At 42.8% G+C, this 249852-nt stretch overlaps 10 protein-coding genes across 13 annotated transcripts; 2 read left to right on the top strand and 8 right to left on the bottom strand.

Annotated features, from left to right (window-relative positions):
• Positions 1 to 6500: 6500 nt before the first annotated feature.
• Positions 6501 to 83393, bottom strand: LOC139286668 (neural-cadherin-like). The gene is made up of 33 exons (XM_070907556.1): positions 82394 to 83393; positions 60297 to 60494; positions 55999 to 56224; positions 54927 to 55131; positions 53654 to 53765; positions 50592 to 50841; positions 47731 to 47873; positions 46047 to 46219; positions 44253 to 44421; positions 43460 to 43630; positions 42968 to 43140; positions 40330 to 40497; positions 38963 to 39212; positions 38296 to 38423; positions 37743 to 37929; positions 35554 to 35697; positions 33806 to 34089; positions 31693 to 33301; positions 30845 to 30938; positions 29840 to 30024; positions 28653 to 28882; positions 27880 to 28157; positions 25675 to 25889; positions 23905 to 24032; positions 23620 to 23747; positions 20846 to 20969; positions 19263 to 19446; positions 18884 to 19050; positions 16234 to 16498; positions 15388 to 15571; positions 13919 to 14169; positions 7698 to 7852; positions 6501 to 7067 (listed from the first exon to the last, which is right to left on the bottom strand). Exons 1-33 carry the CDS (start codon positions 83391 to 83393, stop codon positions 6501 to 6503), a joined length of 8745 nt encoding a protein of 2914 aa, XP_070763657.1.
• A 5115-nt stretch (positions 83394 to 88508) lies between these two features.
• mtss1la (MTSS I-BAR domain containing 2a) lies at positions 88509 to 113046 on the bottom strand. The gene is made up of 15 exons (XM_070906906.1): positions 112978 to 113046; positions 109937 to 109998; positions 109761 to 109834; positions 98155 to 98239; positions 97867 to 97958; positions 97691 to 97765; positions 97198 to 97206; positions 95424 to 95581; positions 95200 to 95307; positions 94314 to 94411; positions 92055 to 92187; positions 91345 to 91419; positions 90412 to 90588; positions 90122 to 90287; positions 88509 to 89954 (listed from the first exon to the last, which is right to left on the bottom strand). The coding sequence occupies exons 1-15, from the start codon at positions 113044 to 113046 to the stop codon at positions 89146 to 89148; spliced, it is 2190 nt and encodes a 729-aa protein (XP_070763007.1). The 3' UTR covers positions 88509 to 89145.
• A 7928-nt stretch (positions 113047 to 120974) lies between these two features.
• Positions 120975 to 126871, bottom strand: mapk12a (mitogen-activated protein kinase 12a). The gene is made up of 13 exons (XM_070908038.1): positions 126779 to 126871; positions 126358 to 126673; positions 125420 to 125549; positions 124639 to 124697; positions 124419 to 124530; positions 124285 to 124314; positions 123985 to 124032; positions 123641 to 123755; positions 122934 to 123005; positions 122703 to 122782; positions 122506 to 122584; positions 122243 to 122416; positions 120975 to 122105 (listed from the first exon to the last, which is right to left on the bottom strand). Exons 2-13 carry the CDS (start codon positions 126474 to 126476, stop codon positions 122038 to 122040), a joined length of 1086 nt encoding a protein of 361 aa, XP_070764139.1. The 5' UTR covers positions 126477 to 126673; positions 126779 to 126871; the 3' UTR covers positions 120975 to 122037.
• A 323-nt stretch (positions 126872 to 127194) lies between these two features.
• selenoo1 (selenoprotein O1) lies at positions 127195 to 133669 on the bottom strand. The gene is made up of 9 exons (XM_070907852.1): positions 133067 to 133669; positions 132596 to 132799; positions 132313 to 132490; positions 131733 to 131863; positions 131229 to 131506; positions 130945 to 131113; positions 129253 to 129438; positions 128829 to 128985; positions 127195 to 128598 (listed from the first exon to the last, which is right to left on the bottom strand). Exons 1-9 carry the CDS (start codon positions 133618 to 133620, stop codon positions 128374 to 128376), a joined length of 2082 nt encoding a protein of 693 aa, XP_070763953.1. The 5' UTR covers positions 133621 to 133669; the 3' UTR covers positions 127195 to 128373.
• Positions 133670 to 134392: 723 nt separating this feature from the next.
• trabd (TraB domain containing) lies at positions 134393 to 142006 on the bottom strand. The gene is made up of 10 exons (XM_070907541.1): positions 141953 to 142006; positions 141323 to 141363; positions 140923 to 140989; positions 140034 to 140200; positions 139536 to 139676; positions 138928 to 139038; positions 138699 to 138838; positions 137753 to 137925; positions 136914 to 137010; positions 134393 to 136805 (listed from the first exon to the last, which is right to left on the bottom strand). Exons 2-10 carry the CDS (start codon positions 141344 to 141346, stop codon positions 136634 to 136636), a joined length of 1092 nt encoding a protein of 363 aa, XP_070763642.1. The 5' UTR covers positions 141347 to 141363; positions 141953 to 142006; the 3' UTR covers positions 134393 to 136633.
• Positions 142007 to 144012: 2006 nt separating this feature from the next.
• On the bottom strand, positions 144013 to 149088 carry panx2 (pannexin 2). The gene is made up of 5 exons (XM_070908041.1): positions 148860 to 149088; positions 146140 to 147245; positions 145675 to 145810; positions 144840 to 145025; positions 144013 to 144332 (listed from the first exon to the last, which is right to left on the bottom strand). Exons 1-5 carry the CDS (start codon positions 149086 to 149088, stop codon positions 144013 to 144015), a joined length of 1977 nt encoding a protein of 658 aa, XP_070764142.1.
• Positions 149089 to 154495: 5407 nt separating this feature from the next.
• On the bottom strand, positions 154496 to 158500 carry mlc1 (modulator of VRAC current 1). Its single transcript, XM_070907851.1, has 11 exons — positions 158243 to 158500; positions 157670 to 157759; positions 157465 to 157518; positions 157235 to 157336; positions 156974 to 157075; positions 156756 to 156827; positions 156559 to 156675; positions 156389 to 156445; positions 155312 to 155434; positions 154904 to 155065; positions 154496 to 154573 (listed from the first exon to the last, which is right to left on the bottom strand). The coding sequence occupies exons 1-11, from the start codon at positions 158498 to 158500 to the stop codon at positions 154496 to 154498; spliced, it is 1215 nt and encodes a 404-aa protein (XP_070763952.1).
• A 4923-nt stretch (positions 158501 to 163423) lies between these two features.
• Positions 163424 to 225691, bottom strand: btbd11b (BTB (POZ) domain containing 11b). Of its 4 annotated transcripts, XM_070906831.1 has the most exons (20): positions 224839 to 225691; positions 217834 to 217848; positions 210748 to 210779; positions 192328 to 192346; positions 185472 to 185639; positions 177991 to 178195; positions 173671 to 173823; positions 173254 to 173419; positions 172480 to 172569; positions 170075 to 170176; positions 168693 to 168786; positions 168318 to 168453; positions 167644 to 167864; positions 167342 to 167520; positions 165349 to 165454; positions 164957 to 165059; positions 164321 to 164402; positions 164139 to 164207; positions 163857 to 163970; positions 163424 to 163633 (listed from the first exon to the last, which is right to left on the bottom strand). In XM_070906831.1, the coding sequence occupies exons 1-20, from the start codon at positions 225689 to 225691 to the stop codon at positions 163424 to 163426; spliced, it is 3117 nt and encodes a 1038-aa protein (XP_070762932.1). The 4 variants fall into 4 exon arrangements, with proteins under 4 accessions (XP_070762932.1, XP_070762931.1, XP_070762933.1 ...); XM_070906830.1 differs by lacking the exons at positions 192328 to 192346; positions 210748 to 210779; positions 217834 to 217848 and adding exons at positions 204250 to 204308; positions 206547 to 206562; XM_070906832.1 differs by lacking the exons at positions 192328 to 192346; positions 210748 to 210779; positions 217834 to 217848.
• A 5869-nt stretch (positions 225692 to 231560) lies between these two features.
• On the top strand, positions 231561 to 240839 carry cry1b (cryptochrome circadian regulator 1b). Its single transcript, XM_070907470.1, has 11 exons — positions 231561 to 231872; positions 234982 to 235090; positions 235483 to 235625; positions 235744 to 235928; positions 236077 to 236165; positions 237035 to 237175; positions 237427 to 237738; positions 237901 to 238052; positions 238569 to 238771; positions 239770 to 239895; positions 240335 to 240839. The coding sequence occupies exons 1-11, from the start codon at positions 231715 to 231717 to the stop codon at positions 240415 to 240417; spliced, it is 1701 nt and encodes a 566-aa protein (XP_070763571.1). The 5' UTR covers positions 231561 to 231714; the 3' UTR covers positions 240418 to 240839.
• A 2093-nt stretch (positions 240840 to 242932) lies between these two features.
• Positions 242933 to 246263, top strand: LOC139287109 (dihydrofolate reductase). Its single transcript, XM_070908095.1, has 6 exons — positions 242933 to 243039; positions 243670 to 243719; positions 244086 to 244191; positions 244339 to 244465; positions 244605 to 244720; positions 246048 to 246263. Exons 1-6 carry the CDS (start codon positions 242933 to 242935, stop codon positions 246136 to 246138), a joined length of 597 nt encoding a protein of 198 aa, XP_070764196.1. The 3' UTR covers positions 246139 to 246263.
• The last annotated feature ends 3589 nt before the right edge of the window (positions 246264 to 249852 follow it).

Below are 249852 nucleotides of genomic sequence, written 5' to 3'. Positions count from 1 at the left end.
AGGTTCAGTTGTTGTTATGTAATCCCCCACAAATTTTCAATCAATTATTGTCCCAAAGTCACCTGTGGCGCAGACCGAAAACCATTTACAACTTTGGAAAAGAAAGGCTGTGTGGGAAGGTGATTTCTGGAAGTGATTGGTAACTATTTGAGTATTCACAGCTTAGCTGAGGACAGTGATCGATAAATCAACAGCTCAAATAATCCATCACGATTGTGCCATTAATGCTCCCAATATAGTCAATGATAAACTGCGACCAGCGCATTCCTGGGAGGTGGCGTGGTGCATCCTTGCAGAGCGGAGTGAACCACACAGGGAGGGTATGAAGTATCTAACTGTCAGAGTTTGAAAAGAAACCTGAGGATCTTGATGTGAGCACAGATCAGTGGTGTGAGTCAAAGCTCAGGTGTGGCAAAGAGTGCCATCTGTAGGCAGAGGACAAGAACTGCAGGATGTGATGGTGTGGAACAAATTAAGACTCCTGATAGTTTGTACATCCAAAAAGTACATCTATCACTGAGGATCAAACTTAATTCAGAAGTTGAGAGGTCCATTCAGTAGCTTTTCTGGAGCTGTCCATCATATCACATGATATTTGTCAGTAAATGGAGTTTGCCCAGTTGGAGCACTTTTTAGGATTTTTTTTTTCCCAGCTGAGGTTCAAATTCCATTCTTGACCTTAGAAACTGCAGTTGAGAAAAAATCTTACCACACGGTCCATTAAGTAGCTGATTTAGGGGACTGTACAAAAAGTACTGGCATGGGGAGGGTGGGTTAACTCTTATATTTCTAGCATTATTAAGATTTATTTGGACCCCACCTTTGGCATTGATGCAACTCATTCCACCAAAAATAACTAAAAAAGCGAAAATGTAAAGATTTTAAGAAGGTGTCATGTGATTTAATGTATCATAATAATAACTCACAATAGGCAGCAATGCTGAAGATAGAAGTGAGATTTTCTAGTTTTAGCAAGCATAACAAAAGGCTGAACTTGAATTATAATATAGGTCAACTTTAGATGACACATTTAACTTTTTCAGCTTTTTGTTATGATGCAGAAGGATGAAGGAGGAAAAAGAAGAAATAACATTTGGTGCGATGGGGAAAATCCTGAAACAGGATTGTTGCATATGACGGCATCTTTATGACCCACTGTACACACTTGAACAATCATTTGCTACTATTTGATTACATTTTTTAGCAAGGGGATGCTAAAATATCATTCTGGGGTAAACATAAGAGCCATAGACTAACCTTCTCTCAGCAAAAAGAAAAAACACCCTCCCACTTTTGTAACCTCCCCTCCCTCCGAATAATTTGTGGACAGTCCCTTAGTAGTGTAGTTACTAAGTAGTTATTTATGACCTCACAATTATCCAAAGTGAGGGGGACATTTTTGCAGGAAACTTTTTGATATATGTGATTTCAGTCAGTTTTACCTCTCTTATTGTGTCATTTGTGCAGTTTTTACAGTTCAAGAGGGTCATTTCTATCTATAACCTGTTAGTTTATCCAAATATGTCTGCTTTCTGTGGCAAAGATGACGTCCTGAGGAGAGCAAACATATTTGAATTGATTTTTTATTTGCCATTTTCCCTCCATCTGCCATCTGCCCATGTGAGACTCTCTGAGTTTGAATTCCCATTGCACGTAAGATTTGTGGTTTACCACAGTAAAGAGGAAGAGGGTCCTCTCTTCCTCTTTTGTGCGGTAAACCACAAATTCTTGTACTATAAAGCAATCCGGAAGATTCAGCTCAATGTAAAATTAATAATACTTACATTTTCATAAACTCAAACCCCATTTTTGATACCATGTATGGTCGGTAGTTTTTTCAGCAATACCCATTTCTCTCTCTCATTTGTAGTGGCGGAGTCCGCCATTTCAAATTACCTACCTTCGCACGAGGGATTCAGGGTAACAATGCAGCACGTAATCCAGCGTTACTGTTTGTTATTTACTGTCCCACTGCTGTATCAGAGCTGTATAAAGCCACTGCTAATGCTGACCAACCATTTCCTACTGTTCAGATTAGAAGTGTTCAACTGGCGAGATACAGGGTTGCTTTTATTGTGGAAAAAGTCACAGGAACTGCATTGCATTTGTCACAGAGGTTCGCTGATAACAATTACTCAAAAATGCATCTATAAAACAAGATAACAGTCATTTACAGCATTTTTTTTTTACCACATTTGCTGTCACCACCAGTCACCAAATCGACCAGGACTGAAATGTTAAAGATTATATCTTTAAATGCAGTATGGAGGCAGGTACAGGCTGCCAATCTTCTCAGTGATTGTCTTGTTTGTTAACAATGTCCCAATGTTAACATGCCACACGTGACACATTTAAGAACCAATGTCAGCCCATCTCTGACAAAAACAGGTTTCTCTTACAGCCATTTAGAAACAAAAGAAGTGTAAGTGAGGTGTAGCATAGTCGTTGCGTCTCCAGCTGTGCAGAGATCACTGCAGCTTTCACTCACCCTCTGAGAGCTCGGGCCCTCAGCGGTGACCCCCTCACATCAAACTTGACTGCTCGTGTCCTGTCTGCACGCCGAGTTGTCGTGTAGGCTGTGTCGCTCTGTCACAAGACATGTCCCACATTTGCAGCCTCCATCGTTGGCCAGCAGGATGAGAGCGTCTGTCAGGAGAGCTGACACGCATGCCACTTTACTGGGCGACTGACAGAGGGCCGCGCCACACTGTCACTTCTCCCAGATCTATTGCCTGAGGATAAACATGAACAAACACACACACACACACACAAACACACACAAATACAGACACTCACGTGCGTTAATAACACAAGAGTAAACAGAGCTAGAATCTCGGAGAGCGACTGACTGACAGCCTGACTGGATGGCCGGCCGGGGCTGAGGATGCTGGAGCTCTGTGTCACCCCTCATTCTTACAATCTCCAGCTGTCACATCAAACACTCTGCTCCTGTGTTGCTCCGCCTCCAGACTCAGCTCCACCACCACCACCCCCCACCCCTGCCTTCTGTACTGAGATCTCATCAGAAATGTATCCTGTAGCGCAAGAGGACACACACACACACAGTGTATCATCCACCCTGATAGTCCCTGAGTAAATAATGCGTCATGCTGTTGTCATTCTTCTGAATCTGTTTGGTTTTAAAATTATTATCTAACGATCACAGACATGATGTCAAGACTCTGCTCGTTTCAGGTTTGTGGGAACAGCAGTAACGCTATAAAATCTGATGTACATGGTCAGTGACAAAAACCAACATAGTGTCTTGGAAAGGTGTTGGGTCACCATGAGCCTCCACAACAGCTTCAATGCTGAGAATGAACAACATTTGTGTTCAGCAGTGGTGTCAAGTATATTTACTGAAGTACTGTTTTTGAGTACAATTTACTATTTCTGGTTTATGTTCATTTATACTTCTCCTCCATTACACTGCAAAGGGAAAATGCATTTTACTGCACTACATTTATCTGAAAGCTATAGTAACTAGTTCATTTTACTAGTTAATGCAGAAAAAAACGCACATGTGCATATAGAGCAGCACGCATTGTTATGTATTAAACCTTTACAAACAACTCGTTTTGGGGGCCCTTGCCGTGTTTCGGATCCAAACCAATTTATTTATAAAGCACATTTAAAAACAAACAACAGTTGGCCAAAGTGGTGTTCAATCAAAGAAAACAACACAATAAAAACACAAAGACCAGGTTAAAAGACAGTACACAGACAGTAACATAGAAAAAGAAAGGCAACCTGCTGTTTATGCGTTGTTAGCATTTCCACCACATTTCCCCTCTAAACTTCTCAGATGGTTTCATTTAAATAACAGTTTGAGACCCAAAGAGGTAAAATGATCCAATATTTCACAACAAAAGCAAAGATTCAAGAAAAGTCCAAAAATGAATACAATTTTGTGTGGCAGAGCTTATTTATTCATTATTTCCTCTCCCATCAATCACCTCATGACCCCTCAGGTTTATCTCGTGACCCTTTGAAGGGGCCCGACCCTTAGGTCGGGAACCACTGAACTAACCCGACCGAATTGTATATAAAGTAGTTAAGACTATACAACAGTAAAATGTAACTTATGCATCAAGCATCAGTGTTAACAGTCTAATGTTATATATAATAATGTCAGCCACAGGGACTATTTTTCTGCATTGAGTACTTCAATCTTTTATACTTCTAAGTACATTTTGCTCATCACACTTCTGTACTTCTACTGGTGTTGTATGCAACACTTTATGTTTACATTGAGATACTGGTACTTTTACTTCAGTAAAGGATCTAAAGAGTTGTTCCACCACTGGTGTTTTGATGGTGGTGTGGTAGAGAGTGCTGTCTAACGTGTTGGTCCAAACTCTCACGTCGGTGTTCACTTGGGTCGAGATCTGGCGACTGTGAAAGCTATGCCATGTGATTCACATCCATTTTTTGTACCAATCAAACCATTCAGTGATATTTCTGCACTCATCTATTTGGGTTTTGCCTTTGTAATTACCCTTCAGGTGCTGTAGCAGTCTGCTCCTGTCCACCATGCTGCTGCTGCTGCTGCTGCTTCTGGACATACAGTGTCCTCTAATGGCTGAAAGGTAAATTACATCTATTTAAATAAATAAATGATGGCAGGATGTTTCTCATCTTATCCTTTATTTATTCAGGGTACTTCTGCTGAGAGCAATGCTCTACTTTTTAAGAACAACCTGCTCACAGTCACACCTGGAGGCTGCCCAGTACAGTCTGATATATTGTCTACTGAGCAGCTCCACTGAAGGTGCTTGCCTAGGGTCTTCTGTCCTGGAAACATATTCATGCAGCACTGGAGCCCCATTTATGATTTCATTTTTGTTTTTAATTCAAATTGAGATCTATTATGTAACTATTCACACTGTAAATAGGTAGAAAATACTGCAGGAAATGACATTTGCATTTTAAATTTACACTCATCAAGCATACAGTACTTGGGAAACTTTAAATAAATGTAATAATGTTAGAGCTTAATTGTAATTCATGATGCCAGAAACAACCATGAACTCGTTCAAGGATCCTTAGATCCCACTGTGGGCAATCCCACTTGTGTTTACTGCAGAGAAAAACTGTAAATCTCAAGTAATGAGCTGCGGTTTGTATCAAATGTGATGCCAGTAGCTCGTCAGTAGGTGGCAGTGTGCATTCATGCAACACGTTTACCTCAGAGCTTATGATTGAACAAGCCTGAATCGAACATAGATAATTCAGTAATAACATTAATAACCATATAGAGAAGCAGATGTACTGTAGCATGAATGTAGTGATGATCTTTGAGCTCCCACAGAGAGAGATATCTGATATTTCATGTCTGTGATACAAGACTCATGAATATAAAATGGCTAAATGTGAAGCTCCTTAAAAACCCACAGGGAGTTGAAACCATCCTCTTTGCCTCTCATATGTCCTAGTCTGATGCATTATGTAGGTGTGGATGGACCCGATACAGGCATCAAGACCATCAGCTGCATGCAAGCAGTTCTGTGTGCGTCACCCCAGCGGCTCGCTCCAGTGTCACAGCTGTTTAACTCCAGTAATGCCGCCTAATTAAGTATGGTGTAGGGCGACCTGCTGGGACCCCCACGCTTTTGAGTTCATGCTGGAGACTCTGAGAAGCTCGGGTCAAAGGGATGCAGGCTCTGGATGCAAATTTTACATCCTGAAAATTGCTCTTCTCACCAGAGGCTCTTGTTGTTGGTAACGGTTAGCAGAGTAAGACAAGACCAGCTGTTTCAGTGTGTTTCTTGAATGTTGTCCTAATCAGCAGGACTAAAGGAAGACAGAAAACTGGAAAATACACAGGATTATTATTCATGTGTGAGTGATAAGACATCTTGCTTCACTTTGTGTCTTCTGAGCCCCCCCCCCCCAAAAAAAAAAAAACAGCCTGACCAACATTTGATGATGAAAGAATGAAAGATGGCTTGAACTTCAAAAACGAGATTTGACGATCACTGCTGTGAACTGGCGTTTTTAACAAGATCAAGCTCGAAATATTATCAAAGATAATCATTTATTTAAAAGGAAATAGATAATACAAATGAAACAAAATCATTTTGTCACATAAACGATTTCATGAGTCATTAACAGCAAAAAGGGATCCAGCTCTCTCACAGGAAACTCATTTGTCGTCTCACTTGCAGACGTTACTCGTATGAGTTTTATGACATGAATAGTTTTGACACAGGGCGCTTCCGAAAAGTGCTTTCTGTGGAGTAAATACTGTACAGTGCAATGCCAAGTAAACAATACATCACATCTGATCATTCATTGGTAAACATCTTTTATATCAAAGAACTTAAATGTTCAAAGTTTCATCAATACAGTACATTTATAGCAGACTTCACATAGACCCTGGGCAACCTCCCAGTCTCAGAGTATTTCACATTTAATTATCTCCCTTTGGAATTCCACCAACACCCTCTGATTAGTGTTGCTTTTCTGCAACCTTCAGTTCTGTTTCTCCGAGTGCAGCCTCACCCGCTCTTCTCACAGTTCAGCTGCCCCCTGCTCTCCTTCAGTTTGTCTCTCTGGCCCTCCGGAGTCTTGGAGTCTCCTCTCAAATCACTAACCACGGCTCGGAGGGTTTTGAACCTGTCCAGCCGGGTGCTCTGGGCTGTCTGGAGCCTGACCTCTGAACCCTGAGATGCACTGAGGGAGCTGAGGGAGCGCACCGCCGCCAGGCCGCGCTCCTTTCCGGAGGGACGCCGCGGTGTGGTCATGGTGCCGAGCTCCCCCGGGTGCTCCATGTCCCTGATGACCTCACACAGGTAGCGGGCCAAGTCCTGGCTGGAGAAGGAGAGGGTTTTCTGGGAGCGGCGGAAGGTCAGAGGGGACGGTAGGGTCTCTGTCTCTGAGGGGGGGATGGCCAGACGCAGGGCTATAGCTGCGCTGCCATTCCCATTAGACATCCCCTTCTTGTTGTTGTCCTGGGGAAGCTTAGTCTGGGGGTAGGAGATGATGCTCTGTGGATAGCTGTACCGGAGAGACTGTGCCGGGCTGGGCTGGAGGGAGCGCTGCAGCTCCACCATGTTAAAGGCATTCTGGGGGACCAACAGAGAGGAAAGAAGGAAGGATAGAAGAGAAGAGAAGAGTCGTTTTCCCCCCTGTGTAATCTTTTTGGGAGTTTAAGCGATAATGAAAAAACAACATTGCCACATGACACCAATCTGTGCTCAGAGCAGTGTAGCTCAGCTAATGCCTCTGCTATGAAGCTACTCCTCAGACTAAGACGAAGATCCACCATGTAGGAAGAGATGTTGGCAACAACAGTGCCATTGATTAGCCAAGTAATTAATTATCTGATTGCAGAAGGGGGGGGGGGGGGGGGGGGGGGGGGCTGTTATTACCAGCACTATTAGAACTGAGGCTATTGGTGTCTACTTGCTTAATTTCAGCTAATTGACTCACATTCCTCGATCTCCAGGGAACTGATATTTGTTGTTTTTTTTCAAGCCACCAACAAACACAGCTCTCTATCAAATGCTGCTGTTTGCTCGTTTAGCTTCTGTCCTATCTTATTTTTTTTATCCTTTTAAAAAGTCCTGAAATATAGTATGATGGCATTTAAAATACATAAAAAAAAACGGAAATGAGAACTTCACAAAGTGCACTAGCCGTGTTTAGTGCTCTACTTCCTTCCTGTCTAAATACCAGCATGTGCATATGTTTACCTGGTCCTGCTCCCCTCCACCTTCCTCGTCGTAGTTGAGCACATTTTCTCGGATGTCCTCCCACTCGCCGTGGTGCGCAGACACGTGGTACACGCCCTCCTTCAGGCCCTTGTGTCTCCTCCAGCAGGAGTAGAGAAACAGGCCCAGCATCAACACTGAGGGGTGCCAGAGTGCAGGTTAACACGGCGGGAGCCCTCTCACATAATTAAAATGAGATTCTGAGCAGAGAAACATATCTTTGGGTGTAAATGAAATTGACAACGTGAGCGGAAAGTGATGATGTAAACACTGAAATACGAGTAAACACGACACCGGCTGCACTATGTGAATGTATGTATTTCTCACCAAATGTAAAACGACACCCAATGTCCTTCTAAATAAATAGGTAATTGCAGACTAATAACATTTAGCTGTAAATGGATTTTCCATCACATTGATTCGTCCTGTAAGAACTATTAGTTGCACTGTCTGCACAGTTAAGACATACTAATGGAACATGAATGGAAACAGAGGCTCCACCTTTTCACCTTTTCCGGTTGATGCTGCCTCTCTGTTCCTGTCTTATCAAAGGCCGCAGTTCCTTAGAAACCTATTAACTGAATGTGTACTCCTCCCAGCTTAAACTCAAAGCCTCAGCGGCGGAGAGGACTGCTGCAGGAGGCGAGCAGGAAAGGTCCTAAAGCATGCACATCAATCACAGCTATTGTGTGCTGAATTATACAACATGCTGGACTGACCTTTAAAGTCCATTAATCTCAACCAATATTTTTCTCCAATCTGCCATCCCTCTCTCTCTTTTTTCCTTTCTCACTATCTTTTTTTTTCTCCACTGGTTCACTCTCTTTCTTCTTCATCTCTCTAATTCTTCTTTTTTGCTTCTCTGTACTGGAACGTCCCCCTGTCTTTCCTCATCTCCTCCTCACTCATTAAGTCTCTCACTGTTGCTATTTTTCAGTCTCTCTCTGGCCTCTGTCTGGCCCCGGCTTTTATCTCTCACACTAGATGGGATCCATTTCAACGAGAATAGTTTATATTGCTCGTGCTAAGTATCAGTTTAATTGGAAATCTTCTGAGAAATACAAGGTAATCACATTAGTCTGGATTCTTAAAGTAATTGCTTCGAAAGAGAATAACGCAACGACGGCTCTTTGGGGTCACACTAACAGGCAGGTAATCATAAACAAAGACAGAAAAACAACTCCCCTAGTGCTAATCTCTCTCTAAAAAAAGCGAAATGTTATCTCAATTAAAAATCATCATCTCTATTCATTCTGGAACATCTTTAAAACCTCAGCTCCTACACTTTTCTATTTCTATACTGCTCTCATCTTAGATAGAAAAAGAGAGAGTGTAAGCTTCCCTCCCCTCGCCCCTCGGCCGGCCCATGTAGCGCGGTATTGATCAGCTGACCCGGCTCCTCCACAGCTGCGCCGGAGCGCCCTCGCAGAAAACACCAGAATCTCGATGAGGCCCAGCCAGACGCCGGCCCTCCTTCTCACCTCCAGAATGACCTGCTCCGAGGTGCTGCCTGCAGGCCTGCGCTCACCCCAGCCCTCAGCATCACCTGAGCTTATATTCCGCACGTCTCTGTAGGTGAGGAGTTCGATACGCAGCGCAAACCCTCCACCACACACACACACACACACACACAATTAGGCACAGGCAAACACACACTCGCGCACACACACACTTGTTGCCTATTGAAAAACCTCGCAGCCAGTGTGTGTGTGTGTGTGTGTGTATGATGCATGCAGCTACAGTCCAGTGAGATCAATATCACTCAGGCTGGAGAACAAACATCGCAGTCACTCTTCAATCCATAATGCTGCTGCCCCTCTGCCCTCCAACCGTTACTATGAACAGGGTATTATGATGTTAGCCTGGACCGGACTGTGCATTATGAATGAGTGCGGAGTAAACAACCGCAGCACAGCCTGATCAAAACACTTAACCCTTTCACCGTGGCTTCAGTCTGACGATAATGAGGGAAACATGAGCTGAAACATCAGCGGAGGGTTAGGGGAAGAGAAAACTGAGGAATGAGCAGAGGGAAATGAGACAGGTGAGAGATGGGGAAGAGTTGGAAAAAAAAAAAACATCATTTATTTATAAATCTTTCAGGGAATGAAAAGAACAGGCACTTTACATGATCGCGTGGCACCCAGAGCCCATATGGGGAGCTAATTTCTCCCATTCTTCAAAAAAAAAAAAAAGTGTCAGATTTGATGCCAGACTAATGAGGCTTGGTCAGACATCAGCTCATCTGGCTCTGTCAATAGCACACGCTCAACTCACATTCTGGTCGGTCTGTAATGGCCTATGTAAAACTTAATAATGGATGATCATTTTAACTTTTAATGCACGTTGAGGCAGACTGGGAGTCCCCCTTTAATTTAGCACCCAGCCAGCAGTCTCGCTTAGTGCAGCGAGTGTGAGTGTGAGTGTGTATTTATGGCGGTGGTTCCTGTGGTGATGAGGGTCATCATTAAACAACTACGTACTGTACAACCAGCTGTTCATTAAAACCCCGACCACTGGATTCATTTTACCTCCACGTGCAGGACTGTTGATCATGAGGTAAACGCGGGTTTCTTCTCTTTGCTCGAGAGAAAGAATGGTTTAGCTTATTTTATTCCCTTTTTTTTCCGAGGTGTGAAAATGTAATAACAGTCACCAAAGACAGCTCTCTCCAATCTGAATGATATTGACGAATAGTCTGTGGTTCTTGTTGAGGGGAAAGTTGGAGCCTTGAATATAAATATCTCATCAGCGACAGCGGGCAGGCTACTTCAAATGGGCCGCACCTCCTTTTAGTTAGCAGGCAAGCAACACATGCATTTTCATGAATGATGCCAAGGCCGCACTTTATCATCTTTGAATTCATTATCAAATATTGAAGACCGCTTTATACGTTTCACTCTCAAGTGTCAGAATAACTGATGTCCCAATACTAGCCACATGCCCTGGAGGGAGTGTTGAGTCAGTTATAGAGGCAGGGACAGTGTATTGAATTGCCCAAGCGTTTTATAAGCCTGTCTCTGACAGAAAGACTCATAAACAGCGATGTGGCCCTACAGAGGATAGTGAGTGCAACATGCGAGCCACTCACAAACATACACACGCGTCCTTCTGTCATTGTGGGGACCAGAAAAAATCACATTTCCTCAGCTGCAATGACTAAAACTAACACAATTGACTCATCCCTTTCCTCAGGCTTAACAATGAATTAAAGGGATAGTTCATTTTTGACACAAGAGTGGTGTTTTGTGTAGAGATATCAATGCATACACATTTAAAAAGGCCCTGCTGGCAGCAGATGTGGGTGGATATTGAATCTTGATCCTATTAGATTTGAACACAGTTTATGACACTATCAACCATGCAATTATATTAGACTGTTTACACAAGTGGGCCGGTGTCATCTGCAATTCGCAGGCATGAGTCTAGAGCTGAAACATTAGCCGATTCATCGATTAGTCTGTCAACAGAAAATCAACAATTTTGACAACCGATAAAGCATTTCAGTAATTTTTCGAGCAAAATGTCAAAGGTTTTCTTTTAAACATTGTAAATTGAACATCTTTAGGTTTTGGACAGTTCATCTGAAAAAACAAACACTTGTTGAAGATGTCATCTAAGCCTTGGGATCATTTTGATGGGCATTTTTCACTATTTCACATTTCAAAGACTAAATTATTAATTGATTGAGAAAATAAATTGATCAATTATGAGAAATTGTAGTTAGTCATATCCCTATTCAGGTCTTTCCCTTTAAACAGACTTTTTTCTCAGATAAAAACTGACAATTATATTTCTTTATATGAAAACTTCTGGTGTTCCTCAGGGATCAATTTTAGGCTCTCTATTTTGCAGTTTGTATGTGCTTCCACTTGGTCACATAATGCACAAATATAACAACACACAGTTGTACCTGCCTATGAGGCCAAATGGCCCAGCTGGCCTTACTTCTTTGAACCTCTGTCTCCCTGACTTTAAATACCGAATGTCATAAAACCTTTTGCAAATAAAACAAAACCAAGGCAGATATTTTGAATAAAATTTTGACACAGAGAAAAATAATGTGGTTTAAACATGCTTTCTTCAACTAAGAAATATATCCCAATATATCCTTTTTTCAAGTACTAAATACCTGGAAAAGGTCATCCATGTAATCATACCTTCTCCCTTAAAAATACTATGTACTCAAAACTCAAAACATCAAAATTCAGCAGCTCATGTCTCAACAGGCACTACAAAGAGACCACATAACCCTCATCTTATACCTGATTTTAAGATTCTACTCCTCCACCCACAAAGCAGTCAATGGTTGGGCTCTGGTATACATTTCTGAACTTGTGACCCCTTATATGTCAGAGTGCAGCCTTAGATCATCCAGTAAGTCTTCAAAGGGAGACTTTTTCAGTGAAGGCCCTCAAACTCTCACACCCAAGTCTAGCCAGTTCAGCTTCTACTTACTTATATTTTATAAAAACTTCCTTTTTATGCTCTCACTTGATTCTTTTCTGCATCATATAATTTACCAAACTGAACTTTACCTTAATCTGATGTTTTGGTTGTTGTCTTATTTATCACAGTTTGAACTGTTTAATGCTAGCCCCCCCGACAACACAATACATAAATGTGCTGTAAGACTGTGGTTACTTTAATGTTTTGTCACAAGATATGTCATAAATTATAACTTTTTTAACTTTTCAAATAACTGAAAAAACATTAAACATCTGTTGAACTCCTGACCAGAGCTCAAAACCACAGGCTCACACAAATGTAATGCCCCGATGTAATGTAAATGGTCAATTACAATATTATTATTATCTCAAAACTGCTTTGTTACCAAGCTTAAAACAAGGCTTTTTACTCTTGACAGTTGACATTTTGGACATACAGGATATGTGAATGGATGGTAATTTAAACGTAACAATCTAACCATTTAACATCAACGGAATCTTCTACGCATGGGGCGAGGGCTTTTATTTTGAAGACACAGTCCTCTGTGTAGTAGAAGGTATTCTTTTTCACCATAGCAAGTTGGTACATTATTCTCCAGCATGCTTTCACATTTTAAAATAGACAATGAACAAAACAGTTTCTCCAAATTGGAGGAGGAGACACAAAGCCGCTGTTTGCTGTTGTGATTGAATAAAATGTGGTTGCATTTTGCACTTTGGCACAAAAAGTTTTTGTAGATTAATCTGTTTGCTACTGTTCTTTTTTAAATTGCACGCCGCTCGCTGCCAGATCTCTGACCACAGGAATCTTGCCCCATGTATATCCATGTAATACCACTATGAGAGAGTAACTCACAACACTTGTGTCAAATCCAAACTATCCCTTTAACCTACAACCTCTTGATTAAAGTTCAGTTTAACCCCCTAACCTTAAGAATAAGAGTGATTCTGATAAATAAACTTTATGACAGACCTTAACCTAAATCTAACCCTTAACCTAGAAGGAACTTTGCTAGAGACAATAAAAAACTTTTTTCTAGATGTAAGTGATCCCTGATTACAGCTCAGGAACAGTGTACATAGCACTAAAGTGCACAATATGGACACATTTATGGTGACTTGGAAAAACAGAAACGTACACAGAAATGCGGAAGGAAAGGCAAAAGAAAAGGACACCAAGGGAGTAAAATGAGTGGATGGTGGGATATAAAATAAGTTGGACAGATAAAAAGTAAGGCTGAGAGTGAAATTGACTTCTGAAGTCAGAGCGTAACATTGGAAGAGACAGGGGACACGGAAGTGATGAGAAATATAGAAAAACACATAAAGAAACTCCTCGATTCCCCAGGGACTTTAACAGCTTCCCCGTGAATCACAAATTAAAATATACAATGTTCCCCTCCCTGCTTCTCTGGCAGTGCAAATATTTGTTTCATGTTTCTGTCAACCTCCCATGGAGAAATCACATTCTGGTGCAACTCAAGAGATCAATACGGCTACAAGATGTGTATGTAGAACCAAACGGGTGGAAAACAAATAAAACAGTGAATGTTACAGATGAAACCAAACATAAACAACCATGAAGATGAAAACAAACAAAAATAAGAATACATAAAGATGAAAATCAATGTATTACAGATGAAAAAGAGAGAGAGTGGCAGACAAAAACATATAAAACAGATTTAAAAACATGAGAAGAGATGACGACAGTGTTGGGTTACCACAGGTAGAAGAGGACATAGTCGACATAGCTACCTAGAAAGGCCATGACACAGATGCTGATGGCGAACATGGAGCTAAGGCTGAGGCTGTTGCCGTCCTCGTTGTGGAACATGGCGAGCGTCACCTCGCAGTGGCGCCCCCGGTAGCCCTTGCTGCAGTGGCAGGAGTAGCGGGACGGAGAGTGAGCCACACAGGTGCCGTGGCGGCACGGCCGGCTGGCGCACAGTGTGTAGACACACACTTTGCCCAAGGAGCTCTCTTTGGTCATGTGGCCGGGAGGGCACCTGTGCAGAGAAGAGACAGTAGTGAAGAGAAAAGACAAGAGACACTTGGGAGGCTGTCAGATAAAAGGAGCACTGAATTTTACAGAGCTATGAAACCTAAGCTGACAGTGTAAAAATAAATCCCTCAGGAGTTGCACCTCTTATATCAGATTCAAAGATATGCTCTTTGAAGTTTACAGTGTCGACTATACTCTCACTGAAAAAATGAGAGAAAAAGAAACCGAGAAGCTAAGCTCGGCTTTGCAGCAGTAGTCCCTCAGTATATTTGTACAAAATATCCCCTGAATATCAGTCACCCCTGCCCCCTGCTTCTCTCAATGCTTTGTATCCTGAGGCTGTGCTGCAATCACGGAATATGGATATCTAACCGCAGTGAAAAGCCCCACACTGGTTCAGAGTCTTGAAATCACAGCCAGGACACTTAGTGGTCCTGCAGAGTTTAAAGGGGCAGCCGAGACTCTGACAGTCCCTGCTGTTATACACTATTCTCTCAGGTTGACACACTATTAGACACACAGTGAAACATGGCTGAACTCAGCCTAGCTGCCATCTGGTGGACACTTTGAATTCAAATGTGTTGCAAGAAACTAAACTAAACTACTTAGATGCACTATCTGTATTTGCTGTTCAGGTAATATATCATCAGTATTGATTACTGTATATTTGATTTTCTTCTTCACCATATGTGTGCATGTAGATTTATGATTTATTATATATTATAATAGGATATTTTGATTTAGATATATATTACTTAATGTAAAGTACCTTTCATTATTATTCTTATACCTTATATCTTATACATGTAATATCATGATTTTCAAGACTGTCCCTCTTGACATATAGTATTTTTGGATCAATGATTTGTCTGCTTTTTTGTCATATGTTGCTTTGAAAATTCGAACATATAAATGCTGATAGCCAGACCTTGTTTATAGCTGACAAATGATAATAACCTCTTCAACCTCTGTAGCAGTTTTAAAGTTCCTTTCCAAACAGTTATATTATTATATCTACCTGCTGTAGGAAAGTGTGTGAGTCTTGATATCATTTCTTAATTTTTACAATTTGGGAGTTGAGTGCTGGCGTTACTAATTTCATTATAAGCAAGGTTGTGGTATACAGTCCTCGTCTCTGGATGTATGTGTACAAATATGTACAGAACGTGCCTGCCTACTGTATTTACCATGCTGGGTAATTTATTCTGTATATTTACAGCACCTGCACTCATGGTGTCTCCAGAGGTCCACGCAGACCAAGGGAGGGGAGCAGTGATGCTTCCTGCAGGCTTCTGAAGAGCAGCCGACAGAGACGCCCTGCGAAGTGACCAACTGAAGCTCTTCTGAAGGCTGCTCCCGATTCAGAGGGATGGGGCGGCCGTTAAACCTCACATCTCGCAAACAGCCTGGTGGAGAGAGAAAAAAAAGAGGAAGAGGAAAAAAACTTTTACAATGCAGAAAGACACCCCAAGACACCACTCCTCAGGCAAAATCTTTTATGGACACACATTTACACCATTGCAGGGGTGTAAACTCAAATACACACACACATGTAAACAGACTCGCTGACGCACCTGCCGACCAACGCACACACATGCTCTCATGCATGCAAACACCCAAACAGCCTGAGGCTAAGCTGTCAGCATGGACTTCTTTTTTTTTTTTTGTAGGATATTTTCTCTGCTGGTTAGTTTGCTCACTCTGTGGGAAGCATGAGGTTTAACACATAATTGAAATACAGATCAGTCCCACTGACTCACTTTCTCTCATCTGCTGAGGGATCCAAACACCTTTGAGCCAGGTCGTGAAATGCAGAAAAGACCAGTAAGTGGTAAAGATGAGCACTGAATCATTTACATGTCCGTTAATTTCAACAAGTACACATTAACTGTGAAGTCTGCTCCTTTGAGTGCACATTTGCCAATTAATCTATTTACAAATTGACCTGCTAATTCTTTCCCCTCATCTATTGATTTTTCCAATCAACAATTATTCATCCATTCACTCATTTATCTTAATATCCGCTCATTCAGTCTCATTCTACCAAATCATGTGAGCAGCCACCTACCGAGGAAGCTCCGGTTGTGTCCTGAGGGAAAAGAGTTTCCAAGCATCACCACGGAGGGGTCAACAATGATCTCCTGACTCTGCCCAGGCGAGGCCGTAACCTCTCGTCGCCCACCACCTCCGTCCAGGCGCAGGGTGAACTCTCTGCCATACCGATCCAGCTCCACCTCATGCCAGTCTCCGTCGTCGAGGCGATGGTGGGGCAGTGTCAGGTTGTAGTCTCCATCTCCAAGGTTGTATAAAACAGCCAGCAGACCCTGAATAACCTGTGATACACAGTAGAAAGTCAGGCAGTCAAACAGACAAGAGAACCTGAGAAGCAAGAAATAATAAAGATGTTTTAATATTTTGAAAAGGCTGGAGATTTGATGGAGTCGAACGTCAAATACTAGACCGCAAATGGAAGAATCAAAACAAGATGGCCTGTCTTCTGCAGCAGTGTGGATTTCAAGGCTTGGATGGTTGTGAATAAAACTGTAAAACGGGGTGACACAAATTCTACACTGACGGACCTGGACTCCTGCCATATTTTGCTGTGTTGATGGGCAAAAACAGATCTTCAGCATAACAACATTGTAGGAAGTAGGCCAGCTCCCGTGGTGAAGAAAAGGCAGCAAAGGTTGGGCCAAGAAAGAATTGTGATATTTAACTACCCAGAAAAGACTCTCTGTGGTGAACCTGCCAGAAAAAATGGCATGAAAATTTCAGTGGTAAAAATTAATTCAGCAATTTTGCAGCCATGATGCTTTGCAGAGCTGCCGTACACATCAGTGCATGGCAGAAGCTGGAGTCATCCCGAAGGGAAGGTATACAAGAAACAACAATTATCTTCAGCAGTTAAGGATGAGCGCACACAATGGACTCAACCAATGAGGGCCTCCCATAACTGCAGCTTGTACATGTCCAAAGCTTAATTGGAAACAGTGGGGCAAGATAATTCACATTCAGCCCAGCCTGCATTAACTATTGCTCCCTCAGCATGGGCATCTCAAATGCGACTCCCCCACTGGACACACACATACAGCAAAAGCTGACTCTGCTCTCCCCACTGCCTCATCCTGCCCTCAAGTCCACAACAAAAATGAGCAAAGGACAAAGGACTCAATCAATACTCAGGAAAAAATCTGATTATATAAACTTTCTGCAGCGCCCCCAGAGATCTACGCAATCACCATTAAAGCACAAAATGTTCAAGAGAATTTCTGTCTGAATTTCTATAGAACTTTTCAAACTCAAATCACATTGAATACAAAAGAATAAAAATGAAAAGCTATGATTTTTACTGTTCTTAAGGGTCACTGGTCTTTGACAAAGTAGTGAATGTCAGTCGTTCCCAAAAAACTCCTCCGCAGACTGCATTAGATAAATGTTTTCTTTACAGAGACACCATACTCCTCGGAGAGCTGCATGCTGTTTATACCCAGCTAGCCCCTGGTAACCTTTGTGTGAAAGTGTGGTTATTTATTCAGTGTGCACTCTATCCCATATCTACCCTTAAGGAAAAAAAAAGGGGAGAGAGACAGCCCTTTAAATTAGGGCTTGTTGTTGGCAAACACACCAGGCTTGTGCTCAAGTGTTTCTAAGAGCTTTGAGACAACCAGGCTGAAAATGCTTCAGCGTGCTGCCGCAGACAGACATCAGATGTTTTATACAGCTCACCAATTCAGCTCCAGAGAAGCTTTCACAGAGAGGCTTCACAGAAAGGCTTCACAGCCCACATACAGTAAAGGCTACAGCCTTTTCCTTTTCCTGTCACTGTGGGACTGCAACAAGGGAAGACGACAACATTGTTTTTCCTCATGTAGTGTAAAGTTCCAAAGAACAAGAGACGATGCTTTAAACAGCGCTGTCTAACAAATAACGAGCACAAGCACAAAGACAAGATGTTTTCAAAGACAGACCAGTGGTGTGGAGTTTACCATGAGGGAGGCAGGTTCACTGCAAACAGCTGACCTGTGAGTTAGCCAAAAGTGACAGACCTAACAGCGCCATTTACTTCCAGGTGCAGTTCACAGTCAGCCTGTCAGTCAATGAGGCAAAAGGCTTTGACAAGAAACACTGGCTTCATATCCACTCAGGAAAGTGTCAGGCAGGAGAAGCATGCTATTATTGGAGCTTTAGCCTAAATGAAGTAGACTTGTCTCCTGAAGAAACGCTGTGTGTGAGCACCACTCCACCCCCAGTTGAGGCAAAGCTAGCAGCATGCAAGCAGAATTGACTTTGAGCTCACCACTTGAAGCAAGCTGTGTCAAAACACCTAAAGTACAGAGCAGGGGATCTGACCTTCACTTAAGCACATTCTGCCCTTGAGTTACAGTGCCCACAATCACTTACTTGCCGCACAGATTTGTGTTTGAAACATTAACCAGAGACAGAAATAACCTTAAATAAAGGAGGCCTCATTTTTTAAATAGCAGCCTCTCAATAGCAGCATTTTGCAGACTTATTGAAAGGCCTCGTCGAGAACATACATATGCCAATCACCAGCCCACTCAGCATCCACCCATATGTCTCCAACCCTGGTATTATTCCCTCTCAGCCTGACAAGCATTTGCAACAATCATAGTCCGGGCCCAAATTATCATTTTAAGGCCCACAAACAAGACAATCAGAGCTGTCAAGGTGGAGGGGAGGGACCGGCCGTGACTCACCTCTAAACGTAGGTATTCATTCTGCTCCTGAGAAAGCAGGCTGAGGATAACACCGGCGGTGGCACGTGTCCGAACCCCAGCGCGGACCCTCGTCTGACGCGCAGGCAACGACCACAAGAGCTGGAACTGAATGTGGCTCCGGCCGTCAAAGGAGAACTCTGGAGCCACTTGTCAATCAAAAACACAGAAGGCTTGTTCAATTAATTCAGCTGTCATATGGGAAATACACGAGGATATCACAGCGAATGCGTGCTGTTCTGCAGAAGCCCTTCATGTAAGACGAGGTTATCTTCCTACAGCAGAATGAACTCCGTGGATATCTCACTGTACTTTCCCTGAAAACCTCATGGTCAATTAAAAAGCAGTTTGTTATGCTCACCTTGATCACACTGAGGCCCTGTAAATCCCGGGTCACACAGGCAGCTGAAGGAGCCCCACTCGCCGTGACAGCTACCCCTCTTGCCACAGGAGGGAATTTGCTCCATGTTGGCGCAGTGGTCATCAATAACGGAGCAGCCTGGCACAGTGTTGGAGGATTCAGCCGGGGAACCGAGATCATATAGCTGAATGGAGGAAGAAGAACAGGAGGAAAATATGAAGAGGAGCAAAACTCAGTGAAGGGAAAATGAAAGGGTGGATGTCTTTGGCCTTGCAAAGGAAATGTGATTGAAGATTGAGAAAGAAAATTGTATCATTAAATGAAAGATGCTATAAATTAAAATCTGATTGCTGGTTGTTGAATGATATAGTGCATCATTTTTATTGATCACGTGTAGGGAAATCGAAGTGTCACAGCAGCAGAATAAGCTCAAAATAAGACACGTAGACCCTAGAAAAAATAGAATACTACACACATTATTAACAATTATATACATAACCATGAAAAATAAAAACAGAAGTACTGTACACAAATAATGTCACAAGATAATTCATTTGTAAGTTTGTTTAGTCCACTACATATATTAACAGCTATAGTTACGACTTACTTTCTTAAGATTTTACATACAAAAATATAATCAGTTTATATAAATAAATTGTATATTTTTTATTTTATATTTCTTATTTTTATATTTTGTACATACCTTTAGTTCTAAATTATGCTATTTTTCTACTCTGGAATGGGAGCACCGGTACTGTACAATTTCCCCCCGGGGATCAATAAAGTATTTCTGATTCTGATTCTGATAATATGATGTGTTGTTATAAATTACATTTACCTACATTTTGTGCCACCTAAAACAACTACAGTCCAATATTACAGTTCTGTTTATACATTCATGCATCAGTTATAACAATTCAATATAATTATATTCTGCCACTTAATGAGACTCAAGTATAGTTTGGTGATATTGCGTCTGTATTTTTACTTAAAGGTACCCTGTGAATTTTCTGACCACTAGTAGCTCTATGGAGCAGTGTTTTTACAATTTTACAACTGATTCAGGTGGCAGTAATGCACCAAGAAATAAAGCAATGGGCCCACAAAATGCAGAATACTGCTAGCAAGTAAATGTGGACATAAACAATGCAGGTTTCAAAATGTTCGAAAAATTGGCTTTGTAAATATTTTATGAGGAGGGAGAAGCCCTCAACTTGTTTTTGTGTGACCCCATGAAAACAAACACTGCGTTTGGTGAGAATCACTGAATGTAAACAGAAACGATGTTTATAGGAAAACACCACAAGGCACCTTTAAGTACAATTCTGGATAGAGGACTATCACTTGTAATTAAGTATTTTTATGCTTTTACTTAAGTAAATAATGTAAATGCTTCTTTAGCTACGTTGTCCTTTAACGTACAATTGCGCTGAAGTATATACTGTACATCTGCTATAAAAGATAAAAGAAACAACATGGATCTTCATCATCCAAACTAGTGAAGAATAAAGGATTACTATATAGCAACAGGCTTCTGACACAGGCCTCATGGACATGTGTATTGAGTAAACTCTGCTTGTTACCTTGCTGTCCACGAGCAAGTTCCTTATACATCCAGTGTAGTGTTTGTGCTGCAGCTGTGGGTATTCATAGGATATGTTCTCATTGACGCCTCCAAGCTGCAATACATGACTTCCATTCAGATACCTGGGAAACCAGAACAACTCTCAATGACATAGTAAACAGAGAAGAAGAACGTGAGGAGGAGAAGAACAGGAAACATGCACCATGTAAGTTCTCAAATTTACAATTCAAAACACAAGTCTCTATATAAAGAAATACAGAATGGAAGCAGAGGAATAGGAACATACAGCATACAAGCTGTCAAGGTTAAATTCATGGTTTCATTCTGTTCCTGCTGCGGCTGTCATCACTTTTACTGTTTTCTAACAAATAAAATATGACATCTTATTCTTGTGCTTTCTTCCCCTTCACTTATGTTTCACAATCTACATTTTGTCATCATGATTGTATATACTATGATTTTCTGTTGTGAATCTATTCTGTGCACACAACATCAATTGCATGTCTGTCCGTCCTGGGAGAGGGATGCCTCCTCTGTTGCTCTTCCTGAGCTTTCTTCCATTTTTTCCCTGTTAAAAGGGTTTTTTGGGGGTAGTTTTTCCTCATTCGAATCGAGGGTCTCAGGGCAGAGGGGTTTTATGCTGTACAGATTGTAAAGCCCCTTGAGAAAAATTGAAAATTGATATTGGGCTATGTAAATATAATGTAATTGACTTCTTACTGAGCCCCCCAGGGTCAGCTAAGAGAGAAAAAAGCCATGTGTAAATCTGTACTCTTGGTTTACAAATCCACGCCAACGCATCTGGAAACCGTGCGTACGGAGGTCCCCAGTTCTTTTTGCGAAGCGACAGGAAGTTTGTCAGGAAGAAACTACAGAAATATTAAGAGGATGGTGGACTGAAATAAAAAAACAGATGCATTATAATGTTAATTAGCCCAGCTCTAACTAAAAATGAAAACTAAAATCTCGGTAAAAGCATTTTACTGGCACAAAAATATGTTTCCACCCAGTTGTGCATGGTTATGAGAGTACGGATTTACACATGGCTCTTCTTTTTCCCTTACTGTGAAAATAAATGCCTGACAGGTAAATCATTTTTGCATGAAACGATCAAAACACAAACTGATTCAGCACAGCAACTCTTTGGTATTCAAAACTGGCTGCAATGTTTTTCAGTGCTAAATGCAGCTTGTTAACTAGCACATTCCCTGGACATTTGGACTATTTGTATTACCTAATAAGTCCAAACTCAAATACAGTGATTAAATTAATGGTACTTAAAGGTTCTTACATTTTAGAAGTTATTAAAATTAATAGCAGTGCTGAAGCTCTTATGTACATTGTTAAATTTAAAAAACTCATAGCTTAAAGACACAACAAAACAATGAGCACAGTGGCAGGCCAAGCTCACGATGGAGGAAAACAAACTCAGCTGTGACAAAGCAAAGAGATTAGTTGGCATTTTAAGGATCATATCTGAGGATGTCCTCAATAGTTTCTTCCCTCCAGACAGGGAAATTGAAAAATGTAACCTAAAACAGAGTCACTATCTGATTTGATTACAATAAATGATTCCATGCAACTTGTACATAACACCATTTTCAATACAATTTATTGAACATGAACTATAAGAATGCATTTTTGTAGAATAAACCAGAGGTAGGGACATTACTCTGTTTTATGATCAGGGAACATAAGCTGTTTTCAGTTGGTAAAATACTACTTTGTCCTTTGGACACTGAGGACGCGCCAACTAGGTTTTGCTAATTGCTAATAACTTTGGAGCAATTATGAAGTAATTGAATAGTCTATCAACAGAAAATTAATCAGAAACACTTTTGATAATCAATTAATAATATAATTCATTTATCAAGCAAAAATGCCAAATATTCTTGGGTTCCAGCTCCTTATATTTGACGCTTTGCTGCTTTCTCTGTTTCATATCATATCAAACTGGATATCTTTGGACAGCCAAAACAAGTAATTTTAAAACACCACTTTAGGCTCTTGGAACACATTTCATGAACCAAACTATTAATCAGTTAATCTAAAAACCAATCGATGATGAAAATAAGCATTAATTGCTGGCCTAACTAACTTTTAAAAAGACTTCATTTAAATGTTATTTTTTAATTTTATAGTCCCACCTCAGGCTTCATCTAATCTTTCAGGACCAAATCCCAAATAATTAATACTCGGCTGCGACTGTGTGGGTGATGTTACGCACATTTTGTGTTGCAGCACCAGCATTACAAATGCACTGTACATGCCAGAATATCCTTTACATACAGTATATGCAGTACACCTCGTAACCACATCTATATGTAAATATTGACTTCATTTTTCACTTTTACCACCTTGCTAACTGCTGCTTCTGTAACTGCTAATGCTGCACTCTATACAGGATTGTTTACCCCCGTGGGAACATGGGGCATTTAGACACTGTCCCTATGGGCCATGCATCCTTTTAGATTTAAAAACAGCGAAGAGAACAAAACCCTCAGTAGATTAGTAGTTTACAACCAAATGAAAAAAACCCAGAAGGATCTCTGGAGAATTTCTAAACCCTAATTGTTGGCTACTTCAACCATAAATGCAGAGGTTCTTCAAAACAAACATGTATTTATCATAAAATAGAATAAATACAATGTATTATTTATGTCATGATTTAGTACTGGAGGCCCAAGGTGCTCATTGTAGGATCATGTACCAGCTTGGTTTATATATTGTACAGTGTTGGCCTGACTTGTTTCATTTAATTATTGATCTTACTTGTCCCTGTTGGGTGTGACCCCTCGAATTTCACAGGATGAGCGGTCCTCTGTCATTGCCCATGAGTCCACACCTTCTGTCTCCATGATAATCGCACTGGAACATCGATCCAGAGTGAAGCGCACTTCCTTTAAATTGGGGGAGAGTGGAGAAAGGTCATCGCTGCTGCATATGTGGATGTGTGAGTCTACAGTAGCAAGGCACTCTCTACAAATTACAGCATATATTTTAATCTGACGGCTTTATACACAGGAAGAAAGAAAGAACTGAATGCACTTCTCTTACTTTACTGTTGCTCCTCACATCAAGGCGATGCCAGCGTCTGTCAGCCACCCCAACATTATTTGTTAACTGGAGGACCAAGGTCCCAGAACCATGGTTAACTTTCAGACTGGGTGTCCCACCAATCAGCTCTGAGGAGAAAGAGAGTTCATGATTAACACTAGCTACTCTAAAGTAAAGCAATGAATTATTATTATACCTGAATGAAAAGGTTTCAACCCAAAAAAGGCAACTCTTACAGATTTGTAGTATAGAAAAAAACAGCTAAACTTGCTTGCACAGACAAAATGTATGGGCAAGGTCAAGAAGAAAACTGTGAGGAAACGCATTGCAAAAAACAGACAAGATGCAAATTACTTGTTCGTACGGGAACGGAACACAAAAAACCCAAGGGACATAAGAAAGTATCTCACCTCAAAACAATAACCTAAAGAAGAGAATGACAATACCATATGACATAGCTGGATTATAGCAGGGAATCTGAATGGCACCAGAAACAAGGTGATGGAAAATAGTTGTGAAATAGGAAATGAAAATCAATTAAAGGGTCGGTTCACCCAAATTACTGTTCACCGCGAGCTTTGAGTTATCCAGTCATGATGACAGTTTTTCTGGAATGAGATGTTGCTGCAGATTGTTTTTTTTTTTCAAATCTCATTTTTAAATGATGTGAGCCCCACAAATTAAATTGAATTCACCTTTATTATATTGGGGTGGAGGCAGACATCTGAGAGACAGATGTCTCAAAACCTGAGCAAGGAAACTAAACTTTTTGCATGGCTAAATACCACAAATGGTAAATGAGAAAATGTGTTTTTGTGCAATTGCAAACCAACCCTTTAAATTAGCCCCAGTGTTAAAATGAAATCATGGAGATAGAAAATGGTAATTGGAGACTGTACTGTATGTATGTATGTAAAAGTGTGTTTTTGTGTGTGTGCAAGAGAGACTGAGCAAGTCGAGATCTCATGAGTATTTACCCGTTGACAGCTACGGTGCAGCTCAAAATGCATGATTTTGACGGGTTGCTATCACATTTCATAAATAATCATTTAGAATCTCCCCGTCAACATCTTCATTATTATTATTACCCTGTGCCAGTAATTTCAAAAATAAGCAGCAGTGTTACAGCACCATGCACAATGTATTAATCTACCCATTCAAGCAAAGAATAAATGTTTATTTAGACATCACGACCCATACTGTCAATAACTAACATGAATCATGACAGTAATGAGGCTCTGTTTGCTTTTGGTCTTGCTGCAATTGCGGTTGCATGGAAGTATTAGTCTTATGCATCTGAACTATTCACAATCACCTATTCACTGTGAAAACATTTTTCTTAGTGCCCTTGATTTGGAGGATTCAGGTTTGAGCCTTTGTATCAGTAAGGATAAACCCTGCGGACAGATCCTTGAGCGAGACACTGAATGTCTGCCAGCCAGAGAGTCGGTCCAGAAGCTGAACCACTGCTCTGACGCTGAAGCAAGGGGGTAAACAAAAACACAATTCATTATGGCACACGACAAAGTATTACATACACAACAGTTAAACTGGGTCGCCTGTGTAGCACCACATTAAGTACTTACTGTACAACTCGGTAGAGTGAGCGCTTATATCCCTCAGCAGTACACTAACGAACACATTTTGCCTCATATATCTGATTAGCTTCCACGCAGTAATTAAACACACAAAATTAAGTTCCAAGTTTTAGTGCAGTAACGGCCCGCGGGGCCCTTGGCACTCATCTAATTATCCAGACTCATTCTTTACCTATGGCCATGTAGTCCTCGGCATCCCCAGGCAGCAGAGTGGCCAACGGGCCGGCATACAGTAGCAATCCGTCGTCTTCCTCTGTCATAAACTCCAGTGAAAGATGGCTATCAAAGCATGGCCTTATGGGGGGAAACCAGGCATAGCCGTTGCCAAGGAAACTAAGTCTCGTCTGCTGACAGTCTGGCCCCTCAAGCTGCGGGGGGCAGTGGCACCTGTAGCACCGAGAAGAAGAAGAAAAAAGAATCAAGGCAAAACACGGGGAAAGAAACAATCAGTGTCTTTCATGTTTTGTGCTCTGCGAAATCTTCACACTGTCCAATCTCTGGATCTGTGCGTGGTGACTTTTCTCTGACGGACGTGACAGTCTTGTTGATTCACACAGGCAGAGGGCTTTGACTTTGCTCCAACACGCCGACGGTCCACAGACAGCTAAGAAAGCGCTTTTATCAATCAATTGTTTGCATTAGCTACAAAGCCCTGAATATTCAATTCTACATTAAATCAATTAGCTGTGAACGCAATATTACTCCGGTCTATTCTTTATCTATCACAGCTGCCCGAGCTAGACCCTCTGGAGACTGTTCCTGCTCGGCACATCACATCTCCTTTGTTAGGAGATAATTAATTCTATTTCTCTCACTTTTCTATGTGCCGCACCAGCACTGGTTCTCTGGACGTTTTCTCACTTATCCCCACCCACCTCCTTCTCATTCTCAAGGTATTACACACTTTGGTTGATATCAACGCGATTGGCTCTTCTTGCACTTATCTGCTTTGATTAGAGCTTGAGTGTTCGGGATCACTGCACTTGCAGAAACTGGATGTGAAACGTTTTCTGCACCTCTTCTTCTTGTGTATGAGACCGTAATGCTAAATATCAATAATCATACAAAAACACCACAAAAGAAGAGATACATGCAGTGATGAAAAACAGCCCATTCAATCATAGCGATGGCGAGCATGGAAGGGACCAGTTGATCTCATCCTGTCCCCTCCACTGCAGGCATGTGAGACAAGCTGGCTTTGCTGATAATGTCAAAGCCATCTATTTTCATGCAGTGTCTGAGGAAGGCTGTGTGTACCGAGGCTGTTAGGGGCTGTTTCTCCCCATTGCTGTTTATTCTGCAGAGGGGCAACACATGTCAGGAATACTGATCCAAACGCAAAAGGGACGGCTTAGGCAGAGTGTAGCCTTATGCATACATATGCACACACACACACGCAGCACAGCACCTCACTCTTTCACCGCTCTTTCATGTGACTCATGAGAGCAATGCCAATCCAAACCAAGAAGTGCAGGGCATGTTTTTCCTCTCTTCTGACTGACAATATCTGATCAGCTGCTGACTGAGGTTGCCAGTTAAGCTCCTTCGACAGAGGATAGAACCAAAAATTGGATTTTTTTATGGTTGTACAGCATTCATATGAGAGCACATATAGCACATATGGGGAGATAGTCTTCTCACAGAACAGAGGCTTCTTTCAGCAGCGTGCAGATCAACTACATCAGAGACAATTTATAGGATAAAAACACCCTCTCTTTGAAGCCTTTGACAAACTTGCATGTACATGTAAATGTTGATGTTGAGGAGTTGTGAGCATAGAGGGGGGGCAGAGTTGTACTAATCCCCTTGCCCTATATTTATTTAATCTGGGCATTAGTGTGTGCATGAAATAAAATGTGTGCTTCCTCTGCAATAGACTCCCACAGAGACCTATATACTACAGATATTTATCAATATCTAGGGTTAATATTAAAAGCACTAGCTAATGACCTTGATACAAAGGCTATGTTCATTATTTACTATTAAGTTCTGCAAAACACAGTGCACCAGAACTTCAAAAAATCAATATCAGGCTATAAATATAGAGACCTAATTTAATAGTCTTGGTAAGATACACTCAGATATACACATACATTCATGTACATGGCAAACAGACTAAAACCTGCTACTCTATATTCAGCTGACAACACAGCAGAGCAGCTCAAGTAAGTTGGGTCAAGTTGCAGGTGAAGGAGATTCTTCTCACGAGGGGCGCTATTAGTCATTCTGGGCTCATTTTTCCAAGATGTCACTCTTATAGTAAGTCTAACAGGACTGGAGAGAAGACTGCAGCACACCAGGAAACTCATATTTCCTATCTTTTAAGAGCTTCTTCCGACTCCAAATCCTCCTGAACAACTGCAGACATGCTTCTCACCTGTATCCATTCTGGGTGTCGACGCAGGTTCCCCCATTAAAGCAGGGGTTACTGGGGTAGGACGAGCAGGGTTGGTGGGTCATTTCCCTGGCAGCGCAGCCACACATAGCCGAGGACGCCAATGTCACAGAGACCAGGGATAAAGCACCTGAGTCTACCAGGGTGGGCGAGTCACTGATGCTTAATTGCGTGGAGCAGCCGCCGGATGTCTTGCAGTCTGTGCGCACACACTCGTCTACCTGCACCTGACTCACATTCACACGCAGCAGTGACTGCAGCTGCGGAGAGTCAGAAAAGGGAAGAAGGGGGAGATGAGGGAGACAAATACGGGAATTACAATAATTGCCAGTGAAGATACAAGGATTTGTATCTCCAATGTTGGTGGTGAGGGGTACACAATGATTTCCATTTGGAAGGGATAAAAGGCCAGCAATGCAAAAGAGGAAGGCAATCTACATAAATGCTTTTAATATTCTATAACTGGTTGTTTTTAAAGGAGCAAGACATATAGTTAGGGATGACAGAGGAATCAAAATGATGCACAATCAAAACATGGAAGAAAGACAGTGATTGAAATAAAAGAAAGGAGACACAGAAGAAATGAATGGGAGAGACAAAGAGACATGACAGGGGCAGGCAGTAAACAGACAGAAAGTTGGTGTGAAAATAAAAGGGCAGATAAAAAGCTGTTATCTCTTCCCCTCAAGCTCCCAAGTGTATCACTTGATATATGAGCATTGATCTCTATCTATCAGACACGATGGTATATATACCTTCTTTTTATGTGCGGTGAGGACAGCATGCAGTTTCTCTGGGCGAAGGTAGCCATTATCGGTTAGCACATAGAAATGGATGTCCACTGTTTTCTCCTCTCTGTCTGCGATGCTGAAAATGTTGATACTCCCCGGTCTGACGGACAGGGTTTCAGACAGGAAGTCCCAGAACGTCTCCAGCCGACTCTTCCCCTCGACGTGAGAGTCGATAAAATCTCTCGCTGTAATGCCTTCGGGAGACAAAGAGAGTGGGGGCTGATGCAATAAGAACTACTGACTCGTCAATGACAACTACAGAGTTGATCAAAGTCTACTGAGTTCCAGATTCCATTAGCACAAGAGGTAGCCTAACATCTCCCTCTATTGATCCTTTTCCTCACTGAATCATTCATAAGGTGAATGACTCGCGATGTAGTCAAGTAAAAATCGTTTATTTCTTCACTGAAAGGGTCTTGAAGAACTGCCTTGTCTAAAACATTTTAATGACCGGGAAATCCATCACATTTGTGGTGCCACCTTCCAATAATATCTGGAGAATGAATCTCCAAAAATGATAATGACTCGCAGTCAGAGACATACATTAAAGCCTTCAAACTCTGTTCGCCAAATGGCTTTTTAAATGTCAAGGACTTTACCTGACACTTCCAAATTGACCTTTATAACTCCGATTTGCTCTGAGAGACTGACAGAAAAATGAACGCTCTAACATAAACTTCAGAGGGTTAAAGAATAAGATGAAGAAGGAAACTATTACCAACAAGCACTGTGAATGGTTGCTTTACAATGCTTAGAAATGTTAAAGAATGCAAGTATAAAAATTTCTGCCGACAGCTTATTATTTCAGCGTTAACTGGATTGACAACATGATAATCATTCAACGAAAAGTACCAATTTATTCATGCCTGTGGCAGATGCTGTCTCTCTCAACATCATCTTCAAATTTAACAACAACAGCGGCAACAAAGAGCAAGCGTTCTATTTTGTGGAGGATGACTGAGAGAGAGAATCCAATTGAAAAACTATTATACTCAATATTGGTTTAAGGGGTCATGTAGAGACATAACAGATGAACTCAAGGGTTGAATCACAGCAACACCCATCCACCTGCAGAGCTGCAGGCACCCAACGATTCAAAATTAACACAGTGTTCATGCCATCAGGTGAGTCAGTGTTTCTGCTAGCGTTACCGGTCAGACGCAGCGAGGCAGACGACAGGATGGCCTTTTCCTCCAGCTCCCTGACATGAACTCTGACCCCTGAGATCACGTCAGGCCACACCCCATCAGACACCCCGACCCTCAACCAGTAGCTGCCCGCTGGGGTGTTCTGTCGCATGGTGAGCACGCCTGAGCTCTGGTTCAGACTGAAGTACCTGAGAAAAGCAGTGGAGCTGTTAAGTAGGAGAGGACGGCTTCAGCGGAAGATGAGAGAGGAGAAAGAAAAGAAGAAAGACAATTGGCTTCTTTTGTTTCTGAGCTCTTGTTCAGAGGAAAAATACCTGACAGATGGCAAACAGACAAGTAGAGAATTGGTCAGTGGTACCTGGGTTCACTCCAGCAGGATGTGAATGCAAATTCATTTTGAAAAAGAAAAGAAAAAGAACAAAAACGCCAAGAAGAAGAAGAAGACAAAAATGTCTAATTCTTTGGCTCCAAAAGAGCTTGATAGTTGTCATGGTAACTGTCAGAATTTGTTATATGAATAAAACAAATATGCAATTGGTATTTCTAATCTGATCTTGAGGGTGTGAATGCTGAATAACTGTACAAGGTCCCTGATGGAGTCAGACTGCTCGTACGTGTCTGTTTCATCTTGGGAACATCATACAGGTGGACCGGGATTTCTTAGTTTGTTTGAATCTGATTGCATTTTCCAGAGTGGCAATCACTGTTGACGGCTATGATTAAAGTCCTTTGGAAAGTGTATCTTATATTAGAAGCCAGGGAATTGGATCTAGGATTAGGAGAAGTACCTGTTAGGCATGTTTCAGGCTGAGTGATATCATTGAAACAGGCCTTGTTAGAGAAATACGGTATCAACGCTGAGTCCACATCCTCTTTATTTTTACATTCCTACACTGTTGGCAGTTCTTCTGGTACATTATTGCTTTAGCAGTTGTACTTGTGCTGCACATTTGGAGATCAGCATGTTTTTCAGAAAAAAATTATATGCATTTAACAGAGAGCTCTTACTTGGCTGCGCTTGTCTCCAGAGTGTAGGTCTTGTTGTCCCAGTCATCAGGATCTGGGGCATACACCTTCCCCAGTGCCGCATTTGCCATCCTTCCTGTTATAGGTAAACACACACACACACACACACACACAGACACACACACACACACACACACACACACACACATTGATTCCGTCTGGACAGAATCTGCTGATGCCAACACTTATCTTTTCGTCCCTCTCTTCTCCTTATCTTGCATTCTTGTGTTCTGTTCTACTTATTATGCTCATAACTGTGGAGCCCCACTGCTGGAATGAATAGGCGCTCAGTGCTCCACTTCAGAGAGCGTGGAGCTTAAGGAAGCCGGCTATCTCAGTATGGATTATGTTATTATCGACCTGCAGTGCCAGAGTACTGCAGCTGGGTAAACCATGGCAGAACTGGATGAGTCACGGCATTCCTGTTCTCCACAATTAGCAATACTGCCTTGAGTGTGTGATCAAAACACTAACAAGCCAACATACCTAACTAACTTACCTGTAGGGTAATACAAAAAGAAGAATCATGATTCTTATCATAATGTGATGTTCAGATGAGCTTTAGGCATAGGGTTGGCAAGGGAAAAATGTGCTGAGGGCTTGAGAAAGGATTTGACAACGGTATTACCATAACAAAACACTGTTAGAATGTAAAAGGAAGAGTGCAATTATGAATTCCAGACTACACCGAGCAGGTATGGGAGTGAAAAGTTTTCCCTTCAGCTGTAGCCTTAGTTTCCCCTCTTCACTCAAGCTCTGCCTGCAGTAAAACGCTCTGTAGCGAAAGCAAGGGGCAAAGAGAATGAAATGAGGGGAAGCGAGCGACTCACCCTTGCGGCTATGCACATAGACATCTTTCTCTCCTGCTTGATGGGCGTTATCATTCTGGTCGCCAATGGTGATGGTGAGCGTGCTTGTGGCTGTCATTGGTGGATCGCCGCTGTCAATCATAATCACCGGCAAGCGGAACTCGCTCTGCCTTTCCCTGTTGAATCGCCGCAGGGCCGTGAGCGTTGCAGAGCCGTTCCCGTGGTCCTGTAGGTGGAAGTCGATAGAGTAAAGTGAAGGCAGGGAGAGGAAGAAAGGGGGTCCGTGCTCTGGGGAGTCTCGGTCCACAACATGAAGCAGAGTTGAGCTCCTGTTGAGCCAAACCACTTGAGGTGCTGGACCGTTCTCCCACAGGACAGGAGTGTAGGCTGTCTCCAGCTCCGGCCCGTTGTCATTCATGTCCAGCAGCAGCAAGTGGACCGTGGCACTGCCAGTCAGTGCTGGCGTACCCCGGTCTGTCGCTATGACAACCAGTTCATAACCTGCCACTGTCTCCCTATCCAGCGGCTTGGCAACTGTGACCACACCAGCTCGGCTGACAGTAAAATGTCCATATGGGTCAGACTGAGGGAGAATGCTGTACCAAATGTCCCCATTCAGGCCTGAGTCAGAGTCAGAGGCCGTGACCTGAATTATGCTGGTTCCCACGGTTACGTCTTCAGGCAAAGGGGAGAGCAGGTGGGAATTCGGGGCAAACACGGGGGCATTGTCATTCTCATCCTCCAATAGAACCAGACAGTGGATGAGGCTGGAGAAGTCAGAGTCCTCCACCTTGACTGTAAGGTTAAACCGCTGCTCCCCTGGCTTCTCAAAGTCCAGCTTCTTCTTCAGTCTCAGAGTGCCCGTCTGCCCCAGTCTGTGGCTGACCATGTAGAATCGTTGCTCCGGGTCTCCTGCCACCACACTGAAGGCCAGCTGTCCATACGTGCCAGCGTCAGGGTCCACAGCGCTCAACTCCAGAATAGGAGCATCTTCATTAGCGCTCTCGGGCACACGAGCACCACACCAGTCCTCTCTAAACTTTGGCACATGGTCGTTGATGTCTGCTACCACTATAGCGGCGGTAGCTGTACCAATCATGCCCCCGCCGTCCCGGGCCTCTACGACCAGCCGGTGGCTGTCAGCAAACTCCCTGTCCAGACCCTCTGCTGCCACAGATATGGTGCCGGTGCTGGAATCAATAGTGAAAAGGTCTTCATTGTTTGCGTTGTGCACATTCTCAGTAATCCGGTAGGTGAGGATTGCGTTCTGACCCACGGCTGCATCATCAAGGTCTACCGCTGTCATTTCCACAACAAATGTTCCAGGAGGTGAGTTCTCTGCCACGCTACTGTGGCAATTATCAGGTGCGCACGAGAAGGTGGGGGCGTTGTCATTGATGTCCCACACGTTGATAATAACATCCGTAAAGCCAGTAAGTCCCTCGCCCTCTTCGTCCGTTGCCATGACAACAAAGCGCCAGACGGCACGCTCCTCTCGGTCCACGGTGCGCTGGGCATACATCTCCCCTGTGATGTCATTGATCATGAAGTGTGACTCTGCCCCTTGGCCATGAATGGAGTACCGTATGGCGCCCTGGTCAGCATCTTTGTCTGGGTCAGTAGCTGTCACCTGCAGAGATAAATACTAATCCAGTCAAACCCAAATTACTACTCTCTCTTATCTCTTTTCAGCCGTCACCCAGGTCTTCTTTGCTTTTGGATTTTTTCGACAGCCCATTTAAGTGTTTGCACTTTTTCCTGACCACCTAAATTAAAGCAATGAGCTCTGATCAGGCATGTTTCTTGTATCTGGCCTCAGAGTGGATCTGACAGCCTTACTGCTAAATTTCCCCACTCAAGATAAATCACTGCTGTCTCTCTAACTTAGTGGAATGATAATTCCATAATTTTTCAAACTACGGTAGTATATGAAGAATAAAAGACAGTAGATACATGAAATAACATGTTACATTAAGAAATTGTAAGCAACACCATCACATACAGCTACTCTGTACTGAAGCTGTTGATTTAAAAAAAGAGCGCTCTGAAGATAATTACAGGCCTATGGTTTAAGGTAATTACTGACAAAACTGCAGTGTAAAACCTCTGAGAAGTAATCATCTCAGCCTCTCACCTGGAGCACAAACACAGGTGACCCATCAAGCTCCTCTGTGACAGATCCATAGTACTCATTCATGGAGAACACGGGTGCCTCGTCGTTCTTATTAACCACAGTAACCACCAAAGCCGCGTAGTCTTCCCACTTCCCGTCGGAGGCGAGGACAAGTAGTTTGTATCTCTTCTGCTGCTCATAGTCCAGCGGCTGTGCAATAAAGATTGTCCCCACCTCTGGCTCGATGTCAAAAACACCACCTTTGTTGCCAGATGTAATCTGGTAGCGCAGCTTGGCATTGGCTCCTGTGGCAGTAATTACAAAACGCATGATTGGAAATGTGAAATCGCTGTCCTGATTCTGCAAATAAACAGTTTTATAATAAGGTCACTGAAATCTAAAGGTAAAACTTAATTGCAGCAACATTTTAAGAGGGTAGTAGACTTTACAGCAGGTTGCTGCTAGCGTCATTATTCCTTAAATCTCTGCATGCTGAATATTTCAGTATTGTCCTTTCTGTTTAAGCAGAAGCACTATAACTCTAGCAATAGAATTGCGTAACCACAAGGGTATTACACCTCATTTCCTCCGAAACCTGAGCATTAGTAGGTTTTCATGTATCCCTTTCTTGTTTTGATTGCTTAATTAAATGGAAACGTTGTACCTCGTCTCCTCGGCTTTAATCAGATACTAATTAAAAAAGACTGCAGAAAAAAGTAAAAGGGAGCATGAGAGTAAAAAGCAGCATACAGTAATGTACTCTGATAGTGCCCTCTAGGGAATGATTTTGAGGCCTGAGAGAGGGTGGGGGGAAGTAGTTTTGTAAAGAGGAAGTCAATATCTGAACTTATCTACTGTGTCTCCATGGAGACCATCCAGACTAACGGTTTAACATTGGAATAGATAAAATAATCTCCTGGAATGAACAGTCTTCGCTTTCAATCATCCTGTTGGGTTAAAGTAGCTACAATCCCATGTAAATACACTAATCTGTAACTATTAACACAAACCTAGCTGACAAAGTGCTCCGTGCCTCCCACAGGGCTCTGGCAGGCTTACAGCAGCCAAGCCCAGGGTGGAGTTTTTAAACAAGACAGATTGAGCGTAGCCTCTCAGACACAAGTGCAACAGTATTGCAACTTTAATGTTGGGGGTTGGTGTTATTCCACAGCTATTCATCATTAGTGCTGCAGCCTGGCCTAAGCTGCACCCCCGCTCACCATAAATACTTGATTAACGGACCTAAACATGCCTGATAAAGGGATCTTAGGCTACTGCTGTACGGAGGATGAGCAACTGCTTTATTGGTTAAATCCCGCCCACCTACTGTGTGGGAGCGTGTCACTCTTTTTGGAACATATGTGCTACAGTGCATTACCCAGCACTCAAATGACTACTGCTAAATCTAGCACACTGCATGATTTCAGCAGCATGATTTGCGCAGAGCTCAGGCCAGATTGGGAAAGACTGCCCACGGGATCACTTAATGCATACTGCTACAAATGCAGGCCATCTTGCAAAAAGGTGCCTACTTGGCACACAACTCACTGCTGGAAAACTGACTGATAGAGTGCCAAAATATTTCAGTTATTTCAAGAAAGCGAAGTCTGGGGAAACATAACGGAAGCAATCTAGAAAGTTTCAAAGTGTCTAACAAAAAACTTCTATATTGGTTCTGGTTGGCTAACTTCTTTAACCTTTATTTCTGGGAAGTGGCATCAGTAAAATCTCCCTGGGACCTCCTCAGTCTGCTGCCTCATCAAGCATACCTTCATCCCCGTCATTAGCACTAACAGTGACAACAGCCAGGCCCACATCTGCATTCTCGTCGACACCGACTTCATACAGTCGCTGAGCAAAGACTGGTTTGTTGTCGTTGACGTCGCTGATGAAAACCCTCACATACGCTGTGTCTGCAAGAATGACAGAATGGCAGAAGATTAAGCGACACAGCGCACAGACACACACACACACACACTTCGCTAAACACTGTACGTGTGTCTTCTCCCTCCATCTGTTTATTGATTCTACAATTCATTGTCACTGTTTAGTGGGGAAGAGGCACTTAACCCGACGTAATGTGCCTCATTGACATGGAAATCAGAAAAAACATTATTCACAAAGATGTGCTATAAATTACATGAATTATTCATTTTGTCAAGAGTTTATTGTTTAAACAGGGTTAACTGTTTTCAACAGAAAGAATAACAGTAATGGGGCTAAACCTCCTCAACAAGCTGCTTTTTTGCAGAGAGTAGATAAAGAACCTCTCTGCTGGGAAGGTTAAATATTTATAAGATGACAAGTGTTTGTGTCTTATCTGTGCCCTCCTCATTACACTGTTTATTTCTTTAGTTAGAAAGAGTAAATTATCTGCTCACAGAACACACGGGTGACATGTTAATTTGGAGCTGCTGCAGTAAGAGATGATGGTGGTGAAAGGTGGCTCTATTTTCTAGGCTTGTTTTTTACATTTCCCTCCTCCCCTTGGTGTATCCCAGTGTTGACGCAGTGAGACAGGTAATGTTTGCAGAGGAGATGAGCCCTTCAGGATGTGGGAGATTTGTAGCGCAAGACACAGCTAAGGCTCATTGCAAATGCTAAGCAGCCCTGGCAACTCTAGAGAGAAGGCTTTGCTGCTCCAAAACATCACCCTTTACCCCTAATACCTCCTTCACAAACATTTGCAAAAGACCCACTTCTGAATACAAACGTCGTACTACGTCACTCTAGATACAGGCTGAGGTTTTATGACTGCCAGAATGTCACAAAGGGAACATGGTAAACAAACGCAGTCCGCACTGGTTAAATATTGAACAGCCAAAATTAAAGAGAAGAGAAATAAAAAGGGTTTGTAACAAAAAAGACAGTGCCAAGAAATCTCTGAGCTATTTTCACATGGAAGAGAGTGAGGCTGTCTGGTCATGGCAGTGGAATAAATCAAATTCAGATTCATTTTTCAAAGTCAATCCCAGGGTGTAAATGAATGTATTGTCATGCCAATGCAGTCTGTTTAAAACACAGTACACAGAGGAAGAACTCCTCATAGATGAGTTTTCAGTTTTGCCCTGTGGGCTTACAGGGAAAGAAAAATGCTGCTTTTTATGAATGGGAGATTGCACCGGGCCAGAGGTCACTTCAAAGTTAACTCTGCTAACTCAAATACTTATAGTCTTTTTGAATGTAACAACCATGAAAAACATCAACTAAAAACGATAAAGATACACTATTACGAATGAATTAACTGTCACTAACTTATTACTTGCATAATAATGACCCTAGCGTCATGGGAAGTATGCTTGTTCACTTTTTTTGTTAGATGAGAAAGTTGATACTACTCTCATGTCTGTGAGGTAAATACGAAACTACTACGTTAGCTTAGTTTAGCATTCGCATAGCTAAAGCTCGCAAACTTTCAGAGAGACTGAAAATAGGGGAAACAGCTGGCCTGGCTCCTCTGTCCAAAGGTAACAAAATCTGCCTACCAGCACCTCTAAAGCTCATTAATTAACACATATTATATCTTCTTTGTCTAAAAGACAAGTTGTGGTTTTAAAGGTGGGGGGGGGGGGGTTATGTGCTGGATTATTTTTTGGCCGGTAACAGGTTTTTGTACGGATGGAACAAACAAAATATGACGTGTTCATTTGTGAGCTTTGGAGGAGATGCCTCTCTTTGTTACCTTTGAACAGAACCAGGCTTAGCTGTTTCCCCATGTTTCCTGTCTTTGTGCTAAGCTAAGCTAACTGGCTGCTGGTGGTAGCTTCATATTTACCATACAAATATGAGAGTGTTGTCAATCACCTCCTCTAACTCTTTTGAATGAAAACGAATGATTTATTTCCTAAAAAGTCTAACTATTCCTTTAAAGACATGAAGCAAAATGAGAAAATTTGAGGAGTTTTATAGTGGATGAAAAAAGTCCGATGTCAATATTAAAATCCTCATAATTCCTAACCTGAGTTGGGCTGCTTGTTCTTGCCAGGTCGCGCTGACTCCTGGCCATCTTCTGACTGAACTTCCAGCAAATAGGAGCTGCGGGCCTCACGATCAAACACCGCTTCTGTGTAGATGATCCCAAGTTTCGGGTCTACGCGGAACAGATGGTGGTCGCCACTGCTGTCACTCAGCAGAGAGTAAGTGATCTGTGGAGCACAGAGAACTTGAAAATTACGTTCCAGTATTCTTTCAAGCAATAAACCTGCAGAAATAGCAGAAAGTAGAGGCTTTGTAGCTGAAAATGTCAGGAAGTCTCTATCATACTTCTCATTACTTGCAAAACCAGATCGATACTCTATCCCACTGATATTGTCACCGTCAGTCACACAGTGGCGATGGCACAGTTCCCAACATCACCTCGACAACACTTGTACAAAAGCTTCCTCACTAGAGGGATTGTGGTGTGATGTTACAGAATGTTCCTTTGAGTGTTACATGGATGGTTTAGCAAGGGAAAAAGTCTGGAAAGGTTTGTAGTTATGCAACATGAACACAAATAGATAACCACAAACCTCTCCATTAAGACCCAGGTCCTTGTCATGGGCAGACACTTGGAGAACCAAAGTCCCTATCTGGGCCCCTTCTGTTACTGAGGCCTCATAGATGGAAGAAGTGAAGAACGGCACGTTGTCATTGACATCTGAGGAGAGAAGAGAGATTTAATTTAGTTAATTTTACAATGTGTTAATTTCCAGATAGTAATTAGGTAATAAATTCTCCAGCATCTAAAGCTGTAACCTGTGCAACACTATTTACTGTAGCTGCTGACTTGAACATTGTGGATGCTGGATTTCTCCTCCTGCACATGAACTCAACATGATACTTAATGGCTAAAAGATAATCAAATGACCAACTGATCCTTTGGCCAAGGGCAATATGTTTGTAAAACCACAGATAAATAGTTTTGAGTCTGACATATATTATATACAGTAAATTATTTATATGTATTTTTTTTGTTGGCATCTTGCAAGTTATTAAATCTTTTATTATCTTTTCAACCCACACATTTTGACAGCTAATTTCATTACCCAGCAGTTAATTATCACGCACTACATGTATTTGCTATATGTAAATATCATAAAACTGAAAATTGTAAAAGACACAATTACCATCTGAACATGCAGTCGAAGAATATTTATAAAATGTAGAAATTGAAAGTGAGAAAAGTACAAATCACACCTGTAATATTAACATAAACTGTAGTGAAAGCTGCGAGAGGCACAGCGGCCACGTTCTGCGCTCGAACCCGGAGAGAGAAAAACGGTGTGGTCTCGTAGTCCAGCGGCTCGGACACCAGAATGGATGCAGAGCCATCTTCGCGGTTGGGGGAGAGGTAGAAACGAACTGGCATGTTGGTTTCGGGGACCATCCCATCCTCCAAGTTATAGGTCACCCTTGGGTCACCCAGCTGAGAGGTCGCCTTGATTGTCTGAATAGGATGAGAAGTTAGATCATGATTTTGATTGGCTGAAAGCCTGGATCTCAGGCTATGTTAAAGTTAGGGAAGACTGATGCAAAAAAAGCAGAAATCTGCTCTCCAGTTTTAAGCTCATGTGGCTGACTGACTCAATCTGTATGAAGTCATAGATGTACAGTCACATCCCAGTCAACTCTCTTGCTTTAAAGGATCAGTTCAACATTTTGGAAACTTATGTGCTTTCTTGCAGAGAGTGAGATGAGAAGATTGATACCTCTCCACGAGATGCCAGATGATGGTTAGCTTAGCTTAGCATAAAGACTCAGCAGGGCTAGCTAGCTCCGAATGTAACAAAACAAATCGGTCCACCATAGACAGCAACATGCTAATTAGTACACTTTAGAGGTGCTAGTAGTGCACATGTTTTTAATTTTGGACAGGCAAGCTGTTTACGCCTGCTTCCAGCCTTTAAGCTAGGTATGCTAATCATCTCTTGGCTCTAGCTTCATGCTTAATACTCAACTGCTCTGAGCTGCTAACTCACTAAAAAGAAGGTTATTATTCTGGGCTTAAAGGAAGTCTGAAAGAAGCACAGGTTATGTCAAATTTTGGTTACAATCATTGTGATGATTGATTATCGGAGTAAGAAACAGAGTTGGAGGAGAGTCAAACCTGTTGTCTGAGTCCTGAAATAACTTCTTATCTCAAAGTGAATCCCCTTGTGAAGACCTTGATAAAAAAAAAGATTGTGTGCTATCCATATTGACAGCTATATATTTTTCACATCAAAGGAGACATTTTGAATGGATTTAATTAGCCTGGAGTGATGAAACTTGCTTAGCACATGCAATCCCATGTCAGCTTTCTCCTACAGCATCAAACTAAAACACGTATACACATTTTCCAGCGCACTGACAAGCTTTCAAAGGTGTATTTTGAGCACAAAGAGAACACATTGTGTGAATAACGTTCAGACTGTCCACTAATCCATTGGAGAAAGCAAACAAACACTCAGCTGATTCAATCACAGCAAAGACACCCAAAACGGCAAGATATAGAGAAACCAGCTTAACAACATGTGTCCTAATATAGACAGTGTACCTGCAATCAAAGTTACATGCGCACGTACCACTATGGGCGTGTCTCTGGCTGTGTTTTCAGGGATGACGACACTGTAGCTCTCCTTCTCCCACTGCGGAGGCTGGTTCTTCACGTTGGTGATGGTGACCGCCAGCTCCACAGAAGTGCTTTGGTTTCCCCCGTCAGTCGCTATGATGTCCCGAGTGATGTAGGTTCTCTGTGGTCAACAGTAACAGTTCAGTCACTAAAATCACCATGGCCTTTAGAGCTGAAACAATTAGTTGATTACATAGCATATTGACATCACAAATAGTCTATTGACAGGAAATTAATGAGCATCTCATACTAATGTATTGAAGTGTGGTATGGGTGTCAAATAATTTCAAATGATACCCAGCCCAACCCAGTTCCTGCCTGAGCCTAGGCTTGTTGTATGAACTCCATTGAGGAAATCATTTAATTAGGCTAAGAACAACAGAGGCAGCAGTGTGAGCCTTACAAAAATTTATTGAGCTATAATTCAGGTTGCAAAAAATGCTCCTCTTCTTTTGTTATTGTGCTATAATTGAACCACTAGGAAATAAGGGGGTAAACTTGATCAAGGAACTGTATTTCATCAATGTGGACACTGCAGGGGAAGCTGAAAATTGGTCATTAGAGTATCTGATTCTGTTTATCTAAATTAGACAATGTGTAACATTGCAACATTACGCTCACAGTGAAGTGAGGAAGAGTGAAGAAAAACCCCTCCAAAGGGCCTCTTTTTGCCCACACAAGGCACTTTTATTTTATTCTAACCTCTCACAGCAAGAAATAATGCAAGTCACAGTTAAACCACTTTGTTAATGAAAAACGGCTCAAATAAGAATTCAATTGTTAAGATGTAAAGTTTCCACCATCAGCTGCATTATTCTATCAATGCAAATTGTGGCCTGGCGACTCTATTATTGTGCTGCAGTAGCCAGATAAAAAGAAATCTCACTTAACTTCAGAATTACATTTTCTATTTCGGGGACAATCCAATTAGTATTTGTGAACAAGTACAACTCTCTTCCAAAGCTTGACACCAGAGAACAAAGATTGTAATCTGCAATGTCCAATGTGGACCCAGCAGCTGCTGCTTTTACAATAAATGAATGACTGACTGCCTTTGTGGTAACATCCAACCAAGGTTTAAAATGAAATTTTCAGTAATAGTGTGAGATCTGAACCAGAAAATATTCATAAAATATTCCCGATACGGTCACAGCAACCTTTCCCATCTACTCCACTTATTTTTCTGTGGAGTAAAGCATGTTGACACTGCATGAGGCTCTGGCTGGACTGTCTTAGGACATAAGAATAATGGCTGTTATTCAATAGCCTATCTCCACTGAAAGGTTGCAAGTCAATTAGGACTGAACACCTATTCAGTGTAGTCCGAAACTGTGATGAGAAAATCAAAATGGACCAATATCTACGAACAGAGACATTCAACATTTAATGAAGTGCTTTTATAATCGTAGTTACAGCACATAGATGGCGGGATGATTCAAATAGCCTCTGAAACCACTCTGAAATATGCAACAGCTTTGTTCAGCGAGGTTTTGGGCTTAACACATTAAATTTTGCATGAAGTCAGTGGCAAAATTGCCAGAGACTTCTAACACCAGTGTGCTAAAAAGTATGCTAAATAATGAACGGCTCTATAGTGCTATAGCAAGTTTCTAGCCAAAGAACAACTCTTTCTTTTCAATAAGTGAAAGAGGAAAACAGGAAGAAGAGCGCTGATAGGCAACGGAAAACATGAAGACCTACAACACCTCTATCAAAAATGTAAAAAAAACTGTTACATCATTGACACTCTGACACAGTAAATCACTTAAAGTACATCACTTAGTTTTAGTTCAATCTTTATGTCAAACACCAGCATTTATTTAACTAAAATAATTCACCTTTTAAAGAGAGAACAGTTCAATCTATTTTAAAGGAAATTATCTTTGTAGCAATTTCCCCAAGCATATGGCGAAGCGTTTTAGTTTTTCAGAAGTTGTTAACATCGGGGTAACCTGTGCTTTGTTAAGTTAAATCACATGAATAATCTTCCAGCCTCTAAATTGTTTCAGTTAATAGCCTCAAAATACACGACTCGTCTAAAGCTGCTGCGGTCTCTTTATCAAAGTCTCAGATGATGAATCAAAACAAGAAAGCCTTGAATCCATTATACCAAAGCCAGAGTATTTAAGACGGACTTTGTGTCTTTGTAATAATTAAAACCTGTGCCATTCATTTGCAGATAGTCTGTCTTTTTTTGACAGCTAACTGCGAGTTAGCAGGTTTTAATGCATATTTAAAGGGTAGTCTTTAGTAACAGTGCAATAAACCAAACTGCAGTTATCAAATATAACCACAGGAATCCCAAGCTGTTAAATCTATTTTCAATCATTTGTTTAGCCTGAATTAGTCTTCTTTCTCTGTGGTCTTTCCACATGCAGCACCTCTGGGAGTACACATACCCCAGATTGGGAGTAGCAGACAGAAGCACTTTGAGGTGGCTTATTCATTAAGTTTGTTGACACAGACCCACAGGCCGCCATGTGATCCAGACTGTGTGTGTGTGTGTGTGTGTGTGTGTGTGTGTGTGTGTGTGTGTGTGTGTGTGTGTGTGTGCTGGCTGACAGGAAGGCTGCTAATAACTGCTGACTGACCTGTGATATGGGCTGGTTAACGTAGACCCATCCAGTGACAAGGTTGACCCGCAGGTACTCAGGCTGCTCCAGGGACATGGAGTAAGTGATAGCCGCATTAGTGCCAAAGTCGTCATCGTGAGCCGCCACGCGAAGGAAACTGGTACCGACCAAAGTGTCTTCTCTCAGAAAGTCTACAGAGGGTAGAAATGATGCGTGTGCATCAAAGAGTACAAATTTATTGAGGCTGAGAGCAAAGCATGGTAAAGGTCAAGCATGAGGGATGTTAGGGACATTGGTTATTAAGCAAAAATGGATCAGGTTTAGGTCGTTTTTACGTGTATTTCCAATGTTCACACAGATGTGCAATTCATCAAGCAGGGGAATGAATAAATGCATTTATTTATTTATGAATAATACAATAAAACCCAATCTAGATGCATATTTACTGCATTCACGCTCATATTTGTATTACACTTGTACCAGCATGTATAATTTGTATCCAACACTTACACTCATAGCGCAAATTCTCAAACTTGGGGCTATTATCATTCTGGTCCAGTATTTGGACGGTGAGTTGACAGATGCCGATGAGCGGCTCCTCTGCCCAATCGGTGGCCGTTACTGTAATTGAATACTCTCTCTGCCGCTCCCTGTCGAACCGCCTGGCTGTCACAATCACTCCTGTAAACACAGAACAAAACAACCGACCCCCGCCAAACATGCACACATGAATACATATATAATCATCCATCCATTCAGCAATTCTCCAATTCACCCAGCTAGGCACGCATTCATCCATCCATCAATCCATCTAAGCATCCATCCGTCTATCTATCCATCTAAATCATCCACCCAATCAAAAAAGCAAGTAAACAATTACACTTTTTTTTTTTCCGCAGCAAGTCGAGCATTCCTTTCAAGTGCAGTGACTTTCTTATTAAATCTTGAGATGAAGTAAATAAGACAGAAGCCTTAAAGAAAATGACGCGTTGACTCCACGTGTTAGGACTTCAGAACAGCTTCTCAGTTTGTCTTTCCCTTCATTACGTAGAATCTTTTTCATTCAGTCACACCGAGCCAGACCTGATTAAATGAAATCATGATTGACAGGTATTGGCATTTGACTTATCTACTTGAGAGCAGCAATGTGAATTATGTGAATGTTTCCTCTCCTCTCAGATCACAGTTGAACTTGAATGACCGGTAAAGATGTCAAAATGCAGCACTGTCTATCTACAGTAAACTCTGTGCTCTGTGTCTAATTGAGACTTATTCTAGCGCAGACAATCCGTGACCGCTCTACCTGTGTCTGGATGAATTCTGAAGGCAGGCATGGCGCTGTCTCTGTGCATTAAGCCATATTTGACTTTTCCATTTGCTCCCTCATCTGCATCCACAGCATGCACTTGCAACACAAAAGTCCCCGTTGGCTGGTTCTCCAGCACTGAAGCCTGCTCACGATATTGCTGGCACTGAGATAGAGAGAGGGAAGAGAGAGGGGGACAGAAGGAGAGACACACAAAAACAAGAAACAATTCTCATGTATGAGACTGTATTGTCAGAACATGTTACATTAATGCGAATACAGGGATCAAAGAAAATAAAGCAATTAAGTAGAAGGTTGCTGCGCACACACAGGGAGGTACTGTGCTTGAAACACAATATAGAAGTTATAGATGCAGTAGCCCATGTCTATGGAAATGAAAACACTTGATTTCTTTTGAAGAGCCAGCAGTGCTTTGTCTTTGCCAGGATTTCAATCCATTTCCCCCAATGAACATATGCCCCAGATAAAGAGCTGCTCTCTGGAGTCTTTCTCTTTTGTAATCAGATATAAATGCTAGCTACTCTTTCAACAGAATGACCATGAAACAAGAAAAACAATAGGCAAAGAGTAGCGAGAGCGAGACAAACGGAGGAAGATGGATCAAAGGAGGTGAGCGAGCGATTGACGGAAGAATGATGCAAGGGTTCATGGGACGCGATGGCACAGGCAGTATGGCCTGTAGGTAGCTGTTCCTAAAAATCACATAATATCAAACATAAGGTCATGCTAGCCCAGATGGTTCTGAGGTGGAACTTGATATTTAAACACATCAAGTTGCCAAGACTTTCAGCCCACCCGAGAGGAGTATGTCTTCTGCCGAAGTTCAAGTCATTCCTAATTGGGGGGGAAGTTAATTAAACAGGTATAGTATATTGTGATGATATTGCAGTTTTTTTCATAAATTAATTGAAATCCCAATGGAGCGCCTAAAGATAGAGTGGGTGTGCAGGCTAATCAGAACTCTTGGGAAAACAGAGCGGAGAGAGACGGAGGCCAGGGAATGAATGCCAGGGCAAGAAATAAGAGCTGGAGAGTGGGATGAGGAGAGGGAGGAAGGAGTGATAGACAGAGGAATAAGTGAAGTGCACTGAGAGGATGAGACAGACAGACAGATGAGAGAAAAATCTAACAATATCGTATAAGCACATTCTTAGATTTGAGGCAAAACAAGTGAATGTCAGGTTGGCAGAGATAACAACAAACAAAACAATAGCCTACTTTAAAGGAATAGTTAGACACGATTATTTGCTTTCATGCTGAGAGTTAGATGAGAAGATTGATACCGCTCTCATGTTTGCACAGTAAATATGTAAAAAAAAAGAAAATGCATAAAGACTGAAAACAGGGGGAAACAGCAAGCCTGGCTCTCCCCAAAGGTAACAAAATCCGGCTGTCACTTCCTGGAGGCGCTGATGGTTGCCTGGCAACTGGTCCCGGCCAAGAAATAGTACGGCACATAACGCTTACACTTTGGTTTGGTAATTGGTGAGTTCTAGAGGTGCTGGTAAGCGTTACCTTTTGACAGAGTCAGGCCAGCTGTTTCCTTCGGTTTCCAATCTTTATGCTAAGCTAAGCTAACCAGCTGCTGACAGTAGTTTCATATGTACCATACAGACATGAGAGTGGTGTCAATCTTCTCATCTAACTTAAGAAACATAATTCCAAAAAGTTGCACTATTCCCTTACAACCAACTGAAATTACAACCTGTCTTCTCATAATTTTGGCCATTCTGACTAAACCTGAATTATGAATGAGAAAAACATCCTCACCTCCTCAAACACAGGTTTGTTGTTGTTCACATCATCAACTCCTACGATGACACGTGCGGTGGAGGAGAGAGGGTGTGGCCCGCCTGACGCATTGTCATCTGTGGCCGTTACATTCAGGACATACTCCAGGCCTTGAAGCTTGGGCAGGGGAGTGGAGCGGAGACGGATCAACCCTACAAAGACCACAGACCCATTCAATTACACATCATAAAACGCGGCCCCTCCGAACACAGTAAGTACAAGCATTCCATAAGTCATTAAGCAGGATGTTATTGTCACTGTGGCCTTGCATGGTGAGGGACGTGCTATCAATAAAAAACACAGCAAAAAATGCTTACTGCGTGTTGTTGTTCTAGAAATCGTGAGCGAGATAGTGAATAGTAGAAATTCACCTCAGAAATGTAAAAAATCTGATATGCAGACTAAATCCAAAACCAATTTCACAGTGGTGATTTTGTCGCATTTCTAATCTAATAATTGTGTGCTCTCCTCTAAAGATGCCCATCCAGCTCAAGCACTGCAAAAACATAAAGTAGTAAGTGACTCGGGTTAGAAGTTAACCATGCTCAGCAGATGCCTATTAGCTGTTCCTCTCTCCCCCTTTGTCTGTTTTCATGTAACAGTCAAGATAAAAGGTGGGATAAAAGGATGCAGCATCTGAGTCAACATCTTTCTCGTCAACAGTAACGCAAAAACATCAGAGGTTGCAGGACGAACAAGCAGCCTGTGATGTGGGGGAAACTCATTGAAGTGAGAGCATCGGGAGGCTTTTTATTCTCTTGTTGTGTTCCTATTCATCTCTTTCAATGCTCTTGATTAAAGACAACACAGCATGCTGATACACACAGATGCGAGTGCCCGACTTTCCTCTCTTCCAAATTACTTGGGATCCTGGCTGCCCACAGAGCAGAGAAGCGTCCTCGCTTCTAATGACAATGCGTGACGTTGACAGCACTGCACCACTACATTAAAATAAGTGAACTGTGGGATGTACACGGTAATTCTCCCGGCTTAAATGTCAACCTTGTTTACAAATGCGACCTGAGCTCCAGCAGCTATTCAATGAGCCAGCACTCTTCGTACACATACAGTAAGTGGGAAGCTGTATAGTGGTTTTCCTGCACCCAAAGGATATCAGCCTTAGCATTTTTTTGCATTTTTTTTTACGCAGAAAGGGTGGGAAGGAATATAAAAAGATGACACAAAAGGAAGAGGAGCTGGCAGAGCGCAGCCTGGAGATTGTGAGCTTTGATAGAGCAGTTGTTGTGAAATTGAATTGAAAGGGTTGGGTGACAAATGTCACAGCGATTGCCACTGGTTTCGGATCAAAGGGTAAATAAAAAAGATAAACTGTACAGGCACCAATGCTAGAAAGCTCAGAAACATGGGGTACAATCCTCTCTGTACCTGCAAAAAGAAAGACCAAGTGTGGAAATTTCCCAAATAATGTCATCGTTTATATTTATGACCCCAATAATAGAAAGAGCGGCACTCGTATTGAAATTACAGCTTTTAATATCAACTTTCAATATCGCTCCGCATTGACTTTGAAAGTAGAGGGCGTTCATTGCACACCACTGCAGCAGGAACGTATTAGAGAAAATGGAATGTGTGATTTGACGGAAAGCCTGTCAATTAAAGCGAGGGCTGCAAATGTGAGGCCGGATAAATTAAGAAGTATCACCTTTCTGGCTGTCAATGACAAAGTTTCCTTCCTCGTTGCCTGCTGTTATGGAGTAGATTATACCATCACCATCTGGGTCTTTGGCCAGTACTGTGGCGACAAGGGTGTTGGGGCCCGCGTCCTCGGAAACAAACGTTCGATATCTGCAAAGAGGAACTCAAGTTTAACAAGTGCAGGAATACAAACGCGGAAGTCGATGATAGAAACGCACACAGGCAGGAGACACAAATCATTTACAGTCCGAGGCATCAGCAGGCTGATTTGACTTATGGTTGTGGCTTTTGCTTGTCACTATGATTTAACCTATCCTCTTAGCCGGCCAGACCAGAGACAAATGATAATGTCTACTGGGATGTTGAAGTCATTGAACAAATGGTGCTTGCACATACCCAGCCCACTGTGGGCCATTTGATCCAATGCCTTTTAAAATGTCAACAGTGATTTGCTTGCTCTGTGGTGCTGGGCAGCGAGATGCCCAGCGAGACACCGGAGACTGATATACCACTGTGGTACAAAGCACGATGGGGTGGAGATGAACTGCGTGACTTGGAGGACGTGCCACGGTGATGAAGAGAAATGGTAAACAGTGCAAGGAAGGCAAGAGAGGAGCAGGTGACAAAAAAAAGAAGGCTGCCACTGAAATGACAGGTAAATGATATGTGGGAGTGAGAGAGAGGAAGGCTGATAGACAGAGAGGAGCAGGATATAAGAGGGGGCGGCGTTCTCACGGAGTTTGAGTTGATTCGTCAGCAGAAGTCATCCCCTGTGAGACTTTGTGCTGTATCCTCTTCTCATATGTGTGTGTGTGTGTGTGTGTGTGTGTGTGTGCGTGTTGGGGGGGGGGGGGTGTCTGTAGTGAGAAGTCAGAGGTGATTGATGGTTTACAGAAGAACGCTGATGGGTGATTCATCTCCGCCAGCCGCGGTAGTCTCCGTGGCAACATGAGTGACCTGTAATCTGTCACCCGGCTCAGAGGCCACCTCTCCGCAGCTCTGGCGAGATGAGACACATACACTCCCTCGGCTTTTCTTCCTGAACCATCTCCCTATATCTCACTGAGCTGTGAAGTTGTACTCAAACAGAGTTAAGTCTGCCCGCCCGCCTGCTGGCCAGCTCGCCTGGCTATTTGCATTTTTTGTAGGCTCTCTGCCTGTCCCGTCCCTCACCTCAGCCACTTTTAGCCTCTCTACAACTCATTCAGCTGAGAGGACACGCCAGGAAACATTAGCCTGTCCACTCACATGTCTGATTCGAAGATTAATTTCATCATAAACATCATAGCATCCATCAGTCTACCTCTACATGCCTGTCTTTGTGCTCTTCCCAGCCACTCTGTCCTCTTCTGCCCTCACAGCACTTATCAACATCTCAGTAAGCCACAGCATGATGAAGCACCCAACACACCCTACCTGGCAAAATGCCTGCATTTCCAACTATCTGTCTGCTGGTCTGGCAAGAGTATCTGTCTGACTGCCGACAGGCTTCTCTGTTTATCTGCATATCTGACTGGCTGTCTCCTGTCTGCTCACCGTGTATGTTTTGGTATTCTCTTCTTGCTTGCCCTGCAACCATGTTTCAGTGTGTTTTTCTCCTCAGTTTTATGTTTGTCTGCCTACATCTCCACCTCTCTGCCCGCCTGTTTGTTTGGCTCTGTGTCTAGCCACCCACCGAGACTGACACCTGACAACACAACAAGAGCGAGAGAACAGAGGTCTGCAACAGTCTTCTGTGAAGGTCATTGAAACATGACTGACAGGACAAGCGGCTTACTCGTTTGGGGGAATAAATGCAGCGGAGCCACAGTGACAGTTGCTGCCCACCCACTCACACAGCTTTGCCAAAAAGGCGGTTGAGGACACACTGGATTGCATCCGAATGTCAGTTTACTGCATACCTTTGGAGAAAACCTAAAATAAACCCCAGTGAAAGCCAAGTTAATGCTCGATTTTACTAGAATATTAAATAAGAGAAATTTTTAGCAAACCTCAAGAACACGCTGCGAAAGTAACAATGTCAGACTGTGTTTGTGGTTAATGTGTGAGAAGTGAGTAACAGATTGCTTTGATGCCAGATGGCTGTGATTAACACACCAAATAAAATATATTGAGTTTGTCTTACCGGTCGTGGTTTTACTACAGCACTGTTGACACAAGTTGGCCGCTATTCATGGCAGGACTCCCAGCATCAAATATTATTGCGACGAATAGCCTGAAGGAAGGCAGGTCTGTGATGTGTAATGTGACGACCCACATATCTGTGATGCAACTACCTTGTGTTGCTCAAAGAGCTAAGCTTCGACATAATGAAATGTGATCAGCTTGTGGATCAGAGCCAGGAGTCAGGACATTATTTAAACTTGTTCATCTTGGTGACAAACTTTGATCTTTGTGGCTAAGCTCTGGCCATGATTAAGACTCAAATTTTTGCTTTTATGATTTGGGCTACAGTAACAATCTTATATAGCATAACAAGTGTACTTTGAGCATGGTGAAAAGTGCCTTGCAAATAAACGTGTTATTGTTTTATCTGAAGCAACACTTGCATACACAAGGACACACTCTTTGTAATAGCTTATTGATCTACTCATAGCACTTGTGTGCCTTGCACTTCTTCATTCCAATATATAGTCCTCGAGATGCTACATTCTGAGTCCTCAATAAGTATATATATCAGTTTCCTCTTAAAGTTCACATCTTGGTCATGATTTTATTGTTGTTTGGTGTGAGGCAAAAGGCAGAAAGACAGAATAAATGGCGTATGACTATGGCCAAATTTAACAGGAAAAATGATGAAGGAAATGGTGGTTTATGGAAGGAAAGGACAGGTATTTTGTAGATGTATGCAAGTATAAAGCTGCTCACACAGGCTGGGAGAATTCAGGAGCCTCGTCGTTGATGTTTGCCATCCTCACACGGACAGTGGCAGTGCCAGAGTGAGGCTCGTCCCCACTGTCCATCGCCATCACCACAAATTCGTACAGATGGTTAGGCCTCTCATAGTCCAGCCGGTCAGCGGGGAAAACGGTCCCATGGGGTGAGATGCTGAAGTCTGGGCTCAGGGTGTAATAGGTGAGCTCGGCGTTTAACCCCGAGTCACAGTCCGTGGCCAACACTGGCGGGAGGGAAGACATCGCACAAGGACCATCAATTTACAATTAATCAAAATGAGCTGATGAGATGGCATCAGCTGATGAATATGTTGACATCTGTGTAGATCATTATCTCTTTATGGCCTTGCTAAACATGTAATAGATCATAAGCTCTGACAGCTACAATTACCAGCACACAAAGTGCACTGTGCCCCTCCAGAATTACAACCATCATTTGCAAAAGTGAGCTTGAAGACAGCAAAAAGAACCCAATGAAATGAACTATTTGCATTTTCTGCTGCAGAGAGCGTTTGGAAATGATTTAATTCTGAGGTAATTACATAGAAAAACTATAGATTTGTTTCTAATGTGATTATATTTTTTTCCCCAAATATTGACATCCTCGGTTGCAAAGCTAATTTAAGTCTAAGTTTGTTGTTTGGTGAATTTCACTTAAACTCACTGTTTCATACACAGCCCCTCTAGCTCATAAAACTTGCATACTGCACACTCTTTTGATGTGTTTATTTCTTCTGTGTCAAGCATCAACACTAGCAGTCTGTGCATCTCAGTGCTTCATTCTCCTTCCATCTCTATGTCTTGTGATATAGTGGCAAGACAGGCAATTTACTATACATTCTTTGTATACTCTGAATAATGTGACTAATTCATTAAATGTCAAAAAATTGAAGTAGTCAATTTCCCTAAACCTCACTACCACTAGTGCTTCACAGCTTTAACCAAAGATTATTTATATCATCTATAACATCAACCTCAGTTGAAGTGATAGCGTCATTGTAAAGTATTAGTTTGTGTCTTTTCCCAGTAGAATGCAAGCTGACGGGAGTAATGTAATAAAGTAATGGGGATTTCACTTCCTTGTTGCCTCTAAATGTCAACATTTCATAAGTTAGCTGTGCAGTCCACCAGATTAAGAAATGAACAAATTGTCTCTCTTTTTTCAGATTTTCATTTCCCTTGATCTGAATTGTTGGGGCATTCTGGGATTCTGTCAGGGGCAGTTTTAGTGAACTATAAAGTCATACATTTTCATGGTGTATCGGCTGCAGTCTATTAATAGCATATCGATCTAACTTTCTCATTGGCAGCTCTGTCAGAAAACTCCTCGTCTTCACTGTCTCTACCTTTGATGCCTCCACTGCTGAGTTCTTCCTACCATACTGGTTGTTTTATTTTTTGTTGACGCATTGGTTTGTATTGGGTGCCATTTTCTCCTACTGCTGGCTCTGCAGTGCCAACAATTTCTACCGCTCCAGGCTGTGTATTTGAATGTTTTCAGATTAAATTTGTTCCATTTTTCTCACCCAGAATCCACTAGAAACAATCACAGAGCCAGTGATTCCCACGAGTCACCTATGGTAGCCCACGGGGGACAGAGATCCCACAGGCGCAAAAACATTTGACAAGAAAAAGATGAAATTTAAAGAGAATACTCCTTAATAATGGGGCATTTCTTGTATTTAATGTGCTTTTTCTGAACTTAAGCTATTTTTGCCTTGAGCCCCTTAAGTATGACGCCGGGGTCACACAGCCTACCTGAGCAGCGCATGTGTTGCTTTTCATTTCGGCTCCCATGTTAAAGGTCCCATATTGTAGAAAGTAGATTTCCATGTCTTGTTTGATTATACAGCAGGTCTAGGTGCTGTATAAAAAACTGTGAAAGTATCAAAACGCTCAGTCCACAGAGAAATGCACACAGCCCGTATTCGGAAACTGTGCCTTTAAACAAGCCGTCGGGACTTCTGTACGGTTGTGATGTCACAACTATTCAGTCAACGCACTCAGCCACGCCCCCAGCAGGTCATCTGATCCAGGCACAGCACGCCAACCAAGTACAGGGACGCTCATCTACCCGCTCAGTCTGTATAAGTTATTCGACCACTCTGCACAGGATGACTCTTCAAGTTTTTGGAGGTTGTTAAGTTTGTCTAAAACGGCTTGTTTCAGACAGACGGTGAAATGAGGGGCTGCATAAAGGACCAGTATAAGATAAATAAGGACTTTTTTGAACTGTGAATCATGCAAAGCTACTCTAGTGGAATCCCAGAATAAAAATAGAGAGCTGAAATGAGCAAAATATGGAACCTTTAACAGGTTGGAGCAGCCACACTGCCGACCTCCACCTGAGCCACGCTGATAATACACAAACGCATATTCAAGGCTGTACCTAAATTGATCTCAAAGGTACAGTATCTTAAAACACCTAAATCTCGTGAGTGCAATCAGAAGTGTAATTCTTTCAAGCAGCAAACAACAAAAAGTGCCAGTGACGGTGGTTTTTAGGATCAAAGGTGATCACACATTATGAAACAACTAAATCCAATTAAAAGATAAAGTACAGTACATTTCTGCCCTTCCCTCAGCACAGTATGTTTCTTCATTGGTGTGTATTTTTACAAACATTTCCACTCAAGTTAAGCAGTGGGGATGGCAATACATACGCCTTCTGCCTCATAATTGATAATTATAAGGTAGACTCATGCAGTAACAGATAAATTGACATGCCATTATTCATACAGTACATAATAAATCAAAACAAATGTATGGCGTCTTTGTAGCAGCAAGTTTAGTTAAGTATAATTGAGATTATGATCACAGATCTGAAAGATCTATTAGTTTCTGTCAGTATGCAAAAACAGAAGCATTACGGGTCTAGAAGCCGAAACAATGACTCGAGGTCTGAATTACAGCTTTGGGTTCCTCCCAAAATACATCTGTTGTTTTCCTGTAGAAAAAGTGACTTTTAGAATAGTTTCTCTCTCCACTTCAAAAAGAAACAGATGGATGTGAAATATGGGGTCAGAGGAGTCTCACCCTGCAGCAGGGATGTTGCCGTGGTTACAGTCTCGGGGACTCCATCCACACTGTAGATGGATTGGAGGAACTCTGGGACACAATCATTCTCATCCGTTATCAACACCTGAACCTGATTAGTGCCAGTGTGACGGGATAAGAAGAGAGGAAAGGAGAAGAGAGGAGAGGGGAGGAGAGGAGAGACAACAGACAAAATCAGAGTAGAAGAATACAAAATTAGCCTCTCTTTTAATAACCCTCAAATCCAGGAGACAACCATAAGAAATTCTCTGTACAGGAAGCCTGACCCCAAAACTTAATCTAAATTGCATTTTATAGTTTCTCAAGTTGCCAGTTGAACGCATCCTTTATCTTCCACTTCATGATTTTCCTGAGTCGAAAATAGAAATGTTCTGAGCATGTGTGTGTTTTCGACAAAGGCCCTCAGCCGCCCTCCGCCCTACAAGCTCCCTGTCACCACTGTGTGTAAAGTGTGAAGTGACAGCTGAGTAATAGTCCTGAAATAGCTGGGATAGGTTTTCCCAGTCTCCATCTCCTACTCCACAACATGCAGCTGAGCAGAAAGAGATTTTGCCTGCTAAATCTGTGGTACGAAGTGAGTGCCTGACATGATAATTGGGTAACAAAATCTTTGAATTAATAATTTAAATGATACTGAATTCATGAATAGTTTATCTAGAAATATTCGTTTGTGGATGAAGTTTGGGGAAATTTGAGTTCTCATGCCAAGTGCCTCAGAGTGTGTTCTATATTTCACACTGTTCACCTCCGGATCACACTCTCAACAGAAAGCACTTACTGAGACACAAAAACAAAAGGGTGAAACAAACCGCAGAAAGAAAAAAAAATCCCCGGTTGGCCCCCGGTCCACTTGTTAACATTTCAGAACCATTCAGCCATGCCATTCCTGTAGACAGCCACAAACTCTGCTGCTTCTCCTCTGTGGTTATCGCCAAGTAGTGTTGATGTCAATAGGTCAGCGCTGAGATCAGATCACTACCATTAATGCAGCTTTGTCAGCTGATACGAGCCACAAAACATTTAGGTGAAAACTGGTCTGTCTGAGAGCTTTGTCCAGTGGGACGGCACGAAATGTCAGCGACAAAGCAGATCTTTTATTTCAGTTTAATTCAGCAGTGAGAGTATATATTGCGTGACAGATGCAACAGTAAAACATCACAGTGGGCCTCAGCTTTGGGCTTAGTTGACCTGAGTGTGTAAACTCTTATGTGACTCATGTTTGCTGCCTTTATCACTCTCTTATTAAACTAACCTCTGTGGCGGTGCTGAGGCTGCCGGGCTCCTCGCTGGCTCGCACCATCAGCAGGTAGCGTCGCTGGTCACTCTCATAATCCAGTGTCCTGGTCAGACTGATCTCCCCCGTTTCCTGCCGCATGCTGAAAAGGCTACTGGGATTGATCAGCAGGCTGTAGCTGATTGGCTGCTTTTGGAAGGAAATGGCAAACACCACCAGGAAGCTGCCGGACAAAGAGAAAGTGATTCAAAGAAAAGGAGAAGCAGTCTGTATGATTCGATTTCAGTTGCACACATGTTGAATTAAAATCGAAAATCCTCTTTTCCTACATCAGCACTGCGCTGCACTGAAATCAATTACTGTATGGCCCATTGACTATGTGCGATAAACAGTCAATCAGTACTTGTCAGTCCTGTGTAATAATGTGATACTATTATGCAGATATCAGAGTTTGCGTTCCCCTAATGGTGTGGGATGATGATATGTTAATTCATGGTTGAGTGCGCTGGTGTGACCAAATTAATATTCATCAACGTAGGTCTTAACAGGTAGCGTTTGGAAATCGACACCAGAGACGCGTGTCTTAATGCATGTCTGCATTAGTTATTGTAGGACTTGACATATGCATGCATTTCAGTTTGAATTGTTAGAAATGAAGCTTATCATGAAGTGATGTACATGTAAAACTGTCCTTGTGTAAGTGAATCTGTGAATCAGTACGCTTTCATGCATGAAATCATCCTAGTATTTGGCTATTTACGGATATGAGGTAACCTGACGATACAAGTTTTAATATTGTTCTTCTCCATATTGTATTCTTCAGGATCAGGCAATTACACCTATTGAGGCAACAAAAGAAAAAAATCTGACAGAAGAGTGTTATGTGATAACCACATGGGAATAGACCACATCTGAATAATAACTGCTTAACGACAAGAAAAGACTTCAAAAAGATATTACATTACTGTCATTTGTACAGAAAAGGCCAAATACTGTCACAAAAGAAAAAATACATATCATGATGTTTTGCCTGTATCACATAGCCCTGATTCCCTGTTTATGTATGTGTGAGTGAGTGTTAAATACTCACGGCTGTCCTTCAGGCGTATTCTCTGGTATGGAAATGGCGTAGCTAGCATTGGTGAACTGCGGCGCTCTAGCTCCTGCCACCACAGAGAGCATGGCAGGGGCACTGCGGCTGCCCAGGCCATCAAGAGCCACCACGCTTAACAAGTACTCTCTGTCCCGATGAAGCACCAGCCCTGTGGTCACCACCTGGCCTGTCTTCTTGTCCACTGCAAAGCAGCCGTCACCGCCTACAGGGAAATACAATGACTTTTTCTTTTCTCGCTCTGGATCCAAACCAATACAATACTGCTGGCTTGAATACTAACTCAGAAATGTTAATCAAATAGCGGTTTGAAATAGGTGATTCTATCTTGCTGGGTTTGCTCAGTTAAGGCCCACAAGACACACAATTTACTTTCTTAAAATGTGAATTTATGTTCAAATTACCATTTAAATTCATTCTGTGCGATTCATTTATTTATCAAAACATCTTAATAGTATAAACATATAAATAAACCATCAAACTCACAAACAAATAAAATGTTCTGTTTGGAACCACAAAGCCACATTTCTTGCTTTGATACTTAGATCAATGTTTACCATGATCTTATCACTCCAACATGGGCTGTACTTTGACATAACACCCAATGGATTAAGATATTTAAAGAGAATAAGTGCCTCAGCACAACACAGTGCCATGCTCCACCTGACACAAGTGATGGTAGGACTAGTCGTCGTTCATTTACAGATCGTAGTGAATGAGAACCTGAATGAGGGAGTTCAGGTAGGTGGGTGATGCATTAGTGGCCACTCTATAGGCGAGCATTAGTGACCTGAAGTTAATGCGAGCAGCAACTGGGAGCTGGAGGAGAGTAATAAAAAAGGGAGTGACATATTCTGATAATAAACTGATACATTTTAAGGTCATACTTTTACAGAAAGCACTCTTTGATGAAATTTACTTTTTTTGCACGAACGACCACATTGGTACTTTCTTACATATGTACTGGGAATGTCCTGATGTTGCAGGGTTTTGGACACAAGGATCTTCCACTCATTTACTTTACATAGAAATATCTTGTTGCCCCAAATTATTACCATTGAATGATGATTCTTCCTGGTCATTATCAACCAAACAATTTGCTGGTTTGACTGCAATAAAAATGTTAGCTGTGCGATGGAAACCGCCACATTCTCTTCACCATATATATATATATATATATATATCACCAATGGCTATATTTTTTTCATTATATACTTCAAATGAAAATATCAATAAGAAGAATGCATGGGACAAAGCAATATACTGTCAATGAATAAAAATAGGGGGCACACTGTATATAAGTATGTTCACATCAATCACAACGCCTTGATTTCCTGCAGACTTTGTTGGAGAGAGTGAGGTGGAGTTGATCTGGATACTAATGTGCTAAATCGAAGGAATGGCTGGGATCATCAGGAGTTCAGTCGTAGAGAGACTGAGTTGAAGGTGACGTTCCGAGGACAAGATATCATTGAGGCATGCTGAGGGAAGGAAGGACGGATAGAGCTCAGTATCATCAGTACAGCAATGGGAAGAAAAACCATGTGAGCGGATAATTGGACCAAGGGAGGTGGTGAAGGGAAGGGGACCAAGCACCAATCCTTGTGGTACCCCAGTAGACAGGAAGTGATGTCTGGAGTCTTTTCCTTGCCATGACACTTTGAACAATCACCCTGTGAGGTAGGACTCAAACCAGAGTAGCACTGTACCCGAGATACCTGGTTTGGATAGGGTGGGCAGGAAGGATGGGCAGGACGAAGGCTTTAAGATCAAAAAGGTCAAAGGTCGCAGACAGTTACTATCACTGACAGCAGTGGAGTTTCAATGGGAATTTCAGCCTTGCTGCTCAGTAGCTTGTTCCAAAACTTTGAAAACCAATTACACCGCTGCTGATGTTTTGTGATTGTAGATCTGTAATAAAAAAGCTCTTGAGTACAAAAAACATGCTCCTCTTGTACTTGAGGCAATGTACTGTACCTGAAGGTACTCTGTGGAGTTTTTGTGCATACAATCTAACTAAACACAGACGCGTAATATCCATGTTTTATGCAGATGACATCCTGCCATCCATTAACATAATGCTACTAAAATTTCAGTTGTTCAGTCTTATAACTATCTGGGAATTTGGTTAGATTGCAGTCTTACTTTTACAAAAAACATCATGTGGAGCAACTGGCACAGAATCTGAAGATACAGACAAACACAGGCTTCTTATATCAAAAAGCAGGTTTTTCTCTTGACAACATTGTGCAAACTACCATCATGTCTGTGTTTGTCTATGGAGGCATGCTGTACTCTCATGCTGCCTATTCCACCTTAAAACAACTTGATGAGGTTTACCACTGTGCCCCACGTTTCATTCACTCATTTCACAGGAGACAAATATTGCACTCATCAGTGTGCACTATATTAAAAAGTAGGGTGGTCCTCGCTAGCAACAGGAAAAGAACTACACACTATTATTCTTTTAATAAATGTCTCATACTGTGTCTCCTATCACACCTATTCTCAAATTTAAAACTACAGTTGAGAGTATGTGCTTGTGCATGACTGGCTGTGTTTTGTTGTGTGTCTTATCTCTGTTCTACTTGTGCTGTACTCTGTAGGTCTCTCTTGCAAAAGAGATCTTGATCTCAATGACCAAGATTGAGACTACCTGATTGAATAAAGGTTAGATAAATATTTTGGAACCTACATTGTTTACATTCATGTTTGGTAGCTAGCAGACTTCTATTCACGGTTACTTCTTCTTTTTCTTTTCTTCACCATCAACTGTCAGTGGAATAGCCTGAAACTATCATCAGGAATGTGTGTTACATCCGTTGCATGCTTGTCCACGGCCATGAGGTTGCACACACACACGCGCATGCACATAGAAATATTGCTCAATAGCACAACTAGTGGTTAAAACCCCACAGGGAACCTCTAAAGGACAGCGATATACTATATTTTTCTTATTTCTAACAAATCCCATGAAAAGACCTACAGTAACAATGTGTTAGTTCATCTCTCAATACTTTCTGACTTTCCCTGCCTGTCTGTCGCTATCTGTGGATACACAGACAATACTTGTTAGTAGTCAGGATCAATTCTTTGTTGTTTTGGAGTCTTTTCACAGGATTAGTTGGTAATATGAAAAGCAATTATTCTGCGTAGTGAATAGTGTGTACTACACTATTTCGCAGACTGACAGTTGGTGGCAGTAAGGCACTAACACATATAACGATGTGCCAAACGCAGTGAGGAAGACGACTGCTAGCAAGCAAACATGGATGTTAACAATGTATTTAAATATTAAATACTTAAGGATATGTGTATCCTCATGGATACACACAGTGCGTTTCTGAATGTAAACATAACTTTTGTTTGTTTACAAGAAAACTCCACAGGGCACCTTTAAATAAAAGATCTACTTTTTCCACTACTGTTCATTATGAAAAAATGGGGTCAGACAGACTGACCACACTCATCGAAAGGCCAGCCACTCTCATCCTCTTGAGGTCTTAAAAGTTAAGCACAGGATAAGAGGGTCAAATAAATACATGTGACTTTTTGAAATTGGGTCTAGATTAGTTTGAAGGTTAACACACAAGCACAAGCACCTCACTGCTTTCAAGAGTTCTTAGCTTGGTCAGACCATGGTTACCTTGTGGTAATTGTGGTTTCACATCAGATAGCAGTGCAATGGACTAATGTGAGTCAGAGGGAAGTCAGTCGTGTTTTGTAAAGCCCCACTGGCAAGATTAACACATCCCCCCCATCTCTGACATGCCAACAAACCTCTATCCCCAAACCCACCAGGGGGTCTACTACTCTGGCAGACTTCCAACAGCTCCCTGTGTGCGCTTGTGTGCGTGAGTGCATGCTTGTGTGATTCTGTGTGTGTATGAAACAGAGAGAAGCAGACAGATACACAAGAGTGCATGATAAGTGCATAAACAAATGTGTGAAGGCCTCTGGCTGTGTGTGTGATTATGTGTGTGTGTGTGTGGGGGGGGGGTTTAGAGAGGAGGGAAGAGATACAAAGGCAGAGAGAGACAGGGTGACAGAGAGACAGAGAAACTAATGGACACCTAAAGAGTGTATGAGTGCATGAATGAATGTGTGAACGCCTGTGGCTGTCTGTCTGAGCGACTGTGCTGGTGCCTGACTAGTTGTATTTATTTCCAAGGCTTTATGGCCTGTCAACCTATTTTAACAACAATACAGCCTATTCTAATACCACTTTCGTCCTATACATCTTGTGTGTGTGTGTGGGTGTGTGAAAAGCAACTTACCATCCGACAAAAAGTATTCCACCTCTCCGCTTTTGCCCTCATCCCCATCATGAGCCTGGAGCTGGTAGACAAACGTTCCCGCAGGGGCCTCGGGGGACACTACAGCCAGGTAAGGGTACGGCTTCATATTCCACTCAGGGACGTTGTCATTGACATCGGTGATCTTCAGCTTCACCTTGTTCAGGTACCAGTCTGGGCCTGGGGGATAGTGCAGAGATAGTGACGGAGCTGTGGTTACTGAAAGTGACAGCTGTCATGTAACTGTGTATGTGGAGGGGAGACAAGCAGCCAAGGGAATCCAAAGCACCGACATGCAGCGAGTCAACTGAGGGTACAGGCATGTGAGATATAAATCCTCTCTAGTAGATGGCAAAACATAATGCTGCAGGATTAGAATTCATCTCAGTGATTCTTGTATCTGCAATGTGGAACTGATCCCAATACAGTCTCGATTCAGCTCAGAGTTTTGGTCAAAGTCAATTACTACACTATCTTTACCATGGCAATTTACCCACTATCTTTCCACTTCCTTTTGCTTGGCCATAGCTGCTGGGTTTGGGTGATTGTTGTAAGTGGATGTCAGGAGGGCTGTTTGGGCCCATGGTGGAGGTTGGTGGATGTGACGTCATCCATCCATTCTCCATCAGAGCTCCCATCCAGGCATCCAGACACAGGTTCCCATGGGAGAGAGACTCAGCCACAGTCCCATCTACCAAGTCTGTGTAAAGCTACCTTGATCTTCCCACAGGGGCCTAGGGATGATGCCTCATGGCTGCAGGCATTTTGTCGCCTGCACACTGCCTCACTAGAGTGAATAAGAAGATTCCAGGAATCCAATTACCAACTCGCTCACCCTGAGACGGGGCAGACAGCAAGAGTGCACGGCAGCGCCTAAGGAGAAGCGGTGTACAACTGCGTTGCAGTCTCTCTGACAGAAGCGTAGCGTGCTTTTCGCTGGAACTGATAGTAGGTCGTTATCCACATTAAATACAATGACACAATCTGGAAACAATATGCACAAAAAACTCCTGACACTGTCACAGGCCCGATCTAGGGCACTTTTTGTGTAGAATCTATTCCTGCAAAGTGGAGCAAGCCACAGAATTGTGAGCTAAGACGCTATTTCCACAAATATTGGCTGTGATCTTGTGTCAACGTGGCATGAAGGAATGTCAGAAGAGCTGCCAACCAGTTCAGTAGGCTGCGATCCACAGAGGCCATCTGCCTCACCCTAGAGAAGAACCCCCTGCCAGGACAAACACACGCACACAAACACAGATATGACCACAATCACACAGATTTGACATACAGGCAAGTCGACCCGTCACATCCAGACACATGCTTGCACACTTGACGTAGCTGACACCAGCATGTCTCTTTCTGTCTTCCAGTCTCTCTCTCTCTCTCTCTCTCTCTCTCTCTCTCACAAACACACACCAGTGCACGCTTGCAAACAGAGGTGAGTTACCTCAGGGCTAAAAGTAACTATGGATTTCAAATCCCATTACGTAAAAGCTCTCCTGTGTGGGACCACAGGCTATATATGTACTTTTTAATCCAAGACAAAAGCAGCGGGGCTGACTCAACAGATGTGTTGTCGCTGTACAAAACAGTTCTACTTTGTTGGTTTCCCTAACATTCTGCAACATAATGTCTCTCCAAAGTCGATTATAGCCGATAATAGAAATCCTGTACATTGGTAATGAGCGGTACACGCATACAACAAATGGTATAAAGTCTTCAAACTGTATGAATTGCTATAATAAATCTTTTACAGCACCTAGTGTTCGCTCAAATGAGTTGGAAAGCAGAAAACAGATGCTGAGATCACAATTCCTATTTCTTTTAACTGGCTTACAGTTCAGATGCATTTTGATGGAAAATAGAATGTGTTGCACTCCAGACTAGCTCTGGAGTGTTCACAACTGAAACACAATAGCTATAAAGTGTGTGACAGCTCCTAAAAGGATTGTTAGAGGGATAATAACAGAGGGAGGAAGAAGCTAGAGGAGAGAATTAATCTAGCTTTCTGCTCAGGCTTTAAAGTTGCTCTGCGGAGAGAAAAGTTCTGTCTCGGATCTGACGATAGTTCGTTTTGGATAAATAGCCACTGTATCATGGGGGCAGAGAAACTAATCAATGTTCAGATGCTATCTCTTAAAATGTCGACGGCGGCAGTTTATGCAGTTTAAGCCAGATCATCCTGCCCTGTAAGACGGAACAATCCTTTCGTGATGAATAATGAGAAAGGATAAAGATTCTTTTGCAATGTAGAGGGGTTTAAAAGGCACTTAATCAAAAAGAAATCAGAGCTCCAGCACTTAACATTTAGTTGACTATCAAATCTTTGCGGGGAGCAGAGCAAGACACGTTCCTTGCCTCTTGCTTGTTGGTGTCTTTCCCAACCATGTCTCTGTGGTAATGGTGGTGATGATTTTACAAGGCTCCATCTAATTAGCTTGTTACAGAGAGACTAATCAGAGCCAAGGCAGATAATTAGAGCCTATCAGCTCCGGAATGATAATGAAGAATGTACTAGTGTGTGAGAGAGTGTGTGTGTGTGTGTGTGTGTGTGTGTGTGTGTTTGTGAGGTGAGAAACGGTTTATGTGCACGGCCAAAAGCAAGAGTGCACGCTGCATGTTCTGAGGCTACAAACGTGTGCGATTTCTCTCTGATCCGGTGAGTTAAGTACAGAGCTGGCCGTGAGCGATGCCCCATGAGCACCGAACCGACACAACCTGCCTCACCTGACCGAGACAAAAGATGCGATCAAATAACCCGGGCAAGGCAGAGGCTCACAGGCTCCACTGGATTTTTCAAAGTCAAATATGCTTTTCTGCTCGCTCAGTGTGATGAAAAGCTGGTCTATACTGTGCACTACAATCCCATAAGGATAAGAGCATCTGCTGGATGACTAACATAATAATGTATCGTAAACAGGTGGATGACAGGGGTGCAGTGTGTGGTTGGCCAAGGCTCAGTGAGGACAATGAGTGTGGTGTGTTTGCATGTGTGTGTGTGTGCGAGTGAGTTGTGAGTTCTATATAACTGCAAGCCGGTCTGTTGATGTTTCCTGCTGTTAATCCTCTCCTTGGGTAGTTGCTATATAAAGCTGCTAAGTGGCTTGCCCGTATGAAAAAAAAAAAAAAAGTTGTCTCTAGTGCTTCTGTGCACATGTACACTGCCCACAGTACAAGGACACTGAGTGTGTGTGGGAAGGGGATGAGAGGAAATGGAGTGAAGAAGTGAGGCACAGATACAGAAACACAAATATCTACAGAGGGAGAGAAAGAGACAGGAGAGGAGGAAGAGGCAGGCAGCGTGGAGGAAGGAGTATTGTGTGATGCTTAGCAGAGAATGTAAAATAACATTATAGAGACAAGAGCACAAGGGAAGCGCAACAAACAGCGTAGCACAACAATAGATGCTGGGAGCATCCATGTTTGGAAATAAAACATACAGTAGCAGAGCACAGACCACAAGAGGAGCAAATTAGGAGAGAACATACAGTGTAATTAATATCAGAGGGTCTTCTTATGGATCCCTTGTTCCTCCTACGTCCAGTGAGGGAGGAAATTAAGATACAAATATTTCTGTGTGGAATTAAATAAATTGCGTCTGCAAGCATAAATATCAATGGCCCGTGCGAGACATAGAATTTCAGGGGTGCTTTCTTAGCAGCGAGTGAATGGAAAGTGAAAATCAGCTCAATGGGGGAGTAATAAGGTACATTAACCAAATGTTTGCAGTGTTAAGGAGGCTCTATTCTAAGCCGCCACCTCCCCCCCATGTCTGTGCTCAAAGCAGAGTGTGAAGCCGTCAGCAGGAGATCAACACGCTAAAAGCACTGGGGACAGAAATCTATTAACTCAGGGATCCAAGCACCACACACCTCCGAGTCGGAGGCTCAGAATGGCTGACACACTAACCATGTGAACACACATGCAGGCATTTTCAGCCCAGAACAATTGCAAATGGTAGGTGTCTTGCACTTTTTTTCCCTCCAAATCTGCATCTCTGCAGAAAATGTGTGTCTTTTAGCAGCTACATCTGCAAACAATTTGCAACAACGTAGACAGGATTGTGGCACAGCTTACCTTTGCAGGTAATGGAAATAAAAACAAGTCACATGCAACATGACATGTACAAAAATATGGACATAGCATCTGTGGCATCAGCTTACTGAGGTTATATTTAGAGTTTTATCTTGGGTGGCCCCCAAACATACCGTGTTTTAAAGCGTCATATCTTTAAAAGGAACAATCATTGTGGAATTTGTGGAAGCAAAAAGTCTGACTTTGTGTGTTTGCGAGAGAATTTCCCATTCACTTCAACCCAATTGGAGCCAACAGCAAGTGGCCTTATCAATTAAATGAACGCATCACAATAAACAATACTGTTGTGTCGTTTTGTCATTTGCAGCACTATTCTATACAGGTCTGACTCCACAAGGGGGCTTGTGGAGGTTTCCTCAATTTGAATCCAGCTCTTCTCCACAAAAAGCATTTTTGTGTATGTAAATATTCTCTGTGTAATCGGGGATTAAGACTGGTGGAGTCCCATGACAACTTCTATGTAACCTGGTAGCACATCTATGCCCTAAACTCTATTATTTACTTGAAATATTAATACGTTTAATGGTTCTTTCACTGAAGATGTTCAGTGTCACTGATGTATGCTGGGGTCGCCTCAAACCCTGCATGACCCTGAACAGGATAAGTGATTTAGAAAATGGATGGATGGATGGATGGTTCTCTCCCATCAGACGCAGCCAGCTACAGTCTCTTTTCTGGTGGGCTCATTTTTTCTTGTAGTTCAGCCAAAAGAATTACAAAACTCATTCAATCCCTTTTGTTCTATTGCTTTGAGCAGAGAAAGATGTGCCCTATTCACTTCTATTCGCTCGCATAAAAGAGGAGGATTTAAAAAGGAGCAAGTGTTGAATGGAGATATAGTAGTACTGAATAGCCTTCAGGGAAAGGAAATGTAACTAAAATATTGTAAAGTCCATTTAAAACAGTTAAGGCCTCTGATTGTTTCTGGCTTCGCATGTTAAAATAACTTTACAATATTTACTAAGCTGAAATGTTCAAAATTACATTAAAATATTTTCACTTCTGCAACCCATTTTTCATATCTTTACGCCCAGTAAAACGCATTAAATAATTAATGCACTGACTTTGCTCTGTGAATCGTGAGCCTGAACCTCCGCAATAAATTAGTGAAAACAGCTGTAGTCTTTAAAACAAAAAAACAAACTAGTTATTTGCTGAAAAAGAAAAAAACTCATTAATTTACCACCGATCACATTCCCACTGCACAGGAGAGACAGATATAGTGCCACATTACCCCCACCTCCAACCACATTTCCTCAGAGTCACTTAAGAGTCATGTGTGCTGCTCTCAGGAGTCATAGACGAGGCTAGATAAGAAGCCGCACATTCTCAACAAATGGCCCACATGCATCATACTCTTCTCTCTTTGGGATCCTTCATCCCAGGCTTGGACCCCAGTAAGGCTGTAGGCACTGCCCACACACACACACACACACACACAGTCCCCTTATACATGCAAGAACTGCAAAAGCAGTTAGTGTTAAGGAGAAAACTCGGACGCCTCCGTGATGTAAGGCCATCACTGCAATAGCGACGTGCCCAGTTCCATTCTGACTTTACTGCATGTCATCCCTCTCCCTGTCTTCCCAATGTTTCATGTCTCTAGTGTTTGACTCAATGTAAAATGAGACTCTGTGCAGACTTAAGAGGTGACTTTGTATCATGCAGCTGTGGACCATAAAGGGGTCTAAAGATGGATAACGCATCTCCACTTCCTCCCACTGTACAAAAATTAAGCCAAAATATCCCTGATATGGCCGGTGCCATCTTGCACTGGTGATGTCATTTGGAGCCAGAGTCTGCGCAGTTGAGATCAGGGTGTGGAGCTGTGAGATTGAGGTCCCGCCGGCCCCAATCGCAAGAAACTATCTTTGGGGAAAATGTATTTGACGTATACTTAGATTTTTCAGTTTGTTTGTCCTATCTGTCCTATCTTAAAGTTGAGCAAAATCAAAATGTTTAGCCATGAAGCATATTTTGGAGAAAACATGATTTTGAGACTGCAATGTATTTTACTTTGTATTTCTGTTGATGAATATGAAGATAAACGTGCCCTCTCAATAACTTGTGATGCCCTCTAGGTGTATTTTTTCTGAAACTGACCCTGGGTCACCGGCTTGGAGCACCGTCCTATATCTCTGAGTAGGGCTACTCAGTTAGTAGACCCTTGACAAGTCAGACATTTGGATATTAAAGTGGATTTGGATATATAAGTGGCCCCAGTAAGCCCTGTCAGCGAGTGAGCATGCACAATACCAGAGCCCTGTCTGTTGTGAAAAGGGCCTATTGTGTGTAAGTTGTGATTCTTGTCTGAAAGAGATTGAATAACAGATTTGCATTTGAAAACACACACATGCATGATGACAAGCGTCGTTCTATTTTTTATTGTGCCTTGCAAAGCTTGTGTAAGTTGTACCGTGGTGAAGCAACATGCTGACCGGACATCATTTGAACATGAACGGACAGAAGAGAGGAGAAGCTCGAATACATCCATGACAGGAACGTTAGTCACTTTCAAAATGACTCATCAAACCCCTCCTAGCCATAAAGATGAGGATCCAACTTTGCCAGGCTGAGGTAATCAAACTGTCATGTCTGTACTGGAAAACAGGCCTTCCTCCTTCCATTATGTGGAAACTTTTCAGGTTTTAGTCCAGTAACCTCAGTCAAATGATTACACTATGCAAACAGGGATTTATGGTGGTAGGTCAAAGATACTGTATGATGTCTAAAAAAACCTCAAACCTCCTGACACTAGAGGTGTAAACAAATAAAGAAGCATCATTTTTTGCCTGCAATCTCTCTGGTCAGCCTGTGTGTCTTGTCATTTTTAAAATGCATCCTTGGTGTATAAAGTTTATATGAATTTACTTACTCCAGAGGGGAAATTTTACTTTTGCAAATACTGTATTTTTTTAGTGGTGTCAGTGTAGAAGTCCTCCTTAATCCAGAATCATGGAGCCCTGCAGTATGTCTGATCAGTTATCAGGTTGGGTTGATGAAGAGTGCAGGTTGAAAGTGAGTTTTGACAGCCGGAAATTTCTGGAAGTAATAATAGTCCTCGTGATTGATCAGGAACCCTATCAACAACCTTCAGATGGTTTAGGGGTGTTTTATGCTGTGAGGCAGGAGAAATCTTATATTTTGCACCTTTGAGATAAAAAATTTCATACCATCTCCTCAAAATCTGTTTAGGTTTCTGATGCACAATCTTCACATGCTTCATTTAAACACAAGTAAGGGGGAGATTATTTTCAAGTCAATAGCTGTCAATGGAGCCAGTTCCAATTTCCATCCCACCAAAATGTTTGGCTTGCTCTTAAAGGGAATGTGAGTCACGTTGTCGTGGGTCTTTTTAGTCATGTTGTTATATTTGTCATGTGGCAAAGTCCAACACACAAAGAAGTCAGTGCTGTGAGAGGATCCACGGTTACGTTTGTTGTTACGGTTGCTTATTTGATAGTGTTCTTGGTGACAAAATGTTGGGAAAGGTTTCCAGCCTGATGTTTTACAGCGTGACCTGAGACACATACTGTATTACTACTCTGTCGTAGATGAAATTATTTCTCATGTCCTTCATAGACAAAGGACACTTTATGGACTCAACATGACGCTGACAAAAAAAAAGCCTTATTGTGTTTGAAAGCCCACAATGAGAACAGCGTTTCTTTCACAAACGCTTGTGCATTGAACCACCTCTGTGAAAAACACACGTCAAACCTTCACATTAGCTACCAAACAAAGGTCTGTTGATCAAATCCACATTTTAAGCATAGGTTTGCTTTGCTTTTACAGTCCTCACAGTTACTGTGAAACAAAGACCTCAAGGTGCAAACACTAAGCTTAATTTATGCTTGGTCACTTAAGTCTCTTGACAGTTGTCTTTTGACAAAAGCTTCTTTGTTGGACCTCATCCCACATTTACCTTGGCCACATTGTGTTGCAAAAAAGAGAAAAGATTAATCACACAGTTAACAGCCTCTTCCATACCGCATTTTTTACTTACAGCTGAGCAAAGAAATTGGCTGAAATTAAATATTTAAAATCAAATCAAATTCTTTACTTGACTGTTGAGACTCCACTCAAGCAAGGCTGCGGGCCCTGATAGTGTCAGCCCCAGGGTGTTTAAAGCCTGTGCCCCCCAGCTATGTGGAGTACTTCACCATGTCTTCAACATGAGCCTGAGTCTTCAGAGGGTCCCCGTGCTGTGGAAGACGTCCTGCCTCGTTCCTGTGCCAAAGACGCCGCGTCCCAGTGGCTCCAAGGACTACAGACCCGTGGCTCTGACCTCCCACATCATGAAGACCCTGGAGAGACTCGTCCTGGAGCAGCTCCGGCCCTTGGTCAAGCCACACTTGGACCCCCTTCAGTTCGCCTATCAGCCCCAACTTGGAGTTGAGGATGCCATCATCTACCTGCTCAACTGCGTCTACTCCCACCTGGATAAGCTGGCGAGCACTGTGAGAGTCATGTTTTTTGACTTCTCCAGTGCATTCAACACCACCCGTCCGGCTCTTCTGGGTGAGGAGCTGACGGAGATGCAGGTGAATGCCCCCCTCGTGTCCTGGATTGTCAACTACCTGACTGGCAGACCACAGTATGTGCGCTTACAACACTGTGTGTCAGACAGAGTGGTCAGCAACACCGGGGCCCCGCAGGGGACTGTCCTCTCTCCCTTCCTCTTCACCATCTACACCATGGACTTCAGCTACTGCACAGAGACCTGCCATCTTCAGACGTTTCTGATGACTCTGCAATAGTTGATGTATCAGTAAGGGTGATGAGGAGGAGTACATGGCTGCTGTGGACAACTTTGTCACATGGTGAGAGCAGAACCACCTGCAGCTCAACGTGACAAAGACAAAGGAACTGACTGTTGATCTGAGGAGGACCAAGGCGCCGATGACCCCTGTCTCCATCCAGGGGGTCAGTGTGGACATTGAGTATTACAAGTACCTGGGAGTCCACATTGACAATAAACTGGACTGGGCGAAGAACACTAATGCCCTCTACAAGAAGGGCCAGAGCCGTCCCTATTTTCTGAGGCGGCTGAGGTCCTTCAACATCTGCCGGACTATGCTGATGATTCTGTGGTGGCCAGTGCTATCCTCTATGCTGTTGCATGCTGGGGCAGCAGGCTGAGGGTGGTGGACTCCAACAGACTCAATAACCTGATCCGCAAGGCCAGTGATGTTGTTGGGGTGGCGCTGGACTCTCTGACGGTGGTGTCAGAGAGGAGGATGCTGTCCAAGCTGCGGGTCATCAGTAAAAGAACTCCTAACTAGAGGAATGGCCCCTGTCATACAGCGTTATGGGATTATGGTTACTGATGCATGTGTGAACAGCATTTAATGATGTAGCTGGTCGAAGCTGATATTAAAGGCCCCTGCACAAACAAACAGGTCTAGGCTTTTCGGCTAATTCGTTATGCAGCCATTTTGGCTTTTATTAAATGTGGCACGTTGCATTGTGGGATGTCACAGTGTCAAAAGCAGGCAAACTAAAAACCACGGTGACTTGTTTTTGATTTCTATAACTGTTAAATAAGCAAGGTACCGCTTTTCAGTTTTTGAAAAATGAATTACTTGACTCTTGACAGAGCTAGACTAGCTGTTTTTTATAGGTAATCTAGGCTAGGTAGACTAATGTCTTCCACAGCCTTTGCACTAAGTTTATGTTGTGCTAAACACATCCCTGACCTTCAGCATACCTACACTAGAAGCACAGATTATATTGATGTCGCAGTTCTAATCTGCCTCTGCCTCAATGCATACTAATTTGTGTTGCAGTATTTATTTAATTGTAATCAAGTTGGACAATACAACTGTTGGCAAACCATCAGCAACACAGACAGTAAAGCCTACACTTTCCCACCAAGATCCACAAAGCAGAGGAGTACCACCAACACACATAAAAACAGGCTTAATAGTCCACTCATCATTTCAGAAAATGCTAAATACACCATCAAAGCCAACGAGACCCAGTGCTCCATACAAATCAATATTAGTCCTACAGCATAATGTAGATTGGGAGTTAAACGCTTCCTAACAGAGGCTGTAGACAGCCAATTTGTTGTGTAGGAATAAGATCTTAAGGCTACAAATTGATTGGAAGGCAACATAAGAAGATAAAATGGGCACTTGGCTACATGAGCTCTATTCTCAGCTCTATAAAAGCCATTCAGCTCTGTGTTCTCTGAGCTTTTGATGGGCAGGTGAAGACAAATAAACAAATGGAGCTTTCTGGTGGATATTTTTAAATGTAATTAAACTTAGAACACGTGATTGACAGTGCGTGGGATTCCTTGCTTCTTCTCAAATGAAACTGGGGAGAAATGACTGTACAGACAGGTATTAGGTTACATTTACATAAGCACTTACATTAGTAGTCAAGTATTGTATCTTCACAACTATCTGTGATATCAGACATAATTAAATCTGGCTGTGAAGTATGCTTTCTATTCTCACATTTGTGATGGAACAATGCCGCTGCTATCCAAACAGACACTTGGTAATAATATGCACTCAAGCACACGTACAGTGCAGTGCATGGTACACTCACCCACCCTTCCACCCACCAATCCACTACACAACATGGATGTGCACATGCAAGCCCCGTCGCAGTTCACAGCAGAGAGCAGTCGTTTTGAATGGTGGCCAGGAGAGTTCATCCAAATGACACTGCAAGATGGAATATCCCAGTTGCAATCTCTCGGTAAGAGGACCTAAGGTATACAGATGTAAATTGTTGTTTAGCCTCTGCCTGACCTGCTTTGCACCTCGTTCTGGGCTTTCATCTTGGAAACATGTATGTTTTTCCAACTTGTATATAGCGTGTGTGTGTGCACTTGGGTGTTTGTGTTGCCATGTCAGAGCATTGAAGTTTTATTGAATTGCGTCTGGTTTGTGCATTCATGTGTGTTTGTGGGCTTCCATGTGTGTGAAGCTGTACGTGCATATATGGATGTGATGTCGTTGTGGTGTACTTTTGTGTGTGTTGTTTGTGTACTGACGTGTAACATCAGCAGTGTACATGTGTGCTTGTGTTTGTTTCCAGTAGAAGGCAGAGATGCTCCTATGCACCCCTCAGCTCACACTTGCCTGGGGTTAAGTGGAAAGTGCCAGGAGTTCCAAGAAATCCAATGCAGCTCCAGAAAAACTAAGCTCCTCAAGCAACGGTGAGCAGGGTCGGGTTTGATGTTCATGAAGGTCGAGAAGAGGAGAGAAGAGAAGAGGAGAGGAAATAGCGATTGATACCATGTTGCTCTCTTCCATTCCAGCCAGAAAGGTGCACTGTTCATACCAGAGGCTTTCATTTAGTCATTAGTCTCTATCAGCACCCGTCTGTTAGTGTTACTGTGAGTCAGAGAGCTATTTTTCTCTCTCTCACTGTTTTGATGATGGAGAGGTAATTTCAGCTTTATGACGGTGTGACTCTAATGATGAAGATGGGAGAGCTGAGAGCCTGTGAGGGCGGGAAACGGCGCATTTCTGAGCGCATACATACAAAAGCACACATCTGTGCCTTTTCTCAGTGTGAATGAGCGTGCTAGTGTGTGTGGACGTGAGCGGGATAGGGTCCAACTCCTACCGTTGTCCCCATCACTGAATGGGCTGTTAATGGAGAGTAATGAGGGAGTACTTTCATGGCAGATGTGCCCTCTCTGCAACTCTGTTTTACCTCCAGACTGTAAAACTGACCCGAGCGAGACATCAGCAGGCAGGCCGCAGCTCCCGCTCTGACTAAGTAAGCTCTGCATGTGTTGCGGGAGTTTGAATGGTTTGTTCGTTAAGTTTGCCTCACGCTGCTGTACCCCAGGAAGTAAGAGTAAGTATCATTTCGACATAGCACCTAGAGTCACATTAAATGACAAAAGCCCTGGCAGTGTCAGCCAGGCCCAAAATCTGTTAGAGGGCCATCTTCTTCACTGGAGTGTGAAATTATTTTAGCTCTCTGCTCATTATAGGATTTTAAAATGCATTATAGTTAGAGCTTTTATGGTGTGCCGCGGCATTAATTCAATTTGCCCCATTCACACTTTCTTATTATCACGCTCAGTTCAAGCTACAGGGGGAGGAAGCTGCTGAGCAGTGCTCCCCGGCCTTATCTCTAAAGGATATATACTACACTACCCAGCTCAATCAGAGCCAGCCCGGACTGCTCCATCCATTCATCCACTTTTCCTCTGTCTCCCCCTCTCCTTTTCTCCAAATGCTGCTTCCTGTGGCGACCTCCATCTCTCTTTCCATCCTCCATCCCTCTCTCCGTTTCCTTCTGAGTTGGTGATTGATGGGGGCTGTCCTCAGAGGCCTTTCGATATCTTTCCATAGAAACACGTATATGGGAAAACCAGCACAAACGCACACAGCCCATGCACGGTCAGGAGATGCCAACACACACACCAACGCATACCCACAGCAGGACCAGGGCCAGGCAGAAGCAACAGAGGGAGCCGCACAGGTTTAATGGGAAAACAAGCCACAGTGTGAGGGTGAGACAGCATTAATCTATCACTGAAACCAGAACCTGGGCCCGTGTTTGTTTAGCACACCAGAGAGGGCGGCATTCTGGGAACATCCTATCACTGTCTGCTATTGTGCAAAGGTCCAATAATGTGTTGAACATTGCAAATGTGTTCCTGTGGAAGTACAGCAGATTAGTATGGAGCAGCAGTGTGAGCGTGGAGCTGTGACAGTGTTCCTCCAATGTAAAAGCTGCACGCTTGCATGAACGCACACTGACAAAACAACACAGACGTGGTTTGTCCATTGTCTGCATTGCGCATACACACACACGTGCACAAAACATACCACACACTACACTAGTCGCATGCCTGTGTAGTGTAACTCAGCATGTGACTGTGGACTGGCTTATTGGTAATGGGGGAAGAGGAAGAGAGGATGAGGATAAAGTCCTCATTTAGATATCTAATCCAGTGAGCAGTCTGTCCTGTGTGGACCATCATCTCCTGTCATTAACAGCAGGCCAGCAAGATTAAACAAGATCAATGTTTATCACCCACAGTGTGCGAGAGAAACCAAGTGTTAAACTCCCCCACCTCATCAGGATTTATCACAATATCTGCTATCAGAGCTACGTGAACAACGGAAATCTATGATTATATCTAACATACGCGGTAAAGAGCGACGTTAATCAACTTTAATGCTCCAAATCTGTGATAATGTTCACACATTCACATTGGATGAACATGATCTCATATTAATATTTTTAAAAAGTAATGCTCCATCAGTAGGATTTACTGTAAATATATGGTGATGTCGTGCTCAATCCAAATATTAAGACAAGCAGAGTGACTCGTGTAACGCTGAGCACATGATTATTAATGGGGCTAGCCGAACATTTAGGGACAGATCCTCAATATAGTGTTTGACAGACACCACCATTTCTCAGTCAGAGATATCCATTATAGCCAAGTTAATGTACATTCAGACAATTAATTATTGAAATTACTCAATTAAATAGCAGCTGCGGTGTCGGGGCACAAAGGGCAGCAGTAATTATGAGTCGATAACTTGTGAAAAACAACATGCAAAACTGTGTCTAAACATATGCACTTCACGTCATATAGGATACGCCAAGAAAAACTTTCCACGGCCTATTTTTTTATATTTTGCTTGGTTTCATGAGTAAAAGGGGCTACAAAGGCTGCTGCAAACTCTGTACACTCTGTTCAGGGTCTTGATCCTTAAATGTGTGGCAGTGGCGCGTGTCTATGTGTTTCCACGGCAAGGCTGGCACTGTTAATGACACAGCAGCATCCCTATCCCGTCCTTCTCAGCACATCATAAGACTGTAGAGACCATATGGTATGATTAGTCCACAGAATTAAGCCCTACACTGTCGAGGCAGAGAAAATGATAGAAAGAAAGCCATGCACATTCGCTGGATCCACTGAGAACAGACACAAATTGGTAGCTGGATCACAGAGAAAAAAAAAACCTCACACGCTCCACACGCGCACACAGGCACATGAGCCAAGTGTGAAGCAGACATAACAGAAAAGTCCACATACAGATGGGAAGAACATAATAAAAGCACACAATAGACAGTCCAAGCCAGATCACAAAACAAGCAGGAACAATAGTGGTCTTTTGTAAGTCTTCCTTTGTGGTCTTTGGTTTGCATATCTCTCTATTTATCTGCCACTCTCACATTTTGAAAATATCCATATAACAGCCCATGATCTCTCCTGGACGCCCATCAGCCCTGAGTGCAACTACATTTTCTATGCATCAAAGACACCTGCTACTGTAATCAGTGGTCTTCTGGCTGTGATGGAGTTGCAGACTGTCTCCCTGTTTCCTGGTTCTTGATTTACTAACGGAAGCATGAGATGTACATCATCTTCAAACACATTTTTTCTAATCTGAGCCGCAATTTCCATGCCTTCTACGCAGTCTTTTCTGATCGCCAGTCAGACAAAAATTTTGAAAGTCTTTTTCTTCACTCCACCATCTCTTTTTGCGCGGCAGTCATTTTCATCTTTTCAACAAAAGCCACGCTCACACTGTGCAAATTGGTGTTGCACAATTACTGCAATTTCTGCAATTTGGGCGCTTTACTCCCAAGCAAAGTTCATGGTATGTCAAAACATCTCACTAGGCAACTTGGCCAGCCATGTGATCTTTTTTTTTTTCTGCATTAAAAATCTCCTTGTTCACAGTTCATCCAGCAAAGCTTTCAAAGTTGTCCGCGTCCTGTGTGTTTATGCAGTGCCTCCTTGGGCCACCGAGAGCGGAGCTGCAACCATTGTTATGCTCAGTTAATTGGACCTTTGGGTACAAAAGGTTGAGAAATTCAAGACCAAATAGATAAATAAGCACAAGCATTGAATTCCCACGACATATCCCAGCGCCAGCTCCAATTCTCCATTGCTCATTCTAGCCTATAGGCGGGCTTGTCTGAAAAGCTGATTCATTAGAGTGCTTCAGGACAGTTCTATCAGCCCTTTGGACTCAATCACACACTTACCTCTCCACAAGTTTGTAAACTATCAGCAACAGTCTGTCACAGCCTATTCTGTGACATATAAATTGTTGTTTAAAGTGATGTTTTGTGACTGGGAGCAAAACAGCTCCTGGTTAATCAATAGCACAAAATCAATTCAGCTCTCTGGGGAAACGCCACACACGGGCTATCCAGCATGCAAAGGTGGAGCCAAAACAAACGTTTTGAATGGGCGGGCGAAATGGCAGGTGTGGTGGGGACATTCAGCCAGTGAAATAAACTGTTACTGTGTTTCATCACAAATCGTTACAAATTCAGGCAATCACAGCCAACACAATAGCAGTAAATTCAATCCCATCAACAAAACCCTCAAACTCAAACCTTTGTCTCCTACAGCGCTGGTGTAAGCGCATCATGGATTAGATTAAATAAAACAAAACTTTCTCAGTTGGCGATAAGCTCCTCGTACAATGTGCAAGTCAGGCTCATTTATCACACAGGTAGACACCAGGTTGCACGGAGGTGTTCTGGGAATCTGTGCCGTTGGAGGTCAGCAAGACATTTACCTGACAGCGCCTGCCTCCGTGCAATGTCTGGAGTTGACAATGTCTGTGGTAATGGGCATCAATAATGCAGACCCTTGGCCAGATAAAAACTCCCTGTCACCATGACTGTCTTCACAGCGTTGTGCAGCACTCAACATCTCCCACTAAACCTCACACAACAAACTTGCGTAATTTATGTGGTCGAGTGTCGAGGTTTCTGCTGTAATGAGACACATAGTTCATGTAAACAGAATGACAGACATATACATATACTTGCTAGTTCCACGCTCTATAATTACGTGTTTTGGCAACTTATCCGGCTCTGACACCTGCATACACATGCAAATATCTTCTCTTCCTCCCTCTTCTAGTTGTTGTGGTAGTAGGGATCCATCGATTGGATCTGGTATCAGGGTCGATACTGACCTTATTAAGCAGATGAGACGTGACCGATTCACATTAAATGCAGTTTCTCTAGTTCTCATTATAATGACATGATGAAATTTGGTGTTTCTGCTATCCGTTATGTTCAATAACTCCTGGCAGGCCACCGACTACGTTTTATAGGGCCACAGCAATCCCTGCAAAGAGTCATACAACAAAGAAAGAGGACAGCATCAGTCGTTTCAGCAAATGCCGAGTAACGACATGTGTTTACGTTCAAATGACAGAGACCTTTAGCTGCCGTTGGAACTATGACTCTCGTCAATCAGAAAGTGTGACGTTGTTATTGAGCCACAAAGTCTGCAAAGGAAGGAGGTTGGGGTGGTCATCAAAATGTCGGACTTTGACATTTGACATGCTGTTAGCTTCCCCTTACCTTAAAAAAGTAACATTTTTTAACCCAAGCCGTTTTTGTGCCTAAACCTAACCAGGCGTCAGTGGGTTTTGGAAGAAACAGACAAATGATGAGTCAGATCAGAAAACGCCTTCTATCCGTGGTTCTGAAGGGACAACAATGTTTTGTTATTTAATTTGGAGGACTTCCCTTCCCTCCCCTCCCTGGCCTCGTGTTACCTTACATAAAAATGATCCCTGTGAGTTCCAAGTTTAAATTTGGATCATTCCTCCATGATCCATCGGCGGATACCCTGAAAAAAAAAGTATCCTTTTGGGAGAGAAAACAAAATATTTTGTCTTTCTATCTCTCTATCTTTTGCTTCCTCTCTTCATGCCATTCCAAAGGGCAGGTCATACTTTTCTTCTCATCTTCCCTCCATTTGCCCCACAACAATCTTCAGACAAATATGAACACACATTGCCCTTTCCGCAGCTGTACAGTGCTATATTTTTTCCTGCCCCCCTGTGCCCTGTAGCCATCCACTCTGCACTACAGGCTAGAGTACATGCACACCTCATTCCCCTCCTGCCACCCCAATAGTTTCTCACTTCTGCCCTCTAACCATCTGACAATTATGTTTCACCAAGCTGACCTCTCGTCAGCAGTATACAACTCCCTGCCTCTGATCTGGCTGCCCTTTACTTATCTTCAGTAAAGCTTATAAGCACACAGGAAAAAACAATCTCACACAGGCATGCATTTACACACCCCTTCCATCCTTCCCTATCCTTCTCAATCCTCCTCAGGTTTCTCACCTTTGCCTCACTTCACCCTCTTGTTCTTAAAGCCACGCTCTGTGACCATGCCCCGAGCATTACAGCTCGTCCTGACCTTTCTGTGCCCCTGATAGTAGTGTCCCGTATCCCCTTCAAATATCTCTTCTACATGTTCAGGAGAGCTACTTTCCTCCCCCTCCCTGCTCTTATTCTCTCTGCTTAATCCCATCTCTAAAAAACTGTGGAAAACACACTCCCCTTCCCTCCTACATGGCATCAGATACATGCTAGGACTGTAGAGAAGAGAGGACTGCAGGGATGTTGCTGAGACGCATCCATTTGATATCTGAGAGGCCACAGAGCAGAAATCAAATGCTGCAGGCATGTTGCAGCTTCTCAGCACGCTGTCAGAAACAACAAATCTGAGAATCTCAGCTGTGGGGAATCTGGATACTGAAAGGACAATCATAGCATTTAACACATGCACAGACTGATACACAACACGCATTTACACAATTAGACATGTGCATGAAAAAAAGAAAAGGCTTGTGTACATGCACATGCAACCACACACATGCTGACAATCAGACACAAAATGAAGCATAATCACCACGGGCATTTTTTTTTTTACTAAATTGAATAAATGCAGACAGCTTTTTGTGAAATTGTTTTCTACTTAAACAAACAGCCCCACAGTCACAAATTACAAACAAAAATGAGATCGGGTCTCTTCTCAATTCATTTCACATCACAAGGGGAATATGCAAATATAGCAGGGGGGGGGGCGAGTATGAAAGGGGAAATTGGATTAAAGACAGCATGAGGCGAGATGCTGACTATGAGACAGAGGCAGGGAGAGGAGAGGAGGACGGAGAGAGAGAGAGAACAGTGGAAGGTTCCCTGACAAAACAGGCTGAGAAGAGGTGATTACCACAAGCTGAATGCCACCCTGCCCACAGATACCTAACAGAGAGAGAGAGGGAGAGAGAAACCACTCCAATATCCCCTACTCCAACTCACAAAGGACTGCACCACTTGCTCAATACTCCTCCTAACCCGTCAAATACCATTAACAGATTCCTACTCAGGTGCAAAGAAAAGGATTCTTCTGGTGGGACAACCAAAAGCAAAATACCCCACCAATGCAAATCTAAACTGACGTCCTCTGTGCCAGCAAAAACAATCCTTTACATGAAGAGCTGTAGAGGTCCCTCACTCCCTCTCCCCAAAACAACACCACATAACCAGTTTCTGTGAGTCATGAGTCATGGCCTACTTCCATTGCTTTTACCTTTTTTCCCCCCCTTATACTGCTGGTTTGATACACAGAGGCTATGACAGAAAAAAAATATCACTTCATTGTTTTCTCTGGGGATTTTTGGTGTACTGAATATAGTTAAGAAGGTAAATATTTCTCCAACATTAGCAGGGGATCTAGTCAAGGAGAAAGGAGGAATCCTTTCATGGGGCCCCGAAGAGGAGCAGACTCCTTAGGCAAATACGCGATGCTACCGTAAACTAAATCTGATGCATCAGAGTGGGAGAAACAGGGTCAAAGCTTGTCAGGGGGTCCTGAGGTAGAAAGCAAGTAAGTAGAAAGCAAAGTCCTAATTAGATCCCAACCCCCACAAATGTCTTATTAGATTGATATGATGATATGAATTAGGACAGCTATCTAAAAACAATGCACCATACATGTGCTCCGATGGAGCGTTACACAACCTAATGTTCTTATTACGTTAAAGAAAGTTTTGAGGAGAGTATAATTAAAAGAAAAGAAATTAAGTGAAAATGTTTGTTTTGTTTTGGAAAAAGGGAAAGTAATTCCTAACTTTGGGGGAGTAATTAAAAAGTAAGTGGTGTAATGAATCACAGCGCCGTGATGGTAATATGTAATAGAAGAATATTACTTCAGAAATGAGCAAGAGTAAAGAATAATCCCAAACCAGTTTACCAGCGTCATTGTTCACACTGAGAAGTCATATGTGACAATATGTTGCACGATTACAGCAAAAACGATCAATTTCCACAGAAAAAGCCAATCACGACGATGACTAATCCTATCAGATCTGGATAACAGCAGCATCAGATATGAGAGTTATGGTAAGTTATTTTAATTATATTCATGACTATGAGAAGCAGACACATTTTTGTGTATGTAGGCCTTGATACCTTTTTAAAAATGGATGACAAAATGTGCATTTCCTGGGTAAAATGTGTGTAGACTACACTCTGCACTGTGGCACTGCACTCTCAGTCCTGATAATAAAATATTTTGATGGCACACTTAGCACATTATATTATTCAACAGTTATTCAAATAAAAACCTTTTAACACGTTTTTTGATTAACGCAACAGAATACAAAGGTGGCTCAGTGTGCAAACATGTCACGTCTTAGAGCGATGGGGGGAGCGGAGCAGAGGAGGAGTTTTTGGGGGAGCATTTTCTTTCAGGTAAGTATGTCAATGAGGATGGACCCCATACTGAGAGTAATCCAGTGCTGCTGTTCCATCTCCTCCTTATCTGCAGCGTGCCAGAATAATTTATCTGAGATATCTAAGTGTCAAACTAGACTTTTTAATCTCCATTTGAACAGCACAAATAACAGCTCTTCTGATGGCTCTAATCATAACGTTGTACCCACAGCAAACTTATTAACATAAGAAAGCCTCGCACCAGTGCAATTAGCATTTCATGCCCAAATTAACCAGTTAATGAACCCATTCACTACACAATTAGTAAATCTACAGTCACCAGTTCATAACCACATGTACTCACACAGACTGTAAACATGCACACTTGTATTCTTGGATTATCCAGGAGAGCCAACAATGAGCAGTGACGCCTGTTAGCAGAGGATCAATCACTAAGATGCACATTTACATATGGGCTGGAAGAGTTGGCTTTATGGTAATAGTGCTAGTTGTAATAAAAGTATGGAAAGCCGCAATATTAGTAGAAGAAGAGGATCAGAAGTGAGACTTTTCATCAGTGTTAGAATGAAAGCTCTGTGTGCACATGGTGTGGACCAAATGAAAGAAAGACTGAAAAGAATTGCGGCAATGATGCTGCAATGAAAACTAGCTGTACTATTACAAAGGAACAGGTAGTACTGTACCTTTTGTAACAGTCTCTGAGAAGCAGCATTTCAACTCTGGTGTTTGAGGCCATGGTTTGTCATGCTGTGGCATTGGATTGTGTGAGAGCGTATATACTAATTTATCCACCCCTTGTATGTGAATAATGTACTAAATATGTTTATGCTGACTTTCTTTGAACTGCTGGTAGACTGCTGCCTGACAGTGCTGTCTGCTTGACATTCAGCAGGTGACTGTCAGCAGCTCAACAGCTCTGTGCTACAGAGAGTTCACGGTGGTAAAGTAAGTTGAGACGCTGCAACACATGGGGCCTTATTAAAACTGTTGTTATTGTACCTGGGGTCACTTTTGGTATGACCATGAAGTCTCACGCCTGCATACCGAGTCGCCTACAAAGACAAGTGCACACATACAAAGCATCTCACTCATTCTTTCCTCTCTCTATAAAGTGTCTATGAGCTCGCTCCCTTACCTATGAGACACACCACGAATTTATTGCAACACCCAAGCAAACCCACATGCAACGGTAGAAAGCAAATTCGCGTGGGAGATTAGGTTAAATCTCTAAAAATAAAAAATAAAACAGCTAAAACGGACTTAGAGAGACGTGTATGCAAGGATTGGGAAGGAGACAAGCAGAAGAAAGGCCTGTCCTCCCAGACTCCCGTCAGGATTCTGTCTGGGAAGCTGTAGTCACAGGATAAAGGACATGCCATGCCTTTGATCAGGAGAGGAGAGTTTCGCAGGTGAGAGAGGTAAAATGGAGGAAGGTATCTGAATATCTGTCAGGCTAGAGCAGCTTATTTCTGTTACGCATCTGTGAAAAAGAAAAAAAAGAAAAAATAACCCGCTAGAATTCTGACTATTTTTGCTCTCTCTGAAAAACCTCCAGACACCCCTTTGCAGGAACGTGTCCCAATCAGACATGCAATTACACTCTAGAACATGCTGTGCAATGTAACAGCAGCAGGCAATTCAAATGAAAACAGCACGCACTGTTTCCTGCACACTGTGTAGCTCAATTACAAAGCAAATCATTTTGATTCCTTGTTTTTGTTTTCTTGTTTTTAACCTTACCCTAGTCGAACTTTTTGGAGGAACACAACAAAACTTAAACAACTGATACGCACTGAGTTACATCTTTCCTCCAAGAATTTGAGAGGTTGACTGACTGTGGCGGTGCTACTTCAAATCCCCGGGACTAGAGAGTGAATGAGAGGAGGATTAGAGGGGTAATGCCAGTAGATGAGACAGAGAGAGGGTCGAAGTGGTTTGCCACTCTGCAAGGATTAGCTCTGAAAACAACTTCACAGTCTCAAACTATGTCAATCAAGGACATAATTCAACCAGTTCACAAAGACCCTTAAACATAAACTGAAAAACTCATCTTCTCCGTGCTGCAAATAAGCCTGTAATGCTCATTCATAATTGAAATATGTCATGCATATCATAATAAATTGGACAAATATTGAAAGACATTAAAAAAATATTCCCTCCACTGAAAGTTGCCGTGTTTGAGCTGATATTTCAGGTATGTGGACGGATGGATGATAATGAGGCACACTTGTGGAACGATGCTGCAGCTACACTGACAGACCTGTATGGATGTGATGGATATGTCAGGGCGGTTGAGGGGGTCCACTGATGAAGGGCGAGGTGTCCAGATGGCAGCACTGTATTACCATGTGCAGCAATCCATTAAAATAGGACATCATCACCACAATGCACATAATTCCCTTGGAAAGGGGGTGTGGGGGTGGGGGGCACATGGCCTAACTTAAGTACGGATTTATAGAGGAATATTCTACACACCTCGTTTATCCTGTATCTTAACAGTGAGCTCCACCAAAGGTTCTGCCTCCCTATCCAGCCTCCTGGTTATCGTGATATCTCCACTGTCGCGCCCCACGGTGACCGGGGGGGTCTCTGACTCCGAGTAAATCAGCTCGTAGGCGGCTGACTGAAACCTGGTGGGACTCAGGCTCGTTATGACCGAGCCGATACTGGCGTCTTCAGACACGTTGAGGGAAACCACAGTGCCGGGGTCAAGTAACGCCCTCGGCGACCGTCCTGCCCGTCCTGACCCCGCTAAATCAGCAGGACGCGTCCCCCACCGCTGTGGAGCGATAGTAACCGCTACACCTGTACTGGTCAGCGGCGGCCACCCGTGGTCTCTGGCAAAAACATAGAATGTGACTTTAGAGGGGAGACCCAGGATAGAGTCAACCAGCAAAACTTCGCCCGTTTTCGGGACGACATAGAAACTGCCATTTTTAGGGATGGAAACGTATGTCAACTCTGCGTTGTTGCCGCTGTCTGCGTCGACAGCCTCCAGCCTGTAGACCACACTACGGAGAGCCGTGGTGTCATCTAAAGTTATGTGCACGGCGTCTGCACTGCGAAAAGTCGGCTCGTGGTCGTTGGTGTCCAAAACGTCCACTTTTACCGACGCAACCGCGAAGACGACAGACTCCGACAGGCAGGTCCGGCAACACAGACCTACGCTCAGCAGGTATTCTGAGCGAGCCTCTCTGTCTAAAACGCTGGAAGTTTTTAGCAATATATTCCCCCGCTTGTGGTGGGCGAAGGCGCGGAAATCTTCGCTGCCGTTCCCGTACAGTTTGAAGTGCATACCGGAGACTGGGCACCATTTTTGCGCGTTGATGCGCCTCACCGGGATGCTCAGTCCGTTTACTTTAGAAGCCGTCGGGGAGTTCTCAAAAACATGTCCGTGAAAGAAAGGCAGTCGCTCCTGCGTTTGATATCCAGCAGCCGGCGTCAGAAGGCAGAATAACAAAACACCCCAAATCATGTTGGTGGCAAGTTATGTACCTCCAAGCGACTCAGGGGGGCTGGTAGAAAAGCATTAAAAAAGAAGAGAGAAACACTTGAGAAACATTTCCTTCATAGTTATCCACGATATGATCCTTCCAGGAGACCCCTGTGAACTTAAAGCTGTTTCATCCTGGGGGATGCGTCTCTTGGCTCCATGCAGCACGGCGCTGCAGGCAGTTGGCTGTATTCGCACCCAGCGTTCAGCACCACACAACCGGACAGCGCCAAGCGCGGGGGCGTGGCGGCGCACGGGGACGGAGCTCCTCGGTGAACCCCACCCTGTGTGATGGTCAGGAGGGTCCCTCTCAAACCTCTCCACGCCGAATGAGCCTGTGCACGCGCAGCAAAAGCCTCCCCAGCCGTGTGACACCGTCTGCCACAGATCGTAAAGAAGTGTGGATGGAGAAAGATTCACTCACCCCTCCTGTCCAGAGAAAGTCGAGTGAACACATACGCTCCTTCTCCCATCGACGCTCTGTCTGGACCAACCAACACTGGCTCCAGTGAAGCAGACAGGGCTGCCTTGCTCAAGAACACTTCTTTGTTGTTGTCGTTGTTGTTGTTGTTGTTGTTGTTGAGCATGCAATCACGTGTCCATGTCCGTTTCATTTATAGCTTTAAGAAACTAAAACTGGAAAAGGCATCAATATAAATGCAAATGCTGGGATCTGGGCTGTTAAACTGTGTACACATGATGATTTAGGACAGCCCACACTGCGTATAGCTATGTCTTTGCAGCCAGTGTTATATGCACACCAGAGTTCAAATTGACATTGTCGCCCTGATTGCTCTTCCTTTCCCTTCCCAATCTGCTAGAGCGCCAAGCACCCAGAGCACTCTAAACCTAATCTGTAGGAGGCTACTACTAATTCCCACAGACTGCACACTTCCAATTCCGCTCACCTCTCTGTACGTGACAAGTCAGGAGACTAAATATTACATGGACTGGAGGGCTCCGAATTGTCAAAAAGATAAGTAAGTAATGGGCTAGAGAGCACTGCTGTACACTCTGTTGAGTTAGTCTCCCATGTCATGTCAACCTTTTCTCTAGACGTGCATGGATCCAAATGCATATGCATTGGGGGTGTGGTATTATGCTGGACATGTAATTCAATGCCACACAATGTTCCTCTGCTCACACATAGGCTACATCTGTATTCAGTTTGGAAATTCATCAAAGCTCCCGCTGAAAGATCCTTATCAATATGAAACCACAATCCATCACTACAATTTTAGCCGAATCCACTCTCTGCAGTAAACTGTTCTTTTCAGGCAATAACTCTGGTAACTGGCAGTGAGCCCCCAGACAATTTTGAATCGTAGCCTGCAGCTGGAGCACAAAGCTCATATTGGTTGATCGCTGTATTTCTTACGTGGCACAAGCTGTGGGCTGTGTCACCAGGACACATGAGCCATCCCACACTCACTGGTGTTTTTACAATCCCTGACCCGAGGAGGGAAAAGGTATTTCAAAATACGAGCACCAAAATAACCTCAAACCAAAATATGACAGGGAGCTTATTGATGGGAAAATGACCTCATGCAACATCACTGTTGTTGCCATTTGAGGTGAAATTGTCTCATCTAAAATAGACGCTGTCTGAGAGGGCCCTGTGTTCTCTATTCTGCTCTGTAACTTCTCTTTGAACTTCCTAAGTGCTTCATGAATGCAAATCAAATCCTGTCTTTTATCATGTTGTCTCACATGGTGAAATTCACCGTGACAGCCAGCATGGGAGATAGCTGTAGCAAAAGGCTAATTCAATCAATTGGCCAGGCCAGAGTGTGAGGGGTAGTTTACTTGAGGGTTGCAGCAGTTATCCACTGAGATGAAACGCCAACATACACCACATAAAAACAACAACGCTGTAATGAATAAAAAAAAAAAAAAGAAAATCATGAAACGGTCTCATCATCCGTCTTCTCCAACAGATAACTGAGAGCTGCAGGGCATTAAAGAGAAAAAAAATCCCACTGAAGTAAGCAGCAGACAAACATTAGAAAGCTTCATGCTTACTTAATGAATAATTGACTGAATCTATTCCCTTCACTCAAACAGAGGCAGACGTTGCTTCTGAAGTCAAAGGTTGTAGCCTTGTAGCATTTAAAACATTCTACCTCTGCGTCTGTGCTCCTCGGAGACAAGGGGTGATGGGATTGAGGGGAAGGTGGAGGTTGCATAATGTAACTTGTATGTCCTGTAAATGGCAGGTTGTCAATTATTCATCCTGGAAAAAGTGGGTAAAAAAAAAAACACAAACAGGAAATGATGGAAGCTAGTGTTAAGAGGACTTGGCACTAACATCAGTTAAAAGGCGGTTTATGCCACAGAGTAAGTAGAGTGTTAAAAATGTCATAAAAATAGACTGTTCAGCAGAAGTCAATGAAATAATTGGCTGAAACAGGCAGGTTTATTAAAGACTGACGGGACAATTAAAATGGATGACTAAGCATCCAGCACTCTGGTTGCTATTCATCTGCAAACATTTATGGAAACCTTACGCCACATGTTAACCTGGAAGAGCAGCAAAGAGCCATTTCTGGAAGCGCCATGACACCTGACAGGAGCAGCAGCTCTGTAGTAGCACTGCTCATCGTAGCGTTCCTGTGTTATATGGGCCCCTCAGGACATTTTCCCTCATCACAACCTGCAGGCAAAAAGCTGTTAGAGGAACTGGATAAATATAAAGACATTTCCCTCATGTATTTGGTACGGCTAATTAGATTTGATCTGTGATCCCCGTAAGGCTCCTACCACCTACTGTAGTATTTAAGCTGTGCTGTAGAAACCATAGGCCTAGCTGTTTATTAATAGAGATATTAATTATGAAGCAACCTGTGCAACCAGGTTCAGAATTTACCTTCACCAATAATAACGGAGTGGAGGTGTCATCAGGCTTTGAAAATGTCAGTTGAGCAAAAAAAACAACAAAACTCAACCATCTCATTACAGAGGATCTCTATAGCCTTTTTCCTTGGAATGCCACATCTTGTAAAAGTTGACGTTTGTTCAATGAAAGACACAGCAAGTATAATAAAATGAGAGCAACAGCAGCCACTTTGAAGGGGAAAAAAGGCAAAAATAATTCAATGATTAATGCATGGCCTATTGTTTTGATAGAAATGAAACCCAGCGACTTCAGGGCCACATCTTGTCTGAGGAGCGCTTTTATTATATCTACATTGTGATTAGCTGAGCCTGGGGTTGCCTGAGTGATTAGCGCACTACGAAATTATCATTGATTTGAACAGTATCTCGTTGTAGCCCCGAACAATCACGACTATCTATTAGCACATTAGAAGATTCCTCACATCATCAAAAGACACAGGAGACCGTCATTGAAAAATAAAAGAAAATGAAAATTAGCAGAGCTCAGCGTCCCCCTCGCTCTGCCTAACTAAGAGGTGAGGTTTTTGAAAGAGGCAGTGATGATGATCTCTCTGAAACACAGTTTAGAAAGTGAGAACATTACCTCAGATGCACAACGAAACTCAACCGTCTATTCCTTTCTCAGTTAATTATCCCAGCAAGCCCCAGCCATTAGGCAGATTCCCAATACTGGACCAGTTCAAGGCTATGAACTAGAGTAAATTCAATAATGTGCTATTTATGAGGCTGAGAGGATTATGAGGGACCCACTTGGGGAGAATATGAAATATACTGAAGGCTTACCTGAGCCGAGCAGACTACTGTATGATTTACACATGGGGCCAAAACAAAAGACACCTGCACCCTCATTAGCCATGGTTAGACCATTGGATCCAACTGTCTGATCTTCGTTATCTGGTCCTATTGAGACCCTCAGAGCTTCCATTTTTCTGGCTCGCTGTCAGGTAGATTAAAATAGATCAGTTATATTCCTCTCAGTCTCAAAAACACCCTCAGCCCTGCCTCATTCTTCCACTTTGACTAAGTCTTTGGACTCTGTTGTTCATTTTTTCCAGGGCACACTGTTAAAAGGGCTCTTAATAAGAATGGCTTTATGCTCATGTATCATTCAGTAGTATCCTCCAATAGAGGTCCCTTATCCAGGCACAGGGCCCTATGGTTCATCATCACTATTGTCTGGGGGGGGGGGGGGCTTTATACAGTCAGTTTGTTTTCCAGAAGGACCAATCATTTAAAGAATAATGGGGGGGATTTTAACCAGCTCCCAGGAACATAAATTTCACATAGCCTGCTTCTGAATATGTCCAGAGAGTTTGCTTTACAAAATAAAGGCTACTAAATAGCACATGGCCTAAATACTTTACACTTCGAGCAAATTCCACTTATATGGTCATTTTGTTGGAAATAAAATCTCTCAGCAGCTTATGTGAGCTATATTTGGTCATTTGACGTCATTGAAGTGAACAAATACAGTTTGGGCCATTTCTTTGTAAACATGAGCATGCTAACAGCATATGTTGGCTATTTTTCACTGTTGTGTAAAGCGGATGTTGTTCGTCCTGGCTGTGAAACGCCCTTACCTGCCGTCTTCCCTTCTTCTTAGGTATCATACATCTATCCAGCCGGACAAATATCTTTACTGAAGCAGCATGTCGATGAATGTCCTCCATTACTGCTGCTTTTGGTGCCACAGTGAAGGCTCTCTGGCACCCTCACCTGTCTCCTTAAAGGACTGCTGTGTTTAAGTAGTATAACTGAGGGCAAAGTTAAAGTGGACTTACCATAAAATTACCATGGAAAACTAGGCACACAGTTAAAACTTTGAAATTGGGTTTCAGATAAAATTACAGCACACAGACTGCTGGAAAATTAAGATGACTGTAGTGGACAAATCATAAAATACTGATAGTTTAACTGCAGTATAAAAAGTAGAGACAGCTCCTGAGGAAATACAATTCTAATGAAATGACAGTTAAAAAAAATCTTAAGTGGAGAAAGTAATAAAGAAATAAAATTTCTTTAGGCTGGGGAAAATAGCTGAAGCCCATTTTTAGGTGTTGTAAATATACTGGTCAATTAATAAATGAATAAAATGGATTATTTGCATTCCTCACAACACAGATGTGTAATTTTCTATTCATTAATAAATGCATCACATTTTCTGACAAAGACAATCAAACCATTCAACAGTAAAAAGCCTGTTTAATTGCAGGATATATTGACAGCACAGTACAGCAATAAAAACACTGCCATATTGCTCCTATTTTACATGACTTACACAGCTGCTGCTCAGCTTATGAAACAAAAACGGTAATACAGTACGTGTACAGTAATGATGAGAAACACAACATAGACAGGCTCACAGAGCACTTCGCCCATCACGTCCCACTGACAGGTGGCTGTGTTAAGAAATGCACAATATCATAATAATCAATAAGAGCAAGAACAAAGACACGGAGCATTCGATCCCTAGGAGTAGTGACGTCTTCATCACTGGGTCTAAAAGGGACAAACTGGGCTGAAACAACTGGTCACACAGGGAGCAGAGATGCACGGCCACGAAGCCCACAGACGAAAAACAAAACAAAAGTGAAGAATAAAAACCAAAAAAATATGGATTACTTTGTACGTACGCAATACATACATGACATGAAATGACTTGACACTGTCCATGGTCATTCATTACTCTGTGAAATGGCCTTCCTTCACCACATGTTACATCCTCTATTACTTGTACCTCAGTTCATGTATCACGAGTGCTGTTGCATTTCACTACGAAGCTTAAGTTTGTAAATTAAGGGCACCACAGCTGCTTCTTCACGACCCTCTTCTCCCTCAGCTACCGCAGAATCCTGGGACCTGACCTGTCGTCAGTCACTGTCTTGCGGAGCTTCACCCCCCGGCGTATAGACACCAGCATATCCATGTCCTCCTGGGTCGTAGAGGACAGCTCCTGGGGCGCACACTGAGTCGGATCCCCTGGCAGTGAGCTGCGGAAGGGGAACTGACCCTCACCGAGGGCGTGGGCGCTGGCTGCCAGCTCCCCTATCTTCTCCACCAGGCTGTGGCGGTTGGCAGCGAGTAGAGGGTCCTCCTCAGCGCTGTGGGCGGCCATGCCGGGGGCCTGCTGGGCATAAACAGTCCTGTCCGCCCCTCCTCCCCCACAGCCCCATGCTGTGTCGGGGAGGCTCATCCGCTTTGGAGAAGCCCTCATGAAGTCACTAGCAGATGGGTCATCACCGTACAGAAACTCCTCGCTGCCAGCACGATGCTGGGGGGACGGACTGGCATACCCCGGAGAATCTGGCACTGTGGGGGTCTTAACTGGCACGATGGGGGGCCGGATGGGAATGGGGCCAGATGTGGACGGCGTGCGTCTCACTCCAGTTTTGGAGGATGGCGTCCGGCGAATGGTGGCCGTCCCCGAGGTTATAGCTCCAGGGCTGCTTCCCCCTGCACCGTTTGGAGTTCCCTGCAGGGCCTTACCTGCAGGCAGACCTGCCGTGCTGGCCGGCCTCTTGGTTTGGATCATGCGGCGGTAGCTCTGAGCAATGTTACTGTGCCGTGGGATGGTGGAGGACTTGTCAAAGTCTGCCTGCCCTTCACTGTCAGCATCCCCATTGAGAGAGTAGCACTCATAGTCAGAACCTAGAAGCGACAGTGAGTCATGAGTATCTGCTTTTCCACTGAATAATAAAGAATGCTGAAAACAACAATGTTTTAAGGAGTTATTTTGCAGCTGTTGACCTTAATTACATAATAAATTACAGTAATATATCCTGAAGGACTGTGTGGATGTTACGGGTGAGTGTTACCTTGTGAGGGTATGGTGTCCTCAGAGCAGGAGGGGGTGTTGGTCTGGGTGCTGTAGCCGCTGGAGTACTGCAGAGAGTCCCTGCTGCTCTTCTGCTGCTCCATACTCAAGCCTCTAGTCAGAACCATGGCTAGAGTACTGGCTGCTGGAGAGAGTGGCTCGCCATGCTGAAGCACACACACAGATACAGTCAGGTAGGAAATACATAAAGATTAGCAAGCATGTACACATGCAACTCACCACACTACAGTCCTCCAATTTATATACTGACATTTACATTCTTACTCTTACCTTGGCTGCAATGGTTCCCGGGCCAATTCTCGCTCTGTGTGGATCATCTGGTTGTATCCCAGAATACCCCAGTGGACTGGGCGGAGCTTCCAGGTCTCTCATCTTATCCATAGACTCCCTCCTACGATGCAGAGTGCTGGCCAATGATGGCTCACAGGAACTCGCTTTGGCCCAATCCTGCAGCAGCAGACGGAAACAATGAGACCGTCTCCCAACTGTGCATCTCCAGTGCTCGCCATCCAACAGTCGTGCAGTCAGTTAAACATGGAAGCTGCTGATTTGGCTCATGAACTGGTTAGATGCCGATGTAGATGTGGGTAGGCTACATTAGGCTATGCAAGTGTTGTTAAATGATAGAGCAATCTCAGTTTGGCACATCTTTTATGAGGAAAGATTGGAAAACTGAGCTTGAAAGCCAAAATGGTGACTGTGAGGTTAATCTTTATGTCCGTTAATGTGCATGGAGGCCGTAAAACACAAGAAGCAAAGAAGCAACAAAGTTTTAAAAGAGAAAACCCAAAAGTAAAAATTGCAAATGAAAACAAACCTTCCAGCTAGGAACCTTTGATGTGGGTGAGGGGGTGTTGGATCCAGGGGAGTGGTTAAATGTGGGGGACGCAGGAAGTATGACAGAGAGAGGCCTGATGGTGCCAGTGTGAGAGAAAGCAGGGCGAAAGGTACCGAAGGATGAGCATGAGCCAAACTGCGGAACGGACAGACAAGTCTGAGTCAGAGTGCTCAACATCCATGAATAGTCCACGTCAAACCGTACTGGGGCTGTCAAGAAGAGCCCACAGGCCTCTTTAAACTACAGATAACAATGGTGAAATGCACAGCACAGAGTGTGTGTGTGTGTGTGTGTGTGTGTGTGTGTATGTCCGTGTCCAATAAAGCAAGTAGATAGTAGATTGGTGAGATGCATACAGTACTAACCGCTGTAGGAGAGTTGCACGCGCTGACAGACTGGCAGGTTTCTGAAGCCTCAGAGGAGGCTGAGCTTGTTGATTTCTGGGAAGGGGAAGATGGAGTAACAAACAGCGGAGGGGAAGAGGACACGGAGAGAGAGGAAGGTGTGAGAGATGCATAGGAAGTGGGTGAGGGTTGGAGAAGAGTGTTGATGAGCTTTAGGAGGAGGTATTTTTCGACTCTGAGGGGATCTATATACCATAGCCTAGATCGAAAATAAAGTAGCCTGTAAGATCATTTATTCAGAAAAGAACATTGCATCAGTTGGTGCGCTGGTGTGCTGCCGAGTGTGTTCTGTGCACTGCAATCTGTTCAGACCGTGAGAGTCTGAATAACTTTATCAGTCCAGAGGGATGAAAATTCAACATTCGCAACTGAGAAAGCTCTATTGCAGCAAAAATGAAGAGCTCTGTCTGAGCTGGTTATCGTGCCCCTATTGAGGCTACGGATTTATGTCTGAAATGCAAACATGAAAAGACTGGAGGTGTTAGATGGAAAAGGATTGTTGTTCAAAAGAGAGAATTATTACAGACCTACGGAGACAAGAAAGAGGTGCTGTTTCTGTGTCCTCCTGCCCTTGAGGACAAGTCTGCTTTGTTCCTGGTTTTGCTGCGATAAAATCCCTTACATCCTCCTGATCAAAGACTTAACTTTAGTATTATGGCTGAGACTGCTACCTGGCTGGTGATGTCAGAGGGCATGGGTGACGGAGGTTTAGAGTGGGTGTTGGCGTCCTGGGACACGAAGCCTGAGTCGTGGGAGGAGACGCTGCTGAGTCGATGGGCTCCTGCAGAGGGCATCTGGAGGAGACTGTTGACAGGATATCACGTCAGTATGTAACTCAATATATGGAAGATTTACAATGAAAACAAATCAAACAACGAAAACACTCGAAATACAATACACATTATTACCTTTTTATGTATGCATTTACTGTGTCATATTTTAACATCGACAATTATCTAGCAGTGTTTGTTTTTTTAAATCATCCTGATATGACTTTTCAATGCCACATTAAAATCAAATCACAACAGACAACAAAGTGAGGAGGTATATTGCGTTCCCGCGTCGTCCAGCAGAGGGCAGCACAGAACTGCCAATACTAAATGCAAAGCACTGTGGTTAATTTTCATGAAGAGGTGCAGGGGAGATTTTTCTTTTTAGAAAAGGAGATGCATCACCCATGCCTAAATATAATACAATCAATTGGCCAATCACAGCTTGGAGATACGACCATGGGTGGACCTTATCACTGCTGACACAAACTGGTGGCAGCCATGACAGACAGCCTTTATGAATATGAATATGTTATATTTGTGATTCACTGTCAGATTTTTATTTCACTTTCTCCCCTTGTTTGATTCATTTTAGGCATTGTAAATCTTCCATACAAACATACAGTATTCATGTAAAACAGGATTGCGATCAAGATTCTACCATTATTTCCCCTTTATTTAGTTCTGAAACTTTGGAAGGATTTATGTGCAGGCCACGGCCGAATGAAAAATTGATCACAAAAGCTGAGAACATGAAGGCAGTGTTGTGTGAAAACTCTAAATCATGCCATTCTTCTAATTTTGCTGCATCAAAGAGCATTAAAAAGTTAGACCTTCTTTGATTTTCCTTTCCCTCTGAACATCAACAGCTGTCTTCGCGCTTCTTGTCTCCTGTCATTCTCACTCAGCGTCGCTTCTCCTTGTCACCCACACATTTCAAAATGAGCAACTTGGGCTTCTCACCTTCCCTCTGTACTGCTCCTCACCCACACCTCCTCCTCCTCCTCCTCCTCCTCCTCCTCCTCCTCTCCCTCCGGAGTATATCTGAAGTTATCATTTCCCCTTAATCTTCGTCCTCTAGGATGAGGCTTAAGGAGGAATGCCAAACGGAATATGACAAATTAAATAATCTTAAATGATTCATAACTAGAAACTTCTCTCTCTTTTTAAGAAGTATTCAGTAAGCTTGTTTTTCTTCTGTCCTTCTGCCAAGATCATTGTCTCTTTACCATCATTTTGCACTGTCGTAATGTGAAAATCCTGTAACACCAATCTTTTCATTGTGTAGACGCAACTGAATCATGCCATGCTTCTCTACAAGCAGAGAGAAGTCTATGACCTTCAGCTTATCAAAAAGCTTTTACAGATTCCGTGAATAAACTGAAAAATGTACTGCTGAAACCCAAGTTGACATTTAGGAGATCCTGGGTTTTCATGGACTAGTCTTATTTCACCCTAAAAACATCACACGAACTGTGATTTACAACCATTTACAACCAAGCATTAAATATTCAGTCACACATAGAGTCAGTGTCTGCTTTGTTAATACATATACTAAAAATAGGCTGCTGTGTTAATTGGTACAACTATCAGGGAACTGTAAAACTAGAGCAAGGTGATGACTTGTGATAAGGGTTTATGTTCCTTTAACTTTACATTACAACGGTTTATTTGTAAGGAATAGCTCGTTTCTTGACCTACAATGCACCTTTGACCCACATTTATAAATATATCATTGAACTATCACCAATAGACTTACTAATATGTGCATTTTGGTTCTTTTGTAGGCTCATGGCTGTCAGGCTGCGATGTTTCACAGCTTTGGACCTAATCTGGTTGTAAGAGGCTTGAGAACTGCAAATCTGCCAGGAGCAAGAGCTGAGAAACTGGCAAGATATGCCATGTACTGCAGGTTGACTGTCTCTGCTAGTCTGGCTGTGTGGTGAAGGGGGGCGGGGGGGGCTCTCGTGCTAGAGTATGACCTTTAATAGTTCATTCCTCTGTTGTTGTGTGAATAAGTGGGTTGAAATCAAGAATATGCATGGATGTTTGCTCAAAACAGCTCAGATCCACCATGAACACACACATGTACGATCAACACATTGCACAACATCGCCCAGAACTGAACAAAGAGCAGCAAGGTGTGTGTATAGGATATACCTGCACATGCTGCTCTTCCTGGAGCCGGTGCTGCTGGGGGAAGAGGGAGGGGTCTGGTAGGACCAGCTATAGTCGGAGCCTTTCAGGTCCCGGATCACCTGCAGCAACAATAGACAAAAGCAACATCGCTTTTACATGAGATAGGGAGAAAAACAAACACGTAATGGTTTGGGATAGATTAGTTAGTTTAGAGTGAGAAGTAATAGCAAAAAAAAATTTGCACACACAGCCCCAGCCTAGCCCTTTAAAAACTGGTCACTCATATGTGGTTTCATTTTCAGAAAAGGCCATTTAATGTCCTCAAACAATCTTAAGCAAATGCTACTCAAACAGGAGTAAATAGTGCATATGTTGGGGACTATTTTCACTAGCGGACTGATATCCACATGAGTATTTAGGGCAGACGGACTGGGGTATGTGGTACCAACTCAAAATAAACTATAACCCACTTTTTTAACTATTTTGGGGGAGCAGTGGAGGTCAGTGACATAGAAAATATATTATATCAGTTATATCAGGCTGTGGATACACAGAACATACCTGTTCATTATTGGCTTCTTTTTTTTTTTTTACATTACATTGATTTAGCTTTTATCCAAAACGACTAACAATAAGAGTTTTCAATGATGTGGATACAACCCAAGAATTGCAAGAATCATGTATCAAGTACATCCGAAAGTATGCTGAACTGCTTCAAGTTCTACATTCAGAAACATTAAGAGATAGAGAAAGAATAAGACAAATAAAGAATATCACCAGACTTATCACTTAACAGCCCTGGACTGCAACTACACAAGATAGATTTGATTGTGATCCAAATAACCTGACCATCTCTGGGGATGTCAGACGATGATGAGCAGAATTAATAGTATTACACTTCTGTTACCTGCTCGCTGGCAGGTGGCAGCTTGTGTGGATCTTCAGTCAGCACAGTGAGGTCATCAACAATGGCCTGTAAATGTGTTATCTCTCCCAGCATGGCAATCTCTACATTCTGGAGGGAAAAACAGAATGGATCAAATTAAACAGCTACCACATCAAGCAAAGTAGAACATCTTTTGACATCGGGGCTATTTACACTTATTTTCTACAACGCTAAATGTCCCTCACCACCACAGGTTGCAGCAGGTTAATAAATGAACAGTAACGCCCTCTCTCCTCCAGCAGGGCTCTGCGCACTGCCTGCTTCTCCGTCTCCTCCATCAGCAGGTACAAGTCGCTGACATCCTGCATGGCACTGTCCAGCTGGGGGCGCAGGTTACCCCGGCCTGTGCAAGGCAAAGCAGATAGGGGGCAGAGAAATAAAGAAGAGGGGAGGGAGGATGGAGAGAAGGAGGACAGATGTGGGGTGGGAGGAAGAGGAGGAATGAAAAGTGATGAGGGGAGGGTGGTAATTATGGAAGTGACATGAAGGAAGAAAAGTGTAGATAGTGCAGGGAGGAGGGAAAGAGTAAAAAATGAGAGATGATTAGAACAAATAATGACAAACTGCTTGTGTGCTAGAGGTCAACGTACTGACAGACATTAAACTCAAATGGGTCATGTACATGGGAATGAGAGGACACTGAAACATGTCAGCAAACATGAGTTGATGCAAAGCAACTGGTGGTGACTTGTAGGTCCTGAAATGGATGTGATTAGACACATGAAAGTACAGAAATGTCTAAGAGTCATTCAAGACGACATACCACAATGACACCAGATGACAGATAAAAGGAAGGCAAAAGGATGACAGAAGCGATGCGATGAAGATGACCACGGAGACGCCAAATTCTCTGTTACTCTCGCATGATTCATAAAGACATACACTGCCAGTTTCAAGTTTTTAAAAACACCCTGCAGAATATCTTAGCATTTTTGGTTCAATCACAAACATCTGTAACCACGTAAGGAATATAGTTTTGGATTCAGATTTGTGCTATGCTGTTAGCACTCTAGTTGTCTATTTGTCTTACCGCTGTCTATATGTTGAACACATATCAGCTTAATTGGCTAATCCTTCAGCGCACCTGCATTTAATAAGACACTGATTAAATGTCCCACAAGGATCTGACAGCTTGCCAACTAATAGGTCCTTAAAAACTGAACAAAGAAGCTATTACTACTCAGAGGGACAAAAGATTGTCTGACAGATAAGCTGCCAAAAAAATTGGCAGTTTTACTCTATTAAAAAGGCATTTAGAAAATGGCAGGGCTACATTTGAAACAGGCCTGGCAAACTTATCTGTATGCAAAAGACATACAGAAATGTAAGATAAATATGTGCTACTTCTCAATGAGCATTTTGACATGTCACAGTAGGGAAAGCACAAGTGTAAATAATAACAATCAATGACAGCTGCATTTAGAATTTAGCCGCTTCAGTGTGCTGGTGTTGTGCAGGCCGGCTCACTGTCACACCGTCATGGCTTTTGCTGAGACACTTGAATAGAACAGAGCCATCATTAATCTTATTAGTGACACCAGTTAGCTTAGCTTAGCATTAAGAGTGGAAACTAGCGAGCTAGCTAGCTAATCCGTAGCTGAGCAAGGTGTTGTTTTTGGTGTGGATTATACAAACGAGATCCATCGTGTTAACTTAATTAGTGAACTTTAGAGAGGGTGGTAAGCAGATTGTCACCTTTACATGGAGCTAGGCTAGCTGTTTCCCCTGGTTTCCAGCATTTGTGCTAAGCTAAGCTAGCTGGTGGCAGCTTAATATCTAGCGAAATGAGAGTGGTATTAATCTTCTCATGCAAGAAAGCGAATAAGCATATTTCCCAAAATTATATTCCATCCTTAAACCAAAAATGCTAAAACAGCACAGGGCTTTCTTTGACTGGCAGTTTGTTCTAAGATGATAACGATGCCTTTTGAAAACTATCTCATGAAGTTGCAGACATACCTAGAAGCTCTACAGCCAGGGGAAATAGCCAGAAAGAAATAGAGGAGGGGTTGGAGGACCAGGCAGGGGGAGGGGAGACAGAAGAACAGGCAGTGTTAGCTGTAAATCAGGGCACATTGCATGTTTATGAGTAGCCTGTACCACCGGTGTACAGTAAGTCCGGTATGAAGATAGGAGTTTAATTACAACCAGTAGTAGGGGCTAATGCAAGCACAGCCAGGAAAGAAGATCATTTCTTTGATTTATAAAGGCAGAAGCAGATAAATCATCCAAAGCTGGAAAGGAGCCTCTGAAATTGTGCCAGGCCTTTTGATTTGATTGAGTTGTCATTTCTGTTTCTGCACTGAAGATGGCGCCAGTTCAATGTGAACCACTGCTAGAGAGCAGGGGCCAGCAGCCAAGTAGACTTCATTAATGTCGGCCTTAAAATCTCAATACAGTTGTGCGAGGTGTTTTATCACAGGTTTTATTCGTCAACAGGTTCTTTTCTCACCTTTTCTTGCTTTTTTCTGGAGTTTTATGGTATCTAGCGACTTCCTTTTGATTTCCTGACGAGACCGCTTGTATTCTGTGGAGAGCAAAGTCAAAACCAAAGACATCAATCAATTTCTGTCCAATGTACAGTGCTCACAAACGAGTATTCGTAGTTTGTGTTTCCTGGTTGTTCACCTTTGGCATGGTCTTTGTCCAGCTGATTAGCCGTCTTCTTCCATTCCTCTATCCTGTCCTGGAGTGGCGTAACCAGGCCTTCCATAAGAACACTACAGCAACGAGGAGACACAACACGAGAAGAGTGAGCGAGAGAATGAGCGGCATAACAAAAAAAAAAAAACACTCAGTGAAGAGTGGCAGAATGAGAGGAAGGTCAACAGAGATGGGATGGGACCTGGGAACACAATAATCCCTTCAAGGACAGAGAAGAGAGAAAACTGCAGTGGAGAGGGGGGTGACACTTACTTGGTGAAGTGGCGTAATTTTGTCTCAATGCTGCGGTGTCGCATGCACATCCTTGTCAGAGCTGAGCCGACGTCCCTTGTGGCACCTTGGATAAGACAATACCAAAAACAAACAAATTGTCACCTACGGTACAAGAGGTTGGCATTACAGATGTGCCTCTTGGCCTAGAAAAATGGCTTTCTATGGGGAGACATAACACATCAGAAGCGCATTTTGAAAGGTCTTATTCTCTCCTGTCAGATTGGATTTATCAGGGTGTTTTTGTTTCCCTGCTGAAGACGCGTTTCCAGCTGCAGCCACTTGGTGACAAGTGCTGATTTGAAAAAGCAGAGCCTATAAATGTCACATTTGTTTGGGGACAGCAAACTTGACAAAAACATGCATTTTTTCTCCCTTCGACACTTGAAGATTGCGTGCACGATTCTCACCACAGTGTAAATAAACAGCTTGTGTGACTAGGTTACTGTACTTTTCCTCTCTGCTGAAGTGTAATTAAAATGTTTTCAGCCCTTAAGCCCAGGATGGCCCACTGTCTCACTGATGCTTCACAGGCCGCTGTAATATGTGGCAGCACTGATCCTGTTGTAATCTGGGCCACACAGGGCTAATCTGAGGGTCTGTCGCCACACACACACACACACACACACACACACACAGGGAAAGGACAAGGAGAGGACAGGATTGTTTTTGTGTTCATGAATGATTTTTGGAGTGCATGTGCACAGGTTCGTGTGCGTGCGTGGACAGGTGGTGTGATTTACAAACCCCCCACCCTTTCCGAAGTTCTCACCCCCTCTATCCTGGAGGAAAAAGGAGGGAACCCTGTAAGGGGATATCCCTCTATTCTTCCCTGCCTGCTCTGCCTTTCCTGTTCACTCTGTTTCCTAAACACCATTCATGCAGGGTGGACAGAGAGCGAGAGAGAGAAACTGGCTCTAACCTGCACTGCAAAAAACAAGCAGAAAGAAAGAGTGATACACAGAATGAAACAAAAAGAAACGCATGACTAATATAGCTGGCCTGAAATCAGACACTAAGGGATGCTCCAGATGCCTGTCCGGTGAGAGCTGTGCTCTTTTCCAGGTATCTCAAAAAGAAAACTAGGTTACTGGCTCCAGTCGTAATCACGTCACACAAGTGAGTTCAAACACCATTTCCACTCCACCACTTGGCTGTCAACTCCCGTGATGGTTGCACCAGTTCAAAAGACGCTGAGCAACAGACCTGGACTCTGTCTCACAGAGACATTTTCGTCTGGCAGATGGAGAATAACTTGAGTGTGTTTGTGTGTTGGGGAGAGGAAGAGAGGGTTGTTCTGGGTCTGCATTGCTTTTCTAGGTGACTGACAAAGAGGGGGGGTTAGAGGTGAAAGGTCATCCAGCTGTATCACACACACAGGCGTTAAACACCAGCAGGAAGTGATCGAGCGAACATGTGGAACCTATACGCTGAGCTCTTGATAGAAATAGCCAAAGGAGGTATCTTCAAAAGGACTGGTGTTGAGTATCTGTCATGTACCGGCCTCTACTCACTCTGGCTCAGTGCTTCATAAAGCCAAGTGTAAAGGCACATTAGAAACTCAGGCGTGTGCACAGGTTATGCATCTCTCTCTTAAAAGCATTACGGGAGGCGTCCACAGCTGCAAATCAGCTCTCTTGCAGGATGGAGGGAGATTGAAGGAGAGACGGAGGGAGAGAGGGGGGGGAGTAATGTGGGCTTTTATCTGTATAACAGACCTTCCCAATGTCACTGTCGGCCAGCGATAGCCGCCCCCCCCCCCCCCCCCAACCCCAACCCCCACTCTCCTGTCCCATCCACACCTGCCAATTTCACTTCCTCTCCCCTCCCGTCACCTCCTCTCCTCCTTCTCCTCCCAGGAGCGGGGGGGGGGGAGGGGGGGGGATCAGCTGACAGCTACATCCTGGGGAGGTACAGAGGCTTCCTGCCCATGTCCAAGAGCTCTGCTGGCCTCTGGCCTCGACCGGATGGACAGGGACAGAGTGATTCACTCCCACAGCACCCTGCATGGACACAGGCATGTGACAAACATATACAAGCTGGGTGTTTCTGCAAAATGTTGTAGATTTCAAACTGAAAAAAGAAAAAAATATTTATCTATCCATCCATCCCTCCTCTGTTCTCTTCCTGAGGGGGGGGTTGTATATCTGAGCCCTTTGAGGCAATTTTGTGATTTTGGGCATTATAAATAAAACGTACTTGATTATCTCTCTATCTAGATCTATCGATACTTGAGATTGAGACTTTGCAGCAACTTGAAACCTGGCTACAAGTACGTAGGAGCTGGGAAAGTGATTATATAGCAGACCTGGACCCCTGGGGCTTTAGGGGGAGCAGGGCCGACCTCATAGCAGACACCCACACATGCATGAATGAAGCAAAACACAGACCAGGATGGAAGAGGGCTATTTTGCAACCCAACCATATATTAAGACATGGAGCAAACAACTGAGACTGAACAGCGCAGAAATGTGCGGTTCATTATAACAGCACTGTCGCTGAGGCTGATGGCGCCTGGGTCAATATATATATATATGCCGAACATAAATATAGATGGCCACCAGATCTGCTGTGCTTGTGTTGAGGAGTTCGTGGGATTGTTGGTGGGAAGGTCAAGCCCCCAGTGTTGGGTTTTGGTGGGAACCTTAAGCTCCAGTATCCAGGACCAGCGCAGTGTGGTCTAAGCGTTTAGTGAGTGGTTCCATCCAGAGCTCTGGTTCTGATTAACTACCCCGATTCTGCGGGGAAGGAGGAGTGTTTTAATAGGCCTGCTTTATAGGGGGCTCCCCTGCCAGGAGCCGGGAGCCAGGAGCTAAACTGCCACGGGCCTCGCTCCCTGATGTCTTCAACATGGGAGCTTACCTTAACTATGTCTCTCCTTCAGCATCTAAACCCGGCTGCCCAGCTCAGGTTTCATTTGCACTCGGGACTACCGGGCCAGAGTGAGAGTCTGTTGTAGTTAGAATCACGCAGTGCAACCGGTTTTCAAGCTGAATCTAGTTATCCCGAGTCGAGGGGTGCCCCGTCTCTCCCTGCATCCTGTGTCAATAAGGCATGTTTATGTGGGCTGTAGAGCGAAAAGGTACAGAACATCCACACGGTTACACTTCCAGGAATATAAAGTCCCCCCTTTTTTATTTTGCTAAGCTCTCACAGCCGCCGCTTAGCTAAGGAAATGCCATCATCCGTGAGACAACAGTTATTCCTCACCTTGATACCTTGGCCGTGGAGCTGGCTGCGGCTGGCATAGACAGCTAAGCCTCCTGCCTTTACCCTGCCTCACCCCTTTTAAGTGCTACAGAATGTGAACTGGCAGGGACACAGCGGAGGCCACTGATGGATGAAAAGGGCTGTGGGATGAGAAGGGAGGAGAGGGGAGGAGAGGGGAGGATGAAAGAGGGTACACACTGCCGAGGTGCCGGCTGGGTTCGGCCAGTCAGAGGGCAGAGGAAGTGTTAGCTGGCCGCTGCAGGTGCAACAGGCCCTGCCAGGATAAAATCTCCCACGTTAGGAGTAGGAAGGAATTGGAAGAATTGGTTCATGTAATGTTTTCCAATACCATCCAAAACATCATGTAGTTTGTGTGTTTTTCTTTTCCAAGGAAGCAAAAACGTCATGCAAACTTTTTTTTCCCCAGCAATCAAAAGAAACAAAAAAGGGAAACTGCTTTGATTTTTGTCAGCTTCACTAGTCTCGTTTAGTTACCAGTTGAGCAAATACACAGCCGAGATTTCTGAATTCAAAAAACCTGACAAAATCATCATCTAACATTCGCATCAAAGCACAGCTGGAGTTCTGGTGGTGTGTCTCAGCAGGAGCAGTCAGCATTAAAAAATAAAAGCAGCAACCCTTGCGTCTGCTGGTTAGGGAGCAACATCTTCAGATGGAGGGAAGAGGGCGGATAAAACGGCCTTGTGCAGACATTGATTGTGGAACGAGAGTACAGTGCTATACGCCTGCATCAAGTGACTTATAGAGGATGACAGACACCAACTGCGTGTGAGTATTTCAAGAAACTCTCTAATCTAAAATGTGGGTATATTCACATTCATAAGAGCCAGACTTTAAAAAGTAAGCATTTCATAAGACTCTTTGTTCATGACTGTAAAAGAAAGTTTCAGCCTATAAATGTTTTATCAGCCAAAAAGTGTATTTTACTTGTAAACAAAGCCCGACGTGGCGTGAGGGAGGGGTTTCATACTGAAATGAATTTCTTAAAAAAAAAATAGCTCATTGTTTGTATTCCTCGTCTTCCATGAGACTTAAAATCAGGACACCTCTTGTGTTTATGTTGAATATATTTAGCACTGGAAATGGCATTTGTTTTTATTAAGTTGCATACTGTACACAGCCCCCATAACCAAAATGTACTTTAACCCTTGTGCCCTATTGATACTGGCTTTAAACTTGTGGATTGGGGTCCCACAGATCCCACTGATGTATGTGTAAAAATAAAAATTACAAAATTACCCATAGTTATATGATATCTTTCAAAACCAAATATGTAGAAAATATTGAAGAGTAACCCACGTTTACTGAAGTAATGGGCCATTTTCTGAAACATGGCATCAGTTAAAAATCAGGTTTATAAGCAACTCTTAAATTTAGAAAAAGTCATGATCTATCAAGGTGATAAAACAAGTAAGTAAGTATGTTTTCTTAACTGTTTAAGAGGGCACAAGGTATCCAGGACCCAAAACTGAACGTTAGGGTTCTGTGATTTCATTAGATCCAACACTAAAACACTAGAACAAAGACAATGACAAAGGTTTGTGCAGGTTAAGGGGACTATTCTGTAAATATGCATGTATGTACAGCTGAAACAAATTAAGATCATGTCGATTTAAATTAAATTAAATTAAATTAAATTCCCAATGTAATAAAACAGAGAAAAGTGTCAAATCCTCACAGTTGAGAAGCTGGAAATGACCCTAAATGAATGTGAGTATGTTTATGAGTGAACCTATGCGCTATCTGTGCTGTGTGTCTGCAGTAGAAATCAAAACAGCATTCAAAACCTTTGTGTCACTTCCTTAAATGTGGAATGTCTCTTCTTACCAGCAACAATACTAATGGAAGGCGGAGGAAACGGCCTCAAGATCAATTGTTTTTAGTCTCACACACACACACACACACACGCACGCGCACACGCACACACTCATCCCATTGTTGTCTGGCCAGTACGCACAGCAAGTTTCACCTCACAACCAGAAACACCCACAGACACAGACAGACCTCAGTGTGTCCTGATGTGGTGTAAACATGCTCTGGAGTGCATTAGGACAGGACTCAGGGAGGAGGAAGAGAACAAGGAGGAAGCGAGTGAGGAGTTTCCTGTTCAGGAACATGACCGCTGCTAAAAATAAACGCTGCCCCTTGTCCAGATGTGCTTTTCATTGGAGTTGAAAAAGGGAGACAGAGAGAGAAAACGAGAAAATGGACAGCAAGGGAAGGAGATAAGTCATGTACTGGAAAGAACAGAAAATCCACAGGGGACTGTCTTTGCCTCACCTCGACAGGAGGACACTGGAGGATCCTATATGCAATACAAAGGACCCAAACTCTGAATGCAAACAGGCAGAGACATCAGAATCAGAAATACTTCATTGATCCCCAGGGGGAAATTACACAAGGCAGCAGTCTGCGAATGACTCAGTATTTGATGGAGCAAAGCCTGCAAGTCAGTTCTATCAGATGACTCAAGCCGTACTGCTTTGCTATAAGGTTGTCTTCATCTCAGCCGACAAACTGCTCTGTGCCACTGCTCATTTGCAAACAATCCTCCAAACTATGCTGACACCACCACTGGTGCTGCTGCTGCGCATATAGCATTTCATAAGCTCCACCTCCCACCTGTAGCCCCCGAGGGTCAAGTTACCCTGAGGGGAAGTTTATTAACATCGCTCCCCATTCTCCTCTGGGCTGAGCTTGGTGTATGCTTGCGGGCAGAGACCAGTCGGAGCCTAGACGTCAAATAAACTCTGTACATACTTTATATTACATAATAAGCACAAATGCTCTTCTCTGCTACAAAACAATTACATTACTCTAGAACCTTATACCTATAAAGCCTTCATACGTGAGTGCCAATCTGCCGCTAGTCCTTAAACCATAAGTCCATCCATTTTCAAACTATATCTGTGTCCAAAGTAGACAAGTCTTCAGGCATGTCTAACATGCTGATATTTAGCCCATATAAGGTTCACATTTAGGTCATTCGTTTTGCAGGTATGATATTTTGATCTGATGGAGCCACTAGATGAAAAGTCAACAACATTACTAAAATTCATCTTGAGGGGCACATGAATACCAAATTTCATGGCAATCCATCCAATTGTTGTTGAGTTATTTCACTAATGACCAAGAATCTCAACCTCATGGTGGCGCTAGAGGAAAAGTCAAGAAATCTCCAAAGTTCGTAGGATTCATTCACTGGACCAAAGGGGCAGACTGACTGACCAACAGACAGACAGCCAGACTGCCACTGCCAGAATGGCTAAAAGACAAGATTTTAGTCACAGTGTACTGGCAAAATGGCAGATGGTAAAAAAAAACACATTAAGAACAGTGAATTTGTGCTGAAAATAATCCAGTTTAATCATGTTATCTGACCAGTGATCCTCCATTTTCAGCTAATTCCTCCAACTGTTTTCAATTGGCCACCTCAGTCGATTAAAACTATGCATGTATCCCTTTCATTCCCTCTTTTAATGTCCTCCCTTACATTCCTCTATCAGGCTCTCTCTCGTGTGTGTGCTTTCCCTCCCCTCTCCAGCTCCCTTCCACGCCGAGTTCGTGTTCAGGATATAGCTGAACACAGTGTTCCTCCTCAAGTCTCATGTTTGTCTTCTTAGTTTGGTTTTCCGCCTCAGAATGAAAGTTATGCAGAGCCGAAAGATTTGTTTTCTCTCCCATTATTATTCCTCAGTCTGCTCCTCACGTCATTGTTCCAGCCACTTCACCCTTAGTCTTTGCATGTAGTCATTATAATAGCTGGAAAACATTCATTTGCCGGGCGACCACATTGGAGTTTTGAGGTTGAAGCCCATAAACTCAAGAGAGAGACATGTAGAGCTGTGTTGGAAAAAGTTCTGACAGACAAGGTAGACGGCTGAAGGAGAAATAGGAGGCCCTTGTCGATGACTTTATGGCTGAGGGGGTCATGAAATACCTGAAGAGCACAGTATGCAATCAGCAGAATGGCATAGCAGACCATAATGCATCTGCCAGCGCATTCATTAAGGAGACTGCATGTGCATGTATTGCCCAATCTAAAATAACACTAAGAATCCATAAACTCATTTTATGAAGGTAAACCCACATCGAGGACGCAGACCCAACCTCTCTGTCCGTGTACACTAAGTACAATACAGGCTCATATCAGGCTTGAACATGAAATGTCAGGCTTGATGGATGTCCGCGCTGGTCACATGGGCGCACTCACTCATTATTTGACATGTCCGTAAAAATAGCTGCGCTGCCGGGATAGCGCGGAGGACAGTAATCCCCTGATCTCGCCTTGCAATAGGCCATGGACGCATCTCGTCCACGCCAGGCTGTCCAGATGGCGGGTAGGGATATCCGTCCCATCTGCCAAGCCAGAGAAGGCACAGGGGCCAAGCAGATTACTGCTTCGCTGAGACACTGATCTACTAGCATACCTCCATTCCTCCACTGAGCATGGACAGTATGAGTAAAAGACCCAGAGAGAGCTATGCCCACTGGAACATTATGGTCTGTGTGTGTGTGTGATGGCGTGTGCACACTGCAGGCTCTGGCACGCAGATGTAAAGAGAGAAACACAAATTTCGCAGTGCATCGCAGTCTGGTCGGTGATCCCAGAGTGTGAATTTTAAAAGCTGGGGGTGGCTGATCAGGAAGGGAAGAGAAGGCAGTCTGTGTCTGTGTGTTACAGAGTGGGGCTAAGAGGATTAGCTAAACGCCTCTGCCTAGCCTGGATACCCAGAGCTGTGGAAATCCCACTGCCACCACAACCCCCACCCTGGCCAACCCACCCCCCACTAGTCTCACCTCACTCTCTGAAAAAATATGGAGTCTGCATCACATACCCTGATGGACCATTAGCCCTGGACTACCGGCTCTTTGACCTCCATCTAATTCAACCATGTCCAAAAATGGAAAAAATCAGTCAACCTTCCACTAAAAAGCACGTCATCCAGCCTAGCAACAACAAAACAGCAAACACAGGCCACCATTCTCCAGATAAGTCCACTTCTCTTAAATACATCACACAACAATTTAATTGTGGAATGAATGACAAAAATGGCGTAGACAACACACCAAAAAGGCTATTAGGCTGACCAATCTAACAATAAAAAAACACCCCAGAGAGCTGCAGGGCCTCAGCCTAAGGCTCAGGAAAGATGGGTGTTGAAACATGAAACATTTGTCTTTAAAAAGGCTAAAATTCTCCAAATACATCCATCCAATGTAGACTTTGCGGTTGGTGGACCTTTATTGAACCCAGATGCGGGCTGCCAGTTCAACGAGACAGACGTGCCTTTAGACATAGATCCATCAACACAGCTTAGAGAAACAGCGCTGCCAGACACAGCGCCAAAACGCCTGGCAGCCGACTCCTCCAGCTGCTTCATAAAACACAGACGCTGACGCCATGACGGCCATCATAAACTCTAAAAAAAGGGACAACACAGGCAAGGGGAAGCCTGAACATGAACGCAGGCTGAGGGAGGTTAGCTTTATATATAAAGCTGGGAGTAAAAAGACAACAAAAAGAGTCAGGACAGGAAATCATAAAATCCTCTTTCATTCACCGTCCTCTCTCCCTGGATCAATCAAGAAGCACTGAATAAGGGGAAATGTCGCTTTCCTTGGCAGGGAAACGTGTACAGTCTGGGGAGTGTGTGTGTGTGTGTGTGTGTGTGTGTGTGTGAGAGAGAGAGAGAGAGAGAGTTAAAGGGGTGACGGGGTGAGTGTGTTAAAGGTAGATTAAAGGAAGCAGAAGAGGAACGCGATGAAACCTCCAGCTGTGCCAGCAGCTGCAGCTCGTCCCCCCAACATGGGAGGGGAATCGGGGTGACAGCGATGACGGCCAACAGTTCATAGCCCTGGGCCTGCCTCCTGTGGTGCAATCAGCCCTATATGGTGGTGCAGACGCTGAGACAAACATGATCGCTGCAGGCAGACAGACAGACCCACACACACTCACGGAGGGAGGGAGGGGGAGAGAGAGAGAGAGAGAGAGAGAGAGAGAGAGAGAGAGAGAGAGAGAGAGAGAGAGAGAGAGAGAGAGCAACAGAGACAGAAATAGAGACTTTGGAAATGGTGAACAAGTAATCTCCGAATTCTATTCATCTACCACTGTTTCCTGAACAGTCTTGTAAAAGCAAGTGGAAACAGTGGAACATCTGGATGCCAATATATTTTAGGATAATTACTTTTACCATTGCGGCTGCCAGAAGGGCAAATTTGCCTAACTATGTCCACGGAGACTGAAGCCTGAGGTTCAAAGGTTATCCCAGTCCTGCTACGAGCCAGCTCCAGTAAATATCGACATTCCTCCGGCCAAATTAATTGCCGGGGTGAGGAGCACGCAAAGACCAACACAGCTCCCACAGGAGAGGTGGGATTGAAGTGGTGCGCTGATTGCGAGTGCATAAAAACTGCACACTCTCTTTAAGGTCCCATTAAATAATCATTGGAATTCAAAAAGCAAAAGCAACTACGAGCAAAGATGTTTCACTTATACCGATCGATTCGACTTGTGTCCTATTAATATGGGCTGAAACACTGAAAACATCTCATTATGTTCTACTACACAAAAACGCACTGTACACTCAGCACAAATGCTTTCACAATGCTGATAGAAAATAATGCTCAGTTAGCAGTTTACGATCATATAACCTATTGTTATTTCCTTAAGAATTAAGCATAGCAAGCTGGTGCAAATCACATTCGTACAATCCTTAGAGCCACGCCACAGCATGTCTAAAAAACAGGCCATTTCTGATTTACAATCAAACAGAAAAAAGCAGAAACATTTCACATTTGAAATTTAGAAGCCATCAAATGTTTGTCTTAATTTTCTGTCCACCAATTCATCAGCACTAGTCTAAGGCCACGTTTCATTAGTCTCCCGTCACATAATGCTGCATGCCTCATACAGTCTGTTCATACAGCCTATGGCCTGAGAAGGATGACATTAATCCTAAAGTTAATGTCCCTGGGAGAAGAGCAGAAGAGTGAGTGGGCGTATGAGTGACACACTTACAGGGATTTCATGCATCTAGAGCTGTAAAACTCAATACTTCTCTCTCATCTCTCTCTGGTCCATCTATCACTCTGCCGTTTTCCCTTCTTTTACTGTAGACATACTTTTCCTTTGAAGCGCCGCCCTGCTCTATACCTCTGCTTTATTGAAGCAGGCTGCCGGCTGCTAGCAGCTAGCAGGATGACCCTATTCTACCTCGCTTCATCTCGCAGAACTCGTGCACTCACATCAGGAAATCATTTAAGGTAACCTGATGTATCGCCACGGCAATAAACTCTACTGTTACCGGACAGGCTGTGGGAGTAAAACGGGTGAGAATGTGTGAACGCTGTTGAAGAAATGCCTCTTTAGTCATTCTCTCCAGCAGTTAAGTGGTCAGTAAGGGGCTGCACTAGTACAAACTGTTTAAAAGCATGTTGGCATGTGACCTGCAAGGTCAGGTGGCTGGCTACCAGCTGTCACTCTTTGAATATATGTGTGTGTGTGTGGGTGTACATGCCTCTATGCTTGTGTGATTGTGTTTGTGAGTGTGTCAGGAGCCTTTGCACGCTCGTCCGGGGGATTTTTTGACCTACATACTGCTCTCGACGATCAACTCCAAAGAAATCTCTGTTAATCAGCTGCCTCTCTGGCCAGCCTGTCTGCTGCCACTAGCAGGGTGACAAAGCAGATCAGCAGACCTCATTAAGACCGGAGAAACAATAAGCTCAGATTTTCACTTCTCTGAGCCGCCTCCCACCCCAGAGCTACCCCTACTTTGGACATCTTAGTGTAGCAGAACTGTGAGTTGGGGGGCCACACCGTCTGTCCACTGCTAGTTTTCTTAGATTATATTTAGCAGCAAATTAATTTCTAAAAAGTTAAAAAATAAAAGCTTAATCCATTCATGCTATTTTCTCTATGGGGTGAAATTTGCTAGAGGTCTTAAAAAGGTGCGTGACGTGCACGATCACATGCTGTAGAAAAATGTGTGTAGTTGGAAGAACAATTACTTGTCTTTCAATGGATGCCGCAAGCCCTTTGCTCCACACAAACTGCAAGTGCAGACAATACTGTACTCCTAGGTTCCTAGGTTTTTCCACTGCACAACACAAAACTTCAACCAGAACGCAGAGTTACACTAGCCTCACTTCTAAGTAAGTGAACGTTTTCAGCAAGACTCAAATAATCAGTGCGCAACACTCCATGACGACAACAAATCGATTTGTTCAAACAAAAAAAAAAAGGTGAATGTTATTTTCTGTGTAATATCACCAGTTCTTTCAGAGTGTGAACTCCACAGTGTGAGAGCTTGAATTCATTGAAGAAAAAAAAAAAAAAACAACCTCCGCCTTACCTCTCGAGTTGGTAGCCATGTCCGCCACCTTCTGAAAGGCATCTAAAAAGGCCACGGCTGCCAGAATGGTGGTCCTGCAAATACATTGGCACATGTTCACTGTACCGTGACTGCAGAAAAAAAAACAGTATTTGTTTTTACGTCAAGGTTTAATGTTCACTGGAGCTGCTTCTCACCTGAGTTGAGAGTGCAGTTTTGTGGCCTTGGCACTGAAGTCTTCCCACACAGGGTAAGAGCTCTGATAAGACAGAAGGGAGAAAAAAAATGAGTCAAACTAATGTCTCGCCAAGGACATTTAAGTGCACAGGCATGCTTTCTCAGACACACACACACACACACACAGTTTGCATACATATTTGAGAGCACATAATGTTCTCTACAACAGCTTAATGAAATGTCAATGTCAGCTTTATTCGCAGTAATATTTAGGATATTTTCTCATTACTGAGTTGAAATCCAAATAGGTTTGCAATAACTCAAAGAGAGCTTGGCTTTCTCTCCCCCAGGGTTAGAAACAGGTTGGTGTGTGAGCTCCGTGCTCTGACTTGTCTTCAAAAAAGGTCAGCGTGATTTCTCACAGCACACTTACGTTATTATTGTCCTCGATCACCCTAAGCGCCCTCTTCTCTCGTTCCTTACTGTGAGCTGGTATGTGTGTTCACATGTTCATATGTTTGTTGTGCACGCACGATCTGCATAAGCTCTCATATCATGAGGGTTTATGTGCACGGGGCAGGTAGTATGGCCAGTCTTGGCAAAAATCTGGATTAGATTTACCCCAGGATCATCACACGCCGCCTTGAGCTACGAGAGCAGAAGCCAAACATAAAACACATTCAAGGCTAGATCCTATTAGAGCAAGAGCTTGAGCTCTGGAGAAAGGAGAGGAAGGGCATAACCCGTGTGCCTCTTTGAAGGAGAGGAGCCAGAAGAGGCCACACATCCTGACTATATATAGTCAGTTCTTGCTCTTCGTCGTTTTTTGGTGTAGCCTGGCAATGACAGCGTTTAACTCCCGGGCCTCTCTCACATAAAGCCTCTGCCTTAGAGAGTGAGTTAGGAGCCATCATCATCCCTAACAAAAATATTTGCCATGAGCCTCCCAGCCTCGCTGTCTGCACTTGACTCCAACAGGTGTCTAATTAGCTTGTGTGGCCTGTGACTCCCAGGGGCAGGAGGGATGCGCTGCCAAGACAGCTGGGGGAGGAGGGTGAAGAAGAGGGCTACATGCAGAGCAGCAGGGGAGTTGGGGGGGGGGCACATTTCTCTCTTCATCCACACCCTGCCGCTCCCAGGGAGGTGAGGGGAGACAAATAGAGGAGGGGTGAAGGGAAGAAAGGAGAGAAAGGCTCTTCCTCCCACGCCTTGTCATTCACTGGAGGCCGAGGTAAAAACTATCATCCTTGGAGATGGTGTGCAGTGTTGCTCCAGGACATTTTTAGAAGGTGGTCGCTTTCCCACACACACACACACACACACACACAGGAATCACATCCATTGCTGACCTCATTTCTCTGTTGACTGCTGATCTAATCCAGCTGAATCATTTTATTTCCTTTCACCCACCTACCTCCTCTTCTACCACCTCCTACTCTTTTCCTGCAGCTTCATCATCAGACAGTTATATAACCAAGAGGTGCCGCTTGTATCAACACATTTCGTCTGTGTGCAGCCCATAAAGAGGCTTTTTTAAAGCTCTCCAAGTGCACTGTACGGGTATCATGTAGGTAATTGCGCACTATACTGTAACATTGTTCACAATCAGCGAGATCAGCACAGGAAGGCCGTGTTGCTGCGTTGCTCCCGGGGGGTAAAGCTGGTCTGACAGGCTTGCGTGGCCCAGCCAGGCGGCAGGAATGAGGTCAGATGTCTGTCTCAGACAGTGGACATCAGCGCTGTGCTGACTAAGGGCTTCAGTCTCATTCATCTGCACTGCTTATCAATACACAGACTGCCTCTTTCTAAGAGCCCCCGTCTCTCTCTCTCTCTCTCTGGCCCGGGCATGAGCACGACACAAAAGGGAAATATATGAAACCAAACCGGCACTGCCAATAGCTGAGAGCTGATTTCATTGGAGCCTGACAAACTAGGGCCCATAAATAGTCTGTCCGAAGGCAGCGAGCCAGTGATCAATAAGAAATCTGTTAGGTGGAAAGTGCCTTCTGATGCTCGATTTATTCACTGTGATTAACACTTTGTAGCATGAGCGTCCTCCACAATGAGAAGACTGGGAGCTGCCACCAGGCCCGATGAATACATTCACACTTTCCATCTGTTGTCGTGAACAACAACAGACCACCCTGGTTCAACTTCCTTGACTTGACCCCTCCCCCAACACACACAAACACTTGCATGTGTGTTAATGAGAGACATCTAGTTCCTGCTTAAGAAATCATTTTAAACAACGTTGAGAGGTGGAGAACTCATCTTTTATACAAATGAGATGCAACGTGAGTCAATTCAATTACCAAAGTAAGGCCTGGATCAAATGTGGATTGAACTACATATTGGTAAAGTAGAGATTTCCTGCCACAAGGCCAAACATCAGGAAGCGCAATCAATAACCTTTCATGCCTGTTTTTGTCCAGGAGGTTGAGGCGATGGAGCCGGTTATTTTCTTTCAGAGCATCCCTCTGCCTCTGACATTTAATCTAGGAAAGCTCGGAGGCTGGGGTGAAGGAGGAACAGTTGTTTGGGGTCAAATAGCACCGCAGAGCATTTGCACTGTGATAACTGCACAAAATTAAAATCATCTTCCAGTTTTGGCAGCTCTTCTCCATTCTTTTGAGTGGCTTGAAATGAAATGATTACTTGATTTAACTATTTGATCTAATGATGATGATGATGATGAGGTTAGGCTTTGACCCCTGAACCAAACACAGGAAGCCACCACCAAGTAGTTTTTTTTAACAAAATACAACAAAACATTATTCTCTGCTAATACTCCCATACCAGCAGGTACTGAAAGGGACACAGTCTGGCACACTGGCTGAAGTATTGTTAAATGTAACCCGCGGCTGACAGACCTGCTGCACATTATGCAAATAACACAAAGGGAAACATGTTTCATCTCTCAGTTTGTCCTGCAGCGGTGTTTCCAGTGGGGGAGGACCCGGTGAAAGAGACAAAGGCAGTAAAAATATGCGTCTGATCAGCCACTGTGCAACCACAGAGGTCAGATCAAATCCTTTTCTACTTTAATTTACATGTGCGTTACCTTCATGTCGTTCACGATGGCCTGGAATAATCCACCCAGCGCTCCGCACTCCTTCTCCACAGACTCCATGGTGTCAAAAACTAACAACAACAACAAAAAGCTCGCAGGGGGACAAAAAAAAAAAATCAGATGAAATATCCGATTGCTGAAGCGCTTTCAAACATCAGACATGGAGATCTTCTGTTCTGTTCATCCGCCCTGCTGCCTCGTCCTCTCCCGCAACAACGCAGCCAGCAGCGGAGAGGATGCGAAGCCGCGAAGCCGCGAAGCCCACAGCCAGCAGCCTGCAGCCTGCGGAGGAGCGCACAGACAAAAAGAAATGTGCTGCTCGACGGCACCGGGGGCTGCTGCTCGCTCCGCCGCCGCCACTCGCTGCCTCACTCTCGGGCGCACGGGAGGGGATGGAGCAGGGACGCGCTTTGGCTGGGTGAACTACAGGAGGGCACATGCACTGTGGCTCCTCATGATCACCGCGTTAGCACAAATAACGGAGAGATCACAATTCTGGGGAAGAGGGCAGGAGGAGGAGGAGGAGGAGGAGGGCGAGGAGGAGGGGGCACCACGGGAGCCCGGGATCGGTCGCAGGTCTGGGACGCGGGGACGCGCTCCGTTGTTAGTAGCGGAGCAGATGTCTCGGGGCTTGAGTCTCCAGTAATACGATCCATGGGAATGGAAAGGGGGCTGGTCAAGTTTTTTTTTTCTTCTTCTTCTTCTTCACAACGAGTGGGTGAGGAGGAGGGGTCAAGGAGGAACACCCCCCCCTCCTCTCCTCCCCTCCTTCCTCCCCCATGCAAACAAAAGTGCAGCCTGTCCTCCCATTGAACAACTGACTGAGATGAAAAGGAGGATTTCCTTGGTTTCTTATGTGTATTCCCACACGCGTCTGTTATTGATCATTTGCAGCACTCAGGGTGGGTCTTAGTTGTTTCAGGAAACAGTAGCATGCGGGCCGTCATCACCTCACTTTGCATCAGTTAATCTCTTGAATCAACATGACAAAAGGCAAAGAATGGGAACTCAATTCAAAATGATTTCCTGCGACTTGAATAGTTAAACATTTTTGGAAATATGCTTATTAGCTCTCTTGCCCAGAGTTAGACAAGATACCACTCTCATGTTTGTATGTTCACGTTAATTATGAAGCTATGGATAGCTTAGCTTAGCTTAGTTTAGCTTAGCACACGACCGGAAACAGCTAGCCTGGCTCTGTCAGAATGTAAGAAAATCCACGTACCAGTGCCTCTAAAGCTCACAAATCAAAATCTCCTCTGCTTAATTCATGACATAAAAAACGTGTAAAAAAGACAAAATGTTGTAGATTTAATTGGGGGGGGGGGGGGGGTTACTGGGGGTGCCAAACTATTTCTTGTTGTTCTATGTTATTTCTGTTGGGTTACCATAATATAATGTTTTAATTAGTGAGCCTTAGACAGCAGAGTGAGGCTAGCTGTTTCCAGTGTCTGTGCTAAGACAAGTTAAGCTAAGCTAAGCTAACCAGCTGCTAGCTTCACATTTACCACATAGACTTGAGAGTATCAATCTTCTTATCTAATTCTCAGCAAGAGAGCAAATAAGCACATTTCCCAAAATGTCGAACTGTTCCGTTAAAGTTCAGATGATGAAAGATTTGAAATAATTAAATCATCCAAGCCAATTTAATTTGTTACTATAGAATAATGAGGCAGTAGATTAATATTAGGTTTATTAGAGGTTTAGCAGTCTACCATAAGCCATCACATTCAGCCTGACAGGGAGCGTTAGAGTCCACCAGAGTGTACGTATTTAACCACATCATCACTGGTCGTGTTATGGAGTAGCTACGGGGGATTGGGGTCACCCCGCAGCATTCCTGATAAACATCCTGTCAGTTTATAACCCTGCACATCTGCCACACACACCTTCCTCTCTCATCTGTTTTCCACGAGAGAGAATCCACTCCACCAGGCAGACCTCCTTGTGAAACATGGCTCAGTCCAGCCAAAAACTGCAGCTCGCGTCAGCAGACAGACGGACCAACCTTGGAGAGATTATTTTTTATCAATCATGCCTCTCTTTTACCATCTCATTTCCTCCGCTTTCACCCCCTCTTGGTCATGTCAGAGAAGTTTACTTACAAAGCAATTACATGATCAGTGTTGTACCGTGTAATAATACCTTTTAGACACGACTTCTACTGTGGGTATTTATAGAGCAACCAGATACCAGCATCCTGTCACGAGAGCAGGATTTATAAACAGGAGCAGAGTCATAAACGTGAGTACTGTAGGAGCAAAAAGAAACCGAGAACAACACAAAAAAAACAAAATCATATCGTCTTTTTTATTAAGTTGCGGTGACTAGATCAGGAACTATGTCTGGTTTGGTATCTCCTGCCCACGTGGACAGACATGAGGTAGAGAGGCTGGGACTGGAGCCCAGTCTCTCACCACAGCACTCACTGGCATCTCTGAGAAAACAGCCATAAAACAGAAAATATCCCCAACACAGATGCTGACATTCCTCACCACCACCATCAACCCCCCCCCCCAGAAAAGCTAGTCTATTCTGTTCTCTGCCATACCACTGATGCATGTGCGTCTGCAAGAGTTCCCTTAATTCAGCAAGGATGGGTTTTAGTGAGGAAAAAATGCGACGGTTTCTGTTTCGCCTTGCTCTCCCAGTAAAGCTGCGCAACTGAAAGCAATCATCAGCCCTAAACACATCAAGCTGGGGAGACTCAGAAGATTCTGAAGGTTTATATAACCGACTTAAAGGGCTTTGACTTCTGGGTACATTTTCATTCAGCATTGTGCGATAATGCCTGTTTGTTTTTCGGCATTCACCAAGGCTGTGTGTTTCACCTCATTCATATGAGAGAGGCCCGCAGGAAAACAATTTATCATTTCATTAGCAGGGGAAACGCAGTAGCAATCTGGCATTTACTCAGCGTGCAGATAAGTAATTGAAATCTGGATAACGTTAGGTGTTATGTTGTAGTACTCAGTTATATAAGGTTATGAGGTGGGAACTTTAAAGCAAAACGCCTGTTTGTTTTTCTAATCTTGCCTTATTCCCTGCCTCTGCTCACTTCCTGCTCGCTGTGGATGGCATTTGCAGGTTCCCTCTAACCTTTACCCGGCCACAGAAGTAGCTCTCCTCGACACACAAAGATGGAAACACTGGCTTTGTGATATACTGTGACCTCTCACCTCAGAGCCAGGTCCTACCCATGATTCAGCCGGAGCCCTTGTCTTGCCTGGTTTATCGCCCCTTGTGAAAGATAACATTCGGGAAGCCCCCCCCCCATCCACCATGATGTCACTGCTGAGGTCACCACTGAGGTCTTGTGCCCACTTGACCATAAAATCTATCAGGATTTATCATATGAGGATGAGTCTGGTCAGACTGTTATGTAAGTTATATTTTGTAATGCTTTAAACCTTATGGTGAGCTCACCTGCAGGACACATATATTAACGCAGGCTTCTGGTTCTTATGATAAGATAAGGTCAATTTCATTGATCCCACGCAGGGAAAAGGAAGCTGATTGTAGTGAGCATACAGACGGCCTGCAGAGAAGAGGATTATACAACATGTTAGAGAGATTCCTGTGGGTGGTTTGAAATGTTTTTTTTCTCCACCATGAAAGCTTGTCACCATTGGAATCCATTTTAACAGAATGAGTTCAAGCTGCTGTTCTCTGACAGAGAGGAAAACATTTAACAGCCACCTTTGAAACCCACAGGGGGTGAGGGTTTGATACTCAGTTCGAGCATCACGTTTAGAGCATTCACAGCCTTATATAGTGTGCTTCTGGCGTCATGTTTACTCTCTTGTCAGTGCTTTCTTTAGGGCAAATATCCAGACTGCTGAGGTCAAGAGTTGACCCAGAGGGCAAAAATCTTTAGGAGTACAGGACAGTGCTCTTTGTAGTAACATTACATTTCATATCCAATATTTGGGAAACTAAATGTGATTTATGTACTGTTCTTTAGGGCATTAACAATATATTGATTTACATAATTTTTATGTTATGCTACCTTCATTATTGAAAGCACAATAAACAATTTCATTATAATTTTTCATTTGGTAGATTAATATGCACTAAATTAAAAATAATGCCATTCTCTTGCTCTCTCTTTCTTATGATTGAAGACCCTCTGACTTCATTCTGCCCCTCCCTCCAGGAAGACATTTTGTTTCAGTACTTGCTCACTGAAAATAAACTTAAATAGATGTAGGAAACCTGCTTACAATAGATAATCAGCTTATCTTATCTTATCATATTTTGTCATCATTATATATTTGGCAGAGTTGTTATTGTGTGGCAATACAGTTCAGTGTATTGACTGTTTTGATAAGGTGTGGTGCTCATTTGTGTTTTAAAGGCTGCTCGACAGGGATTTATTCACAAGAAATGTAGAGAGAAAATCAAATCCAGCAGACAAACAATAAGCAATTATGGATGAGCTGAAACGATCACGTAAACGTAGCAGTTCCTTGCATAATAAAAGGTTACAGTAGAGCAGCAAAAGTCTTGAGACGTAGGAGCTTCCCAGTGATGCGTGAACGCAGCAAAACAGAAAACACTGGAAAACGGTTTATTATTCTTTAATCACAAGATGATCATTTTGACACGATAATTCATAATGTGCTGGTTAGATGTACTGGAACTCTTGAGAAGTGAGCTGTATTTGACCCCTCGTAGTCTTCAACTTATAAACAAGTCATTCGTCTTGGCTCTGCAGCTGGCTCCCATCGCTCCTTTGGGTCAGAGGGGTTTGAGTGCTCTTCAACACTGTAGTGCCTCTCTGAACGAGACACACCACCACCCCGTACATCAACACACCACAGATGGACAGAAAGTTGTCCTGGGATCACGATCTGCGGCATGCACTCTTTGCATTGCATATTCCACACAAGTCTTCAAACAGGGGGTTGGATGGCTAATGAATGAGCTAATGTAAACTAAGCTGCCCCTTCTGGCTGAGAGATAGGCTCTCCCCTGGGCCCTCTGCATCTCTTTCTGTCTCTCTCTTCATCTGCCCTTCCTTTCCTTTTATCCACCCGTCTTTTCTTGCCTGTCCTCCTTCTAATCTCCATGCTTTTCCCTTTGTACCCTCTGTATTATTATTACTTCCTAAACCTCCCAATTCACTTCCTTTTCTCACCCACCCAAGTTCTGGTGCCCCCTCAGAGCTCAGAGAGTTGGAGCGTTCCCCCACCAGCTCCATGTGAGCCTGTGGAATTTCCTCCATAGTCTCCCCATCAGGTCCCGCTCTCCTCCTAAAGGATCCCACAGACACGTGTGCTTCTGTATACGTCTCCCAAAGATCAGGGCAGAGATAGCTGCTCAGGCACGTGTAAAGACAGAGAAAAGGCTTTGAGGGGAGAAGGGTGAGCGAGTTAGACAGAAATGAAGACAGAAGAACCCTCAGCTACGGTATGCTGGGCCATGTGACTCACTTTATTGGGACTGCTTGACCTCCACACACATGCATGCACCCACCCGCCGAGCCGTGCATGAACACAAACAAACACCAGGCCAGATACACAAACGAAATAATACCGAAGCTGGAAAGCTATAAACACAAGCATTAATTTGTTATAAAGCAAACAAATAGAAAATATTTAAACATGCCAAGCTTGGGAAATGATTATGCAGCATTTCCTCTCTTTTAAATGTGGAAAATGTTCTTTGAACTGGACTTGTTAAACAGCTGTGAGAGTGTGTGTGCAAACTCAAAAATGTGACTAAATCCATATTTGGTGCACAATTACACAGCTCTCGCTTGTGCTAAAAATGTTCCTGCTCTCACCCAGAGTATCTGTCTTTTTAACAACGTCCATGACACATGTAGCAATGTATGAGGAAACGCAGACCTCTGTAAACTTGCCACAGAGCAGCAGCAGCAACAACACCGATGCAAACTGACATCTGGAACCAAGCAAAGAGTCACACGGTGACATCACGTACATAAATACCCTGCTAGGTAAAAATATAAATCTGTGTAAAGCCTGCAAACAGATACAGACAAGGACGCTCAGCGAGTTGACAGATTTTCACTTGGCCTCCTGGTGAAACTCCAATCAATTTATCTCCGCTGAGCCCTTGAATCTGTTTATTTGATCTCCAGCAAGGACATGACAGCCCAGATTATTTGGAGAATAAACACTCACTGATGATGTCCCATGGTTGCGATTCATTTCAATTAAAGCTGTTGAGCTGACTTTGCTTTTACAGTGGCAGTGTTGGCTCTGATTTATCGAATCATTAGCTATCAGAGTTCCCACTGTGAGACAAATGAGACAAACTGAAAAGTTTCCGAGCTCGTCACTGTTAAAAAGTTCAATCTTTCACACACAGGACACCAAAATGAACTCAGAGGACTGTGCAGGATGAAGAATCTCGGTAAAGACAATGTTGATCCTCTCACCATGGTGAGATTCACAGTGATGTGCCTCCCCCAGGCGCATAAAATAAACACAGTTACAACTGACATTCCACTTCTAAGAAAGAAGAGTGACCCCGGTCAGATCAGTGTTTGGGCATCGCTGCCATTCCACGCGTACTCCCTCCTGAGTCTGTGTCAGTCCAAAGTGTATGAATGTGTGTGTGTGTGTGTGTGTCCAACTGTGCATGCCAGGAGTATCTGTGTATACGGGTGCACGCATGTGAAGTAGCATGTGTGTGTCTTAGAAAATATGCTGCTTGAATCCAACACGCTCTGAAAATAAACCGAAGGGTCAACAAACAAGACAGAGAGAGGGAGTCCGTCCATGTGTTGCTGTGAGTTGGAGAGGAGGGGTTGTGGGGTAAAAAAGTGGTTTCCCCTCTGTTTTTCCTGTCTGCTGCGGGAACAGAACTCTCTGACTCTTCAGTGAACTATCCACGGAGTGTATCACGAGGAGGACACAACATGCACCCAGGGTTTCGGTTTGGAGGAGCTCAGGCCCAGGAAGGAAGCTTGTCCTCGGGGGAGTTGCCCTCGGGAGTCAAGGATCTGGAGGTCACTCAAGACAAGCTTGTTAAATTCAACACCCACCAACGGAGAGTGCATGCGAAGGAATGAGCAAAATCTAAAAGCAAATAGGCGTCCTGCAAGAATGTTTAAACATTTGTTGCTTGAAGTCATCAATCATATTAAACACAAAAATAAGGTTGTCACTGTTAACGGCAATACAATAAATCACTGCAACGACTGCTACAGCTCGTCTCTGACAGGTTTAATCTTCCAAAAGAGAATAACAAGGCTGGGCCCGAGGGACTGGGGTTCTTTGAGCTAAGTATTAACCTTCTAAGTGTAGCATGTTAGCATGCTAAGATTTGCTAATTAGAACTAAACATGTATTATGTCGGTGCTACAGGAAATGTCTGGGGGTCACAGGTTGGGGCACATTGTAGAACAACCATGAATATCTGCACCAAATGCCATGCCAATCCAAGCAATTAGATTTTGAAATACTTCAGTGGATAATAAAACCTTTATCTGCTAGATGGAAAGTCAAGGGCTCACCAAAATCATTTGGATTCATCCTATGGGGTCTCTGAATATTTGTAGCAAATTTCATGGAAATCCATCCAATATTTGTCAAGATGTTTCTGTCTAGACCAAAGTGGTGGACCAAACCACAGTACTTTCTGAAGAGCTGCAAATGCAGCCTGCTCTTGGCTTGTTTACATGCTGCCATCTAGTGTTGGTTTACATGAGCAACACAAAAATGAAATGCCCCCTTCTGCTTTAATGGTGGACAGCAATTTAACAGGGAACTCTGATAATTTTATACATTTAGGTCACTTTATAAGTGATGGCATGATTTATCACGGTTTGGGCTCAGAAACTACAAGTTTTAACAGAAATCCTGTGTGTTTCAAACTGGTGCCATTTACCAGACGTCCTCTGCTGCATCTCTTATAAATCTCCCAACTTCTTGAAAAACACTACGATTTTGTAAAATCCCTAGTTTAACACTAAACAGGTATGGTTGGGAGGAAAATTTAAAAAAACAACATACGCATAATTTTCAAAGAGAATCTTTAATAATAAAAATGCATGAGTGGTGTTTGAAACATTCATTCACAAATCAACATTGACAATGGGTTTTGTGCTACTTTCTGATTAAAAAAACAACATAATCTGATGTAACTAACGTCTGTGTTTGGAATAGAAATGTGAGTGTTTTGTGCACAAACTGCTATGGCATGGATTTCACATGATAGGCAGCTGAGCAGTATTTTTGTTTTGTCGTTATCTTAAGGCCACTGGGAGGAATTACGAGGTCAGAGACATGTAGACTACACACACACACACACACACACACACACACACACACACACACACACACACACACACACACACACACACACACACTTACGCACACTTATGTGCAAGGACATCCCAATAATTCCAATCAAATGTCTTTTCAGGACATGTAGTCACTGAAGGGGAAGCTACTTCACAAAACAATATATTATAAACAACATGTATTGCATCATGCTGTTTGTTTTATTTGCAGCATGATGCATTGTCCTGGATCTATGATGCTTATACCACTGATTGACTTAAACGAAGCATCCTTATTAAATGAAATGTATTTCAACAGGACCCCTCAAGAATGTCAGTATTAGTTTGACTACAATATTTGTGTTTTCTCTAAAGTAAAACGTGTCTTCTGTCATTTCTTGATTTGCACTTTATACCAACTGGTAGGTACTGATAGTGTGGTAAAAAAAAAAAAACTCAGATAAGTAGCTCAAGTAATACAACCCATAATTCCTTGATAGTTTACTGTAGTTACTTATCAAAGAATATTATCAGCAGACTTACAGCAACTGAGCTGAAAAGGTCTGATGCTAGAGTCAGGAAGCAAGCTATCGGACCAACATGATGTTGAAAGACAAAGACAAACCCACAACTGGAAGGTCCACAACACAGCAGCTTGCACTTGAAAGACATTTTGTGAACTGGATCCGCAGGCATTCATTAAGCCTTGTGATCAAAGAGTTTTCTCACTTGAGATCAAGATAAAAACACGAGTTAGTTTGTTCTGGTCCCACGCTGCACAGCTGACTCTTTGTGGCTCACAGCGAGGTCTCCTTGGATTCTGGCACGACTGGTTTGAAGGACAAGATCTCTGTGAAGGTGTGACCTAAAGACAGAAGACACAGCAGGACACTGATCAATAAAATGTGACAGCTCATATTGTCTTCCTCCTTTCCCCTTCGCCCTCCATCCTTCTGACATTACATCTTCCTTGCACCATAATCTAGTCTAACAGATCCTCACGTTTCCACTGGTCCAGGGTCAGGTCTGTGTTGTCGAGCGAGTGGTCGTACGGCTGTGCTTCCGTCTCCTCCCCCGGCTCTCTAAACTCAGCGAAGTAAGGCAGCGTGAGAGCCTCGGCGGCGGTTACCCTGCTCTCTGGATCCAGCAGTAACATGCGCTCCAGCACAGACACGGCTGAGGAAAGGGTGGAAATAGGAAATCAAATCACACTTTGACTGTCAAACTGAAACAAGATCAAATTTAAAAGGCTGAACACTTCCTACCTTGTGGATTAGTTGTGGAAAACACCTTCTGAAGGTCTTTCTTTTCTACTTTTGGAAGACTTTTGATGTAGCTTTTGGCCTAAAAAGAGACAAATACATTTAATGTGACACAAATCCTTATAACTCCTAAAATTCGGAGGACATGACTGGGTGATACAACAAAATCAGGTTGCATGTGTTGCATGTTCTGAACTCACGTCCTCAGACTCTAGTTTTGATATAAAGTCCTGAGTTGGTGTTCCTGTGACCTTCATGATCTCAGTCAGCTGATCTAGGTCTGAGGAACAGGGGGTCAAGGGTCAAACATGATAAGTTACATACACAGATATGAAAATAATTTAAGACATTACATGGTGCCAAAAAAGCTCTATTCCTCCGTCTGTTAGATCTATGCATGTCTGTAAGATGTCGGTGAGGTGAAAGGATACGGTCGCTGCCTTTAAAAAGAGGTTTTTCTTGCAGCATCTCTGCCATGATGCAGCCCACAGACCAAATGTCCACTGAGGAAGAAGCAGAAAACAAAACAGTTCACACTTCCTCTTACCATTGTACAGAATTTACAATTTACAGCACATTGTAGGCCGGTGATCAGCAGCAAAACATGCATGCACTCCGTAACAAAGCACCTGCAATATAAGGTAAGGTGTTAAGAGATCCCCACCTAGTGGACAACAGTTATTATTACCATCTGACTAAACGGAACAAAGACGATTTTAACACCACATCCTACCATTTATACACAAAACCCTGCTTGTTTTATTTATACACATTTTACTTCTGGGCTCATTTTATAGTTATAATATGTATTTTTCCACTGTATTCACAATGAAGCTACAGTGCAGTTTTTAGCTGCTTTCTAGACTCATCGTTCACAGTCATAAAGAGAAATCTGTCACAGAAGAGGAATAAATACTAATGTGTCTAAGACATGTGCAAGAAGTCTTTGAAGCAACAAAACTCTGCCTGTTCACTGGAGGTTGTAAAGGTCTCTCTGGGAAATGTAATAAATCACTAGCTGAAGCAGAATTCATGCTACATCATAAAATAACAAGAGGCTTCAGTGCAAATGGGGAGCACTGAACATGACACGCAGATGAAAGATGACATTGCCCCCCTTTAATTAGCTTGTCATTACCAGTCTGAGTGTAGTGCATCCAGCTCAGGATGACCTCAGGGGCTCTGTACCAGCGAGTCACCACATACCCCGTCATCTCACTGTCTGCCTGCCGCGCCAAACCAAAGTCCAGGATCTGACGGAACATGAAGTGAAACACAGCAAAATGTGCATCTTACTCATACCGGGGTAACAGGTCTGGTAATGAGACACTAGGGTCTGAGCAATTCTGGGCAATGCATTGATGATTTTATAGTTATAGATTATCCATTTTAAATTGCAACTCCATGAATTTAATATATATATAAATATCTTGAAATGGAGGCACATGGTGGGCTGTGTCTGTTTGGGTTGTACATCTGTACCTTGAGCTCACAGTCTTGGTTGATGGCGAGATTTCCTGGTTTGAGGTCCTGCAAAACGTGACATGCAAAGAGCAACTATGATTGCGAGTCTGTAGCAAACAAGGAAGAGACAAACTAAAATCCAGTCCTAACAGTGAAATAAACTAGGGGAGGGTATAAGCCTGAACAGGAAAAACCAACTCCCTTTACAATTAGATAACAATGTGTGAACACAATCTTTATCTAACACATGCATGGTGGAAAAACACACACACACACACACACACACACACACACACACACACATATATGACAACTTACCCTGTGAATTATACCAGCAGAATGAATATACTGTAATAAAAGAATACAACAGGGATTTAATCAGCAGAACAAGTCAACTCAAGTAATAAAGTAATAAAGTGTCCACAATGTATGATCACAGCAGAGTTCTCCACCTTAAGCCCTTTGAGCATCTGATAAACCAAATACTGAATTTTTTCTTGGGACAGCTTCTGCAGCTTCATCAGCTTCCCCAGGTCTGTCCCCATGAACGGCATCACCAGATAACTTGAGGAAGAAGGACACGCTATGAGTTGATCGACGTGACTTTTGCAGAAAGCTGTGCACAGGTCAACACTGCCCTGCGGCAGTGGCAGAAGCATGAAGTGCGCTTACAAGTCATGGAATCTGTCCACATAGAGGTCAGCAGTGAACACATCTAACAGGCCGATCACCTGCAGACAGAAATATACAAGTTATTACAGGTGGAGATAATCTGTTGTGCTTTAGTTCACTTTTAACAAAGAAATGCTGCACACTTAAAGACTATTTAGTTGTCAAAGCTCCATCTAGTCAGTACTGTAATATTCAGTAGTGGAAAGTTATTATGTAAATTTATTCAAGTACTGTGCTTAAGTACAATTTTGAGGTACTAGTACTTTACTTGAGTATTTCCATTGTCTGATACTTTATACTTCTACTCCACTACTTTTTACAGGGAAATATTGTACTTTTTATTCCACTACAATTATTCGACAATTTTAGTTACTAGTTACTTTCCAGATTAAGATTAATACTACAAAATATAATCAATAATAAATTATAATAAGACTTTCTTGATCCCCAGGAGTATATAAAGTATATATACTAATAAATCAAAATTAGCCACACATTTACCAGCTATAATATTAAAGTGATGAATGAATCATCAATAATTAGAATGCAATAATATAAAGTTAGTACACAGGTTAGTACTTTTACTTTTGGTACTTTAAGTATAATTTTATGCTAATACTTTTGTACCTTTACTGAGGTAACATTTTAAATACAACACTTTTACTTGTACAAAGTAGTTCTACTCTGTGGTGCTGCCACTTTTACTTAAATCAAATATATTCTTCCACCGCTGGTACAATTGCACTGATGTAATATGCTGGTGTTATATTCTGGGTCTCACATTTTCATGTTTCATGTGTTTGAGAAGCCTCAGCTCCCTGTAGGCCCTCTTGGCAAAGAGCTCCGACTGGAAAGGTCTGTACAGCTTCTTGATGGCCACTTTGGTTCCTGTTCTGGAGTCCCCCGCTGAGCTGAGGGCAAGATGTGACAGGATTGTGTGAGACATTATATATATATATATATACATATATAGCATACATATATATTAGCCTATATCTTCCAAAGAACATCAGATGATCTGTAACAGAACCAGTATGAAGAAATCTAATCCAGGAACTTTCCTGGGATCAGGGCGAGGGAAGAAATCTGATCTGAGTATGTAACTGAAGATTTATGTTTCTTATTTTCTGATCACAAATGTTCAGCCTAAACCTGTGCTCTCTCACTCTCTCTCTCTCTCTCTCTCTCTCTCTCTCTCACACACACACACACACACACACCTCGCCTATCCCCTTCCCATATACTTCCAGCAGTGACCTGGCTGTAGCAGGCGGCTCCATCTCCAGCTTGTATCTGACCACAATTTGTCAGAGTCGTCCATGTGTTATTAAGCTGGCCTGAGAGCAGTTCAGTAGCCGCCCACGGAGTCAATCATTAATAACAAAGGGGCCGCATGCGGCGAGGCGCACAAAGGTGATTGAAAAGCTGCTTTTAATTGTCGTTGTGTGTCAGTAAATTGGCATCCGTTTCACCCCCTTCATAAATCCCTGATCTTAGAGATGACTAAAGGTGACAGGATGATCGCGGTGGAGCGAAGGTCTCCATCATATAAGGAAGTGAAGCAGCGTGTGTTCAGCGCAGCGCAGATACTTTTTCTTTTGTTTGGCTGTGGCACAGTGCGGCTGCCTGCATGGCACCATCTGTTCCGAGCCTTTCTTTGTTACCGTGCTCCACACTAACCAGCAGAGCTACTTCCAGTTTTTGGCAGAATTCACTTACCATACCGTCCCGTACGCCCCTGTCCCCACCTGCTTCAGATCCCGGTACCGCTCCGGTACTTCCCAGGAGGTTTTGTTGACTTCTTGGCGGTAATAGCCGGGTCTGACTCGCTTAGACATCCTATTTACCTAAAATACAAACAAGAAGTCTAGGAGACGCTCTTCTTTGGTTGTTTTGTCTCTTCCGTCGCTACACACCCATTGCGATCCAGATCCCACCTATGCGCTCGCCCGCGATCGTTGCGCAGCTCTGCGTGTCAGCCGCTCAGGGCGCACCCTGAGGTCACCAAAAGCCACTCCCGAGTCCTGCTGGAGGCCTACAATTAAAGGTGAAAAGGAGGCTGGAATGTGAGTAACACGAGACAGGGCTGACAACATGACTGTGAAATGCGTTGGTAGGTGCGCACTATTTGGATAGCAACCTGGAAGTCGGCAATATGCTCTGGCCTGGTGAGATGGCAGCACTGTGGGCTATATGTTCCTCAGTGCGGTGCCCATATGCGCTCCGCAGCTGCAGTAAGCAAATGTTTGAGACTTGCTGGGACATGAACATTACTGACGCCCAAGGGTGCACACACACTGCTACGTGGTTAGAGAAATACTCAAGAAACAGAACAAGGAAACCAACTGGAAAGAACAGGTTGCGTCAGCTCGGTCTATAAGACATTTAGATAAAAATGTTCAAAGATTTGCCTGCATCAGTGTGCAGCAATCTAATGGCAACATCAATTAAAAGGTTATGCAGAACACAGAAATGTGAAGACGGAGTTCAGCTCTTACAATGAAAAGACAGCTATGGTCTGTATGCATCTGGCACAAAAATAAAAATGACACAGTGTCTATTGATTGCTCAGTTTATTAGGATATATTAAGGCTATAACTGAAGGAGAGCTCAACCATATATCTCATATTCATGACGGAAAAATAAAAGTCAGAAACATAATCTCACTTCATGTCCATTTCTACCCTTTTCTTTATGTGGAAGCTCAGCTTTAGTGGGTTCATTTTGACAACAAATCTGATTTAATTTGCCAAACCAACAGATTGATCCTGGTTCAAAAGTTACAATCAATTCAAACAAATTCACGAATGGCAGTGAATGTGTTTTCCCTTTCTCCAAAATCACGCTCGATAGCATCACATTTGTGGCACAATCTGCAATAAAGTTTCCATTTTTCCTTTGCTCAACTCTATATCCATTGGAGTTTCATTTGGATGCTTTCTGAACATATTAACAAAAAAATGGTGAGTTATGTTTGTGGCTCTGTGCCTATAAAGTGGTGCTATGACAGTGACAAAAGGCAATGTTCTCTATCATAGGAGAATATATTGTGCGTGTTTATCTGCTGCGGCTTATTGAATTAAGCGCAATCACTCTCTTTCACCCAAAAACATCGTTATCATCTCTCTCACTCTCTCACACACTCGCACATCATATTATTTGGTATATGTTGAGGTTGACACCCCACAGTTTGTCAGAGTCAGATAGGTCACTGTAGGACTTGTTGTCTGAGTCGTCATTAACATCTGGCTGAACACCGAGCAGACAGGGAACAAGATTTTTCGGCCATCTTTTGGTGTTGGCCAAATATCTTTCATAAACTAAATTTTTTCCACAAAAATTCCACCTTAAATGTTACCATCAAGTCCCTTCTGATGTTAAAGCACACTGTAACATCCTGTGTGAAAAAGCAGAAATGTCAAGCCATGGAAGAAAATAATGACTTCAAAGCCATTTCCTGTCACATTTCATTTTTGTAAAAAGCTGGGGTCATATTTGTAATTCTGTGTATTTGTACCACCGAACTCAACTCCTTCCGTCTGTCTGCTGTGTGTTAGCTAGGTAGGCTGTGGGGTGCTGTGTCTCATGCTAACTTCCCTGACGCTGCCTGCCAAAGTGATAGAGAGTTGTGCTGGATAAGAGGGGAGAGACATAAAAGCTAGAAAAAACATGAACTAAAAGATCAATAAACTCTCTTATCATTCTAGGCAAGAAAGCTATTACTCAGGGAAGTTATTATGAAGATCATGTGACACAGATTTCATGGGCCCAAGCTGGGGGCTTGCTGTCGTAAGGAACAGGATTTCTGGCGGTCGATGAAGATGCCGCCTCTTGCTGTTCTTCCTCTCCCTCGTCCCTCTCTCCCTGTTCGGCGGCCTCGCCTCTGCCCACCCATGCAGGAAGCTCCAGACCTGGCTGTGAAGAGAAAGGCTTCTGCAGGACCTTGAGGACCCGCTGGACCTGCAGCGCAGAGGGGAAGTGAGAGGAGGTAAACACCCTGAAAGTGAAACACTGAACACTGAAAAGAGCAAAAGGGAATTGACTGCAACTTAAATGCATTATTTCTCTAATTCAAACAGTCTAAACTAAAACAAGGGTATTGTAAATTGACATTCAATTGAATGAAAGTATGAGGTGCGCAAGGTTTTCGAACAAAATGACAAGGTCATCACATTGGACCCAGGCCTGACCTCGGAGAAGTCTCCATTCTCGGCCGCCTCAATTGCATTCTGGGCAATGTAGTTCCTGAGTATCACACGGGGGTTGGTGCTGTCCATCACCCTCACCCTCTCCTCCTGCTCGGCCTGCACATCACTCTGGCCTTCCAGCTCCAGAGCCAGACGCTTCCTGCAGCAGTGATAACACAACACACTCAGTCAGAGAGTTACAGTAATGGAGCAACGGCAGACTCATTTCCTGCTCTTTCTCTCTGTCCGCCCCCCTTTATCAGTCACACTTCCACCCATCACCAGCCACCCAAAAAAAATCTCTCATCCGGTCCACCCTCTACTCTTGTTTTACATGCCAACTGCGTTTCTTTCTCATTATTTCCTTCCTTTATCTCGTCTTCTTCCCTCTATCTGCCTATTTATATTCCCCCACCCCAAGTCTCACCTATAGCGTGTGATCCAGCGGGTCCACTCCTCAGCCTGTTTGGTTTTCAGCTCTTCCTGGCTCATCTCCATCAGGTCTTTCAGTTTGCTGAGTCTGTCCAACTGCCTTGAAATTGTCATCCTGTCTGAGATCATCTGGAACAGCGCTGGGTTGCTCTGAGCCATAGAGAGAAGCATCGCCAGCTCGCTGTCAACAGCAGGCAGAAAACACAGCAGTTCTAATCTTTATTGTAATGTTGGAGAAAGCAGAGGAGCAGTGCTGCCAGCGCAGGCAATCCAGGTTTTAACTCTTGTTAGGTACTTTATGGGGAATATGAGCTAACGAGATGAACAAAACAAAGACATGATTGTCTTTACGCCGCGTTCTGTTCCACTGACTACGTTTACAATCAAATAACATGTTGAAATGCAATTATTCTAAATGTGATGTTTACGTCTGGTTTGGTAAGTGATCACATTCCACACAGTATTGTACGCAACAGATAATGAGATGTATTTTCTCTAGCATCGTTTCAGTTGTAAAATCATGACCGTGGCACTTTCTTTGACATTACAAATGACTGATGAAGATACACGATGACATAAGCCACTCCTTCTACAATTTTACTTTCCATTTGGGGCAGTCAGGTTAGAGGTAGTTGTTCCCAAAAAGTAAAACAGCTCTAGTAGGGTTGAGGATCAATAGCATTTAAGACCTTAAAAGCTCTGCTATATAATATTTACAACCAAACTCTGCAGTTCCCCTCAGCTCTACAGAGCTTTTTAGCGTCAACAAATTGTGTTGATTTTACAACCCGCAACTTTACTGTTTTGGTTCACTGCTCTCTCCAACGGCATTTCCTCTTTTCAGTAGCATCGGCAGCTGTTTTCAGCAAAAGACCCTCAGGTATACCCACTGTATGCTGGCTGCCACTGTTAGCCACTCGCTGGTGAACAGAGCGGAGCATTTGGCAGCTAAAGAGCCAGACATTTCCCTCAGGAGTTGGTGGAAACAAAAAAAAGAGCTAAAAAGGAGAGTGAATATTGCCTCACAATCACCAAGTGGCCAGGAACACAACTCCATACAAATGCTTATTGTGCTCTGCACCAGCTGAATGTGTAATTAGGTAAACTGTTTGCTAACACGTTCTCCACAATTTTAGCTCCACTAGTGGCACCCAGAGGCTGAAATGTGCATCACATCAAACAAAACAAGTTGTGGACAGTCTGAACATAATACTGAACATAATACTATTAATGCTATAATTTTGTCCAAAGGGTGGTGCTAAAAGACAGGACATCAGTGTGCTTAATTCTATCATGAAATCTTACCATACTTCTTTTGTTCATCACATGGAGATTTTGACTAAAAGGTCCAGGGTGTCATGGACCAAACACAATGTGGGTCAGAGAGAAATTTCGATCTGACAATGGCACTGGACAGGGGAGGGGTCACTCCATTCTAAATGTCATAGCAATCTGGCCTGTAGCTGTTGCTCAGGACTTGAGCAGTTGATGGACAGAGTACATTATCACGTAGCGTCTCTAGCAGGGCAGATTTAAGAAACTTGGCTATGGTAATACATGTCCACGTAATTAGGTTTCTGTAGCTGCATTTACCATTTTATCACTGATTCCTCACACTGAAGAACTAAACTGAGTTTCATTTACATGTCATTTCTGTAAAAAAAACATATATGCTTGGTTAGCTCACCGTGGATCCATAGTGGGTTTGTTGGCAGCCTTCAGCTCCTCTAAGGAGGCACACTGCTCCAGCAGGAGGTCCGCGGCTTTCTTGACGAGGTCCTCTTCTCCCTCACTTTGTCCCTCAGTGGGACAGGAAATCTGACTCAAGCTGCGGAAGGTGTTGGTGAAATCAGCACCTGCAGGGAGGTGGACAGAAAAGGTTACAATCATCAGCGATTGTTTAAATATGCAGCACTGTATGTATAAATTGTATTCTCAAACTCAAACACTCTCATCAGACTCCCATCCCACCTGTGTTGTGCATGGTCTGCAGCAGCTCGGTGATCAGGATCTCGTCCTCAGGCTCGTCCTTCTTCAATAAGCCCAGCTTCTTCCTCATGTTCTCTAGATAGAAGCCGTTATACAGATCCAGGTACTCGTCCATGACGGCCTCGGCCCGGTCCGGTGGCAGCTCTGGGGCAAGAGCCTCTGCTAGCTTCACCAGGTTCCACCTGCAGATAGCTGGCTGGGCCTGGTAGGAGTATCGGCCGGAGTTGTCGGAGGCATTGCAAATGAAATCTGGATCAAACCTGAGAGGGATAAGGAAAGTTGTTTTCTATAAGCTGATGAGTGATGGAGACTTCATACCCACAACATGCGTATTATGATTACTGTTTCACTGTCATTTCCTGTATGATGATGATGATGATGAAGTTGCTGCAGCAAAATAAGAAGGCTCTTTTGACTTAAATATTAAATACCCATACAGGGCCAAGAGAATGACTCTTGGTCATAAACACTCTGCAAACGACTGACCTGTCCATGAATCCATATGGACCATAGTCCAACGTGAGTCCCAGGATGCTCATGTTGTCTGTGTTCAGGACCCCATGGCAGAAACCGACACACTGCCACTGAGCCACGAGTCGGGCCGTACGGCGCATCACCTACAGACAGGGAGAAGAGAAGACAGTAATATAATATTAGAAAATAACATTAGAGTGTTTCCAAAAATATCTAACACAGAGCAGACAGGGAACATATTCATCTGAAAACAACTCCTGGGGAGTACGGGTGATGCGATTCCTTACTAATTAGATGGTGAAAATGTCAAAAGTCTCCATCCAGAGTTTAATGCCTTGTTAATATCTCAATCTCATGTTGAGCAGAGGGCACAGTGACTCAGCACAATGAGCCACTGCACCATCTACAGCAGCTTAACAGGATAAGAGGATCCAAATGTTCTTGGCTGCGTCAGGCCGCGTATCAGCTACTTGCTGATTTGAGTAAACCTTGAAAAAATGTATTAATCTTATAGTCATCGCTTGAGTGCCATTTCACTGGCTGAGATTTGTGTATTGACGGGTGGGAGCGAGTGTCACTCATGTGCTCTGACCTCTCTGAAGAAAGCCACGTTCCTATCCACCTTATCTTGGTAACTCTGCTGGATCTCAGGGTAAAACATCTCGATGACATAATCCATCATCTGACCTCGGATCTCGTCACGTCCATAGCTGGGACCCTGGCGGCCTGTGTACTCGTCGGCCTGCTTGAAGATCTCAAAGGATCCAAACCTGCTCAGAGAGTGCACAACTAAGACGAATGACTCTTGTGCGTACATCTTGAGAGGCTCAGACATCCATGACAAATGAAAAGGGGGCGACTGCGTGTGCGCTCACCTGAGGAAGGTTGGAGCAATACGGAGGACCACAGAGCATCTCTCATGGCGAGGGTTCCCGCTGTAGTACACGTCTCGTACGACCCTGCTGTCAGAGGTCACTACGGAGCCTGCTCTGGTGGTGGGAACACCCAGGAAGAACATCACCTCGCTGCACAGGAACTCTCTTATACTGGAGCGCAGGACCTTACGGCCATCAGCTTGTCTATGGAGGACAGGATAGATCATACAAAGAGATTTTCCTGATTGTCCAATTGGAGTTATGTTGGACATCCCACATCTCAACTGTGACAAAGCTTAACAATCCCTTCAACACTCATCTGCCTCTCTCCAACTTTTAAATGATCTTTAAAATAAGGGATAAGTCTTTTCCCCCAGATCTTTGACATCGAGTACAAACTGGTGAGTCCCTTCTAACCCCAATAATCTTACTAATACTGTACAAACTGACACAAACAACTACCCCATGTACCTGGAATAAGGAGTCAGTCCAGCTCCTTTCACCTGAATCTCCCACCGGCCGCTCGGGTTTTGCAGCAGCAGTTCGGGATCTTGGCCAGGAGGCACCTTCACCTCCCCAAGGTAGCAGGCCGCCCCGTCGCCCAGCTGCCCGGCGAACTGGCCGAACTGGTGGCCGCAGTAGCAGTGAGCAGCGGGCTCGGACCCAGGCATGACTTTAGATCCGCTGAGATACTCCGGCCCGAGCGGATCGTCCATGACCTCCTCCCCGCTGAGCCCCAGCAGCGCCAGGGCTTCGTGTGACACAGCCACGAACCGAGGCTTGGTCAGCGGCTGCGGCTTCACCCGAGAGAAGCACGCTCCTTTCACCTGCCGCACCCCCGGCTCCTCGGACGGGTCCAGGGGAAGTCTCTTGAGGGCGACGTTGTCGAAGTCGAGCCGCTCCAGCGGGGAACGACTCATCGCCAGACCCATAACGTCCATCCCGACAGTACCGAGGAGTCTGAACACGGACACACCGGGGACAGAGATGCGTGACGGTCCAAGCCGAGCTCCTAAGTAAGCCATCCAAACAAGGCCATCTGTCCGCTTGTCGTCGGTGGCGCAGTTAAAATGTGGTCACTAATCATGCTTTCATAATCCTGCAAGTTACAGCGGATGTTTCCGAGACAGACGGTGTTATATTATTATTTGTCCGACCAGAAACAAGCAGTTAAGACGGAACTACAGTACTTAGGACGGAACAAAAATAAATGTCAACTAACTAATATAATACGGAGCCCTCCAAGGGTAACTGCGATATTTTTTTGAGGAATACTTTTGCGTTCCCCCGAAATATGTTTTGCACTCCCTCGCATAATGAGCAATAAATGCAGAATGTAAAGTGTTACATCATCTCTGCTTTCTGTAGTATCTGCAGTGTTTCCCTAAACTGGCAGCGTGTTACAGCTGGACTGGACCAACACACTAGCTGTTCCTAAACTTAATGTGAGGGAAGGCAAAATATTGCGAGGTCTACTCCATAATACATAATACTATATCATAATACAGCTTAGCCTTTCTCTATGGATCAGAAGGAAAGCGAAACGGTAAAGGAAAATATTACGAAGGAACGCAAGAGAACTTCCCATAAATCCCAGCATGGCCTTCCGGGGGCTCCGTAGGTTTAGATCATGTTGTCCTCATTATTTGTTTAAATCACCTTAAATTTACAGCTCCATACATCCTTTTAATAAAATAAAATGACTGAAAATGAAACTTGAGTGTATATTAAAAACTTTGCTGCTAATATAATGCAACGCGGTTAGAAAAAAGGCAACATCTTTGAGGCAAATATAGTTTATCTTTACTTAAAATGTTTTAATGATTCATTACAGAAGTTAGGATTTAATGTTTGGATTGTTAACAATGACAGTACCACACAGGGGTGTGGGGAAACAAATCTTACAACAAATACAGGCATTCATTCAGTTTTCTCTTGGCAATTCTCAAGCATACAGTAGATTACACCTTTGGAAATGATGTGGGAGAGACAAACACACACACACACATAATGTTTACATTTTTACTGCTGAGGGGCTGAGAGGCATGACTACATCTGTGCTCCACTTTCTCAATATCCTTATCTCTTACTTAAGCAATGTGTGCATCAACTGGAAGACACGTTATCTGAGTTAGTTTAATGTGTGGTTGCATGTGGTTTAATTATGTTTGGAAGATGCTTATTTACTCAAGTCCCATATTAGTCCTTTGGACCATTTCACAAATTAATGACAGTAAATTAACTCCTTTCATCTATCTTATAAATACATCTAAATATTGTGAGTACTGCACATAAAATCACTTGTAATTAAAATTGGGAATATCTGGAAATTGATGTTGATTTATAGCCTTGCAATCATGTAAATATTTTGTTCGGAGATCTCCCACATAACAAAGTTCCAGAGATGTCATCTAGCCAATTTTTACATATGCAATAAGAAGCTCTGTACTATGGACACAGGTCAATGTTGGTAATAATGAGCCTCAGCAGAGGAGGCAATGTGAGGGTCAAAGGCAGCAGTGAAAGCAGTGTTAAGGCTTTACCTCCCAACACTGACTGATCTAAACTGTCAGTTTCCTTCAAAGTAGTCAGAACAAGTCCATAGCAAATTCCCCTTGGTGGGAATTCCTCTGAGAAATCACTACGGTCAAGTTCAAACCTTAATTTGACAAACCTATTTCACGTTTATCACCTCAATCCCCATTCCCATTTTACAATCAGACTGGCAAGTGATGATGCATATATCATAAAAGTACAAACAGCTGGTGCGCTGAATGACAGATGTTCTCATGTGAAGGTTTTTAGAGATGGCTTTCTGTACAAGATGCATATTATTGTGTCAAGTATGAACCCTTACTCAGAGATGGAGCCAGTTCAAGCGCCTCATAGCAGAGGTCCAATCAAATATACAAATTGCAAGTGTATTGCATTGCTCATCCTGCGTCAGGTCTGTTAAATGTATGAGTGACCACAAAATGAAGGGGCTATGGTACCGTTTCAACAAAGACTACGTAGTCTATATTTAGGGCATCAGTACTTATAAAATAGGCCTATCATATAATTACATAAAGACAGAATATTAGAAACTTGCATTGACCATTTGCTTGTAGTATGTGAAAGATGCATATAACACACATTTTTGCCATTCTGTTTAGTTCCCCATTAGCCCTTACTGCTGCAATATGAGGCACTTGTCAGTTGATGTGGGCAGGGCCATGCACATAGGAAATAAGTAAATTTATCTTATGCTATGCTAATCCTGTATGTGAGGTTTGAATAATATGCATTTCAAATACTTTTTTTCAAGAATCAAGAAAATGACGGTCAGCCTTGCAATTCAGGCATTTTTTGACATTTAACTTTAACACCATGAAGGTCACTCTATGCACCAACTATAAAAACCAAAGGTTTTCCTGGATTATATTTCTGTAATTTGTTTATTATAGTTATGACTGACTTGATATTTTACCTTCTTTTCCCTTCCATAGGCTGCATGTACAGTACAAGACTCTACCAGTCTCTTATAAAGTGCTGGAATTGAAAGGGGCCAGTTACCAAAAATGCTGGTTGGCACCAGAAAGGAGGAAGGAATAAGGAGACAGCATTAGAAAAGTGTGCCTCTTGGAAAATGGCTCAGTCATATCAGGGCAGGTGACTGAAGATGATTCCGATGATACTCGTCAAATAGAAGCTCTGTCTGTAAGTCATTTAAAGGAATGGTGTGGGAAATGTAAATCTATTCAAAAATAATTATTGGCATTTGTAAACCTTACAAAATGCAGGATTTGCACAAAATATGAAAGAAAACGAAGAGTACTGTCATGGTTTCTTTGGCAGTACGGCCCTGCAGTGTCTACAGGGACATCAATACGAGGTGGGAGGCTCTGAACCCCCTGAGGTCCTTGTTAGTTCATAGTGCGGGCTGGTGAAACCTTTCCTCCAGCCTCACCTCCTGTTTTTAAGGCCATTGGTGATGGATGCATTGTTTCAATAGATCAAAAAGGTTGTGTCACACTGGCTTAGAGAAGACCAGTGGGTTCAAGCAGGGGGTGGCCGCAGAGTCTCCAGTAAAGATTGGACTGCAGGTAAAGACAGCAGGGCTCTACCTAAACTCCCTCCAGCACGGTAGCAGGCGTATCCCAGCATTCCCATCATGACACCCTTTATGACCGTGTGCAACACCCAACCGAAACGTGAGGGGGGTGCAACGCTGAGGAAGAGACAGACAGACACACTGAGCGGCTGTGGAACTGAAAAAAGACATAGTGACAGTGTATATCTATTACTGATGTATAGTGTCAAAAGAAGACAAACATACCTCATAATTTCATTAATGTTGAGCTGCTGCTCCCAGTTTCTTTCTATGCCAGGGACATGACCCATCCCTACAACTCCCACCACCACAGCAGGCACTTCTGCAAAAGAGTAGAAAAGGTTCTGTTACATAAACAATCTACAACCAGATATTCTTTGTATTTCTATCACTACGTATGAAACCACAGGTTATCTCTCCGTTGGGTAAGTCACCAATTCAAAAACAGGTCAAAAAAAAAATCATCCAATACTCAAGGGGTAGATTTAAGTATAAATAATAGACAAACAAGCCCCCAATGTCTGGATAATAACATGTTATTATTACATAAATTATCCAGAATAACTGCACTGCTGAAAAAGTACAATATGATTCACAGAGCATGAATTCTTGTGGTCTCACCATGAATGTAAAATTTGTTTTTAAGGCACAGTAAAACAGTGAAAAAACCTCCCCTCTGTTTCAGTGAAATATACTTATACTTATAATAATATATACAATATGACTAAGCATATCCACTAACAGTCCCTGTCGCATTCAAACCACATTGTCGTTACTGGTTGGTTAATTACGGAAGAATTTAACAAATGTAATAATAGATATACACAGTAGACAGCAGACATGTCTTGTTTTGAAAAAACTATATCAAGTATGCAATTCTGATGATAAATTAAAGTAAACAATAATAAAATTCAAACTATTTTAATGTTCAATTCTAATGAGCACTGTATATGTAAAATAACAACATTAATAGACGAGTCAGTATATTATGATATGTATGTGGAAAGAATGGATGAGGGGATTAACGATGTGATTACTAACTTATTGAACAGTGTAATACGCACTCTGGGCATCAGGGGGGGACTCCACACAGCGTGTAGCCTGGCGGAGCGTGTGTGTGAGGTAGATGTCTCTTTCAGCCACGATGGTCTGATGGAGAGCAGGAAACTCGCCGATCATCTCCGACATGGTCTGCTCCAGCAGGTCCTTCTGTTTGCACTTCTCCACGTCCTCTTTGCTAAAACATGACACACAGTCCAACACAGTCGCTGGTGGTCACGCAGGAAGGAGAATCTTTTTTTTGTTTTCTGTTCCCCACAGTATTTCGGCTACAACGGGTATACAGAAAAGGAACGAGGTACAAACAGTAAAAATGCGTAGGGCCGAATACAGTCTGCTTGATTCTACAACTCAATCTGAGAGATGTCGGACGATGGACACACAATCACTTCATGCAGAAGGCTTCCAGTCAGATCTCACAGACGCCGGCAGTTAAAAACATTGGCACAGTTGCATGTACTCTGGAAAATATGTGTGGGCGCACATGATGCTCACACATATATTGTAGCTGCATTTTTCTCCAGGCAAAAAAATGCCTGGAGCAAAATGTTTGCTGCTGAAACCACAATTTCCCCCAAATTTCACAATTCTTCAATGTCTAGCATTTACATTTAAACTGCCCTTTAATACCTTTGCTTTTCTCCACCATTTCCACAAAATGGAAACCTCTGAAGTGAGACCATGAAACAGCATGGTGGGCACAGTAACACTTCCCCCTGAATGAGGTTCTTTGAACAGCCTCCCGATTTACAAACAGTTTCCCCCAAAAGTTTGCAATATCCACATTTCTGGGTAGATCGAGTAGGGATGTACAGTATCAGTATCAGGGCATGCCGAACATGTCGATCACCCCGGGACATCTAAATTTCAGAAACAGCTTTCTTGTAAACTATACAAAATTGTGAATCTCTCTTAAGCGTCCGATAATAGATAGAAAAGGTGAACTTATACCTGATTGGGTCTGAGAGAAAGCAAAGACCCCATGCTAGGCGGGCTTTCTGCCACAGACTGAGAGCAGCAATGGCCCTCTTGAACGTCACAGGGATCGGCCTGTCCCCAAGGTGAAATTTACAGAATGGCACCCGTCCAGCCTGCGTGAAAAGACAAACTTCAAGATAAAAATATACACAAAAAATTAAACTATAGTCCACCTTTTTAACTTCTTTTGTGTATGTTTTACCTCTTTGAAGGCCTCCCTAAACTCTCCTCCAGGAGCCATGCCCAGTTGCTCTGTGATGTGAGCTGAAACTTTGAGCAGGAGAATCTGCATCAGGCCAGACATCAGCCCATTCTGACAAACACAGAGGGCAGAAATAAGCATTCACAAAAACACACATATGCCTTTAGTGGTCATTCTTTAAATCTGAGTGTTTACATATACTGACAGTAGTACACATTCTTTAGTTTGATGCACTTACAACAACACAGTTTTGGAAAACCAAGAAGACAAAACACACGAGCAGAGCAGACAAAAAGCTCTTTACTGCCACTTAATCCTGCTTGTGCATCATACGTCAGAGATACTTATTTCTCCATTAACAATAAGTGCATGCTGCAATCCCCTTCACTGTTTCTCCCCATCATAGGATAAGAGCTGTTTCAAATTCCAAAACACCATTACTGCTTTATTCAGAATACACCGTACTCTCACTGTCTTTGTTTCACCGTTACCCTTTCTACCTCCCTCCACTCTTCCCTTACTCTTTCCTTTGCCTCCTTTCTCCATTTTATCTGCTCATGCTGTTTTTCACACCACTACCGTTGTTAATTCCCATCATTCTGCCGGACCTGTTTGATGGCCTGCTGAACCTTATCCAGGTTGATGTCTTTGGCTTCCCTCAGCAGTGTATTCTCGTCCATCTTCAACATAGACACCCTGTACTGGCACAGTTCCACCACCACCACGTCCGGCTGCACAGCGCGGATGGTCTGTGTGAGGGAGAGACAGAGCAGTGGGCAGAGAGACAGAGACAGAGAGCGAATAAGAGAGCATAAGAGGGGACAAGAGAGACAAAGGGCAAATGAGCAGTGAGGGGGGAAGTAAACACAAAAAATAATCAATGTGGGGGAAAAAAGAAGACACGATTATGCTTGGCAAAAGATGCCAACCCAATTACAGTATATACTGGCGGGCCAACCAATCATCACTTCAAGGTGCTATTCTACAGCACTTCTCCACATTCATAAAATGACTCCATTATTTCACTGAATTCACAGCCTATCACATTTTAAAAGGGTGTAAGAGGCATAGTGTGCAGATCCTGTTGTAAATTCTCACTGGCTCACCGTGGCCACATCCTTTTTGCTGCTGTCACTGAAGTGGGCCGTGCCCACCAGGTAAAGGAGGCTGCCATCAGGGGCAGTGAGACGGGTCACTGTCTCTGGCAGCTCCGGTGACGACTGGCGGCGCTGAGCTCGCAACTGCCAAAGCAGCTCCATTGCTTCACCATCCGCTACACAGGAACAACAGAGACAGTTATTAAAGGGACAGAAAAATCCAAGGGGGAAACTACTTATACGACATATAAAAGGAAGGATATATTTTCATTTTCAAGCAATTTTGTATAGTTTTATATTTTTCTTAAACGTATTAGCTATACGTACAGCAATTTATGTTGCAGTACATTTCACGCCGATATAAGCAACTTCACACTAGCAGCATCTCACTAACTTAAGTTAAGGCTGCTTAGTAACTACAGACAAGTCTAGGGACTACATGCACACTAAGTCCAAGTATACAAGAGATTCTTTCACAGTCTGTGGATCTGGAAAATTGCAAAAGAGTCTGTGTGGTGTTTCTTATGGACGGCAACAAAATGATTAGCACATGCATTTGCATCAGGAAAAACTGCATTCTTAGCATATGATGCATGATTATGTGAGGGTAGTCTACCATTGCTCCAGGCAGTAGCACTACATGATGAATCCCTTTCATATACAGATCATAGAATTTGTAAGACTTTCATTAATTCAATAATTAGAAATGACATTGAAAAGGCTGCTGTAATGAGGTCAGCTTGATAAACTATCCAGTCTCAGACAAAATTATAAAAATATTGACATAAAATAGTGCGCAATATAGACAATAACATGGCAAACGGTCAAGAGATATCACACAATCTGTGTGATGAAATACAGCATGTACACTGTATTTAGAAAAAAAAACTCAGCTTACAAAGCCCCGGAGGTAGACAAGGCAGTTCCTCTTCTGAAGGATCCTCTGATGGGCCGACTGACTCATCCTGTCAGACATTAAAACAGCAAACAATATCTTAGACAGAAGGCGTATTTACATCATTATTCCTACCAAAGTTTATCCAACTTAAGAAAGACAGGCTGATTTCACATAATTACCGTCACTGTCTGGGCAAATCAAAATTGCAATGGTTGAAAAACAATTAGTTTCTAGTTAGGTTAGCAACAGAATAACACGTGTGTTTACACAGACTACATAATTCTAAAACACTCAAGCTGCCCAGTGTGTCCGCTTGCCCCAGTGTGAGAGGGACATCTGGCAAAACATCAGTGAAAACAATCTCCTCTAACACAAGCATGTGTATGTAACTGTTACAGACCTCTGAATTGTTGTCTTGGTCCATGTCTGAAGCACTGAAAGCTGCGTGTGACAGAGAGCAGGATGAAGACATTCGTTAACTACCACTGAACAGTGAGACGTTCACTGACAGCTAGCGACAGTACAGCGTCACTGACTGCTGACGTTGCTCTAAGTGTAACGCCAACGGTCGCTGACTTGTCTAAACGCAGCTAACGCAGTAACGTTAGTGGGAAAAGTGGTGACTATAACTGATATACGAATATAAATCAAAGACGTAACGTCATCTCCGACGAGGCTGTCATTACGACTAAATGTTAGCTACATCCAAGGCTTGCACAGCAAAAGAAGAAGTGACTTGCAGGGGGCAGGTTTATAAACTAGCTAACGTTAACGTTACTTCCAGGTGCGGGACTGCTAGCTTAACACTGAGCATTTACTGAGGGCTCATCGGGGACTCATCGGGTTGGCTAGCTACCGGATGATGATAGCGGCTAACTCAAGCTAATGTAGGCTAGCAAGTCGGGTAAGAATTTCGTCAAATCACACACGTTGAAACGGAACAATTTCACAACAAACGCTGCCACTATCAAGTACAAGATGTTTGTTAATATACAAGCTGGCTGTCTAAAAACAAATATTAACAACTTACTGAGCAAGCCTGCCCGTATGTCAGTGTGCTCTTCGCCAGTACAGCGGTACTGTGCTCGGCTGAAACTGACAGCCGCAGTGCATTCTGGTGCTTGTAGTCAATGAATGTAGGGACGGGTATTATTTTTATAATGAAAATGTTTTTAATTTGTCGTCATTATAACATCTCACACAGTACAGTCAAAGTCTGGACTCTTTTCTCCACGTTTCCACTAGCATTAAGACTGTCAGAGACTGTCTAGATGTGAAAATCTACACAGAAAATCAGTTCTAAGCAGAGCTGTGCTACAACATATAACATGCTCTCACACGCACTCGTGCTACAAGTCTTAAAATGCTTTTGGATGCATTTAGTGTGCTTGAGTAGTCTAACATGGGAACTTTGAACGAACCTGTGTCATGACAATGAGATGGATCGTTTGTTATTTCCACCAAAAGATCACTGGAAGCTGAAGTGGGACAATTATTGTCTCCCATCACAAGTCTTGAAGTGTGTTTACTGAATGCCCCAGAAGAAAAGATGAGTATAGTATGCATAGGTCTACCTATACTGTAGGTAGGCCACTGACAACAGCACTAATGTCTCCTACAGTAGATGTCATATTGGTGTGTACGCCAGTGCAGACAATTCCTTTATTGAAGTTCCTGTAATCATGTATGCAGCTGCAGGAAAGGTGTATTGAGGTTGTGGTAGGCACCCCTCCCCTTTACGTCCACTCACTCATTCAATGTGAAAAGTGCTAACATACCTTATACGCTTGTTTTTTACTACAAATAACAGACCAACTATTCTAACTATTCATTTCTTTGTAGCGGGTGTTAGCACAATGTGAGACAGGGCAGAACTACTGAAAGAAATTTAGATTGTGTCAGAGACAGCGGATGACAATCAAAGGCTTAGTCATCATGGAACAAACCTTCCAGTGAGGAACGCTTCAGCATCTACTCACCACTTCATTCACTTCACATCACAGCACTCCCACAAGAAGCCAGCAGAACACAAAGGTCACATATTTTTCCCAATGAGTCCAGCTCCATTCATCGTACTGGAGCTGCTACTAAAGTCTTCAAGAAGAAAACACCCCCTTCACTGCCCCCTTGCCTCTTGTCATAGGTCTGGTACTTATTAGACAAATCTGACAGTTTCTCTGAGCAATATTGTAGTTACACGTCACCTCATAATGTCATTGTAGAGTCTGTTCTTTTGCTGTTCCTTTATGTAATGTGCCAATTTACCGAATATCAATGACGTGCAAATATAATCGAGTCAAGATCTGACACACATTCCTAATCAATGGTGAAATGGCAATGATAAAGCCATGAAACGTGTGTTATATTTTAAAACACCCCACAAACACTGAGTCATATACAGTGTCAATACATGTATAGCATTCTGTGAAATATGGTGCTGTAAGCGCATACATTATTGCCACAAATATATTGTGATCTTTTGCATATTAATTGTGCAGATCTCAACAACTGTATTGCGTGAGCTACCTTTCTACTTGGCTATTGGGATAAAGGGACTAAGCGTTTATATATGTGTTTAAAATACATTTTGTTTGAAGCCATAATGCAGTCCTCTTTGCAGATATGCATCTCTAAGGTGTGTGTCCTTTTTTTTTTAGAAAGCTCACTCATCTCTCATCTTTTCATTAGGCCTTTTCAGTATAGCTGTTTGACCTTGCACTGTAGCACCCTGTTGAATTATATCACTGCTGGTTTCATTGGAGGGTGTTCAGCTGTGCACAGTCATCCTGAGACATGAATGTGACATCAATTCCTACAGTAATACTCTGGTCAACATTATCACATACACAAAGGTTTGTCTTATCCTCTCTGAATCATTTTCCCGTCTAAAAGTTGATTCATATAGCTTTTATGACTGCACTGTCAAACTTCTGCTCATCAGTCAGCCCAGTCCACCCATCACAGAAGTGTGTGAGAGTTCATTTAAAGAATAGAGGTGGCTGTTGATAGGAGGTGATTGACATGGTGGTCATGTGCGCAGAGTGTAGTGTGGAAAGGAATCTCACTCGGCATTCCTCTTCCTCTCCTTCCTCAACATTCCCCAGCGGCGATGAGCTCCCCAGGTCTCTCTGCCAGTCTGTCCCTGCGGTTTTCTTCATCCTCTTCCTCCTCGAAGAGAGTGTGATGTATACTCAGCAGCTGGTGTGTAGGGGCTATGGTTAGGGGTGGTGGCTGAGACTCTGGGTTTTCTGTCTGGGTCAGAGGCTCTGTTGGAGGAGGAGAAGACTTGGGACTGAGGGGGTCCTCACTGGAAGGAGGGTTCGGGCTCACGCCATTTACGTAAGTGGTGGTGGGCAGGGTCACCGTAGAAAAGGCAGTGTTGGTCGATTCTGGAGAGTGAACCTTAGTTTCTGAAGAGACAAGAAGGGAATACCGGAGAGGGTAGAGGAAGAGAGGAGAAAGTCAAAGTCTCAAATGGAAACAGTACAGGCAGTGGTGTCCCCTTTTAAAGAAACATACCCTTTCAAAGGTCAGCAATAATTGCACAGGGAGACTCTGAGGATGTCATGGTGTAGCCTAACAAGCTGGAGCTCACATTCAGCTGTAACTGAAAGCTAACGCTGTGTTTCATTTCCAAAACAGAGCGTCAATATTCGCTTCAGTTGGAATGTGCTCACCTTTTGCATGCTAAGACTGACTGGCCACCATGGAATTTACCAGACATAACATGTCATAAATAATCATACTCACTGTTTGGATCAAACTGTGGTTGCAGGAATAAAGGTACAGCTATGTGAGATGAGGTGCTGCATTTGTCTGTTAGCTAATACTGGTAAATATTCCATGAATATTATGAATTCAAGTGAAATGTTCTGCCCTGAACCAGGAAGCAAGAGTGACGGAGAGATCAGGCTTACCTGTGATTGCACCAGACACATGAACAATAGTGTGTGTGCCTTCAAGGTACACTGTATCCATGTTGTGCTGTGAGGGTAGAGGTTCCGTGGTAGCAGCCTCCACCTTGGGCTTGCGAATGGTCAGCATGTATGGGTGGACGTCCAGAGAGAAGTTGCGAGCGTGCTTTTTCTCCATCCCACCTAGATCTACGATTGGAAATGAAAAGTCAAAGTATGCTTAAACCTGCCTGATGGCCTGGCCTCTTGAAACAAGCTGTAAACACAGCATTTATATATTATCACAATATAAAGTTGATGTGGCAAACATGTTAGCAACCAGTTGTGTATTTACACATCCAGCAGATACACAGCAACATTAGCATTCATCTGGAGTCATGTTTCTGCCCACGTGGCGAATGCAAGTCACACAGCCACTCTTGTTTTGTCTCCACAAACTCCTGAGAAACAGATCCAACTCTTTAGCAGCTAAATGCTCCACTATGTTCACTAGCTGGTCGCTAACTTTGCCTGTTTGCTGTTTTGTACTTGTCAGGTAGTGTTTAATGGGTTTATGAGAGCGTTTTTCCTGAAAACAGCTGCGTCTGGAAACAACACTGATGAAAGCTGTGAGAGTGAACCAAAAGAGTAAATTGTGAGCTGTAAAACCAAAACAATTAGTTGAAAGATGCCTAAAAGTTCCATAAAACTGAGGGGAACTGCAGAGTCTGGTCTGTTATCTGATTATCTGTGGTCCAACACATACAAGTCATTTGATCCATTGTTAATATGAGAATATTAATTAGCACAGCTTTAAATTAAAATCTTACTGTTACGTACTGTTCATAGTACTGCATACCTTTTGTTGCAGGATATTGTGTGCTCTTGCTATCCAGAAGTGGTGCAATGAAGTTGTCTGCCACTGTCTTTCGTCTGACTGGTTTGGGTTTTTCAGGCTTGGTGTTATTTTCCAGGCGTGTCAGGGTAAGGGGTTCCTTTACAAAGGATAGAGAACACAAAAACAGGTAATTAAAATCATAAAGCTTAAACTACAGTTACGGTAGCCAAAGGCAACAATTGCATTGAAGTGTTCTACATATTTTAAATCACTTCCTGTGCCTCTTCAGAGAAGGAGGCTCTTATCAAGAGCTGATGTGGCTCAGTTGGAAGCACCTTGAACTAACATAAAGTCCATGTTGACATGAGCTGCTGTGCTCTAGTGAACAAGTTCTTGCAGAAAGTATAATTCTGTTTCTAGAGGACAGGTGGTGAATGGATGCTGACGCGTTATTACTGGAGACATGGAAAGTGTTCTCAGCCTTACCTTGAATGACTGAGGAAGAGGATTTGAACTCGGGATCCATTTAATCTTCTTGCGGGGCCGTTTGATGACCAGCGGCTCCCCACCCATCTCTCCCACTCCAAGATCCATATTGGGATCAAGCGTTTGTATCCCAGAGTCCCTCACAGTGGGCGTAGCATCATGGTTGGACTGGGCAAGTGCTGCCAACAGCTGCCTGACCACATTATCATACATGAGGTCGCTCTCATTGGTGATGAAGTCCAGCCGGTTGAGCGACTTGATGTGGTCCCTGTTCTCGTTGCAGAACATGGCCAGGATGTTGATATCACAGAACTGAGACTTCTGCCAGCGTCGCCGTGTTTTAATACCAACTTTATGCAGTTTGTCAAATACAAAGTTGGACTTGCGCACCACAAACAAGTGCAGCAAATTAAGCAGGATGATGAGGTTCATGGTGCAGAGCAGAGCGATATCCACTGCTGCCATGATGCGCTGCAGCTGCACAGCCGGCAGCTTACAGTTGACCCTGAGCTTCAGCTCCGAATAGCTGCTAATGTCTGGGGGCTCACCCAGCGCACAGGTGAACTCATTCTGCCTTTGGCGGGCATAGTAGGCGCTCAGGTAGGAAATGGGGATGGAACTGAGGCAGATAATAGCCAGGTGGCGTGCCAGGTAAAGCTTTGCCAGAAAGTTACTTTGGCCTCGTCTCTCCAAGTATTTCTCAAACAGGTTCTGTTCGGGGCTTTTCTCCTTCTCTGCGTTCTCTATGATCTCCCTCCTCTCCCGCTCAGTTATGCCAGGTCCTTTGGATTGGATCTGCTTCTCGATCTTTGGGGCTCGGCCCTCTGCGGCTCGATGATAGCAGTTATCAATCTCTTGAAGCAGGAAATTGAGCTCTGAAGTGAGCCGCGTCGAGGCGAGGAACTCCCAGCCCAAAGCAGGAATGTACATGATCCCAGCAAAGGCCAGCAGGGCATAGGGCAGGAACTTGTGCTCGAATAGTGAAGGCCAAAGGTGAGACTCCACGCCAGGTAGAGCGTCCCGCAGCTCTGTCCAGCAGTAGCCTCTTGCATACAGTGCCTGGTCTCTGGTGAAGTTGTGTGGTGTGTAACAGTATATGGACTCCTCTGAGGACAGTACAGACAGAAAGAATCAGCCCAAACATTGCTGTAACAAGTTGGATGATTAGATCTCATAATATAAATTAAGTATATTAGTTGACAGAAGAATGCCACAGCTACATCCTGGGTCTTATTGTCATAATTTCGAGATCTGACAATGTGAAAAGTCTGTAAGACACCATTTAACAACATGTGAGGGGTTAGACAAACAGATAGGCTTATAAAAAAGCTTTAACATTTTTTTCTAAGCCACTTATTTGAAATGAAAAAGGTAAACATGCCTGAAATATCTGTTATAATAATCCTTTGTCCTGTAAAACTGCATGTGCACACAACTACTCGAGTCCTGTGAGTCAAATGTTAACCATTCAACAGCTCTGCATAGTGCAACAGATGTTTCAAACAGACAGTCTAGGTTATAAGTTTAATTCTCACCCTCCTTTCACTTCCAAATAGTGCTTATGATAACATGGTTAAACTGGGGATTTGGTGTTCCCTCATATTCATTGCAATAAATGCAACTTGCAATGATAAATTCACTATTTTTTGGGATATATCTTGCATCTATCTAACCTCTGTTTCATTTTTATTATCTGAGGATCTTTTAGAATCATTCATCGGTACAGCACAAAGCGCTGTGTGTCTCTGACAATGCTCACACGGCTTTTTGAAATGATAGAAGTGTCTGCCTGGCTCAGACAGAGGCAGTGAGAAGTTGTTCTCTATCAGTCGTGTGTCCATTAAGTACAAAGAGGTTCAGGGATGCAGCAGGCCCGCTTTTAACCTTTGGAACTAAGAGCAGTGACGTCTGACATTATGAATGGTTGCTTTCTAAATAAACTTTATAATTTTTAATAAAAAACTATGACAAGAAGTCAGCATATCTTCTTTTATATTACTGGTAATGAGGTCAGTATGTGCAGTGACGTTACCTTCTTACAGTCACAGAGGGCAGGATGCTGTCCTTGTGCTGAGTCATCTAAAACTCGTTTGGCAACGCCCCAAATATCATTGTAAAACACCCCAGTGAGGGAATACTGGAGAACTTGTCTAAACGCCCACGTCTTTCTGCCGCTAAAGTTAAACGCTCAGTCCCAGATGGTTAATGCTGCTATGCAGAGAGTCTGACTCAGCAATGAACGAACATCTCTCCTATCCATCGCTTCCACTCTGACTTCTAACCAAACACCCTCCTCCTCCCTATAATCCATCCCCTCCGATTTCCAGAATCTCTCTAGCCCTCTCTAGCTCTTTCTTGCTCTCCCTGTCTGCTCCCTTTAATGCACTTGTCAATGTGTCTTTCTCTGCCATTGCCTAATCTCCTACTTACACTTCTTCTTATCACTGTCTGTCACAGAGGACACAAAAGCACTGCATGGCCAACTCAAAATGTCAACTTCCTTCCCCTTTGTCACATTCTTGTGGTGAGGTTTGGGTGTATCTGTGAGTATTTGCTGCTTTAAAAGAAAGTGTACTTTATGTGTACACTCTGGACCCTTTACAGCTAGATTCTGTCACAAACTGTACCTGGTCAAACGTGATATGAGGCGTAACAGCTGCTGTCGTAACTTAGACATCCTAGCTTGGGCAATGAACCCCCCCTAGTGGCAGAAGTCTCACCTGCAAAGTTCCTTGTGAAGACGAGGGTGACCAGCAGGATGGGGATGATGACCGTCCCTATAGTAACAACACGATCAAAAGGCAACTCCAGTTTGAGCTGCACCATGAGGCTAGCCAGCGCCCCGCCCTTCTCATCCTGAGAGGAGCCCGGCAGGATCAGCTCCTTCAGCTTCTCGCCGGCGAGTAGAGCTGTGGCCATGTCTAAGTTCTGATCGAGGATGTTCTGCATCCGGAACACAAAGGGACCCACACCACAACTCCCCACCAGACACTTCCTGCTGTAGTTAAATACTCCTCAACACAGTGTGATACACTCACACTCAGAAATGTGCGGCCAACTTCAGCCCCTGTCAAAGAAGGGGGTCATACTGTGTGGTCTTCAGAGCTTTGAGTTTTCTACAGTTTCCCACAGCTCCTCTCTTTCAGAGGGACAGACATAACGTTCAGAAGCACACTCCACTCTCTGTCTCCTCTGTGTGCCTCCCTGTGTTTAGCCCCATCTCTACGCTGCCTGGCCTCAGTCCACACACTCTGCGTGGCAGGTTGAGGAATGAGCTGAGTTTAGGAGGCGCCCTTGCGATCCCCAGGGAGGGTGATTGCTGGCTGAAGAGCTGTTACGTGAGCTTCGGTCATGAGAAGCTCCGACTGATCCTTTCCTGAAAGACAGACAACCAGTTAGGAGTGGCGCAGTATGTGCATTTTTATAAAAGCACAGTGAGGTACAAGATGCCATTTCTGGGAGCATGTAGATAATTAGAGCAACCATCTTTCAAACCCCGCCGTAGTGTGAATTTGTATTGTCTCACACCTTCCTCCGGGAAAGCTCTCTGTTCCCGTCCATCGTCCTCTATAATGCAGTCATGTGGCTGAGGGCGACTAATCCTCACTCTGTGACCAGTGGAGTGTGTAACTGTGGTTCCATCTGAGGGGGGTATTTGCCTTTGATCGAGCAAGGACACTGAAAGGGCAAAGTTATACTCTGGGGAGCATGCTAAGCTGAAATTGGTTAAAAACTGATTTTATTCAGTGATTTTGTCTTGAGAAATGAACAACCCTGTCCTTCTGGACATGGGCTCTGCGCCCCCTGCCCTTCTCTCTGGACTCCTGGTGGGTCATTATCTGTGTGGAACAGCATGTTCACCCTGGGATGTCAGGTGCACCCAGACACTTACCAGTGGGATGTCTTGTCACGCCTGTCTGAGTGTGTGTGTGTGTGTGTGTGTGTGTGAGTGTTTGAGTGAGTGAGTGTGCGCATATGCATTCATACATGAGCATGCATATGCTTGTATACAGTAAATGTGCAGGGTGAATTTGGCCACTGCTGCACGCTCATTTCTCTTGAAGGTTATGTGAATGTCCTTCGGGAGGGGAGTGAATACATCAACCCTTCCCATCAACAATCCTCACCCTTTCACTCTCCTTCTTTTTTTTTTCTTTCTCTCTCTCCATTCCTCCCGCTGCCCTCCTCTCATGAAATCCTTAAAAGTCGAGTCCTCTTGTCCGGTCCTGGAAAGTATACTTAACATCTCGGGGAGTGGAACCTTGAGACTGCGGTTTCACGAGTACAGCGGACAATTAACGTACTCTCATCAGCTTTATAGCACTCTCACCCGCATGGAGAGAAAGATCATAAGGAGAGGATTTCTTTGAAATATTATCAGAGAACATTATTTAAGGCTGCATATGTTAATGCTGACATCACGCAGTAATCGGTGTTATACCTGAGAAAAAGAACACGGTGTCCCTTATGGGATAACATAACAGACAGTACAGATTTGACACTGCTCTGTCCACATACAGCCTGGTGACGGTCAGGGTAACTTTATCCATATCCTCAAACACTGTCTCAAGGAAGAGGGGAAATAAAACTTTGCATCATTTATATTTAAAGGGGCAGCATCACAATTTAGGGCGCTCAGTCAGAGGCTGCACTGCTGTCTGTGAGCCCTTGGCACTGCTCCAGTCCGACAGATAATGCCCTTCAGTTGGGCGATGCTACCAGTGTTTAGAGAGGGAATCCCACATTCTTTGGCTACTACAGCATCCCGCTTGGCTGTGATCAGTGCAGCCGGCTGCAAAGAGATGGAGCTAAGCTCGAGGATAACAGCTGAAGGAGAGGAGCCCCCTTCATTCATTATGAATTAGATGATGGCTGAAAAGGGGATAACTTTCAGGGCACATCTGACACTTCAGAAAACAAATCTGAGCAGATTACTACAGCAGACCAATGACACATTTTAGACAGATGTACAGTTTTACACTAATAGTGAGATAGAAAAACGCCACAAAGTATCTTCACTGCTTTCCCACTTTTGACTGTCAGTTAGCCCCTATAGGAACACTGCAGGAGCATTTCATCAGGGTGAGAAGATCATTATGTCCTATTTAGCTCGTGTTGAGCTACGACGCCTCCCACTGCTGTCTCCTGACGGGTCTGTGAGTCCAGGACACCGGGAGGATCGCAACCAGCAGGACCGCACTTCCACCAGAGACATTGCGTTGCAGTGGATTGCAGCTGCCTGCAGACGACGAGCCGTTTCAGCACCTGAGCAGCGGATAGCTCCCGGATAGCCAGCCGGAGACGAGCCGCTGCTGAACATCCAGTGTAGCGATTGAGTGTGCGAGTGTGTGTCAGTGTGTGTCTCTCTGTGTGTATGAGAGAAGAGGAGATCCTACTGTCGGAGCCTCTTAAGATGCTCAATACCTGCATCAGCTGTCTACCTGTCCACACCGGAGAGAGCGGCACCGGAAAAGCCACCCTCCCGGGCCATGTGCATGCAGCGGGAAAATAACAAAAAGCCACTCACCATGTCTCGCTGCATCCTCGGCGCGGCAAGAGTTAATCTGCAGTGCGGGCGAGCAGCTACAGCATGTATCCGAGCACACCGGTTTGTTCCGCCTTCCACCCCCCCCCCCACCCCAGCTCCTCTCCCCTCCCTGCCCTGCCTCTTCCTCAGAAACAAGGGATGAGATAACACATTAAGACTCCCCAGTTCATCACATCACCGCGCGTTCATCCCCGCGGTTAACCGACTTAACTGCGGCCGTGATTCACACAAGGACAGGTGGTCTGCGTGTGCCAGTAGAGATGCTGAAATAAATAAATGCAGGCATGTTGCAGAAATCGACATCATAATAATTCTGTAATCCCTCTCAGAGGTTTACAATTGAAACATTACATATCTGGACTCCTGTGTGAGCGTTAGTTGGATGTTACAGTGATGCCATCGACGATAAAACACCATAAACAGTCTTTGGATATTAAAGTCACGTCTGAGAGCACTGATGGATTGTCTATTTAGGACTAAGCCTTGGCTACATAGTCTAGTCAAAGAACTACACACCGGCTACCACTATTCAAATGCCCTGTTCGTTCAGTCTACAGCCTAACCAGAAGGCAGAGGCAGGCTTTTTACTTTCCTGTTGATAGGTTTATCCCACCTGCCCGTCATTCAAATGCACTGGGTGTGGCGAGGACCTTCTCTTTTTTTAACCCCACTCAACTCAAGTTTGACATAAAGTAGATCCTTCTGCAACTGATCATTTAATCTAATTGTATGGGTTACTTGTAGAGACACAGGCCTTTTAATTCACCACCACATCACTGCTGAACAGGGAGCTTGGTGAGTTTGTTTGCAGCATCCCATGTCTCTCTCTCTCGCTCTCTCTCTCTCTCTCTCTCTCTCTGTTGGGATTCTTGTGGCGATGTGAGCGCGCGCTCCCGATGTTCGTCAGCTGGACCGAGCCACAAGTCAGTGTTCCTCAAGCCGGTTTCCGCCGGTTAGGGAAGCCGCACCTCTCTACGTCTGCTTCCAAATATAGTCTCTCTCTCTCTCTCTCTCTCTCTCTCTCTCGGAGATGTTCATGTTCGAGGATGTGACACATTCTTGCGAAAGACAAAAAAAACCCAAAACAGCATGTACTTTCATTATTGGCCTAAACGTGTTCAGAAATACACAAGGTGGCCACTTACAGCTGTACAATCTGTTACATTGCAATACAGCAGATCTGCCATAAATTCTAACTTTACAAAGTTTATAATGTTTTCGTTGACATTGTCAGAAATGTGTAAATGCATTTATATGTATATATTATTGAGGTCATGGTTTAGGTCAGCATTATATTTATTTATTTACATAATCAACACAAAAACATAATTGAATCAACACCTCTATCACAGTGTCTGAACTGAACAGTGCAGGCATCATAAAAGTAAACTTTATAGCCGAACAGAACTGGATAAAACTGTGTTTGTGCAAGCATTGAAGTCTTGGCCTGTATAGTATTTCCATGTTTGTTCCTTTTGCCTTTTAATCTTATATGTAAGGGAGGGAAATGACTCCATGTTGATAAGAATATATCATGTGCAGCGTCCAACACAGAATGGAGCGGAGGGATAGGATTAATTTAACAGAGGAAGGAAATTAAGTAAATTAGCATAGTAGCAAATAAATTAGAGTGCAATAATGAGGAGAACACCATTCTCATTTCCAATCATGAAAGTAGGGTGTGTAGTTGTGTGTTGTTGTTTTTTCAGGAAACATGCACCCAAATATAAATCACCTATAGTCTAAACATCACAGAAATCTAAAAATAAGATAATAACCAGAAAATGTTTCCTGGAATGTTATTTTAGGATGCAGATAATTAGCGTCATGTCATGTATTTGTTGCCTGGTTTGCTGTCATCTTGCCATTTATACAATATCTGCAGGTTGATTCAGTGAGCAACATTAAACAACAAGAAGAGCAACCTTAAAGCATTATACACACATGTTTACTTCATGCCAAACATTTTATTTTTCTAAAGACACAATTTCAGTTAAAACTCTTTACATCAGTTAATAGCTGCAATATCCATCTCTTGTAATAAAGTCTTGCAACCACTACCACACCACTGTACACAAGAAGACATAAAGAGGCTGGCTACTGAACAAAATAAGATAAGTCAATGTTCACTATTTGGAAAGAAAGTCAGCAGAGAATAAAGTCTGCCACTGATTTAAACATGTTTCATTTGCTTCTGTGGAAAACTCTCCTATAAATGTAGCTGAATGAGACATTGAGCCAGTGCCAGGTGATAGATAAGCCACCACATTACATGAATGTATTTTCACACATACTGACGTCCTTTTCATCCTACAGTACAACCGTGACAATGATGCAGACAAAACTGCACCATCCATTAAATCCATCATTTATTCAGTTGTTTGTTGTTTATCACATGATTGTTCATTGAGTGGTTCGGTTCCCAGGTCAAACAATGCCACTCCTCACTACATTAAGCAGGCAACAGTTACAAAAACCCAGAAAACAGACATCAAAGCAAAGTGCTCAAAGCATTATCTATGCAAATATCTTCATCAAAAACAAATAAAAGAAACATATTCTCTGCCTTGTATTCATTTTTCTCGCTCTGATTTCCTTCTCTATCTTTCAGTCTTTATTTCCTTCTCCCTGTTCATCTACGTCTCTCTCACTCACGTCTCTCAATCTCTTAATACGTCTTTACTGCTTTTCCTTTCTTCCAGTGTCTTCTGTCTCAGGATTGTACTCTTGTGCTCACAGCTTACAGAGTCTCTTTTATTCCTCCTTTTCCCACTTCTCATTGAACTTCTCCGTGCACCGTTGGACTGTTCATTGGGCCATTTGGACCACAACTGCCTTCCAGGTCCTGTCTTTGTCGAAGTCCTGCAGCGTTCCATTGGACGCTTGCTGCAGAGGAGGGCGAAACAGGAAGCGGGAGAAGGAGAGAGATGAAATGTGGAAGATAAATGATGTATGAAGGATGAGCAGCACAGTGTGTTTTTATGTTTTTGTAATTGCATGACTAGTTCACTGATGTTTATGTCATCAATGCCATTTACATGAGCTGTCGCTGGTGAGTCCAACACCTGGAACAGAATTAAACGTATAATTTTACACATTCTCAAATGTCTCTTGCTGGAAATGGAGACACAGACAAGGAGAGAAAAAGACAGACAGACAGACAGACAGACAGATGTGTCCATTTGTGTCCACGACTCCTGCTTTTACCAGCCTTACCTCACAGTATTGGGTCGGGGTGTGCATGTTGTCCTCACACTCTGGAGCCCCCATGCGGAGCTGGCTCTTGTAGGAGGCACAGTGCACCACAGTGGCTGAAGTTAGAATTGCCTGCACCAGCAGAAGCACCATCAGAATCAGTAGCAGGATGTCGTAGGATTGCTGGACCACACACACACACACACACACACACACACAGAGAGAGAGAGAGAGAGAGAGAGACAGAGAGAGAGAGAGATGAAATTAGATGATTCTGAATGAGATTTCTTAATGAGTCAATTTCACAGTTTCTCAAAAATCTGTTCATGTATTTCTCATGCAAAACGATTTGAAGGCTGGAGAGGTAATGCTCACTAGAGAACCTGCGCACTGCATACTACTCGGAAATGCTCGCTTCATTAGACTCACCTTGGCTGTAGGCACATCATGCAGGAAGATTTCAATAAAGCTGATCACGCTGCAAGAGAGGAAGCCGGAGGCTGAAAAGAGCAGGGGAGACGTGACGCTGCTGATTGCGATCAGCACCTCCACCTGAGAGACACCAGGAAGAGAGAAAGCAGAGGAACTGAGAAAAAAGGTTTGTAGGCCCAGAAGACATAGGAAATACACCCAGTTTGTGTGACTGAAAAATGTAGTTATGAATAATAACGACTATCCTTCCTCAGCAGAAACCCATCCTAATTAACTTCCATAAGATACAGTAAGTAACTTTATTGATATAGAACCTTTCAAGAGCACAACGTCACAAAGTGTTTCACGATAAAAAGATAAGGCAACAGACATTAACTTAAGAAACATAAAAAACACCATATGCCACAAAGGCAAATCAGGTGAGTCTTGAGATGCTTTTTAAAAGTGTCCACAGATCTTAAGTCCAAAGCAGAGAGTTCCAAAGTTTAAGAGCCTCAACCTCAAAAGCACAGTCCCCTTTAGTTTTGAGCCTGGAGCGAACAAACCCGATCAGAGGACCATGGAGACCTGCTGGTATTATAGGGTTACAGTGGATCTCTAATGTAGGCAGTCGTATGACCATGCAAAGCTCTACAAGTGATCACAACAACCTTGAATTGAATTCTGCATATGCAAGGCAAACAGAATAGGACCCAGGGCCGAACACACCATAAAATAGAGTTTCATGTAAAGACGCATATTTACTAACAACAACTAAGAAACTCCTATCAGAGAGGTAGGAGGAGAACCACTCCGGGGCTGCCCCAGAGATACCCACCCACTGCTGAAGTCTGTCGATTAGGATGCTGTGGTCTGCAGTGTCAAACGCTACACTGAGATCCAACAGTACCAAAACAGAGCTTTCTCCGTCATCACCATGCATCAAGATATCATTACAATGGATCAGCATTTGAAGTCAAACAAAGACTGACAGCTCCAAATATGTTACTTTAATTGATCACATCCACCTTTCTACCCGTAGCAAACATTTGCAAGACTGAGGCTCTAACAGCTAGAGTATTGTCTTGTACTCACCAGACATTTGTTGGGGTATTCTGACACAACATGGCTGGCAATAGCACTAGGAAAACACTGTAAAGGATTAAAGATCAGACACAAAGTTAAGATGGACGGCATCTTAGTTTTCATTCTGAGCTGCAATTTCTGTAATAATGAAAAGTACATTTTAGTAAGAAAGAACTTACAGCCACGAGAATCCAGAAAAATGTGACAGACAGGTAGGGGCCAGGAAGCAAAGCATCCATGTTGAGTGCAATAATTCCTCCAAATACAGCAGAAATGCCCACGATGACTTCGATCACCTATTAGAGACTTTCTTCAGTGATTGATAAGCACTGACCAAACAGACGCATCATATGCAACAAAACTGGAAACCACTCACAGAATATGCTTTAAGGAGCCGAGTGGGGAACACTGCAGGCGTCATGACCACAGGTCTGTCATGTGTCACCGGCTAAAAGATGGACGGAAAGACTGAGAGGGGTTAGGATGGAAGAGTGAAAGCTATAGGGTAAGTGGGGGGGAGGGGGGGCATCAGTTGGGGGAAGCAAAGCAATCAATAATTTATATGCACACACACACACATACACACACACACACCTTTCTGTGGCAGCAGCAGTCTTCTGCAGACCGGGCTGACAGGATGACAGTACTGGCCATCAACACCTCCAGCAAAAGCATCAGGATGAGGTTAAAGTTGATCTGAACAGACAGAGTGGGAGGGAGAGCAGAGACACAGCAGCAGAAGGAAGATTAAAGAAGGGAAATAGAGAAGAAATTCTCTATTTGAAGAATAATCTCATGTGCTTATGTGCAACCAAAGGATTGGTAGTTTTCAGTTTATTAATATGATGGATTTACGTTGACAGCAGAAGGGTTCAGGACCAGTTTACAACCAAACCAAACCAGGCAGGTGGTCGTCACAGCAAATGTTGACACGTAGACCACCTGGAAATCTGACACCTTGGAAAAAAAACAAAAACAAGAAAACACTAGACCTTCATCAGTATCAAGCCTCAATTGTCTCAATTAAAAATCCATTAAAACATAATTATCTTTTTTGGCCCTTGGTGTGTTCATTGTTTACTCACTGCAACATGTCTGTTCTTGGCAATCGCAAAACTGGCTATCGCTGCAGGGAGGCCCTGCGAGGAAGAAAAGCAACAAACGAGCTGCCGTCTGAAAATGATGTGTTACTGGCATTTTTATCTAAACAATGTGTATAAACTAATTATGGCAGAGCTGTATGTGTTAATGTGATGTTACTGCGATTACACTTGCATGATGGTCACTTACAGAGCCTGCAGCACAGCGTAGGTAGTCCATGGCAACAGGAAACACATTTCCCAGGTACAGAGAGAAACCAGATGTGATGAGCAGACTGCCCTGAGGACACACACACACAGGCATGCATGCAAATGCCAATACAGACACTCAGAAATGCGCTCAACAGGTAAGACTGCACGAGAATACTAACATTCTCACGCACGTAAACACATATTTAACAATTCATGAACCTGAAGTGCCCAGTTAATCAGATATAATACAAACTGCTGACGTGAAGCAACCCCTAAAGTTTGTGATTTATTTGTCTGTTTCCTCATACACTTCTATAAAAACCCTTTTAATATTATAGCACTTGGATTATTTAGTCTGGAGGCCTGCTGTTGTATATTTCTGCTCACCCAAATGTGGAAGCACAAAACAAGATTCCTTGTCGCCATCCCACTCAAAATTTCTAGATTGGGATATTCTCTCATTAGGAAAAAAAGATCACCCCAACCTTTAAAATTTGCGTGTTATGAACTAAATAGATGCACCTTGTGATGTGCCTCCTTTCTACCTCTCCCTGACCGTCTTTCCTCTCACCCCTATGAGGACACTGTAGAGCCAGGCCCTGTAGCTGAAGCAGGGGTGCTTTAGGGGCTCCTGCTGGTCCAGCTGCAGGTCACTGGCCCTCACGTCCACTGTGTAGCTGTCCCGCTCGGGCCTGTACCGCTCCCCCCTGTCCGGCCTTCTCTCCGCTCCCCTGTCGCCCCGTCGTCCCAGCGTCCCACCACCCCTCTCCAGGGTGGGCATGTGGCTGTAGGTGAACTCCTCTCTGGCTGAGAGCTCGTCGCACTGCATCACTGATGGATGGGAAACACAGAGTGAGGATTACAGCCTCTGGGAAAGGGAGGGGGGGGGGGAGACCCAATTGTGAAAGCTACATGAGTTCAGGACCTTTGCCTTTTAACGTGTTTCTTCACAGTAGTTCTCATCAACAGGAGGCAGTAAGTTTACTTTCAAAATGAAGATTGAAATCTGAGTACTCCAACATGGGAATCCAGGAAATAAATCCATGAAAAGTGCATTAAACTGAAAGACAAACATGCAAAAACAAACCCCCTCCTTTTTGACTGCCTGAGCCAAGACGACGCCACTTATTCCATCTTCCTCTTTTTCACTGCTTCTTTTTCACACATTGCTCCCGCCACACTCACCTGTTGTTAAGTCTCTTGCAGAATCTCCCCAGATAGTCCAAGAAAGGTATCCTTCAACAACTGAGATCAAATCACTACATGGAGGACAGCTTGTTGTTGTCTGCAGCTCCTTTTGCTCCCCATCTCTCACTCACACTCTCTTTCACCCCCCACTCTCCTCCTCTTTTTTGTCTCTCTCTCTCTCTCTCCCTTTACACGACGTTTCTCAGAAACAGTTCTGAAAAGTTCTTTTTTTGAGCCCCCTCAAAGCGTGGAGCTAAAACACATGGCTCTTGTGCTGCCAGCCTACTTTGTGCCAAAGGGAGAGCGCCTGTGCATGACAACAAGGGGAGGATGAAGGGGCTCGCGCTGGGGGCAGAGTTAGTAGGGCAAACACCCTTTTCACACTCCCATTTGCTCATGCACACACACACACACACACACACAGGCACACACACACACGCACATCAACCCACTCACAAACCAGAACAATAGACACTCAGAAATGAGCGCAAGGCAACACACAAAGTTATGTGTTCAGAAATTCCTCTTCACAGCAAGAAAAATGAAGCAGCCTCAATCACACAAACCTCATCATGTACAGTGTCAAACAGTTGGTTTCTGCCTAAATAGTTGAATGTGTCCCCCATTGGAGTTCCCTTCAACACTGCCCTTGGTGTTACTTAGCGCTCCACTTGCATTTCACAGCCCAGTAAATTAAGATGCCCAGCAGGGCTTTAGAAAAGAGGCAACAGAGACATTTCCCTCGGCTTAATCACATGGTCTCTTGTCTGCCACAGCTAATCTGATGATGGATAATTTCTGCTTTAATTTAGGTTCTCCTAACTACTCATTCAGGAGTAAATCCCACGGGACGACGCCATCCTGTGAGTGTGTGTGTTCATTGTGTCCGTGTATGAGCATGTACATGTATGTGCACCTCAGGATTCCATTCAGTCTTTAACAGAGTGGAGCATTCTCGGCTCAGCACTGTTCCCGGGCCGCGGTAACCATGGTGACTCCTTAACAACTGCTGTCACCCCGTCCTTTGCCATTCGAATGTCTCCGCCCAACACACAACAACGACACACTTACACAGTTCAAATACCATACACTCTCAAAGAGAAGAGAGAGAGAGGTATATTGCAACAGTTCTCTGGAGACATTGAAGGGGGAGGAACACTGATTAGATGAGACACAATTCAATAAATGGGAATGTGGAAAAGAAATTACAAATAGCCTGTGTGGCCGGGATTGTTTACTCCCAGTAATGTGATTGCGGGGGTTTACTATTTCATAAACATCTAATACATCATGGAGCCAGACAAACCCTGAGTGTCCAGCTGCCCCTGACATTTCTGTCACATAAAGAAAAATGAATGTCAGTATCAGGTTTCCCTGCAGCAGGATGGCACAAAGCCTAGTGCATTTCACTTTTTTGAAAACTCTTCACACAGTCAACACAACAGAAGTCAACGTGGACTAAACTGTGGATGACTTTTCACTGCTTTGGCACAAAATGTGTTCAATGACCACATCATTCAAAAAATATTCAACAATTCATATATTGTTTTCTCATTCAAACTCAACCACCACCAAAACTCTCTGCATTTACTCTCCATTTTGCACACGTTTACATACTCTTTAAAAACTGTTAAATTAGCATGACACAAAATTCCTGTAAACTAGCCTGCAGTTTGCTACATTCTGCTACATCTACATCTAAAAAGAAAAAGAAACAGAAAAATGCATGAACTCCTAATTGCGACAAACAACACTGAGCTCCTATGTTCATTCCTTGATGACTTCTATGAAAGACTATGCCGGGTGAGGAAAGGGGGCAAGTGAGGCAGAATCCAGAACATTTTGTAATTGTATGGGACGTAGTGTCGCGTTTCCCTCCACCTTATTCTCACTTCCTCAACCTCACAGAGGTATTCTTCTCCTCATGGAGGTGGAAAGTTTATGACCACCAGCCACATGATCAGACGTCCCTCTTGGACATAGTGAATGCTTGATGTCTGGACGCATCTGCAGAAGATAGCCAGAGAGGGATCAGGCATGCACAAAGATTATTTCATTTGGAGGCAAATACTGTCAGTGTTCTGGAGTTGACCCTGAGACGTGTATGAAGCATTGTAGTTGAATTACTGCACTTTAAATGTTAGATTAACTGTTGTGCTGAGCTGCATGTCGGCAAAGACGATTCATGTCTGTTATTCTAAATCAAGACACACATGCATGTGTGCAGAAGAAGAAAGTGGGAGAGAAATTCTCCTCAGCAGCATCTCTTTGAAAACAGCAGTACAGAGTGGCCACACACAGGGTTTACACTGCTTTGCTTTTACCCTCATTTGTAAGAGAGTGGAGCAGTGGAGAACAAGGCCAGGTCTGTTCTCTGTGCACCGCTTTGAGTCTGTCTTTCTACTTCTCTTTATACAGTAGGTGTATACTTTCTGTCTGAGGGGCTTCACATCTGTCTGTCTGTCTGTCTCCCTGGAGGTAGATGGAGTGTGAAAAGAAATATAAAGCATTACACCTTTAATTTCACACTAATCAGTTGACCTTATATTTATCTGTCACTAACTCCTTCATTTCCCTTTTTAAATGTTTTTGGTCTCTGCAGCCATTTAATCATTTATCTATTTTCCTGACACTTACCCACATTTCCAATTATCCTTATGCATATACAATGAGATGTCCATGGCATGTCCTGAGCACAGTGATTGTGCGTGTGTGTGTGTGTGTGTGTGTGTGTGTGTGTGTGTGTGTGTGTGTGTGTGTGTGTGTGTGTGTGTGTGTGTGTAACGTCAGTGAAACAATCAAGGGAACTGTAAGTAAGTTTACCTGAAAACACTGGTGCAGTAGTTAAACACTGAGCACCAGCCTTTTCAGTTAATAAGCTACCTACCTAAAACTACACCAGCCAGTACACGTAATGTTAATCATCCATAATACTGTACTGCATATGCTACCGCTCTAACATCACTGTATAAACTCTTGTAACAGCAGCTAAAGCATTTCAATCGTCCGCCATTTCTATTTTTATAATGTCACAGCAATATACAGTACAGCATATGGATGATTAACATTACCTGGCTGATGTAACGTTAGTTCAGAACAGGGTTACAGTTAGTTTTATTACGCTTTGGGCTCCATTCAAGGGACTTGTTCAAGTGTTTTTCTTATCTTGTCTTTTTCTTTGTCATTGATTTCAGGCTATTTATCCAAGACTGAATTGGCTTGCTGCAGCAGGGTGCCAAATTAAACCACCTCCCAGCTGAGATCTAACCTTTTAGCTGTGGAGAACAAAGTAACTAACCTTAACCCTTTCAAAATGTTACATCACACAGAATAATGGATGCCCCCTTGCGGGTGTTTTTGAGCCAGCGACTGCACAGAGGAATCTAAGAGCAGATTCACAGTATTCTTTATATTAATCTTTATGGAGGAAAGATATATCAAGTCACACATATACAAGTCATGTGGTTTCACAATCCCTGGAAAAACAGCTGACAGCATAATGTTCCTAGTTCAGCACTAAACAGGCCTGGAGAGCCTCTCACACACGACATGGCGACACCATTTGACTGTTACACATTTAGTGACCCATGCTGATGACAAAAATATTAAAGACTTCCAGTCTTATAAGTGTGAAAGCAGCTCCTCAGCGTAATCTTCCGACAGTTCAAACAGAAAAACCAGAACACAGTCATCCCTCTGACATGCAACATTTAAACACAGATATTTAAAAGATGAGCTTTTCGTTTTTACAGCGATATCCAACAGTAAGACACATGAGAAAACATCAGTGGATATATACATTAACTTACATTATCAATAGCTCTGTTTTTTTTATGAACAATATTTACATAGTAGTGGAGGAAGCAAAAGTCCTCTTTCCCACCCGGTTGCCCAAAGTCACACGATGAACGTCCCTCTTTTGCATCAGTCACATTACAGGTTGTCTTGTTTGGCTTTAAGAAGTAATCAGCACAGATAATGCTAAGTGACTGACAAATATACAAATTAATTACTCTGTACAGGTCCACATGTTAAAGCAATTAATCACAGCATGAGGCAGCGGTTCTTCCTCACAGCCACATTGCGCTGTTTATCGTCTCGACACATTGAGCCTTGTATTCAGATGCTCTGACTGTTGCAGTTGGCTGCAGCTCTTCCTCTGAGTTTCCGCAGTTCCACCTGATCCAGTTATTTCCACGTGTAACACACAGAGTGTGCGTTAGCAGAGAAATTCTTGCTGAATGTTGTTGCAGTCATGTATGCTATTGGCAAATTGTGGCATAATACAGCTATCTTATGACAGTCATTGTGTGTTACTGTAATTCATAGTTGACAGATATCAACGAGGCAGACAGACAGACCATCCGTGCTAAGATAACAAGAAGCATATTAGCATCTGATGAGCTTCACGGAGACAAAGAACGTTAACTGGACAGTCCACAAGTCTTATTTTTCTCTCTCACTTGAAATGATCTGTCACTCAGATACATCTCAATACAGTGCCACATCTCTGATACCTCTCTGATAAATATTCTCTGTTCCTGTGTTCAGAGAGGTCAGGAGATCAGACGATGGATCCCTTGGAGGAGGACAGGTGGATGGACTGGATGCGGATGGCCAGGGTTTTCTCCAGAGCCTGCAGGATGTCACAGCCGGGGCTATCTGGAGGCGCGTCATACAGCAGCTGTTTGAATGGCTCCAGCTCGATCAGCATTACCATGTTCTTGAGGAAGTAGCCTTCTATGTAGGACGCCAAGTCTGGAGCATCAAGAAACTGTGAAAACAGGGGGAAAAAGATGGTTGATTATTACTGAAAACTGTGAATTTTGCACACATTTTCAAGAAATTACAGATCAAATTTCTGGCTTAAACTTTAATGTGCAACAATAGTTCTATGTAGTGGACACTTTTATCCAAAACACCTTATATTGCTTTGTAGCACAGCTTTGTACTGTCCAGGAGTATTAGTGTGGGTGTATGTTATTCTATTTTGGCACCTTGGTGTGGTTGTAGATCTCCACACACGTTTCAGTGTTGATGTTCTTGGAGCAGATAATCTCACAGTGCCGCTGCAGCGCCTCCAGCTGGAAGAACTTGGCTGCAGACAGAAGCTGGAAAGAAACCCAATCAATTCAAATTAAAGTTTGGAATTTGTTTTGTATTGGAACATTTGAACAGTGCTATATTCATAGGCGAGGAACTGGGGTAGGTTTATTTTCAGTGTAAGCTTAATAGCACATAATATAGCTGGCAGGTTATAATGGCAATAAAGACCTAACCTCCATAATATCAGTGTTCCTGATGTGCAGAGCTTCTGTCCCTCCACAGTAGAGATACTGCATCACCAGCTGAACAGAAGAAACACATATTGCACGGCTCCCATACAAGGACAAATACATTATGGATTTATGAAGGAAGGAGTATGAATGTGCAGTTCAAATGTAATTCAAAAGTGTCTCACCTGAAAAATGTGATATTTGACATTGCTGATTTCGATACACGTGTTTTCTCCGCAAGGTCTGTTTGCTAGAAGAGTTTTAAACCTTAAGAGAAACAAAAAGAGGCAGAGAGAGCGAAAGAGCAAAGATCAGCCTGACTGTAATCCAGTATTTTGACATTTTATTCATGTTTTTAACACTCTGTGAATGTAAATACATCTTAATAAACAGCAGCTTATAGCAGTGATGGAGAGCACAACACACCTTGAATCACTGTACAGAAATTTGTTAGTTTTCAAATGAGTTTAATGAGTTATTCTATGTTTTCTCTGAAGACTTATTCTATAACACATTTATGTGTGTGTCATTTCTCTTCAGTCACTTTATGACTGGATTGATAAGTTATCATCAAAGCCACATGACATGGGAGTGAAATGGATGTCCTGTCAAGATCCCGGGGGGTGAGAAAAAATGACTTCATGGATCAGGAGGAAGAAATGTACAGTACTGACGTCACATCTTGACAGCACATCAACATAGCACGTTAAGTGTTTGCTTTTCACATTAAAATGTACACAGTCACACAATTCAGAGCCTTCATGGAGTCGACATATACAACAGAATCCTATGCCACAAAAATGATGTTTAAGTAAGTGTACCTGGTGGAAGCTGTGAAGAGCAGGACTTTGTGAGCATAAAAAGGCTTCCCCTCTACCAAAAAGGTCACATCTGACATCTCTTTGTTGTTCAGAAAGTGAGGATCTGAAAGACACATTTAAAATAACAAAAAAAAAACAAAATGAGGTGGACAACTTAGCTTTACTGGCTATACTAGACACATTTAAGGCCCTTTATTACTTTTTTTAATTACTTTTTACACATTTCTATTCTAGTCTCTGAACACTAGATGGCGTCATGTGCATTTCCCATTTTCCGACATTATGCATTTACTAGTAACCCCCCCCCCCCACATCAAAGCAGTGCTTTTTAATGCTGTATTTTTGCACTGTTAAACAGTATAGAGTATAACAGCACAAAGACAGGCCCTCACCCAGGCGTGATGACTGCTTCCTCTTGATCTCCGTCAGCTTGGGGATTGGGTAAGGGCCATAACACTGGGTGAAGATTGCAGACAGCTGCTGGCTGATCACCTCATTCTGACAAAACACAGACAAGAGTAACAAAACATCAGAGGGTGAGGAAAGCTGCTCGGGTGGGCAGTGTTCAGCCAACATCCAGGAGCCTGTGTTACGCAAGAACACAAGCACTTACTGTAATGCTCCTCTCCTACACAAACATCCCCAACACAATAATCAGCACAGTGAGAGAGGTTCAACTTCTGCAGCCTTCTATTACGCTCAGCATTCACTTTATTTAAGCAATTGTTCCAATAAGCCACATATTCTTGGCTATCTCACACTTTTGAAAGGGGATCAGATGAATATCAGGCTTATTTCTCAGTTCCTCAGAGATTACTGTGATGGGGAACATCACGACAGGCAGAGCTACTTTAGGAGTGTGAGAAAGAGAGTGAGATCTTCTCACCCTTACATCTAGCTTTCCACGTGTGTGTGTGTGTGTGTGTGTGTGTGTGTGTGTGTGTGTGTGTGTGTGTGTGTGTGTAGTGCTAAAACTGAGGGAGAAGGAGGGGCAGTGCCATTCAGCTGCAGCAGCGGTACGCAACACTACAAGCCCCTTGTGTGCATTCAGGCTGCTGGCTCTTACTGAAGCATGACGCCAACAAACAGCGATTAACAGCCACCTACTCCACCAGGAACAAATATGCATTTCTGCAATTTCCCCCACATTCAGCAGCCAGACACAATGTGTGAGATGGAACTGAAATGCTGAATGAAGGTTTCAGTGGGCCGAGGCAGCAGACTATCTGGCAGAGGACAGATGAGCGGTCCCTACCTTAATGTCCCTGGGGGAGCAAACAGAGCCAAGGGTCTCTCATGGTCTCTCATATGTGTTTTTATCCACTGCATGTGTGTTTTTATTTGTGTGTGTGTATGTGTCCGTGTGTGTGCACACTGCAGTGTTTTTTCTCATATCAGCAATGAAAGCAAAACTCATCACGCCGGCATGGCAGCACTAAGCCAAGAATAAAACAAGCAGAGGTGCCAGACAGGACAATGATGCGCTGTTTTAAATCTAATATGGCCTACCAAGAGGATCATGAGCTTAAATAATGAGACAGGGTCTTGATCTAATGAGCAGCAACAGAGAGAAACGGGGGGCATGTCATAAATCATTATCATTTTAGGTAATGGATATTGAGTAGGCCTCTGGGGCTCTGTCAGTCTCTGTGAAGCTGATGACCTGACTACCTAATGATAGTCATCAAACTATCCGGAACCCTGTGGTTGTATGCCTCCAACCAGCCAGGTTGCAATTTATATCCATGTGTGTCCAGACTCATATAATATATCTAGTGGTTATGGGATATTTGGAGGGAATTGAATAAAAGGTATAAAGTGTATTTTTTGGCTAAATGGATCGATGCTTGTAGGTAAAGAATATCATAACTTCATTGTTGTATCCCATTAAACCTCTGTGGGAAATGTCATAATTACGGCATCAATTATGGCCAAAAACGTGATCACAGTCATTTTGAGGTCATGGTCACCTTTGACCTTTGAGTCACCAATTCATTGTCCGACCAACTATGAAATCTGGTTATCAATTCTTGAGTTATGGCCAAAAACGTGTTTTGTGAGGTCATAGTGACCTTGACCTTTGACCTTTGAACACCAAATTCTAATCAGTTCATCCTAGTGTCCAAGTGGACGTTTGTGCCAAATTTGAAGAAATTCTTTCCAGGTGCTTCTGAGATATCGCATTCACAAGAACGGGACGGACGCCGGCGCAGAGGCATAAACAAGAGAGGGACTCAGTAAACAGAGCAGATTTAGTGTATTTGAAAGTACAGAAGAAGAAGAAGAATGAAGATGCAGACATTTTAATGGTAGAGATCAAAATATAGCTTTGAAATCCAACTGAAATCCAAAGTGATGTCACAGGTGACACAGGCAGTGCAGTACCTTGCTGGCTCTGAGGATCTGGAACATGAGAGGCAGGCCATGCGTGATGAGCTCCTCAGTGTACTCCTCTTCCTCGATGCAGCTGAACTCTTTCAGGAGACCCTGGATCAGAGGTCGGCGGTGCTGATGGAAACAGGTGCGGAGAGACTCTAGCCAAGTGTGCAAAGTCCACGGGACCCCTGGGAAATAGTTACAGAGGTAAACACACATAAAACATATCAAAAGAAGGTATAAAGGTTGCACACAGAATGTGAGGCTGTAGAAAGTGCATGCACATGTTTTAGAGTGTTTCCGAAACTAACCGAGGCTCCGTATATCTATGGTGATGTCTACATGCCCGTGTTCTGCACTGTGGTACATGGCTTCTTTCAGGGCTTTAAGTTTGGCCTTCCCAGTTCGGATCAGATCAATTTGAGACTGACTTCTACCCTCCAGCTCCGAACCCTCTGCCAGAATCTCTTCCAGGGACAAGACGTCCCCTTTCCCTTTCTCCGTGTGGGACAGCAGTTTACGAAACACATTTCTAGAGCAACAGCACAAAAACAAAACAGACATTTCACTTGATTGGTCTGAATGAAGGCTGAGGAAGTTCATGAATTTGAGGTAAATGGTGAAATGTAGTTTTAGCGCTGTATTGTGGCACATTGAGACCACACTACATCGACTGAAGTCTTTATTATTCATACATTTCAGATGGTTGTGCTGTTTTTCGTCTCTACATTGTACCATCTCAAGCAAAACTAAAAACAACAGCAAAAACACAAGAAAGCAACAGGAGTTTGGTCATACAGTATTAAACTTCTAATGACACAAACCAATTCCACAGACAGAGGTGTCAGCTCCATGGACATGCTCTGTTGGGTCTGTGTTTGTGCATAAACAAGATTACATGCTGAATACACAGCACAAACAGAGTGTGCTTGTGTATCGGGAGTGTGTATTCATGATTGAACATGAATGTGTGTGTGTTACCTACCTGTGTCCGTGAGCTGCTGCCAGGCTGTAGGAGTTCATGTCTCCCTGCGGCGCGGTGGAGATGCCATTACGGTACATGGTTCCCACCATGGGGTCCGCCCCCCGCTCCAGCAGCAAACACACTAACTCAAAGTTACCTGTGCATGAAAAATGATTGGCAGAGCTTATATATATATATATATACACACACACACACACACACAAATACATAAGATTAAACCAGAAGAATGACAGTGAGGCACACATTTGATGGTCATTCTGCTTGCATGCCTCTATTTGCCTTCATTTTTCCAGCCCGCAGGATAAATATGCCTCTGAAGTCATGACTATAAGCACACAGAGGAGGCAGAGGATGGAAGTCACGCTGTCTCTGTACCTGCAGCAGCAGCCAGCTGCAGCGGGGTCTCTGTGTAGTTCTCCATCCCGTCCTGCAGGGACCCCTCCACGTTGGCTTTGGCATCCAGCAGCAGCTGCAGAGGTCGGGTGGCGACACGGAGGGGCGTGATGGGAGAGAGAGAGAGGTGGACAGAGAGAGAGGAGGGCGAGGACAAGAGGAAGAGTCAGTTGGCTGATGAGAATGATTTGAAGTCAGCTTCTCTCATCTGGTGACTGGTTCACATGCATGACAAAACTGTATAGGGAATAGTAGATATTTAACTTTTACACTGCTAGCTTACAACACAAATCCCTCAAACTGTTGTTCTTCAAATAGCAGTGTTTCCACTATTTAAAGGAGTAGTTCAACATTTTGAGAAATACACTTATTTGCTTTCTTGCTGATTGTTAGATGGGATGATTCGTACCACTCTCACATCTGCCCGTTAAATATGAAGCACAGCTAGCAGCCAGTTAGCTTAGCAAGGAATGGTCAAATCCCTGTAAAACCTACATTTGTCCTGATTAAACAGCTGTTAATTAGTGAGCTTTAGAGGTGCCGGTAGGCCTTCAGTCTCTCCCTGTTTCCAGTCTTTATGCTGCATGTAAGCTAAGCTAAGCATCTCTTGGCTCCAGCTTTATATTCACAGACATGAGAGTGGTATCAATCTTTTCGGTTTTATTGTTTTGTTATTATTATTTTAACTGTAATTTGTTGTTGTCGTCCTTTTTTACACCGCTCATACACTGGCTGTTAAGTTCCTGAATATCAAAGCTTTATGTCATCTAATGAGATGAAAAATTACTTGCATTTCAAATGAATATCTTGGAAGATTGAGTGTGAAATGATTATTCATTTAATGACAAAACACTTTTACTCTGAATTTAATCTTTTTAACTTCAGTCTTTCTTTTATCGGATGTCCTCAGAGATCAAATTGTGGTGTCACATGGCTTAAATTTAATGATTCAAAACCCAATGGAAAGATCATTTAGAGGACAAACTGAATTAGTTTAATTAGTTCGATAACAATTAGGCTGCTGTGTTTCCACTTTCCACTCGCTAAATGCAGACTGACCTGTTTGCTCAAAAATACAAATTGACAGGAGGTCACAGTCATTCAGACCTAAAGATTGACCGGGTAAATGCCCTCTTTAGAGACACAAAGTTCAAATTATGCATCACACAAACAGCACCTCAGTAATATTGAAAAATGAAAATAATAAAAAGAGAGAGACAGGAGAAAACTCGTAGTGTAGAACCATTATCATCATCACCACCAAGAAGCTTTGATGACAAAAATGACAATGATGACCAACCATGAGCTGAAGCACAACGAGAGGTCATGATGAGAGAGTCACAGGTGAGAAAGGACGTCACTACCTGCACCACAGGCACATGTCCGTGCAACACAGCGAAAGTGAGGGGCGTCGCCTGCCTCGTTTCGGGAAAGACTGAGGGGTGCTTGTGCACTGAGTTTGGCACCTGGGGAAGGGACACAGGTAAATGGGTTTGGGGGTAGGTAGGAGGGAGAAAGGTGAGGGAGAGAGATACGAAGCCATTAAAACTACTACATGGCCTATGGAGCATAAGACAAGCAGCCGCAGGGGGGACAGGGGGTACGGGGGGGACAGGAAACTCTACAGGACAAACTAGAGTAATTAGCTAGGAACCCTGGGGCGGCAGAGGACATCCTGTCACCATGTTGTTCGCCTCCTAATGAACACGGTGGATTGATCTGTCTAGTTAGGCCTTGTCCTAATGGTTTCACTCTGATTCACTGTGAATTTCTCTGACAGGGCTCCGACCCGACCTCTCTCAAGGCTCGTCTCTCTGGTCAGGTTGCAATGAATAACTATGAGCCAAATGAAAGCGTCACACACATGAGACACAGTCACATGAACAAAGCACAAAGGCACATATTTTCCTCATCCTGGTTTGGGAACAAGGGGGAATAAATGTTTGGGAAAAGTCAAATTACTTAAGCCTTTTATAAGAACTGTGTCTCTATCCAGATAATAGATAATAATTGCCATGAGCAAAGAGCAAAACTATTTGCTTTTATTGTGCTTCATCCATTACTATCAGGAACAGCACCCACACTAGTCCAGTGGTTCCCAAACTTTTTCTTCAGGGACCCCTATTTTCCCATTGTATATTCACCGACAACCCTCACAGCCCCCACCCACATAAAAAGGGGAAAAAGTAGCCTACTTCTTTTGAAATATCTTTATGTTTATTTATTTATATTCATTGCATAAAAAACAATGACACCACAGAAGAATTAGCTGTACAATTAGCCTAAATAGTGAATGTAATACCTGCAGAAAGTTTGTGTACAACTTGCAATTTGTATTGTAATGTATCGGACGATTATTCCTTATATTTTTATGAACACAATATTGAACACAGTATTATGATTTTCTTTTAATTTCACTGTCATACATATGTTTTAATAGTCCAATCAGCCTGGCTTTATAATAAATAGATAATAAAGATACAAATTTCTGTTGTCTTCTTCCCAGAAATTAATTAAATGCGTGTACATTATACTTTATATGTATAAATTCTTACACCCTTAAAGTAAAGAGGGCTTCATGACCGCCAGTGGAGCTTTGGCGACCACTGATGGGGGACGGGACCCCGAGGTTGGGAACCACTACTATAGTCAATTCAAAGAATACAAGCTGGTATTGGCTTTGCAGTGGGCGAACCTGTTTAACCTGTTAAATCCCCAATAAGACCGTTGGTGTGCTTCCTCCACTGAACCTACATTTAAGTACCAGTTGGAACCGGTAAGTACTTCATTGGTATGTGATTCATACAACAAAATTACACTGTAAATGTCGGGCTGTGTTATCAATGGTTCTTCAACTTTGAGAGAATTTATGGAACATAAATCATTTTGAGGCTGCCCAGCTGGTGAAAGAGGCAAACTACATTTGTCTTTAACTGATCAAATGTTAACCAGGTTGAAAACCAGATGCATAAAAATGCTTTTTTATATAGATTTTAGGCAACTGTGCTTTGTGCTTTGGCCAGGGGTCACGAATGCAGTGGACTGCAAATCAACTCTGACACAACGGCTGATGGGACATGTTGTTGCCGAGGTGACTAACGAAGACCAAGATCATGAGGCCTTAACTGAACCACCTCTCTGAAGTCTGCCATCTCCGATCTCTCCAGAATCTGCGAGGAGTTCAGTTTGCTTTAAGTCAGCCGATCTTTATCACTTTTTTCCCACTGACAGAGAAAAAAAATGACTCAGCAACAGAGCTCTGCGTCACGTTTTTACACTCTAAATACTCAAATGCAAGTGGGTTTCATTGCACATACAGTTTCAATCTGTTTGTACGCTGCTACATATCCTCTAAACGTGGCAGGGCAGTCAGTGCCTTATGATCTTCAGCTCTTGTGCATTTAGCACCATGACACATGAGAGAGAACACAGAAGGGGAGATGAGGGACAACATGTTTGGTTTTCTCCAATTCAACACCACACACATAGTTTTCAGTACCTAATAACATTGTTGAATCACTTTAAGAATACATATCACTGTAAATACTGAAGAATACAAAAGTTGGAAGGTCCTGTCAACACCTCTCACCTCTCATAAAAAAAAAAACACTTTTCAGATTTCAAAAAGTTGAAGATATTCCTATTTATCTGATAAGGGACTCCATTCTGCTCTGTGTGATTTTACGCAACAATAATCCTTCCTTCGTTTGACTTTGATCTGCCCAATGTTGAAACCAGAATAGCAGCAAAAAACTTCATCAGCACTGACCTCGCTGTTAATGTCCGCTCCCGCATCCAGCAGCATCTGCACCATGGCCTCGTCTCCACGGACACAAGCGTACATCAGCGGGGTCATCCCCTACAACAAGCACAGGTACAGACACAACATCTCTAAATCTTGAGTTTTTTATTTTGTCGTGCCATGTCATACTGTGCCACTCAGTTATCTGAACAAACGTTTAACTTCACAATTAAGTAGCACAAAGCGAGGCTGAACTTTTGCTCTGCTCTAAACTTGTATCCTTGACAGCTCCACTCCTGGCACCTTGAGTCTGATGAGAGTAATATTCTGCTATTGATTGTTTTAAAGCATACCACATGAGTCAATATCACCTCTGGGCCATCAGGGACGTCAGCAGAGCTTGTCTGGCAGAAACACTGAGTGCTAGACTCTGTACTTGAAAGTTTCTGCTTAGATCAGCCCCAAACTAAATGTTGATTTTCTTCCCATGGAAAATCACGCGTTACACCTGCAGTATTCCCCTGACGGTTTACTGTACAGGGGGTGGTAGTCGTGATATAATGCAGAGCACCTTGGCAGGAAAGCTGCAGGTAAAAAATATATGTCAGAATAAGCTTTCATATTCATGACTGCCTCTCTGCTCACATGTCTGCACGGTGCTCAAAGGTGGAGGAGCCACAGTTTACTAAGCAAACAAGATTTTCTGTTCCACAGGCTGTGTATGTGTGTGTGTATATGTGTGTGTCTCAGTGTAAATGTGTCTGCACATGCATTATTTAATGGGTTGACTGTGTCTCTAACCTGCTCACTCATGCTGTTGATACCATCGGGCCCCAGCAGGTTGACAGCCTGCTTCACCAGGTCGGTGCGACCGCAGCTGAGCATACGGAAGCCCAGATCCTGCAGGAACTTTGCTTCAGTAGAGGCAGCATCCAGTTTCCTCGAGGCACAGAAGCAGTCATCCGTTCTGAAGGGCAGAGCACACAAAGTGATTCACAGGGCAGGCTGACTGTTTTGACTCTTTGCAATGCACCATATTTTCCCCCGAACACCGAGCTTTACTTTTCTTAACACTACAGGGAGGATGAGTGCATGGGAAATACGCATATCTGGTGTTTTCTATGTGCAAACGAAGAGGGGCACACACACACACACACACACACACACACACACACACACACTTATACAGGAGAGTACAATGACTGCTCATAGCCTTACCGGAGCTGACGGGGCTCACAGTCCACTCCGGGCAGCAGCAGCCTGGCAGCCTGCCGGACATCATCGCTGTCCACGGAGAAGCTGCGCCTGTGTTCGGTGTGAACCACAGACACGCGCACCCACTCCATCAGAGGTGGCAGCACCATGAACGGCCTGTAGGGGGAGATAGAGACACATGTTCTGGCCACCAGAGACTCGCACTGAACTAATTCTCAGACGTACTTCAGTGTGCCCTGGCACTTGCAAAGAAAATCCACCTAATACAGAATTTGCATACGTTGCTTTGGAGATCTTGCCCGGTATAGCGGATGTTTGAGAACAGGATGAACTCCGTTTGGAAGATGAAATCAAAGACCCCAAAACTGGCATGTCACAGAGAACTCTGAGACACTTTGATGTGAGAAAGTCTGAACTGAGCAAGATCATAGCATAGATTATAGACGTAGATCACAGCAATAAAATAAATGCAAATTCTGTTTTATACAGTCAACCATGAAGATTTGTATCCACTACGTCTTGAAACTCATAAAGCTTGACAGAGTGATGTTATGATACTGCTACACTGAAGAAGCCCATAGCTATAATGTCCTATAAAAACACACATAATGCAACATATGCATAATGCATTATAAAAATTCATAGTCATAAGGCCTGTCCTGCAGTTGCTCTGCTTCTAATCTATTTTTCACAACATTATAAGGTCTTATGAACACCATGGTGCTCTCTGTAAACATAAAGGACGAAGAGTGCGGTTATTGCATGCCATCATACAGTATTTATGACATCTCACTATCTGCTTACATGAAGCTAAGTGTTGATTGGTATTTTGCAAACCTGTGCTGTAGAGCTTAGACAGAGGCAGGAAATGACCATCCCACGGTTGATCCTGACACCAGAGCTCTCACAGTGAACAGCTTGAGAGAGCAGAGAGGAAATGTGGCGGCATGCAGAGAAAACAGAGCCACAGTCTCATTGAGAGAGAATCTCTGAGTGAGAGCTCTGCAGGAACCCACAGATGTAAATATGCAAAAGCTCCACGAGTATGAATGTATTAAGTGACTTCCTCTCCACTCATCCTGCGTCAGTGTTTACAGCAGCCACATGGAATCCATATGCATGATGTCACATTTTGACCTTCGTTACTGTACTGACGGCATGTCATGGATATAAATACACACTTTCTTCACTTAAGCAAAAGAATGAGCTGTCATAGATACAGTGAGCAAAACATAACCACGCTCTCCATACTTTGTGGCTATAGAAAGCACTGTGTTATTCATAAGACTTTGTTAAGTATTATGATCAGACAAGTTATGACTGCTAGTATAACTCACCATGAAGGCTGATAGCGACTACTGTAATGCATTACACATAAAAAAGTTTTACAACCTTGTTATTCACTTTCAAACAAACTGATTTAAATAGCGTGTGTCAAATCTGACAGTACCTAGATCATAGCATTAACAATCAGTTTGATTTCATAAGAAAAACCTTTTTGATACAGTTTCTTTGAATGCTAGAAGAAATAAGTCATGTGTTTTGTATGAGCCGTCACATATCTATGCTTTGTGTACTTGATGAAACTTGGTCTAGTCCTCCTGGATTTACTGTTCAATACATCACTTTACAAAAGACGTCTCGATGCCTGGACTGTCCTTGACACATGCTTGGCTCACGTCTGCTCACTCATTATTAAGGAGTCGCTCATCGATGCTACTCTGAGCTGATGCAAGGATCTTTAAATAATAGTTTGATCTGCTAACAAATGCAAACCCTTTTGTTTCACTCACTTCAAAGGAGCCTGACCTACGGCCACGTGACGTTATTGGTTGTGCTGACTTCATTAAAGCGGCACATAACACCTAATCAAGAGGCAAGGAACGTATGATGGCAATATGTTCCCAACGGAAACACTAGTTCACAAGAAGTTCAAGGTCTTGCTGTTTCCATGCAAACCTCTTTCAAGAATTTCAATAAAGCTGAGATATTCCTGAGGAAGTCGTTGCAGTCTCAGGGATTTCCCTAATTGCGGCTCTGGCAATGAGCTTAAATATGTCTGAGGCAAACACACATAAATGTAATTTTCGCTACAAATGGCGATTAGAGCTAAAGCAGACGTGAGCTGGGACACCTGGGACACACATTAGCTGATAACTTGCTCCGCTGCAGGCGATAAAGTCTGGAGCCCCAGAGGAGGACTGCTCAGGCTCAACTGTCAGCACTGTTTCCCACCTCTGCCGCAGGCTGACAGGGGTTTCCACCAAACTGTAGGAAATACTGAACAGATCGAGGTACAAATGCTACAGTGGAATACTATGAGTAGAAAAAAGGAATAACTCATAAAACCAGCAGAAAAAGCGTTTCACAAGTAGAAACTGCAAAGATTTCGAGGACTGTTCTGAGCTTTCCTGACTTGTGGGAAAAGTGTGAAGTGTCCAAAAACTACAGGATGAAGGATCAAGGGAATTAACACGACGGAAACATTGCCTAATCCTTATGTCATTCTCGCATAAGTCGCCAGCGCAGTCCTACGACTGCCGGCTGATAATGTCCCACTATGTCAGTGGCGTAATTATAAATACTGACTGAGCACACACTAGCTTCGACAGCCCCTTCCTGCCGCTGCTCAGGTCACCCAGAGGGCTCACTCAAGTAGCCAATAAGTTGACAGTTCACTTATATAAAACTGTACTTTTCTTCCAGAGGAAAACATCTGGTGTGCCATTTCAGGGGTGAGCACAGAGAGCCAGAAATACAATAAAAGTCTGCTGAGGTGTACAGTTACAGCAGGAGGGACATTACCAGTGGATAGTGTCTGTAAAGTTATGCGCTGAGGTTAAAAGGAGGACAGATGCACGAGTGTAAATTGTGGATAACTAAAGGGAGTTTCCATTTTTTCTCACTGTGGTTTCATGGTGTTCTTGTTATTATCGTCCCAGTGAACATTAAAGGTGCAATATTTTTACTGTCCCACAGCACAAAATGAGGTGAAGGGGTCTGATGGATTAATCAATACCAGATGATTACTTTGCCTTGTTCTGGTTTTAAAAAAACCTCACTGTATAAAATCACAAAATATTTTTTTTTTTTGACAACTTACTCTCTCTACCAAATACAACAAATAAAATAGTTTCTACTACTGTACTGTGCATTGTGCTATATTACCTCTTTATTAGATGCTCCTGTTACATCTCTTCTCCAGCTCGCTTGCTTCTTGTTCTATTGTGAGTTTATTATGTGAGTTTTATATTTCTGTCAATTACAGGCTGTTAGCTTAGCCACAAACTTTCTGATCTTCTTAGTGCCCGATGGAGATGGCACCAGTTTAATAAAGTTTGTCACAGTCCACAAAGATCTTCAAAAGAAATTGAATGTTAACAATAACTCATTTATTTTAACCCCTTCGAGCCAGAGGAAAATAATCCCAAGTGGTTAAGCTGTAAACACAACATATTTATCACCTTTTGAGTTGATTAGGCAAACTTGTCAGAAAACAGGTTTTCTTTTTGTTGAAAACAGCTGCCTGCTGAGAGCGCAGAGAGTGAACCAACACAGTAAAGTGGTAATCCGACATAACAATGAGCGGAAAGATGCTAAAACGCTCCGTAGAGCTGAGGGGAACTCCACATTCAGGTGTGGGTTCATCATTATAAACGACCCTTTTCGCATAGAAGTAATCATGTGATCCATTGTTACTGTGTCTGAAGGGTCAAACTCAAGGCTGTTAAAGCTGCTGTTATTCTATATTTTTCTTTTTGCGAACAAGAAATGACCAAAACCAACATTGTATGAGACTCTCAACACATTTCCACTTCCTTATCTCAGCAACTAACTCATCTGTTCCTACTTAAGAACTAAATATTTCAAAATCTAATTTCACTTAAAAAAAAAAAAAGGCTCAGTGTAATTCCCCAAAACAGCTGGGCACTGCAGGTTTTAGAAAACTACATTTATACATTTGTTGGGGACTATTTTCAGCTGTGGATGGATACACATTTGGTGCACTAGTAAGCAGACATACAGGGTGCATGTGGGATCGACTCAAAATAATACAGTGCCCAGGTTTATCGTGATGAAGGAACGTGTCACCCAGTGCAACGGTGTGGCTCATTGATGTGTTTTAAATAGTTTTTGGACAACAATGGAGCCCTGGTTTGGTTGTGGTCCTTTCATGGGATTGGTTGACAATCAGAAGACATAAGATTTTTGGATAACTTCTGTCAATCTGTAGTTTGTCTTTCTCTGCTCTGTGTTGTTTAGGTTTAGTGTTGAGGAATTTGAAGCTCCTCTTTGTATTTTGTCCATGTGTTTGCTTCTCACCTCTCTGTTTGTAAGGTAACCTTGGAGGGCTCTACATTGGGGTTCTCCCACTCCATCTGAGGGCAGTGCATGAAGTAACACAGCGTGTAGATCGCTTCGGGCGCCCAGTGAATCACATTGCTCTTCTGGTGGATCGGTGTCCCATTGTTGTGGTTCTTCATATACAGCGGCTGCAGGTGGTGCATGGCTCGGGACACCAGGTCACCTACACACACACACACACACACACACACACACACACACACACAGATCATACCGGGAAACACAGAAGGAACATGAGTAGTGAGAAAGGACTTCATGTGCAGGCACGAGGCTGAAAAGACATTTTGAGCACATGGCCTTTAAAAAGACGCCGGGGATTCATCCTCATTCCTTCAAGCTCCCTTAGAGCTCACTCTGTCAGGGGAAATCGAGAGTTTCCATGCACCACAGTCAGGAAAAAGACATGGTTTCATCCCAGTACTCTCTGTGCAGCTCGCAGGGGGAGAGCAGGAGAATAAGCATGCTCAGGACTGCACTGTGTGGAGAATGAATATTTATGGATAAACATTAGCTACTCCAAGCTATTTCCTCTGCATAATTTGTCAGTACTTTAAGGTCATCCAGTTGGGCTTGAAAAATCAAAGCTTGAGAGGACTCTGCTAATAAAAATTTGAATATTCTCTAGGCGGGTTTAAAAGAAAGTAAACAGTTCTTGGAAAAGCATGTTCAGCCCCCTTTTTTTATACTTAAGGGACAAGACAGATCGCCTTTTAGTGCTGCAAATTCAGTTCATCAAAATACAAGAGATGAATTGGAAGTTTCTTTCACAGCCGGCCAGATAGTCAAAACCACCATCCACATTATGACTGTGGTACCTTCGTTATTGAGTGGCAGAGTGTGCTTGCTTGAAAAACAACCCTGTATTATTACAGCACGGGCTCAAATCCCATTTCACTGAATGCTGTCAGGTTTCTGTCGCTTCTCCTTCCTGTGCAGACCCACTGCACTATGAGAAAATGTAATGAAACTCTGAAGCGGGGTCAATCGGAAAAAAAACCCACTGCCGTTCCCATGGACAAAAGGGTTATTTGCTATTCGCTATTTGGAGGCAAATTTGAAAGGGACGCAAGGTGGAAGGAAGAGCATTCATGCAATAAAACAGTCATCTCTCAACTGTAGGGCCGTGTGCTGGACAACATCTACTGATGCAATGAGCAGGAAATACTATGACAGGAATGACCACCTCTTGTGCAAACTTTTAGTGAAGGCCCTGCAGTTTCTCTCTGTCGCTATCTGTTACTCCCCCTGCGTCTTTCTCTTAATTGTACCAACAGGAATACAGATAAAGCTTGTAACAGTGCCCTCTTAAAGCTCGGTAAGGGGAGCTGAGGTGGTCAGCGACAGCCAGTTCTCATGTCTAATTTATGCTGGCCTGTGACATTTCCCTTGCTAGCAGAGGAGGCTGGCAGGGCTGACAAGGAAGATTATTTCCGACACCAAAAGAGTGCAACAGTAGTGAGGTAGCAGCGCCTTAACCCAATAAAGTGACATTACTGCAGGTGTACGCAGATATAACCGCTTAAAAAGGATTAACTCGTTGTTTTCAGCGACCATATATCTGGATTCTTTGTTTTGGGCCAAAGAAAAGAGGACGGACGGAAGGATGTACAGCAGTTTAATAAGCTAAAACGTCAATAGCCCTTTCATTATAAGATCAATCAATACCTCATCCTGGGTAATTAATTCTTTATGCTAACAAGAGGAGGAGAGGTGGAGGACACTCACACAGCAGACCTGCTCCTCAGGTATCTTAGTGATTATCTTTTAGCAGTGGGGCGATGCTCTCTTTCTTTTCAAAGCTTCGAAATCCCCTTAGAAAAGCAAAATCACACAAATATGCCAGTTTCAAGAGTATAATGGCGCTGCTTTGATTTAAGAGGGATTTTATGAGAGTTGGCACCTTTAAGGTCAGTAACCGGCAATGCAGCTCCGACATAACAACCAAACTGATCTTTACTTCAGAGAGTGTGATGGCTGTTTAATGTTTAATGGTGAGAGAGAGAAAGCATGCTCTTTGGAAATAGAGAAATTAACTCATATTTCTGATGGAGCAATTATATTGAAGAGTTTATAGGTAAATAAATGCATAGTAACCAGCTTTCCGTTGGGAACTGATGAATGGTTCCTCGCTGCTGTCATCATCACAGTTTCTGATTTTCAATTATTTGCGGCTATGCAGCTGTGATTACATTTAATGGTTGCCTGTGGCCATCCTGACTCAACAAGATGCTAAGCTATTCTTCCTGCAATTAGTTTTGTCAATTTGAAAACAGCCAGAGATTTTAGCCACCAACCACCATGCATATCCGATAGCACGGAGGGCACACAAACACTATCTTCATGGAGCGCTTCCATCTAAATCTAGTGCATTTAATGTGAGAGGACTCACTGACAAAGACAGAAAAATAAAAAAGGAAGGAGAAAGGCAACAGCTTAACAAAAACTACTGACCTCGTGCTCTCTTTGAATATGACACATGGCTGATTATTCCTTTTTAATGTCAGTGGAAACATCACTAGGGAGGCCTTTCTTCATCACATCTCTTCTTTAACTTTCAGATGACTTCATTAGGACAGAGGAGTCATACATCATAATCTGTGATAGGCACAAGCACACAGCGTCCCTGCAGTAACCTGTCTGAGCTCCCGCTCAAGAATCAGGACAAGTTTGTTTGCTCACAAAGTAACATCACATGACGACTCTCTTGCTGTCAGAGGTCTCTGGAGTCTTTATTAGAGGAGGAAGTATGTACATAGAGGAGTGAGGGTGGGAGATGTGATGTACATCGTTATTATGTGAATTCCACGTGGGTATACTGCACTCAGTGTTGAATCAAAGCAAAATAATCAAATGGACAAAGAATTGTGCTCATTTATTCAATGTGTTGCCCCTCACTGAATGCACATTGCTTTTGAATATCAGGTTTAATGACATGATCCCACCTTTGAGCCTGTCAATCAAAATAACCATCAACACTGAGATGGCATTTCAGCATGAAGCACTAAAATCATTAAATTGGTCCATTTCCTATAAGATTCTGCTACTTTCATCTGACACATGGCCCATCTGTGGTATTAAAAGCTAGCACTATCTTCAGTGCAGATATAAATAAAAAACCATCTCACTGCTGCCACAACAAAAGGATCTTTGAAAGATATTACTAGGAGTACTGACGGCCATTAGCAGCATCTTAGTTCCATTAGTTCTCAGCTGAAACATTTACAGGAAAACAGTCCTGATCCATCACACTGGACCCGAGAATAAAGCAAAAGATGAAAAGCATCAGGTGAGACAAAAAGAGACAGGAAGATCACGATTTCTGGACCAAAAGCCATTTCCCTGCTGTGGTAAAATGCGTTTTGAGCTCCACATCCAATAATAATGAATGACGATGTTCAAGAGTGTTTTTTAATCAGCATTAATAACTAATATTGTATGACAAAGTACCCATCGGGAAATGTAAGGCTAAACATGAATTATTAATACCGGCATTATTATTTTAGTGCTAAATATAGTTGCAGGTAATAAAATTTGTGAACAAGTTAAAAGGCCACAAAGAAGTCAAGTCTGAAGGAAAGAAGGTAAGTGTCCATTACTGGAGTTAAAGCTGTGAGATATGAAACACAATTTGAAAAGTATCACAGAGTAAAACCAGAACTGATTTCATTTTTGCTCCTCGTGGTCTTGCATGGATCAGTAGGTATCTGCCTGGTCGAAGGATGAATCATTGGAAAAACACAATAGACTGTTTTTGTTTTCCATGCAGGGCGATATTTGTTGGCATCATCTAAACAACTCCCACAGTTTGCGGGTTGTTTCAGGCTGCCATGCTCAGTAGATCTACAGTGGATGATCTCCACATTGCAAAACGTGAAAATCGAAATTAAGAGTTTTAGGCCGGCCTCTGAGGGGGCTATGGATCTACAAATCTTGGGGGACTTGAGATTTGACAACCTCGAAACATTTAGGATTTACTAGATCTGACCTCCTTGGTGTTTTATGGACAAAAAGAAGTGTAATGCTTCGTATGGTAAAATATAAAACACTAATATATCTAACAGATTAAAGGAGCAGTTTGACATTTTGGAAAATACACTTATTCCCTTTCTTGCCAAGACTTAGATGAGAAGACTGATTCCACTCTCATGTCTGTATGATAAATGTGAGGCAACACATTTGACCCTGGCTAGCAGTTTTATGCTACGCTCAGCTAACCATCTCCAGGCTGTAGCTTCATGTTACAGACATGAGACTGAGACCAATATTCTCATCAAACTCTCTGCAAGAAAGATAATAAGCATATTTCCCAAAATGTCCAACTGTTCCTTTAAAGTAAGAGAAGGCGGTTCAGTGCATGATGCTGCTGGTGGTTGTGTGGACGTACCAACCAGCACAGAGAGGTCGCTGCCATTTGACCTTGTATCACTTTGTGGTGGTGATATTTTTCCAGCCGTATAGATTTACATATATATGGAGAGAGCCTACATGTATTTTGTGTCGGCGCCTCTAAGAATAGATTCAGTAACATACAGAGTTACACAAACAACGCCGTGCGGAACATATTTGATGCAGGTTTTTGTCCGGCGTGACTGAGTGATGATGACACACCAACAGTCCTAATAACTGCAGCATTTACGGCACTGTCATTTCAAATATGCTAATTTGGCATTTTGGCGGAAGAGAAAATGAGAAAATACAAAGAGGTAAATGTGGCAAACCTCTAAAATTGAGTCTAAATGCCAGCGCAAAAAAAAACAAAAAAAACTGTCCCTGCATCGGATGCAAATTTTTACAGCAGTGGAGCAGCCAATGTTGTTTTATTCTATGAAATGTATTTAAAAAAATCAAACTCTCATCTGTCTTTCTCTCTAACCTTCCCATCTTTTATTCTTTTTCTGTCTCCCATCTCGCGCTCCTCCAAATACACAATGTGACAGCCTGATAGTGCAATCATTGCTGGCTATTCTGCTTTTCTCAATTATTCATTTTTTTCTGTGTGTCTGTTTGCAAATCCTATAGTTATTTACAGAATTCCTCTCCAGAGCTGATAACATTACCACTGGACTAAGCTCTGCTATTATCCATCGGCCGCTCTGTTGTCTCAGAGTGTGTTTGCAGTGTCAACATGACAGAATGAGTCCTTGCTTGACCTCATCAATACAACATGGGCAGAGGACTGGCGTTTGCAACCCTCCCACCTCAGCCCTGAGAAAACATACAGTGAGGAGAATTGGCTCGCTGTTTATTCTGAAGATAAATGTTTACACTAGATATACAGAAAATATTTTTACAGCCTTGTCTTGACATGCCGATGCCATGACTACAGAAACAGACCCTACGGCCCTTTCCCCATTATTTAGCTTGAGGATTTTTTTCTTTTAATATTGTCATGCACATTAGGAGATAATCTGTGCTTATGCGACTGAATTTGTTATTCTTTCTGTCAGAGGACAATGCAGCACTCAGATGTGTTTTCTGGAATGAGCTGCAGAGTTGCACACTACCAAAAAACAAAACTATTCATCACTTCCAATGAGCATCTTGATTCTGTGATTAGATCTGATTATATCAAATGGGGAACATGAAGCTGTGTCCTCGTGGTTTGCAACGCAGCTTGCCAGAGCAGATTTATTCAGGCCTTTTGAAAGTTTGTTAGAAAGTTTCCCCCAAAACAGAAAACAGTGGAAACTTTAATGAAGGCCTCGCGCTGAACTTTGCTTTGTCCTCGGTTTTTGTGAGTGAGGACAAGAGGGTAAAACATAATCAGTATGTCTTTTCTCAAATGATGCAGAAAACCTATTATTATTATTATTATATAGAACCGACTCCTAAAGCCTATGTAAATGACTTCGTACTGTATAAATGTATTCAGAAAGCATTCACGTGCCAATTGTTCTTTGAATAATGAGTACATTGTGAGTGGACAGACATTCAATTAACTTTTGGAGTGCTTGTCAAACTTATAAGCTAAAATCATTTCTTAGTGAATGGCTGCAGTTCATTAGAACTGCTCTCTTTGACATTTTAACTCCCACTGATTCACATTCATTTAAATAGGCACATACACATGCACAGCAGGATTATGATACAGCGATTTACTGATCGCACAGAACAAAATTTGTGCCTTATTAAACATCTTATTATCATCAGCCAATAATGTCATCCAACTGGAATGAAGGAGACTTCTACCTGACCAGAGCCGCACTCCTTCAATTCAACCTGCAATCAAAATGTCTCGTAAATTCCTTAAAGGGAGTCTCTAAAAGAGTCTACAACCATGCTAGAGGCTCTGTGAGGCTGTACTTAGGCATGTCCACATGCTAACATATGCTACTTTGTACTAAGCACAAAGTACAGTTGAGGCTGACAACAATGGCATTAGGTTTGCAAGTATTTGCTTATAAACCAAAATATTGGACAAAAGAAAATTGAGGCAAAAAAAAATCACAAAAATGGTGGCGCTAAAGAACAGATCAAGGGATCACCAAAGTCATGAGGATTAATCATCAGGGGACCATGAATGTCTGTGCAAATCCAACATCCAGCATCAGCCCAAAATTACAACCGTCAGAAATTTCAGCTATAGGCCACAGCTACTATCTTTCAGCCAAATTGATTAAATACGCACAGCTTTTTAAATGTATTTTTGCCTCACACTCACATGTCAAAGATGCTACGTAGACACGTAGTACGTGGACACCCAAACATTATACCCATATGTGGCTTTTTGAACATCTCAATTCAGCCTTCACTCTTCTGGGAAGGCTTTCCACTAGATTTTGGAACCTGGCTGCAGGGATTTGTTCCCATTCAGCTGCAAGAGCATATACAGCATGGACCGTTTTCACCGAAGACATTTCGACTTGTCACAGTATGAAAAGCACAGGTGTGAATAATGAAATTAATGATGGCTGAATTCCATTTTGCTGTTTCAGTTTCAAGGTCCTGGTATCGTGCATGCTGGCTCACTGTCACACTATCACGGCTTACTGGGACGCTTGAATAGAACAGAGACATTGTTAATGTTATTAGTAACACCTGTGCTTTTCCCTCTATGACAAGTGTCTGCTATGAAAAAAGCCTATTAGTGAGGTCGGGTGCTGCTTTTGGCTGATAAGGCCTGGCTAGCGGTTGGTGCTCCAATTCATCCCAAAGGTGTTGGGTGAGTTTGAGGTCAGGGCTCTGAAAAGGCCACTCAAGTTCTTCCACAACAAACTTGGGATACCATTTTTCTATGGATCTCTGTGCACCGAGGTATTGTCATTTTTCATTGTCATTATTTATCTAAATTATCATCACCTGACAGGACTGGAGCGGTTGGGCATTAATTGCCTGGCATTTTGACTACAGATCGTATTGAGGGAGGGCTCAACCTGACTTTTTTTCCGTCACACACACACACACACACACACACACACACACACACACATACGACTCACTGAGCTCAGAGATGCTGCCCACTTTTGTAGCCAGTAAACACTGTTCAATGGAGCGCAGCTCGGGCTGACTGTAGGCGTTTCCCTCTCCGCTCTTCCCCGCTCGCTGCTGCTGCTGCTGCTGCTGCTGGTCCCTGTGAAGAGTCAGACCCTCAGGTAGGCTGAGCACACCTGCCAGAGAGAGGGAGAGGGGCATTACATCGATGTCATGGTAGTCTCATTATTTCTCTTTATCTATTTGTCATTAAGGTGTAATTATTTGTGAGTGAGAATCTGAATGAGGAAACGATGGAGGCCGTACAAGGTAGTGATTATGTATCCTAGTTGCACCTGTCAGAAACTTCTCCCAAAGGTAATAATGTGTAATATTTCAAAGGCGTTTTCATTAGTCACACCTCTGTGTGTTAGTTAGTCTTCCTCGCTCTGAGGGTGACGAGGCAGACTGCTCTCCATCTCGCTTTGCTGTTTCTTATTCCTCTGCAGCTTCCTGCTGCACCCTTCTTACCGTTTGCAGGGTGTCAACTTGTGAAATGGCTGAAAGCAGTGACTCTCTGCTTAGCCCTTTAATCACTTAAAAAAGTAGCTTTGATTTTAATGTCTCCTTTCTCATAATATGCTGCTAATTTAATGCACACACTGCCTGCAGCGAAGGTGACATTCTTCATTCATCTTGCAGGGGCAGACAGCTGCTTATAGGATGATTCATTTCACTTTTGAGACAGTGAGACAGTATTTGCAAGGGACTGTGCGAAAATGATTAGGGCGGTAGGGGGTTCATAAAGGGGGAGGGTTATATATTATTTCTTTTTGGGAGGGTTGTCTAAATTCTTTTCGGGAGAGGGAGGTGAAATATGTCATATAAAGTGAGAGTGATAGCTCTTGGTTCAAAAATAACATTTTGTTATGTTTGCCATAATCTTGGCAATAGCTAATTCAACTTCTATTGTGTGATCTAGTTTCTATGTGAAAATGATTATTCCATGAACATATTAAAAGAGTACTCGGCTGATTTAGCATTGTCTGAATCACGATGGACAGTAAAAAAAAAAAGATCAAAGCCGATGCAGCAGAACAAGAAAATCGTCTTTTTTATTCCAAGCATTCTTCTTCCGTGTCAAAACCTGGCGCATACATTACCCACAATGCAACTCGGCCTAATGCAGCCTCGAACCACTTCCTTCTACAGATTCTTTTCATTTTCAAACTTTTAGTCTTCAGCCCCAACTGACGCTGACTTAAGTGACATCACTTGAGGCAGTTTCATGCAGCTCCGTCTGGGGCCACAAAAGGCTTTGAACAACATCTTTTTTCACACGTGCAGTAGTACTCCTCAACACCTGTGAACAGACTTTGATGTGTAAAATCAGTGGAGGTTTCAATTGGATTACTTGTAATTGTATATTCAATAGTGCTATATTACTTTGAGATATTGTGGGCAGGATGTTGCAACTTCAAGAGAAAGGTTCAAAGAAAATAATGAGAATGCTGAAGCCTTGCCTTTTAAAAAAGTAAAACATATTTTTAGCCTCCCTACTCCAACAGTCCCTAACAATAGAGAAAATTAGGTTAATTAGTGTCAATATCTCTAATATTTCCTTTGAATATAGAGCAACTAAATCTTAAAATGTGCTGATTTTAAAAGGCATGCTGCTGATGATACTCGACTTTTGCTTGCTATTAATCAAGCATCATACAAGTAATAAAAACTGCGTGGCAAAAACATCTGGACACAGATTTTTTGGTAATAAGTCACAGTTATTTAGCTCATATATCTACAGACCAGCTGTTTAAAGAGCGGCAGCCAAAGCACCATCTCATCTACATCTTTGTTCAGGTCAGGCCAGAGAGCTACTGACAACCTGCACGACTCTGGAACAAAGAGCAGGAGACATCGCCATCTGCTGCACCCGTGTCAGGTGTCCTAAACAGCTGCAGTTTTCAGCCAAGAAAGTTTCTTTCTGTTTCTGCAGCAATTTGTCTGCAGGTATCCGAAACACCTCCTTTATTGCTCACAATGTGGCAAGCAGTTCTGCAAACTCCAGGAAATCAATCTTAAACCATTTAAAGCAGCAGGAGGGCTACCCTGGCACCCTCCTCACTCCCACTTTCTTCTCAAACAATTACATACCAAAGAAAATAGCCCGCTCAGAGCGTGACCACAGGATTCAAGACCCGCCTTTATTGATGTGCACAGTCTAAAGCACGCCAGGTGTGAATATTGGCTGGATATTGCACTGCAGACGGCATAAAAAAAAAAGTGGCTAAAGGTGTGTCTTCTACTTCAACTCTGTCACAAACATCTGTATGTTTTATTTATCCATTTTACTTGATTTGATTTTGTGTTGGAGGTTGATCCAGCCACAGTCGCAATCATACAGGACTGCCAACATGTATTGTAAGGCTACGTGAGCAGACCTCGGACCTGACACTTGCTCTGAAAAACATAAATAAAAATACCTTACTGTGACACTTGAGCTTTAACTGTCCAGCTCCTTAACCTTGGTTCAGGGGACTAACAGGAACAGCTGACAGTGAAGTGCTGAATGCTCTCAGGATGGACTGAGGCAAGGTGACTCACTGGCTCTCTGTGTCCTAATGCAAGGCACTGCCCACCCTCAGGGAGGAAATGATGGAGCTCTTACATGCCACGACTAGCCGCTCTCTCTCTCTGTCTCTGTGTGCTTGCGTGATGAGAACTCACTATCACTATCCTCCTCCTGATCGTCACTGCATCAGAAATCTCCCTGGAAATGTAATGTTCTCAGGTTTCAAACTACAAGTATACCAGCACAAGATGTTTGAAGTTGTTTACAGGCTATAATAATCATGATAGAACAGTTGGTTATTGTTTCCGGATGTATAGTGGCGAGAGATGATATTGGACACCTGCAATTCTTTAAGCGGACTGGCCCTGCTTGCCATATGGCATACACTATTCAGAGTCGCTGAGGGGAGGGGGCTGAAAGATGCTCCAGGCACGACACTGTCACTGGAGAAGAAGTAATGGGCGCAGGAGTTCCCATTAAGATGTCACCTTATTCTATGATAGGCAGCCGCACAGAGGAGATCCAGTACATGGTCAAACACAAACACCTTCACGGCCAGAAAAAAAGCCACCTAACAAAACTCCAGCCAGTCTTCAGCTTCAATTTTTAAATTACATTAAGTATTTTGGCTACATATTTAAAGGGATAGTTTTGGGAAGAATGCTTATACCACTCTGGTGTCTGTACAGTAAATATGAAGCTAAAGATAGCGGCCAGTTAGTTCAGCTGAGCACAAACAATTTCTCGGTCGGGTGCCATGACTTCCTTGAGTCTTGTTGTCGCCATGAATTGCCAGTCTTTGTGCTAAGCTAACCAGCTGCTAGCAGTAGCTTCATATTTACAGCACAGACATGAAAGTGGTGTCAAATTTCTCATCTAACTTTTGGACAAAAACGTGAATAAGTGTACTTCCCAAAATGTCAAACTATTGCTTTGATCTGATTTCTGGCAGTAAGTGTTTTGCTGATTTGTTTTAGATTGTTCCATACATAAAAAAAACCTCATTATGAGCTGTGCAATAATGCTTTTTTTTAGAGCTTATATACTACAGTGACACTAATGCTGTAAATGAAAAAGCAAACAAAATCCTTTATTTTCGTTTTCACATTGTTTTCTCTGGGTCTGTCTGCCAGGGGGCCGACTCCTGTAGTTTGGATCCACCCTGACTTGTCTCAGGGTTGACTAGAGCAGTGGGGCAGGGACGCTGACCTCGATGTGGATCCTACCCTGCACTTAAATCTATTTTGGAGTGACACACGGAAAAATGCACTTCCTCAAACACACTGCCACTCTGCAGGAACACCGGCTTTGGGTTTCACGGACAGATAAGACAGCATGGTCGAGCTTTGATCTTGCAAATCATGAATGAACTTTACAAACAGGTACACTAAAGCCGCACTTGGACGCAACTGTAGTATTTGATCCAGGGTGATAAACAGGCAGAGTGACGGACAGAAAGAAAAGCAGAGAAAGGTGAGGAAGTAAGACAAAGACAGACAACATGATGCACAGTTAAAGAGACATCAGAAAGACTGTTTTAGTGTAGCGTTATGGCTCTAAAGGGTTAATCATGTTGTTACTGTACATGGATCACAGTAGTGCTGCCCCACTCTAGGCTCCGGCTCTGCTCTGCCAGGCCAGATGGCTACCATATGTGTACTGAGTGAGCGAGCGATCATAGAGGGAGACATAGCGAGATGGAAAGCGGGAAACAGAGTAGTGACGTATGTTAAGACGTGTTAGAATGCCTTTCCTTCTCTAAATAGCTGCTTTATTCATACTGAATAACCTTCACCGTGTGTGGAGTTGTAGAAACGGAGGTGTGAATATGAAACAGTTTTTTTTTTTCTTTTTTTATGAAGCAGTGTTGTTATGCCTGGAAAGACTGTAAATCTCCAGAGGTACGGTCCCAGTTTGGGTTCTCAGGTGACCACAGTATGGTCTGAAGCGGCCACAAGTCTTTAATGGGTTAGTCCTGTGCTAGCCACAGGGGTATAAACGAGGCCCGCGAGAAAATACATGTGCACATACAAACGTCTGTTTAAATTAGGAAACTGGCAGAGGGAGACGGCATGTGAACACTGGATGAACCACACACACATACACACACCCACCAAATATACAGTCAGTAGCTGCAAACAAGTTTATTAGCAAGCCATGTTGCGTACAACACCGAAGTGCGTGCACACAAAAGCAGACATGCACTGATAATTATTAGTAATTAAAAAGTCCTAATCCCAGGCACTTCATGTCTTGTTGAAGTGGGATGTGCTCTGCAGAGAGAACAATGTGTTCAGCTAAATCCAAACTGAATATTTCCTTTTGCAGGGGCAACCACGTTCAGGAAACAGTCAGTTGAGGACTTGTTGTTGGTGTCCCTAATGCAGAGGACTGAAAAAGCTATTTTTTTTTCCATCGTGTGTCGCTCTGAAAGAAACGCACATGCCTCCTGATGTGTTCTTGTAAGTATGAATAAACCGCTACAGGAAACACATTCTGACGGTAGGTTTGTACTTTTGTTCAGATCATCAGTAAGAAGAGCCCCGCTGTATGAGTATATCAAACCTCTTAGCTCTTGTTTTAATAAAAGATTTATAACGAACGCAGAAAAGAACGTGATTCTGTACTGGTCCGTTATTGAGCCCCTTCCTCCAAGCAGAGGTCAGAGGTCAGGCTCAGATACACAACAGTGCCTCTTAGAGCTGATACGGAGCCTCACATCTTGTTCAAGGACACTTCACTAAGGTTCTGCCTGCTGACACAGGAGGCTTAAACAATCCAATTAATCATTTCGTCACCCTGCTGCTGTCCTGTGCCGCTGTTTATTGAATGGTGCGTACAGTCTTGTATTAGATTAGATTTTCTTGATTGAAGTCACACCTCATCATTGACACTCCTTGACGCAGGTGTCCGTTAGACACCAAGAAATCAAGACAACAAATGTGCTCACAGGCTGATTAAGTCCTGTTAAATATGGAGCCTGGTCTCTGCTGGCCAACAGCGCTGTAATCAGAGAGCTGTTCTCTTCCAGTTAAGTACAAATTTGCAAAGGTGTATCTATGTAATTTGTAAAATAGATTTTTAGAGCTGCACTAATCAATTCTTTTTTTCTATTTTACAAAATGACCACATGTAATGTGAAAGGGGTCTCTTGTGGTGGCGGACCCGCAGAGAATTATCACCCAACTCTGCACCTGGCCTCAGCTCTGCAGAGCTGTTTAGCTCATTGTTTTGGGTTTACACCTCACTATTTTAGCTCGTTTTAGCTCAGTCTCTCCACACTCATCAACTATGTTTCCAGCTGCAGCAAGAAGCTGTTTGCAGTAAAAAAAAGTTCTGATGAACTAACTGGCATGGCCGTACCCACCATTGAGGACCCTGTGTTTACTTTCTTCACTGAGACAGATGAAAATGACTCAATCAAAGCTGAGCTTTGGGGAGGGAAGAGATACGAGACAAGACGAGGAGAAAAGGTGATGGAGATGAGAGAGGAAGAGCAGGTATATATATATATGGAACCCTATAGGCTCAACGTAACAACAACACAAACACCTAGCATAGTTATAGTGTAATACCATAGTATTACTCTATTAATATATTATTGATTCACACACATTTTCATTATGTTTATGTACTGTTTGAGACACATTTCTATAATTCAAATCCAAAATGATGCAAACTCAAGCACAAAGATGAAATAAAGAAGGTGTATATAATTTGACTAAATTCTTTTTAATAAACTTTGGCAGGAGAGACGAGTGAGGAGAGAACAAAGAGCAGATGGTGTCTGTCGGGTGAATTTCCCTTTACTTGAACACTTTAATTAAACATTGTGAACATTCATTTTCAGATGTTTTGTGATCATTTTAACCTCTTCTGTATTTTCAGATTGTTCTGTGGATCATTCATTGAAACATTTTACCTGACTCTCATGCTACTGCCCACTGACATGGTTTTAAAGCTATTGTTATCCAATTTTTTGCTGTCCAAACATCTTAAAATAGCTCAGTTTTCGGACTTTTTAAAACGCTGCGTACAGCCATGCCCACTGGATGCTATCTGCCCAGCACCACACAGACACAGTTTGCGTATAGCTGGTGAACAGACTGTGAAGGAGAGTGGGTATTGGACTTAAATTCGCCAGGTGGCCAGAAACGAGGATCCAAATGAATGCTAATGTTGTTTTGTATTTACTGAATGTGTAAACAGGCTCGCCTGCACTTTCACCATAACAACTTTCTTGGTGAAAATATGTCCATGTTTCGTTTACAGCTGATTCTGCTTCACCCCAGGTCGCAAAAAGTTCTTGATACAAGTCAAGTGTCCATCTAACTCAGTGGTGGAAAACCACGGAATAATGGCATTTATGCATTATTGTGTGTTCATTTGAGGAACATTTTAGTCCCCTCATCGCTCCGCACAGATCTGATGTTTTCGTCCGCTGCAAATTTTCCTGTCTTCAGTTTTAGTCACATGCTTCATGCACGTCATGATTTATTCGCTGTGTCTGCATTTTGCTATTATCAACAAACTTTTTCTTTTCCACCTTAGGCAAGTGTAAAAAGTTTTTTTTTAATTTCCAGCGTTTCCACTCAGGTTTAAAGGTTTGTTTAATGTGTTTAATGTAACAAAAGGTGGGTGGAAATGCACTTATAGAGGAGTAATCTACATTTCAAATGTATTTTTACAAACCTACTTTAAACAGCTGGTTCCAGTTCTTGTGTTTGATTATTGGTGTTCTCTTTTGTTTACATTTTAATCACAGATTTGTCCTTTAATTCTTCTGATCAATCTGCCTCATCAGTAATAAAAGCTGATGCAGAACTTATTAGTTAGCATCAAGCAGCTAGTAAGATAAGTAAAGATATTAGAGAGATGAAAGGTCAGCTGAGTGGAAACTGAATCACTGAATCATTGCAGGCAGCTCGGAAATAGCAACACACAGGAACTAAGAGCTAAAAAAGGAGGCAGACGCGAACAAGTCAAGCAAAAAACACACAGTACATACTACACAAGTCATCAACACGCAATAGACCATACACTCAAACACACACACAGAGGGAGGAGTTGTGACGGGTGACCGACGCACAACAAGGACACAACTAGAATTACGCAATCAGAGGGAAACCAGCCTTCCTGCAGGCTGTGTGTGATTCCACCCCGAGGCAGCGGCTCTTTCGCTATTATTTCTCTCTTTTCATCTCATTTCTTCTGTCAAGGGTAATAAGTCTGTGTGTAATATCCATGAGTCGAACACTTCCCGCAGGATGCTTTCCAGACAATACTGGCAATCAGCAGCAGCAGGGAAAAATCTGAAGTCACTGAGCCGTAATCTCTCTGCTCACCCTGCACTACCTCTCCAAGAGTCTTAAAAAGCAGCGCTACGGTATTTTCTTCCTCACAATTATCTCATATAATCTGATACGGGGAGGGGAAGAAAAAAGTGTGTGGTCTTTGTGGTCTGTCGCATTACAGCAAAATCAAGGATGGATTCGCTGTGAATTCTGAGCGAAAAATATGAAAAACAACAGACACAGCAATCCTGCTAAAAGCAACCATGTTCAGAAGTAATTGCTCATTTAGCACTGAGGGCACTGGAGTAATTAAAGGATATGACTAATGTCATAAAATGAGATTTGCTGCAGGGGGATATTTTCCTCTTGGTCATTTTAACAGGGTGACATCATATAGAGCTGCTTGTAAACACTGGGAGCTTTTAAGTGACTCTCGGACATGAAAACTCAGCACCATAAATATGAAGCAAAAGTGCAAAGTAGATAAGACGATAAATCCTTAAGGCAGGCAAGGTACAGTCACTGCCTGCATGCAATGTGTGCATGTCTCACTGTTTGTTCCTACTTCTGTGTCTGTCTTTATGTGTGTGTGTGAGATGAAAGTATTCCCAGGAAGTGTGTGGCGTGCATCTAGATTCCTGGTCAAAAGAGAAACAAACCACAACTCTCATGTACTATTAATGGTGTTTACCAACTTGTTTACAGTATCTTCTCTTTAACGAACATTTCTGCACTGCACATTTCTGTAACCCTGAATCTACACCGAATATTCTTTTTTTTTTTTTTTTTGCCTTTTCTTGTGAGAAAACTCACTGCAGCAGCTATATTTCCCCACTTCCTCACTTTTAAAAGCAAAAGATTGACAGTAAAAGAGGAAACAGGCAGTGAACAAGACATTTACAATGAGGGGAAGGGAGAATGATTCAAAGTATTCTGGGCAAAACATCACACAAAGTGCTGGACATAAAGAGCGATGACTCTCATGATGGCGTTTCTCATAATGGCACAGTTGAAGGATAACTCTGGATAACTCATCTACATTCAACCGTTTGTTAGGTTTCATTCTATTTACTTTCTATTACTTCCTATGACCCTTTTCTATTATGTCTTAAAAGGCGCACACATACATTCACACATGCATAAGCTGCTGTCTGCGTAACATCCATTCCATATCGACACCTGACAGCCAGCCACAAAATGTATCTCCATCTTCCCTCCCATGAGTCCCATGTCTGCAAACTGGCGGAAATAATCTGATAACTGCTGTCATCCCAGCAAACAGGACAGACCCCTGGCGTCTTGTGCGTCACTGTGGAGTCACGTCAAGCGCTTGCCCTGCTCTCTCCTTCCTCATTTGCTTTCTAAACACTGGTTTGCTGTATTCACACACGAGTCAGTTATCAGTCACCTGCATGATAACACACTGCTCAGTGTAGAATGAAGCCTCCTCCCCCCTGCGCTCCTGTTCACATGAGGATACAAACACAATGTCACAGTGCGTGTTTGAGAATTCAGTGTGTATTTTCTTATGTGGAGGTTTGACTTTATCTGAATGGTGCATGTTTATGGTTTTATAAGCCTTTATTTAAACCTTCCAATACACTAACAGTAGATGAAGCAAAACAGCACAGAAATTACTCTATGACAGTCGAAAAAAACAACACTCCTTCACCTAATATTGTTATTATTAGCATCAAAGAATTGCTTGAGCGACTTATCTGACTTTCTTTTTCCGATTGTTGATTCATTACTCTTCCCTGAGACGTTTCAGGACGGGAGACCAGCGGTTTATGAGGCATAAAGCTCCAAATTGCTCCGTAATTGTTAAACTCACCTAGTGTAATCTATCATTCTGACTTTGCAAAGCGGCTGCGTGTAGCACAGACACAGACTGGAAGTGGGCCATGCCTGGCAGAGAGTGATGAGGCCTGGGGCTGTGTGCCGCTCCCTGTTGCTCCCCCCCACCCCTGCACCTCCTCCGGGGGATGACCCTCACTGTTGAGGGCCTCCATTAGCAAATATCCCTGTCACTTTGATAATGTGAGAGCACTTGTATCAGAACTGTGATCATTCAATTTTGAACAATGCTCCAAACCTCCGGGGAGGAGCCCTGGTAACCTCAACTGTATTGCTTATTATGGAAAATGTGGAAAGTCTGACAGAAAACAATGTCCTCTTTGTTAAGTCTTGAGAATAAACGATTACTCTCAGCCAAGCTGTAATTGAGCAATTTGCAATATCACTCATTAAATCAGTCATGCGAGCTCACCTTTCAAAAAGACATGTCCTCTTGCACTTCTAACCCATAAAACTCAAGAGACAGACACAGTGCTGCTACATCATGCATCACAAATAGCAAAATAATATGCGTGCAACACACAAGCTTTTCAAACAAGGATGTGTTCCTAAAGCAGGATTGTTATTGCAGGTTAAAAATGTCACAGCCCATGCCAACAGTACATCATTTTAACGAAACACACAAACCGAGCCAAAGCAAATATTGAAGGTATCGTATTTTGGGTGTCTGCCCTGTACCAACTGACTCCAGTCAGCTGCAGGCAGCAGGTAGGCCGGGTCTCCCTCCACATGTTTTCCCAGCCTCTCCCCCAGGCATACTGGCTCTGCTGTGAGAAGCACGGAGGGTGGAGGAAGCTGGCTGGCAGAGAGCTGGAATGTGCATGCAAGCTCACAAACTCATCCCCGCGCACACGCCCAGAACGTACACATCTGCGGTACGTACGTCAGTATCCCTCTTTCCCTCTGTTCCTGCTTCACTCTGCAGCGCTGTGAGATTCATACACACCGCATGCCAGGAATATAAATGCAAAAAGGGAGTCATTGTTGAAACAGCCAAGTTCAGTGTTCAACTCTCCACTCAGTTCCTTGGGTGGGGTTCACTTAAAGAGTTTAAAACAGCAAAACACGGATACTGAAGTCTTTCAAAGACACAAATAGTGCACTACTCAAACTGTGTAGCTCACAGATTTCTGACCTCACACACATAGTTTGTTCTAAAAAGAAAAAAATCTCTTAAGAAATGTGTCTGAACGACTTGATGCCTCAGCACAATAAATCAGGAAACCAGCACTTCTCTTCCTCCTGTTTATACTCTTCTTCCCTCAGTGATTATTCATCGTCACCATCAAAATGCATCTCTGCTGCTGCACCCCACTAACCAGCATAGCCACATGTCCCCACATGTCCCATCACAGTGTCGTGTCCCATATCCCTCCCAAGCCCATGAAGGGGGATGCACAGTCCATCATCATCAGGTCACTCATGCTCAACTCATTAGTGGTAATTAATGGTGGCCAAGTCCCAGGCTGCCCCCAGGCGCTATGGAGTCCAAACCTAACCCGGGCGGTCCCCACCCCGCCCAGTGGAGACAGGCACAAGTTGTTTTTCTGCTTGGTTGGCTGTGGCACTTCATCTGTGCAGCTTAATGCACTTGGTTGCATAGCCAATGCTAGAAATTGACCAACCTCAGAGAGCTAAGATTAAAAAGTTTCCTCGTGGAGAATGATAGTCTGACTTTGAAGTGAAGCGGCCTTTGAGCCGCACATGTGATGTTTTGCTTTGAAAAGCATGACTGTTCGCATGAGATTATGTGACGTGTGTCCACATGCATTAACACCTCAACAGAAAGTACACTTATTAAACGGTATGATTTGTCCTTCTCAAGGTACTTTGGAGAAGCTATGAATGAAGGCTACGCATGAAGTACACCAACCCATTATCCCAAATGGGTGTAGTGTTAACTTGTTTTCCAAATGTTCTGCTTGCCTCATTTCTCCACTTGAGGCCAACTTCTATGGTCCCAAAGTCAGTGAGGCATTAATGCAAGTCAAGTACAGAGAGATGCAGGAAAGATTAGCACAAAGATGCCAATGACCGGCATTATTGAATGCATGATTGGTTGACTGCTATTGCACAAAAACTCTTTTTAGGCAGTCATTATTAATTGCAGTGAGCGGGCGAATGACATGAGAATTCGTGGACTTGTAAGCCTTGTGCTCGGCTTATGAGTCCTGTGTCTTGTTCAGCAAAATGAGAGCAGTAATACCCAGAAGCCTGTCATAGTTTAATATCATGCTGTCAACAGTCTTGTGGTAAAAAGTCTCCACACTGGTATTAATAGGCTTGTGATTTTTTGCTCAGACTGCCGTCCGTTCTTCATTTGCATCTTGTTGTCGCGCTGCTCGCAAGTAATGAGTTCCACAATTGATTTACTCTGTTCACGTCACTTAGTGCCCTTAAGCCATTGACAGCAGTCTCTTCTGTTTTCACAATAGACACTCTCATATGCATTATATAATGCTGACTTGGCTGCCAGGGGTATTAAAGCCGGGTTCTTGATGGAGGGTTTGAGTATGAATAGAGGGCCTACGCCTCGAACTGAAATCTGCCTTCTCGAGTTTTCCAAAACACTCAGCTGCCTGTTCCAATCAGAGGGGGAGATCAAAGTTAAACCTCGGCTCGGCCATTAGACTTGTGGTCTTCACTATTTTCTTTCAACTTTCTCCAACAATGCCCCCTCTTGGAGTGAACCCATGAGTGACCCATGTGTGTATATGCTTGGTATTAGTGCATGTTAGCGCGCGATGAAGTGCCTCAGAGCATGCGAGCTGCCTCTATAAGCGCGTATGTGTTTTCTGCCTTACTAGAGATTAGCCTGCGTGTCCGCACACAAGGTCGCTAATCGTCCTTTGACTCCTTTCACGTAAGATGATTTGAAAGTGTGGCAGTAGTCTATATGAATCACTTCATGCCACGTCACATTAGCTACCTTTATGTTATCCATGCAGTCCTCTCATTCCCCCAGCCATGTCAAAGTGATGGATGAATGACAGTGACACAGCCTTTGAATACGTCAGGGGCCATCAACCAGATGTTTCCACCACGTAGATGGACGGCATCAAAGCATATCAGCTTTCTAAAAGATAAAGATTTGAGGTTTTTCATTCTGAGTTTGAGTCACTTCCACTTCCACAAAGCGACAAGCGGTGTTGAACTGGAACCAAAGCCTTGAAATGTCCTGACAGTGTGACTCTCAAGGCCACAGTGAAGCTGAGATAAAAGTGTATACAGGTAGAGTCATTTTTGATAGAATGAAAGAAGCTATAAAGGTCTCTGATTAGCATTCAGGCCTTGAAGGTGAATAACCAGACTACACCAACAGGGTAACAAATTAAGGCCAACTGTTGTACATTTTTTTCAGTCATGTCATTCATCTGAAGTACAGTAGGATTCTTGCTTGAGGCAGAACGCACATCAGTTCTCAGTCTGACCATTATGCCTGATAACAATCCTTGTTTTAGTAAGTGTACCTACCATGACCATTAAGTGACTTCAACCCACTCACAAATTGAGGTTTTTCAGTGCTGTTGGTCTAAACGTCTGCCTACATGCTGCTGCTCTGCTACATTGCCTCAACATTTTTTTTTTCCCAATATTCAAGGTTCATCCTGAACCTCAGCAGGGACCCGACCGGTCCAAACTGATTGATGTGGGAACAAAGCACAGAAGACGGAGAGAAAAATGGATCCTCAACAGCAGTGTGTCTGAATCAAGAGATAGAGCTTCCTTGAAAACAAACAGCAAAATGGCATTGAGGGCTGCAAGCTGACATCTTGACAATCAAATACCACACTGCACTTCCTCAAAGTTTGGAGTCCCTGCTTTGAGGGCATTATGGGAGCTGCTGTTTGGCAGGCACGTTGGTTTGCATGTCCTGGCAGCAGTGCAAACATGTCTATAAACGCACAAAAAGTGAGGGAGATATCTAATTGATACGAGTTCTTTATAGGAATAGTATGAACATTTAGGAAATAAATGTTTATTTGCTTTCTTGCCGAGTAATCTTTCCCCCTTTTTCCAGTCTTAAAGCTAAGCGAAGCTAACAGCCTGTTGGCTATAGCTTCATATTTAGCATACAGACATGAGAGTCGTATCAATTAGCTCATCTAAATCTGGGAAAATGTGATATTATGTGTGAAATTGTTGTTTGCACATGTAAATTTGAAAAGCATGTGTGCCTATATTGATAATCTATCACTTCATATATTAGTTACCTAAATTATTTAAAAGGAAGGGGAGTACATGGGTGGAGAAAGAAGCGAGAGGAAGGCAGGCAATCCTGGGATATTTTTGCCAAAGAGATTGTCAACTATGATGTGCCACCCTCTCACATTAACCCCAAACTCCCAGTGAAAAGATGTAGTGGGTGAGGACTCTGCCTGTTCTTGCACAGTTACATTCAGACATATTTTGTCTGTCCCAGTACACCTGGCAACATAACCTTGAGCAGCAACAACTGAGAGGAAATGAGTAAAGATTAATTTGTTAGCTCACAAGAAGAAAGATATTACTATTTTTATGATGGTGGTTTGAGGCAGGTAGGTGGCCAGGGAAATTGTTTGTGGAGAGAGCTGCCAGTCCTGGAGAAATTACCTTAAAGTCAGACTGTGTTGTGGTCAGACAGCACAGCAGGTTGTGTATTCTGCGGAGCTCACAGTGTGATGGGAGGATGCAGCAGATGAGGCGTATGAAAGAAAAATGCTTAGGTATACTGAGTTGGCTGCAGAGGTAAAGCAGAAGGGCTTGAAGGCTTGAGTGGAAGCTGAATGGCAACAGTCAACCTCAACAGTACCAGTCAATGACTTAGAAACTCCTGTGTGGAGGTCAAAGCAGAAAATGTGCGAGAGCGGGAGCTTCAACGTACTGCGTCGTTGTTGATGGAGGGAAAAAGCCACTAAAGAAATTTCCCTGCTTTTTTACTTACTGGTTGCAAGTAAAATATGTAGTGCAGTGTGTTTTCTAATATGACAGGTAGTTAGCATTAGATTGTTTGTTGCTTGCAAATGGAGCACAATTACTTTGCAGGTGATAGGTTCAGCCTTTAAAGGAATAGTTCAACATTTTGGGAAAAGCTAAAATGCTTTCTTGCTGAGAGTGAGATGAGAAGATTGATACCACTCTCATAACTGTACGGTACATATGAAGCTAGAGACAGCAGCTGGTTAGCTTAGCTTAGCACAAAGACCAATGATTTGTTTAATTTGTACATTTGTACAAACCTGCAGCAAATAAGCATATTTCACCCAAAAGACATTTTCAGGTCTATCGTACTACAATACTCTCATGCATGTACATTAGGGTGAAGAGTTTTTAGTCGCTGCAGTCATTTCTCCTCTCTCTGTTAGCCATGAAGAGATCATTCACAGGTGCAACTCCAGTGTATGAAATGAAGGACAAAATCCACAGTCCTCCTTCGGTGCAGAAACAAATTCTAAAGTTCAGCTGAAGCTAATACGAGGCTTCAGAAGTCTGAGTTAAGCCAGATCAAGTGGGTGGAATTCCCACTTTCATATTAGCTTTGGCTGAACTACAGAATGCACTTTTGCACAGAACAAAGACCGTGTGCACTCCTACACTGGAATCCTCCTGGGAAGGGACCCCGCAGACAATAAGAAACAAAGGAAAAACTGCTACGACCAATAAGAAGAAGAATCCAAAACACAGTGCTGCCCCTTGTTGTCATCAGCTAAACCACAACCCGTGTTTTCCTGATTGGTGTGGTTTCCAGCTGCTGGGCCTAATCAAATCTCAGTGGATGTTTTCCACTCATCTCACCAATCTCATACTGTGAACTGGTTTGTTTTTGTTGTACTATCAGTGTTGCAGCTGAAATAAAGACCAATCTAGAGATTATCTGGTAATGTGGGGAGTAGGAATAATGGTAATTTTCTGTTATTTTCTCTTTTGTTCTTTTTCAAGGATGCTCTTGTCTCTGTCTGAGCACCCACTGAAATGTTAACATTAGGCAGCTGGTAAATGACACTTCCTGTTGGATGGTCTAAGAGAGTTATGAGATGTCCTCTTGTGGATTACTCTTTTATCCTTATGAACACTAACAATGAGTTATGGCACAAGTAGAAAAATTTCAAAACCCTGCGCTTTTGGTAAATGCAACATTATGACCAAACCATTAGTATCATGAAGTGCCTGCCCGAATTTTTATTTATGCAGTGATTAATACAACAGCTAATTCAAAATGAGAGGCTCCTGCTGCTGAAATAAAGAGCCATTGTTTGTGAGAATTAAGTCATCCATTGATCTTTTTCTTTCCGTCTTCTGTCCTCTTCTCTCCACCCACTCTCAATGAAAGAAAACTGATTATGCTGCCATGCAGCAATGACAAACAGGAAGACACCATTACAAAAAAAACAAATGGAAACCTATTGATTTAAAGCATACAGTGACATCTCAGACAAGAAGGCGCACCAGAATTAAGGGTGAGTGATCAGGAAAATGCATTGCTGGTGGAAACTGCCTTGCCATCTTATATTTTCTGCCTTTATATTGTGTTGAAGATGCACTTTTTACTAAAAAAACAAATACATTTGATGCAAGTGTAAACTTACTTTACTTAGAAGTGGCAGATAGAAAGCATTCAGTATTCAGTCTCTCAACAGAGGTACTTGACAAACCCTTTCCCTGCAAGAAATGCTTGGGCAACAATGATGCTAAAGTTTGTTTAAATTATATATATATTATAATACAAGTGCAGTGCCCAGCGCACAGTGCTCATTTTAAGTCAACACTGATGCGTAGCCATGCCAACATACTGGTTTTGCTGGGGTTTTAAGAGTGGAGTGGCGATATTGAGAACACATGGCGTCTATGGGTACATGCTTTATGGTGTCCCACAAATGGTCTATTAATGCTTTTTGTTTAACTAATCAAGGAGAGAATACAAGCAAAACTTGAGATCCTAAAACTCTGAGCCACTTTGTTTTTAATTAAGTTTCTATTTCAGTGAAACGAGGATGAACACACCTACACACACACACACACACACACACACACACACACAAAGAGGAAAACACTGTGAATCTTTGCGAGGCAAACAAATTCTGACAAAAAATAAGAATTACACTGTTAATCATCCAGCTGTGTGACTGAAAAGACAAAACAGCATGGAAGGCATTGGTGATGTGTAAGGGTGTCTGACTAATATCTCTCTAATTGCTGTCCAGCTCAAATGATCAATAAAGTTAATTTAGGTGAAGTGAGACTGCAGCTTTTCATTTGTACCCTGAATTAACAAGAGAACAATGTGCCAGTGTCTGATCTTTAAAACACGAGTTTAATGGCCTACAGTATATATTGAGAGTATTGTGAATAAAGGAGAAGTCAGTGGAGTAATTACAGGCGAGTGGTTTACTGATTGCATCAAGAATGAAGAGGAGCCTCGGTGGGCATTACCATCAGCTTGTGAATGGAAAGGAAGTCAGTCAAAATAGCAGCTTGTACCACACCGGTGCCACTCGGCCCCTGCAGGGAGTTTATATTTGCCAGAGAATTTTTATTTGCCAATGAATGACTGGCAAGCCATTCATATCCTCCCTGAGGGGATGGTGTTGGCGATCCATTTCTTTACTCCAAAGCAAAACAGAAGAAAATCCCTGATAGAGTCACGACAGCACTGTTAGACCTGGGAGATTAGGGGATTTTCTTTGCTTTATCTGTCACATGCAAGAAAACACCTCCGGCCGATGAGCAGAAAATAGAACTCCAGGCTATGTTTTGTGTTTGCCACTGAACCAGGATCCAGCTTCTCATCAGACATGGCAACCTCCTGAAGGACAGGTAATCGGACTCCGCAGAAAACGTCTCAGCACCAGACGGCAGCTGTGCTCCATGAGGGGTTTCATGTGTGCGAGCACGCTCACATGCACAAACAAAAAAGAGATGTGTGTGTTTTGCTCTCCTGTAGCTGTGGTGAAACTACAGGTGTGAATAATTCACTCTGACTGCATGAAAGTGACTGTGGTTCAAAGGGACATCAAAATATTCACGACTGATTATATGGTGCTACATACATGCTTGTGGCTTACTCACAGTCATATACCGTCATATCCTTTGTGGTGGGGCGAGCATGGCATAAAGTCTTGGCAGGGTCAGGGGTTTACCTCATAAATAAAATAAGGGACTGTAAGAAAATGATTAGAGGTGGAGAGATATATTTTTGCTGAAGGGAAGGTAGTAAGTAGTAGTGGAGAGCAGCGAGGGTCTTTTAACTTTTTCTCATCCCAGATTCCTTCAAAGATTTGATTTGATTTTTAACGCTGTACTCTTCGGAACAGCTGTCTGGAGGAAACACTACTCAGACATCATAATAATCAATTTTAAGGGACAGTCAGACATCTGATCTCCTACAAATCAGGGTATATTATCATCTGATCTAATTCATATATAGTAGAATCCAGAGATCACACATTCTGTGGCTGCATGTTTACTTAGCAGCTCTTTATTTAAAAATAGGGTGGCTAGAATATTCACAGCAATATTAATTGTGTTGTGTTTGCCATAAATATATTATTTTGAGATAATGGAGGGGAAGGGAAGCCATTTTTCATATTTTCAAAATATCAAGAACACTTGGTAGGGTCTCTCCTTTTCCTTAATATAACAGTCATACAGTCCCTAAATACATTGGGATTAAAACATAAAAACAAATGACATCCTACTAGTCTACGTGCATGGACTACTGAAGAACAGACAACGTGCTGTATGTTAGTGTGCTGTGCTTACAAATTTAGGTCAGAATAATTAGAATAATTTAGAGTAAAAGTCTGTTTTTCCCCCCTTTTGGCAAAAGGTGTTTGAAATGAGGGCATTGTGCTCTCTACTCACTCTAGACAGTGACTCATATTTACCTTCAGAGGAACCAAGAGAGACCTGGATGGCCAAAAGACAGATGTAGAGTGTGGGAAAAAAAGACGGAGAGGAGTGATGAGTTGGGTGTAGGAAGAGTGGAGAAATCAAAAGAGAAAATCAATGAAAACAGGGAGACAGTGATGGACAGTCAATAGACTTGAGAGGATTTGGCGGCGACATGGTCACTTCCCCTGTCATCAAATATTATGGAGATACAACCTGCCAAGATGTGACTATCAGTCAGCTGCAAAAAGGCTTCTGCTGTCTCTTGCGGTGACCTTGGCGATGCGTGAGCTCAGATGCAGAAGAGACAAAAATACAATCTGAAGGTTGGAGTGTAGTAGCTGATGCCCTTTGGTGGAAAATGTGATAGTGCGTCTGCCTCTGGGCTGTGAGAGCAGGATAGAACAGCCTGCAGGAGCATGTGAAACACAATCGTCCCCCGTCAGCTCCGGGTCAGCAACTTTTACAGCACAAAAATAGGCCTTTGTTGTCGACCCCTGTAATCAGTGTTTAAAAGCGCCGCCACATTGCACTTCATCTAGCTTTTGTCACCCATTTAGCTTCACTTATGTTTAGCTTACGGCGGCTAGACGCGGGCTAAAATAAGGGACACAAGAACAAAGGAAGCCTTGAAAAAAAATGCTTGGATGGTATTGCGACTTGCTGTTGTCCTACAGAAACAAACAACCACGGCTGAGCACACATCCTGAGGGTGTTGATACCAGAAAAGCCGCGATGACATCAATAGCTGGAGGCTGTCCTCGCCACTGGCCTGCAGCCATCTAGTGAAGGGCTCCAAGATGAAGAGCTCCACCCACCCTCATGTTGCCTCGAGGAACTGTGCGCCCTCAACCAGAGGGCTGACAGACCGCTGGCTCACCCATCCAGAACATTGCATCCAGCACTGATTGACCAGAAACGTCCATAGACATAACGGTCGTACATGAAACTGTCAGAGGAGAGGGAGCGAGGGCAGCAGAGTAAATTGTTGGATTGACTTAACACGAGTGGGAAGCAATAAAGCTCCCCACCACACAAACTAATGACTACAGCATGTGGACTGCAGGGCGCAGTCCTCTCACTGTCCCTCCCTCTTTCCTGCAAAGACCTTGAGGAAAAACATCATCTCTCATCTAAAACAGAGGACAAAGTTGTCATTTTACGTACGTAACAGTGAACACAAAGTAATCCAGTTTGCACTATTCGGAAATTGATCCAACCTTTACAGAAGCCACAATGTTAGTCACAAAGTCCCTGTTATGCCAAAGACAACAGAATTATGCTAATGCAGATTTAACAGCTACTGTGGCTAATGAATAGGGATGACCTTTCTCTGGCCGTCCACTTTTCATCTGTGAAATTAATCGAGTGGTTTGTCTAAACTCCCCGGCAGGGAGAATGATATCTGATACCGGCCATTACACCTGCCAAGCTGCATCGGCCGTGTGCAGACTGGTAAAGGCAAAAAGGCAATAACGTTGTCAGAGCAGCGAACGACCAGAGGGGAGAGCGAACTAGTTCAAAGGGTTACGCGCCGACTCTCTCTTTGTAGGTGTGTTCGTTTTCTGACCCGCAGGTGTCCACGGCCGTAAAAAGCAGCTCTTGGCCTTAATCAAACATAAAAGGGAAAACGCCCCGTGGGCCTCGACTGTGGAAGAGGGACGGATGATGCAGCGAGTGTTTGAAACAGGTCGGAGCTTTCACCTTCTCTTACTTCATCATCATTACATAATCAGGGATGATCTGCATAATTAGTGAAGAAGTACCTCTTGCTATACTTCTTGATGAGTGATATACGTGCAGTTTTCATCATGTAATGTTCATGTTCCAACAGAGCTGGCGGAAATAAAAAATGAGGTGAGGGGAAAATACTCAAAAACCCATGCAGTTATTGAATAATATCAAAGTGGGTTGTCCCAATTAGACTATTGCCACTTACCGCTACATCAAAGCGCTTGGTTATCTAAAGACAATATACAGTACATTCAATGTACAGTTCATTCTATTTTAATATGTGCAAGTACAATCCAGCACCTTGCCACACAGTGCATAACATCTACTTTTATTGTACAAGTATTGTACAGCAAATATTAAATACACTTTCTATCTGACTCAAATCATTTTTCCATGTAATCATATTTTGTCACGATAATGAGTTAACATGACTCACCTGATGTGAGTCTGCTGGATAGAAAACAAAGAAAACAAACATCTGTGCAATATAAGTCCATGCAATTAAGTAGCCCTGCAATGAACGGTTATCATGTGCAATTTTATTGTGTCAGAGGTGTTGAGTCAGCTCTGTGGCAGTTTTTACCAGAGATTGTTCAGTTGTCACCTGATCGTAATATATTGTACGGTGTTGTTGTGTGCAGCCCCTGCTGAGTCAGTTTGAGAGGCACATGCTGATGCTGTCATCATGGTGCAGATCCCCACACAGCTGAACACTCAAAGGACGATCCTTCAGTGATCCTACACATGCTGATCGAACACCGCTGTGTAGCCATTTGAACAGCTGGATGTGCGACTCTATTGATCACGGATTGATTTCTTTTTTTATGTATTCAGAAGTGTTTTGGCCGGTCTCCAGCTGTTTCAGTGGTTTAAAGAGGTGACAGTTCTCAATTGCAGGCGAGGCAAAGAGAGCCATTAGCCATCTGGATGGTGTGCAGCGGCCTCACAAAGCATAGATCTTCCTGTACTATAGACACGTGTCTCCCATACGTCCTCTCTTTTTTTTCCCTCCAAATCTTTAATCCAAAACTGCTCCATGCTGCTTCAGCCAAATTACTCCCTCATGGGAAACAAACCAGGAGGAGACTGTCAGTGTGAGCGACAATTTCTAAGGAACAGCTAACAGCACATATTATATTTTACATGTGGAAAAAGTGATGCAGCTTTTTTGTACTCCCTCAGCGCTGTTTTGTGCTAGCTGAGTTCAGTCTAAAGCTGGATCAGGCCGAGGATGCGCGCAAAAGCAACACAACAGAGAGCGTAATGAGTGCACACAGGGTGAGGGATCAGAGACACAGTGTGACATATTAATCTCCTTCCCCCCAGGGAACCTGACACCACCACAACACAACAGGTAAGAGGGGAAATTCAGTTTGCTTTGCTGTTGTAGTAGGAAGCAGGGGGAAATAGCTAGCCCAGATCTGTTCAAAGTTCAAAAATACGCCTACCAACATCTCTAAAGCTGACTAATAGACAATGTTGTATCTCATTAGTTTACTTTGTTCACATACAGATGTGTAAATTGGTGGTTTTATGGGGGGTTACACAAAGGAACTATTTCTTGGGAAAAAACAGATACATTGACTTTGTGCAGTTTCCTGTCTTGTCGTCACAGTGTTTCCAGGATTGGTACCATTGCGTCTGTACAGAGACATTTACTCCCCCTAAAACCACAAATTTTCCTTTCTAAATTTCTGTTCATAAACAAATAAAATATGCAAGATACACTGTGAAAGTAAGACAGCTTTAGGAATGTTGGTAGGCATACTTTTTATAGAGCCGCATTAACTGTTTTCCCCTGCTTCTGGTCTGTATGCTAGGCTAGGCTAACAACGTCCTGACTCTAGCTCCACTTTTAAAGGAATAGTCATTCCTTATTCCCTTTCTTGCCGAGAGTTAGATGAGAAATCGATGTCACTCTCATGTTTGTATGCTAAATATTCTACAGCCGATTAGCTTAGCTTAGCATAAAGACTAGACACACAGGGAAACGACTAGCCTGGCTCTGACCACCAAATCTGCCTACCACCATTTCTAAAGCTCATTAATTAACACGTTACATCTCATTTGTTTACTGCTCTTGCTTCAAGTTGTCATGCAAAGCTATGCTAATCACCTGCTGCCTGTGGCTAACTCTTGGAAAGAAAGCGAATAAGGTAGTTCCCAACATGTCAAACTATTCCTTTAATGCACAAATCCTTCCCATATTTTTTTGTTTTGCATCTGATTGTTTACATGCCTCAACAACCCACTAAAAATGAAAGAAATAAAAGACCACAGTTTGTTGAATATCCTTTCAGTTATTGTCTACATTTGCCTGCCATCAGCAAATTGAATGTTGTCATCGCACAGTGTGCTCAGGGGGCTTCTTGCTTGCGGATCAGGGAATGTTGTTTTCATAATAGACCTTTCTTCATGTGGCTCCCTGCCATCTTTCCATCATTACACCATGGGCCTAAAAACCCCAAAACCAACGTGACCACAACCCAAGCATGTGGGTCCCCTCTGTTCAGTACGCTGCCTCATCCAAATAGGTCCGGCGAGGCGCAGTGTGGTGTGATGTCATGGGGCAATTTTCATTACCAGAGCTCCCTGTGAACATCCATGCAAGTTGAGACAGAGATGAGCAATTAACGATTATAAATGAACACTGTCCCTGCAGCCAATGATGATACTGTGAAGGAGCAGCTGAGGAGTGCATGTTGCTGCATTCGCAAGGACAGAAATGACTAATTAAGAGGAGTTAATTTCATAAACACTGACCAGATAATCTGATGTGACACACTTGTGTAAAAATGAGGGTGCTTTAAAGCTCTTTTCCTCTTGATCTGCATCCACAGTGATATCACTGCAGTGGTTTTGGCCCCCAGAGATGAACGGTTATACGCTGTTAAAGACCCATCATTATGGGCTGCAGAGCCATCCACTACAAAATCAAAAGCACATTCAATGAGTTTGTAAATCTACACACGACTCAGTAATGTAACCATGAATACAAATTAGCACTACAGCACACAGCCAGGGTTCAAAGGTGGCCTTCATGCCTGTGTTTGTTTTGCCCCATTTTCAAGATATATTTCATGCTGAATTTTTGCCTGACACATTGACTGAGGACGATTTTATCACTGAACTCCAGATGTCTTGGTCTACAGTGTACAGTAAGTATTAGACCACAGTCAAACAAGACACAGAGCAGCTCCAGCTCAACACGTGCTTCGGTGTTACGTGACGAAAGCTCAACAAAGCCAAGCCACATTATTTAGTTTCCATGCGTAGAGAAAGAAAAAAGTGAGTGGGATTTTCAAAGTAAAGCATATCTTAATGGTTCCTTAATAAGGCTGAAATTCCACTGAGGCCCTGCCAGTGGCGCAGAGTGAATCCAAGAGAAAATAAAGAGCTTCATAGATCCAATACATATATATTTTGAGTAATTTCTCCATGAGATGAGATTTGTGCTTATGTATTATGAATATTAAGTGATTTGAGAGACAAACTGCACAGTGATCCCTCTGATTTGTACAAGCAATGTCCCCCTGAAAAGTAAAAATGGTACAGCCTCTGAGAAAATAGAAGAGTTTTGCCTCAAATGTGAGGAATTCCAAAAATATATACCCTCTAATGAACACAGTGCATAGGAGAATGAAACAGCATAAAAAGAAGGTAGTGGTATGTCTGTGACTTGTTTCATTAGTAAACTCTGTGCTCTGTGCTGACAACTCTGTGTTGCAGGAGTCTACAACTGTCTCTCAGAAACCGAGGAGTCAAAGCCAAATAAACACAAGATGACAGCCGTCACATCAGCTACGACTGCTCTCCTGAGACAAGAAGAGGTGAAAAGAGCTGTCTCGTTCTCTGAGATACAAGAGTAATGTAAACGTATGCAAAAACTTATAGTAAACTTCTCCTATCTTTGAATAAAGATTAGGCTGAGATGCACACAAATGGGGCTTTTCCTCATCAAAAAGTTATAAATATTTGACCTTTAACTCCATACAGAATTTACTTTTAACGATGCCGCACTTTAGTTTCTCTAAAAATCATTTCAAACTGTCAGTTACTCTAGATGAGGACTCATCATGAAGCTAATCACATCCCACTATTTGAGCTGCGTCTTCAAATGTCAACATTTCTGGTAAGAAATAAAAAAAAAAGAAATCTCAAAAATGTGACTTTGTCAGCTGGAGGTAACTGAATGATTTATCTGTCCTGGGTCCCTGAGCAGATCAAAATCAGCCTTGCTATGTTCTCATTTTTCTCCTGCTGACAATCAGGCCTTGAGAGGCATGCCTCGTGTGATAAGTCGGACATGATTTATTTGCTGGAGTCTGCATCACAAAGAGGAGACATTTCAAATCTCCGCACAAATTTCACAGCTCGTGGTTCCCCAACTTCGATTATACATAAAATGATACTCTCTGTCGAGCATAAATCTCCACACATTCACTCTTAACCTTCACAATGTCTGCCCTAAATAAGAATCTGGGTACAAGCAATTCTGTTATCCTTCAAATCAGAAATCCAATATGCCTTTTGATGGAAATAGATTGGACAAGGCAGGTCAGCTCTCATCCCGCCAGAATGAATATGCAAATGATTTATATCTGTTTTGAATCCTGAGTAGTAGTCCTTGTCCATGGAGAAAATCAAATCCCGCAGGATCTTCAAACACCCTACCTCCTTGGCAGGTCCAAGTATATACTATGACATTAAAGCAGCAGTGAGAATGTGTTTCTGGAGGACAACATGCTATGCTATCACCCATATCAGTCATTGTGAGGCAGGGATTAGACAGCCTTGATGCAGAGAACAGCATGACAGATAGGAAGACATTTCACCTCCCACCAGAGGATAGATGACATGTATTTAAAGTATTTCAATATCTAGTGTCTACAAGTAAATGTACAGTGTCACTCTCTTTCTCTACCTACAGTTTAACTTTCCAGGGGTGACATGAGGAACGCGGTTAGCATCTTATCAGACTGAATCTGACCTCATCATTTCATGCATTAAAGCTGAAATCAGTCTGAAAATCAATGCTACAGCTTTATATTGTCTTCTCTGCACTTTGGATGACAGAGAGGAAGAGCAGAGTGCACTGCCTCTGATGCTCTGGATGAAATGTCGAACTTTTGTCTGTATGGATTTAGTTTTTTCCCGAGGCTCCCTCTGTTACTCAACACCCCCCTCAGCTCCCTTCAGCTGCAACGGCTGGAACAGACACTGTGATGTCTACGTGATAATCTTTTTGCCCCCACAGGGGGTAACACTTGGGTCAACATCACTCGTCGGCCCCCGAGGAGCCCTCTCTCTGCCTCTGTAATTTTTATCAAAAAGCCAGAAGTGGTGGGAGAGGGCAAAGGGCAGGGTCTCTATCTCAACGCCCCTCCAAGCCGTTTTAACAGAGGAATCTGCCTTTAAACATCACCCGGCAGAGAGCTGCAGTCAGAAGGCATCATCAGTCAGGATAAAACAGGCGTGACACTGGTGCTAAAAGAAAATTAGGAAAAGTTTTGGGAAGGCCATTAAGTGTATCTCATTTCTGTGCAGTGGTGATCTAAGGCCCTCATTATATGATCAGCAGGAGCCGTGCTCACCACGTGGTGCTGCCCAGAGCACAGTGTAGTGTAGGTTGATAAACAATCTATGCTACAGGTAGGGCATGTTGGTGCGCTACAGAAAAGAGTTATTGTTTACTATCTGCCACCTGGTAACCTCGTCTGACTACTGACATTCTGCCATGCTAAAGATCGGGTATGTCAAGGTGGGAATGAGGTTTTCATCCATCACAGGACGCCTTCAGGTAACGTCACCTGCAGCTATCATTGAAAGATCACCAACAAACTGATGAAACTGATTGAAGTTTGAGCACAAACCAAACCCTTCTTGGTCGTTGCATTCTTACCAGTCTTCTTCTCTGAAGGAGGATAATTGCCTTCCTTTGTATTGAACTGAAATACATAATTCACACATTTCAGGCTTGTTGTTTTGTTTGTCGAGTTTCCTGACTTCATGCGCGATAGTTTTTGCTGTTATAGTTTCCTCTGCGCCATAGTGAGCACAGCTCATACTGCTGGTCATGTGTAGAAGCAAGTGGTGGAAGAAGTACTCTGATCCTTCACTCAAGTAAAAGTACCACAATTTAAAAATACTCCTGCTTTCAATTTTTTAGTAAAAGTAGGGAAGTATTAGCAGTAAAATACAAAAGTAAAAGTTGTCTGTAAAATAATTAGTAACTATAGCTGTCAAAACAGAAATATTCAAGTACAGTACAAGTACCTCAACATTGCACTTAAGTACAATCCTTGAGTAAATGTACTTTGCACCAGTGGTAGAGTGCCTTAATGATCGTCCATCATCAGCATGTGATTACAAAACTAAAAATCGAATCTTTGTATGTTTTTTTATCACAGCCAGAAGCTTAACACCTCTTTTGGCAGACTGGTGTTTCCAGCTGTCTTCTTTTGACGAACCCTCCTGTTTTCCAACAATCCCCCCAACACGCCTCACCCATCAGCAGTTCAGTGTACGGCCGCATCTCCTGCCTCCCTCTCCGAACTGTTGTCATCCATCTTTTCAAGTGCTGAACCGTACAGTCACTGTGGCAGCGCTGCTTTTAGGGGCCGCTTAGCCTACTTGGTTCAAGCCACTGACAGGCAAGCAAATAGACCAAATTGGATGGATGCAGCTTCACCCCTGCCAGCAGAGGCGACCCTAATAGTTCACTTCAGATCTCGGCTTAGCCCTCTCTCATCAGTCACACACACGAGCACAGAAACAAAATGTGCAGTCTCAGTCTCAGTGTTTTTCACCTTGTTTTCATATGCTGCCTTCCATCTGCTTCTCGTCTCTCCCTCTCAATAACTCAGTCTGTGTGATTGCACACAGCACATGCTCGAACACAAATTGCGCTGTGGGTCTCTGTGGGAGTGCAGCGGAGGTTGAATTTATCATTTCATTCACTATGTAAGTTCGGCAGGTGTGCAAAAGGTTACAATAGCAGAAATCGGTTTTGCAATCAGTCATCATCGCCTGGAGGCAATCAATAATTTATATCACGAATTTGACATTTTCCGAGGTGGGACTGTATATTGGTGCGCTTCATTTCGCCACTCTATGGTGCCTCGTTCCTCCTCTCAGAAATATTCGGTAAGGAAGGTTAATGATTATAATGGGACACTGGGATGGGAGGATATAACCAGTGGTGCAACTGGTGAATGAATCTCCTTCCACTTGAGATATAAAGTTATGATCTTTTTAATCAGGCTCAGGCATTAACCACACAGTATTTGGTCTCTTAGATCATAGATTTCCTCCTCCAGCAGCAGGTGAGAGAACTTTGTTTAAATTGGTTTAATCTAGACTCAGGATCTTTCCCGGGAGCCTACAGGTACCAAATGAAATAACCAAGAAAGGTAATATTCCTTTTCTTGGGAAAAACTTAACAGCGGTGCCTCAAAAATGAGTCGATCCCATATGCTTGAATAAACAAATATTCATGCAATGCATAGAATTCATGAGAATTCCTCGCTTCGTGTATTTTTCAGCAGGTTTGGAGATTATCTGAAAGTGAACAGCCCTTCCTCCCAGCGTGCAGTAACTCATCCTCCAAGTGCGCCTCCAGTCCTTTACAAAACAGACTTCCAGCTGTGAGCCAGGCCGTGTGGATCAGAGCCGTGTGGCCGAGCTGATGCAACATCATGCCAGGTATAAAAACTGACAGACACACCTGTCTCACCAGCAGTGTGTCATCCTCTCAACTCCTCTCCATCCTGTGAGTCAGAGGGAGCTGTGAACTCCTGTCTGTCCAAAGAGAGACGGGACTAAAAGAATAGTCAGAGCATAATGACAAAGCTGAGTCATTTATAGCGGCCTTTAATCACTATTGTACTATGGCAGTGGTGTGGGTGTTTCCCAGAAATCAGCTTTGGTTATTAAAAGTATCCTGTGGAGGATTCACTGTACACAAACAGCTTTTAACTTTCAGTGTTTCATTGTGTGTATCTGCCAGGCCTGCGGACATGCTGAATGCATTTCTTAAGCCTTTTCTAAAGTTTTCAAACACGCATTTTTGGCAATGGCAATGTTGGTCTGTTGGTCGGTCACTTGGTCCACCACATTGGTCCAGTTTGAAATATATCAACAACTATTGGATCGATTTCCATGAACTTTAGTACAGACATCCGTGGTCCCCAGAGGAAGCCTACTGAATTTGGTTGCTGCCTTTTCCTCTAGCGCTGCCAGCAGGTTGAAGGTTCGTGGTTCAGAGTTGTTCAAATTTCTTGACAATTATTGGATGGATTGCCATGAAACTTGCTACAGACATTCATATTGCCCTCAGGATGAATTGTAATAACTTTCGTGATCCCCTGACCTTTCAACTAGCGCTACCATCAGGTAAACCTCTTAATTTGTCCAAAACTTTGGCTTATGACTAAGTATTTGCTGAAGTAATGACATCACCCTCTGCTGTACTTTGTGTTTAGTGCTAATTACTAAGTGTTAACATGCTAACATGCTACACTAAGATGGTGTACATAGCATAAACATTATACTTGCTAAACACCATTAGTTAGTATTGTCATTATGATCATGACTTGAGTCTTGTTTTTACAGCTAATTTTCTTTTTCTTCTTCAACTCTTTAATTGATGAATTGCTACCTTTGACAGTTCATTGCTGCTACCAACAACTACCACCCTCTGACCAGTACTGGGCAAATAGCCTAACAAGCCTAACAAGTATTTGAAAATGGGACAAAGTAGGTTTAGCAGAGCATATGTGCAAAATAAAGATAATTTCCCCACAGGGAAGTTAGAGGAATGATGATACAACATGCAGTACTCTGATTAGATGCAAGGAAATATGTATGTTCTGGGTTTAAGGTACTTTACACTGCTTTGGCTGCCATAACAAAATATACAGTGAGATGTCTGAGTGTTTTTCTATAAAAAAAGTGAAGGGCAGACGTTGCAGTCGCTGCTTATATCTGTCTTTTCACAGTGTGGTTGTTATTCTGCCAATCTCTGATCCACTTTAAGAATGAAAGCGGAGTAAAGCAGGAACCAGCATATGTTAGCAATAAAAAATGTCATGAACTAAATCGACATATACCTTCTCCTGAGGTAATCTGTACCATATGCCGCTAGTTCAGCTGGGGGTTGAGCAAACTCACTCAGTTGGAGTGAAGGAATGAGACAACATCCAACATTCAGCTGTTTTAAGTACAGAGTTTGAGAAAAGCTGTTTGGCACTGGATGTGTGGACCTAATGTAAAAACGCTGATTGATACTCAAGCAAAGTCTTGCTGTCTGGCACATTTCTCATTGACTTTCTCTCACATCACCCACACACTGCTCCACCCACTCCGCAGTACGAACTACAGTTACAGATTGTAGTTCGATCTGTAGGAGATCTGTCATGGTTCAGACACATGTGTCTGTTTACAGCGCTCGGCCGAGGCTCCCCAGCGGGGCCTTCCACGTCTGGATTGACAGAACTATTAGAGAGCTGCCAGATATGTAGGACGGGACAAGGTTACCTCAACTCGGCACTTACTCTCCATCTAGGCAGTGGCAGAATGTGGACTCATTAAATCTGCTCTGAATGAGAAAGCTGGACTGAAACAGAGAGGAGAAAATGAAGAAGCAAAAAAGAGCAGCGGAAATGAGACAGAAGGACAAAGACAGAGCGCGGGTGAGGAGAGACAAATAGAAGACATCCATCTATTCACATCTTAATTAGTTAAAAATCATCTGGCTACGTTTTTCAGGTCATGAGCTCTGATTAAAGCGATTGCACACCGGAAAATAGAGGAGAGAGGAAATGGCGTATTCACTTCACTCAAACATGCATACAGTATATATGCAATGACACACACATAGTCCGAAGGTCAGTGCTCTGAGCTCTCATGGGAGGTAATGGGATCCCGGTCCATTGCTACAGAATCAGTAGTGCATCAGCAGATTCAACGGCTCCTAGAATGCTACTAAGCCCCAGTATGTGCCTTTCTTCATATGGTTTCATTGTTCACGAGCAAGCCTACATACTTCAAAGACAACAATTAATAATAATATTAACAAACTTTATTCATAGAACACTTCAAAACAAAGTACAAAGTTCTTCACAGAGAGAAAAAGGAAATAAAATGCCAAAGTGAATGATAAAACACATGAATAATAAACAAGGAATTAAAAACCAATAAACTAAACAACTCAGATAAAATCATGATATGCTTTCCGATAAAAGTAGAAGACTCAGACAGCCTTATTTCCTCTGACAGGTCACTCCAGAGCCTCGGGGCCCTGAACCTTGCTCTCTTGGTGTTCCTGTCACTATCACCTTCATTACTTTCCCTCCATCTGCAAGTCAATAAAACAAGTTCAGGCACTTCCAGGGGATTGCTGAAAGGCATTCTGGGAAATGTGGGAAAACATTTAATGAATTACAAGTACTGTAGATGAGGTAGACAGAGAGGAGGTGGGTATATTCAGGTTCATGTAATAATGTCTAGCAGTTTTTTGTTTAAAATCAGATTTTAGGGGTCCACATTTCATTTTGGCTCCAAACTACCGAGCAGCTTGTAAAAGATTCAGTAATGATGCAGATGGCAGCAGTGATCAGCGAAACAGCAAAACAGTGTATATATCCATATATCCAAGGATAATTATGTCCTCCAGTGAAAGTATATGTTTATTCCATGGGAACACTGGCATGTCAGAAGCAGAGTGTGTTTATTTCTGTCACATGAACTATATCTGCTCTGTGTTTATACAGCCGATGGCTCTGTATTCGTCATGTGCAGAGGAAACACGCTTAAAGTGGTTTATGGAAGACTGAAATAATAGAAGTTTAGCTCCCCGCGATCACCTCAGAAATCCCAGACATGTTCGCACCCCCACTGCTTTCTGTACTATAGCCATGGATTAGTGAAAACTGCAGGAGAGTTGAACATTGGCAGATCAGAGGGCATATGGGAGCAATTTTTTTTTCCTTTTGACTAATCTTATGTCAAAGGTTTAGGATAACCGAGGATTCAGGGACAAAATATGATTAATGATCTTGTAATATGATAATAGTTTGACATCTTGGGAAATACGCTTATTCTCTCGAAGGTTAGATGAAGATCAAGATCAATACCACTCTCATGTCTGTCTGATGTCTCATGTCTACAAGGTTACACTTAGCTTAGCTTAGCATAAAGACTGGAAACAGAGGGAAACAGCTATCCTGGTTCGTTCCAAAGGTACCAGCACCTCTAAAGGAAATTCATTTTCATATGTTATATCTCGTTTGTTTCCTGGAGTGACAACAACTACGCTATCCAGAAAGTCCCTGCGCCCAGCCAGGAAATAGTCCCGCACAAAACCACAAATTGCCATCTTTACTTTTTAGGTTTTGTTATGGATTCAACAAACTAGATATAACATGTTAGTTCGTGAGCTTTAAAGGTGCTGGTACTTTTTGGACAAAGCCAAGCTAGCTGTTTCCCTCTGTTTACAGTCTTTATGCTCAGCTAAGCTAACCATCTCTTGCCTGTAGCTTCATATTTAACAAACAAACATGACAGTGGTATCATCTAACCCATCTAATGTCCCAAAATGTCTATTACATAATAACTATTCCTGAATCTACTTTTCAGTTCTGACAATCAGTGATCCACATTGTGTGAGATGAAGCGAGTTGGACAAAAAGTAGGAAAAGTGGGAGCTCTCCGACGAGTGTCTCCATCCCAAATAACTAAGCTGTTCTCAAATAGGTCTCAACTGGGCAGATAAGCTCCTCTTCATACTGATTCACTGACTGACTGACTCTGTCTGGTGCTGGACTGCTGGTTGATTTGGGGAAATGATGTCCTGATGACAGTATTAGCCGAGGATTGCCACACACACCCAGGGGACTGCAGATGGTTTTCTCACAAGTAATGAACTTATCAGCGATGTGGCTGCTGGCAGGTCCTCTGACTGTCATCTTAGTGTAACTGTGATTAAACAATAACAGCTGAGATGTTGTAGGTGTCACTGGATTAGCATAGTGCTGCTTGTGACTGGGACCGGCCACGGTATGGGACGGCCCCATGTATTCGCTGAAAACCTGCTCGACAAACAGCGGACAAATTTTCCAGAAGTATCTTGACGTGGCCTGACATGCAGCTTTTGCTATCAGACATATCACTTTTCTAATGGTGACAAGACAATTTCTTTGAATTTTGCTCAGCTCACATCAAAAAGGGAAGGCAAGTCAAGAAGCTTGTTTACCGGTATCTTCTTCATGATTTCCAGCCAGACTGGCTGTTATTTAAACAGGATCATTCCCCTCTGTATAACAATAGGAATTCAAGGCTGCAAAAAAACAGTGCGGTAGATACTTCACCTAACTAATCCACTTGCTGGTACTTGTTTGCTCAGAGTCTTCTTCCGGCTATAGAAAGAAGTAGGCATTGCTTGTCTGGGTCTCATCTGTCACCCACAGCTTCTCTTATGGATTTTACTGTTTTGATCCTAACCATCTGTGCCTCTTTCTCTCACTCTGCATCGGCGACATGAACAATTCATTCTTAGCCACGGCTTCACTGGATTTAGCGCAGAGTAACTATTCTGGTCTAGCATTGGTACATTGTCATTGTTTACCTTACTAAGAGCTAATACAGAATACTGAGAAAGGTAAAGGTGAATTTGCTACTTGTGCATTGGGAAAACGTCACAGGCATCCCACAGGATTTAGTCCAGAGGGAAACAAATCTCTCCCAAAGACAGAAATAAAGCAGCAAGAGCTCCCTTGATAATGTCACCCAGAGATAAAAATACTGATAGAAAATATGAGGCTAAACACATCATGCAGAGCGATTTCAAAGTGCACACTTTCCGGGTTGACATTGTCGGGGTTATAATGGAGTAAATCTCATTTCGTTGTGAAAGGTCAAGCATGAAAATTAGAAAAATCTACAAAATTAGTCTTTGCTGCAGGAGTTCTGGCAGTGTTTTCTCAAATGACATAACAGCATGTGCTATGGTTTTTAGTCTTCAAGATATTCATAAATATTGATTAAATTGGCCCAGATTGCAATCTTCTGCTCTTCATCTTTAAAAGTTAAAAACAAGATGTCTACATTAAATAACCACTGAAAATATCCTGAACAGTATAGGATACTTGTGTGTCTGTTTATTGGCTGCAGTCACATTCATATAGTGGCTGACAAATACTGAGCTTAATGTCAGTCCACCAGCTGCATGTATCAACACACACAGCAATGAGTGACATTGTGCAACTGACACTTTTTATGCAATCCTGGTGCACGAGGAAAAAAAAGGTTGGTTACAGAAGAAAGAAAAGACACCCGATCTATCGTAGGCGCTGCCAGCTGGGTGCAGAATTAACTGTATTCTATCACCTGTCTCCTCTTAATCAACTGAAGTAAACTTGGCTGGAGCACTCCCCTGCCGTACCAGACTCCATGTCACATCAACATTCCTCATTCCCCGCCCAAACTCGCGATTAATACCAGCTCTGCTCCTGGGCCATGTGCGAAAGTGTGTGTATGAATCTGTCTGTGTATGCTTTACATGCCCAAGGGCTGTGTAAGGGTTCCCCCAGCACAGATATGTTATATCTCACTCCCAGACATAATGGGGACTGGTCTCCACCGGTACAGAGTGGTACCACTGCAGACCGCAGTCATTCCTGTCTGCCTGCCTTCCCCACAGCATGTGTGCACCAGGCACCGACCTCGCACTGCAACGCCGACTATTGGATAAGGAACAAAAGTCCTGTGAATGGAATGGGACCTGCACTCCCTCACCCCTGTGAAGCGCTACTAACACTGCACAAAGCTAACCAGCAGAAGAACAGCAAAGTGTCACTGTTCTGAGAGCACGCACATCATACTTTCAACAAGTGCCCCATTTGTTCTGGTTTTCACATGATGTCTGCACGTCTGGGAAAGTGAGGTCTCACTTTTGAATGCTAAATGCTAAGTGTAGGGTCATCCAGATCATAACATAAGGCTCTAAAAGGAAAATCCCACCTCGGTCACACACTTCATACTCTAATGGTCCAATGGTTTCCAGGGGATGTGCTACAGTGCTGTAATTTACTATTTTTGTGCACCTACTTTCCCCAAATTTGCCTTTTGAGTTGTTGATTTTCCACATTTCCCAAAGTGCTTTTCACAAAACTCAGAGAAATGTGTTCTTTGTGCTACAAAGACATGTGATAGTGATAGTGATAGCGAATAAGGTTTCCCGGGCAAGAAAAAGTAAGAGTGAAGAGAGAACAATGCCACAGAGCAGCATGCCCAGTTGTTCAAATGACCTCAAATTACCCCACAACAGGGTTATATTTCACATGCTACTGGCAACAGCTCCACAAAGATGCAAGTTGTTGCTGCATTGAATTTCTATTGAGGCTGCCATTGGAAAATAAGTATCTTTGATTTGCTCTGTGATGGATTGCCCTCTGTATGATTGTATGATTGTTGAACGTCAATGCAAAATGGTAAGTCTATAAAGAAACCCTTGCGTCTTGATTCTGCAGGACTGACACTAAAAACACACATTTTCTTTCACCATGCCTTTGAATAAGGAATAATTCCAAGCATATTGACAAAAAGTATAAAATATGCACTACATAAATTATTGATTTGTTTCCATCACATGTCCCCACAACTAAGATTATATGTACAGTAAGAGTGCAGTGCATTTCAAGATAAACATAAAACGCTCCACTGTGTTCACCAGCTAGTCATTAACTTTGTCTGTCTGGAGGGAATTTGGGTTTATCAAAGCTTTATTGCTAAAAACAGCTGCTTCCTGCTGCTGGAATTGATGTTGATGAGAGCAGTGAGAGTGAACCAAAACATAAGATTTGTGGGCCAGAAAACCAAAATAATGAGCTGAAAGAGGTTAAAACGCTATGTAGACTCTGCAAGTCACTATGCGAGAACCCCTTTCACAGACAACTCATCAATATGAAAAGATTGATTGTAGCAGCTCTAAATATTTAACCACAAGTTTAAGGTAACCTGGCAGAGAGTTCCAGAAAGTGTCCTCTTTGTACGTAAAGAAAGTATACTCTTGACGGTTTACTTTGCTAAAAGATGTTCTGTTAACTAAGTCAACTGTAGCTGCACTGGAAATATTTCAACATCAAGTCATGCCTGTTTGGCCACCTGTCTATGTGAATAAGAAAAATCAAACATCACCATGAAACAAAATGGGCCTGGAAGTGCAAGGTACATTACCTACACTTGTTTTAAATGTCTTCAGGGTGAAACTCACCTTTAAATCTTTCAACCAAAGCCACTCTGCCCAGACTTGAAAGTCATCTAACACCTAAAGTGTGATTAGAAACTCGTCCTCAGGGTGGTACATATGCCTGAGCGCTAGATATCATGTTCCACAAGACATTTTCTGTGACATGCACACGTTGTTAAGGAAATCAAAGAATTGCTGTGTTCCTGGGTCTAGAGGGAGCAATAAGAAATATCCCACCATATAGAGTAGTTTCCTGTTCAGACAGGATGCCACAGCCGAAGAAGGGAAACCCAACACCCACCTGCAACTAACACTGAGTCAGGCATGGTAAGAGCAGCCCTTGACATCTTGATGTATATGTATGTCGACGAGTGAGTATGTGTGTGTGTGTGTGTGTGTGTGTGTGTGTGTGTGTGTGTGTGTATGTGTGTTGGGCTTGTGTGTGGGAGGCCTGCCGTATGCTAGATGTGCCAATGCAGAACGGTGAGGTGCAGAAGGTGCGAACAGACATTATAGCACAGGGTAATTATGGATCCTGTGTTGAAGCCTGACATATTGATTCATGACACAACCAAGAACAAGCTTTTCCCCTTGTGTGTATAAATGGATGAACAACACAGACATACATCCATGCATACTAATATATAACACACAGTATATACAGTACTTATACCTAAAACTACAGAGCCTCTTATACTTGTCTTGAAGGTTTAAGGTTTAAAGAAATAGAAAGACATTTTGGGAAATACACTTTGCATTTGCATTCTTGCCAAGAGTTAGATGATACCACTGTGGTATCAATCTTCTCATCTAACTAAATCTAAGAAAGCCTTTCCCAAAATGTCAAACTACTGCTTTAACCTTCTGCGGAAGAGAAAAAGTCCCCCAAATTATTTAGCTCATTGCCTGATAGAAGCTAAAAAGTTCAAAAAGGAAAACATCCAATGAAATAACTACTTTATTGAATTTGTGACAGCACCAAAAAGGAAATCAGCTTTAGTGGAAGAGATGCAATAAAGATATTCATAAAGGCCTCCTGACAAAGCTGGGTCACCAGCATTAGCATAATATGGAAAAATCACCTCAATTACTCCCACTTGGCAGAGAGAGACTGGAGAGAATGGATGGAGTGATACGGAGGTTCAATTTGGCAGGCAGCGGCTCGGTTAAGGTCAACCCACCCTCGGATTGACTGGCTGCTTGGTTTTACTGGGAAGACAACAAATGATGCGGCTGTGCCGCGGCCTTATCTGTCACTGCAGATAGAGGGTATCTTGAGCTCTAGAGGTCCTGCAGTGTCACAATAAGAAATGTGGTGGAGGACTAAATCCTCCACAATATGGACCCTCCTATGTTAACTAAGCTCAACTCTTAAACTAGCAATAATTGACTTTTTGGGCAATTAGGGGCAGCAGAAACAAGCTGTGTACATAGCACTATATGATCACCCACCCTTCAAGTTGACGTTTCAAACTTAAGAGAGGGCAGTGTTGGTGGGAGAAAAAATATCAGACACATCACAGCACACATACACAAGTGTATATCCAAGCAAATAATACAGATTTATCATTGTTCATGTGCAAGTCTCCCAAAATACTGTATGAACTTGTTGAACATCCTGAGACTTAAAGCTGTATTCATTGATTTTTTTTTTTTTTTGCCACTTCAGGACAGCAGAAACAAGCTGTGAACATAACACTGACATATTACTACCTTTTAAGTTGACATGGCTAACATGTTAGCATAAAGTTGCCTATTTACACATATGGAGCAACATTAGCATTCATTTTGGAGTCGTGTTTCTGGCCACCTGGCGAGTGTAAGTCCAATATTCACCCTCTTTTAAGCTCTGTTTTGGTCTCCACCAACTCCTTATGGGAAATATCTGTCTCTTTAGCTGCTAAATGTTCCACTATGTTCACCAGCTAGATGCTAACTAGCTGGTGAACATAGCTAGTCACTAAGCGTTTGGCACTCGGTGAGAGTGAACCAAGGCAATAAGGTTGTATGCCTGAAAACCAAAACAATGAATAACACTATAAAGCTCTCTTCTCATTACACATAGTCATTTGATGCATTATTATTATATAAATATAGATTTTAGCCACTTTCAAGTTCACTGTATGCCAGTAATTACTACCTAATGACCTACACAACACTGAACAACACCATGGTCTTCATGCACTGTGCCACTTCTCTAGCCTTGGGCATTACATCAAGCTTCCACACGCTCCAGACGTTTTTCTTGCATCTCATCCTATTGCTTGGCCCAATGCACCACTGAACACGCACCACACCTCTGCTACAGCTGGAGCCTCACTGCATGCCAAGTGGCCTGAGTGTGCAGAATGACTGAATATTGACATTCAATACCGTACAGTCTGTGCTCTTATACTGTAAACTCAGATGTTACATCGCAGTCTCTTTGAACTGTATGTGGCATGTGGCATTTTCATATATATTACTGTAGGTCAAGACCTACAGTAATATAATGATGGTATATGTTGTCATCGCTACAGCACATGTATGTGAGTCTGATTCTGGCTGTGCTTGAAATCATGTACTGTTGTAAGCAAATAGACATGGAGAGAGTAAACAAACTGACAGGCATGTTTAACAAAAAGGTTCCACTGCACCTTTAAAACAAAGAGGTACAGTGAAATAAAGTGCTCTTCTCATGATGCCAGGTTTCTGTTGGTGATTCATCAATACGGTCAAAGAGTCTCTCTCTAAGTTTCTCTCTCTCTGTGTGCCTGTCTGTCTCTCTTTCTCTCCCTCACTCCATAACTCAGTTTTATTCACATCACTCTGCATAATGCATGATAGCACATAGGTCCCCCAAGGCCTTTCATTACGTAAACCTGTTGCAAGAGGAGCCTCAGCAGCACTTTTACAACATCCATCAAAACAGGGGCAAAGCATGTGTTTGAGTGGTTTGTGATGTATTGCTGGTTGAGCGTCAGTGAAGTCTGAATACAATTACACTTACTTTCAAGGCACACACCAAAAAAAGGGTTTCTTAACACTTGCAGAGCCACATGTGAACCGCGACCGCCAAGGTATTGTGTGCATCAGAATCAGCACATGTACACAGCGATGAAAGACCTCTTTCCTCTTTGGGTGAAAAGAATAAAACTCACCTCTGCAGGGCATCATTGTAGGAAACCAACAGGGAGAGCCCCCTTTCACTGAAAGCTCTCAAAGTGAGGCATTAAGCCTGGGGATATCAAGCCCTGCTTCATCATTTTGTGCATTAACAAAACAGCCACATACAGTATAGCATACAGTATAAGACAGAGAAGGCAAGCTGGCCTTAAGAGGACCACTCTCTCCCATCCTGTTCTCAGTCAGTCATCACCTGCCTGCAGCTTCTGCAGCTGCCAAGCACTCTGAGAATAGAAAGCACTGTTTCAGCTGCAAAAGGCTCTTTGCACTGATGTCTTTGAGTTAAAGTTCACAGTTCCTCAACAAGATAGGGATTGAGAGATTGTGGTGTGACCTTTTCATATCAGAGATCTGGCAGCAAGTGAATCTGAGGGACCACGTTAAAGAAATCCTAATTCATAATTGTGTGATTTATGGTGCAGGTGAGACTTGTTTCTATCAGTACCACCTACCTTATTACATTAACATACAATCGTTAGGAGTAAACCCAGTGAAGAAGCCTTTACCTTGTTATACTGATGTAAATATCTGCTATGGGTTGAGACAGGGACTCTACAAATGGCAAATTAGGCACAGGGATTTAAGGGATCTGGATGTGTGGTAAGGATGTGAAGTGGAGGAGGACCCTGTTGCATGGACTTACAATATTCATAACTCACCGCTTGCATTCTTCCCACAGATCAGGTGTTGCCAAGGCAGCAGAGACCCCCATATCTCTGCATCACTGTTGACGGCCTGCTCCAGGATCTCCACAGTGAACTTGGGGATCCCGTTATCGCGCTCCAGCAGCGCACTGCGCAGCACCCGCGCGTACACATCGCGGAAGAGGCTCTCCATGCACGCCGCCAGGTAGATCGCGGCGTGCTCGTGGATCCTGACCGCAACCCTGCTGTCGACCATCCACCTGAAGAACTTCCCCACGTTGAAGATGAGTCCGCAGCGCACCGACTTGCCGCGACTGAACTTGTCCTCCTCCGTGCTCATGTTGTACAGGGACAAGGCACTGAGGGCCGCGCTGATACAGTTCATCGAGACGGTCCACGACAGGACGATCTTTGTGGCACTTTGGATCTCATATTTGGTGCATTTGGCGTAGCGCAAACCCAGGCGCTGCGCCTCCTTGGCGACCCTGACCAGGGCCCGGCTGACCAGCACCGAGAGCCTGAGCAGGACGTCCTGCGGGGGGGGCGGCAGGCTCATCTCCTCGTCCCTGCTCAGTGCGCTCGCCACTTCCCCGAGGCTCCACGGCACATCCTCAAGCTCGGGTAGTTTAGCGCACTGCCCGGTGCTCTCCAGGATCTCGGCGTCTTCGACCAGGACCGTGTTTACAGTGTCCAGACTGTTGTGTCGACTGTGCATCGAGTCGGTTAAATGCCAGTGATTCCCCCCATGTGCCTCTGAGCAGCACAGCGACGCACTGGAAGATCTGAAGGAGTCGGCGGCTCCACCATAACCCGAGTCTAGCGTCAAATCCTCCAGGGTCCTCGCTGCTGACTTGCTACTCCTTGCCATAACTGCACTTCATACTGTAAAAGCGGGCTTGGGAAAGTGGAGGAAAATATTCAAGGCGGTGGAATTTGGACACGCACGCGCTTTGCACGAGCTCCGCTGACAAATAGTATTCTGTTTTTTTGGAAAAGTCCATCCAAGGCTGTCGTCTAAAGTTAAAGAGTAGTATCTCACTACAGTGCATCAACGGTCACTCAGTGCTGTACCAGCGCAGTGCCTGACAGAGGGAGGCGGGGCCGTGGAGACCCGAGAACAACTGTCAGCCAATGGACTCTCGGGATGAAGCAGCAAAGAGTTTTAATTGGATCGTTTCAGAGGATCAATAAATGTAGCCCGTGACAAGGCTTATTAACAAAAAAGGCGATGTAAACAGTGAGCACACTGCTTGTTTTATTGTCAACAGCCTCCTTTTGGGAAAACTTAATTTCTCAAAAACTTTGGAATATCATAAATGCAGAAATCCTTTCAAATGTTACATGTAAAATTTAAATGTAAAAGACAGAACTTGCAGTAAATAATGAATCACACAATAAAAAAGTCGCTACTTTTATATAACCATGTTTAGAGGACAAGTCCTCCAGAGGATCAGGCTTTTCAGATATTTTCTGAGGGCCCATGTCTGATCGTAACATGACTCAAGACCATTAATAATAGATTGCATGCATAATGTATCCTTCTCTTTTCCTCTGGAGGAGAAGTCATTGAAAAGATCTGAATTACTTTCAAGGTCATTAGCTGGGATCATTCACAGGGTCTAACCTAGCCATTTTGTTTTTTTCCCCCTAAACCCAAGCCCTGTGGAATCTGCAGGAACCCTAGACCACTTTAAATGAAAACCATGATGGAAATATGTGCAAGTACAATTTAAAAGATGGTAGAGATATTCTTTATTGTCAAACAACAGCAGTGCAGTATTTGGTTTAAGTTAAATGTACTGGCAAACCAGTTCAGTGCAAAACTGTAAAATGTTGAGGTCCAGTGTAAACATTGTCTAAGGGTTGGAAATAATCTAAACTTGTGGTAAAAAAACAAATAATTAGACCATGAAATGGAGATTGCTCACTGATCGGTGGGACTGTGGGTGCTTTACATCTGAGATGCAGTGAGACTGTAGCGTCTGCATTTGACAGCAGGTTGTATGTCTCTCTGGAGCCACAGTGAACCCTGGTGTTGTGCAGTCAAACTTCAGTTTATGTGTCAGGGGAAAAGGCTTAAATTGCTTTGTGACACATTTGACAAAAAATTGCATGCACCGGAAGAATTTTTTTTTGTTAATGGAAAATGTTAAATAAACAACTAAAATCAGTAATACAATTATTTATGGCAGAATTCCATTCAGCTGCTTCAGTTACAGGGTCCTTGTATTGTTTTAATGCTGGCTCACTGGGACACTTGAATGGAACGGAGCCATCATTAATGTCATTAGTAACGCCTGTGCCTTTCATACAACAACAAGTCAAAAAGTCTGCGGTGAAAAAAATGTCTATCTGTTAATACATTATAAGCATGTGATGCATGTGAATATTGTTGATATCCATTACGTACACATACAAAATTACATATTGTTCAGACTCTGAAGGTCATACGAGATAAGGACAAAAAATGTGAATTCAAATGTGAAAGAAAAACATATTTCTCCAAAACAAACTTATAGAGGTCTTAAATATTTTAGTGGGTTCTCGCTCTCTGCTCTGAGTGTGACAGTCGTAAACAGAATACTATCCTCATACATTACTGCAAGGTCTACAGAGAGGTTTGCACAGCACAGACAAGAAGGCAGTGGGATGAGAGAAGTGAGAAACCACAGAGGTGAGAGGGGACTCAGATATTTTATTAGCTTGTGGACTATCAGCATGAGAAACCTTGGGCAATGAGGCTGATGGTCAAGGCCGACTTGGATAGGATGGATGGGACAGATCTACCTCCAAGTAACCATGTTCTCGTCCACCTGGCATTGTCACACCATTTAGGAGATTGTCCAACACATTACTGTTATGAACCCAGGTCTTATCATTCAAATATAAAAAACAACAGTGAGAAGGACAGAGACCTGGTTTCATAACAGTAATTCCCTCGTTCTACAGGTTCACAGTGAGAGAGAGAGACAGAGTGATTCATTGATTTGAATCATGTTAATTTATCTCAGTAACTTCACTCATTGCTCTGTGACAGCTCTATCCTTTGAGGAAAAAAGATGTTGGGCACCAAAGAATTTTGGAGAATCAATTCTTGTGAGATGAAAGTAGCTAAATTGGGTTATGAAACTCACCTTGAAGGTCTTTTAAAGCCCTCTAGGATCATTTAATATCACAGTTTCATGTCTATGTTGGGTGCAAATTAGCTTTTCCAGCTGAGGGACTGCTTTAATCAAACTTAATTTAGAGGGAGCAGCATGTCAGAGGAAGCCCAACTCGCAATGAGGTAATTAAAAAAAGGTGATTTTGTAGCCAAAGCAGTTTTCTCGTTAAAACCCATCAGGAGCCTAATCACAAACCAAGTGACCTGTTTTTAAGCCACGCTATCGTCATGGCCCTAAGGATGGTAATGTTGGTCTGACTGAAATATCTCAGCCACTATTGGAAGGATTGCCATACAATTTGGTACAGATAGTTATCTGACTCTGGTGATTCCCTTACTTTTCCTCTAGCGCCACCAGCAGTTCCAATTTTTCACTTAACAGTGAAACCTGGATAGGTGAAATCTCAGCATCTTCTGGATTGATTGGCAAAAACGTTTGTACAGCCATTCATGGTTCCCATATGATGTATGTCACCATGAGGTTGACATTTGTGGTTTTGAGTGAAATGTCTCGACAACTACTGGACTGATTGCCATAAAATTTAGTACAGTCTAGCGCCATCATCAGACCAAACTTTCAATTTGTGCAATATTTTGTTTGTAATACCAAATACCTGCAAAACTAATGACATTCCCATCAGCCCTGTACTTTGTGTTTAGTGCTAATTATGTTTGCATATTGGTGGTAGAGTTGCTAGCATGGGTGCAGACTCTTCTTGTCTTGTTTCATATCACAGCATATTCTGCTAAATTACAACTATATATATATATATATATATATATATTGACTGAGCACATGTTGGACAGTATAGCTGCAACCTACTCTTTGTGTCATAAAACAAGTCCTAGCTAAGACTGCCATCTAGTGTCCACTTGCAAAGCTACATGCAATTGCATGTTTTCTATGTATATAATTTCCCGGTGAAGCTGACCTTGTCTCATGAGAGCTGTTAGCTCTGATGACAATAACCTGCAACAGTGATGCTGCATAATTAACTCAACAAAGCATCCTTTGTAACTTGTTTAACAGATTCTGATTCTGATTCTGATTCTGATGGTGAAAAGTCTTTGACATGAGTAGTCAGAATAATTACACTTTACTATAGTTATTCAACTATTAGGAGAGTAAGAACTATGGATTAAATTGGAAGTTGGAAATGGTTGATCAGTGAGCAGCTGTACTATTGAGAAGTTAGGCGAAGGTAGGGAATGGAGAATGGCACCAGGCATTGGCCAATAATTAGCAGTTCCACCAAAGCAGTCAAATCAGCACAAACCCAGAAGCTGATCCATTGCAGTGTTGAGGTCCATCACCGTTCTTATCTTCTACAGTTAGATGGCCTGGGCAAACCACTTTGACTGTGTGATGCTGGAAAGCCAGGGTATTCCCCCAAGAAACACATGCTATGGGTTTATAGGCACATCCGCTATAATTTACTCCGGAAGTGAGGGATGTGTCGGTCTGGGAATACAAGGCAGTTTCTGAAGCAGTCTGTTTGGGTTGGAAAGCTGCAGAAACACATTTCATGACAATGCCAGGAGTTATTACAGAATAGCTACAGTACAGACTTTACTGCCTTACATTAAGCCTTGTTGTTTACTGTTAGACCTCGGTTTCTGAATCACTGAGCACTAGCAGGCTGTTTCAAGCCAAGCTGATGTGTTTCGCCTTTCTATTCTAGACGAGTGCAACGGAAATAGGTGTAACGTTCTGGACAAGTTAAAAGCCTGTAAAGATAGATACGCTGCATAGCTCCACAGGCCTGGGTCTGTAGCAATAATATTTTTTGACACCCTGCTCCAGGGTGATACAGTATGTTCCTCTTACTTCAGCACAGTACATTCTCTTTCCTCTTACAGTGGCATTTCTGTGTGATATAAAACAGCAGGAACTGATTACACAAAAAACGTTGTTTTTTTTTCACAATACCTCTTTTAGAAAACATTGGTAGTGTAATTGGTAGTGGTAAGTGTAATTAATTAAAATCAAAAAATAATTATGGAGTAGAGAGAAATTTGGGTAAAAAAAAATGCTTTCAAGCCATTTAAGTTACACCTAAACTGCAATAACCTACAATAAGAATTACAACAAACAAAGCAAAATATAAATTAAATATCGCCTGAATTGATATGCTGTATGCTTACAATGTAAGTCACATGTTCAACTTTAATTTTCTTAATTTTCACATAATCATATGAATCTCTCTCTATGCTGAACAACCAAGAGACATATTTTTAAGAAGAAGATCTAGAGACAAATCATAAAATAGCAACTCCTGGGACACAATGACACCACCTATCATGATTTCATTGTTGTATGCAAGGTGAGTTTGTTTAACTCACAGCTGTAAATATAATATTCAAACACCTTTAAATTAATTACTAACAATTAAATTATATGAAGTCAGATACATATTTCCAAGGACAAACTCAATAAATGTCACTGGTAACATTTAATCAATTTAAGGTGCTGATGCTGGTCGTTATCGGACATACTGTTGTCTATGTTTGATGACATTGTCCAAAATAATTCCAACAGCACAATATAATTTATATTTTTAGCATGAATTTCCTCTTTAACTGTAATGTTCATGAATTGTTATAGGCTGTGATCTTATAACTGTCGCAGACAACAATAGTCGTGCTATGGTTACATATTAGCTCCTGCAGATGTATTATCACAACTTACTCTTTTATGTAATTTAACGTGGCTCTCGCTGGTTACAGATTACGGCTGCTGAGAGTGGGCGGGTATTGGCTATGTTCGACCACGCGCACAGTTGCCGTGTGAGCGGTACGGTCGCTATTATAAATCGAGCACACCTGATCCGAGGCAGGCCTCGCCGCGCGGCATGTGTTCATCCGGGTACTTCTGAGTGTATATACATAACTCAATCCAGAGCCTCCGATTAGCTGCTTTTATCAGAAACTTTTAGGGGTTGTTTCCTGTATTTCTGCTCTCCAAAACTGAACCCTGACTCAAACGTTGAGAGAATACGACCGAATATCGACATATGGATAATTTAAAACAACGGCAGACAACGCGACCGCAGGTGTTATAAAGCATATTATGGAAACGTGAAGGGAGAAAGGTTGTATAACGGCTGATTCTGACCAATCAGAGCGCGCCATTTCCTCCTACGTAGCCCTGTGGGTGGAGATGTTGATACAGAAAGGACCTCTGGCATGGGTGAGTTTACCAGTTACAGTTCATCCACAATATTCAACGTGGTGGTGAGGTCTAGCGTGTGTTTTATTTGCGCGTTTGTACTTTTTGCGAGCTAGCTTAGTAGCTTGTGTTACATGGGCTTTACCCACGCCTCGTGAGATAGTAAATAAAACAGTTCAAACGTCGCTGCTGGATGAAAACGGGCTTCTTCGGAACTTTTTTCCTGCAAATGTGCTCACTTCGTCGTTGCTGCTAATCGAGAAGAGAGTTGTGCCGGTTTTCCTTCGTCTGCTGTGGTTACCCGCTGTCCACACATGCAGCCACCACTGGCCAGGAGACTCTACTCTGTGGATAAATTCATGGAGCAAGGTTGAGCCCAGACGGACCTTCAACGATACCGTTGGTACCGACCGGGTGAAAAGCTACGTAGTCCTCGGATGTGAATGAACACTTGACTACTTTGCTACCAAAACAACATAAGAGGGCGTCTTTTTGTTGTTATTGGGAACCGCCTCCCCTCTTTATAACCCCACTAGAAATAATACAGAAGGCAGGTGACATGGTGGTCAACACCATCCACTGGTTCAGGAAGGGACTGCGGCTGCACGACAACCCCTCTTTAAGGGACTCCATCCGAGGAGCGGACAGCGTGCGCTGCATTTACATCCTGGACCCCTGGTTCGCAGGGTCCTCCAATGTGGGCATCAACAGGTGGAGGTAAGGGATGAGGCAAGATGTGAGTGCGAGAGAGAGTGATGGTTGGAGGGTTTAACAGGATTATGTGTCATTACTGGACCTCAACTCCAAATCTAGTGAACCCAAATTAAACTCCGACTGATTGTCCATCCCGTGATCTCCCACCTCCACTGACTTAACCATCTACAAATGTGCCATATGTTTGCAGTTTTGGATAACTCCTACACAGTCTGTTTGAATATTGGTTGTAAGTACAGTAAAATTAGAAATTAAAGGGCACCACTGGTTTGAGTGATTGTGATTGTTAATGTCACTGGAACTGACCTACATCTAACTGGGAATAACACTTGATCGCTCTCATCAGGCACCTGTAACAGACAACATACTCCACGGTTGCTTCCAAACGTCTTTCAGTATATAGGGAATTATATCTTTACACTGTATGGTGTGTCAAAAAAATATGCAACTGTTTAGGTCATCCATTAAGCATGATTGCACTGGTCTAGTAACCATTGCTTTATCAAAATTTGTTAAGTGGCATTTTAGAGTAATCTAAATCCACAATATAGGATAGAAGTGTCACTAGAGATTTTGGACAGCACTACAAAATGGCCTCAACACTTCAAGTAAATTAATTTGGATATAGCCTGTGTTTGACCAAGTGTATACACGGGATGTCGCCATGTGGAAGTTGTCATTGTTGCTCCCCCTGAGTTGCAAACATGCAACAAAAATGTGGAATAATTTGCTGCATTAGATGCAGAAAGATTCCAGCAAGTTTTCACAGATAAAGATAAAGAGAAGAAGTGCAAAGTGTTGCTAATCTAGCATACAGTTTTGATGTTTTTACAAACCTGTCCTTAGGAAATTACAAGTCTTTTGTGATCAGGCCGACAAATCCAGCTTTGAAATATGACCAGGTGTCTAATGTGCCTTCAGACATTGTGTAGTGCTACTGCCTGTGTGTCTATGTACATAGAGACATATGTCAGGAAACTCAATTTGGCCACTATCAGACATCAGCAAACCACTGACTGTCCAGCATGAGACATATGCTGTGGTGCAGGGGTTGTATCACAAGAAAAACCTGCAACAATTCATACCTTCAATCAACATACAGTCTGTTCTATGCAATAGCCAAAAAAACAGCATTTGTATCCTTTTTTTGTTTGCTTTAATTTGTTTTTGCTATACAAATACATTATTTTAAAACATGTTGACTGGGATATATTTGAGTCCAGTGGGCTGTAGTCCATAATTTCCTTCATTAGGGGAGGAAGTTATTTGCTAAAGTGGTAAAGTAATGACTTTGACCTTCATGTCCTGAGAAGACATTGTTTAAAGCTAACCACTGTGACGAAGCAGGTCCTTTTTCCCGCTTAATAACTCTGCTGCTCAGCCCTGACTGGAGGGCTGATAAATTGGGTCATTGTGTTGTTATGGTCATTACATCATCATGCCCCCTCACAGCTTTGACCTACATTAAACACTCACTCACCAGACCCCCCACTCCCCTCATTCAGCTACATCACGGTGTCACCAATCACCACTTTCTCTGCTGAGTTTCTGTATAACTTTTATATTCTGAATCTGTTTAATTTTTTTTATGCCGGTGCTCTCCCTCATCTCAGTTCTCTCTATTTGAATGCCTATACATGCCTATCCATTGTAAGCTGGTCAGTGCTTTAAGTAGTTGTTGTTCTGACCTTTTGTTTTTTAGGTCTAAACTTGCCTTTAGAAACCAATTAAACCAAATCAAAAGTCAGATATTTTATCAAATCCCTGCTTCATATGAATTTGGAACCAATTCCTGATACTTTTCTGTTACAAAAAATGAAAAGAAAGCAGCCCATTGTTAGAATTATAATAAATCTGATATTAATAATGAGGCAAATAAAAGTGAAATAAAGTTAGTCCTTTGGCATGAAGTGTGAATAAAAGAGCAATTCATACTTAACCAAATGTGCATAAATTGTATGAGTTGCTGTGTTTGACTCCGTTTTGAGCAAATTCAGGTTTGTTGTATTATAGAATTAAAGTTTGATTTAATGCTGAAGCATATATCATATATATGAAAGCACTTTGGTTTTCTGCCTCTCACTGTAATAAATGTTAGGAAGTGACCTCAATTATAGACGGCACATTCTCTGCTGTGCTAAGTGTAGTTGTCTGTCTGCTACTGTTCTTAATAACATTTTGAAAGTACCGTGTATGATGAACTGTGTGTCTTGACTTCACCACAAGAGGGCTGTCTGTTCACACTAAAACACTTGAGTCTTCCATTTCATGCACTCTCTTCATTGATTTGTTCTGTAGTCTGTTTGTATTTTATTGTCTTTATCACATGATGTCACATAATTTAGATTTTGACTACATCAGATCATTTGGCTCTTTCATGTTGGTGCTAGTGGATGGCTTATGTTCACAATTGCAATATACTCCTCCCAGCTGGTCCAGTCTCTGCAGTGCAATTTAATAATGCAGCGTTTATTAAATTGATGTTAAATTAGTGTTTAATTCTAAGCCTGATATTTAATTACTGTAACACTAACGTTGTATGGCCTTTTATGCAGTTGAACCTTATAATTATGTATTTTAATTAAAAGTATTGATAGAAATTGCCCATGTGATGCTTTCTCCAAATAGTGTGTTTTCAAAATCATAGTGACAATAACTTTTGTTAACTGTAATGCTGGTGATGGCTGACTTGATTATTCTCAACAGGTGCATTTAATTCAGTTGCTTTGTGTAATAAGCGTTATCACGTCATGATGCCTCTTACGTGGCCATAAACTGTTGTTCTAGTTATCAATATTTTTGACTCTTACTAAAGCAACAATTGCATATCTAACCAGCTTAATCCTTAAGTACAGTCAGGAGTGTCCACATAGCCATTGCTGATCTATTGAAATGTTACCAATATGACACACACACACACACACACACACACACCCACACCCACACCCACCTACTCGGTGCAGCAGTTATAGTGTAAGACCCCCCAGTAGTGTTTTTAGATCATCAGATCAGCTAAGCCCCTGATTAGTGGTGTCGTGATTGCATTTTGTGTAACTGTTGTCTCTGGGAGGAGGTTATCAATAAATGTATCCTTCTGTCTGTTTGGTTTCAGGTTTTTGTTGCATTGTTTAGAGGACTTGGACGCCAGCCTGCGCAAACTCAACTCCGGCTTGTTTGTCATCAGAGGCCAGCCTACAGATGTCTTCCCTCGTCTTTTTAAGGTATGAGAGATGGAGTAGAGGATGCAGTCTTATACTTAGCGTTTCTCTGAAATAAACTAGCACTGTAACTTTAAAATCATTTTTACAGTGTTATAGCTCATTAAATACTCATCAATACTTAAGTGAACTTGTGCAATTACCCTCCAAATTGATTACATAGAATTTATACACATTACATTGAAAAATCACTTATGACCCCAGCTACATATCAAGCACCCTCACATGTGGTCCTGAACCCAAGTTTGAGGTTAATCACTCAGAACCAATTTGTTGTAATGATATTTGAATACAAAATAATATTTATCATAAGCTTTGCATTCATGCATTCCTTTACAGAATAAAACAATTAATTATATCTGCTGTGCATGTGTGTGTATTACTTTGGTCCTCAGGAATGGCAGATCACCCATCTATCTTATGAATATGACTCTGAGCCGTTTGGCAAGGAACGTGATGCTGCCGTCCAAAAACTAGCCAGTGAGGCTGGTGTAGAGGTCATGGTGCGGATTTCACACACCCTCTACAATCTGGTGAAGTGAGTGACTATACAGTGTTAGTTGAAACAAATATCCCGTAGTAATGAAGCTGTTAGTGTCACATATTGTGTTTGTAAAGATTTGTGTCAATTCCCTTTACATTTGTCTTTCCTACAGGATCATAGAACTCAATGACGGTCAGCCTCCTCTTACGTACAAGCGCTTCCAGGCCCTCATCAACCGAATGGATGCTGTGGAGCTCCCTGCAGAGACCATCACATCTGAGGTGATCAAAAACTGTGCCACACCCATCAGTGAAGACCATGATGAGAAGTTTGGGGTGCCCTCCCTGGAAGAGCTTGGTAAGTGTTTTTTATTTATTTGTAAGTGTCTGTATGTGTGCATGAATACGCTGGTCGTGGTGTATAAACACAAATGCTATCCAGCTGTGTCACAGTCACAGACTTTGAGCAGTTGTTTAATTTATACTTGTATGTTTTGCTTTTTTAGGTTTTGAGATAGAGGGCCTGACCACAGCAATATGGCCAGGTGGAGAAACTGAAGCCCTCAAGAGGCTAGAGCGGCATCTGGAGAGGAAGGTAAACGTTTTACTACACAGTATATGCATAAAATAAGAAATGTACATAGTTGTATTAACTTTGGCTTTAGCTGACCGACCACTCACTTAGTAAGTCGTAACATAAACATGAACACTAACCCAAGACACGTTTTTCAATCTTGCACACAAGTTCATTGAAAGACTGGTCTTCTCTCTCTATCCAGTTGCTTTAATGAAAAATCAGGACATGAATTTTTTTCCTTTTCAGTGGTTTCTTCTTTGTACTGAGGCACCACCTTAATGTGTCATGTCTTTTTGTGTGTTTTGTCTTTTTTATCTGCACAAAGACTGAATTGACAAATTGAGTTGGATAAAGGCATGACAGAAGAGTTTTACAGAGTTTTTTTTTTTCTGTATTTCTTGTCAAACTAAATCACTTAATAACATGCAGTATTCTTCCACAAATTTGTGTTCTCTGCTTCCTGATGGTCGTGTGTATATTGCTGATGACAGAGATATTTAAAAGGCCCGAATCATTATTAAACAGCATCTGGGCTCTACACATCAAAATATAGGTGTAGGGTTTAAAATAGATAGCAGGAATTTTGAAAATAAATATTCATTTATATTATTCATATCCATTTCACAAAATGCACGAGGCAGTAGATGACTTGTGTTTTAAATACCTAAGAGTTAGACTAAAACACACTGTGATGAGACATAGATTCGCAGACACCCTGTTTATTCTACTCTCTTCAAGTGATACGCCTTGAGCCTCATGTTTTGAGGACAGAGACTCAAACATTTAATATCTCATTTGATGTGTGTCATTTATTCAGGTGCAGATTTCCTCTCAGCAATCACAGCGGTATTATTTTAGTTAAATGCTGACTGATCATCTTTTTACAGGCATGGGTGGCAAACTTTGAGCGTCCACGTATGAACGCCAACTCCCTGCTGGCCAGTCCCACAGGCCTCAGCCCCTACCTGCGCTTTGGATGTCTCTCCTGTCGGCTCTTCTACTTCAAACTTACTGACCTGTACAGGAAGGTACGAATGACCACAGACAAGACATGAAACAATACAAACAATTTATATTTGGAATAAGCCATTTTATGTTTTAGGCAATACACTTTTAGTATAGGCATTTAAATGTTTACGCTGTTTGCATCTTGAAATCACTTTTTAATTTTAAAGTAAGATTGGAGAAGCATTGATTTTCATGTGATGGTCAAGGAGTCAAACCAGTCTATCCTGCAGATGAAATATTTCTGCTGCCTTTGTGCGTTTGGTCTTATCAGGTCAAGAAGAACAACAGCCCACCGCTTTCCTTGTATGGCCAGTTGTTGTGGAGGGAGTTCTTCTATGCGACTGCAACCAACAACCCCTGCTTTGACAAGATGGAGAGAAACCCTGTGTGTGTCCAGATCCCCTGGGACCGAAACCCAGAGGCGCTGGCCAAGTGGACAGAGGGACGGACAGGCTTCCCTTGGATAGACGCCATTATGACCCAGCTGAGGCAGGAGGGGTGGGTCCATCATTTGGCGAGACACGCTGTGGCCTGCTTCCTCACCAGGGGAGACCTCTGGATCAGCTGGGAGGAAGGCATGAAGGTAAGGATACAGAAAAAGGATTTCGTAACCACAGATTGAAAGGTCATTAAAAGAAAAGTTAGAGTAAATGAAGGTACGTAGCTGCTGTCCTGAGACTTCTTGCTCTGATTAAAATTACTGCCATGCATTGTCTCAACTATCCACTGTCTGTGTGTCGTGCAGGTGTTTGAAGAGTTGCTCATAGATGCGGACTGGAGTGTAAATGCCGGCAGCTGGATGTGGCTTTCTTGCAGCTCGTTTTTCCAGCAGTTTTTCCACTGCTACTGCCCCGTGGGATTTGGGCGACGCACTGACCTCAGCGGGGACTACATACGGTCAGTCAGTTCTTTCAGCTGCATCACATGAATATAAAAACACTGGCCTTTCATAACTGATATGGTTGTGGGTATGTGTGCCCCCTGCAGTCATTTCAAATGGGGAAACAAAATCTCATGGTTAGCTTGTGCTCTTTTGTAGCCTTACACGGGGTCATGATTTGTCATGGTTGCAATAGGGTTGCAATAATATCATGAAATTGTTTCAAACTTAATTTTCAGAGTATTGGGGGTAGTGTAGTTTATCTGCATAGTAGTAGTAATTGGTAAACAGCGATGAAATTTGTGACCTAATTTACAGTGTCAGTGTCGTGGGAATTTCAGGAAAAACAGAAGACTGGCAACGAGGGAGTAGGAAGGGATATGTTGTATTTTCCCACTACAGTCAGTTTTAATGGACAGGAAAAAAGAATGAGATTTCACACTCCACATTAGCCTACTTTACCTTTTATATCATGTTCCACCCATTTCCTATCTTCCACATCTGTCTTCATGCTTTTCTTTCTCTGCTCCTAGGCATTATTTGCCCATATTGAAGGGCTTTCCAGCCAAATACATCTATGATCCTTGGAATGCCCCAGAGGAAGTGCAGAAGGCAGCCAAGTGTATCATAGGAGTCCACTACCCCAACCCCATGGTGAACCATGCTGAGGCCAGCCGTGTCAACATAGAGCGGATGAAGCAAATTTACCAGCAGCTTTCCTGCTACAGAGGACTGGGTAGGGACATGACCTAGATTCTGATTACATCAAACTCTTGACTTAAATATCTGGAATGCTTTCTGCATTTCTACAGATGAAAACATTTCAAAGAAAAAGGCCTTTTTCTGTTTGTAGTCAAGTTCTGACTCATTCCTGCAATCCAGGATTCCCTGTGAAACCTGTGTTAGACCCAACCCCATACACCATGATGATGGACAGTAGATCTAAAAGTCAACATGCTGAGTGCTTCAGAGCAATTGCTTTTGCCAGACAAATGTGCATTACATTTACACAATGGTGTATTAGAATACACCACAACTAGATAAATACTACTGTTGTGTGATTGATATGGGGCTGGAGACAGATAGCATCCCCGCAATGGCTCTGCTGTTTCATTAAACTGCATTAGAAACTATACAAGCACAAATCAACTGGCTGACACATATAGAAACACTTTATAAACCCAGAAATAAAGAGCTTAAAAGGGTTCATTAGAAAATTCTAATTTTCACATTTCCTTCAATGGAATTAATATTCATACACATCCTGTCACCTTGTATATGTCAACACCCCCCTCATCTTAACAGCTAGAGTCAGTATTTATAGCTTTCAGGTACTGCAGTGTTCTTGGTGTACAATTAGTGTTAGATGGCTATCTGACCTCAGAGTAGAAAATTGCAATGATTTGGGTCTCCAGTAATTACGATACAAATTATCACCAGCCAGCCATGTTTGATGCCTTCAGTGCCAGGTCTATCAAGGCACTCATTATTTGAGTTGAACAGCCAGGATTTTTATAAATGCACAGCATTGTGGGTCTTGTATATGTCCACTTATCCATTAGCTCTGCTAAAAGACAGTTTACTGATATTTGTAGTGTTCCCGAGCCACAGATTACTCCCAGGCTGAAGAACCATTTCAACATCATTTCAAAGAACAAATCAATGTTTTTTTTATCATTTTCACCAACATGTGTTGCCTTGTGGGTAAATTAAAATGCTTTATTCCCCCTGCAGGCCTGCTAGCAACAGTGCCTGCCAAGCCCAACAATGGTGGAAATGGCAGTAATGTCAACACAGGGACCATTCAAGGTCCAGGAGGGTCCTCTGAAAACTCCATACACGAAGGAACGTCTCGAACAGGTATGCAGGTTGGATGGTTAACATTGTCATTGGTTAAAATACAGCTCTTTGCACATTAATACATGCATATATTTTAAATTGTACAATGCAGACAAGATATGAACACTTTACTATTCACACTCATGGCTAAAATGAATACCCATGAGACTTGGGTCAGCTGGCAACGTGATATGAGATATTTGCTGTCTCTGGCCTGCAGGATTGTTGTTGGTCTTTCATAACTGGTAACTGAATATTGGGCTTTATTACAGAGCATAACTAAACTACTGTTATTCTGCCAAAACAAGCCAAAGATATTGAAAAACCATAAAATGCCCTGAGTCAAGCTGCTACACTGCAAAAGGATTGTTGAAGGAGTGTTTTTCATATCCAAATCATAAAAATATAATTTATACCAAATTAATTTGAAATATGTTCTGTGTGTTGCGTTTTAATGCAGAAAGAGGACAGTCCATGCAGAAGCGGCGCCGTGAAGAGGCTCCACTTGAAGGCAGCTCTAAATCCTGGAGGCAGAGCAAATAGTGTGAAAAAATGCAGAATGCAAGCTATCACACTGTAGCAACTGTAACTACAACCATAGGCCCCATTTATACCTGGCATTAAAATGCATCTAACTGCCGGTGGCTAGTTTGCTGTGCAACTAGTGGTCCTATTAGCTTTGCTGACTCTGCCCGGACTGAGAGCTTGGAGCACCGGGGAGTGTTTGTGTTTACACCACTAGCATAGGAGCTTTGGACCGCTGGGGGGAAGAGGTTTAGTAAAGCTACTACATCTTTATTTAAGCTTTAAAGCTAATAGAACCGCTAGCTGCACGGCTAACTGGGCTAACTAGGCTAACTAGCTAACTGCAGCTACAGTTAATGGTTACTTGAGCAACAAGTAAAGCTATCGGTCATCAGGAAACTCTGTAAATCAGATAGTTGAGGCAGAGCAGCCGGAGGACATCAGAGGGAAAACAAGAAAATATTTTCTCCATCTCCATGATCCAGTTTCACCGAAATCAGTGACTTAAGTTATAAAGTTGTGTTTTTGTAAGTAATCAGTGATCAGAAATACTTTGCTCTGGGGTGTCTATCCTCTTTCCAACCTAATTCATGTCTCATTTGTGGTCTGATAAACCATAAATGAATCAAATTCAGGTTAAAAACAACGCATTTAGTCTTTGCAAACAGAAATGATGAACGTGTTTGTTTGCATATAGAGCGGGAAAGTGAGATCCAATCACAAGTGGTCACTCGAGACGCATGTTAATGTCAGGTGTGAACAGGGCCATAGGGGAGACAGACAATAGTATCAGCTGGATCCAACACCCCCATTCTGTGTGTCTAAAGGACTCCCAATACTACATGACATTTGTGATCAGTTCAGATTGTCAGAAGTTGGACTGGACAGTCAGCTGTTAACTTGTCTTGGTCTCCAGATAAGACACATCGCACATCTCAGGAACAGAAGACGGCATTGAGAGAAAAAAGAAAGAACCCTGTAACAGCACAGCAGTGAATAAAAGGCAAGAAACTATTCACGTCTTCACATCAGGGAGTTGTGAGGCCACCTGTTGTCTTCCACTACAGTGCGTCACACCATCGTGACATTAGTTATTCAATCAGCTGGATGTTTATCAAAGCGTTCAGCTCTCCCAGACAGTGAACTGAACACTGAGCTTCGGCCTCTACATCTTAATGTGGAACTGTGAAAATCTGAAATCCCATTTGAGTGATGGGAACCTATAACACAGTCAGGAGATTGTGGAAAATGTGTTGTGTACAACTGACACCCTCACACACTGTTAGCACATGACATAGGATGACCTGGATAAAACACTGACATACAGTAAAAAAAGATATAAAACCCAGTTGCATCTTTTCTCAATAACAAGCCCCTAAATATTTCACATCAAGCACATGAAGTCACACTGCCATGAATGTACATAATGTGAACATTTTTTCCCCAAAGATTTAGGACACACGTGTGTGATGTACAGTAGTAAAGAATATTAGAAGCAAGACAGTCAGGTATGGCAATAAGGCAGGCCTTACAAAACAAATATTTGTAAATATTTATTGTTTTTGATTTCCAACTTTTGTACATTTGGTCCTTTTGTAAAGAATGTCTTACCAAAACTCAAAAGTTCTACTGTGAATGCATGTGCTTTTGTCTCCCATGTGATTGTAAATCTATTATTTTTGTATAAAGAATGACCAAATGACCAAGACCAAATTCTAACCATTGAAATGGCAATAAAAGACTGAAACCATGTTGTATCCTCCTGATTTATCTTTTTTTGTATTGGCACTATAACGCCACCCCACCCTTTTTCCCGTTTTACACAAACGTTTAGTAAACATCTTCTCTGAATGCTGTGCTAAATGACCAACTACTCTTCATATGTGAACTTTGAGCCAAACAATGTGTGTTGCTTATTACATCATTTTCCATAGGCTTTGACCTTTAATCCCGTTCTTCTAAAACGAAACCATTGTTTTAAGTATAGCAGGAAAATGTTCTGTGTTAACATGTCATCTGTTAATTACCAAGCTTTTTTTTAATTGTCTATTTAATTACCAATATGCACTTCCTACATTTTTGCAGGTGATTTTGTGATGTTTTGTAAGAGTTTTTCTGCGCATGCTTGATGGAGGTGTCTTTATAGGGTTTGACTTGTCCTGACTGTCTTTCTTACACGTTGTAAACTCTTTAAGAAAAGTGATAAAAGGCCTACATTAAGTGTATTTTTAGTAATTCTTAAGTCCGTAATCAATGAGGACGGCCCCTTGTGATCGAGTCACGCTACTGATCCCAGTGCAGTGGTAGCCTCGGGCCGCGGAAAGGCTTGGGGTGTTTAAAATCTTATTCAGGGTGCACTGAAGCTGCATCGTGTCCAATAGCAGCTGCCGGTCGGTGGGCGGTGATAGTTGAGCTCAAACCCGTATAAACTGTCCCCATCCCACACATACATACAAATATACAAAGGCAGTGACTGCTGCAGATCTCGATCCCGTGCTTCCTGTCTGCTTGTTTGTTTGGTCGCCTGTTGGAGATGGAAACGAGTCGGGACAAAGTGCAGAAAAAACCTGTTCGCCTCATAGCAGCTGTCTGCAATGACGGGGGGATCGGGAAAGATGGAAAACTGCCCTGGCACTTACCGTAAGAGGGAAACCGTTTGTGACGACGCTTGATTCAGTTAGAACACGCAAATAATGTCGGTGACAGCCGATTGTTGTGCCTTGTTGCATTGCATTGTTATGTGCCACACAGGTCACACATGTATGTCAGTGTATAATGGGACTGCTCAGTAGTGTTATTTTGTCTTTCAGTCCTCAACAGCATCACTTTTTTTTATCCTTTATAGCTATTATCTCCTATTCCGTCCTCTGCAAACCTTGAGTTTAAACTTATGAGGAAAAGTTTATATAGCCTTTGACATGACTCCAATATGGATTATACTTTCAGTGAATCAGTTGGTCCAAAAATGTGCAGCCCAAAGTGATGTATGAACAAATGCTTACTTTGTTGGCTCAGAAGCCAAAAACAGACCAAAACAAATAGCATATACCATGATGATACAGTGTCATCAAACCCGTCTTACCTGTTGATTATGTAATAGATGAATCAAAAGGAAGGCTTCAGAGCTGAGTTGTAGCACAGGTAGCAGGTACTAGCAGTATATGCTGAAGTGTATATGCATTCTTTGCTACATGTGTAAACTATTAGCAGGAGTACTTAATTAATGAGCTTAGTAACAGCTGTTTAATGTTGAAACTGTGACTCTTACAGGTCTGAATTCCAGTACTTTCTGAACACTGTCACAAGGGTGTCGAGACCAGGTATTCCTCAACATTAATATTACATCATATTATAGCCACCTCATAGGGCTGGGTATCAGTCCAACACTTTTAAATTCTGGAGCCAAAACCAGTTTACCAAACGTATTTTGGTACTTATACCATAATGATATATCCTTATTTTGATAAATATTTGCAACTGTGCAGAATTGTCCATTTTTATTCATTATTCTTTAATAGCCCACCCCTACTTGACCCCACTTTGATGTGGGCCCAGTTCATTAGGTACTGCAAACTTGTAAGGTTTTGAAACCCAGTGCTTTACAATGTGCCATAAGAAGAGACGTGAGATCTGCCACAGCTGAGATGTGGAGTTTAGTGTCACACATTTGATTGCATCTATTTCAGGAAAGATGAACATGATGGTGTGGGGCAAACTGTGCTGGTACTCACACCCAGAAAATATGTTTCCACTGGCCAATGTTCTGCATGTGGTGCTGAGTACGACACTGAAGTGAGTGTTCTCTCTCTCACACACACACACACACACGAACATCTGCATCAGCAAAGGGAGGAAGATATTCTGGGTCATCCAGAAACCAATCCTAGCTTTTCACCATCGTTCATCCTTTCAATCGGCTGTACATTTCTCCTCTTACAGAGCGGTTCCAGATCACGCCCACTTCTTGTGTCAGGACTTTGAGAGCGCCATCCGCCTGGCTGCCCAGCCCCCCCTCGCTGACCTGATTGAGACCATCTGGATTGTTGGTGGGACGCAGGTCTACAAGGTAAACTAGTCACATCTCCATGAGGCCTATTGAAAGTGGGCGCCTATTGTTAATAGAGTGCTGAATTACACATGGAAAAGCCAGGTTGTTAATACTGTTAATGTGACCACAATCTCTGGTGCGTCTTGTTTCTGATGAGGATGCATTGAAGCACCCGTGGTGTGACTTGGTCTACCTGACAGACGTCATGGCAGACTTTGACTGCGACGTTTTCTTCCCTGAGTTTGACAGAGGGCTATTTAAAGAGCAAGAAAGGTATGTGTTTGTTTCATCCTCACACCGTTACAGGGCAGGCCGCCCTGACCTGGAGGCAGTGGCACGACATCTCAACCCGCTGGTGTTAAATGATTTCCTTGAGCTCAACGGTGCATGTAACAGTTACAAAGGAGTGATTTTTATGCTTTTTAGGTTGTCCGTCCGTCGTTAACGCAATATCTCAGGAACACCTTTAGACAATTTCTTCAAATTTGATACAAACATCCACTTGGACTCAAGGATGAGGTGATTAGAATTTGGTTGTCAAAGGTCAAAGGATCAAAGAATTGATGCAGTAATTATGACAAAATTTCAGACATTTGATGGGATACGACGACGACGTAATGACACTTTTTACACAAAAAGGTCCTTTTTTTGGCCTTAATTCAACACGATAACTCAAGAACAGAAGGGGATATTGTGATCATATGTCACATCTGAATCACATGACTGTAAACAAAGTATTGAAGCGCGCGGAGCTAATCTCGATCCTGTGAGTGAGTTTCACCTTCAGCTCATAGAGAGGTTTCACATCTAAAAATACCGTGGCTATACTCTATAAGAATCCATTTTTACATAGTAATCACGTACACGTGTACCTGTTTAGCCAGTACATCTATGATAATCCTTCATTAGTCAGTTCAACAATGTATGTGATAACTTCCATTTAGCCCAAAAATACACTTTTATTCAACTCCCTCCAAGTATTCACTACATATATTATATGAGTCTGGACACACATGGATGTAAACTGCACCTTGACTGGTTGGTGGACGCATATAACCGCGGGGCGGTAATTCTATTTACATGTAAAGTTGTTTTTAAACACATCAAGCTTTGCTGCTGCCCCATGACAGTGATTTTGCCTTTTGTTACAAAGCAAACATCAGCACTATCTGTCAGACTGTGTTGTCATTGGTTTAAATAGTTCAGCTCAAAAGAATTTGCTGACATCACCATCGCTGGTTGCTGTGATATTATTTTAAAGAGCAATGTTACCAACAATTGCACTGACTTTGAATAGTAAATTATTAAATGATGTTCAAAAAGGTAGATTCTTAATTTGTTTTTGGTATGATCTCAGTTTTCTATCATTGGAGACAATACATGATGGATTGTCAGTGAAAAAGCCTGAGTATTTCATTTTATGTCGGTATGTTTTCTTTCACATTAAAAGCTCATTTATGTCCCATTTCATGGTTTGGAAGATGATTATGCTTTTGTGATTGTTTTATTAAATTGTTTATCCATTTAATTCTTATATTGAACTGTTTTTATGCCTGGTAATGAACTCACAAAACCTTTTTTTCTTTTCTTTCCAAACCAGATTTCCTGGTGTACCGAGTGGAATTCAAGAGGAGAACGACATTAAGTACAAATTCCAAGTCTTCAAGAGAGAGAGTGGTGATGCGGTGTAGACAACTAAACAGAGGAAATCAAGAGATCTTTCTTGGAAACAGTGTCTGCTTTCAACCGTTAGACTGTAACTGCAGATACACACTCCTAAAACCCAAACCCACAGTGTATCATTGTATCTTTATATATTCACGGAAAGCCAAAGTCCTGCTAACACTCTTTGTAATATTGTCATTGAGAATTCCAGCTAATGCAAATATGATCTTATACTCTTTGTAATCCATGAAAAACTTGAAACACTGTGAGCATGTACACTTAAACAGCGTTCCAGTTTGCCTATCCAAGTGTGCCCATGTGTATTTACTCTCTTGGTAAGATATTAGTTCTGGTATAGAAGAAATCCCCTGCCACCCTCCGCTGTCACCTTGTCACTTGTCAGTGTTCCCATCTCGTCCTTCTCCTCAGTAATATCGCAGCTGCTCAGAAAATATGCTTGTCAGTGAGTCAGTCAGCTCCCTACGTCACTGACAGCCTGTGCTGCGGGTGGCACAGCAGATCTGGTCCTTTCTAAGCAGACATCGCAGATGCCAGTTTATATAGTGACAAGTGAATTATGCTACTGGTTTGCTTTGATACTATAATGGCTGTCTTGTTTTTTGGATAAATGTTACATCTAGTAATTAGTTGTCATTAAATATGGAATTATGTATTTATTGGTGAAGGTTTTTCCTGTGTAGGTTTTTTGTGAATATAGTTGTTTTTCATGGAAATTGACATTTTGTGACTTTATTTGTCACTTGGGGAAAAAATGGTCCTTATTCATCTGGTTGTATGTGATCCTTTTGGCCACTAGATGGAGGCATGTCAATGAGACAAGGGACAGAAAGCCCACATTAAAACCATGTTTGAACCCTCAAACAGCTCTTTAAAGGTCTGTCCAAAAGTGAGGACCGACTAAAATGTCCTCACTTTCCAAAAATGTCCTTCCTCCCAAGGTCTGAAATTCAAATTGGTTCTCACAAAGAAAGCTGTACAAATAGACACACACACACAGGGAGTTAATTGTCTCAGTTGGGTTTTGATGGTTTCATGGTCTTGTAATAGTCATGTTATAATAATAATAATAATAATAATAATAATAATAATAACAATAATAATAATAACAATGGTCACAGCGACTTGACTACAGAATAAATCAAAATCATATAAAACAGGAAAAGTGATTTATAACAAGAAAACGTGCATACACAAGAAAAATCCTACAGAAACAGATGTACGAGGTCGTCAGGAATATTTAACACTCAATAAACAATGGTTCTCGTGGTTACTTGGTACAATGATATCCTTCTGTCAAAGCATTTTGGTCAAACTGTGTTTTTAGATGTGTTTTACAAATAAACTGACTTGACTAAAAATCCAAACAATAAAAACAAATAACGTTAGCCTATGACATCTTACAGAGTGATTTCAAGATGTCTCATTGTCTATTAGCTCCATTGAGTGTCTGGTTAGATCTGAGGGGAAACTCCCAGAAGACTTTGTGCTAATGGTTCAAATTTCACTTGAACTTGAGTTTTTTGGGAGTTTGCTACTGCCTCCCTCTTTCTCCTCAGATCAAATAGACACCAATCTGCTTAAATAGACTTCTTCTGAGAACAAGACAGACAACAGCTCTAAAATCTGAACACGACAGGTATGGCACTATACTGAGAGGGTCTAAGGATAGAGGGTGTTGTATGTTGTATAGATTGTTAAGCCCCCTGAGGCAAATTTGAGCCTCTCTTCCCTGAGTAGATGCACGCCGTCTGTCCGGTAATGGCGGCTGTAATTTGGTAGAAAGAAAATATTTCCTACATGAAACTGCTCACAACAAGGTCTGTGAATTATCTTGCGTAACCAGGTCATGATTTCTGGAAATTTGGAGATTGGATCTGGATCTGGAGATTTTTTTGGCGCTTTGAGCACCAGAAGCAGAGTGCCCTCTACTTCCAATATATTCGAGAGAAGGCAGAGATTTCCAAACTCACACCAAAACAACGTACATGGATAAATAGCACTACAGGTATTTTTGATTTGGGGGTGAACTGTCCCTTTAAATGCACCTTGAGGAGAGAGGAGCTTAGAGCAAGGAAACACAGGTGTATCCTACGTGGAAGTCTTTTATCAAGTGGCGCGACAGGTGATACAGCTGTGCAGCACATCACAAGTAACTAAAGTCGCTTAAGAAAGGGGCTATGGAACCAAAGATTTGGCAGCTTCGGCTCCTCCATCCTTTCATCTCTCGTCTCACATCCTCGTTGGAAGGAGCTGAGACGCAAGGAAGAGACACGAGTGGGGGTAGCGAGGAGACACGTTAGCAGTGTTTAGGAAAAGACATAGGACGTCATTTTTTGTACTGTTCGACCGCAGCCCTTGACCTTGAAACTGAGGCAGCCATCATTAATTTTAGTAGTCACACCTGTGCTTTTCCTACTGGGCCTATTAATTCCTGGTACAGTGGACTTCAAAAGGAGCCATATTCTGAGCTTCAAGGATGAGAATCGACAACCACTGCTTTAACCGGTCAACAACATGATAAAATCAGTCATGAATGATTCAGAAGATGGAGTGATTGATGTGATACCAATAGCCTGCACCTTATCTTTTATTATTCAAACAACCAGCAGTGACAGATGTTTCAAAGTTGTGAATCTCAGATGCAATGTTCAATATAGGTAGGAGGTAGGAGACTGTTTTGAGAGACAAGTAATTACAGAAAACAAACTTTCTTGTGTAGGTGGGGAGAGAAATGTTGAGTGCACACTGAAATCCCAGTCTATAATGCAAATGTTAATATAAGGGAGGAAACACCAGAGCAGTAACAATATCGTGTTATGGGTGATTTTAAGGCTGAAGATTAGTAAGTAGGGAAACCAAACATGAATTTAAAATGTATGTTGTAACCTCAGGTTTTCCTTTGTGGGGAACACAAGATAGTATTCAGTGTCCTAATGGAATATTTAAGTGGCAAACAGGGTTATTTTTCTCCTACATTAGCAGCTTTTGACAAATATCTTTCTACGTAATAATTCCAGGACTTGAGCTTTACTCACACTGACTTCAAATAAGGAATATTTACTGCAGCGGTGGTCGTCCATGTTCTGGCTTCAGCTGGAAATCATAGCTTTTAATTGCAGATGTCGTCTGTTTCTGGTGAGATATGACCCATAAAAGCAAAGTGTTAAGTGTGGCTAATATCAACCAGTGTCATGTTTGAAATGAAAAAGCACTATTTATACTCCCTCTTATTAACCTCTCTGGCTTGTCTGTGTAATTCAAGAGCACGGTGCGGGACGGCGAGGCAGTCGACAGAGGACATGAGGACAGCGGGTAAGAAATAGAGGTGACTTGCATGTATACACCTGAGGCCTCGTCTCATCTGCCTCGCCTTGATACATGATGATTAACCTAATTAACTCCTTGCATTTACTCCTTAGCACTGCTGAAAGACACAACCTTGGAACATGATGAATTAAAGAAAATGTCAGTTGTTAGTAACCTTCAGTACGTCAGCTGCAGTGTATTTGAGGTACTGTAGTCGCCCCTCAGGGGTTCCATGTTGTGAATGGTTTGAAAATGAACTCTAGTCAAGCATCCATCTGCTGAGCTCAAACTCATTACCAGATGCACTCACTTTCGCATCATCTGCCCAGTGGCTATCTCCATGACTACGGAGCCATGCTGAGTGATGCAGACGGCAGCAGATGGGAAGTGGAAGTTGTTAACGTATATAACTC

Source organism: Enoplosus armatus, chromosome 6, assembly GCF_043641665.1.
Source record: "Enoplosus armatus isolate fEnoArm2 chromosome 6, fEnoArm2.hap1, whole genome shotgun sequence".
Lineage (NCBI taxonomy): Eukaryota > Metazoa > Chordata > Actinopteri > Centrarchiformes > Enoplosidae > Enoplosus > Enoplosus armatus.
Note: the sequence above shows the minus strand (reverse complement) of the source record. Positions and strands in the feature narration are given on the sequence as shown.

Coding starts and splice junctions, on each gene's coding strand:
- LOC139286668 (XM_070907556.1), bottom strand. CDS start 83,393: ATGATTTGGGGTGTTTTGTTATTCTGCCTTCTGACGCCGGCTGCTGGA. Junction 30,025..30,844: donor CTGGAGACAAGCGCAGCCAA/GTAAGAGCTCTC, acceptor TGCTTTTCTCAG/GTACTTCAGTCTGAACCAGA. Junction 7,853..13,918: donor CTGTGTCATGGCCTTTCTAG/GTAGCTATGTCG, acceptor GGCACCCCTCAG/TGTTGATGCTGGGCCTGTTT.
- mtss1la (XM_070906906.1), bottom strand. CDS start 113,046: ATGGAGTCTGTGGAGAAGGAGTGCGGAGCGCTGGGTGGATTATTCCAG. Junction 109,835..109,936: donor AAACTGCACTCTCAACTCAG/GTGAGAAGCAGC, acceptor ATGTATTTGCAG/GACCACCATTCTGGCAGCCG. Junction 95,308..95,423: donor ACCTGCTGCAACCTGTGGTG/GTGAGGGACATT, acceptor TTTTCCCTCCAG/AATGTAGAGATTGCCATGCT.
- mapk12a (XM_070908038.1), bottom strand. CDS start 126,476: ATGTCTAAGCGAGTCAGACCCGGCTATTACCGCCAAGAAGTCAACAAA. Junction 125,550..126,357: donor GGGGCGTACGGGACGGTATG/GTAAGTGAATTC, acceptor TCTTGCCCTCAG/CTCAGCGGGGGACTCCAGAA. Junction 124,531..124,638: donor GTGGACAGATTCCATGACTT/GTAAGCGCACTT, acceptor TTCTTCCTCAAG/TTATCTGGTGATGCCGTTCA.
- trabd (XM_070907541.1), bottom strand. CDS start 141,346: ATGGACCAAGACAACAATTCAGAG. Junction 139,039..139,535: donor TTCAGCAGGCCATCAAACAG/GTCCGGCAGAAT, acceptor TGTGTTTGTCAG/AATGGGCTGATGTCTGGCCT. Junction 137,011..137,752: donor GTCCCCCCCTGATGCCCAGA/GTGCGTATTACA, acceptor ACTCTTTTGCAG/AAGTGCCTGCTGTGGTGGTG.
- panx2 (XM_070908041.1), bottom strand. CDS start 149,088: ATGCAGAACATCCTCGATCAGAACTTAGACATGGCCACAGCTCTACTC. Junction 147,246..148,859: donor CTTCACAAGGAACTTTGCAG/GTGAGACTTCTG, acceptor TACTGTCCTCAG/AGGAGTCCATATACTGTTAC. Junction 145,026..145,674: donor ACAATATCCTGCAACAAAAG/GTATGCAGTACT, acceptor TTCCAATCGTAG/ATCTAGGTGGGATGGAGAAA.
- mlc1 (XM_070907851.1), bottom strand. CDS start 158,500: ATGCAGTGCGACGAGCTCTCAGCCAGAGAGGAGTTCACCTACAGCCAC. Junction 157,337..157,464: donor CCAAGAACAGACATGTTGCA/GTGAGTAAACAA, acceptor TTTTTTTCCAAG/GTGTCAGATTTCCAGGTGGT. Junction 156,828..156,973: donor ACTGCTGCTGCCACAGAAAG/GTGTGTGTGTGT, acceptor TCCATCTTTTAG/CCGGTGACACATGACAGACC.
- btbd11b (XM_070906830.1), bottom strand. CDS start 225,691: ATGGCAAGGAGTAGCAAGTCAGCAGCGAGGACCCTGGAGGATTTGACG. Junction 165,455..167,341: donor AGATCCTCAGAGCCAGCAAG/GTACTGCACTGC, acceptor GTGTTTTGTCAG/AATGAGGTGATCAGCCAGCA. Junction 165,060..165,348: donor GAAGCAGTCATCACGCCTGG/GTGAGGGCCTGT, acceptor TGTGTCTTTCAG/ATCCTCACTTTCTGAACAAC.
- cry1b (XM_070907470.1), top strand. CDS start 231,715: ATGGTGGTCAACACCATCCACTGGTTCAGGAAGGGACTGCGGCTGCAC. Junction 236,166..237,034: donor AGCGGCATCTGGAGAGGAAG/GTAAACGTTTTA, acceptor ATCTTTTTACAG/GCATGGGTGGCAAACTTTGA. Junction 237,176..237,426: donor TTACTGACCTGTACAGGAAG/GTACGAATGACC, acceptor TGGTCTTATCAG/GTCAAGAAGAACAACAGCCC.
- LOC139287109 (XM_070908095.1), top strand. CDS start 242,933: ATGGAAACGAGTCGGGACAAAGTGCAGAAAAAACCTGTTCGCCTCATA. Junction 243,040..243,669: donor AAACTGCCCTGGCACTTACC/GTAAGAGGGAAA, acceptor TGACTCTTACAG/GTCTGAATTCCAGTACTTTC. Junction 243,720..244,085: donor CACAAGGGTGTCGAGACCAG/GTATTCCTCAAC, acceptor CATCTATTTCAG/GAAAGATGAACATGATGGTG.